Here is a 243,793-nt window from a genome sequence, read left to right as displayed (position 1 = left end):
CTCGGGTCCCACCAAGGGCCCGCGTCCCCTCCTGCCTGCGCACCGCCTTCCTGAGAGGCGCCGCGCGCTCGGAGAAAGAACAAAGACACAGCGGTAAAGGCTTCCACACCGTAAGCGGCGTTCCTCGGCGCGAACCCTGACGCCCGCGCACGCGCCGCGCCTGCCCGCCATCCCCGAGAGCCCTTGGCGTTGGGCTGGCTCGGCGCCGCTGAGCCCGGCGGGCCCTGTGATTGGACGGCGCCCTCTCGCCTCTCGCCAATCGGGGCGGCGCTTGATTGGGCGGGGGGGAGCGCAAATAAAAGCGACGGCGATTGGGCTACCGCGTTTGGCGCTCGGTCCGGTCGCGTCCGACACCCATTGGGACACAGAAGGCTGTGGAAACCCGGTGGTTGTTGCGGCGGCGGCGGCGGCGGTGGCGCGGGCTGGCGCGTGGGGAAAAGGTAAAGTGCGCCGTCGGTGGCCGGCCGACGGGATTCCAAAGCGCGACCCTGGGCGATGGTAACGCTGGGACCTCTCCGCCGTTTGCGGGGCCGGTCCCTGGCACCCGGGCTTCCCCGGTGTCGCTTTTGTGGGCGCGGGTAGGAGATGAGGGGAAATCTCGGACGGGGCCAGGAGGTGCGGGGTCGGCTCTCGCGGCCCCGCCAGTGGGCAGTGCCGACTCCCGGAGCCGGCGGGCGCAGGGCAGCGGGGCCACGAGCGGGGGCTCCTGTTCGGCGCCTGTCTCCGTTGGGGCCGGGAGCGTCGCGGCGGCGGCCGGGCCGGGGCGGTAGCCCCGAGCTTCCCGTCTCCTTTGTGTGGTGGGGCGGCGGGAGCTCCCGGTGGGACGGACCAACACAAGTTGGTAGGACAGCGCTGCGAGCCGGCGCTCAGACAAAGGACGGGCTGTCTCGGAGGAGTTGGCCCGCGGGGAAGGCGCGACACCCGGGTCCCGCCGGCGGCAGGGGGCGGGGGCGGCGCGCGCAACGTGGGACCTGGGCGGCCTCGCGCCGGCGTCGGCCCGGAGCGACCAGCGGAGCCCGCGTGCCCCAGGCCCCGGCCCCCAACGTCCCTAGCCGTCTAGCTCCAGGCTAAGTTGGGACAGATTCGGGCAGCCCTCGCCGCCTCCGTTTTGGTAGTGTGGAGCGTCGCCGTGGACCCCGCTGCATTGTGTGTTCCCGCCACCCCCACCCCCGAATGTCTGTGCTGCGCGCCGGGTTACTTTTGAAAATGGGAAGGATCAAGGAGCACTGTCTTTTGGAAAACTTGATGAATGTCTCGTGAGTTCCCGCTTTCTAAAGAATAGCAATCTTTTTAAAAAGAAAAAAAATTAGGAACTATTTTGGTCAACTTGTGAGATGTGTCTGAGAATGGCGACAGGTGCTAACGAAATTAACTGTCATTTGGTCATTGATTTCCCAAATCTCGGGGGCCTAAATGAAGATGAGGTTGTAGAAATGAGTGATCGTTAATAAGGTGCCTTTGACAAATGTGTATTTGGACTATAGGGTTGTCAGTTTCTTTATTAATTGGACTCGTTTTCGGTGAACAATAGCTTTGGTGAGTCAGAAAAGACTGGAGGTGGAAATATTTGTTGCCTGAGAAATTGAATGTATGCTGCTTCTAGTTAAAAAGTTACTTTATCAGACAAGAGCTGTAAAATTTAAATTTATTTGGGAGTAAAAATCGTTGGTATTTAAAGTACAAGATTTTCTGGGTTTCAAGAAAGTTGTTGCTGGTTTAGTTTTATGGTGTTCTAATGTCACATGAAACATTTGAAAAGTAAATCTTTAAAAATGTTGGCACAGTTGAGTTGTTTATACTGCTCGGGTTTGAGTTTTTTATTTAGTGAGTTTTTTCTTCCTCATTGAACTTTAGGAGCTAATTCATATTTAGAGAGAAAATGGAGAGCGAGTGTGTAATTCCAATTAGCTTGTTTATAATTTTATTTGCAATAAAATGAAAGTAAGCTTATTTTAAATTTTCTGTTCATGGTTTGTAAAGGTCGAAATAGGTAAAATTCACCTCTTAGAGTCCGGCTCCAGCGTTTTCAAGGTGTGCTGGGGAATATAATAAAGTCCCAGAAACATTTAGGAAAATTGCATCCTAAATTGTCATTTTGGTGGGAAGTGAATATATCCCAAGAAAGTTAAAAAAAAAGGTTCTTTTCTGTTTGCATTTTTCTATCTGATAAAGACCTAAGATTCATTTGCTGAAGTAAATGGAAACAAAGAAATACACCGTGAAAATCTGTATGCATCTGTTCTGCAGTGTTGAGGTACAGCATTTGAGGCACTGACTGCTGTGTTGAGATTATAAAATCAGGTTTATGTTTGTATTAGTTTACTAATTATGTATTTAAAAATCCAATTGATCTCATTCATTCTTATAAGATGAGCTAATTGTGCAGATTTTTGGCAAAAACTTGGGTTCTTTAGAATTTAAAAATTCTGGTTTTGCCTTTCATAATACCTTCTATTAGATACCTTTGTTCTTGTCACAAGACTTTTTTAAAAAGCCCTTTTTAATGAAGAAAAAAAATTTTTTGGTAGAATTGAAAGTATACTTAGTTCAGTAGTCATGGAAAAGAAAAACACTTGTTGATTTAGTGTAGTTAGACCAAAAAGTTCTTTTTGATACTGGCTTTGTCTGGTGTGTTACAGACAGGTTATTATTTTTGTGTTGGCTGTTCAAAAACTAGGCAGGTTTCTCCAAGATTCCACTGGAGGCCCCCCACCCCCATCCTTTGAGGTGACAGGCCCAAGAAGTGTAGATAGTGACTAAGAAAAGTTGCTGCTTAAAAACAAAAAAACAAGGACAAATCTTATGATGATACAGGTGAATTAAAAAATCAACTAGAAATGATTCTTGAGTTAGTTTTGGTCTTTATGGCAGTGTAGATGGTGAAAAAATTTTCTGTAAATTGTGAAAGAATTATGTGGACTGGCAAGACCTTTCAGAGAGGAGTCTAGGTGGGAAGGAACAATTGGTTAAATCCAGAGAAAGCTTCATTAGAAGATGTGCTTTACTGCTAGAGGGCTTCCTGAGTTCCCAGGCACTCTGTGTTCCCACAGGGCTTTGTGCACACTTTCATTATAGTAGGTATCGAATTGTATTATAATCACTTATTCACAATTCCCTCTCCCTGACTGCTACACTCCTAAGTGCCCAAGGCAGAGGCTGTCTTATTTTTCTTTGTATACCTAGCATCTAGATTGGCAGTTGCTGGAGTAGGGAGTTTATAAATTCAACTTCTTTCTTTTTCTCTCTGTGTCTCTGTCGCTGTGTGCATCCTGTCTCTGTTTCCCTCTCCTGCTTCCCCCGCTCTCCCATCTTTTGTATTACTTGGTTTGAACCTAAGATTTTTTTTTTTCTTTTTATCGGTACCGGGGATCGAACTCATGACCACCTGCTTGCAAGGCAGGTGCTTATGCCGCTGAGTTAAATCCCCAGCCCCTGAACCTAAGATTTTTGCACTGAGCTACCTCCTCAACTCTATTTTTTTGAGACAGGCTTTTGAAAAGTCATTAAATTGCTTAGGTGTGATCAAAGTTGTGATCCTTCTTTCTTATCCTCCCAGAATGCTGCAGTCATGGGTGTGTGCCACCACCTCTGGAAGAAAATGAGAATTTTTAAAATGATTGAATTAACAACATACGAAAGATGTGAAAACATTTGACACAGGGATTTGGAAAGCAAACAGAGTATATTAATAGTTATGTTATGAAGAACACGGTCTTTTTCACCTTTTTTGAATGGCAGAAATTATAAAGAAAAATAAAGTAAGATAAATTTTGATGTTTTCCTTTAATATGAATCTTATGGTATTGAAAGTTGAGTTTGTCCCTTGCTATGGTTTGAATCCTGGGCCTTGTGCATGCTAAGGAAGCCTCTACTACTGAGCTACATCCCCAATCTTCTTTAAATTTTGAGAAAGGTCTCAGTTACTAGATTGCTCAGGGTGACCTCAAATTGGGATCCTTTTGCCTTGATTTTCCAAGTGGTTAGGATTAAAGGAATGTGCCACTGTTCTTGGCTGAAAATTGGAAGTTGTTTGTATATTTTTGAGACAGGGTCTTGCTATGTAGTCTAGTCTGGCTTTGAATTTATTATCTTGCCCAGACTGAATTCCAACTTGCTGTCTTTCTGCCTAAATCTTTAAAGTACTGGGTTGCAGGCTTATGCTGTATTTCCAGCTTTGAAACTTGGATAGTCTTTTAAGTATAACCACTGGTATTCATGTTTGATACTTCAGGGAACTAGAGAAGCTTAGTCACCTGGATATTTAGCATTTGATTTTTGTTTGGATTTTGAAACTAATGATCCTTGCATAAAAATACTAGGAAAGATTTACAAGAGGAGATATAGCATATTTTTAATTGAAATGTATCTTGTTAAAATGAATGAGTTTATTAGAATAATTCAAGTTAAGTTCTAAAGCTAAACCAGAAGTAAGTAGTGATGATGTAATTATAGATTTCTTATTGAGGTGTTCATTCTTTTAAAGTTATATAAATAGAGATTAGCAAATCCAGTAATATCTCAGATGTTATAGATGGTTAATTTTTAAAAGGGCTGCACAGGTCCACATCTCTTTGCTGCATGACTGCTTGGTGCAAGAATGACAAAAATGGAATGAAAAAGGAATTACAGTCATGCACTGTATAGGGAGTCTTTGGTCAGTGACAGGCCATGTAGAGGAGGATGGATTCATAGATTATATGACAGTGACACTGTAGCCACTATGGTTTATATGCCAGTTGCCCAACAACACATTTGTTAGAATGTATCTTCATCATTAAAGCAGAACAGCTGTAATAGTAAAATGCCTACAATTTGCCAGAAGCTTTTTAAAAAAATAGTGATTAAATTCATATCAGGTACATCATTTTTAATTTAAACTAACTTGCATATATCAGTAGATGAATGGACAAACTGGGGTTAGCATACAATAAATATTCTGACAAAAAAATTCTGATACATGCTGTACAACATTGAAGATGTGTGGAATTAAAAAAGTTGTTACAAAATCTTTTGTACAAAAAGTGTACAGAATAGAATGATTCCATGTATATGAAGTAGCTAGAATGGAGAACTTAGAGAAGAAAGTAGAGTTGATCATGAGGGGCCAAGGAAAGTGAATGGGAGTTACTGAGTGCAGAGCTTCTCTTTGGAGTGATGCGATAACCCTGGAGATAGATGGTGGTGATGGCTGAACAAAGTTTTGAATATATAGACTGTGCTCAGTATTGCTGGGTTCTGTATCTGCAAATTGGACCAACTGTTGGTTAAAAATACTACCAAAAATACATGGTGTGTTGGGCATGTATAGTCATTATTTCTTGCCACATTCGCTAACTGGTGCAGTGTAACATCTGTTTGCGTAGCATTTGAGTGATACTAGTATTCTAAGTAACCCAGGGATCATTTAAAGTAAATGGGATAGCTGAACAATTGTGGAATGGCGTTGTGTACCTGCAGCTACATGGGAGGCTGAAACAAGAGGGTTGCTTGAGTCCGTGAATTTTATGTGAGCTTGGGCATATGGTGAGACCACCTTAAAAAAAGTAGTAGGTGCATTGCCTGTAATCCCAGCACTTGGAAGGCATAGGCAGGAGGTTCTTGCAGGTTCAAAACCATCCTGGGTTACAAAGTGAGCTCAAGCCATCCTGGACTGTGAGACCTTGTCTCAAAAAAAAAAAAAAAAAAAAAAAAGTAATGGGAGAATGTGTTTAGTTTTCTTGCAAATATACAGGATTTGAGCACTTGGGAATTTTGGTATCTGAGGGAGGGTTCTGGAATTTAGTCTTCATTGTGCACTAGGGGACAAGGGTGCTTAATGCCACTGTTAAGACATTTAGAAATGGTTAAAAAGGAAAAAAAAGAAACAGCTAAATTGGTAAATGCTGTGTCTATTTTTGCGGACTACAAAACACATCATGCAAACCTTTACTGATACAGCAACTGAAGAAAACTTAACTGGTCCACTCAGGTAAGAATTCATTCAGAGAGGGGTGTGGTGGTGCACAACCACAATTCTGGGCACTCTGGGAGGCAGAGAATCACATGCTGTGGTGCAGCTCAGGTGACCTAGTGAGACCCTGTCTCAAAACAAACAAAAAAAGACTGGGGATGTAACTCAGGGGAAACAAAGGCCTGAAGAGCTTATACTGCTACAAAGTGGGAAGATCTTGTTCAGGATTCAGTCGGAAATTTGTACTCAGGATCCGAATTTAGTTCTGTTTGACACTATATTATTGACTGTGTCACTTGCTGGCTACTGGTTGATTAAAGATGTATCAGCTTCAAAAAAAGAGTGTTTATTTGAATCAATCAGTTATGTTTCAAAGTAGATAGTTGCAGTTTATAGACTAAAAGGTGTCTTTGAGGATGATCTCAGTTTGAAGATTCATGTCTTAGCCATAGCTGTGACAGTTATGGGAGTACACTGTGAGGCAGTTGCTTTGGGTTTCAACTCCTAACTTGCCAATTTGTGCCTGGAGTATTGTCCTCTGGTTGTGTGTGTTTCCCTGTTTGTAAATTGGTGCCACTGATGATCAGGTTTGATAAGGAGTATAAGGGTTAAGGGAATTAATGTATGTGAACTAGGTCCTAGAACTAGGTCTGGCATGATGTTTGAGAAATGATTGTTATTTACTATTAACTAGTTATAGTACCACTGTTGTTCCTAAGAATCAATATAGTCTTTCATTAATGGACACAAATACTTCTGAGAGTTTAAATATGTGCTTAGAGGCTAGTATGTAAAGAAAAAGATTCTATGTGTGTTTTATCCATTTGTATTTATAAATGTCCATAGATTAAAAGTAGTATATGTTCAATTTAAAATACTGAAATAATTTAGACATTTGTAAAATGAAGCCTTTCTTGATTCCTGTAATCCCATTAGCAGTTATGTATGTATACTTCCCAAACATTTTTCAGTGTGTTCATATGTGAATATTATTTTTACATATACCTTCTAAAAATGAGAACAAGTTATTTAACTTAGAACAGATTTTTTGCTTGTTTTTTGGTGGTCTGTGCCACTGTGCCCGGCCACACAGCTTTTTAAAAAGTCAGTCCAGAAAGCTTTATTTCATTAAAAAGATCTGATATTTCTTTAGGTGTTCTATACAAATGCTTGACACAAATGATATTTGCTCATTACTTTATGTAGGTAACTTCCCAATCAGATGGAGGAGAGATTTAAGTAACAAGAACTAGTTAGTGGTTAAAAACTTGAACTTGGATGTGCTGGTTTTGGGTTTAAAGTTCTAATTTCTCACCTAGTCCCATTAGGTGTCCATCCTCTAGATTGAACCCAGGAGGGTCTTTGCTCTGAACTTCATCCCCAGGCCTTTTCTTTTCTTTCTTTAAGTTTTGAGACAGGATTTTAACAAGTTGCCCATGCTGGGTTTGAATTTTTGATCCTCCTGCCTCAGGATCTCATAGTGCTGGGATTACAGATATGTGCCACCATATCTAGCTCGAAGGGTTTTTTTTTATTTGAGTAATGTTGGGGGTTACTCAGGGCCCATTAAGCTATACTTGTAGCCAGGGATGTGTTTTTTGTAAGGTCCATACGCAAAGAATGTCGACTTTAAAAAGAAGAGTTGGCTGAATGTGGTGGCACACACCTGTAATTTGAGCACTTGAGGTTGAGACAGGAGAATGTATGGCCTGAGTTTGGTTACATAGTGAGACTCTGTCTCAACACACACACACACACACACACACACACACACACACACACACACAAAACAACAACTACCAAAAACAAGAGTTGTTAAAAAAAAAAAAAGTTGTAGCAACAATACTGACCCTCCACCCCACCCAAAAGAAAAAGAATATGTAAAGAATGAATGTGGTCTGCTGAGCCTAAGAGACTGCTTACCATGTAGCTATTCACAGAAAAATTTGCTGTCTTCTGTTCTGGGCTCTCAGGTTGTACCTCTTTTGTTCTTGTGTGCCCACTCCCCCACAACAAACAAGTTTTGCTGTGTAGTTGGGTGCTGGTTTGCTGCCACCTCAGTCTCCAGAGTGCTAGACTTAACAGGCTTCTTACCCGCTGCCTTGTAAGTGAAATACATTGTATTCCAGTAACCATTCCTCTGTTCCTTTGTGATGGATATAGTTTTTTTTTCCTCAAAATGAAGTAAACATCCTTACCTGTCTTTGAACATTGCATGTAACTTTTTTTTTGGCCAAAGTGGGAATTAAACCTAAGACCTTTGCACTGAAAGTCTGGGGATGCATCTTGCATCCCCAGCTCTTTTTTTTTTAATTTAAAGAGAGGAGCTGGGCTTGGTAGTGTAAGCCTGTAGGCTTAGCCCCTCGGAGGCTGAAGCAGAAGGGTCACTAAGAGTTTGAGGCCAGCCTGGATTACAAAGTAAATTCAAGACCGTCCTGAACTAGATAGTGAAACTCTGTCTCAAAGAGATAAGAAAGAAAAATTAGAGAGAGGGTCTCACTGAGTTGCTATTGTGAAGGGTGTGGTTTCCCTGATTTTCTCAGTGTTTTGTTGTTTGTGTACCAGGAATACTATTGAGTTTTGAGTGTTGACTTTGTATCTAGCTATGCTTTTGAGTTTGGTTATTGTATCTAGAAGTCTTCTGGTAGAATTTTTGCGGTCTTCCAATGTAGTGTCATGTCATCTGTGAATAATGATAATTTAACTTTTTAATGACAAGGTCTCACTATGTAATGCTGGCCTTGAACTTGCTTATGTAGCCCAGGTTGACGTTGAACTCACAGCAATCCTTCTGCCTCCAGATCCCAAGTGCTGGGATTAGAGGCATGTGCCACCACACTGGGCAGTTGGACTTAAATTTTGATAAGTGATGTTATCAACAGATGATGTACAGTATTTTGTAAGACAGATTGTCTTAGTTTATTTTGTGCTAAATTCCCCAACCTGGGTGATTTGTAAAGAACAGAAATGCCTTTCGCACAGTTCTTCATGCTGGGAGTCTAAGACCAGGTCGCTGGCAGCTGATGAGGCCTTCCTGCTGCACCCTCAGGTGAGGGACGGGCAGGAGCAGCAGGGACTGCTACCTTAAGGCGTCAGCACCTTGTAGTAACAGCACATTGGCAGTTTCTCGATGTTATAGGGGTCCAGTTCTGATCATAGCACGAACACTGACTAATCTTACTGATTTTTAAATAGATAATGCTTAAGGGGCTTGAAGTTTTCTAGTTCCTCAGCAATATATACATACATATATATATATATATATATATATTTTTTTTTTTTTTTTTTTTTTTGTACTGGGGATCAAACTTATGACCTTACACACTTGCCAGGCAGGCACTTATGCCACTGAGCAAAATCCCTGCCCCCTGTATTTATATTTGTGATAAACCTTGAATACATATAGGAAAATCATGAAGAGGCTTTTAGTTCTAGCTGTTCCTGCCTCCCTTACCTCTGTTTCTTGTACCTGAGTGAAGACGAACAGAGGGAATTTCTGGAGGGTCTCTGCTTCAGTGAGGGCTCTACTGCTATCTATTAACTAGAGAACTGGCACTTACACTCTGTTGCACTGTCCTAAAATAACTAGCTGGGAGCTGTCTGGCTGGTTAACTGTCTGACTATCATTCTATCTAAAATTCTGACACCACTAGATGATGATTTGATTGTAGGATTCCTGTAAATTCTAAGGTTTTGTAAATTAGTATTTTGAACAACCCAGTCTGTTTTATGATTCTCTCCTCAGAAGGAATTGTACTTTAATTTTGGACAATAGAATATACAGTGAGTATATCAGGCAAAGATAGTATTTGGCAAACTTACCAATGAAATGTGTGTAGGAAGATGTCTTATTATAGTTTCTCTAAGATGGGCATAGTGGTATACATCTGTAATTCCAGCACCTGGGATGCTGAGCTGGAGGATCTCAAGTTTGAATCTCACCTGGGCTACTTACTTAGTGAAATCTTGTCTTAAACAAAAACAAACAAAATTAAAAGACTGGAGAGGTATAGCATAGTATGAAGCTATGGATTCAATCCTTAGTGCCATAAAACAAAACAAAACAACCCAAACAAATACCTTCTCTAGACCTGTGACCAGCCCAGTTTTCCTAGACTGAGCAGTTGTTAATTTGCACTTAGGAGTCAGTACTGTCTGAGAAAGACTCAGTGTAAGAATGTGGCTGAACACCTTCAGTGTGAAAGACACATTGGTAGTGGTGGAAGCAGCAAATTCACGCTGTCATTTTGCTGTTACTGTGAAATGAGTTCGTGGCATTCATTCATTGTATTTACTTCAGTTGAGCTTCCTCTAGAGTTTTGCTCACTGTGTGTTGTTAAGATTTGTGTGAGTGAAATTAGACGTTGCTTTTATGTGAGGTATAAGACTACAAATACACTTCTGAGTGGCTGGGCGTGCCGGTGCACCTTTGTCATCCCAGCAGTTAGGGGGATTGAAGCAGGAGGAACTTTTAGCAGAAAGAATATCTGCTATTGGACCTATCTACTGTTTCATTCTCGTCAGTTTATTAAATGGTGTATTGAAATAACAGGCAGCTCACCTTTGAATTATAATGAACTGAATATTATAGCTTTAGTTCCTGGTACATATTTTTGGTTCCATTTCTCCCCTAAGAGTGTCTCAGTAAACTGAATATGTACCCAACAAAATTATGAATTGAATTTATAAAACAGATTTATTACAATTTTCAAAGAAAATATCCCTCCCCCCACCTTTGGTACTGGGAATCGAACTCAGGACAGTGCGCTTGCAAAGCAGGCACTTATGCTACTGAGCTAAAGCCTCAGCCCAACATTGACACTTTTTACATGTCAGTTTAGTGAGTCTTTTATTCAACAAATCCTTTGATAAGAGATTTGTGATAATTCATTGATTTCTTTTCTAGACATATCTTTGTAAGCTGATAGTACTTTTAGATAAACACAAGAATGCTGGCTTTTTGGACTCGCTGTTGAATCCATGGGTTTACTCTTGCTGGAAGGAGGAAAGTGATCTTATTTTTGTGGAAACATTGCTGTAGAATCTACTTGCTTTTGTTGGAACGATTGTGTTAATGTTTTCTGTTACTCAGCTAAAATTGCTGAATTACTGTAATTTTTGTGTACCTTTTATCTTCTTAGCGCCACTGAAACCAGGCTGATCTTTACTTTTTTCTCTTATTTTCCCTTATTAGTCTCTGGTGTATTTTTTTCCTAAGGATGTTTTAACACAAATGCCGTTCGTTACAGTTTCTCATCTGTAGTTGTGAGTGCAAGTGATCCACTAAGGCACAGATGGCTAAGACCTTTTTGTCTGTGTCTTCCATCTTTGGATGAATTGCTCACAAGATTTAGCCCTGTAGGAATGCTCTTTCTATGTGTGTATGTGTGTGTGTGTGTGTGTGTGTGTGTGTGTGAATATGTGAGATACGTGATGCTGAGGATCAGCCTGAGCCCAGAATGCTCAATAAATTCATATTCACTACTTGATTATGTCCCTTATCCCAGCTTTCCCCAAGTCCTTTAATGGAATCTTCAGAAGTTTCATATACTGGCCATTTTGCAAGTCATTTTGGTGGAATGTTTAGGTCCTTAGGGTAAGCCAGGAATATAGCTCAGTGGTAAAGCACCTGCCTAGGTTCAGGGTAAGATTTTCTTTTAAAGATAAAAGCTGGATTTGGTGGCACATGCCTATAATTCCAGCTCCTGGGAGGCTGATATATAGCAGGATTGTTCAAGCCCAGTCTGGGCAATTTAGGGATTTAGCAAAACCCTGTCTTCAAAGAAGAAAAAAATATGTGGGTGTGGGTGTAGGTGTGTCAGGGGGTAAAGATACAGTTCAGTGTGAAGGCCCTGAGTTTAGTTTCCAGTTAAAGATTCAGAGAAGCAAAAAGTCTAGGGACAAAACTTTAATTTTACTTTTATGAGGATAGGGTGAGGTGTGTGTAGATAGGGAATTGGTTGACAGAGTAGGGTTGTTTTAGAGTGACAAGAGGTCAGAGAGGTGACCATGACCATTAGTGATAAATTATAGTGACTAAAGATAAAAAAAAGAATGAAATGAAACAATTTTGTCAAACATCAGTCTCTTAATTGGGCAAAGATATGTGGCATACTATCATTTTTGGATTCCATAATAGTAAACTATATTACCTTCATTAAATATTCTTTACATAGATTTTTGTTTGTCTGCCTTTGTCTCTTTTTTTGTTGTTGTTGTAGAAGTGGGGATTTTACTAGGTCTGGTGGCACATGTGTGTAATTCTAACACTCAAGAGGCTGAGGCAGGAGGATCACTGAGTTTGAGGTTAGCCTGGGCTGTATGATGAGTTCAAAGACTGCCTGAATTACATACAAGCACTGCCTCAGAAACCAAGAAACCTCCACAAAAAACAAAACAATAAACAGTGGTGATTTCTAGGCTTTCATATTTACACTTGTCTTTAGAAATGTTTAGGTGGCAGTGGTGCTTGAACCCAGAGCCTTCTCACTGAACTGTATCCCCTGCCTTTTTATTTTTTATTTTTTCTTGGTACCAGAGATTGAATTCGTGACCTCATGCATGCCAGGCAGGCCCTTATGCCGCTGAGCTAAATCCCCAGCTCATGCCTTTTTATTTTTAAATTATTTTTAATTTTAATTTTTTTGAGTATGAAATGAGATTCAAACTTGTGATCCTCCTGCCTCATCAGCCTTCCAGTGTGCTGAGATTACAGGTGTGCACCATCATGCCTGGCTTCAAAATTTATATTTGTAAGCCAGGCATGGTAGCACATGTGTGTAATTTCAAAATTATTGGGAGGCTGAAGCATGAGATTCTAAATTCAAAGCTACCCTGGTAAACTTTGCAAAACCTTGTTTCAAAAAAAGGCGGGGGGAGTAGCTCATTGCTAAGGTACTAGGTTCAATCCCTTGTACTACCAAAGCAAACAAACAGCGCCAGCGTCCTCAACTTTATTAGACCTTTGGACCCTTGGATGTACACATTTTAATTCTGTGTAACAAGATGGGAATGTGTATAAAATGCTTTCTGCGTATCAAAGTGATAGTTTGGAAGACTAGCTGCTCTTTTTCTTGGAAAGCGCCATTTTTACTTAAAAGGGGCTGACAAGCTATGATTATTCAAATTTAGGCATTTGGCAGACATTTGCTCAAATCAAGAAAGTGAGCCTGTCATTTCAAGGAAAACAGTTGACCATATTTGTTGGCAATGAAGACTTGAGCTTTCAAGCAAAAATTACAAATTTTGGAAACTTGTGTCTGTTACTGAAAGTGTAACAACTTTGCAGTATTTAAATACTTTTTTGATAAAATTAATGGGCTAAAAAATAGTTTTTTTGAAGTATGTCAATCCATATGAAAATTATGAAAGTTTGCATGATTTGGTGGACCAGCATTTACAAGAGGAGATTGATGGTTAAAGACCCTTTGGAAGGGCTGAGGATTTAGCTCAGTGGCATAAGCGCCTGCCCTGCAGGTGCCAGGTCCTGTGTTTGATCTCTGGCACCAATAATAAACAGACAAACAAAGACCCTTTGGAAGTGCACAGACCAATGAATATTAATATAGCAAGAAAGTTTATTGATACAGTTTCAGCTTATAGGTTGCTACTAATCTACAAAACTACCACTATTTGCTGAAGCAGAGTGGTTGTCTTCAGGAATTAGTTTGAAATTGTAGGTTGAAGCTGGGTGGGGAGGCTGAGGCAGGAGGATCATTGCGAGTTCAAGACCAGCTTCGGCTACAAAGTGAGCTCAAGGCAGCCTGAACTGCATAGAGACCCTGTCTTAAAAAGACAAAAAGAAAAGAAATTGTAGATTGAATTAGCTACTTTTTCATGGATGAGTTTTGGTATAGGAACAAAGCATGAAATCCACAGTTATCTCAAGGCTTTTCAAATATTCTTCGCTTTTCTAGCTGAGATCAGATTTTCTTCATACACTTTAACCAAAAGAACATGTTGGAGCATAGTGAATGCAGAAGCAGATGTTGAAACTCTAGCTGTCTTCTATTTAGATAGATACTATAGAAGTTAGCAAAATGTAGAAACACTATCATTTACTGAGTTTTGAGAGAAAAGTTTTAAAGAGTATATAACATATTATTATGTAATAGTTTTGGTATTACTTATTAAGTAAATGATGAAAACAGTAACACTTCCTGGTTTTTAATTTCTAATATCTTAAGTATCAGTAGCTATAACATAAGTTAAGTATGTCAGGAGACAGACGCTCAAGAATAGTGTCACGGTGTTCTTTCTTTGACCTTTGTTTCTCCCTTTTCTGTTCCTAGCTTAAACACATTATCTGACAACCAGGTAAATACTTACTTTTTTACTCTGCATTCTCAATGCCACGTTCTCTTGTTTCATAGCACCGGTTTATTTAGGATTTCCCCTCCCCCACGGGAGATGGAACCCAGAACTTTCACGCTGAGCAGTACCCCCTGGCCCTTTTTTACTTCTTAATTTTGACACAGTATTTTTGGTGAGTTGTGCACTCTGGGCTTTGAATATTTGATTCTTCTAGCTCAGCCTTCTAGAGCACTGGGATTATAGGTTTGTGCCTTTGTGCCCAGCTGAGGACTACATTATTCTTCACGCTATTCTCAGGTGACTAATGTCTCTTGTCATTTTCCCCCCTTCATTCCCACTGCTGTCAACCCAGTTAGGGTCTTTATCATTGTATTCCTGAATTACTTGAATAATTCAAATATTGATTTGAATGGAGAATTACTTCAGTACTCAAGTTTTTGTCTAACTTTTCTTGACTAGAACTAAAGAATTGACTTGATTTTAGGTGATTTTTTTTTTTTTATATTTTTGAGTTTTTTTTTTTTTTTTGTCTTTTTCATTTTTATCGGTACCAGGGTTCGAACTCATGACTGCCTGCTCAGCCCCCAGGGGGCTGTTGTTTTGAAACAGTTTCATTGTGCAGTTGAGGCTGGAGCTGTACTCACTTTTTAGCGCAGGCTGGCCTCATTCATGGGCAGTCCTCCTGCCTTAGTCTCTTGGGTGTTGGGGTTACAGGTGTGTGCCACCATGCCTAGCTTGATTTTAATAAAATTACACCTAAGAATGTACAGATATAAACTTCTTATGAATAAACCAAAGCAAATTTACAAATGACATATGGATCATTGAATTAGCTACCGATGTATTTTTTGGCATTGGGAATAGAACTCATGACCTCATGCTTGCCAGGCAGGTGCTTATGCTGCTGAGCTAAAACCCCAGCCCTATATTTTTTTAATTTTTAAAATTTATTTTTTATTTTAGTTTTTTGAGACAGAGTCTTGCAATGCAGTTCAGGTTGGCTTGAAGCTCACTGGGTAGCCCAGGCTGACCTTGAATTCATGGCAATCTCTCTGCCTCAGCCCCCTAAGTGGTAGGATTGCAGGTGTGTGTCACCACACCCGCTAGCTACACAGATTTAATGATACTATTTTGCTAAAAGTGAATTGGCAGTGTTAGCACTTACAATAGCATGATATAGCCTCAGGACTGGTTCTTCAGTTTCTGTAATTTGGTTTAATATTAACACAGAATGGATGTTTGCATAAATATATTTTATTAGATGGTATTAACTTTTAGTCCTTTTATTTGTTCTGGATTGTCAGACCTAGAAAGGAGAGCAGGGCCAGCTGAAGAATTCCACATCTCCTGTGAGCCACTTTTTTATGGACTCTTTACTAGAGAGTCTTTCACTGCCTGTTTTACTGCTGGACTTCGTAGTGTGCGTTTGCTGGGCAATGAGATCGTGGAACTCAGTTGCATTTGACAGGGTGCTAGGGCACTCAGGGCCTCAGTGCAGGCTCCTGTTGCCTTGCTTGCCTGCTTTACCTTATTTACCTGGTTTTTCTTTCCATAGCATATATTTTGCTGTTTCCATTCAGATAGATTTTACTGAGTTGCTGGGTCACAGATTTTTGTCTGTTCTGTTTGTTAATAAATCTGTAGCATGTAGTAGGTAGTATTTGTTGAACAAATGAATGTAGATAAACATTTCCCAATTCAACTCCATCTCATGTTTTTTTTCTGTGTTGTGTGTTATGCGTACAGGGGTGGCAGGCAGGGGAAGGTCTTTTTGGCAAGGTCTCTGGAAGGTTTTTGAGGCAAGGTCTCTATGTAGTACAGTCTGGCCTTGAATTCATGGTGATCTTTCTGCCTCAGCCTCCCAAGTACTGGGATTATAGACATGTGCCACCACACCTGGCCTCTGAGATCAGCTTTTTCAGATTCTATTTACGAGTAAGATAGTAAGATATATGGGTGTATATCTATATCTGCCATATTGGGTGTATATCTATCTATATCTGCCATATTGGGTGTATATCTATCTATATCTGCCATATTTCTTCTCTTTGCTTGTTTTGTTTTGTTTTGTTTTGTTTTGAGACAGGGTCTCATGTGGTCCACACTGGCCTCGAACTCACTGTGTAGCTTAGGCTGGCTTTGAATTCATTGGGAGTCCCCTGCCTCAACCTCCTGAGTGCTAGGATTATAGGAGTATGCCACCAGGTCTGGCTCTTTTTCCACTTCAGACATGTTACTGGTCCTGAATTGGGTATAATTCTTTTGTTTTATTCATTACATGTGCAATCAGTGGCACAAATAATTTCCTATATTTCTGTTGATGTAGTTTAAGAATTCATCATTAGTTTATGATTTTTTTGCTTTACTCACTGAAGTTGTTGGGTTTGCAGTGTATACTACTGTGTCAAGCTCATTTAAATATTTTGATTTAAATTAATGTCTTTTTTCCTTTTTTATTGGTACTGGGGATCGAACTCAGGACCACACACTTGCAAGTCAGGCGCTTATGCCGCTGAGCTAAATCCCTAGCCCCTAAATTAATGTCTTTGATAGCAAAAATACAGAAATCATACATAGTAATGGGGTACCACGTGATGTTCAAATCGAGTTAAACATTATTTTTAGGCATTTATCGTTTCTTTATGGTGAAAACATTGAAAATTCTCCCTTCTAGCTTTCAGGAATACATGAAATGTCATTCTCTGTAGTCACCATACTGTGTCAGTGGTACACCAAGACTTCCTCCTCCTAATTACAATTTAGTATTCATTGGTTAACCTCTGCCTCTCCTTTCAGCGCTCCTCTCCCAGGTCTCTGGTGACCATCATTCTGATGTGAACTTCTACCAGATCCGCTGGTTTTTGTTTTTGTTTTTTGAGGCAAGGTCTCTATGTAATACAGTCTGGCCTTGAATTCATGGTGATCTTTCTGCCTCAGCCTCCCAAATACTGGGATTATAGACATGCACCACCACACCTGGCCTCTGAGATCAGCTTTTTCAGATTCTACTTACGAGTAAGATAGCAAGATACAGTACTTGTTTTTCTAAGTAAGGTACAGTACTTGTTTTTCCTGACTTACTTCACTCAGCATAAGGATCTCAGTTTTCACTCATGTTATTTCAAGTGGCAGGATTTCTTCATCTTTATGGCTGAATAGTATTCCACAATATTTATTTGCCACACTTTTTTTTTAAATCTACTTACAAGTTGATGGACAGGTAATTTTCATTTGTTGGCTATTGTGCATAGTCCTGCAGTGAACATGGGTGTGCTGATGTTTCTTCAACAGGGATTTCATTTCTTTTGGGTGTATATCTATCTATATCTGTATTTGTTATCCAAGTTGTGGAATTGCCAGATCATGTAGTAATTCTGGCTTTAAAAGCACATTTATTTTTTGATACAGAATCTCACTTTGTAGATCAGGCTGGCCTATGAACTCATTAATGTAGCCCAGATTGGTCTTAAACTCATGTTAAGAGAGTATCCTGCTTCAGCCTCCCCAGTGTTGGGATTACAGGCATGTGCCACCTCGCTCAGCTTGTATGTCTTTTAAGAAATGTTTATTTGGTTATTGACTGTTTTTAGTTAATTTAATTACTTGAACCTAGGGCCTTTGCATTAATCTATACTTTTATCCCTCCCACCCTTCCTCTCTCCCTTTCTTCTTCCCTTATCTCCTTACCTCTTCCACTCCCCTCCCCCTCCCCCTCCCCTCCCCTCCCCTCCCCTCCCCTCCCCTCCCCTCCCCTCCCCTCCCCTTTCTTCTCTCTATCTTTCTGAGACAAAGTTCTTGCTAAATTGCTGAGTTGCCCAGGCTGGGTCCAAACTTTTGATCCTTCTGCCTCAGTTTGAGAATGCTGGGATTACAGACATGTGCCACCATTCCTGGCTCAGTTTCTCTTTTGCTACTGGGTTTTTGGGGTTCTTTATATGTTTTGGATATTAACTTTGTCAGATATATATCTTGCAGATATTTTTGCCCCTTCTTGAGATTGTCTTTTCACTGTAATCCTTGCCTATTCTAGAACATCCGTGCCTCCACTTTTTTTTGTTTTTGTACCAAGATTGAATCCAGTACTCATGCTTACTGAGCAGGAGCTTGTGCCGCTGAGCTACACCTGGAGCCGCCTCCACCATTTTTGCACCCGGAGCCTTCACACTGAGCTACAACTCCAGCCCACTTCTTATTTTTATTGTCTTTTAAATTTAATTTTCTCTATTTCTGTTTCTGTTGTCTTGAGACAAGCTCTCACTGAGTTGCCCAGGCTGACTGGAGCTGGGCAGCCCTGTCGTGACAGCTTGGGGCACTGGGTTCTGTGTGTGCTTCTGTGCCTGACTCCCTTATGTTTCTCACAGTAGTCTCGTAGATGAGGGCCTGAATTTTAAGTATTTAATACTCCATTTTGAGTTGGTTTCTGTAACTTGTAACTTGGGGAGAGAGAGGTCTAATTTCATTCTTCTGCATGTGCATTTCCAATTTTCCCAACACCATTTATTAAGGAGACTTGGCCTTTCTCCAGTGTTTGTGTGTGTTCTTAGCACCTTTGTTAAAAATTAGTTGATTGTAAGTGCATGAGTTTACTTCCTGGCTGTGTGTTCTGTTCCATTTGATGTCAGGCAGTGTAATGCCTCCTGCTTTGGTTTTGTTGTTGTTGTTGTTGAAGATTGTTTTGAGTATTTGAGTGGGTTTTTTTTTTTTTTTTGTGTGTGTGTGATTCCATACAAATTTTAGGATTAGTTTTCTAATTCTGGGATTATCGTTGGTGTTTCCTTAGAAATTGCATCAAGAGGGCTGGGGATTTAGCTCAGTGGCATAAGCACCTGCGTTGCAACCAGGCAGTTGTGAGTTTGATCCCCGGTACCGATAAAAGGAAAAAAAAAAAAAAAAAAAAAAAAAAGTAAAGCTAATTTCTTAACCCTTAAAAAAAAAAAAAAAAGAAATTGCATCAAGAGGTGGTGGATATGGTGACACACATCTCAGCACTCAGGAGGCGGAGGAAAGATTGAGACAAGTTTAAGAACCACATAGAAAAACAAAAAGAACCACATAGACCCTCAAAACAAAACAAGAAAAAATTGCATTGAATTTGTGGATCACATTGTATAGTGTAGACTTTTAAACAGTTGTTACAATCCATAAACGTGGAATGTTTTTCCTTTTTTGTGTGTGTATCCTCTTCAATTTCTTTTCTTTTCTTTTCTTTTTTTTTTTTTTTTTTTTGTGCTGGGAATTGAAATCAGGACCTTGTGCTTGCCAGGCAGGCACTTGTACCACGGAACTATATTGGCGGCACTCTGTGATGTTTTGTATAACTTTCTCTGACATTGATAAACCTAGCTTATATTGTCTCCTATTTACGTGTTTAATTTTACTATATACATGCAGAGCATTTCACAAATAGAAGAACCCTCCTTGTGAGAAACAAATTTACCAATATGAGGTGTGATCAAAATATAGTGATTTTTAAAAAGTTTATATTTTAAAAAAGTTTTATTGTAGGAAAAGACATTTTCTTTAACTCTCCTCAAAGTACTCCTCCTTTATTTACTGTTTTTGCCACTTTCTGAAGCAATTCTGAGAGGGCTCTTGTCAGTATCTTTACAAAGTATGATAAAAAAAAATTATGGTGAATATTGCTGCCAAGTTCTGTCCTGCAGTAAAAACATGACAATGTGTTCTTATCTACCTATTCACAAAGTCTGACACCTGGTGACCTCTAGGTCTTCCCCAAAGTTGGAATGCCCGTGAAAGATACAACACTGAGGCACCCTGGCAGTACGACTAAAGATTCTCACAAAAGAGGCCTTCCAGAGCAGCCCTGGAAAGTGAATGCACGGAATGCACTTTTTTGAAACAAGGGAGAGTATTCTGGGGTGGGGTGGGGTGGGTAATGGCAATGTGTATTTGAGTATAATAAAATTTTTTTTTTAGAATTTAACTGTGTCTTGTCACACCTTGTAGAATGGGACTGTGGTGTTTTATGTAAAGTTCTTTTTGTCTTTAGCCTTCCTGAATTCAAACACTTTTTCCAAGGTTATATAGGTTATCTCTCCCCCCTTTTCCATGAGGTTATCTCACAGCAGTGTAATACAGTTGGATTCATTATGTGGTCTGTATTCTGTCCTGAGTATACTGTGCTCTAACATCGAGTTATTGTCTGACATAATCTTTTCAATATCAGGATCCATCTCATCTGTCATTTATTGGTTGATAGCCACTACTTAACATAGTGCTTATAGTGCTTGTTGTCTGCTGGGTACCTTCTGTGTACTCTATATCAGTTTACTCATGATGACTCTGAGGTAGGTAACTTAATTAAATTAACCTGTTTTTACTGACAAGCAGGCACCAAGATACTAAATTACCTTACCAGGTTTACACACAACTTGTAAGTGGGGGAACAGGGACATGAACCCAGGTAGGCTTTGAATGTGTGCTTTTGCTCTATGTGGAAGACTGCAAGATCTATTTCTTTTTCTTTTTTTGGAGGGGGTGTTGAGATAGGGTCTTGTTATGTGGTTGAGGCTGGCCTTGAACTCATGGCCATCCTCTTTCCTCAGTCTCTTGGGTGCAAGGATTACAGCCATCATGCCAGCAGTGTAGGGTAGACAGCAGTGATGGCGAACGTTTTAGAGCTTTCAGGGATAACAAACAGCCTCCCGTGGCACATGTGTTGTCTGTTCGCTGACACTGAGTAGACTCCCGTGTCAGCTTGCAGTGTGTTTGGAATGGAGGGTGCAGCTGCCCCCTTTTTGCCCCATGTCCACAGCAGGTGCTGTGAATCATGACAGTACTTCCTGTGAGTATAAGCAGAAGGTTTGGACTCAGAATCCTTACACATGAAACACTCACAACAGGTAAAAGAGATGGAGTGCTTGCCACCGCTGACTATCTTTGTGCTGTTCTGATTTTCATGTCCAGTGCATGCCCTGTATATCTGCTTCTCTCACATTCTTCTTGGTGTCTTCCTTTCGCAGGTTGCACATTTTCTACAGGGAAGCTCAGGCATAACGTCTGGTACTCTTAAGTAATGAATTTTTTTTATCAATTACTAATAGTTTAACATTCAAATATGTTCTGTTGTGTTGTTTTCCTTGTTCTTATCTATAAAGTCTTACTAACTTTTCAGTATGTTAAGGCAATGGATTTTAACTGAAAAAAATAAATTTTGAAATGATACTAACAGATACCATTGAAGCACTTAATCATAAAAATACTACTGAAGATGGTTTTTAAAAATAGGCACTTTTATGGTAGTTGTATTGTGAAGTAAATTTTTTTCAGGGAAGAACATTGAGAATATTGTGGTCATGTTATAGTACTTAAAGTTTTGTTGGGTTTGGAATTGGCCTCAGCCTGCTGTTCAGTTGAGTCATAGTGCGGTTTTAGTTAAGTAGCACATACAGTTTATTTTGTTCTCTTCAAACACATGGAAACAAACATTACTGGGTGCCAAGAAACAGGTGACTGTTGCCTTGATTTAGCAAATCTTTTCGGAGGAACTTTTAAAGAAACTCATTAAGGCTGTGATAGTGCCTAGAGGACTCTTTTCCTTAATTGTGTTTTAGGCTTTTCTGTCATTGACAGCTCAGTAGGGAGGCCTATTGCAAGAAGAGTAGGTTTGCATCTGATGGAAAAGAATTCCAAATCCTTGGGCTTGTATGACCGGGGTATCAGAGAGTCAAGGAAAGGTGGGTTTTGGCTGTATCATAGGGGCTTCCATAAACCTGCGACGTTGGAGGAAACTCCTTCCCTATCGGAGAGCAGAGCACTGCTGTGTAGCTAGCTGCCCTTCCTGATGATGAGAAGCCATCTGATATGAATTGAGATGTTGTATATGCAACTTCAGAACTAAGTGTGTATGTCACATACATTCTGTAGTAGCAGGAAGCCTAATCCAAAGTAGATCTCTTTTTTCTTTGTTGACAGGGTGTTGCTGTGTTGTTCAGGATGGCCTTGAACTCACTATGTGACCCAGGCAGACCTCAAACTCGTAGGGATCCTCCTGTCTCTGATTTCTGAGTGCTGTGATTACAGATCTGTGCCATCATACCTGGCTCTAATCCAAACTGTTACGGGGGGGGGTAGGGGACCCCAAAAAACAAAAGCAAGATTTCTTGGCTCGCCTAACTGTGTGGCTTTGGAATTGATACATAAGGTTTCCTTGACTTGGGGCTCACATACTGTGAGTAGTGTCCATTTTGTGAACTCAGGTTTTGTTATTTCTGTTGTTGGCGCTGTTCTTTGCAGGCTCCTCTTTCATGGTTGATTTCTAGGAAGTCCTTGGGCAACATTTATTGAGATTCAGATCTAAGTGCAGAAAAGTGAGCATTCTTGTCCTAGCACTGTAGGGGCCTTGTGAGATCGTCACAGTAACTGTGAATGATTCTTGTATCCAAACCAGTGCTGATCTCTGTGCCTAGAGTACCTTTGTCTGGCAGGATCACAGCAGCTGGCGCCACCATTCTTCACGTCCTTGGTAGTTCTTGGAGAGTTTGTGCAAAACCAGGACAATGCTGCTGGTGACAGAAGGTGATGTCTCTTCCAGTGGGCCAGAGTAAGGTGACAAAGGGCATGGTGTTCAGGTACTTTTGAATTAGGTTTGACTCAGAAAACAAACTCTGCACAATGAAATTTCCCTAAACTTTACTAAACCTATACAGATGTAATTCTGTAAGGTGTTACATCTTATTAAGGGTTTGATGGTCTCTGCCATACTTTGGCTTGGCTTTTGATTGAAAGAATAACTGTTGCTTGACTTTATTGTACACAATGATTTGTTGTGAATAAGCGAAGGTATTTTCATAGTCTGGATGAAAATAATACTAGACTGATGTTACCTATGAATCAAAATGTTTTTTGAACAAAAAATTATAAATTAAATATATTCGCAATTTCCCCATTCCCCAGAGCAAATCATTTTAATGAAGTTTCCTTCCACTAACATGCATATTCAGAGCTGTACTTTAATACTTACTAGGCTGTGCTCTTGTGGAAAGATCACTGATTTGAGTCTTTGTTGGGGAAGGAGGCAAAGAGGAAGGCTTCTTATACTAGGTGTGAAGCATGGTGTGTCCTCATGCGTGTTTGAGGTGATTTCTGGTGTTTGGAGAAGTACTTTAAGACTTCACCCGCTTGCTTAATAAAAAGGAATGTCAGAAACACTGGGTTTTATGGTGGTAGCAGCTGAATTATAGGACCTAACTAACAGTCCCTGCTGCTCTTCTCTTTCTGGGAGTTTCTTGGTGATAGGGTACATTGCCCTCATGTTACTGGCTCCAGCGAGTGTGTAGTACAGCTAAACCTTTTAGATGATGTGCTAAGAAGATACGAGGTACTGGTGCATGTGAATGTATCTGTTTTTTCTTTTTATCTTTTGTGTGTTTTTAAGTCTGCTATTTAACTGGGCACACACAGCTAGGCCCTGGGATTTTACAAATGAATTAAAATGGTTGTTGCTATTGAAGAATTTGTAGTAGGGATAAAGTTGGAGTGGAAGACACGAAAATAGGATTTGAATGTGTTGTTAATGCTGTGATACGCTGAGTAGAAGTTTGCTGTATGTAAGTTATCCTTCTAATTTGGTGTCCTAAATTTTAGCATTCATGGGTCTGTTTATACTTATACTTAACAAAGATAATCAGAACATTTTCAGATTTTGTCTTGAGATACTGTGTTAGAAATATTGTTACTAAATGGTGGAAGCATGGTGGGTATTCATTAAATACTTTACCTACGGAAATAGCTGTAAAGGTTGAGTTCAATTGTCACCTTTGCTACCATCCTTCTGCACTTCTGCACTTCCTAATTCTTTTTTCTCTCCCCATAGTCCTTTTGTGTATGTATCTCATTAGTAGTATTTCCTTCTTGTCCTCAGATAGAATGTAAGCTCTATAAAAGCAAGATTTGTTTATCTTTGTGTATTCATTTTATTTAACTTTGTATACTCACTGGCTGGCTCATAATGTTGATTACATACTTAAGACAAAAACCAAGTTATTTTTTGCACCTTTAGCTCTGAATAAATCACCACTTACTTTCTTTGCCTTTGGTTGGTGACTGGAGTATTCTGTAGCCAGGTACCCGCTGAACTCAGTACTTTTCTCTTTTTAAGTTCTCCTCTGATAGTTTTCTCTGGGTTTAATGTTTTTATATAAACAGTTAAGTGAAGCTATACTCAGTTACTGAAGCAAGAAGTCTCCTTACTCATTTTCCATATTTAAATTATTTGGCAGGAAAATCTAAGTAACTTTTTTTTTTTTTGGTATCAGGGATCAAACTTACAACTGCACACTTGGAAGGCAGGTGCTTACGTTGCTGAGCTAAATCCCTGGCCTCCTAAGTAACTTTTGAAAATATTCGCCACTTTTGTTTCCTGGGCTATTAATATATACTTGTAATAAATATACTGTTATTAGATAGTATTCTAATTGGTTGAAATTAATGCTCTTATTAACATAAGAAAGTGATAAATATGCTCCATTGCCAAGTAATGATCAAGAGGTTGTCATTAATGTGTGTGTATGTGTGTATATGTGTGTATATAGATATATAGTTTGTTTTACGGGGGGGGGGGGTGGGTCAAACCCAGGGGCTTTTCACTGAGCCTGAATCCCAAGCTCTGATTAAGACAGGGCTCACTAAATTACCCACATTGGGCTTGAATTTGTGATCCTCCTGCCTCAGCCTCTCAGAATGCTGGAATTACAGGTGTGTGTTCTGACATCTGGCAGGGCATTTCTAAGCTTGATTACTGCTATCATAGAGCAGGAATCTGACATTAAATATGATGGTTTTAGAAGAAAGCATAAGATACAAATTCTTGCATTTCCATTTGAAGGGGGCATAGGGAATTAATTGCATATATATATTTTTTGTCTTTTTCCTTTTTATCGGTACCGGGGATCGAACTCATGACTGCCTGCTTGCAAGGCAGGCGCTTATGCCACTGAGCTAAATCCCCAGCTCCAAATTGCTTATATTTTAAAGCATAGCTATCTTTCAGTGAATTGCCTTCATTGCACAGCACTCATTTTCTGTATGAATTTAGAGTTAGTAACTTTTTGTGAATTCACTTTACTTTCCATTACCAGTGTGGTATAAAACTACTATCCTCCCTTGTTGAGATACCACCTTGCTGTGCCATGTAACCTAGCCACGTAACCTGTTTTACTGTTCTCACTACCCCTGTGTTCCTAGATTGCTCTCTGCTTGGTCTTTTCAAAATGTAAATCACCCCACCTACCCTTCTCTTTGAAACACTGTGGCTTCTTATAGCTCTTAAGGTAAATTAAAAATCGTTAGTGTGGCATATAAAGCTTTGCACAGTTTGGCAGATAAGTGTCCTAATCTTTTGAAGATACAGTATGATTTTAATACTTGTAGAAGGAAATGTTTTAGAAAAGAGCACTTGTTTAAACTTGAGGTGGGGACCCTGTAATACGCATTAGACATCTGGCCAATTGTAGGCTGTCCCATATTTAAACATAATTGGTTCTCAGTGCCTGCAACTAAAGATAAGGCAGAAGAATTTACTTTGCATTTGTTGTATTCTTCTTTTCTCTTGCTAGCAGAAACCCCTCATGTGAATAAAAGTGGCAAAAGAAGCAGAAATAGACTTTGTCACAGTGCTTTAGGAGAGAAGCATGGTAAAATTTGTATTGGAGAGTTCTTTAATTTCTGTACTTATTATATATCCTACTGTATGTTTGTTACTTTCAGTGCTGGATGTAAATTTTTACTTTTTCAATTTTCACTTGTACTTTTTCAATTATAGTGGTCCTTCAGGATGGGGAGATTGACTGTAGTAAGCCCTCTTGCATACCCAAGTCCATGGGTGTTCAAATCCCATATACAGTATAGAATAACAAAATATTTGCCTATTTTGTTGCACATCCTTTCTATACTTGTAGTCATGCCTAGATTACTTACAATACCTATTACAATGGAAGTGTATGTAAATAGTTGTTACATTGTATTGTTTCCGGATAGTGACCCAGAGAGTCTATACCTGTGCAGCACAGCAGCCACTATTGTGGACCCAACTAATTGGGATAAAACTGAGACTCAAAGCCAACAGTCCTCAAATCTGAGGATCTGAGAAGTGGCTGGAGGCCACACTAGGGCCTGCTAGCTAGTGCATCATTTGGTTTTTGAGGATTCATGCAACAAATTCAAGTTTTGCTCTGTGGAACTTTCTGGAGTCTTTCTCTGAATCTTTTTGATCCAAGGTTGGTTGAGGTTGTGAATTCAGAGCCTAAAAATGTGAAACCTGAGGGTATAGGGTGTCAGCTGTGTATATTCAGTCTTGCCTTGCTTCTATAACAACTATTTAAAACTTACGAACCTTTTCTACATTTTTCTCTTTCATAAGTGTGGATGTCAAAGAGAAAACTAGTTTTGGTGTAATATACTGAATTCTTGTGAATTCTTGTGAATTCTTCTGAGATCATGTTTCTTCTGTACGATGGCTGCTGTTTAAGGATGCAGAATTTTTATAAATTAAAAACACAAATGAAATTAAAATGTTTTGAGAATTTAACCATAGAAAGAAAATGAGCAGCTTTTTGTGAATATGAACAATGTAAAAATGTGGTCTTTGTTGATTGTAACTTTGATGGGACTTAAGAGACAGGTGATCATATTCAGTATGGTTAGATTAGTGATTTTAATGTGAAACCATTGCTTTTAGAATAATCATGGGCCAGACGGGGAAGAAATCTGAGAAGGGACCAGTTTGTTGGCGGAAGCGTGTAAAATCAGAGTACATGCGACTGAGGCAGCTCAAGAGGTTCAGACGAGCTGATGAAGTAAAGGTATAATTTTATCTTTTGTAAAAATGCATATACAGTTAAGGATATCCCCTCTCCCCAAATTAAATAAATTTTAACTTGAAACAGTACATTTTCAGCTAAAGTCATATTTATAGTAAGATCAATAGGGCTTAAAGCTGAAGTCCTTTATCTGTCTTAATTAATGTTGCATTAGGCACATTAATGATAATGGAAAGATTTTAATCTTAACAGTTACTCAGCTTGTTTGGAAATCCGTCTGTTTTCAGTCCGTCTTTATACTGTATGTGTGGACTCAGGACCCAACTACAAAGTAATATGTTTCATGATTTTATGCTTCTAAAGTTATCATGATGATTTTTTAATATACAAAGTTAAGAAAAGGTGGAAAAATTTGTTCCCCTCTCACAATAAAATGATACTGGTGTTTTTGTTTTATTTGAATTGGGAAACTGTAGTCTACTATAAAATAAAATTTCGATGCATTTGAGGCATTCTTCCTGGTACTTTTGAAGGATCACTGGATTTTAATCTATTTTAGAGCTGTTATGTATTTTCTAACAATGAATACTTTTCCTTCCCTTCTTTTACAGAGTATGTTTAGTTCTAATCGTCAAAAAATTTTGGAAAGAACAGAAATCTTAAACCAAGAATGGAAACAGCGAAGGATACAGCCCGTGCACATCATGACTTCTGTGAGCTCATTGCGCGGGACTAGGGAGGTTGGTTAACATGTGTTGTAGTAATTATCAGCACATTTTGGTTTTTGCTTATTGGAATGTTGGTTGGTTATCGAAGTCACTGACCTCAGGATGTCTCTGTTTTTATTTGTTTGTTTTTAATAATGCAGCTGTCAATGGCTGCCTCAGGCTGTACTACTACTGATGCCTTTTAGCAGTTCTAGGTGTTTAGAATGTACAGTATTTTTTACCAGATACATTCCTAGATTTTTAAAGACTGTTGACTTAAACAAATCACTGTAAATCAAGTACTCTTTAATGTCCATATCAGATCACTATTCAGAGCAAGGCTTTTGACTCAACAGTTGTCTTCTTCATTCCTTAATAAGAGTTAGTAATGTGGTAAGAAATGTTTCTTTTTATGTGCATGGACTAAGAAAATATTTTATTATATATTTTGTTCAAAGGCTAAGCCTTTTTATAGGAGTTTTTTGTTGTTGATGTTTGCTTGTTTTTGCTTTCTGGGAATGGAACTCAGGACCTCGCGTTTGCCAGGCAGATGCTGTATCCCCTGCTCACTTATAGGAGTTTTTAAATTCAATGTTGAGAGATTGGAATTTTCTTTCCTGTAACATTTTCTGATCAAGGCAGTTCTTTAATCACTCCGTTTCCTATTTTTAAGAAACACAGTACTCTGTGGTAGACTGTATGCCAATAAAGCACACCGGCCAGAAGAATGAGAAGAAGATGGCAGAACCTGAAGCCATCAGCAGGGTTTTGGGTTGGACATTAATGTTTATTGCTGTGTTAGATAGGACTACGAAGTATAGGAAGATTCAGCAGAAGCTAAAGCAAAGCAAGAGGACAGCGATTTGGAATTAAGGACAGATGGTGTAGTAGATTGTTTTCTGAGTATCTAAATATGGGAGACAGCTAAATAATACAGTGATTTTCAGTGAGTATGGCTGCTTTTTAAAATATAACATTAGTGTAATAAGCCACAGTTTGCAGTTGTATAAGGCTTGTGAAGATGATGTGGGCTCCAGGGACTTATCTACAAAGCCATGTCAACTATATGTGTTATGCTGACAAAAGTGATGATGTGCTGATCTTGTTGGTGACACATGGCTTGGCTATTTGTACCTTTTGTCAGGTGGTCACTCTTAAGCCTGAATTAAAGTTGTGTAAATACATGGTTATGCTGATAACCTTCTCCATTTTCTGGTACAAGTCAGGCCCTAGGTATTGGAGGTACATGGCTTTTTTCAGAGTGGATAAGGTTGAGACTTTCAAGTAATTCTTTTGACAGCTGGATTTTTTTTTTTTTTTTTTTTTTTGGTACTGGAAGTTGAACTCAGAACCTCATGCTTGCCAGACAGGTGCTATGCCACTGAGCTGTATCCAGCTCTCCAGTAATTCTTTTGAAAATTTTGTTTGGAGATTTTAAGGTGACCATGTTTTGTTCTTGGTTTTTTGAGACAGGGTCTTGCTGTGTAGTTCATGCTGGCCTTGAACTCACTGTGGCGCACAGGCTGGCCTCAAACTTGCAGTGATTCTCCTGCTTCAACCTCCTGAGTGCTAGATTTACAAGTGTGCTTTACCACATTTAGAGTAGACTATCATTTTAGTAAAACAAACTTGTTTTCTGATTTTATTACTTCCACAGTTCCTCACTAAGATTGAGAGATAATATTCACAAACATTGAAAAAGAGGGAAAAAGGAGGATAGTAATCCTTAGTCTTAGGAATTCAGTTTTTATTGCATAGAACTCTGTCCTAATCAAGGTCATTATAGTTTTTTGAACCAGTCACTAGCTGGATTTGCTTCAAATGAGTCATGTTTTATTCCCTACTTCCCTTTAAAATCATTATTAATGACTTTGGCTATGGGAGTTTTTTTGCAGTTAGTGATAAGCTTTTTGGTGTTATCACAATAAATCAGGGCAGAAAAGGACTAGTGATCATGTAGTCTAATCTTCTAACTTCATAGAAGAATGTATGGTCTTTTATTTTTAACTTGGCTTCAGGGATATATATATATATATATATATATATAGTTTTAAAAGTTTTTACTATAAAGTAAGTCAAGCTAGAAAGAAAATAAAATAGAGCCTGTTTACAGAGACTTTCCTAGTAGTAGACTCGGCAGAATTTTCAGACTGCATCGTTCTTCCAAACGTGGAAAGTCTATAGCATTCACCATTTGAAATATCGTTATAGCATTAATTAGTTGCTCATTTTTATAAGCGAGTTATCGTAAGATCTGATATGTTTTATATCCTCTGCAGCATGACTAATTTTCCCTTCTTCACTCATGTCTTACATTTCTTTCTGTAGTTGTAGGAGTAGTTTCATTGAATTTTGAAGTGATTTTCTCTTAGGTTATTTTTGTGAAGAATGCCTGGCAAGCCAGGCACCGTGGTGATGCCTATAATCTCATTTGTTTGGGAGGGTGAGGCAGGAGGATCACAACTTCAAGGCTAATTTCTACCCCGTCTCAAAAAAGAAAGGGCTGGGTGATGACTCAGTTCTGGAGTACTAGCCTAGCATGTGTGCCTTGGAGCCCTGGGTCCAAGGGCAAAACATACAAACTAACAAAAAACAAACAAATAAAAAACACAAATGAAAGACAAGCCTAATGAAGTGGTTGCCATGGTGACTTGAGGGCCTTTAGGAGCTCTGCATTGGCTCAGAGGCCATGTCTAGAGTGTGTTATTGTCAAGATACTCTGGGGTAGCTGTGTTTTGTGACTAAGTTGAGATAAGTAGTAGCATGCATGACATTCATTGTAATGAGATTTTTGTCCTTTTTGTTCTTAATACTTTTGAATTCCTGAAGAAACTATGTTTTATATTTATTTCTTCTGCTCTTCTGATAGTTTTTTTAGGGAGCATCCAGTTAAAATGTCATTAAGCAGTATGTGGAGCCAAGGGGTGTGTACCTGCCATGTGTGGCTGTTTATTGGTGACTGTTACTTTCTCTTACCAACTGGTAAAAGCTAAGTTTTATGGATCTTCATATTAGCAGTTTTATTCTTCAGCTTATCTCTTTTTCCTGGTTTTAATAAAGAAACTGGTGTAGAAATTATCCTTGAAGTTTCTTAGTGTATTGTTTTGTACATTTGTCTGCAATACACTTCCATCATTAACTTTTTGTGGGGAGTAGTAGGGAAGATTGGGCCCAGGGTCTTGTGCCTGCTAAGTAGGTACTCTACTACTAAGCTATATCTCCAGCCTTTTAAAACAATGTTATTTTGAGACAGGGTCTCATTAAATAGTTTACAATGACCTGGAACTTGGGAACCTCCTGATGCAGCCTCTTGAGTAGCTGGAATTATGCCCCAACTCCTTTTTTTGTATTTAATATTACAGTTTTCCCTACTACGAAAGAAAGACTGGTTCAGCTAAGGCCTATCTTTTGGGGAAAAGGTATAGTTAGAATTTAATAAAAACATCTTCTGAGTGTGTATTTCTAGATTCCTAGGGAATGTAATATGCACATTACACACTGGACATGGTGGTATACGCCTATAATCTCAGCATTTGGGAAGCCGAGGCAGGAGGATTACTGCTAGTTCGAGGCCAGCCTGGGCTACCTCAGGGTGAACTCAAAGCCACCCTGAACTACAAGTGAGAACCTCTCACAAAACAAAATAAAATGTAAGATCTAAAAAGACCAACAAAAAAAAAAAAGATCTGTTCCTTACATTTTTGTGTATATTTAAACATCGGGCTTCTTTAGAATGTCTGACTCAGGAATCAGCATCAGATGGATATATATATAGGCTCACATTTATGAAGAATTTATAAACTAGGAATTTTTAATATGGAAATTTGCTGTTTTAATATTTGAAGTGATTGTAAGTTCATTGCTCATCACTTAATATTTGAAAGTGATTCTTTTTGAAAGGTCTATCACATTAATAGAATGTGTAAGTTCTTTGCTATATTGAGCAACTTGGACTTACTCTTTGTTGAAGGAAAACTGGTTTATGTATACACTGATTGCATTATTTATTAATTTGTTAGTGTATTTGTCTTAGTTAATTGTGAATAGAAATTTAGCTACTACTTACAAAGAAAACATATCCTGAAGAACATGTTTAAAGTTTATTTATTTATTTGTTAGTTAGTTTATTTATTTAGAGCCTCACTCAAATGCATAGCCTTGCCCCCGTAATTGCTCTGCTGCGGAGCACATCCCAGCTCTGAGGTGCATGCCTTTTCAGATAGCAGCAACTCTCTTTGCTTGATGCACTTCAGGGTTAAGAGCCTTTTGAGCAAATAGGGTAGGTAGGCTGGGCATTTTTTTTCATGTCTTTGAAATGAACGGCTGACTTTCCCAAGTGTCTGCTGTACTTTCAGTCTGAACGGGGCTGTCAGTTTTTTGTGCCTCCACTAACTCCAAACTCTGTGGCTTTTTGCCTCTGCAAATCACTTTGTTAGTGTTAGCGGGAGTGTGGGGGCTGAGATCAGGTCCGATAGTTCTTCCCACTTCTAGAGCTTTGATTGCTGCAGCTTTTGCCTGCTTCTTGCATGAATTTTTTTAGACCTACAACTTTTGTCATTAATTTAGCTTGGTAATTGAATTGACTTAAGTTCATTGGCTCTGACTTAAGTTCAGGATTTGGTTTTATCTCTTTTCATGGCTTTATGGCAGAATATTGCCTTGGTAACATTTTGAGAGAGCTGGCGGATTTTGAAAGCTATCCTAACAACTGAAGAGACAGCTTTATATTCCCATACATGGTACCTTTTGGGTTAGTTGAAACTCAAAGTCTTATCTTTCATTCTCCAATTAAGATGACATTGATTATTATAGAGATAAGAAATAATCTAGAGAAACAGAAAACAGAAGATAAAAGCCCTTGTAGTTCACCCTTTTTATTGTTTCAGATTTCTTAATATGCTAACATGTTAATTTTACATATATATAATATTTTAAAAATTACAACTAGATAAAAGATGTCCTGCCACTCAAGGATATCACTTTAAAACCTCTGTTCAGATCTTCATTCTTTTTAAAAACACTGGGAAGATAGCTTAGTGGTAGAGTGCTTGCCTAGCATGGGTAAGGCCCTAGTTCAATCCACTGTATTGCAAAAAGCCAAATCAGACATACCCCCATAGTGATGATGCTATGGGTATGCTGTAATTTATTGCCCTATTCTTAATCGATGGGTATTTAGGTTATTTTATAGTTTCACAATTAGTGTTTTAGTGAACGTTTTCATTTATATCTTTGCATCTTTTGAATAATTCTGTAGGAAAAGTTCCTGGTGAAGGAATTATTAGATTAAACAATATGTGTGCTTAAAATCGTATTGTATTACCAATGTCCCCTCAAAAAAATTTAAGTTATGCCATCAGCATCTATTTATGGAAGTGTATTCACTTTTATTATCAACACAAAATATTACCAATCGTTTTAATCTTTGTCACTCTGATGAAAAATTCTTAGTTCTGGGTTTTCTTTAGTTTAGTCCAATTGGGTAGCAATTGTTTATATTTCTGTTGTGGATTGGTTATTAAGCTATTGGGTCCTTTAAAGTCATGTTGGTCTCCACTTAAATGATTTATAAGGTGCTTTTTTGAAATACTAGTTTTATTGGTAGTGTCTTACAGAGTTTTTCATTTTGATATTCTGGTATATTTGACTGTTTAGATCTTCCTTTGGCATAGAGGGATATAATATCATCTATTTAGCTGTCCAGTTGTTTTACTTCTTTATTGATTAATTAATGAACAATTGAGGGCGGCTGCAAATCTGGAAAAATCAGCAGGAACAGTCCACCTGCCTGAGAACCTTCCACACAAGACCTGCATGTGGCTCTTGGACCACAGGGGTGACAGTCTTGCGTGTTCACTTGTAGCAAGTGTTGCCTTTGCTGCCCTCTCTCCCTCCCTTCCTTCCTTCTTTCCTTGCTTCCTTCCTTCTTTCCTTTGGTACTGGGAATTGAACTCAGGACATTGTGCTTGCCAGGCAGTTACTGTGCCACACTGAGCTATGTCCCCAGCCCTCCTTTTTCATTTAAGCAAGACTTTAAAACAATATTGAGGCAATAGCCTATGAACACCATGAACTTCTGAAGTAATACTGTGTTCCATTTCTTAGTTTTCGTTTATTTCTTTTTTGCCTAGTGACATCAGTTTTTACTTTGTGTATTCAGGGCCATTGTTGAATCACTTACTTGAGGAGTTGGCATGTTTTGGGTGAATGTGGCTAAGTTTCCTGATTCATGTGCCTTTTGTGAGTGTTTTGTAGTTGTACCAGCTTATATCCTATGACAGTTGCTGTGTTTGTGATCTCTAACATTTTAGCAGAACTGGAGTTTTTGGGCCGGAGATTTAGCTCAGTGGCTTAACCACTTGCCTGGCATCAAACAAAAACCAAAACAAAACACTGAAGTTTTTAGCAGAAGTACAGATGATGAAGAGATGATTTGCTCTCAGCAGCACCCTGTCAGCCCTTGACTGCCTGGAGTTTTAACCTAGGGTTCTCTGGGTTTGTGTATTTATGATCTGTTTCACTAAGGGTCAGATAGATGTCAAGGCCTGCTGTTCTGACTTGGTAATCCACATGCTCTGTATTCTGTGTGAGATGCTGTCTCTCTAGGAAGAAGTGTAAGTGCTGATACTTATGAGATAAAAGTGAACTAGGAAGCAGATCACCTTAAATCACAGGGTATAAGTCTCCTCCAGTCTGTAGTGGCTCATATTAAATACTTAACAAAAACTGAAATAATTTATAATCTGTGATGAATCAATCTTCTGCTTAATGGCAACATCCTTAATTTCTTTGATTAAATACATCTGTATAAGATCTTAACGATTTTTCTTTTTTATTGTTCCTCTCCTGTCTGAGATACATACTGTTTTTCAAGAATATCTCCTTCAGTTACCTTCTCGTCTTTTGGTTTCTAAATCTGGTTGTGAACTCACTTCTAGCTTATTTAGCCAAACCTAATAGTTATGTCATTCCCACTTTCACCTGAAATTTAAATTACGTACACTGCCACTTCACTGCAGGAGTTAGCTAAAAACTCCTGAAGCTGTAAATCCTGAAGAATATGAGGTAGTTGGAGAAACCTTCGGCCCTTCTGTAGAGCTGATGGCGGCCGATGCTGTCTCCTGACCTTTTCTGTCCTGGGGGACAACTGCACCTCCCTCAGGTGCTTGAGTGGAAATGCTGAAGGGTATCAGGCAAGTCAGCAGCTCTCGTGTCTCCAGCATGACCAGCCAGAACCCAAGGATAATTTTTTACTTGGCTGTCAGAAGTTGGGCTTAATCATACTGTGTTAAAGACTATTCATGTCAGGATGGCTGTGGCTATTATCCTCGGGGAAGTCCTTCCCTGAAATGAGGAATTATGTCCACCTGGCAGGGTAGTGCAAATTTTAAAGAAATTAACTTTGGTAAAGTCTAGCACAGTGCGTGGCACGTAGTAGGTGTGTTAATTTCTTTCCCTTCCCTGCAGGCCATTCACCTGCTCTTCCCTCTACGGTTTTTCGTAACACAGTTTTTACTTGGAACCAGCCTTCTGCCAAGAGTCTCAGTTTGGTTGTGTACTTCTCCAACTACTATTTTTGGCTTGACTTCCCTCTCCAGCTCCCAGTGGTCCAGCCATACAGTCGCCTATTGTACCAGCTGGTTGATGTAAGTCTATCCATCCTCAGAGGAACTTGGTTACTTAACAGTAGGCTGCGTTTCTCTGAAAATGTAGCATCCTTGATAACTAGATTTTCCCTTTCTTGACCATTGTTGCTGAATCATTTGTACTAATTTCCTTGTGTGGTCCTCAAGTTGGGATAGAATTAGAGAATTTAATTTGCTGGTACAGGCCTCCTGGTGACTTCTGAGTCCAGGACAGTTGGCTCTGATTGGGTAAAATGCTATCGAGGCCCAGGAGGTAAATTTTTTACACTACTCTCAGTGATATGAGACTTAAATTACATAAACTGTCAAGGATGATACATTTTCAAAGAAAATGAAAGTTACTGGTAAGTAACTGGGATTTTTGAGTAATTTTCCTGTAAGTCAATATATAAGAATTCCCAAACTTGTTTGACCAGCAAGTGCTGCTGTATTTATGTCTGATCTCATAAATGAGAGGGGTGTGTTAGCAGTGTGGTTGACAAAGTGTGAGGGGCTGACCACAGTTTCCACACAGCTGCCTTCTGAGCTTCGCACAAGTCGAAGCTGAAGTCCCCGCCGGGGTGAATTGGCAAATGTAGCCTATTGATTCCAGGAACATTTTTTGAGTGCCTACTTTTTTTCTGAGACACTGTGCTACAGGGTGTTATTTCAAGACAGGTGAAGCCACCCTTGGCCACAGCCGGTCTTGTCCTCAGGGAGTTTCTTTTCTGTCCCTTGGTAATTGTTGGACTGGAGCTGAATGGATGGGATCCTGCAGGTGCCAGAGGCCTGGGGTTGGAAGTAGTGTTCCGTGCCATTGCCTGGGCCTCTTTGCTGTCTCTGCCTCTCGAGTTCTTTCTGCTGATAGTCCCACTGGCTTCATTTGGGGTGCCCAGAGCTGTTCTGTACAGAGCTGTTTGTCAGAACAAACACAATGAGCAGAGCCAGTCTTCTTTCTGTCTAGTGGTTGAAAAGAACTCTGAACTCTCTGACTGTAGGTGTGACTTTGGATTAGGGTGGTAAAGCAGGTGAGTAAGTCAGAGAGGAGAGGCAGCCTGCTTCCTCTAAGCTGAAAAGCAAACTATCTGCATAGTTAAAGTCAGAGTTTATCCCACCAAGTAAAACAAAAAACAACATATTTATCTTCTTAAGAAATGAAGATTACAGTAGTACCTCGGTTTATGAACTTAAGTTTCTTTTATGATTTGGGGGAAGATAGCTGTGTTTGTGTTGGTGTGGGAAAGATGACTGGTCATTTTTGTCTCTAAATGTGGAGTTTGCAAACAGAAGCAAAGTTTTGTGGAGTGCTTTTGTTTGCAAACAGAAGTGTTTTTGAACCGAGGCAATACTGTATTTCATATTTAGAATTACTAGATGGTATATAATAGTTCACTCAATAGTTATAACCATTCCTCACCCTTAGATTTACCCAGTTAAGTAGAAAGAAGAAAAGAAGATGTGGTCATAGTAGGAATGAGAAGAGGAAGTTGACAGGTCATGTCTCTGTTTTACACAGAAAGCGGCAGGGGTGTCATTGTGATTTTGCCCTATGAGCTGCTCAAGGGAGAACCACAGCACAATAATTAAGCTCTTGGGTATTGCGTTCAGACTTGTAATTTATTACCCTTCTGAGTAAGTGTGTTCTGTAAACCTCAGTCTCCTTGTTGATGGGATTGTGATGCTAAAGCTGTGTCATAAGGTTGTCCAAGAGGACTATTTAAGATCACGTCTATCTCTTAGCACTTAGCACAGTGCCTCCAACATAGTAAGTGCTCAATAAATGTTAACTGCTTTTATTATTGATTATTAGATGGATAGATGAAGCATCATATTGGCAATCAAAGAAAGAAAAAAACTTTGGGTTCTGGAGTGTTAGTAAACTTTCACACCTTATTTACTTGGACTGTGAGGTTTCTGGTATTATTATCTTTATCTTTGCCTTTTTGGAAGCAAATTAATGGTCACTGTCACAGTTCTTTCTAACTACTCTATACCTGGCCCTTTGCTTCCCTAAGAAAGGGACTGTGTGTGGAAGTGGCTGTGATGCTTGAGATTCAGCCACTGTCCTGGTGCAATAGGGCTGGGTGTGGCCACAAGCCAGAGGCTTCCACGCTGCTCTCACTGTCCTAGTTTTTTAGGTCTTCTCAAATAAAGATGAAGTGAAATATCTGTATGTTTATATATGTAAATATATATGATTTTTTCAGTTTTACTTTTGCTTTTTTGCACTGCTCATTGATTGTAGATGATGAATATATGCCTAGATATTTTCAAAATGGTTCTGGAGGGCTGATAATTGGGATATCGTACTCCAAGAAAAGCTGGATTTCTAGACAGGATAGAAAGTCCTTTGGTTGTTTGGGCACAAAATTTTTATCATATTTCATAGACTCAAAAATGTTAGCACCTAAAACCAATGTCCTTCTTAAAATCACTGTGATAAGAAAGCATTATGTCATAGTTTAATGGGTAATGTTTTTCCTTAAGTGACATGGAAGAAAAGATGTACCTCGAAGTCATTATCATCCAGGTTGTATGAAATGCAGCATTTTGAGGGCTATGTGCAGTTAAACATTTTGGAGGTATAGGTTCCTAGCAGTATATGTAAAGGGTAAGAGCTGGGGCTCCAGAGTGAGACCCTGGCATTTAATTAATTATGTCCTTATCTGATGACCCTGAGCAAGTCACTTATAAGTTCCTTACCTTGGTTTTTTCACCTGCAAAATGGGCTAAGAACTATACAGTGTCGTAAGGAGGACCACGATAAGGCCTGTAATGTGTTGAGAATAGTGCCTGGCACATGAAAAGTACTGAGGGTTACAGTTGTGCACAGCTGATATGAATACTTGCTTGTGATTGGAACTCCAGTCTATTACTGTTAATATTTGCATATCATTGGATATCAGTAGATGACAGGTGTTTGCAAAGGGAAGCTAGAGATAAGGAGGGCAAGAATGTACAGATGCTATCATTAAGATTAAGTGCCTGTGCATTGCTAGTCTGTGGGGTGGGCTGTTGGATTGAAGCAGGAAGTGGGTGCTTTCTAGTGAAGCATTGGAAGGGCGGATCCAAGTGAGGCTGGTGGAATCACAGTCTTGGACTCTTACTGGTAAGTATGAGATGGGTTAGAGGGTTTTGAAAACTTGCAAACTCTGAAGTTTTTTTGTCCTTATTAAAAATGAGAGAAAAGAAGAGGATCTTTTTTGATTTTTATGAATCTTACAGTCATAGGTAAGTCTTTTTTCAAGCTTATTTAAGTAGGCAGCATTTCTTTATAATTTGATGGCTATTGCTTAGGGTTGCCCTTTTGTTCATAAGAGTCAATTTTATTTTTTGTTTTAGTGTTCCGTGACCAGTGACTTGGATTTTCCAACACAAGTCATCCCATTAAAGACCCTGAATGCTGTCGCCTCGGTACCCATTATGTATTCTTGGTCTCCCCTCCAACAGAATTTTATGGTATGTAAGTAATGTATCTTCTGCTTAACTGATAACTTATTTTAAATAAGAAAAAATAGGTAATTTCACAAAGCCTAGGGTATGTGTTTTTCCTTCCATTCTCCAGAAGAAAAGTATTAAATAAAACCTTACCTTTAAAAGAAGAAGCTTACAGCTTTTGTCCTTAAAGAGGTCACTTAGTTTCCTACCATTGTAGCCTGACTTTCCATTTTTGTTGAGAACTGATTTAAAGCAGTTTTAGGCAGCACGTTAGTAAGTGATAATGTGCTCTAGGCAGTATTCTCAGGACTGACAAAACGTGACCTCACCCATGCTTCCACAGATAGCGCTGGCTGGCTTTGGTAATAAAATGTTGTCACTGTGGAAGGAGGATGAAGGAGATAGAGCGGAACAGAAACTCAGATGCTCACTGTTTTTTGGAGACAGAGTCTTGATATATATAGCTCAGACTGACTTTGAATCTGGGACCCTCCTGCCTCAGCCTATTTTGTTTCGTTTTGTTTTGAGACGGTCTCCCTGTGTAGCTCAGGCTGGCCTTGAGCTCAGCAGTCTGCCTTTGTCAGTCTCCCAAGTGCTGAGATTACAGGCAGGCTCCACTGTGTTTGGCTACAAGTGTACATTTTTGACTTGTAAAATAACAATACATGATTTTACCATTTCACTTGATATATAAAGTAAGAATGCTAATAAAATACTGAGGAAAGCCCTTGGTGAACCTTTTTTAGAGAATTGCTTACTAGACCCCACCCCTTAACTATTTATGATAGTTCAGGGTGGCCTTTAACTTAACTATGTAGCCCAGACTCAAACTCATAGACACCTTCCTCCTCCAGCTTCCTGAATGCTAGGATTATAGACATGTATCACTATGCCTGGCTTAAGAGTGTGGGTTTGGTGTGTGTGTGTGTGTGTGTGTGTGTGTGTGTGTGTGTGCGCGCGCGTGTGCTTGAGGCAGGGTCTTGCTACGTGTTTAGGCTGGCCTTGGGCTCACTTTGTAGCCCAGGCTCGTCTCAAACTGACAATAATTGTCCTGCCTCAGCCTCTTGAGTGCTGGAGTTACAGGAGTGTGCCACCATGTCCAACTTTTTTTTATTTTTGTCTTTTTTCCTTTTTGTCGGTACCAGGGATCGAACTCACGATTGCCTGCCTGCAAGGCAGGTGCTTACGCCGCTGAGCTAAATCCCCAGCCCCCGGCTTTTTTTAAAATTTAAGTTTCATTTTAGTGACTTTTCTCTTATAGTGGAGGATTAAAGATAAACATCAGTTACTCTTTGTAGTTGAATACATTTGTACATTTATAATGATTTTTAGGTTTTAGAATCATACTGCAAATCTCAAGAACAGCTTCCTATTTTCAAAGAAAAATGCAGAAAGAATATAATTTTTAAAGTTGCAGTGAATACTGCTTATTATTTATCCTTTGATTTTGCTGATCTCTGACCACAGACAATGGGGCTGGCTGCATTGTTTAATTGCACTTTGGGGGCCAGTGTTAGGCTGGGGTCAGTGGGAAGACAGAGCAGGTAAGTGCCATTTAGTAAGGAGGGCTCCCAGTTCCTCAGGAGGATTTGTGCAAGTGAGATGAGATGAAAACCCTAGTACTACGTCAGCTTGGATCTGAATAGAAGAGTGCGTTAAGATCTCACTTTGCGTTTTATTTTATTTTGGTTTTTGAGCCAGTCTCATTGTGCAGTTTAGGCTGTCCTTGACTCACTCTGTAGCCCAGACTTGGTTTTTTTTTGTGTACCTCAATTCTTCACCCTCTCTAAACTTTACTTTTATTGGCTTTTCCCATAGAATGGCATCCTTTTCTTTAGTCTTCTGATCCTTATTGTTGACTCGTCAGTCATCTCGATTAGCACAGTAACTTTAGTATACATCTCATCCATTGCACCAGTGAAGTATTTTGTTTTGTAAGATGTCTGTGTTTTGCAGGTGTGGAAGTCCTTTTGATATAAACTTTAATGGAGCATTGGTTTCTATTTTACATCCTTAAAATTGTATTACACATATCTAGACCATTAAGTAAAGTTTAGAAATCTTTTTTGGTGGGGGCGGGCTTTTTGAGATAGATTCTTACTATGCAATTTGGGCTGGCCTTAAACTCATTTTGTAGCCAGGCTGGTCTCAAACTCACAACAATTCTCTTGCCTCAGCCTCTGAAGTGCTGGGGTTACAGGCATGTGTCACCATGCCCAATTTAGAAATCTTTACTTAACGATCATTTTTTTGATATGGGTACTTATTGTTATGGGCCCCTCTTTAGGAGCACTAGAGATTAAACCTGGGGCTTTCACATTGAGCTACATCCCCATTCTTTTATTTTGAGGCAGTCTTGCTGAATTTGTCTAGGCTGGATTTGAGCTTGTGATCTCCCTGCCTCAGCCTCCCAGAGTGCTGGGGTGCCAGGTGAATGCTACTAGGCTTGACTGTACTTGATTGATAAACTGCACTCTCGTTTTAACATCTGAAGTAGGAATGTGCCTTAAAAGTGCTATCCTGTTGTCATCCACCCATTTTCCCTTTGTTAGAGATAGAGTTGATGGCATGTTAAACATTTTTACTTTTTCTAATCAACAGTTTGCTGAGTAGAATTTTAAGTCTGGAAAACTGAGTAAAAGTCTTCTCCTTAATTAAAAATTATTGATTTTAGTTATCTCATTTTTAATTAGGATGAATGAGTTTAAAAATATGTATATGTGTATATATTTTTACTTTTAGGTAGAAGATGAAACTGTTTTACATAACATTCCTTACATGGGGGATGAAGTTCTAGACCAAGATGGCACTTTCATTGAAGAACTGATAAAAAATTACGATGGCAAAGTTCATGGAGATCGAGGTGAGCATTATGTTTGTTCTGTTGAAGAAAAGGTTAAAACATTGACAGACACTGTGATTTATTAACATAGGTTATGAAAACCTGGTTTTAATAATGAATTATATTTTGTGAAGACTATAAAGTACTGGTCTGGGTTCATAAGACTAAAATTTTCAGTGTTTTCCCTAAGTAGGAAATTCCTATTCACCCCTTGATAATTATTCATAGCTGATTATGACATAAATTATAACGGCAGTTACATGTGAGATCCACAGCAGTTGAGTGTGTAGACTTTAAGATTCATTAGTAGTGACATGAATTAGGATTAGGTTGGCTCCAGAAAACCTCCTTCCTGGACAGAAGTGTCTTCACTGAGAGGTTACCAAAGCACCTGGCGATCGATCCTTTTGTCACTTCTCTAGAGTTAGTGCCAGAAGGCTGTGTGCAGATCCAGGTCTTAAGTGATTGGCCCGGAGACATGAGTGAAGAGACTTGAGCCACAGTTAGTTGCTGGAGGGGTTGACTGGTCACTGGGAACTGCAGGAAGTGTGGTGTGAGAGAGGGACAGATTATGAAGATAATTTGCTTCCCAGCTTTGCCAAGGGCTAGACCTCAAAATGATCCTGTTTTTTAATGCCAGTGCTATATAGTTCTAGTTGCTAGGCCATGCTGTTTCTTCCGAATTAAAAAAGACACTGGCAAACTTTGATCGTGGTCCTAACATTGGCTTGATGAATTTCAGAGTGTGGGTTTATAAACGATGAAATTTTTGTGGAGTTAGTGAATGCTCTTGGTCAATACAATGATGATGATGATGATGATGATGATGGAGATGATCCCGATGAAGGAGAAGAAAAGCAGAAGGACCTAGAGGATAGTCGAGATGGTATGTCTGGGGTAACTAGGCTTCTGTGTAGCCGTTATAGCGTTTTTTCAAAGAGATGGTAGAAATAGTTCCTCTTTATACCATCATAGTGATAGTAGTATAACTAAAATTAGGGTATTATTTGTAACATTTTGTCTTCCAATTGAGCATCTCAGTTTCTTTTTCTAGCAAAAGAACATAATCATTGTTGGGACCTTACTGTGCAGTCATTGTAATCAGCATTTTTATAATGTAGAACATTGAACATTGTGTACAAATTGTATGCTGAATATTTTGTGTGCAGCAGCTAACTTAATCTTCCTCATAGCACTACATGTAGATATTATTGTCACACCATTGTATATTTACCGGTTTAGAGAGGCTGAGCAGCTTAGCTGTGACTGCACTATTGGGAAGAAGCAGGACCCTGAACCCTGTGATGAGAGCATAGGCCTGAATCAGGACTCACACTTTAACTCTGTGCTAGTTGTGGCTATCCAAAAAGCAGAGCCCAGAGCTGATGTTCTCTGCTGGCCAACCCTCCTGTTGAGGCAGCGTGAAAGAGTCTGGGGAGAGCAAATTGCAATGTCAAAGAAGCATAATGTTTTTGTAACTAGCGTCTTAGTGATCATCTAGTTTAACGCCTGTGCATCCTATGCAGGAAATGGAGTCAAGTGGCTTAGGACTAGCCCCATTACACAGCCAGTTAGCGGGAGACCTGTGATTAGAGCTTAGGTTCCTGTTTGCAGTGCTCTGAGGACTTTGCATACTTAAGTTTGTGTCTGACCCACAAATACTCTGCAGACAGATATAAAATACCTTACAAGTAAGGGGACCACAAAGTTGGTGATTTCTTAGAAAATTCTTTATTAATGAGACATTGCTGTGTGTTGAAAATGAAAGATTGAAAGTTTACTTACTTCTATGCTTTTTTCCCCCTTTCATATTTACCTTTTTTAGATAAAGAAAGTGGCCCACCTCGGAAATTTCCTTCTGATAAAATTTTTGAAGCTATTTCCTCAATGTTTCCAGATAAGGGCACAGCAGAAGAACTAAAGGAAAAGTAAGATTTGTTCTTTTAAGGCATCTTGCTTTGTGTGGTATGTAAGCCATCGTTTCTGGTTCATTCCAAGTGGATCTGTTATGTCTGACAAGCCACTCCACCTTGTTTATAGTAGTGCGTGCAGGATACTTAGGACAGCATGCACGTGTATGCAGTATTGCATTGCAAGACATTATCAGAGAAATACATATATATATTACACACATATGTACACACACACACACACACACACACACACACAGAAGATTTATAGTTATACGTTACATATATGTTACAGGAAAATCACCCCGGGTACTGGTTGTACTTTTAGTGCAGTTGGTGTTAGGTCAAAACTATGTAGTCATATCTTTGCATATTGGTGAATTTGATTTTGGTACACCATGCATGATACTTAATGACTTTAAATAAAGCATTAACATGGAAACCTTTTAGATACTTCATTTTAAAAATAGAAAAAGAACAAAACCCTTTGGTTTCAGGCTTACTTACATTTTTCTTGGTTGATGTCAGATACAAAGAACTCACCGAGCAGCAGCTCCCAGGTGCACTTCCTCCCGAATGTACCCCCAACATAGATGGACCAAACGCTAAGTCTGTGCAGAGGGAGCAGAGCTTACACTCATTTCACACACTTTTCTGTCGGCGATGTTTTAAATATGACTGCTTCCTACATCGTAAGTGCAATTATTGTACGTTTTCATTTCTATCTTTGTTGTGGAATTATGGTTTAACGCATCTTAGAAAGTGCTGTCCTTTGTTGCATCTTGAATTTACCATTTAACCCTGTAGTTAAGATTAGGGGAGAAAAAAGTTAGGGTCCTAGTGTTGTCGTTTTCACCTTGTTGCTTGGGGATTGCTGTGAAGCCTGCGTGTGTTTGCTCTGGAGCACTGTTTGCCACACACAGCCGAACTGCGCAGGTGCTTCCTGGTGAACCTGTCACTGTGAACGAGTCCATGGCTCACAGCAAGGCTGCTGCTATTGATACATTATTTTGCATTAGAAATTGGCTTAATAGATGTTTATATAAACATTCTTCTGTTTATTGTTAAATCTTTTTCTATCTTGGCCCTTTGTGTAAGTTGCCTTACAAATGCATGCATTTGAATACAAGCAAAGCATAAAATATTCTGAATGAAATTTAAGTATGATACATACAATATTAATTTTGTCCATGACATTTATAGAGGTTTCTTGGTAAAATTTTCTTGGTAAAAGGTTTCTTGGTAAAATTTTCAGTAATTGGAACTTAAATATTTAAGTGTAGCTTAGATAAAGAGCATCAACTGCTTTTGAGGCACATTTTGAAAATGTATTTCATACCTCCAGTTTTCCCAGTGTTATTTGATATAGTTTAACCTTCCCTGCGTTGTAGGTTAGAGTGCCTGTGTTTTGCATTGTTACACCTTGGGGCCATTTGACCACTTACCCTTGTTTTCCCCACATTGTTTGGCCTTTCTGAGTGACCCTTCTCCCAACTGTTAGAGATTTCTCCTCCCAAGTCCAAAGTTCTGAACACAAACAGACTTGCCCAGTCAGCTGCTTCTGTCTCACTTTTTATGTTTTTGCTCTACATATTTGTATTTGTTGCCAGTCATAATTTGTTGGGTGATGTGTGTTTGGTCTGGAAATGTTAAACATGTATGTATGTGAGAAACATTCTAGTGGTTATCTTAAAATGAGAATAACTTGAGGTAGAATTTTAGAATTACTATACCCCTCTCTGCTGCTGTTGTCTGCATTCCTAATTTAGTTTAGCAACTGGGCAGTTTTAATAATCTATTGGATGTTTTTCATTTGTTGCAGCCATTGGACAGTTAGCAAATATCTTATTTGGCTTTGGCCTTATTATCTCCACACAGCCTTTGACATGGCTGAATTGCACTTTAATTTCCTTTTATACACCATATTTTGTTAACTACAGCAGTTTTTCATAAAAGGTACTATAACCTGAAGTGTAATGGCACATAGCTTGCTCTCTCTCTCTGCCTCTTTTCCTTTTCCTTTTCTTTTTTCTTTCTTCACATGGCTGTTATACCAGGGACTTGAGAGACTGAGGCAAGAGGATTGCAAGTACAAGGCCATTCTGGGCAACTTAGTGACACTGTTTCAAAATAAAAATATAAGGCTTTGCAGTGTAGCTGCTTCACTAAAGAAAAGTACCCTCCACTGGCAAAGAGCAGTGTCCATGAGTGATCATTCCCAGGAGGTCACTGAGGTGGTGAGAGAGAGAGGAAGGCCAGTCTCCTTATGATCCAGCCCACACAGACTGCGTAGGTGTTTCACCACTGTTACGGGCTGGTAAACTACCATTGTGCTTTTCTTTAGTGAAGCAGGTTACTCAGTATATATCAAATGTGGCACTTTGTGTATTATGTTTTAAAAAAATCTGTATATTGGGGGTATCGTACTTTTCAGACCATGTAAGGGTTATAGGAATTAATATATGTGGAATATTTCAAATGGTACTAGGTGCATATTAGCTGGTATGTAGAATGAGATCATCACATGATTTACATTCCAAAAAAAAGTTAACGTGTAGTGAAATCTCTTTCCTCCTCTTTACCTGCTCCATCAGGTGTACACCTTACTTTGCTGTAGTCAGACCTCTTGTGTCTTTCACGATTTCTTCGGTAAATACACTGGTTTTTTTTCTCTCTGTGTCCTAGTCAAATGGTACCCCAGTCCCCAGCCTTACCCTTCTTGACTCACAGTAGATTCTGTGCTAGTCTAGTGATGTTCTGAACTGGTCCCTGAGGGTGACCATTGGGATTGTGTCCATCCTTTTGCTGTATTGGTGCCACAGTGAGTGACCTCACTCTCACCTGGTCTCAGGTGCAGGGTCCCTGTGAGTTTTGTTGACCTGTGTGGGATAGGCCAGCTGAAAGATTCATCAGCAAACTGTTGGCCCCAGAACTTGAGCAAGAGTGTTAGCAAACTGCTATGTTGCAAATTGACTTTACAAGGAAAAATGGCTTGTAGTTTAAATTTCTCTTTGAATGAGTTTGATGGAAAGTCTTCCTAAATGTTAAGTGATTCATACTTTCTGTGAACTATTTTTAGTCTCTGGCTTTTGGTCTTTTTGATATCATATAGTCAGGAAATTAGTGTTTTCCAGCCATGGTTGCCGTTTTCCCCCCAGTTTGTTGCTTGGTGAACATCGGGTTCCTATGAGGCTGAGCCTGACTAGCAAGTTCACTGGCTTGTCACAGGCGGGTTTGCTGTGCAGAGCCTGATGATGCTGAGGCCTGGGCAGCTGGAGGCTCGCTCTGAGAGGTCCGCAACATGCCTGACAGGTTTCCTGATGCGGTGCTGTGGTTTGGCTCCTCAGGATCTTAGTTTTGCTCTTGCAGATAGCAGAGTGGGCAGCTTGTCCTCTGAGATGCCTGCTGCTGTTGTTTGGGACAGCCTCAGCCTTGCCAGGCCCTGCTGGAGTCTGGGGTGAGCCCAGGCTTAGGGCAGTGGACCTAAATGTTCCTGGAAGTCTGTTTTGGTGTCCTCAGTCTTGAGAGGGACGGGGGTAGGTCTGTGTGTTCAGGACCCACAACTTTGTTTGGCACCCTGTAGATAGGCTCCCTGAGTGACCAGGGGACTGCATGCAGAGTGGAGGAGGACTCTTATACTTACACCAAATGGAGTCAAGTTCTGTTTGGTTTCCAGTCACCTATGGGGTGCCTGCAGGTCCACGAGAAGTCATGCTGTTGAGCAGAAACTGCTTTTAAGGCCCTGATTGCCTCAGCCGAAAACATAAAGCATTAGCAGGTTAAGGGGTTAGGGAGTTTGTCCTCTGTCTCTTTGGTCTCTATGTCAGTTCCATAAGCAGAGTTAAAATAGTTTTTTATTTTTATTTTAAAATTTTTTTCCTTAACAATTTTTTTCTTAAAAATAAGACAGAATGGGGCTGGGGATTTAGCTCAGTGGCATAAGCGCCTGCCGGTACCAAGAAAAAGACAAAAAAAAAAAAAAAAAACAGAATGAAACCAAAAATGAATAGAAGAAAATAATAAAAATCAGAAAACAGAATTCCTTACCAAGCTGTCAACTTCACTTTTTATATAGATTAACATTTTAATTTTTACATTTCTGTAAAAATAAAAGACTCAGAATAGTCTAAACAACTTTGATAAAGGAACAAGATTAGAGCTCCAATCCTCCTCAATCCCATGACTTATCACAAAGTTACACAAATCATGACAAAACTACACTGATAACAAGATAGACAAATCACCAAAATGCCAATATAAAATCCCAAAATAGATACCCACATAACAGACACTTGATTTCTCGCAAAGATGCAAAAGCAATTAAGTGGAGAAAGGATTGTACTCTCAATAAATATCCTGGAACAACTGGATATCCACCTGCAAAAAATCCAAACCTTATAGCACATCAAAAATTTCTTAAAACATCCAAAAGTCAACTCAAAATGGATCACAGTGGGTTAAAGGGAAGGCAGATGTGGCTTGAGTCATTGCTTGGCTGAAGTCATTCTCTCTGGGACAAAACATGTTTTTTCTTTATCATACTAATGAAACAATATGATGATTATGCATTTATGGCATATTTATTTCACTAATAAGTATGTTTTCAAGTTGCATCCATTTACCTATAAAAATGTCTAGTTTATCATTCTTTATGGCTGAGTAGTATTCCATTATATAGAAATACCACATTTAAAAAATCCATTCTTCAGTCGATGGGCATTTAGGTGTTTCTAAGATCTTGGCTATTATAAACTGTGCTGCTGTAAACATGGGTGCACATATATTGCTGTGGTATGATGTTTTTAATTCTTTTGGGAAGATATCCAGAAGGGGAACAGATAGGTTTAATGGAACCTCCAGTCCTAGTTTTTTTAGGAATCTCCACACCGATTTCCACAGTGGTTGCACCAGTCTGCACTCCCACCAACAATGGAAAAGGGTTCCACATCCCTCCAGCATTTTGTTACTGGTTGGTTTCTTAATATTAGCCATTCTTTGAGGGTGAGGTGAAAGCTCAGTATTGTTTTAATTTGCATCTCTCGAAGGGCCAGTGCTGTTGAACATTTTTTCGTGTATTTATTTGCTGTTTGTACTTCATCTGAGATGTATGTGTTCATCTCAGATTGCCCATTTTTGGATTAGATTTTAGTTCTGGGAGGACTGGGTTTTTTTTGAGTTCTTTATATGTTCTTGATAATAATCCTTTATCTGAGGAACAGCTGACAAACATTTTCTCCCACATAGTGGGTTGCCTGTTCACTTTTGTTGGTTCTCTTGCTGTGCAAAAGCTTTTCAGTAGGGTGAGATCCCATCCGTTGATTCTTTGTGATAGTTCCTGTGCACTCTGGGTTTTATTCATAAAGTCTTTGCCTACACCAGTGTCTTTAAGAGTTTTACCTATTCTGTCTGCTTGCAGATCTTGGACCCATTCTGATTTTAGCTTAGTATAAGGTGAAAGATATGGGTCCATTTTTAATCTTTGGAATGCTGAAAGCCAAGTTTTTCAACACCATTTAAAGAGACTGTCTCTTTCAATGAATATGTTTGGCACCTTTGTCAGAGATAAAGTAGCTTAGTGTGTTTGTAGTTGTTTCTGCATCTTCTAATCTGTTCCATTGATCTTCAGGTCTGTTTTTTTAGCCTGTACCACACTGTTTTTATCACAGTAATTTTACAGTGTAATTTCAAGTCAGGGATTGTGATGCTTCTGTCTTGTCTTTGTTGCCCAGGATTGCCTTTGCTACTCCAGGTCTCTTCTGATTCCAGATGAACTTTTAGATTGTTTTCTCTAATTCTGTGAAATGTTTTCTCTAATTCTGTGAGATACACTGTTGGAATTTTGATTGGAATTGCACTGAATCTATATAACAGTTTTGGAAGTATGACTATTTTCACTTTATTGGTTCTTCCTACCCAAGAGCATGGGATATCTTTTCATTTTCTAATATCCTTATCAATCTCCTTTTTTAGAGTACTATAGTTTTCAATATAGAGATCTTTTATATCTTTCATTATATTGATTCCTAGGTATTTCACTTTTTTGGATGCTATTGTAAAAGGTATAGTTTCCCTGATTTTTTTCTCAGTGATTTTGTTATTTGTATAAAAGAAGGCTATTGATTTTTGAGTGTTGACTTTATAACCAGCTACATTACTAAATTTGCTTATTAAACCTAGAAGTCTTTTGGTGGAGTCTTTTGGGTGTTTTAAGTAGAGTATCATATCATCTGCAAATAACAATAACCTAACTTCTTCCTTTCCTGTCTTTATTACTTTTATTTCTTTCCCTTGCTAATTGCTCTGGCTAAAGTTTCCAGGATATTGAATAGAAGTGGAGACAGTGGACGTCCTTGTCTGATTCCTGATTGAGTGAAAGCTTTCAATTTTTGTCCATTCAGTATGATGTTGGCTGTTGGTTTGTCATAGATGGCTTTTGTCAGATTGAGATAGAGACCATCTATTCCAATTTTCTGTAGGCTTTCTCTTTTTTATCATGAATGGGTGCTGGACTTTGTCAAAAGCTTTTTCTGCATTTATTGAGATAATCATATGATTTTTGTCCTTGGCTCTGTTAATATGATGTATTACATTTATGGATTCATGTATGTTGAACCATTCCTGCATTCCTGGGATTCATCCCACTTGATCATGGTATACAATCTTAACTATTCGTTGCAATCTGTTAGTATCTTACTGAGGATTTTTGCATCAGTGTTCATTAGGGAGATTGACCTGTAATTCTGTTTCTTATTTGGTTCCTTCTCTGGTTTTGGAATCAATAATGCTTGCTTCCAGGAATGCATTTGGGAATATTATTTCTCTTTCAATTTCACTGAAGAGTTTGAGAAGCAGTGGTGTTAGGTCTTCACTAAATTTCTTGTAGAAGTCAGCAGTGACTCTGTCAAGACCTGGGCTTTTCTTTGGTGATAGGTTTTAAATTACATCATTAGTTTCATTTATTAATATTGGGTTATTTAGGATTTTTATCTTGATTCAACTTTGATAATTCATATGTATCTAGGAATCTGTCCATTTCTTCTGTTTTCTATTTTAGTAGAATGTACATTTTCAAAGTAAGTATAGATGATTTTACATCTACAGGGATTTCTGGATTTCTATAGGGTCTCTTGTAATTTCATCCTTTTCATTCTTGATAGCATAGATTTGAGTCTTTACTTTTTTTGATAAAGCTGGCCAAGGGTTTGTCAGTTTTATTGAATCTTTCAAAGAACCAACTCTTCGATTCATTGATCGTTTGTATTGTTTTTTTTTAGTCCCCAGTGTGTTAATTTCTGCTCTGATCTTTATAATTTCCTTCCTTGTACGAGCTTTTGGTTTAGCCTGCTCTTCTTTTTCTAGAATTTTAAGGTTCAACATAAAGTTGTTTATATGTGCTTACTCTGTTTTCCTGACTTGGGTATTTACTGCTATAAATTTCCCTCTTAAGACTGCTTTCATTGTGTCTCACAAGTTCTGTTACGTTGTATTTTCATTATCATTCAACTGTAAAAATTGTCTAATTTCTGCTTTGTCTGTGACCCATTGATTATTCAGTAGGGTGCTATTTAATTTTCATGTGTTGATAAAGTTTTTGTGGTTTCCTTTGGCATGAGTTCCAGTTTCATCGCACTGTGGTCTGATAGTATGCATGGGATAATTTCAGTTTCTTTATATTTACTTAAGCATGTTCTATGAGCCACTATATGGTCTATTTTGAAGAGTGTGCCATGTGCAACTGAGAAGAATGTATATTCTGAATTTGTGAGGTGGAATACTGTAGACGTCTATGAAGTACATTTGCTCAAAAGTTTTAGTTCTAATATTTCATTATTGGTTTTTTGTTCAGTTGATCTTTTTGTGACAGTGAGGTATTGAGGTCTCCCAATAAAATTGTGTTAAGGCTTATTTGATTTTTCATGTGCATTAATAATTGTTTTATATAACTAGGTACACTAATATTTGTTGCATATATATTTATGATTATTATCTCTTAGATTGTTCCCTTTTACCAGTATGTAGTGACCTTCTTTATCTCTCTTAATCAGTCTTGGATTGAAATTTACTTTATCTGCAAATAGAATAGCATTCCTTGCTTTTTTCTGAATTCCTGTTGCATGGAATATTGTTTTCCATCCTTTAACTTTCAGTGTATGAATTTCTTTTTGGATTAAATGTGTTTCTTGTGTACAGCATATTGTTGGATCTTGCTTCTTGATCCATTCTGCCAGTCAGTGTCTTTTGAATGGTGACTTGAGACCATTAACATTCATAGTTAAAACTGGGCTGTAGTGATTTATTCTTGTCATGTTATTTTTCTATTATTGCGCCCTCCTCCCCAGCCCTTTTTTTTTTTTTCCCCATTCCTCTAATTGTTTCCCTTTCCTGGTGGATTTCTTCTGTGGAATTCATGGAGTTGTAGTCTTTAGTGTCTCTTTCTAGAATGTCCTTCAGAATATGTTGGAATGCTGGTTTGGTGGTCATAAATTTCCTCAGATGTTCTTTGTCATGGAAGTGTCTTATTTCTTCCTCAATTTTGAAATATAGTTTTGTGTGATACGTCAATTTGGGTTGAAAGTTGTTTTCCTTTATAACTTGGAGTACTTCATTCCAAGCTTTCCTTGACTTGAGCGTTTATGCTGAGAAGTCAGCTATAATTCTGATAGGCTTTCCTTGATAAGTGATTTATTTTCCCCAACAGCTTTTAAAATTCTATTCTTGTGTTGAATTTCTGAAATCTTGACTATGATTTGCCTGGGTGTAGTGTTTTTTGATTATTACTAATTGGAGTTCTATATGCCTTACTTATTTGTATGTCAAATTCTGTTTTTCTCTACCAGGAAAGTTTCCTGTCATGATGTCTGTGAAGATGTTTCTAATGTCATTTTTGGTATCTCGTGATTGTTCATTGACTCCAGTTCATCTTAACTTATTCTTCTTGGTCTCACCTAGCAGCTGTTGGGTTGATAGAAATCTTTCTTTTCCTGATCACTGACTGCAAGACTGTCTTTAATATCTGAGATCTTGTCCTCATGTTGGCCTAATCTGCTTCGAATACTTGCAGTGGAGTTTTTATTCTCCTGGATATCTGCTTGAATTTGTTTTATGGATTCCATTTGTTTCCTATATTGTGCTTCCATAATTTGCTTAAGCTTGTCTGTTTTTGTTCTAACATCACTAAACGAGGTATGTATTTTGGTAATCTTTGTAGTTATTGGAGAGATTATTTCTGATTTCGTTTTTACCAGAGACTCATTCATTTGCTTTGTTACCACTTCAGAGAGCCCTTGTGGGGGCTTTGGGATTTTCCAGCCTCACTGCCCGCTGGGTTTGCCTTTGGTGAACTGGGTGTCTGAGACTGTGTCTTGTTTAAGTGTCTTTTCATATCTTCTCAATGGAATGCAGTTATATACAATATATAAGACTATAATATATCAATTCTGTTCTCAAGGGTTAAGATTCAAAATGGATTAAGGAGAAAACAGAGAAGCGGGAAAAGTGAAAGAGATTACAAGTAGGTAGGACGACAAAGATTGGTCCCACCAACTTGGGGAACTGATGCAGAAAACTGAGGGAGAAGACCTAGGAGGGATAAATGGTAGAACAGAACAAAACCACACCCACAAGGAGGTTAGGAACCACACTTACACTCAAAAAATAAAAAACAAACGAGTAAAACAAGGAAAGAAGAAAAGAAAAACAAATAGTCCACTTTCAGGATTGTCTCTGGGTTCACTAGCAGACAACCTGTGGAGACAGCATCCCAAATCGTGCCACTGTGTCCCTGCAAGCCAGGAGTTGTTTTATGGCACTGTAGCAAACAACCTTAGGAGGCCTGTCCCTAGATCAGAGGCATTGGGCTCGTCGCAGTCCAAGCAGTTTGCAGTGGTCTGCGCCCAGGGTAAGGTGCTGGAGAAAGCTGGCAACAGTTCTGGTTCTGGGCTTACCCAGCCAACTTCAAAATGGCTCCTTGCCAATCTCTCCCTCCTGTGGGAGGACTGAGTCCTCTGCACTCACCGCCAGTCAGCATGGTGCTCCATGTCTTCCGCTCTCCTCTACCTCCGAGTCTTTCTGCAGAGGCCTCTGGGGCTGCCAGCCGCCACTGTCACCATGAACGCGCATCCCAGGTTCCAGCAGTTCCCCTCATGCAGTCAGCCTGGCTCCTGGTGAAGGCTCACCACCTACCGCCTTCTTCGTTGAAGGTTTTCTGTTTACTCTCTGTGAGCTTCAGTTTAGATTTCAGACTTTTCCTGGGTCCAAGGGACCCACTTCCTTCTTGTTTTCCTCACGATGGTATATTCCTGCATCTAGATGATGTCTCCCAAAGAGGCTGTTTTCTCTGCTCAATAGTTTTTTATTTTTGCTTTTTAACTTTTTAAATTCTTTATGGGTATCAGGAATCAAACTCATGACCTCGCTGAACTGTGTCCCTGGCAGTGTTTTAAAAAGCAGTTGTCTTTTTCGCTTTGTAGTGCTGGGGATTGAAGGTAGGCCCTGTGCCCTAGGAAGAGCTCTACACTGAGCGCCACCCAGCCCTTTTTGAGGCAGGAACTCACTGAATTGTCCAGGTTGGCCTTGATTCTCCTGCCTCACTGCACCTGGCAGGTTGTCCTTCTTGCTGTTGCGTAAAAATCTGTTTTTAATACTCTTTCTGGAATGTGCATTAATGATAATTGTAGAAATTTTACTGTCTGAAATGCCTAGAATTTTTTTTTTCATTTTTATTGGTAGCAGGGATTGAACTCACGACTGCCTGCTTGCAAGGCAGGCGCTTACGCTGCTGAGCTAAATCCCCAGCCCCAATGCCTAGAATTTCAAAGAAGTTATTCCAGAGTTTGTGACCATGGCTGACATTTTAACACTTTGAAATATATCATGGCTGACAGTTCAGGTGTGCTTGAGTTCGTATTTTACCTGCGTGACTTAACTGCCCTCAAACACCAGTGTTCCTCATGTGCACAATGGGCTGTTTCTAATAGCTGGCCATTTTCATGTGGATAAAAAGGTAACATCCAAGTCTTGTGACATGCTCAGGGTACTTCAGGTGTAGAAGTATTTATGGTCAGCTGCTGTCACTTCGGGTGCTGCTCTTTACAATCTTCCTATGTGCTGCTGCTGCTGCTGCTATTTTGTGCTGGGATTGAGCCAAGGCCTTGTGCATGCAAGGCAAGAACATCACCACTGAGCCACATCCCAGCCCACATGCTCTAATATGGACATGGATTATTTTGCTAAGTTCTTCTTTTTGTAAAAGTCCAATATCTTGTGATATACACAAAAGAATTGATATAATATTCTATTCAACGAGAATTTATTCTAACCAAGTTCTGTAGAAGTGATTGTGATCAGTACTTTGTACTGATCAAAGATCATTTATTTATCACATGACAACAGGTTTTAAGGAAATGTCAGGGGTAGATGCCAATGATAGTGACACAAAGACAATAGGAGTGATAATGGGTTACTCTTTTTCTTCATATAGTGACAAGAGTGCTAAGGGAGACACACTCAGGCAAATTTTTGTCTTTATTCCTCTTTTCTGATTTTAAAGTCACCACTGGAAATATGTGATGGTCAGTTCGTTTCAGCTCTGTAGTCCTCTGCTCCTAAGTTCTGTACTGAGGTAGCAACTTGGTGAAAGTGTGCAAGATTCTAAGGGGCTAGTCAGTATATGTGAGCTGTTTTCTAGAACTGCCAATTTGATCTCATTTGGTATAACTGGTATTGTGTACCTTCACCTTTGCTTGAAAATTTGACACAGTTCTTAACAAAAATTTGTATTTGTCTATGTTCTCTCTCTTTTTTTTTTTTACCATTTAAGATATCATGCCTTCATTTCTCTTCTAATGGTTTTTCCAATTCAGCCATGTTTTCCCCCTAGTTCTGGGGATTGAATCCAGGCCTTTGTGCAGAGTAGGCGAGTACTCTACCACTGAGCTGCTCCCCACCATAACTGGAAAGGTTATATAATTCCCTATATGTAGTTTGAAGTATATTCTGATGGTACTTCATTTTGAATACTAAGATGCCCGTTTGGAAGAATTATGTTTGATCCTCTGGAAGTCTTAACACAGCTTAAGACATTTCTAGAAGAGGAAATTCTTTGCACAGGTATTTCCCTGGAGAATTAGTTTCAGATTCTGAGAGAAATCTAGGCATGAGGATAGTTCCCTTTCTAGTGTTAGCTAATTGAAATATGAAATCAAAAGTGACACATTCTAATTATTTAAAACATCTCTTGGTGATTAGCGTATTTTTCCCTTTTCAGCTTGGCTTGTCCATGTTTTAGGCTGTGTAGTGTGATTCATAGTGAGCGCTGTATTCTGATTCTGATGGAGGCATCTTCCAGCTCAGGGCCAGCTGCGGTTCCTCCAGCTCTTCTGCGATTGAGATTGTGTGTACCTCTGTACCTGCAGACTCCTTGGGGCGGGGCAGGGCGGGGTGGGGCAGGGCAGGCCAGGCCACTCTGTAAATTCAAACTGAGCCAGTGAAGCGTGTTGCAATTAAGACCTTTACCCACACTCATGCCTAGCTCTTGTCAGTGAAGGCTTAACTCTTACCTTGGGCTGAAGTCGTTCCTTGCTCTTGAGACGACTGTAACCTCCCTGTGCTCAGGTTTTGTGTTTCACGTGTTCAGCTGGTCAGAATGTAGTTCAGTGCCAAATCAGACAGATGGTGTAATGGTTGTTCTGAAAGAAATTTACTCGTGTGCTTTGAAGTAGCTTTAAATTTCGACTTAGGTCAAAACTTAACTTTGGGGCTGGGGTTGTAGTTGAGGGACAGTATGTAGCCTACATACATGAAACCCTGGGTTTGTTGCCCGGGGCTAGAAAAATAAGGAAGTAAAGAGATTGTCTTGGTCTTTTTTCTTTCTTCCCTCACCAGTTTGCCTTCATATACTCAAGTTTCATGAAATTTAACCTTGGCTTTTTTTTTTTTTTTTGTATCAGGGATTGAACTTATGACCTTGCACTTGCCAGGCAGGTGCTTATGCTGCTGAGCTAAATCCCCAGCCCTTAACCTACACTTTTTATAGATATTTTACAAATGCTTTAATTTGTGAATATGTCGCTTGTTTTAAATCTAAATGAATTTCCAGCTTGTGTAATTGTGGTAGGCTGTTTCAAGGCATTTGCATTGGTGTGAGGAGCAACATACTTGGTCAGTATTGTCCAAGGTTTGTACTGTGCTGTGCTCATACTGCTTCCATTACCTGTGACCACTGTTGAGTCTTTCCATACACTAGTTGGGAATTTTAAGTTTCAGACACTTTTATCTTTCTAAAACCTGTTACCTCACCATTTTAGGTGGGTATTGGGGATCGAACTTGGACGACCTTGCTGAGCTAAATCTGCAGCTCTGTCTGATCATTGGATTTCCCTGGAGAAGGGCTTGGGGCCTCACTAGATTCTTGACTTGTATATGATTCAGAAGGATTGAATGTTAGTAATCTGGAGCTGACCTTTTTACCTTCAGCATTGAGTTTTCCCTATGGAACTAATTACTGATCTTTGGAAGTCAAGGAATTGTAGATTCCAGAAATCTCTTGACAGAGCATGAAATCAGACCTCTGTTAAAATACGAGCTATGTGGAGGATTTGGATTAACTTACACAAATATTGATAGTCATAGTTTAGGCAGACTTAGTTTAGGCACACTTGTAAAGAGGAAGTGAGTATTCCAGAGCAACAGTGTCTTTCTTGCTTAGGAGTTGGAGAGATGGCAAGTACCCTGCAATATTTTAGTAAGAGCTTGGGTAAAAGTTGTGTAAAGTACCATAAACTGCTTATTAGCAAGATTAGAATCTATTAATTGACTTCTCAGTGGAGCTGGGAAAGTAAAGAAAGCTTCTTTTGTATAGTTGTATTCAGATAGCTTGTGTTTATTTTGCAGCTTTTCATGCAACACCCAATACATACAAACGGAAAAACACAGAAACAGCTCTGGACAATAAGCCTTGTGGACCACAGTGTTACCAGCACCTGGTGAGACCTAGTGCTTCCTTATTGTGGAGGGGTCTGGAGAAGTCTTAATGGTGAACTTTGGAGGTGACGAAGGCAGCGTTAACGTTGTCTGTACCCATACCTGTACTGGCCAGATGACAGGCAGCTTTCATGCCCATGTTTCTTCCGTAGCTCACATACGGCACAGTTTAGCCCTCACTGATCTCGTAGTTCTTTTTGTCTGTGCTGTCTCTGCAGCAGTGTCTCAAGGTCTTTAGGATCAAGGACTCTGATCCCTTCCGCAGAGCTATGGGAGTGTGAGGCAGTCTGCCCTTGTAAACAGCAATAATCTTATGTAGTTGTAATTCCTAGCTGTCCTCATAGCTGGTTCCTGAAGGGAGTGTTAGACACACCTCTGTAGTTTGAGCTGTACTGTAGAGATCTCACAGATTTCTTTAAAGTGATGGAGAACAGGTAAGGGCTTAGGAAAATAGGTAGAAAAGTTGTTTTTACGGGTACTCTCTTATTTTTACCATTTCCCCTCTTTGAACCAAGCCACTCCTACCTAGGAACTAAATGGGTATATATTGCCTGTTGGATTTTGGACAGAAGATTCATTGAATGGCACCTGCAGAAGGTATCCTATTTTTAAGCAATTTGGTTTTTATAGAATGAAGTATAAGACTGTTGGCTGCTCTCAAACTTCTCCCTTCTATTTCCACTAAAAATGGAATCCTTGAGCACTACTTTATAATACGCTTTACAAGGCAGAAATTTGCCTCGTCTAAAATGTTTCTGTGGTCTCTCTGTACACCATCCTCTCAAACGTTGTTTTGTATTTTCTGAGACTGGATGATTGTCCAGACTGCAAATGTAACCCTTGTTCCTGAAGTTCCTTTCATGTATTCCTGTGTCTATGCATCCTTCACAGGAAAAAGTTACCTGGTATTTTAATAGTGGGACAGGAAGTGACCAAGCTATGCATGTTTGTGTGTTTTGTGTTCTTACATACTTTAACTATTACTGTAGAGAGATACTCATTATTTTGAACCTTGAAATTGGAAGTCTGATAATGCACATTAGCTGTATGGTGGTTTGTATAAAGATTCACTTTTAAATAGACTGAGTGAGTATATATGTATGTGTGTGTGGAGAGAGAACTATAATACGTGGTTTATTGTTACTATAATTCAATTATTTATCAAATTCCTATACAACTGTATTGCCTCATTTTGTACTACTCTTGTGATATATTGAACCCATAATAATTCTTTCTGAAATTTTCAAACAATCAAAAGCAGATCAGAAGTATTTTTAGATATGCAGTGTCTTTTTATTTTCTCCCACTACAGTGAGTTTTAGAACTTTACCCTGATTTCTTGTTTTTCATTTCATAGGAGGGAGCGAAGGAGTTTGCTGCTGCCCTCACTGCAGAGCGGATAAAGACCCCGCCCAAGCGCCCTGGGGGCCGCAGGCGAGGCCGGCTCCCCAACAACAGCAGCAGGCCCAGCACCCCCACCATCAACGTGCTGGAGTCCAAGGACACCGACAGTGACAGAGAAGCAGGGACTGAAACTGGGGGAGAGAACAACGATAAAGAAGAGGAGGAGAAAAAGGATGAAACTTCAAGCTCCTCTGGTCAGGCACACCTGGGATCTGCGCTTTTGCTTTTGTTTCGAAAGTTTCTTGTGAGGTGCAGGGATGTAGAATGCATTGACTGATTTTTTGTAGTTAGTTACTTTTCAGTGTAATAAGCAGATTGAGTCGTTACTTCTCTGCTGGGCTGTGGATCCAGTTCATTCTGCGTTCTGGTGCTTTTCCTTTCATCTTTCTCAGACAGGGCATCATGAAATTCACACTGCTTCAATATTCTTGGTATCCTCTGCATAGCTTTGGTTAGGGAGAAAACAAGAACTACAGCTGAGCTGGAAAACTGCTTGGCTTTAGTTTCTTTGTCACTAAGAATTTCATCAAGAATAATAATAATAATAGCATGGCCCTGTTTATGTTTATTTTAGACATTTGGGTTAAAGAATGCATAATTTTGTATTTTCATGGTGGCATGACTTACTGATACTGTGTTTAGCCTTAAATATGACTAACATCCTTCTTTTTTCCTTAAGCACACCCTGAGCTTTATTTTGTAATAAACAAGTGCTTACATTTGGTTTTGTAGAGGCAAATTCTCGGTGTCAAACCCCAATAAAGATGAAGCCAAATATTGAACCTCCTGAGAATGTGGAGTGGAGCGGTGCTGAAGCCTCCATGTTTAGAGTCCTCATCGGCACTTACTACGATAATTTTTGTGCTATTGCCAGGTTGATTGGGACCAAAACATGTAGACAGGTAAGCATATCTGATATGAATACTGTAACAGCATCAAATATACAGATATATACTCACTTTCCAAACATCAGGAAAGTTCTGGTTGTTAGTAGGTTTCTGTTCTTCTGAAAAGAATTACCCTCCTGAGTAAAACTTCTTAAGTTGGGGTGCAGAAATCACTCACTTCAGATATTTAAGACTAGGTATAGCAGATTCGGAAAGCTCGTGAGCATGTAGACTCGGAATCAGTACCCTTGACCAGAATATGACAGTGGGCAGTGATTTTTACCGCACCCCAGCACCCAGCGTTGAGGGGACAGAGACACTGGCGTGTGGTGTTTGGGTGTGGGGTGGCCCCTTGAAGTCAGGCTGTCCTTGTGATGCTGCCTCTGCCTCTTGGCAGGTGTATGAGTTCAGAGTTAAAGAATCTAGCATCATCGCACCTGTGCCTGCTGAGGACGTGGACACTCCTCCGAGAAAGAAGAAGAGGAAACACCGGTAAGCTGGCCGTGGAGCTTCCCTAGAAGCTGCAGGGGGTCCCTTTCTAGGGTGTGCACTCTGCCACTCGGCTTGTTCAGAACAGCTCTTCATTTAAGCAGCCACATGGCTGTGGCATCTCGTTGCTCCTGGCAATTGTAGTATTTCTCAATAGAAATATAGCAGCTTCAGTACATGTGGCACATTAAGTCACTGAAACTACTGTTACTGTACTGCATTTCGGTTGAGCAGCGTATGTACTTAGTAGCCTCTGCAGTGAAGGCTCTGGACAGCTCTGGCGTCTGCTGTGAGCAGCTGTGTCCTACTGAGAGCCCTGGGTGTGTCTATGCAGCATCCTTTAGACTGGGAGCCCAAGTTCTCTAGGTGTGTGCCACATGCAGAACATGTGCCCAGAGAGCTGTCCTCCTCCACACCTGCGTGTGACCTTCCGCAGGGCTTATGGCATAGTGACGAGCAGAGTGAGTTTTGAACGCCAGCTGGATTTATTTTAGACAATGGAAGGCCAGGAAAATAATGAGGGACTCCCTTTGCCCCAGCCTACTTTTTTGAAATGAGAAGCAGATATATGTGGGTGAGGAGAACAATTTGATTATGCTTCCAAAGTTATACAGGCTCATATTATACTTTGTCATTGTCTTTGATAACCACTTAGAACAGTTTTCCTCAGGGTTTCAGATAAGTTTTGGTTGAGCTATTTCTGACCTTGTAGTTCAATTGAATGTAAGTTTTGGTTGAGCTATTTCTGACCTTGTAGTTCAATTGAATGGTTAGAGATGGTGCCTGTGTCCTCGAAGTTCAGCTCAGAATTTGTCATAGGCAGGTGTGCCTGCTGCCATGTGAGGCCTGGGGCTCCTGGGTTCCCACAGGGACCATCCCGGCCGGTGAGCTGGCAGGTGTGTGGGCAATGGTGAGAGCCGCACAGTGAGATGCTGCTCTGCTTGGGCCCAGATGCAGCCCCACGTGGCTTGTTGCTTGTGACTGTACTCCCAACTTCACACTGAAATTTGTGTTTTATTTTCTCTGTTTTTGCAGGTTATGGGCTGCACACTGCAGAAAGATACAACTGAAAAAGGGTTAGCATTGTCCATTCAACTTCATTTGTAGCTTCAAAGTGTCTTTGTTCTCATTTGTTTTAGGACAGTAACTCTATAGAGTTTGGGTTATTCTTTAATGGCCTTCTGTACATCGCACCAGTTTTAATGAAGATACGGGATGATGAACCTCTAGTCAGTTTGCTTTCAGGAGGTGGAAGCTGACTGCGTGGAGCAGACAGCAGCAGGAGAGGAAGAAGGTTTTGGGAATGGGGCTGAGCTTTGAGGCTGAGCTCTCTAGCACTGGGGGTGGGAGGCGATACCTGCTGTCATTCGTGACAGGCCTGTGTGGAGCGGGAAGCACAGGAAGGGATGCTCTGCCAGCGGCGGGGAGGAATCCTCTTGTTTGATGTGATGATCGTCTCTTGTCTGCCTGCATTCATTGGCTGTGCACTGTTCTCTTTACTCAGACGGCTCCTCCAACCATGTTTACAACTATCAACCCTGTGACCATCCACGGCAGCCTTGTGACAGTTCATGCCCTTGTGTGATAGCACAAAATTTTTGTGAAAAGTTTTGTCAATGTAGTTCAGAGTGTAAGTATTTGTTGCTTTTGCATGAACTGAATAGGTCTCTGTAAAATAATGACTTAACCGCAAAAGCAAAGAAATGAGCACACTCCCTCTGGTTATTCTAGGAAATAAAATGCATTTATTCCGTAAGGATTTCTTGAGCCCATAGCTAACATGATGCCTTTGTCCAGTTGATCTCCTGGGTGATTATGCGTGCAGTTAGGCAGAACCTGTAATAAAGGACTTTTCAGTTTATTCAAATGGGATCATCGTGTTAGAGGTGGCAGAGAATAGGAGGGGACCGTAGAAATAGTTACCACCTGTTTCGGGACACTGGGAGCAGCTGACCTGTCAAGGACAGTGGTGTCAGCTGTGGGGGCTTTTTCCACTGTGCAGCAAGGCTGAAATGAAGCTCAGAGTGAGGCAGGGTCCAAGAGGAAGGGCTTTGGGAATGGTGAAGGGCCGCGGGTGCAAAGGGTTAGACCCATGTCCTCCTTGCACACCTGTAAGTCCTGGATGCCACTTAGCAAATAAAAAGCAGAAAGCAGGTGTGCAGTTTTGAGCCTTTAGTGCTTCATTTGTCTCCTGGGGTAGGAGGGTGCTTGTGGGTCAGCCAGGCATGAGCTGTGTGTGACAATGACGAGTGATGACAGTGACCATTTCTCTGAAGGTCAGAACCGCTTTCCTGGATGCCGTTGCAAAGCACAGTGCAACACCAAGCAGTGCCCATGCTACCTAGCTGTCCGCGAGTGTGACCCAGATCTCTGCCTGACCTGTGGAGCTGCAGACCACTGGGACAGCAAGAACGTGTCCTGCAAGAACTGCAGCATCCAGAGGGGCTCCAAAAAGGTGAGCAGCACCCCACCAGGAACACAGTTTGCCTGGCCTTTTCCTGTCAGCATTGCCTTGAGATGGTGCAGCTGGTGAGCAAGCGGTGAGTTTTTGTTTGGAGGTTGTGAAAGAAGCTGCTGTTAATGAGGTATAAAGATTCTTTGCTAAAGCTGTGATTTGAGCCAGGCACTGTGGCACATTCTAATCTCAACTGCTTGGGGGGCTGAGGCCAGTCTGGGCAACTTAGGGAGACTTCGTCTCAAAAGAAAAAAACTAAAATAGAAAGCACACGGTCAGAGGTTTTTAATTTAGCTAACAGAGCTCCCTAATGCTAGTAAGCGCAATTTCTATCAGAATGTAGACTCAGTCTCATCAAACAGTAATTATTTAGGCCCCTTTTGATATATAGGAAGAAATGAAATTTCCCATGGCAAATTAAACAGCTCGGTCAGGAATTAGTATTTGACACATGGGAACTATGTGAGTAATTTTAAATGTGGACATCAGGGAATACTAAGCCAAACTTTCAGTAGCAGTTATGACTTGGGGATTCAGTGTTTTTAGTGTAGATGGCAGGTACTTCATTAGCATCACCAGGCCTTTAGTGCTAACCACTGGCACTGACTAGTATTTCATACAGAGCAGGTGCTGCCGTGATGCCCTGTGTACTAATCCATTAATCCTTGTAACCCCGGAGTTAGGAGTGATGCTAGCTCTGTTCTAGATAAGGAAACCCAAGGTACAAGACACGGCAGTGAAGGAGCAGGAAGTGAGACTGGGCGGTCCAGTCCCACATCATGGGGTGGGGAAGGGGAACGGCACTTCAAGGTGTGACCAAGTGCCCCGCTGCCCGAGATCTTGCCCTAGCAAAACACCCAACTTCTGTGCCTGTGAGCCTGTGTCTGTGCTCAGGAGAGCTGCCCTGGGACCAACCAGCTCACATGTGGCCTCTTTAATCTAGGTGGCTGTGTACCCTACAGGCCACAGATCATGATGATGCAAGTGTGTCTGTGGCGCATACGCTCAGACCAGAAACTCCATGATTCCCCTCACCTCATGCTTGGAGTTAGCCTGCTCAGAAAGTGGGTGATACTGCTTGTTTGTGCCAATATATGTTCTATAAGTCTTTTTTTTTTTGGTACTGGGGATCAAATTCATGACTTCACGCTTACCAGGCAAGTGCTTGAGCCACTGACTAAATCCCCAGCCCAGTCTCTTCCACTTATCTAACTCTCAATAGACAGGATTTTATGTGGATACTTTTTGCCAACTGAGTGTCATTTGGGAGATTTCTCCATGGACGTCAGGCTGGAACCAGGTAGATAAACTGGATGCTCTGTGATTAGAGGAGTGTATGGGTACTGACCCTGGGGGGGTGATCTGCTGGTGAAACAGACAGCCCAATCTTTTTGCCCTGTTTGGAGCCAGGGTCTTGCTAAGATGCCCAGAAAGGACTTCAGTGTGGAATCCTCTTGCCTCAGCCTCCTGAACACTGGAATAACAAGTGTGTGCTACCCTACACAGGCTCACAGGAAGAGTTGGAGTAGAAGACCTAAGGAGCTATGATGAAAAGTTAGTGTTTTGGAATGAATCCTAGACCAGGTTGGCCCAGTGGTCATCTTGGCATTCTCTGCTCAAAGCAGAAGGGGACTGATGCGGTTAGGGTACCACCTGCCAGCAGCTTCTCATACTCCTGCGGAAGTGCTGGTGAGAAAAAACCCAAAAGAAATGGCAGGGCTCTAGAGGTCTAAAGAGCATCCAGGAGCAGGCGTGTCCTGCAGGAAGCTCTGAGAAGGCGATGGAGGAACTGAGGGGAGTGTGAGAGGAGTTGGAGTGCTTGGCCACCTTGCGGTGGCAGCCTCTAGTGAATGTGAGAAGTCACCTCTCTGTTGTTAGGTACTCTTTTTTTTTTTCCCATTTGCCAGCACATTCAGCAGTTCATTCACACTGCTCTAGAACAGGGCTGAGGGCTACAGCAATCACGTGGGTTTTCAGTCTGTCACCCATCTGTCTGTCTGTGCTGTCCTTTTTTGATTGTGTGATTATGCGTTTTTCTCTAGCATTTATTGCTGGCACCATCGGATGTAGCAGGCTGGGGAATTTTTATCAAAGATCCTGTACAGAAAAATGAATTCATCTCGGAGTACTGTGGAGAGGTGAGGCGTGCTATTCGGTTGTGTTCATGTGGTGCTGCGGACCGCACTGTTTGGGATTGGTTTCCCTGAGCAAGTACGCTGCACAGCCTACTTTAGAGATGAAATCATACGAAGCGGCTTTCGGCTGGGACCTATTCATGTTTGTTGATTTGGTTAGTGCCTGAACTGCTTCAGCCCTGGAGACGAAGGGAGTAAGGCTGGCCCTGTGGCCCATCTGTGGTCTACTGCTTAGTGCCAGGGACTGGGAGAGAGCAAGGTTACTAACAGCTGCATTAGTTAGAAACGCCTGGAGTGAGCCTCTCATGTTTGAAGCTAGTTGGACTTCTGAATCACTGCCTGCAATCAGACACACTTTGGGTGCAAAAATACCCGACTGCAGCACTTCAGAGGTGGCTCTATCTGTGCACTGACAGTGAAGCGCCATCGGCCGCAAAGGCTGGACTGAAGCAACACGCCAACGTGATTTCCTCCTGTGCTTGTCTTTTAGATTATTTCTCAAGATGAAGCGGACCGAAGAGGCAAGGTGTATGATAAATACATGTGCAGCTTTCTGTTCAACTTGAACAATGGTACATTTCGGGCCTGGACAGTGCTGTTGGCTTGGAGCCTTTAGTGGCAGAGGGTTGGAGAGGGCAGTGCGAGGTGGCACAGGTTTGGGAGGGGAGTCCCAGCCACTGCTGGCAGCTGCCCGGATTCTGGCTGTGTGGGGGCATTCTTTGTGTCCCCTGCTTAGACCCCTGTAACCTTGGGGTTGAGTAAGGTAGCTCCTTTTGCCAGCCAGCACCTCTGACCTGACCTGCACGGAGTGTGACGTTGCCCTCAGAAGCTGCTTCCAGGGTCACTGTGGCTCAATGTGAGCCCAGCCTGGCAGAGTGAAGGCAGCTGCTTTCTCAGCTGTTCCTGTGGTGGGATGGCCTGGCAGGGCAGGTGCCAAGTCAGGTTTCTTGTGAGCTTATTCCACAAAAGTGGGAAAGTGCTGTGTGTGTGTTTGGTACAGGCTCACTGCAGTCTAGGCTGGCCTTGAACTTGCAATGCCCCCTACTCCCCTCTGCCTGGTGCTGGGATTATAGCTATGCAGTGCCACAGGCATCTCTGTTCGTGATGTTTGCAGGAGTTAGACTCCTTTTGGCTGTGTTTTGCTTAGCAGTGTATCTCTACCCTGATGAGTAAATAGCATTTGAGATGGGCAATGACCTTGAATTAGCAAGGAATAATTTTTACCTAGAACAGCAGTATTTTGCAAGTAGCATTGTAGAGGACTTGAGCTGGGTGAATCTGCTAAGCTACCCACTAGACTCTGCTTGTTTTCCTTTTTAGATTTTGTGGTGGACGCAACTCGCAAGGGTAACAAAATCCGTTTTGCAAATCACTCAGTAAATCCAAACTGCTATGCAAAAGGTGGGTACTGAGGAGTCAGAATTGTGGCCCAGTGAGAACAGAACTTAGTGCCATGCGGTTGGCGTGTGGCACGGGCAGGGCTGCTCGCTGAGTTTGTGTCTCCCCTTGCAGTCATGATGGTGAACGGCGACCACAGGATCGGCATCTTTGCGAAGAGAGCCATCCAGACCGGTGAAGAGCTGTTCTTCGATTACAGGTTGGTGAAGTGTTTCCTGGGCACCACAGGGTGAGGAGCCGCATGCGGAGGCTCCTGGCCAGCTCTGCCATGGGCTCGGTTTTCCCACCCTCGTAGTATAGCTGCACCAAGTATTGTGTAGTTTTGGAAGATAGTGAAGTCCCATTTCTCGTGCTGTGGATGGTGGCAGGTGACTCTGACACACTGTGCTGTCTTCAGTGTGATTGTGTTACTGCCACACATGTCCCTGTTCTGAACCCTGTACTGTGTCACCGTTGGCGACACTACTGTATCCTTTTTACCGAGGGACCTGAAGGTGTTGGTGCTACTGCACCCGTGTCGTCCTTCTGGGCACTGGGGACCAGGCTTGGCAACTGCTGTGCCACTGACCTGGGCCTCAGCCGAACACATCGGTGAGGATCACTGTGAGGGCTGGGGACAAGGCCAGGGATGGTGTTTAGGTGGACAGGCACCAGGCTGACTCTTTACCTCACCAGGCTCTGGGTAAAGGTGACAGACTAGTTAGTCCCCAACTCAGCAACATTCCGGATGCCAGCTTCCACAGATGAGCTATGAACAAATCTGCCTTCAGACAGTTATCTACACAAATCAGAGACTCACTGTACGCATCTGTTTAAATGTGTCCAGGGGAGGCGCTCTAAAAATTCCTGTGGCTAAGCACAGATCCCAACAGGGACGGTTTTGTAAATTTGGAGAGAGGATCTTGCTAAGTTGCCGAATTCCCCAGGTGGGACTTGAACCTGTGAGTGGAGTGCACAGAGTGGTGTCAGTGCTGATGGTGGTTGCTGGGGTTCGGGTAGGACTGAATGGAACCGACTGGCTCTTCCTCAGGTCGAAGGCTGCCCTCCAGCCCGCTTTCTCGGGGCAGCTGCCTGTGGCGGTTTGCTGCTGTGGCACAAGCAGTGCCTCTGCGAGGTGACAAGCAAATGCATGTCATGTCTTCTACAGCTGGGCAAGAGCAGGGCAGCTGAGCAGGCCCAGGGTGTTCTGGGGGCGGGGCTCATTTATCTCTCCCCCGTGCTTCCAGATACAGCCAGGCCGACGCCCTGAAGTATGTGGGCATCGAGCGAGAGATGGAAATCCCTTGACTCTGCTACCTCCTCCTCCCCTTCCTCCAAACAGCTGCCTTAGCTTCAGGAACCTCGAGTACTGTGGGCAACGTAGGAATGAAGATGCAGTTTGAAATTCTGAATCTGCAAAGTACTGTAACAATAATTTATAGTAACAAGTTTAAAAATCAACTTTTATTGCCTTCTCACCAGCTGCAAAGTGTTTTGTACCAGTGAATTTTTGCAATAATGCAGTATGGTACATTTTTCAACTTTGAATAAAGTATACTTGAACTTCTTATTGAGTCAACTATCACGTTTCTTCTTTTCCTTTTTTTTATTTTGTTTTGGTACCACAAATTGACTCAGGCAGTGCTGTGCCAGGCAGGTGCTGTGCCTCTGGGTTAAGTCTCTAGGCCTATAAATCTTGACGTAGTTAAGGAACACTGCCTGTAGCCACTAGCAGGCACTGTGCTGTGCTCTCTGGACATGTTAACATCCCACAGGTCCGAAGCAGCCACGTGGCATCTGCCTACGTGATGCCAACACTGTTAGTCTGGAGGACACCAAGTGACTGATGCTGTGTGCACTGGGCATATCAGTCTGCTCCCTGCAGGCAAGATGACAGGTGCATCAAGCCCTTTCCATGAACCTGGCTCTGACTCCAGTGTCAGACTCGGTTCTTAGGGAACAGCAGTGTAAAGTAGGTGTTTACACAGAAGGTGACCCAGCTGCAGCTGTGTGGCTTCGTGAAGAAGTGCTTCATGCAGCCCACTGGCTTGGGCCTGGTGGCAATGCTGTGAGCTAAAAGTAGTGAGCCTCATCCAATCTTCCTCTCCCAGTCCCAGGAGATGGGCTGTCTGCAGCCCACCCCCCCATGTCAGCATCCACAGAGTCCATCAGCAGGCAGCGGACCCCAGCACCCATGGGTCTCTAGGGCCACTGCTGTGGGGACCCACACACCAGCAGTCCAGGCTGGTCCACACCACCTCTCTCGCAGTTGGCTGAAGTTTTGATGCAAGCAGACTGTCTGGCTTGTAGCTCCCAGCAGCTTGGCTGCAGGGGAGCTCAGTGCTTCAGTTCAAGTCCCCCTACTGCCTGACAGCAGTGTCGCACCCTGGGTTCCAGTTCTCCCCTTAGCCAAGCAGGCATGCGTCAGCCTTGGCAAGCATGCTGCCACACCAGTGACAGCTCAGGTCCTTTGTCCTGCAATGGCCAAATGGTGCAGGCAGGCCAAGGAGACTTGGCTTGGGTCACCAGGTCCTCTGCTCACATGATGGAGCTTCCACCAGGACACGCATCTGGCCTCCTAGGAAGCGGCTGGTGCCTGCTTGATGCATGGTAGGCTTTCCTCACGCCCTGGAGGAGGGGCTCTTCTCTCCCATCACCAACGCCCCTGAGCACTGTGGATTCCCAAAGGAGAGGCACATGGCCACACCTTGCTCTGGTGGGGGAAGGTACTGCCAGTGGGATCCTCTCCATCTAGGACGTTGTATAATTTGTATGGAAAAACAATCACAGTCACCTGCTTGCTTCTTCGGGTCGTGTGGCTCATTTTTGTTTTGGGCCACACCGTTATCTCCTTGAAATAGATGAACGATGAGTCATTAAGGGAGGAAAGGGCCTTAGCATGCTGGTTTCCCTGGAATTAGCGGGTATAAATGCCCACACTCTGTCTTTTGTTAGAGATGACCCGGCTGTGGTGGTGCACACCTCTGTTCCCTGTGCACAGGAAGCGAAGGCAGGAAGACCCCCGTGAGTCTGAGGCCAGCCTGTATCATGGGTGAGATGTCTCAAAATGAACAAGCAGTGAGCCCACTGAGGGTTCCTCCTCGGTCTCTGTATTGGGAACTTAGTGCCACGCTTACCTGTTCAGGTGGTCACATGCTGGACATGCTGCACAGGAGCGTGGGCTGGAAGGTGGGAGGTTGCTGGAGGCTGTTGCACTGTCTCTAGGTAGGCAGAAAAGATGAAAGTAGTTTAAAAGCTGCCCTTGGAAGCAGATCAGGGCAGTCTCCCATGTAGGGGCTCTGCACTGCCCTGTCTCAGGCTCCTGGGTCCCCTAGCCCTGGCAGCTCCCCACCTGCCAAGCAAGGGGCAGCAGCAGTCAGGGCTCCCCAGAACACACACAGGCCCGGGGTCCTTGGGTACATCCCCCGTCCCATCCTATTTGCCCCTTCTGACAGGACTGCAATTCTTTGGAACTAGACTGGGTGACAGCCCCCAGGGGCTGTCGCTGGGCTCTTCTCAGGGGTAGGGAAGCCTGTGCTGCCTCGAGGGGGAGAGGGGTGCCAGTGTTCATGCCAGAAAGCATCGAAAACACAAACATGCTTTCCAGTCCAGGAGCCGGCCTCAGTCACCACCCCTGTAATTTGGGGTCACCTGGGCAGTGGCAAAGCAGCCAGGTCTATTCTGGTGGCTGCTGAGCTGCTCTGTGTGGAAGGCCCCGCTAGGAAGACCCCATTTGGAGTTTTGTTTAAATCCCAAGGAGGAGCGTGGATTTCCTGAGGATGTAGAGTTGCTGGTGGAACAGAAAGTAAGTCCGGTGACAGTCCCACTCTGCAGGCCATGCTGAGGAAGCCAGGCTCTGAAGCCTCCAAGGTGCAGTGGGATGTGATGGGCAGGCCTGGGGCAGACAGCCAGGCCACCCTGGTGGTAACTACACTTTCACAGGGCCAGTCAGTAACACGAACGCCACAGAAAGCCGTGTTGCGTTTACCGTTAAGTAGGTTTTGTCCAAAGAAAACTGGAAGAGAGGTGTTAAGAATCTCTGAGGGAAATATGAGCTTTCCTGGCCCCCAGCTGCTGCTAGCAGGGCCAGGGCAGCTCAGTGCAAAGGCACTGGGTTCACAACCTAGGACGCAACAACCTGCACTGCCACCCAAGGCCCTGCCTTGTGCAGGCCTGAACTCCCAAGGGGGCTTGGTGCGGGGGGGTGAGGGTGGGGTGTGGCCCCTCAGTCTGCCTCGTGACAGGACGAGCTCATCGGAACAATGGGGCTCTGGGGGCTCCTGGCCTCGGCCAGGGTGGTAAGCGGGGGCAGTTAAAGCCAGGGAGCCCAGTGGCAGTTCCTGTCACTGTGATTATAGCACATGCACCTATGGGGGGCGGGTGGGCAAGGCACCCACTGGTGGTAATGCGTCTCCAAGCGCGGTTGACCCTGAACCTCTGCGCCTCCATGTCTCACATTCCTGACGCTAGCGTGCCGGGGCTTCTTTGCTGCATGCTGGGAGGCAGGCGTACAGCAGGTGTCACTTGTGGCTTGCATGGGGCTGGGCACTGTCTCTGGAGCCCCGATTCTCCTGTTTCCCCCTGGGAGTATGCTGGAAATCGTGGGAGACAGGGACCAAGCACATTTAACGCCAGGCTGTTCTGAGAGGCCCCAGAACTTCTGTCCTCTGCAGCTCTGTCTCTGCTCAGATCCTGGTACTGCACAGTTGGCTAAGGATGTTCAGGTATTTACTGCCTAAAAACTGGAGGCCTTGGGGAATCCAAGAGGAGACGGAGCCACCAGAGAGCCAAATGCTCACACCACTGCAATCAGTTGGACAGCCAGGATCGGACGGGGTACCAAGAGCAGTGGATGCTGTCAGGGCGTCAGGGCCTGACCTGGCCTCTCCCTGGGGATACTCCTTCCTGGGAGGAGTGGGTTTTCCTGATACCAGGGAACTAGGTCCCGTCTACTAGCAGATGCCTCAGAAGCCAGGCTCCTAGGCTCTTTCAGGGGAAGGAGAGGACTCAACTCATCCTCCAGCCCAGGGTGTCTTACCAGAAATCATTGCCAGCTTCGGTTTGCAGCAGAACCAGAACCAGAACCAGAGCACGAGGAAGGCAAGGTGCCGGGGCTCATCCAGCTTGAACTCACTCCTTTTGTCGTCCATGCAGTAGAGGTGGGAACAGCCACACAGCCAGCCACAAATCCCAGTCCCTTTGCTCACCAGTGACAACACAGTGCAGTCCACTGCCTGTTTCCCCACCTGTCAAAGGGGGACAGTGCTCTCCCACACAGGGCTAAGCGGACTGATGTGTTGGTCCTTTCAGGGTCAAACAGGCCTGGCTGGATGTTGAGGCTCCTGTGCTGCACCTGAGTCACTGGAATGGGTCCCAGAAACGTGCCTGAAGGTGGAGAAATCTTTGTCAGAGTTCAGGCTCCAGGCTCCAGGCAGACACTGGGAATAGAAAGCTGCATAATCATTTTCTTTTACTTACATATAGAAATTAGTAAAACTTAAAACAGAACCAAATACGACTTGTACAGAAATTCTTTAATTTTCTTTATTTTCACACATTAAAAAATGAAACACACTATACAAATGGTTTCCATAGCAGATTACACTGTGTCCGTTCAGACGCCCCGCACAGTGCCGCCGGCATCGCAGGCGCTGCCGACAGCTTCCACGGTGGCCAATGTATGGATTTAGATGCAGTAGCATGCAGCCCTCTGAAGGGTCAGCCCCTCTGTTCTTAAATTAGGTTAAATGGTGTTGGGGTCCGTATGTACAGACTTGAAATGATCAGTCCTGAGCAGTTCTGCTGGGAGGCTGAGGCCAGCGGTGACTCCTGGTCTCAGGGTTAAAAAGGAGGTCGGTGTGCTGCAGGCAGCTGCTGTGACGCTGTCCCTGCTCCCCCACCAACCCATCTGTGGGCCACACTGAGACCCTCCGCCAGGGTTAGGCCAAGTAGCTGTAGGTGTCCTTCTCCCCATCCACTCGCTCCAAATACTCCTTCTCGATCAGAATGTCAATGCATTTCTGGGCGATAGTTGTGAAAAGCAAGAGGACAGTGAGGGAAGAAAAACACGATCATCAGAACAGGTCAGTCACCCACACCCCCAGGACTACATAGCCATGTGGTTGGCACTCCACTACCCGGGTGGCATGCTGCTTCCTGAAGAGCCCCTCAAGCGACACCTGCTGGGCTGACCAAGTCCATTCCAGCCAGCCCTGCACTGGGCTGGGACCTCTCCTCCCGCCCAATCCTGGCTGCTGATGAGCCAGGAGCACACAGCAGGGGACTGTCGGCGCTGTGTCCACTCCGACCCTGTGCTCACATTGGCTGGCACAGCCAGGAGTTCTCACGAGGCGAGCCTCGCTGGACTCCTGTTCTCACCAACCCCAAGATGAAGGAGCCAAGTGTGTGTCCCAGCACACTCGGCAGTGTGTTTAGGGCAGAACAACTGTGCAGTAATGCAGAGGCCCAGACACTGCAGAGCAGAGACCCTGTGACCATGGCACTGTACCACAAAGCACCGTGGTACATGGCCATACCTGCACAGGGCTTCGGCAACCTGGGCTCTTACCTGGTGTCCACGACGCAAGCGTGTGGACTTGGCGCGAACCACCAAGCTGTATACTTAGGATGTGCGCACTCACTCCTTGGAATACAGACTTTGGCTGCAGCTGCAGTGGAGTGCATCCTCCTTACAGAGGCCTCTCCCAATATGGCGGCAGCCCCCTGCCCCCCAGCTTCCTCTCCAACTGCGCATGGGTGTGGCCTCCACCTACCTTGATCACTGGAACCCGAGGCTTGAACCTGGAGGACAGCTGGGTGAGGACCTCGCCAAGGAGCTGCTGGTGCTTCAGGACCTTCCTCATCTTCATGATGCGCACGATGGCCGCCTGTGCAGGACCGGGCCTTGTGTGAGTGGCTGTCCAAAGGACCCGGCATTAAAGCACCTGATCTCCTGAGCACTTCAGACAGCGTAACTCCGTTATAAAGAATCCCATCCTCAGAGCCATGAAGACTGCCCGTCCCCCTGCACAGTTCTGCTTCCTCTTGCTCAGGTGGGGCACATCCTCCCGCCCCCACGCAGGGCAGGACCGTGCTGGCTCCAGAAGGACATCGCTGCCCAGCACCCCGCGGCCCAGGCGTCCCCCATGTCATGCCCCAGCCACCTGGATGAGGAGTTTGCGGTCCTCCTCTATGTTTTTGTGCGTGGTTTCCTGCTCCTGCTTCTGCTCAGTCTTCATCGGCACATTGATGTTGACTCTCAGCTTCTTACTATGAGGGAAAGCAAGGAGCATGGCTGCTGTTGTTGCAGGCAGGAAAGAAACGCTGTCGCCCTCCATGCCCTCCGAGTACCCCATGCCCCCTGGGGTACTGCCTGCCCTCTTCGGCCACCGCATGGCTGCCAGAGGGTGCTAGTGACAAGTGACGTTCATGCCTGTGATCCTACTCTGGAGGCTGAGGCAGAAAGACTGAAAGTTCTAGGCCAGCCTGGACAGTTTAGACCACATATCGAAGGAAGGGCGCTTGTCAGGCAAGCTCACAACTGTCCCCTCACCCAGGTCTGCTCCCTGCTTCTGCCAAGGGAAATAAAACCCAGGCACACACAATCTAGGAGACTCATTTGTCAAGTGAGGAGAGTCAAGGAGGAGACACCAGGGAAGGACCTCTGGGGCTGGGTGGCTGGGAGAGAAGGTATCTGCCAGATTTGGTATAGATCCAGATGTGTTCCTGGAGCAGGGAACAAGTCTGTGCTCTAGGACCAACCTCTTAGTAAACTGTTCTTACTTTTTATAACCGAGATATAATTTTATTAAAGTGTCCGGTTTCAATTCCACCTCATCAACATTTGCATTTTCGTCTTCCAAGACCTGTAAGAAGACACTTGTTACTAAGTGAATCTTAGGAAAATGGCTTTCTTTGGGCTTAACGTTCATAATGCACAAACTTACCAATAATTTTGACTTCAATAGAATCTGTAGGACTTGAGCCAAAATATCCTGATTAAAGAGGAAAAGATAATCAAGGAGAAGCAATTTTCTCTGTGACTGCCCAAGAAGCAGAATGTGCCCAGGGATGGCTCCCTGTGCTCCTCCCACCCATCTTGACTTCTTAAAGCGGAAAGGATGCCTCCTGGCCTTGGCTACTCAGTCACAAACACTGAGGATCCTACTGTGCATAAATGACGCATAGCTCACTGTCAGCTGACCGTTTGGGGCACTGTTCACTAGCTAAATGCCCGAGTCTTGTCTCTGCCACTGAGTGGGAATCCTGGAACACCCCCACGGTGGCAGCTGTTCGCGCTCAGCCTGGCTGTCACGAAAGGGCGTGTGGGCAGCTCTCAGCCCTCAACCTCACCCTCTCTCCCCATCATGTGCACAACAGTGGAGCCTGTTCTGGCCCAAGGGTCCATGGCTAGGGCCATAGGCAGTGAGGCCTCTGCCCAGTCAGTGGCCTGGACTGTGGCCACGTCTCAGGCAGGGAGTGGAGGAGAGTGGCCCAGCTCTGCAAGGGATTCAAACAGGAAAGGCGAGCAGTGGCCTTGGGCCTGTCACAGCATGTCACCCTCAGCCATTGTTTCCTCATCGGACTGGACAGGAGGGGTGGAAGAAACCTCCTCATATACAGAGCACACTCTGCTACACTGTTACATTTGGGGGCTTAGAAGTATTTCATAGTCAGTTTTCAAAAAAATTCATAGTTTGCCATATCTATATAGACACTACTGTTTGAGCATTCCTAATCCAAAACCTCATGATCTGAAGCTTTGTCTGTCTGCAGATAACATGGTGGTATATTAAACATTCTAAACCCTCCAGCCCTATCAGTGCTCATCAATGCTTTAAGCAGTTATAGGACACAAGCTTAGGACACCACAGCCAGCTGCCCTTTTAGACACTAAAAAGGAGCCATCAAAGGTGAAATACAGAGAATACAACAAAGAGCATAGGAAATAACACAAAGGAGTGACTCAGTTAGAAAACGTAAGATGCAGGCAGCAGTGCAGCTCAGCAGCATAGTGCCTGCCTGGCAAGCGCAAGGTCCTGAATTTGATTCCCGGTACCCCCTGGTTAAGTAAATAAAAAACTAAAAACTATGAAACACAAATGACAAAAAGCAAAGGTGCCCCAAAACAGATGGGCGTGCATCGCACACCTTTAGATGGGAAGGGTTCACTTTCCAGCTGGCACAGCCCCCTAAAGGTAGCCACAGTCCTTGCAATTGGTCCCTCCCACCACCTCATGACCCCACTCCCGAGGGAAGGACCTGCAATGGCCTGTGTGTGCTGAAATGAGTCTGGAGGCCTCAATTTCAAAACCTCCTGCAAAACCGTCATCAAAACAGTATAGTACTGGTCTAAAAAAGAGATGGATCAAGGAAAAAACTTGAGAATCTATAGAAATATATTATGCATCTGTGATCAACTGCCTTTTTAAAAGACAGGATCTCACTGTAGCCCAGACTGGCTTCGAACTTGTGGCAACCATCCTCCCTCAGCCTCCTGAGTGCGGGAATTACAGCTGTGCACTGCCACGCCCTGCAGACCAAAAGCCTTTCAACAAGGGTGCTGGTATGTCTAACAGGGATCTCACCTTGATTAGGCAACGAACCTTCAATCTGCCACCAAAATCACCAGCAACAATAAAAATAAGGACTTCATCAAAAGTAAAGTGTTCATATTCTACAGATATAAATTCAATTGATTAAAAAAGCGAAAAGACAACCCAGAAAACATTTTCCTGATAGGTCACATACTTGGTAATGGTCTAGTATGCAAAACACGTAAAGAATTTTTACAATTTAATAATCAAAAGACTAAACAAGCCAGTTTGGGCAAACAGTTTTCTAGGGAGAAAATGCGAAGAGTCCGAAGGGCAGGGCGCACAGTGCAACATTGACACCGGCTAGGAAAGTGCAGATCAGAGCCATACTGCGATGGCCTTGCTTCCCCGGTGACTGGAGAAAGTCAATGCTGGCAAGGTGTGCAGAAGGCCGGCCGCTAACTCACTGCAGCGGGCAGGAGGCTGTGCACGGGTGAGTGGGCTCCCCTGCTAACCCGGGCTGGGGGGCTCAGCAATGCTAAGAGAACTGAAAATGCAGCAGGGTCCATCTGTCCAGCAGCAGATTAGGGGATGAATGAACTGTGGCTCCTCCACACTGGAATCCTTTTCCACTATCGAAACGGATGAAGTCTGGTGCATGCTACGACATGGAAAAGCTAGACCATAGGTGTCCAATTCTAGGAGGCAGATACAAAGTCAGCCTTTACGATCACCTTAAAACACGATGTCCTCAGTGTAGACTGAAGGTGGCAGGAATGTGGGCTGGCAGGGTAGAGTGCAGCCCCCTGCTAAGTGGCTGTGAGGCCTTTTCAGGGCTCCGGCAACATTCGGCAGCTGCCCAAGCTTGTGAACACACCACAACCCACTCAGCTGCAAACTGCCAAACACACACTTCTAAGCTGTGGAAAATGCACTTTCCAGATGAATAATGTGAAGAATAATACAAAATCAAGGGGAAATTTTAACTTACGGAAGTCTAGCTAGAAAGAAGGTTAAGAACTGGCCGTAAGGTCCAGGGCCGGGGCTGAATGGCAGGGTGCTGGCCTAGCAGGTGCCCAGCCCTGGGCTCAAAGTCTGTTGTTGAAAAAAACAACTCCTTTAACAGGAGGAAAGTGAGGGGAGGGTGTGGCCTATGCCTGTGCCTCCCAGCACTTGGGAGGCTGAGGCAGAAAATCGGAGCAGGCCAGCCTGAGCTACACAGTGAAACCCTGTCTCCAAGAAAAGAAAACGGAAAACCATGCCAGAGAGCACGCATGCAGGAGAGTTCCATGGAGCATACACCTAGCCGGTACAAATACATAAACAGTGTGCGTGGCCCAGCTGGACAAACCATCACGGCCACCGTGACCACCCAGGTCACCACCCTGTCCTGCTTCCCCACATCTACCAGCACTATTAGAGGGGCAGGACTGCTAAAGCACCGAGCTTACTGCCAGGCCCTACTGCAGGATCTCTCAGAATGTGCCCGGCCTCATGGACACCAGCCCGGCACCAGCAGGCTTCTATGCATCCCTGCTGCCCTCCTTTGACCTGAGTTGTGGGATGTACCTGTTTTGCTGCTGCACTTTTGTCCCAGAGTCCCCAGGAAGCTGTGCTGTGTGTAGCCCTGCCCCCCGCCCCTTTTCCTGGGTCTCCTGGCACCTATGTGGCACATGCTATAGGGACTGAGTTTTGTGGAGCAGAGCCAGTTGATATGCAGACACAAAACCCCCTTCCCAAACTGTTCTTTCATTGTTTGCAAGCGGCAGCAGCCTGGCAGGGTGCTTACCATTTTGATCTGAGTGCTGTCTGTGAGCTGCTGCACAGTGTAGGCATCCTCTGAGTTGTACTGCAGCAGGATGGCCATCTGGAAGGTGGACGCCTTCGAAGCCCCCCATGTAAAGAGAGAGGACAATTTAAACACATGGGGAACAAGCTCCACAAATACAGAGCCCAGGCGACCAAACAAATTCTTCAAGCAGATGTAAAAATCCCACAGCAGACCCACTAAGGGGATACTGTAGAAATGCCATTATGCTGCCATTCTCCTGGCAGACAAGTCATTTCCTGCCTTTTCAAACATTCAAAGGCCTGTGGACTGTGTTTTCCATGCAAATCACCCTGTACACATATCCACACTCATTTGTACAGATACACCTGTCACAGAGAGGTGAAGCATGAGTCTTGAGGATGAGTATGTGTATTGTTACTATTTAGGGGGAATTTTAAAACAGTCTTGCTATATAGTCCAGGCTTGCCTTGAACTCTCGGCAATCCTCCTGCCTCAGCTTTGAGTGCTGGACTATACTCGTGAGCTATCACACCCTGCTTATTATTTTTTTAACCCTAAGTACTTTATTATGAATCAAAGCAGAAAAAGTCTGACATGGTTTACAACCAACCACAGATGCTCCTGGCCTGGTACTAGACTGTGTACCAGGCAGTAGGTGATGCTTGAAGCAAGACCTTGGTCACTGCTAAGACAACCCCTGACAGTGAGCAGTGGCCTGTCAGGGAGCCCACCACAGCTGAGGTCCGGTTGGCCATGTACAAACTGGGAGCCAGGGCAGGCCTGAGTTAATGGGGCTTGTTTTCTCAGCTCTGAGCTGGAAACACTGCATCTGCAGCCGTTATTTAGCACTCGGCACTGCTGTAAGCACCGGTGGTTTCCATGGATGTGAAACTGGTGCTATAGGCAAAGAGCTGCTGCTGTAACTACTGACATGTGCTTTCAGCTTCAGCTACCACCGGAGCACTCAGTGTGCACTGTGCCAATAGCACCATCTGACTGTCACATTACTGTGAGGCGGACATGCCAAGGTCCCATTAAGCGGAGGAGAAAACTGCGGCCCAGAGACATGAGGTCGTGTGCCCCTTGGCCAGTGCCCAGAGCTCTGTGCCCTAACCACAGCAGCTCGAGCCCTCCCCTCTGCAGGACCTGATCACAAACAACGCTCCAGGCCACCACGGATGTGACCCAACTCTGACTGCTACAATTTGTCTTATCTTCCTTTAGAACTTCAATGTTCCATGTTCTTCTATTCCCCACCCCAGTATAAAAAGGTGGTCTTACCTGCAAAGTGTATCTGTTTTTGAAGCAGTTAGTTACCAGTTCGCCTTTGGACAGCTGATATAACCAGGTCAATTTTCTGCCACTGTGACGGCTGGCATAGAAAGCTGTGAATCGCTGGTAACTCCGCTCCAGCTGGGGAAGAACAGAGTGTTATGCAGCCCCATCTCCACGAGTGCCATGTAGCCAGTACTGCCAAGTGTAAACCGTCACTGTTTACACAAGACACTGGCCGGTGCTCACAGCAGAGTGAGCTATGGATGCCAGGCATGTGGCTTCCTCCTAGAGCACTGCAGAGGCCAGAGGGTGCAGTTATGGAAGCGAGCAGCCTCTGCTTTCTAGAAGTAAACAGATGGGTGCCATGGCCTGGAACAGAGACGTAGCCCTCAACCCCCACCACTCCAGCCCAATGGCAGGGTCCCCGCAGGCCACGGCCGCCTGCCTGCCTGTCTCCACCACCCAGGAACCAGCAGAGGATGTGGCCGCCCTACCTCGGAGGGCAAGGCGAATGTGCACGACTGCTGAAAGGGCCATGACCCGGAACTCAGGACCTGGATGCTAAAATCCACTGTGGGAGGAATGGTGGAGAATACAGTCAGTCTCATGCACTGACAAGGCCCACTGCTCACATAATGTAGAATGCTACCCAGCAGATGCAGAATCCTGCTTGAACATAAAGCGAACAACAGAATACATTCATTTCAGTTTGCTTTATCCAGTTGAGACTGGTAAAATGTGGAAGAGCCACATGATCCTGCAGAGGGGAGCTTCACTTTTGCCAACACAGAGCTGTGGTGCTGTTATTCTGCCATCTGCAGTCAATATCTGCAGTGCATGACTCAGCGTGCTCGGTCACACCTGGGGAGGACACTCCAGCCCCCAATGCAACAGTTCCGAGGCCCAGTCCACGCTGCCTTCCCCGCGGCATGTGCCCCACTCACTCCTGTGAAAGCCGCACAGGGCACATGCGTCTACCTACAACTTGGCCCTAACCAGTAGCTGTGCAGTCCACAGCAGAGGTCAGGCTTCACATGGATCACCTTCCCCTCCAGGCAGAATAAAGCTCCACTCTTCATCTAAAATGAAGGCTGCCTGGATGGTGTCAGTGCAAACCTGCCACGCCGCTGGCGCAGCAAGACCTCAGAGCACAGCCTGCTTCAGTCCGTCTCCATCCTGCAGGCAGAAGTCCTCAGGATTGGGACAGGGCCAACCCCCCCATCCTCAGCCCCATGGCTGTGCGGACACTGAGTGGGCAGTGCACACAGAGGCCTGCACTCAGCACGCACACGCAGGCTCCTGTGTGACTGGGCTGGGATCCTGTCCTGCACACTCTAACTTCAGCCAGGACAGGATGCCCATCTTCCATCTGCCATGAACAACTCTGTGAACACAGCCCACAGCCATTCCACACTCACGGTCCAGGGGTTCCGAATTCGTCAGGTGCTTTTTGAACTGCTCATTCAGATCTTTGCTCACGCCAATGTCTTGGAACATCCGTTGAAGTTTGGAGGTGTACTCAAAACCACAAGCTTGCTGAAATGAAACCAGTGACTCATTAATTTGTACAGAAATATAAACACACTCAAAGGAGCTTAGCAGTCGTAGTATAATGTATACTTAATTGTATCACAGTGCTACCAAAAGTTAGTAACATTTGGTTATATGTTATGGTATAGATATACACTGATTCACATTAAAGCAGGATCAGCCAGGGAAGGTGGTAACAGCCTGTAATCTTAACTACTAAGGAGACTGAGGCAGGAGGATCACAAGTTGGAGGTCAGCCTGGGGAACTTAGTAAGACTGTCTCAAAATGAAATGAAAGGGAAATAGCTCAGTGATACAGTGCATCATCAGCGACACATGAGGCCCAGGAAAAGCCAAGCAAAGCAAGGCAAAGCAGCCAAACCACTATAGAAGGGTCTGGACAGTCAGGTCTCTGGATACCCAACCACCCTGTGAGCACCAAGGAGCAAGACACTAGCACTATGGAATGATCTGCCTCTCGTTGTTGCATTGTTCGAGGGCACAGCTGCTGGAAGTGAGGAGGAGTCAACAGCAGACCCTTAGGCCTTTTGCCCTGCAAGTGGCAGAGTGAGGCGAACACGCAGTCCAGCCAGGTCGGGGAGGTGAGAGGCCCTGGGAGGCAGGCAGGAGGGAAAGTGTAGGAGCCCCTGGCGTGCTCCAGCTCACACGGGGCGGGACTCCATCCACAATGATGTTGCCTGGGAGTACAAAACTCACCTTCAGCTTGGAGATCATGCTGGCCTCAGCGTCGTCACTTGCACTGTTCTGGTGCACCAGCCTCTTGGCCAGCATCTTGGCGTAGAACTTCTGGAACACGTCTTTGTCCTCGATGTACTTGAAGACAACCATCTGGTAACACCCCAGAGAACAGGTCAGCAAGGACCCCACCAGGCCTATGAACTGCACACTGCTACCAGCGCGGGCTCGGACTCAGCTGGGCCTGGCTGCTGAAGCGCAGCACAGCGGCAGCCCCATGCTGGGGTGTTCACAACGCACATCCCCATTGGCCCCTCAAATCAAGTTACACAGGATGGGACTCCACTCCACTGCTAAGACGAACGCTCCATTTGGAGAGCAAAAATGGAGTAACCAGCTCAGTGCACCTCTCAGATGCCCCCACGCAGCCAGCCCCCAAGGTGAGTCCCCACCACCAAGGTAGGAAGCGCCTTACCACTTGATTGAGTGTGTCTTCCAGCTCTGCCTCTTCTGGGTTCTTGGAACTGAAATTGGAAAGGCAGCATGTTCTAAACTTTGAAAGATGGCAGGAGGAGACTCCCAGGGCACTCCTTAGCTCACCCTATGAAAATGCGGCTCAGATGACCAGTGTTCCCCGGATGACCCAAGGGACCCTGCCGCTGGCCACCTGTCTCTTTAACCCAAGGCGACTGCGTTCAGGATGGCCAAGGGAAAAGCAACACAACAGATTTATAGAGCTTCTGAACATAGGAGGGAGGTTTTCTGTTGAGACAGTTCATTTCCATACCAGTTCCTGGACTTCCTTCTCCAGCTGTTTTTTATACCCTGCTGTAATTCACCTTTGAAAAGACACAAGAGGCACAGCTGCCCCATGAACTGCCTAAGCACGAGAGACAACCGAGGTGCTGAAAGTATAGCGTGCCCTGCCTCTCTGTCTGCTGTGTCCACAGCGCTGGTGACATCTTCACCAGGGGAGCCTTCCTGCCATGAATGGTCAGCAGTCAAAGGTGACCTGGGGAAATGGAGCTGAGAAGGTTGTCTGCAGTCTACAAAGTTGGTCTCCACCTCAACTCTGCTTGGTGAGCGGACACCTTCTCCCCAAGGAATAGCACACAGGACTTTATCAGCCTTCAAGAAGGCAGTGGAGACCTGATTAGGGCAGTGTGCGTACAGATGGTGGGGACAAAGGATGCTCAGCTGCCCAGGCCACATATGGCATCATCTCCAACTTAAATCACATTACAGTGCAGCTTTAAGAGTGACATTGGGCCTAGTGTGTGGTGGGCACCTGTAATCCCAGTACTCAGGAGGCTGAGGCAGGAGGACTGCTGTGAATTTGAGGCCAACCTGCACTACAAAGTGAGTTTAAGACCAGCTTGTCTACACAGTGAGATCCTGTTTCAAAAAAAAAAAAAAAAAAAAAAAGACATCTGGTCCTAAGAAGCATTCTACTAAGTCCTTTTCTTTCCTGGAAAGGATCATTAGTGCATCTAAATGGAACTGCTAAATAATACATCAGGCAGGCATAGCAATAAACAGAAATAACTTCAAGTTTTCATGACATCACGGAATGGCATGGCTTTCTGGCAAAGTTAAAAGAGACAGCTGTTTTAAAAATTAACGCTGACTAAATTTTAAAAAAAGGGGTAGCTGTTTATTCCTGCATCTACAGAGAACAGCACACAGTTCACTGTTAGCACAGAAGTTGCCTCGGATGTGCACAGGTGAGCGGCTTCCTGTTCTGCGAACTGCGTAAGCTGCTCTGCCCGGAGCCGCCAGCCACTGCGACTCTGGTCTGCTGGCATTCTAAGGCATCTGCAGCTCTCCTAGGTGAGGCTTGTGTCCGGTCTTTCTATGCTGGCTGTGAGGCAGCTGCTTTGCAATCAGGCCATGCTAGCCCTGGAGAGCTGCTGAACTGCAGCTGACTAGTAATGCCAAAACCAGCCCAGGCTGGGGATGTGGGAAGGGACTGCCACAGAAAGCCAGGGGGAGCCTGACTCCCTCCATGGAAATCTCCACCATCTGCTGCTGTGACTCCACAACCATTTCTGAAGGGAACTATGAAAGTGAAGGCGACACGAGGGAGACCCAGACAAACACACAGAACCCCAGTGTGCGGAGACAATGCTGCGCAGCGTGCCACAGCCAAGCACCCCATCTCTACCTCTCGACACATTCGGATGGGGAAGAGAGACAAGACAGTGGAAAGTCACAACTGAGCGGCTGCAACACCACGAGGCATCCAATGCCACACAGTTACGAAGTGCTGGAACACATCTGTGTTCCTCACAAACAGCCAGGGAGTGCGTGCAGACTTAACTGAAAAAATATGTTTCTCATCAAGTGGCACAAAGATTACACTTTATATAAGATGGCATATCTACTTTAATTCCTCATATCAGAGCTCAGATTTTAAATTGGCATAGTAAGAAAAACAATTAGGCCAGGTGTGGTGGCTCATGTCTGTAATCCCAGCACTTGGGAGGCTGAGGCAGGAGGATCGAATTCGAGGTCAGCCTGGGCTACAAAGTGAGTTCAAGGCCAGCCCAAACTGCTAAGTGAGACCTTGTCCTAAAAAAAGACAGGGGGAAAAAAGAAACCAAGCAGTCATTTAGTACCTTTTCTTCAGTAAGGAGTCGCAGTACCGAGCCAGCAACTCAGGAGATTTACTGGACGACTGAGCCATTTTGGTGACCGCATTGTTGTTGATGAAGCGACCACAAGCCTGCCACACAGAAGACAGTCAGAGGACAGCGGCTGCCCACCTGCACCCCCCAGAGCAGAAGGGCAGTCACTTCACCTTGTCCAGAGCAGCCACAAAGCCGGCATCGTTGTTGAATGCTGACATCACCAGAGCGTTGTACTTTTTATGAACATCCAGCACTGTCTGTACATACATTTTGGGGTCCTTCAGTAGGAGGAAAATAGGGAAAAAAATCAGTCATTGGGAATTAAATTGCTCATTGAGGAACCACTATAAAATGTTCTAGAAGATTTATATTTTGGCTAGAAATACTCTTGGCTTCACCACCGACACGCACAGGACACTGTCTGTATAGACCAGCAAAGAAAAGTAAACACTGACTTCAAGGCTACATTAAGAATGAATGGCAAAGACACTGACCCCTCATGTGGGGTGCATGCCAATAATTCTAGCACTCAGAGGCTGAGAGAGGAGGACCATGACAAGTTAAGAGGCCACCATGGAGGGAAAGACCCTCTCAAAAAACAAAAAAATAAGAATAGCTGAACCTCAGAACTATTTTGAAAATAAAGATTTTAAAGTATAAAGTGACGGCTGCTTAGGTAACCTTTTCTTTTTTGCTGTTGTTAATTCAAATTCTAAACTGCTTTGGCTGGCAAGACTAGTCAGCCAGAGACCCCAATGTAGGATGCAGCCGAGCAGGGGACCCAAAGAGGATGTAGGCATGATCAGGACAGTGGGGTGGGCAGAAGAGGCAACCAGGAAGAAGCAGTGAGTGAGCGATGGGAGGAGCCTTAGCACTGGGCTGGTGTGGAGAGGGCATCCCCAACAGCAATCACAGAAAGCAAGGAGGCAGAAAGGCAACTGCTAGGGAGGCCCGGTGGCTATGCTCCAGGAGACGGTGCAGAAGGGAGGAGAGAACACAAGGCTGAGACAAAACACCTGACGCTGACACCAAGTGCTGACTCCAGAGGCTGCACAAGGCTGGTCGCACCCACAGTGGAGGTGGGCACTACATCACCCCCACTCGACAGACAGAGAGCGGGATGGCTGACTCAGAGCCCTGCATCTGGACCAAGGTGAGCAGCACACTCCCCAGGCTGACACGCTCCCTACAGCTTTGCAAAGCGAAAAGCCTCCAAGGGCCAAGTAAGAAAGACAGGCGATGAAAGCTGTAGTCTCAGGCCTGGGGTGGGAGGTGGTCTGGCCAAGATAGGCTGAGGCACAAGCTGGCAGTGCTCTGGCACTGTCCCCAAGTTCCTGACCCATTGACTTGCTGCATTCAGGAATGGGGAACCAGCAATAGCCCTGTTCTCACTGTTCTGCATTTTGGGTACCATTCTACTCATTTTAAACTAATAAGTAACCAGTAACCAGAGTGTAACTTTATAACAGAAAAATTAGCAAAGGCTTCAGAGGTTTTCTGTACTTAGAAAGGGTACAACAAACCCCAAATCTGATTCTTTAACTGAGGCTCAGCCAGAACTTCCATCACTTTCTGATTCCGTATCTTTCCTTTCCTGTGTTCAGCCTCAGCCACGCCTTACTGTGTGAGGAGACCACGACACCTAGGAGAGGTCAGGACTGTGTCCAAGCACCAATTTAAAACATGTAATGTTTGGAACACCACTCCCAGGATTAGCATAAAGTGCATTCTGTATACCAACACATGAATACTTACTTTTCACAAAAATCACTCCCCATTAGCAGCACAGGGGCCCAAAGCCCTTGTCACTGGGCATGCTTTACCCAGTGCTTTGCTCAGTGCTACCTTGTGTCTTGGGAGAATGACATCATTTTCCCTCGACTGCTCAGGTTTCTGATCTAATTTTTGTCAGATTTAGGATTTGGAAAAACAAATTTCCAAAAAAAAATGTACAGAAGGATTTTCTTTTTGGGAAGAAATCTTTGCCAAGGGCCAAGCAGTCTCCAAACTCAAGGTTCTCCTGTACTCAAGAAAACCCAGCAGGGTGTGTGGGATAGGGGGCAGGGAGGAGTTGGACCCTCAAGGAAGTGTCCAAGGCCTGGGCCACGAAATGTGGACTGTGAGGGTCAGAGCAGCCGCTCAGGAGCTCCCAGGCAGCAGCCCCTTATCTATGCAAGTCTGCGCTTGCTCGTCTGGATGCTGCCCAGGAAGATTTCTCCAGCCCACTGCAATAGGACCTCTCACAAGCTGCCACAGGGGCCTCTCTCATTGGGCGCTGGCTCAGCAATGCTCATACAACTTGAGAGAAAGAAGTAACTTCTATTTTATCTTATCCATCCTGAGAAAGGTAAACAACAACAAAAAAGGACAGACCAACAGGTTCAAGAGCATGGGGTCTACATAAAGCTGGATATGAGGATCAGTTGTGGCCGTCACCACAGCACTCAGACACCTCCCAGGGACTCAGTGCTACCCAAGAATACTGTCACAGGAGGGTACTGGGCTGCCACAGGCCAGAGGAACTTTCCTTGGCCTGCAGGTGAGGAACAGGTCTAAATGGTCCTTGGGAACCTGCTGCTCCCTAGAGGCACCATAGAGGACATGTTCAGCACCTGTGTCCTTATCCAGCGGGGCGGAAGAGCAGGTCCTGAATGAATACTGAGTCTTCCGAGGACACACACGGGCCTGTCCTGACACCGTCCACAGTCCTCACCTCTGCGTGGTTTTTTTTTTTTTTTTTTTTTTTTTTTTTGAGAAGAAGAGAAAAGAAACAAAGCCTCAAGAAGAAACAAACACACCATGTGATTGACCCACCTAGGGGCAGTGTACTCCTTCCCATAAACACTTGGTCTTTGGATTAACTTATCTCTGAATTAAACAAAACTGAGGTCGAAGTCTCAGCCTGCCAGGACACACAATCCTAAACTACTCACTGTAGAGACAAACAGGTCTCAACCTGCCTGTAGTAAGTCCTTCACTTTGATAATCATGTAGCAGGGTTTGGTGGCACACATCTGTAACTCTAGCACTTAGGAGGCTGAGGCAAGAGAATGGCGGTGAGTTCCAGGTCAGGCTCAAAGACAGCCTGAACCACACAGAAAACCCTGTCTCAAAAATTTAAGAGTCACCTGTGAAAATCTTTAACGTGGGATTGGCTTTCTTGGTTACCTATGTATTTTTGAGGTATCCTATCCCCCAGAAAAACAGAAGTGGGAAGCCTCACAAGCCACTTTGAGTCACCCATTTTTTAAATGAGGCTTTTCTACATCATTAACCTGATCAATAAGCAGAAGTAAGTTTTGCAGACTGTACTGTGGCTTAAAGTTTAACAGTATAAAGGCACTAGGATTTAAGAAGTGTTTTCTACTCCTTAATCTGTCTGCTACTTTCTGCTTTAACCACTATCATTTCTCTTGTGACCATGGTGCTAGGTTTCTGCCCATACTTAACCTTTGATGGTCAATATTTCCTGACCTCTGCTCTATGGCTATGGGCTTTCATTGCTGTGCCCACCTGTGGCCTGTGGGTCCAACACTCCTGGCTTACGTAGGCCACTGAGCAAATGGGAATGCTCTCAGGCACAGAGACACGAAATGTATATAAATAAAGCTTGTTTTAAGTTTTAGGTTTTACTGTAACACAGGTGTGTCCCTCTCCCAGGACCCTACTTAGACACGACCACAGCCTTTACTGTGTCACATTGTTCCCCTAGTTCTGTCCCACACCCGAATTTTCATTCAGTCCCAGGAAAGGCAAACTGTAGGCTACTGTCAGGCTGGATGATCAGTGGTAAAAACACTAGTTTTAGCTGACTCATCATCAGAGCCCCATCAGAGCATGCTTCAGACAAGAGCTACCATCCTGGCTCAGACCTAGGGAGACTGGATAGCCTTTTCAGGGTGGCTGAGTCTAGTATTTGTGACTGGTTCATTGTCCAGTGCTGGGATTGCTGGTGCGAGTGGGTAGCTGGCATATAATATAAGGGAAGGAAAGAGGCGTGCTTTCCCCTTGTACCTTTTCGCTCTGGTCACTTGCAGTCACCATGAGTGATTGTCCCTTAACCACGCTGCCCTGCCTTGGAGCCAGCTGAGTACGGACTGAAACTTGCACAAACCGTAAGCTAAATAAACCTTTCCTTCCTTCATTTTAGGTATCAGGTATTTTGTCCCAGCAATGTCAGAAATGTAACCAGTGGAGTGGGGTTGTTGCTGTGAGTATACCTGAGCCTTGTGGTTCAAGAGCCTTTGGGAATGGCTTGTGGGAAGGGTTTGTAAGAGCTAGAACAGCTCAGGCTGTTTTATATGGGAGATTCTGGTCAGAGCTCAGAAGACCAGAAGGCTGATAGAGATCCTGGTGGCAAAGACCAGGCTCGGGGGGGTTTCTGATGGGAAGGACTACACTGGGTGCTGGACTCCAGACAATGGGTGTTACGGCTTGGCAGAAAGCATATTTGCATTTTGCTTGTATCCAGAGACTTTGCTTGAGACTAAGATTAAGGACAGCAGACTAACTGATCTGGCAGAAGAAATTTCAAGGCAGTTGAATGTTGAGGCTGGGGCATGGCCATGGTTGGGAGCTTTTAGTCAGATTTACATTATGAATCAAGAGCAAAGAGCCCAGAAGGATGATTTAAAACACTGTGAGTTTGCCCAGAAAGGAAGCTTTCTAAAGGTGTCGACTGCAACTATAGAACTGAGATCTCCACTGCTGAGAGGAACAAAAGAATAGAAAATATATCCTGGGGGCATCATAGGAAGGTTAAAAAGGCTTCCACCTTCATTTCAGAAGGCCTGGGAGGGCTCAAGGCAGCGTGCCCCTGTGAGGGCAGTGTGTGAAGCGTAAAGTGAAATAACGAACCCAGAAGTTTGGAAAATCCAGGAGAGTGGATCACCTAAGGAAAGCTGCAAGGAGGGTGCAAAGCCAGCCAGAGAGAGAAGCTGTAGGGGCTATAACCACCAGAAGTGCCATGGGGGTGCAGTCATTCAAGCCCTTTAAAGCTCACAACCAGATTGCTTCAGCCTCAGCTATAGGACTTCAATGTTTGCCCTGCTGGATTTCAGACTTTTTTGGTCCCTTTCTTTGTACCCCCACTTGTACCCTCTGGAATGGTAATGTTTATCTTATACCATTCATTGTATTTTGCAAGAGTTTAACTTTGTTTTCATGTGTTCAGGGTTACTGCTAAAAGATCCTGCCTTAGATCTTGGAGACTTGGGACTTGAACTTTCCAGCAATGCTGCAACTATTAGGACTTTCCAGCACTTGGAGATGGACTAAATGCTTTTTGCATAAAGGATGTGCGTGAGTGTTTGGGGTACCAGGGGTGGAATGTTATGGTTTATGTTTAAATGTGCCCCCAGAGTCTCACGTGGTCATGAGGTGGGGAGGTTTTCGAAGGTGGCTAAGTCTAATATTTGTTCCAGCAACCAGAGAAAAGTAACCAGAAGTCTCAATGAGAACTGGCAGAAGGAAGATGCCCCCAGCTGTTTCTAACTGGCCGTGGGCCAACTGGAGGTGATGATGGTCTTATAACTACACAGGAAAGTTTAAATCAATTTAGTCTGATGGCATATGGACTAGTTTGGCTAGGAAAGTGCTTCAATAATGACTCTGTAGGGTGATTAAAGTTTAGCCTCTCCCAAAAGGCATAGCCTAGCTATTCTAGACTAAAAAATGACAATTGTGTATCTTTCCTTTTAGAGAAAATGGTTTTCTATGACAACCATCCTTGTTCCCCTAACCTATCCTCCATAAATTTAGCTAAATGCTACTGAAACCAACTTACGTTTTCAGTGTCAGTTCTTTCTGCACTTACATGTCAGTTTGACTTGCTATCATACTTTCTTGTCTCTAAACAATTGTTTCCTTCCCAGCATTCACTTAATCAAAACCTGTACATCAAAAAAAAAAAAAAAAAAAAAAAAAAAAGTCTTCATATGGATTATTTCTAATGTACTCAAAATAAGAGCAGTACGCTTGAGTTTCCGGAGGCAGCCTGTCAGTACAAGGGGTAAATTTCAGGTCTTTGGTTTAGTATATTGAAATTTCATCTAGTATTATAACAAGTTTTACTATATTTTGTTTAAAACACAAACGATAAAGAATACATATAAATGGTGTCTTTGAAAGATTCTACTGAAAATTTTGATAGAAGATGAATGTGGGAAAGGAGCTGGTAAAGCATGAGTGCAGACCAAGGCGGTGGTGCTGGGCTGGAGAGGCAGGGCCAGCCAGGGCTGTGTCTGCTCCCCATGAGGGCAGAGGAGGCGCCAACTCCCTACCCAGGCTGCAGAAAGCAGGCTGTCTCCTGGTTCCAGAGGGTTCTGAAGCCATCCAAGCTCCACATGAAATGATGCCCCATTAGATGGCCTGGCCTGGCACAAGCAAAGGGGAAGGGCAGGGGCAATCTGCAGGGCAGGGACCGCCTCGCACCTAGTTATGGCAGGAAGAACCGGCTTCATGCGGACTGGCAGCAGTCAAGTAAGCAGATGGGCTGCAGAGATTTAGTGATGAGGCCCAGAGGCAAGTCATTCCAATCCCCAATGCTTTTCACTGAGCATTCCTACTGCAGGAATGCTCGAAGTGTTTATTGAATGAATGTGAACCATTATTTAGATCTGCCACAAGGATGGGACCCATCCTCCTCTGTTTTTTTTGGTCTGTTTGAGACAGGGTTACGCTATGCAGTGTAGGCTAGCCTTGACCTCTCAGTGAGCCACCTGTCTCAACCTCTGGAGTGCTGGGATTATAGTTTGCACCACCATGCTGGATGTCTTCTATATTTTAGTACAGATTATTTTTCTATAAAAGTTTATTTACTTTTCAACTATCAAACACATTTGTTGTGTTTTCGCTTGTCAATGCAAGGACATGAGCTTTCAAAATTTTTGACTTCTAAAAACATCTTAAGATTGTGTAAAATGTGCTTTGATTTGAGGCCCATGTCTTTTCAGTCCCGAAGTCAAGCAGGCGAGTACTTGCCTACTGATGCCATCTTTATTTATCTTGTAACCAGTTTTACATCCCATCCTGGACTGTCTTGGTGTATGGGGCACCTGGAATCCCAATGCAACACATTAACTGATGCTTGGGGACAGCAGCCTGGCTGCTGTCTCTCCAGAGCTAGAGGGGACTGGCCGACATGATGTATCTTGCAGGAAGTAGGTGGGACAGACCCAAACAACCTCCTTGGATTCCAGGGGCCCTGGAGATCCCTCCTCCTCAGGGCGCTCAGTGTGACCCTGGCCTGCCAGGACAAGGCCACCTAAAAACAGCACAGGCTGAAGGGCTCATCTTGCAGCTGTCAGGCACTAAGGGGCATGGCCAGTTTTCATGAGGTGCCCAGGGAACTGCCACAGGAAACTCCCCTTGAGCTTATCATTCAGAGATAGCTTTTCATTTTGTAACTTTTTAAATATATATTTAAAAAATCCTTAAGAGGGGCTAGGGATTTAGTTCAGCAGCATAAGCACTTGCCTTGGAAGTGTGTCGTTGTGAGTTTGCTCCCTGGTACTGATAAAAAAAATTCTTAAGAAAAACTGATATATAGGCTTTGAAGTATCTGGCCACAAAAAATAATGAATATAAAATTGGTAATAATCTCAATCTCTGCCAGACATTAGTAGGAAAGTTTTCAAACCAAATGAACAGTATAAATGGAATCACAGAAGGACTAGACAGTGCGGAGTCTCTCATAGGAGTTTAGTTAAAGAACACTTTGGGGCTGAACCGTGCTATACACCTGTAATCTCAGCTTCTGAGAGACTGAAGCCAGCCTAGGGAAGTGAGGCCCTGACTCAAAGTAAAACAGAAAAGGGTGGGGATACAGACCAGTGGTCTACTGCTTGTCAGTGGGAGGCTCTGGATGTAAAACCCCTCCTGCACTACAAGAACAAAACAAAAACATTTGGAATTTAACATAAGTGGTGCCATTCAGAGCAAGACCCAAGGTTCATATATGAAGAAACTTTTTGCCCTTAAAAAAAAAAAAAAAAGACAACGTAGGTGTGTTAGTATACACAATCCCCGCACCTGGGAGCTGAGGCAGGGGGACTGTTTTTGCAAGTGGGGCCAGCCTAGACTACACAATGAGTTTGACTCCAGCCTGAGCTGTAGAATGAGACTCTGGTTTAAAACCAAACAAAACCAAGCAAACCCAACCCAACCCCCAACACCCCCCGACAAACAAACATCACTCAAGGAATGCTTTCTATGACATTAAATATGCTAACTATAAATAACTCTTAGATCCTGTGATTCAACTGGATTGAGAAAATGTTTTCGAATTTTAAAAAAGTTTTCTTGAGACCCTAGCCCCATGAGTCAGTGCCATGTGTGGACTGGGGGTAGCGAGAACTAAGGACATTATCAGCAAGCAAACCCAGTCTTAGAAGCAGTACCATGCATGGAGCCCCAACAGATTGGAACAGCCAGATCCTAGCCCCTTCCCACCGAGCCCCTTCCCACCATAAGCGACTGGTTTGTCCAGAGAAACACCAGCTGTGATGATAGATATGGAAGTAAAACACAATCGGATGCCTGTGGTGCTTTGGTGTTTCACTGACATTGCAGGTCTAGGGCCAGCATTCTGACTATGGGTTCAGAGGATAGGGGTACGCAGAGTGACATGTAGTGGGGGATCTCCTTTTGAGGACTGCAGCCATTGTTGACTCCTTACGGTCTTGTCATTAGAAGTACTATATCATTTTGATTGTTTTGTTGGATTGGGTTTTATTCTCTTGTTTTATTTGAATATGTCAAATCTGATGGCAGGAGCACCTATTTCAAAGATTGCAAGATATATTATGGTAGCAATTTGGGATTTACTATTGGCTTATTCTGAAGTCCTTTATTGAATTCATAGTCTTGTTTTTATTGTTTCTATTCTGTTGTTTAATTTTTACTATGTCTGAAGTTATCTGTAACTATTTTGAAGACATCAAAAGGCATTATGGTAACTATTGTTGATTGTGTAATGTTTTTAGGCCTGTATCTCTTATGCTGGTTTGTTTTGGTTTTACCTTCTTTAAAATAAATTTAAAAACTTTAAAAAATCACTTTCTCAAAGTAATTAAGTCCTAGCAAAAGTTAAGTATACTAATTGTGATTTTTCCTGATTCAACTGATCTCATTTTTTTTCTGGTACTTTTCACTAACTGATAAAATGTGAGGCCCTATGGCCACTCTCATTAGTTAACATAACATTTCACACAAAAAAGCAAAACCTGCTTCATTAATTCATGACTTTACTGAATTCATTAATTAATTTTGGGACAGGGTCTTGCTTATGTAGCCTAGACTGTTCACCAAACTTGGTGTTCTTCCTTGTCTCAGCCTTTTGAGTGCTGGGATTACAGTTGTGCACCGCCATACCTTTTTTTTTTTTTGGAGACAGGGCCTCACTGTGTAGTTCAGGCTGGCCTTGAACTTGCAGTGATCCTCCTGCCTCTGCCTCTTGAGTGCTGGGATTACAGGAATGTGCCACCATGCTCAGCTCTAATTTATGATTTTAATACTGTCTCATGAGATAAGAAATTTATCACTTAACTCATTTCAAGGAAAGTCCAGTCATTTATCTGATTCTGCTGTCCACAGAGTCAAACTGAGTTCTGAGACCAGCTGTAGAAGACCTGCTGTTACAGAGGTATGTTGCCTTTAACCTTAGGGTGGCTCTTCAGAAAGCCCACACTGTATGTGCATCTGTATCTATCAGGCTCCCACCCTGGCTCTGGGGAGTGAACCAAGGCCTCTGCACTGAGCTCATCTTCTTTTCATTTAATTTCTGAGACAGCATCTCACTAAGTTGTTAAGTAGCCTAGGGTAGGCTTGTACTTGCAGTGCTCTTGCCCTCAGCCTCACAGAGCACTGGGACCACATGCACCATCACAACCAGCATCTGTCAGACCTTTGCAACAGAGGCCTTCAATTTGGAAGGAAGTCATCAAAATGTAAGAATAACTAAAAAAAAAAAAAAATTTTTTTTTCTTTTTGTAACACTGAGGATGAAACCCTAAAAGCACTAAGCTATACCCCAGATCATTTTATTTTGAGAAAGTCTCACTAAATTGCCCATATTGATCTCAAACTTGTAATCCTATCTCAGCCCCCCAAAGGACTGCAGTTGAAGGTGTGTGCCATCACATCCAGTAAGTGTTAAACTATACTTTTCAAAAATTGTGTACACTTGTGAAGAACAGCACTCACCACTGCTAACGGCTGTATCTGGCCCTCTGCACATACTACCTGTTCCCAGAAGCCCACAGGCCAAGCATGACTGCACACACCCTTCTTTAAGCACTTGCCAGGGACAGGAGAACCATGCAGCTGAAGACCACAGCAAACAGCAGGCAGACTGGTTCAGACTGAGGGCTTACGCTTAAGCTCATAGTGAATCTGTCTTTTCACTTAAAGAGCTTTTCCATAGCACCACTACTATGCCAACTCCCTCTCATATTCAATGCTAATCATTTTATAAACACAAAAGAAAGGCTTCCATTCACCCTCAAAGAGGGAGCAACTTCCAAATTCAATGTGGAAAAAGAACCTCACCAAGACAGTAGTAGCAAAGCATAGTTTCAAAAAAATTACTAAATAAAAATTAACAAAACAAAGATCAGAGAGGGAAAAGTTTTCTGAACTCAGGCATAAGAACCAACTACATTTGAGAAACTTTTTTCCTCCATGAATTCTCCTAAACATTCTGAAAATTCAGACCTGGGACAGGGACAACTGATCCATATCTTGGAACAGTATGATACTTTCTACGTGAAGCTACTTATGAACACCAGACAACCCAGAGCAGCTCTGGGACAGGGTGCACAAGGACTGCTGGGGATGCCAGGGCCGTGATGGCATCCACAACCTGGTGTGTGACCTCATCAAAGTCCTGGAGAGGCACAGGTTGGGCTCAGAGGCAGAACAAGTCTTCTCTAAAAGCCTGTCTGTCAGACAGGCAGGAACAACAAGGTGCAAAAGTGAAAAACCTGACAGCTTCAGCCCCTAAAAAGCGCCAGAGAATGATTTAGGGATGCATTTGCTAAGTAAAGAGGTTTATGAACTTATTTCAAAAACTCAAAACAAGTTCTCTATGAGTTTTGGGAAAGTCTTAACTGCTCAGATTTATAAACAGAGATGCACACCTCATGCTCACATCCGTGTGTGAAAACAGTCCTGCCTGGGTCTCAGGTAAGTGTCACTTACGTTCAGAGCAGCTTCCCCACACTTCTCAATGGCCGCGAGACCCTGATTATGAATGTGTGTCTCCAGCAGCTTTTTCAATTCTCCCAGGCCGTCCTGGATTCGAGATACAAGATTATACATGCGCCCCAAATCTGAAAGAAGAAAGTGGCCACCTTTATGCATGGAAACAAACTGCGTAGCTGTTCCACTAATTATGTGTTTATATGGAGATGAATACTCTCTTACTAGGTATTTTTAGATCTTAACCAAAAACACTTACTTATAACACAGTATTTAATCTTTGGTATAGGCATATTTTGCTGAAAAGTAACATATTTTGCTGAAAGTAACAATGAAGTTAGGCTATAGTAGAAGTTTCATACATTGCATAGGTTTCTCCCCCTCGCCCTTATTAGAATTCACTAACAGAGGAATAGAGAAAAAGTCTTTTAAATAAAAAATTGAATACTTGTGTCTGACACACAACAGGCACTCAAATATTAGTTTTTTAAAAAATGAAAATATTTAGAAAACGGAAAGCTATTTCAACTGTACAAATAAGTTACAAGATAGTTCCCCAAGCTCTTCATTTAACAAATACATACAGAGTATGTTCAATTTATGGGGGCCACAGAAGAAAAACTCCAAATCCAAACAGGGATGTCTGAACTACTAATGCATGTCAGTAAAGCACAGGAAATTAGGGGAAATGTAAATGACCTCAGAGAATGTTTAAAGGAAAAAAAAAACCATTGCGGGTAGTATCATTTAATGTTAAAATGTATGCAGCAATACTGGAAAGATCCTTTTTCTCCAAACTGATACCTGAAATACTCAACAGAGATCTGAACTTGTTACCACGGGCCACACATGACCTCTCTTCAGAAATGTCACTGGCCCACAGGCTGGCATTTCAAACCATTTCAAAACACATATATTGCTTAGGGCGGTGAGCACAGTTCCTACATGCTGAGTCTTCCAACTCACCCTCGTTCTTGTCAGCATCCAGCAAGTTCTGGAACTCCGTGTGGAAGATTTCCAGGTGCTTCTCAATGAGGACCTGCTCACACTTCCGGGCCAGCTCATCCTGCGTGCTCTCATGCAGATAGACTTGTACTCGCCTCTGCTCCTCCAGCAGTCGGGCCTCTGCCTGCAGAGTTAATTTGAAGCAATGGTTTCCATTTGTGGCTAAAGAACTGGTGTGTGAATAATGGTGAGTTAATCCCACGATTCTGCTCTACTAAAACATGGTTAAGAAAAAAGAGAAGTGGATTGTGGATTTTTGGGTAAATGCCAACCATGGTTGAGGAGCCAGCGAGATGGTCTAGTTTCTCTCACATTTTAAACGCTCCTTTTAAGTCCAACATTACAGTTATTACCATCCAACTGCCTTCATGCTTCAGTGGTATTCCACCTTCAGGGTTACCTCCCAGCCAGTCCCAAGACACCCACAGTTCTCTGGTATATAGATACCATAGAAAGAACCTCCACTCTAGACTAAGAGCTGCCAGAAGTCAGAGCCACACCAATATAATTCCAGAAGTCACCACTTGAAAGTAATTGTTAGCAGTGAGACTTTACAAACCATTTTAAAACCAACTGGGTAATACATATGTTGCATTTTCTTCCAATATAGAGAGGAAAAGAGGCAACTTATAGAGAGTAAGAGAAACAGTGAATGTCAGTGTATGTTAGAATCCATCACCAGAAAATGTGTGGTAACAAGTGTTAGAGGAACCACAAAATTCCCAAAACAAGGAAGAAATTTCAGTAATTTCAAATGGTTCAGGTGATCTAATAAAGATAAAAACTGTATTTTGAATGGCAAAAGGCCAGTTTGTCCAAAAACTGCCCAAAATCATTTTCATATTTGAAATAATTTTGTATAAATTTGGAAAAGCAACTGAAAATGAACACTCAGGAGCCAAGAAGACGTAAAATGAACAAGTGACCACACAGGGTCTGCCCTGAGGCCCATGGACAGCCACCAAGCCAGAGCCGAGCAAGTACTCTGTCACACATTTCACAGTAGGAGTTCAGGGGAAAGCGAGGCGTCAGGGGAAAGGAGTGTGCACTGAAAGGTCAAAATGCTTGACACATCCTGACTGCTAACAAGTCAGTAAGTACATCCGAATAAAAGCAGGACAAAGAAGAAAAGCAGAGTACATAAACAAAAATTTTCAAAGTACTCAATCGCGGTAATTAATCTTATCTAATTAAAAAAATTAAAACTTTTTTTTTGGTACTAGGGATCGAATTCATGACCTTGCACTTGCCAGGCAGGTGCTTATGCCACTGAGCTAAATCCCTAGCAAAAAATTAAAATTCTTATGATAAATGTGAGCATAATTTGGTGAATGAAACAGCACTGCTCTCTAAAATAAGTATAAAACATGCTTATAAATCATTAACAAACAGGTTACCAAAAAACCTACATCCACATTCCAATTTGGTTTACAAACATAAGCAGGAACAATGTCCTGGGACTCGTGTGTTGGGTATGTTTTTTCCAAAGAGACAAAAGTGAGTGTATTTCATGAAGCATGTTCTGAGTTCAGATCCTGCTGCACTGCAAATGAAGGCTGTAGCGGTGAGGCCACTGCACTTGCCCCACCGAGGCACTGCCCCTTCTGGCTGAAGCTGTGTCTGCTTTCTCAAGAACAGTCTCCTCAGGCAACAAAACACACGTCCTGCTTCCCAGAGGGAGGCCTCTGAGCCACTCTCTCAGGGGCACTGGCTTCTCTCTTGAATTCAAGAGGCTTCCTGCAGAGGCCGCCAGCAGGAGACAGCAGAGCCTGCATGGGAGGGCCCTCGTGGCTGGCTTCATGGACTGGGAAGGAAATCAAGGGCCTGGGTGTCACACAGGACAAACATGTTATGTTCTTTACTGACCCCAGGACAAACAAGCTCCTGACCAGCAGACAATGATGTTAGAATACCAAGAGCAATTCAGATGCCAACATAAAACTAAGCTCTTCTATTAGGATCAGTTTCCTATTTTAAAAAAACTAACGTGGCCTAAGTTGTTCAGTCATCCTTAGAAAGATGAGCCAATGATGCTCAAATGTCTCAACTAAATGACTTCTGATAACAGAAAAATGCAGAGACCTCCAAGGAATTTAAATATCTAGCCCACAGTGGCTGCTGAAAGCACAGTATTTCTTTTCAAGGTTTGCTCTTTATCTCAATACTGTTACAAGTTTTGCACTGTGTTACTCTTGTTTTAATATAAACATCACTTTTCCCTAAATTACTGAATGAAGCAGGCCACCTTTTACCCTACAGTTCTGCTGCAAGGTGTGTATGAGACCAACGCTCTCCACCAGACTTGTTTTTTGTCAAACTCTCAGCTAGTTTTATGCATTCATAAGTACAAGTTTCCTTTATAGCTCATTTTAGATAATTTGTAAATTAAAACTAAAGTAATTCGCATTATTATCTACTATTATTATACCTATTTTATGGGTGAGGATGTTTGGGAATGGAGAGATTAAAATTAAGACCTAGGAGGGGCAAGGGAGGAATTTCATACAATGCACTGCTCTATTGGAGATGCAGGCTTACAGAACAGAAGGGCAACTGATTACATGGTTGAAGTCAGACCTGTGCTCACAGTCAGTACATTACAGACTTCCTCAGTAAGGTCCGTTACACCCCAGACAGATCTGGGCCAAACTGTAACAGTTCCAGAGAAATCCACTCCACAATGTACACAGAAGTGAGATGATCACAGTACATGAAGAGTCCATAAAAAGGACAGGCTTGAGACAACAGTGGCCGTGCACCCCGCTAAGAGGCTCCACTTAAAAAACACAGCCTTTACAGAACCACCATCCACCGAAGAGCTCACCAAGCAATTTGCTTAAGAAAACCACACTGTCATGCTACAAAATCAAGTGACAGACAATGCTAAGGCTCAAAACAGATGATACTTTAACACAGTCCATTTGGCAGGCAGTTGTCTGACACTCCCAGCTGGTTGGGGTTCAGTGGGCACACGAATACAATTTAACCCAAAATAAAAGAACTATTAGGATTCCGAGTATAATATTTTTGATTTGTTTCATCATTAAAGTGTGAGAAAAATTGTTTGTCAAGGACCTTCAGCTTCGAATTTAGGAGCTCCACTCCTGTGAGAAAATGCACCCAGATACTGCCAATGGGGCTGGACTTTTCTCTGTGAAATGGGAGCAGAGCGGTGGCTTTTACTGACTTCCTACGCTGACTTATATTCCATTGCTGCAGCCCATTCATTGTCTGAGTGAGTAAGTAGGAATGAAGGGCAAGCAGCTGTCAAACTCAGCATGCTCCAAACTCCTGCAATCTACTAGTACGGCTAGTTTAAGGGTCAGCAGATGATAGCAGGCCAAACTGATGCTGCTTGTCTCTAACCTGTACTAGAATGAGGCCTCCCTTCATTGCTTACATTCTGCCCTGCTATTCTTGCCCTACAACAGCAGAGTTGAACAGCATCAGCAGAAACCATATAGAGTCCACAAAACCTAGAACAGTCACTACCTGGCCATGTACGGAGAATGATCCACGCTCTTGACCTACTTACTCCTCAGAGCCGACGCCTAGGCTCCCCACATTTCCAAGGAAGAGAACAAAGAACGCTCCTGCAAGGACCTCATGATAACATCACTTGGCGCAGCGAAGGGTGTGTGATACATGGGTCAGCCTGACATCTGTTCTTACTTAAATCAGAATTTGGATCCTCCTGTTTCTAAAGAACTGCTCTAATGCAACTTGAAAGTAGTATTACCGCTCCAAAAGGAATGTTACAGGAGCAAAACACAGAAACTTACAGCATTTGCAAACCTGAAAAATATTTGTTTCTTAAAATTCTCTGACAAAACTATAATGCTCATTAGACACATATCCACCTCCCAGGAGAAAAATGGAGAACACAAGAGGAGTGCATTACATATTTGGTCGTGATCACTGGGGGTCACAGCAGCTCGCAGAGACACAGGAGAGCACACACACCCTCAGGGACACCACAGGACACGGTGCCAACACAGCACTTGTGCGTGGGGAGGTGGAGAGGCCGCATGAGGTGTAACAACTGTGCAATTTAAGGCTACTTTACGTACTGTATTTACGCTTACCTTTTTCATATATTCAGTAACTGGGTTCTGCTGCAAGAATTCAGTACTCTCTCTGGTATAAAATCTCTCTGTGTCAGCCAAAAATTGAGATTCAAAGGATTCTTTATACACTGTTAACGTAGGGCCCTTTGCAAATGCATCATCTTCATTCAGCCCCAATTCCACTAGAAATAAATATGAGCTATATTTCAATTACCCTATTTTTGTTATATGTCACAGAAAATACTTAGGTGTAGCATTCAGTTTCAGTTATGTTTAAAAGGTCAATGGAAATGGAATGGCTAAGGTAACTTATCTACTAGTATTAAAGTACACTGATTTCAATAAAAAAAATCCAAGTTGTATTAAAAAAAAAGAAAATAGTAATTCTGACCCATGGCCAGGAATATTTCAAAATGATAAAGTTCATTTAGAGAACTTTTTACCTTTTCAAAAACAATAAAAATTTCATATCTAAACTTTTAAGGAAATAACAATGCTACCCAAGTTTTAAAGACACTGTATTACTTTATCAGTTTCTCGATCTCAATTTTTCAAGCTGATATGGATTTCTAGTTATCATTTAGCTCAGTAACGCTATCACAGCATACATATATATAGTAACTCAATAGATGACCAGAAAATAAAATAATTCGAATTTTTTTTTCACCAAGATTTCCTTCATTCTCTTGAATGGTTTTACACTGTCATGTTGTGTTTGATACTATAATATACGAAGTTATACTCAAATATTTCAAGGAAAGAGACACTATGGTAGCTACTGTTATGTCGGGTTATCTTGTGGTGAAACACTATGTTGCTTAAATTGTTCTATTCTGACCTGTGTTATTATGTTGTTATGTCCTCTTTTATCTTAATCTACTTCTTTAATTTTTTTAATTAAAAAAAAAACCCAAAAAACAAAATTTCCTTAAGGCACAAGGATCAAACAATTTTTATGATGAGTAAAATAAAATCACATTGACTTAGCTAGTAACATTCTTGATATTAAAATAGTTTAAATGAATCTGTCAGACACTGTGATAATTGTCATGTGATATGAAAAGTGAGTAAATTAAACGGAGATTATTTACCGTAAGACTGTACAACTCCACTAATCAGTCTTGTATTGATGGTCTCACCATTTCTTTCCTTTTCAATCAGTTTTAAAACAGCATTTGTTACCTTTAAAAAAAAACACAGGAATCATATAAGATACAGAACATAACAGACATTATTATATACCCTGAAAGGTTCAAAGTCACAAACAATGCAAGCCGAGAGACGCTCTTGAGGATCCCCAAAGTGTGGGGAACACAGAAGCTGAATAATATGCCAGGAAAGTATTTTAAATAGAAAAATGCACACATATTCATGCATGCGTGTGTGTGCACCCCCCCACACACACACACTCACACTCACAAGAAGGTACCTGTTTATTCAATGGCCTGAACAGACAATCTCTCCATGTTACCAATGCAAGCTGGATTTAAAAAAAAAAAAAAAATTAAAAAGGAGGTATTAAATAGCTGTACTTTTACTATATTTTCCTATGACCAAAGTCAGGAAATAAACAATCCCACATTTTATCAAAATTTCTTTATTATGACTTGTAAAAATCTATTACTCTGATGAAATCCAGAGCCTGTTACGAGTTAATCACTTTAGGAGCTACAAAAGATAGGCATTGATCAGTTCATATTTAACAACTAAGACACAGAGAAGAATTTAATATAAGGAGAATGCTCATATCAGCTTAAACAAATGGATGCAATCTAAAAATTTGTTCCTTGGATTAAATAAACTTAATTTTTGATCTAACAGTAAGATAAATTACAGATTAAAAAAATGTACTAAGTTCTAGGTCTCAGTTATGGTGGTGGTTTCATGCATGTACACAACAAAAAAATGCATTGAAATATGTACTTTAAATGGATGCAGCTCATGGCACATAAATTATTCAGACCTCTCATTCAGACCTTGCATTAGTGTGTTTGTTCAGGAGATGTGTTTCTTAATAGAATGTACAAACATCCTATGGCCTGTGTTTCCATTTCCCTAAACATCCCATAGGAGTTGTCCTGACTAATCACCATAAAAACTCTCTGAAACAGGACTTTCACAATTTGTACATGATTTTCAAACTGTTTGTGGTATGGGGTATTAGCTGAAATAAAATTTAAATTTGTAAGAGTTCAACACAAACTGCTGAGACATTTATTTAAACATAAAAGCCATCAGTCTTCCTTTCCTCACAGTTAATGATATGATTGAGTTTATACTTCTGAAAAGAATATATGTAAATCCAGTCTATTATATATATAAACAATATGAAAGCAGTATTTAGAGGAAAAATATTTTAAGAAAGCATAAATGCCCACTGCAGGTTCATGGTAAAACAAAAATAAGATTTCACGGTTTTGACATCTGCAAGATGCTGTGAAGAAAGAACCTCTTTTTCCAGGAGGACCACAATGCCAGAAGGCACGGGCAGCAGATTAGTGGTTGGGGTGGGAGAGGAGTAAGCTCTGTGCTGCACCTCTAACTTCTAAGCTAGCACTGCTGCACCCAAAGAAAGAACTCTGCTCCAAACGCTTCTCTGAATCATGATACCCTTATACAGACCTAATTAGACTCTGACAACTTGTCACTTGAAGCCAGGCAAGCTGAGAAAGCAGCAGCAAAGGCAAACCAAAGAAACTTCAGGACAAGCCAGGGAAAGGTTTTACGAAGCACTTCAATGTATTAATCATGAAACTGACTGAGGTACTCAAGGTTAACTTGAGAGGAAACCAGTAACTTTCTACTGTTAAAAAGGAGACAAAAATCATTTGGAAGATAGTAAAACTTCATGATTTGTCGTGAAACAATTTCATGATAAAGCAACTCTGTTTTCTGGAGATCCTGGGACACATGATGAGACACACTCATGAGAAAGGTGCACAGTGGCCTGTGTTCCCCAAACTTCCAGGCGAGCCCAGCAGCTTCGCTGGAGCAGTACAGGTGGAAAGGCTGTCTCTAGCGGGGGTGTACTGGTCAGCCTTTGCTGCAACTTCTAGCACTTGAGGATGTAGAAAGCAGGAGTTCTGAAAGAAGATTTAAGAATAGATAAATCGCCTGGTGTGGTGATGTATGCTGTAATCCCAGCACTCAGGAGGCTGAGGATTGCTGTGAGTGTGAAGTCAGTGTAGGGTATATAGAGTTCAAAGCCAGCATGAAGTACATAGCAAGACTTTGTCACAAAGATAAATAAATAAAATACAAATTAATAGCCAGGCATGGTGGTACACACCTGTGCTCCTGGCACTCAGGAGACTGAGGAAAGAGGATTGGTGTGACTCTGAGGACAGCCTGAGGTACACAGTGAGCCCAGGACATAGTGCTGCATAGTGAGAACTTGTCTTAAAAAAACCAACCGCCTAATAAAACACAGGATGAATGAGTCACTGAATCTTGACAGAAACACTCTATGAAATATCCTGTGTGTTGTATTTCTCTTTAACAGTTGAATAAAGTACAGAAAACAACTTTAAAAAATTGTAATGATTTTCAGGAATCTGTGATGCTACTATAGGGTACACAAGATACTTTAGATCAAACAGGTTTGTAAAAGGAAAACAACTATAACCATGATGATTCCTAGTCTGCCAACCTTTGAGTCTCAAGAAATCATTACTATATGGAAAAGGAAGCACACAGCTACCCACAATGCATGCAAATCTTCAAAGTGCATGCCATACATGATAAATACATATACATTTTGTCAACTAAAACAAAAAGGGTTAAAAAACGGGAAGTACAAAAACTTTGGATAAAACAGTCTAGAAAGCTGTGTAAGACCATGTAACTACATAACAAGGTACCACCATGAAGTAACAGTTTGGGTGTAAAAACTGAGCTACATAAATGATAAAATTAGTTTGTACATCTGGGTTTCATGTTTTTCTTTTAATTAAATTTGTCAAAAGTGAAACAAAACAATGCTATTATAGTAACAATCTTGGCTGTGAAGAGCACCTCATTATGCATAACTTGCTATTTTAACAGCACTGGTACAAAATGGGTCCTGTCTGGTCCATCTGCCAGCCCACGGCAGACAGGCTGTTCTCATCGGGCCTTCCTCAGCAGTCTTGCAATTCACTTCCCAGCCTGCACCTGAGGGCACCAAAGAGCTCTTCACAACAGGCTGCGGCTCTGCTTCCACACACTGCAGGCTAAGGCGTGAGGCTCTGCACTTCAGCCAAGTTTTCAGGCGACTGGTGATGCTGCAGGATTAGGGACCATTCTCTGAAAACCAACATGGCCTAAAAGACCTTCACTGACTGAAGAAACATATTCACAGGGGAGATTCTGTAACTAATTCGGAGTCCCAGCCTGGAAGCAGAGTTATCAGTACCAGGAAGACCACCATTAGGGCTTCAGTTTTAAGTCTGCCCGAGACTGCCGGGACTCAGGACGTCCTGAGCCACGGTGAGGACAACTGGGGTGAAATAAATGGCTGGTCAAGTACCTAAAGACACTTTTAAAGGTGAAATATGCAAGCTGGACTTTAGAACCTCAATTTCTCATCCTCCTGCTTTCTTGGCACAAAATATTTAAGGGTCATTCATGTAATGATGAAAGAATTTATCCATTTCGAAAACAGCTTTAACATTTGCCTAGATGCCTTTCCTGAAAGGTAAACAAATCATTAAGAAACACTGTTGAGAAGTTTATGAAAGAACTTACCGAATAGATTTCATATATTCCTTTCCTTCCTTCATCGCACTCACGGCGAACCCAATGTCTATTGAGGTAGGCACAAATTCCATTTAGCACTTTGCTTGAAAATCGGTAATCTTCCCACTGCTGAGTGTAGAACTTGAGTACACTCTCATCCATCAAATCTTCTCCATCCTGGAAAACGAGTCCACTAGAGCTTTAAAATGCTCAGTTTGCCACATTCCGAAGTTAATAAAAAACCCTATTGTATCACACCCATTATGACTGTTAATGGCTTAAATTACTCTGTACGAAAACACAATAAAATTTTTCATATCAAATTAAAGTAGAACTGTTTTTGTGGTGTTAAATATGCACACACTCATAAAAGTTCCCTGAACTTTTAGAATATAACAGCAGTCTTTTTAGTTAAGAAATTCACCTTAAAAATCATCTCTATTTTTTATGTTTTCCTGTTAAAAATTAACATGTAATATGGTAAATACAGTAACAGTCTTCTTCACTAACAAGATCCCATGAAAGTGCGCATTTGCCAAAATTATTTTTCACTCAGAGCTGCACAATTTGATTTCCTAGTCAGGGACACATTTACAAAAATATGACATTCAAATGCTCCAACCAACCATGAAAAACCTCTTGATGTCCAGATACAACCAAGTTTCTTGTCCCTTTAGGAATATGAAATGAACTTCAAGATGTAAAGCTAAGTCATTCTAGGTTATGGCAGACACTTAAAATGTAAAAATACCACTGGCGGCTTACCAATACTTTCACACAATACAATATAGTGCCCTTCACTCTGGTGCCAGAGTAATTACAATGTTCAAGGTATGCAGTGTTGTAAAAAGGACACAGTTTGCAGCAGGACATAAGAAAACATTGAGGGACACGAAAGTTATACTACATTCATCATAATTTGTGACCAATCAATTATAATCTGTTAAAATAGTATATTGCCAATTAGCTAGTAAAGTGAAATGACCAGTTGTAAAGCAGTCTGAGAGTTTGCATATTGCTAATGTAAATCAAATCTTTAGAACCCCTGGAAGTTTTCAGTGAGAATAAGGTCTTAACTCAGTCTGTGTAGCATATGTGGACCCAATGAAGGTGTCACCTGCCTACCCCTCGACTGCTACAGACCATGAAGACAGGGCGAAGAGGCAGAAGGTGAAAAGGGGTAAGACTCCCACTGCTGCTGAGCAAGGGTTTGAGTGGAAAAGCCCACTCACAGGCCAGGGTTGCTGGCAGTATGCCCCACCCTTGTACAGAGCATAGCACAGCAGTTTTGGAAGAAACTTCCAAAACTGTGTAACATGTGTAACAAACGATGTCATTTGCACAATGTGATAAGCAAAACTAAAACATCTACATGCACATGTTAATGCCCAAAGCAAAGAAGTGAACCATTTCTCAGCACTTAGGGTGGAATTATTACTTTTTTTATATTCCATTATAAATGTTCAACACAGATGCAAAGCATCTTACCTTAAGAAGATTTGTCAAGTAATTCTTCAAAAATTCCTTAAGTCGTTTGTATAATTCCAAGCCAACAAACTGGGCTCCTCCAGGCGTCTGTCCCTTTTTTGACTTGGACGGAGGCACTCCAGCTCCCCGGGCTTGGTTGGACTGGTGTACACTAGTACAGTAGTTATAAACATGGCTTGGAGAGAAGCTAAGGAAATCAACATGCAAATGCATGCCAACAGTGACTAAGTTCCTTGTATTTCGTTATCAACACATTTCCAATATACCAATCAAAGCCTGTAAAAAGTGAGAAAAAGATCTCTCTTGTATTATCAATGAAGGGTAAAAGTGAGGAAGTCCCCTTCACCAGGTTGCCTGTTGCTGGAAAGCTCTCAGAACCTCCAGGAGGAGGATTACCAAGGAAAAAGCTCAAGCTTCCCAGCTCCTGATGTGCACCATTCTGGGGAAGCTGCTCCAAGACAGCCTTTAAAAGTGTGGGAAGACCTGGTAAAGGGTATAAAAGAAAGGGTGCAAATAAAGTAAAAAGCAATGACTGTACTTATTTTAAGAAAACAGAAAGCTACTAATAACCTCAGCTGGTAAAAATGTTCGACTAACAATTCCAGAAGCACACTATAACACTATAAATCCTGAAATAGCCTTGGTTTATAAATGGATGCACACAAAACTGTGTTCTAAGCTGAGGGATGAGAGCCCAGTCCTCACACTGCCACAGTCACAGGCGTCTAGTCACTGCCCACGAGCTGGGAATGGGACGTCCACAGCGAGAGGGAAGAGCCTGTGAGCACAACGGACCCATGGATTTCCCTGCACCAGTCAGTACCTGACTGAGCTAACAAACACCAAAATGTAAAAGCAACACACAGCAACAAAATGTAACGGTCTGGTATAGTTAAGGATATGCTGGTATATTAAAAATACTTCAAATTATTAGTAGGTAAAATATTCTTTAGTAAGTGACAGTAAAGAAAGTTATTTCAGGCCAGGGAGTTAGCTCAGCAGCACAAGCACTTGCCTGGCAAGTATTAGGTTGTGAATATGATCCCTGGTATCCGCCCACCAAAACAAAGTTATTTCAAAAAATATTACAAAGGAATTAATAATAATAATATACAAACTCAAACTGTAAAACTCAGCACATACAAAGGATCACTTACCAGTTATTGGGCTGGAGAAGCCCTTTCTAAGCAAAGTCATACAAATGCTTAATATGAAAATTTGAATATATTAAAGTAAAAATACCTTAAATTAACAAAGTGCTACTACCTTTAGACACCTCTATAGAAATATTGCCAAACCACACTCACAGAAAATCCAAAAGCTTAAAGGTACATTAATGATGAAAAACTACTCAACTTCACTAGTAACCAAACTATATCTAAAAAGGGTAAATCATCTTATTAATGTTATGGAGAATCAGATTACAATGCCAACTATCTCTGCTCATGATCTAATTTTGACAATTTCTTTTTGGAGATGGTCTCGTTAAGTAGCCGAGGTTGGCCCTGAACTATTGTGATCATCCTACCTCAGCCTCCGGAGTGTTGGTCTTACAGTCATGTGCCACCACACCCAGGGACAAATCTTACTATATTCCCACACTTGTCCCATATTCCACTTGTATGCCCCCACTCAACTTCTTAGGACATGAAATGTTAAATTCTATGGCTTGTCAATCCTTTCTTTCCTTCCTCTAACTCTGCGAGTAGACAACTCCAGGACCTGATATATGCTGTTCCTATGAACTTACAATTTCACTGGACAGCTATACAAAAAGTTACTTTGCACACTTTCCACTTTCAGATTATACAGACATAAATTTGCTCCCACATTTGGTTCTGGTAGACTGCGCTTGCTACACAGTCCCATGTGATATGGTATATACTTCACATCTGCAGTCATATACCCATTCTTTCACTGATGGCCCTTGCTAGACACCTTTCAACAGGGACCATGTGCGCGCACTATCACAGCTGCATGCGTCACTAGCATGTCCCTGTGCAAACCTGTGCAGGTGTTTTACAACCCAGCGATAAGCACACCTTCACTGCACGCCGCCAGGCTTGCTCTAGAGCGGACAGACAGCCCCAGCCAAATTTCCCTTGCCCTCAACCTTGCCCATGCATGAACACGGTGGCTGGCATGGTTTTAATATACATTTAGCTGTTTTCATTTCTCTTCTTTATGTTGGCTCCTCATACACTTGCCCATGAGAAAAGTGTGCTGAGATACTATATGGCAGATTCTTAATGTCAATCTTGTCATCTTTAGAGTACAGTGGAAAATACAAAAATACAATGGACAGCCAGGCATGATGGCATATGCCTATAATTTCAGCACTTGGGAGGCTGAAGCAGGAGGACTAGGAAGATTACTGTGAATTCAAGGCCAGTCTGGATTACATAGTGAAAGCCTGTCTCAAAAACAAAACAATAAAAACAATGGATGCACAAAGTTAAAACACAATTCTACTTATAAGAAGGTCCAGAACAGACAAAAGTCATATATAGTGAGGAGTAGGAAATGGTTTCTTCGGCTCTGTTGACCAAGTATGACTCAAAGGACAAGTCTGAGATCTGTGCATTGTGTACCATGTCATTCTTGTTTTAAAAAAAAAAAAAAAAAAGAAGACCCTTTATTTAAAAAAAGAGAAGCATGTAGAAATTTTTTTGCTATCCACTGAAGAACAGCTGTCTTCTGGACCTGCGATTGGTGATGAAATCCTGACCTTCACTAAGGATGTGTACAGCGACTGTCTTCTGGTTTGTGTACAGCTAGCACTGGTTATGCCAAATTCTCATTTAGCACCATCAAGTTTATCTCCGTCTTACAGTGGGTGTCTGACTTAGGAAATCCTCCCCTCCAGCTAATTGTACTGGATGATCTCTCAACGCTGATTCCTCTGTGGGATTTCTTAACTTGGATGTGATACAAAAAGTAGTATTTTATTTCTCTGGTTACAGATAACCAATGGTTTACAGACCAACCACTGATCAGTTCAATAGTCTATCTTTTCCTTACTGTATGACCTACGACTTCTAGAAAACTGTCCACTTTGTTTTCAAAAGTCCTGCCTCACTGTTCAGCCTTTTAAAAAACATTTTCCCACAACATACCCTCATTTATTTGAAATACTATGCGTTTTGTATGATTTTGCTAGTGGCTTTTCTGTAACAGTCTTTTCAAAGAAAGAGCTTGGGTTCTATTAATTTTCACATTGTGACTGTTTCATTTCTGTTCATTCAATTCTTTAAATCTGTTTTCTATAAATTTTTGTTTTGGTCAGTTATCTTTGTAATTCCTTTTTTGGGGGGTATAAACATTTTAAATACATACTGAGAGCATATAAACTACACCAGTTTCTCCTATATACCATCTGGTTGTATCACACAGCTTTAAACAATCTCATGCACACACTGTCATACATACAGGGTGGTTAAAAATGTTAACCAAATTTCAGCTGAGACACTAATCACAGAATGCATCAGTACTTTCAGAGAATTCTGATGAGCACACAACACAAAGCTATATTTCTTTTTCACTATTAGCTCTCTTTGAAGAGTTAAATTTTTAAAAATTTCCAAAGTATTTTTCTAACCTTTAAAAATTTTTAATTTCGTTTTAAATCAGAGTTGGATGTGGTGGCTCTTGCCTGTAATCCTAGCTACTTGAGGCTGAGGCAGGAGGATCAAAAATTCAAAATTCAAGGGCAGCCTTGAATTTACAACCTTCTGAGACCTAAAGATAGAAAGAGAAAGAAGGGGGAGAGGAGAGAAAGAGACAGGCAGACAGGCAGTGGTTCATACCTTTAATCCCAGCAAATGTGGAAGCAGCATTACACGTTGAAGCCTCGCCTGGGCAACTCAGTGACTTAGGGAGACTCTGATTCAAAATGGCCCTGGGTTACCTCAGAGTACAGGTGGGAACTAGAGCTGAAGCTCAGGGAGGAGGTTGCTTACCTAAGCTTTTACAAGGCGCTAGGTTCAACCTCTAGAGCCACCAAGATTTAAAAATCAAGTTTGATTTTAAACTCTCCTATCTGAATTATTTTCTATCTTTTTTTCCTTTTAAAGTTATTTTCTTCTCTTTGATTACAATGGTATAATTTCCTTATTCCATTATAATTCTTTTTTTTTTTTTTTGTCTTTTTCCTTTTTATCGGTACCAGGGATCGAACTCATGACTGCCTGCTTCCAAGGCAGGCGCTTATGCCACTGAGCTAAATCCCCAGCCCCCTCCATTATAATTTTTGTGCTCTGAGTTACACATTCTATTTGAGATCTTACAATGAGTACTTTTAAAATGTGACACACATTTTGCCCCTTGCCAATTCTGAAAAACCATTTGGCCTTTGTATTGTCAAATATTTTTGCTCTCCCATCTATTTTCTCCTAGTTCTTTCATTGGGCACATATTGGACATTACCATGTTATATTCCATTAATCAATTAAAGCCTTAATTTATTTTCTCTTTGTTCAAACACTGATTTTCCTGATATATCATCTGGCTGAGTCTCTTTTTGGTTACACATCAAATGTGCTATTAAATTTAATGACTGCACTTAAAATTTAAGAGAATTCTTTGTAAAATTCCTGTGTTTCTAGTGTTTTACTCACTTTTTAGAAAATTCTTTTATCCGAAGCTGGGGAGGGAGCCTCTAATTCTGCTTTCTACAGTACAGTGGGTGCTCACTTTTGCACAACACTCTCTGCTATCTTTGTAATGTCAGTTTGCCCCTGGTGAGGCTTGCACACTACTCTATCAAACAAGCTCAATGGCCAATACACCTGAGGTTACAGACTCTCTCTACCCTTCTCACATCCTGAGATTGGCTTAAATGTCTTAGTAAGGAGACCTGGAAGAGGAGGTGTGGTTTTCCTTCAGGTTCTCTTTTCCAGTGACAGATGTTAGTGTCCAGATTCCCATGGCACTGCCAGCTGGACTCCGGCTTTGTCCCCTTGCTGAGGCCTCCTGCTGTACAGAGGTAGCAGTGCTGGTGCCCAAGCATCTAGTGCTTCACCTGCTCACGTCTGTGCAGCACCAGCTGTGCGTTTTCACTCTGCTGCTTTGCCTGGCACCAAGTTCTAGGTGCTAGTTTCAGGATCTGTTAGGTTACCCACTTCAGCCTGACTGGTTTTTGTTGGCTGTTAAACCCAGGGATCGCTAAAGTGCAGGGAAACGGAGCTACTATGCATTACAGGCCAGAGTGTACACCACTGCTTTAGAGAATATTAAGAAAACTCTTAAGTACTTGCCTTCAGGTACAGTAACTGTACTTGTAATGACCTATTCGGTGAAGAGGAATATAGTTAAATGTATTGTGGGATCAATGGGAGGACTTATCATGCAACTTTTGTTCACCAGATTTCAGCTGAGACCCCCGACCATAGCACTGTCTCAGAACTTCAGGTATCATGAGCAAAAAGGCTACTGATTAAGTGACACAATGCATTCTTACCAGATAAAATTTCTTTAAATATTTATTTCTTGAAAGATTAACTGTTTTTTAAACAGATTTATCATAATTCTCCAAAGAGCTGAAACTGACGAAGACAGTAATGAAATATTCTGACACAGAGTCAGCCTACCCTGACTCTTTTAAAAGGGGATCTATATTTTTTTCCAGTACTATACTCTAGGCTGCTAAGTGTTAGCACTCTGTAGTCCAGAACAGATGACAAGGATTTCCTTCTAACCAGCTCCCACCCATTTTCTAAGTTTGATTCTGAACTTTTCTGATATCAAACTTTTTTTTCTTTCCGGACAATTTCTTCCAATAAGGGAATTCAAAGGCTCTGTCTGAAGAACAGGGGTTTGGCCATTAATGTCTGGACCCTGATATGACTTTGACAACAGAGCTCTTCCTTCTTACCAAGTATACCTCATGGACCAAACAGTCTGCTTAGTGGCCCTGAGATGCACGCTTGAACGCCCACAGAACAAACTGAAAAGCACCATAGTAGAAAGCATCTCTTTTTTTTTTTTTGAGACAGGGTCTCACTTTGTACTGCAGGCTAGCCTTAAACTCCTGATGATCCTCCTGCCTCAGCCTCCTGAGTGCTGGGACTACAGATAGGCACTAACATGCTCCATTTGGAAGGAAAGCTTTTAAAAGTTATTTTTAAGTACCATGTTATATATTCAGAGTTAATCTCTACCTTTATTCTGGTACTGGTACCATTCCTGACTCTGGCCAATCAAGGATGTAATAGTTTAGATAGTCATGGTTAGGAGATTTCCTGCAAAAATTCTGGTTTTCTTATATCCACTTGTATCTAGAGAAAGATAAATAATGCAAGAGAACTTCCAACAGGAAGGGTCTAGTGTTGGAAGAAAGACACAGCACAATTCAACACTCCTGATGTAGATAAAACAGGAAAACAGATGCAGCTTCCAAAGACAACAGAGATGGCCTAGAGATGATTCAAATGTCAGAATCAGGAGACAAGGACATTAAAGCAACTATCATAGCATACAAACACATAAAGGGAATTATGTTCTCAATGAATAAAAATTAATTGCAACAAAAACAGGAACTGTGAAAAGGAACCAAGCAAACATTCTGGAAAAATATAGTACCTGGAATAAATTATTTATTGGAAGACCCTGGCAGTAAAAAGTATCTGAAGACAAACCAATAAAAATAATGGCAGTGGCTGGGGGTGGAGCAGAGGAGAGAGACAGAGAAAGGGAGATGGAGGGAGAGGAAGTACGTGGGGATGGTGAAAGCAGACAATCAACAGTGCATGTTACATACAGGAAGAGAATTCAAACGATCACATACTATAAAGGCCACAAGACTTAGAACAACATGTTTAGTGCTGAGAAAGGAAAACAAACCCACCAACCCCAAATTCTACATCCAGTGGGAAAAAAATCTTTCAAAAACAAAGGTGATGGGGCTAGAGGTCACAGCTTAGTAGTAGAGCACTTGCCTAGAATGTAGGAAGCCCTGGGTTCCAGCCCCAACAACACAAAAGAGGACAAAAAGGAGAAAAAATGGTATTTTTTGATAAAATAAATCTAAGTAAATTCATGCAACTGCATTTCAGGATGAAGAAAATTGACATTACATGGAATTGTCAATCTTTACAATACACAGTAGAAGTAACTATCTGGGTAAGTTGAAAAAGTACCATCCTCTTAATTCTGTAAAATACAAAGGGAAGTTTAAAACAAAAAGGTTTGTCTTGCTGGTTTCAAACATTTGTACAGGTAATATAAAGAAGAGGTTGGAAATAGTAAACTACAGTCTTTCTACATTTCCTGTGATACTGTATTTATCGACTCTATAACATGCCACAAAGGGAAGCATATGATCCCCACAGCAATCTCTCAATTTCCCTCACATGTACATATACACTCTGAAAAAGTAACTAGACAGCCAAACATATGTAGAAAAATAAAGAAAATTTAAGCTTCAAAAAATCCAGATGGAGGAAAGAAAGCAGGAACAAAGAGAATTTTTAAAGAGGAGGAAAATAATAAAATGGTAGGCACTTGTTTATTGTAAATGCTAACATGCTACAACCATCAAAAGGCAGAGACAATCAGAAATGACAAAACAGTAAGACCACTGTATGTGCTGACATGAGACACAATTTTAATACAAGGACACAAAAACACTCCAAGTGGAGGGGAAAGGTCAGCACGCAAACACTCAGCAGAGAGGCTATCGAAGCGGAACCCACCAAACACCACACATTGCCAGAGATATGAGGGCCATTTCTTGATAACGACATATCCATTTAAGAAACAGGGATCGTTGTATGGTACATTTTCCTTATAACAGGACTTCAAAATACATGAAACAAAATCTGCCAACTAAAGGGAAAAACAATTTCACAATTGTGCGATGAGATCTTAACATTTCTCTCTCAACAACTAGACCAGAAAATTAAGACATAGATGAACAGGGAACAAGAAAGACCTTTTTGCAAATGGGAACAGGTGCAAGAGATGAGAAAAGAAGAAATTAAAGAGAATTAAGATGGGTGATGTACATGCATCAATTCAGCACAGCAGAATTTTAATCATTGTGCGCTGTAAACATACACTTTGGGTGTGGTGGCTCACGCCTGTAATCCTAGCACTCAGCAGGCTGAGACAGGAGGATTTTTCTGAGTTCAAGACTAGCCTAGGCTACAAAGTGAGCTCAAGGCCAGCCTGAACTGCATAGCAAGACCCTGTCTCCAAAAGACAAAAAAAAAAAAAAAAAAAAAGACAGATGATTTGATAATGCTGCCAATACAGTTCCCTTCGTGGGCAGTTAAGACATCCTACACCCAGCAAGCTAGTAAATGCTAACATGCTGGAAACATGCAAGCCCTTGACTGACAGCTTTTGCAAGTCTGTAGGGTGACATTCCTACTGCGCCAAAAACCCTGTAAGCCACCAACAGGCCATGCTGAGTGAGGAGCTGGGGACAGACAATGCCATCCGCTGCTGCACCCCACTGTCCACACCCAACAACGGTGGGAGCACCTTCTTCTCAGGAGCACAGTATGTCCACCAAGTCGGCACACTCTCAGGGCCAGGAAACAAGTCTCAGACTTCTAACAGGACTCAAACCATTTAGTGTTCACTCTCTGAACAAATGGAATTATACCGGAAATCAAGTATTTCTAAAGTAGCACATTTCTATGATGTAAGAGTCAAAGAAGAAGTAACAAGGAGAATGAATGATAAGAGCAAGTATTTTAAAATAAATAACAAAAATACAGTGTATCAACATTTGTGGCCTGAACTCAAATCCTCAAAGACCTCAATCCGAGAAGCGAGCAGGAAGCTTGAGTACTATTAGAAAGATCCGAGTACCCTGCGGTTTCATCCAGGGATTCAATGCCACCCCTGCCAAGGTCCTAGCGACTTCTCTAAATAAGTGTCATCTGAAAGAGAGAATCATCCATGTCCCCCAGAGGTCTGTGGGGATCTCCTACTGCAAGCAAACAAGAAACCGATGGGACCTAGACCTGGCTGACACTGCTGGGAGCCACACCTCTTTCTGCTACTCTCCCGCTGATGCTTTTTTTTTTATTTTGGAGAGTCTTGCTATGTAGTGCAGGCTGCTCTTGAACTCCTGGAAATCCTTCTACCTCAGCTTCGCAAGTGCTGGGACTACAGGTGTGTGATACCACACCTGGCTCTGCTGACACTTTTTGTCCAGGTGTACTTCTTCATGCTTGGTAAGAGCAAATCATGTGACAGGGTGCTGGCTCTCAGAGGTCAGGTCACACAGAAAAGCCTTCCTGGACTCCCATCAGCTGCAGGCAGGTGTAGCCCACACCAGGGAACGAGTGAACACAGCAGTCGGTAAGCTGAGTTTTCTCCACAGTCCACGCACGCAGGCCAGGAGATGCTGTGCATGGCTGTGCCCATGGCACTGTGCTTTACATCAAACAAATAGCTCTTAAAGCTTTTAGTTATTATAATACTCTCATTTTCTCAAAGAAAAGTTAATTCAATTAAAGAATCAAAACTTATCAAACCACTTTCTCTTTTCTTTTCCTTTTGAGGCAGGATCTCATTATGTAGTTCAGGCTGGCCTTGCTTATGTAACCTGGGCAGGCCTCAAACTCATGGAGATCCTCCTGCCTCAGCCTCTCAAGTGCTGGGATTACAGACATGCAGCACCATGCCCAGTAACAGACCATTTTCTTTCTTTCTTTCTTTCTTTTTTTTTTTTTATTAACAGACCATTTTCTAATATTACTTTTTTACTATAACTTGGAAAGTGGCAATTTAAACAATTAGCTTTTATTTAAAAAATCTTTTAAATGACCTTACCTTAAAAGTTGTATTAAAAATACTTCCTGGTGGTACACACTTGTAGTCCTAGCATTCAGAGTGTTGACGCAGGAGAAATCGCAAGTTTCTGCTGCCTGAGCTACATAAGTTCAAGGATACCCTGGACCACACAGTGAAACATGGCCTCAGAAACTAAAACCAACCTTGGCGTGGTGGTGCACGCCTGTAATCCTAGCACTTGGGAGGCTGGGTAGGGGAATCTCTGTGGGTTCGAAGCCAGCCTGGGCTACATAAGCAAATTTAAGACCCACCTAAGCTACACAATGAGACCCTGTCTCAAAAAACCAAATTAAACCAAAACCCAAACCAAACTAAAAAACAAAACAAAAAACCACCACCGCCGCCGCTGCCACAACTTCTTTTCACAGATCAAGGACGGGCCACCAGTACAAAATTCCAACAGCAGCTGCCACATACTACTGGCATGATCAGACTGTAAGGTCACAAAATAATAAAAGTTCTGTCCAGTCTGTAGCTAGAAGCATTTATGAAAACATCCCATGCAAAGTAAGTAAGTTTCAGATCTAATAGCACAACATACTTGCCCTTGTTCTTAGGTAGATACACCGTTTCTCAATCCCAAAGTCTATTTTAATAGTTCCAGCTCAGTAATGAAATGCAGAAGTTTGCAAGTTAAGTATGACTAGGACTATGTTTATACAGAAAACTAAAAAACTATTTTTAAATGCATGGTCTATACTAAAAAATCTAGGAGGTAAGGAAGAACACTGTCTCTAGGGAAAGCTACTTTCAAAATAGTATGGGGCCAAGGCATGGTGGCATACACTTTTCATCTCAGCACTCCAGAGTCTGAGGCAGGAGGATCCCTGCACATTTGAGGCCAGCCTGGGTTACACACCAAGTTCAAGAGCAGCCTGAATTATAGTTCAAGATCGCATCTGAAACCTGACTTGGGCTGAGGATTTAGCACAGTGGTATAAATGACTGCCTGGCAAGCGTGAGGTCATGAGTTTGACCCCTGGTACAAAAAGAAAAAATCTGATACAACCGAATCCAAACAGGTATAGTACTTTTCTCAAAGCAGAAATAAAGGACTTACTTTGTATTCTGCTTTCAGAATGTACTGTCGGTCAGTAAGTCTTCACTGCATTTCTGATGGCCATTAACGGTCCATCAGATAAAGACTGAGGTTATTTTCCATGGTTTCCTATGATTACAAAATACTAAGAAGCCTCACACACATCATTTGAGTACAACTATTTTCTTAGGACAGAAATAAAAGTTAAAAACTGCTGGGCTGATGTATATTTTTACATCTTGAGAAAGAGATTTCTAAATTTCTATGTGGAACGATCACAGCAGACTAACACTTCCACCTGCACTGCAGGAGCTGTGTTTCCCTCCTCTTGCAACACTGGCTACGACCATTTCTGAAAAACCTTTCCACCTGACTAGCTGAAGCAGAATAATTTTAATCATTTCTTCAACAGTCATGAAGTTGAATGTGTTTCCATATTCTATGAACTAGTTACACCTTTCCAATACTTGTTCTTACACATATAAAAACAAGTTCACATTTTAAAGGATATGACAAACTTACATGTTTAGGTTGGTTTGACGTAAGTCACAGCTATCAGGAGAGCAATATCAAATTAAGACTTCTATGTAAGAAGTGCAAGAGTAGGAGGCTGGGGATTTAGCTCAGCGGCATAAGCACCTGCCTTGCAAGCAGGCAGTCGTGAGTTTGATCCCTGGTACTGATAAAAAGTTAAAAAAAAAAAAAAAAAGAAGTGCAAGAGTAAATGTCCAGAGGCATGTGGGGATTGGAGGGGGCATGTAAATGGTTATTTCCAAATGGACATGGATCATCTTCCATCAATATGGAAAACAATCTGTTGTTTTGTCTGCTTCATCAGCTTTTCTGGGATTTTGATTTTCCCTAACAGAAAAAGAAGTCTGTAAGAGTAGGTGAAGTAATAAAGCTGCCACCTGCAAACAACTGTCCCCCTCCATTGCACTTTACAGGAGGGTTTGGGCATGACGCCCATATCCCGTCAGAGATAGAAGAGTGGCAGTGGCAGCTGTGATGAGACCACAGACTGGCAGGTGCAGAGCAGCAGTAGGGACAAGCAAGTTGTGGCATGTTCTCCCTGCAGATCATAGGTTACAGGCTGCCAAGAGCTTGGTGGTGTGCCTTCAGTGACCGAGGGTCACATCCACAGAACACAGCACTGGGAACATGGGAACATGTCAGCTAGGACTGCCTGGGAAGTAAGCAGTGTAGCTGGAAGCGTGAGAGAACCTGTACAGTGCTGGTAGGGGAAAAAGAGGACTCTACAAAAGCAGGCTAAGAAAACAAACCAGTCCATTTCGTAGCCCTAGTGGGAGAGAAAAGAGAAACTGCAAATGAGAACTTACTAGATAAGGTATGTTTGCTATCACAGGTTTACAAAATTTTTTTTTTTAAATGTCTTTGGTAAGACAAACCCAGAAATTATGAAGAGTAATGCATGAAGGCTATAAAACTAGACCAGGCAAAACGCCAAGTAAAAGCTCTAATTTTTCCATGGTGTTTATCTGTGTAGCCATCCTCTGCTTTGTGAAGGTGAAGCACTGTGCTCTCTGCCCTAAGTCCAAGAGTTGACACACTGCTGGGATAGCTGAACATTCAAGACCTCTTCATGATCCCTTTGTTTTAATCCCCCTTTGACATGAAATAGTACTGAGCAAATGCAGCACTGTTCTGGCAAACTGTCTTAATAAGGAAGGACAAAGAAAGACCCAGCTTCTGGGCAGAAGTCTTTCCACTCTACTGAAATGCACATTAAGACTGTTACTCAAAACTTTGTCTTGTAGTTACTACATTTGACCTTAGGGTCAAAAACAAAAAACAAAGTACTGGGCTGAGACATAGCTCAGTGGTAGGATTCCTAATACTAAAATAAAACCAACCAAGTAAGCAAAGTACCTGTTTAGGCTGTGAAGTGGGGGCTGCAGAGAACATACCAGTGGCTCTCTTTGCAAATGTGTGATCTACACAGAATCCCCCATAATTCTATCTGCTGATGCTGTCTGTTGGAAAATAAATGCTGCAGGATTTTTCCTCCCAAATTGGAAAAATTAAAAAAAAAAAAAAAAAGGATTTGGAAGTTTAAATTGATTCCAAGGGCTTGTGGCATATAGTACTTGCCCAATAGGCACAAGGTCCTAGGCTGGATCCCCAGCTCTGCCTTCCACCCTCTAAAAAAAAAAAGATCTGAGATGAAGTATGATGGCTTTAAAAAAAAAAAATCTGACTTGGAAAACTGAGGGCCAGGTAGGTCTGGGCCAGGAAACCAAACAGAAACCTCCAAGAAATGGCCTCCCACCAGCTGAGCTAAGCCAGGCCCCACCTCTTCCGGTGTCTCCTAACAGCCTCTCCACTCATGAGGCACTCGTGGCTATTTTCTGAGCCCAGCATAGCACCTGAAATATCTGTCAATAAACTGAGTGAGAAATTTCACTGTCAAAAGGAGAGACTCCACCTATCTAGAAAGTACTTCTTATTTTACTGGGGGGGGGGGGAGTTGCAGCATAATGATTATGGTACGGGAGACAGGCATGAACACCAGATAGACAGATAGACAGCAGGAGCTGAAGGCTACATCTGGAAAAGAGAAGAGGCTGAAAACAAAGCCAACGGAACTACACTTTTCTGTTTACAGAAGCTCTCAGATTCTTTTCCTTCACTAATGGGGAGTGAGCTCCACACCCTCCATCATTAAACTATATCCCCTGCCCTTAATTTTTATTTTGAGGCAGTCTCGCTAAATTGCCCAAGCTGGACTGAACTTGCAATCCTTCTGCCCGAGTCTCCCACATGCTGGGATTATGAGTGGGCATCGCTTCACCCAGTCCCCCACTTTTCCAAAACTCCCTTCTTTCCTTTACATTCTGAGCTTAAAACTCAAGAAAAAAATGTTTAATAACTCACCTTTATGTTACAGCAGTCACAAATGCCAGAGGCCTCTAAAGGCTTGAAGAGTATTTGTTTTAAATTTGGATTCAGAAGTAGATAGATTTCTCTAGAAAATACTCATCTGCCTTTCCAGAACAGATTGAGCACATTACTGGAGCCTTTGTACATCAACAGAAGAAAAGGGACTATATCCAAACCCTCGGGCTGAAATGAACCGTAAGTCCATTGAGAATGTCTCAAGTATAATGCCTGATACTCGGGACTTGAACTATAGATGTTTCATAAACAGCTACAAAAGTTCAAGTGAAACATTTTAGGTTGAATGTTCCAATTTTGATACAGATATGGAGCTATGATCTTCTCAGACCAAACTAGAAAGAATACCCAGTTTAAGAATGGCAGTCCAGGGCTGGAGATTTAGCTCAGCGGCATAAGTACCTGCCTGGCAAGAGAGAGGTCGTGAGTTTGATTCCCAGTACCAAAACCAAACAAACAAAATCAACAACAACAACAAAAAAGAATGACAGTCCTAAAAAATTAAAAGTAGGTTGGTGACTTTTTCTTTGAGAGTAGAACCATCACAATAAAAAATTTACCACATGTACTTTAGATTTGGTCCTGTGAAGGTCCAGAGAGTAACTTTTTCAGACTTTATGGACCAGACTGGTTCTGAAACAAGTACTCAACTCTGTTCCACAAGATCAAGGCAGCTAAAGACAACACTAAATCAATGATCCTCTGCTTAGGCCAGTGCTGTCCACAGAACTTTCTACAAGCAAACTGTCCCACAGTCAGGCTACTGAGCACTGTAGTACGGCTACCATGAAGAAGCAATTGAATTTTTTGGCATTCTTCAATACTCAAACCTGCAGATTTCTGTCTCTTACAAAAAAAAATGGTGCAATATTTGCATATAACTTTACAGAAAAAATTTTTTCTCAAGTATTTTCAAAATTTGTGGTTGTTGGAACCATGTATGTGAAACCCACAGGTATGAAAGGGCAACTGTGAGGTAAAATATAAACACCTACATGCAACTAGAGGCTATCATACTGACCACCAGGGTATTAAACTACTAACTAGTCAGTTTGACCTCGACTCAAAAAACTTAATGCTAAAAATAAACTTAGTGATATATGTAGGATGAGCTGGGAAGAGAAAACATGATGCAAAATCCCCAATAACGAAAACATCACACTATAGTAATCAAAATTCTAAAAAGAGGAGGAGGATACGTGTAGAGTTCCATGTATCGGGACTTGGCCATACTTTGTCTGGTATAGACTTGCTGGATTCCAGCTCGAAGATCATCCCAGATCTGGTCGAGGCCAATCTGCTTCAGTCCATGGGGATTCTGACTCCTGCTTGATGACATTGTGAGTAATGTTCTGAAGCTGTCCAGTATAGCAATCCTTATTCAAGATACAGCTAATTCGCCATTAGTTGAAAATATACAGTTTCATCCCAAATTTATTCACAGTAGCTCAGAAAGGATGTCCTTTAAATATAGAGAATGAGATCTCATTGCAGGCAAACCTGAAGAAGAAAGAAAGGAAATAAATTAATTCTTTTTAACATCTTCAGGTAGATAATAGGATTACATACACTGATAGAAATAATCAATGGGCATTAATAGGTACTGCTCTAACCAGAGATTATTTCTATGTGGACACTCCTTCATCCTAGGGGCTGTGTGCAGAGTACATTTAGACATTTCATCTGAAATTGTTCAACTATTAGCAGTCATGAAAAAGCTGGGCAAATGAAGGCACAATAAATAAACTGTCATCTTTCATTATCTTCTGAAGTTACAGAAACTTAAAATATGTATCACTTGACCTACATAACTGGGAACACAAATGCAGAGAAAAAGGACAAAAGATATGTTCAAGAAATTCCAAGAGGACAATTAACAAATGGGAAAAAGTAATAGTTACCTGTGTGTTTTGCTAATTTTTTCCCTTAGCACTTGGCAAAAAAGTAAATGCCAATGAGGAAAAAGATGAAGGGAAACAGGTTCTCTCTGGAAGAGAATCTGGAGTGAATCACTGAAGTGTGTACAGTGTACTCCAGACTTCAGAGGCCTGCGTGTGAGCTCAGTGTACTCCAGACTTCAGAGGCCTGCGTGTGAGCTCAGCTCCACACTTAACGGTATACAGGTTAGCTGCTTAACTTTTAACCCTCTACTTCTTATCTGCAAAGGGGGCAACTACACTCCTCAAGTGGCTGATGTGAGCTTAAATAAGGCATGTAAAATAGTAAAGTTTAATACATGATAAACACTATTATCTCTAAGTATACAAAGCTACTTTTTCTGTTTGTTTTTTTGAGACAGGGTCTTGCGATGTAGCTCAGGCTAGCTTCCAATTCAGTGATCCTTCTGCCTTAGCCTCCCGAATGCTGGAGTTACAGGTGTGCACCAAGGCCTAAGTGAATTGTTACTGCATCATAAAGGATCATCAGTAAAGGACCTTTAAAGGCATTTGATATATCGTTAATACTTCTCAACATGCAACATTCCAGACATGCTTTAAGGATTATCTACATATGTCAAACAAAATGTAGAGGTTCCAAATCAAAATTGCTAGTAAAAATGAAGAAACACTGATTTTGTTTCATAAAATAAATGCCAATGGGAAGCAAATACAATCTGAAACCTATGCACAAGTTTTTCAAGCCTGCAGATTCACACCTGAGTTTCCTGGCCATTTTTCCTGATTTAAATGTGGAATATAGGCTGGGGATTTAGCTCAGCACAGTGCAAGTGCTTGCCTGGCAAGTGAGTAGTTCTGAGTTCAATCCCTGGTACCCAAAATAAAACAAAACACCATGAAATACATCTAATGTAAACGACTCCCCCAAATGCAAATAGACATTCCCCACGTCAGTTTTAATCTGCCTTTCCTTTCATCATCTTCAGAGGATCACAGCACACTCGGCTTGATAGCCATCAGCACGCTTGGACTGGTGCTACCATCTGATGGTGTCAACTGCTATTTAAACTCCATCATATCTGTAATTCTCCTCACAGTGGAAATTACCTCTTAAATTGCTTCATCTGGAATCAACAGTGCACTCACTCTATCTTGGGTAAGCTTTCTCATACCTACCTCGATATTATTTTGTGCCCTCCACCTCTTTTCTAAGTTCTACAGGTAGCTAAGGCAAATGTTTCCTCTGCCCTCTGAACTCCACTTTCTGCCAGTGCTGCCCATTTCTGGAACCACACAGCAGAAATCTGGGAAGGAGTCTGATATCTCTTCTATACATTTGAGTGCTGCTGATGTTAATCGTCAAGGGCACTTCAAATCCATCCCCTCATACCACTTCCTCCATTCTCATCATGGTCTCTTCACCACCACTGCAGTAGCCAAACTAGCCCCCATGTCTGCACACTGGTGTCCTCCCCGTTCCTGCTTGCCATCAGCCAGTCTGAAGCTGCGATCGCCCTCAGGGAATGGGAAGACAGCCTCACATAGCATGATCAGACCTGCTGCTTGCTCCTGTGTCCCACGGGGGTCAGCTCCTAACCTCCCCTTGCCTGCATATGCCTGTCTCCCTTCTCTGCGCCTGACCCCAGGTCACACTCGCCAGGAAGTGCTCCCCAGAAGAGGCCAGTAACCCCTCCCACATACACTTGAGCGTTTCCCTTGTGGTCACGTATCTGAGATGGAAGCCCCTGCTTGCTTCCTTCCTTCACTGTGTGGAGGATCCAGGAACAGTGGTCGTTTCCTAGGCTTACCATGTTATCCCAAGACACAGTACAGTGCCCAGCACATGGCCCAACAAGTGCTTTTCATGAATAATGAAAGAAGCAAGCAGCTCTATGCTCTGACAGGACTTAGCAATAATGAAAAACCAGGATCATCAAGCATCTGCATTTATTCAAACAGCCCTCTTTAGGATCTCTATAAATGACTTGTTTCTTCTAAATTCTTTCCTTTAAACACTGGATCTTACACTAAAACTTACTTCTCATTAGGTAATGGCTTACACTATCTTGTTACTGAGTGTGTATTTATTATTTTAACATAATTTCTATGGAAAGTTACACAGCTTTTAGTAACCATTTATACTTAACAAATATTTAGTAGGAAACTGCTGTGCACTAGGTCTCAGTTATATACTGTAGTAAATCAGAACACCCTAGTCTATACTTTCATAATGCTCCTGGCTATGGAATAAAGTCTTTCCTTCTAAGTAGCAAACAAACGCATAAAACCTTCTGGTGCATAAGCTACTTGGAATGTGGAAACTTCATGTACCATGTGAAAATGTAGCCAGAGTACTCTGTCCATGAAAGCCAATGAGAGCTACAGATGTTTAGAAGCTGACTTTAAAAATAGTTCTGGCCTTTCTTTGTTCAAATGAAGAAAATGATTCAAAGAAGCAAACCACCGTGGTCCAGACAGTCGTGCTAGACAGCAACAGGACCACTGCCAGGTCTCGGGGCTCACGAGCCAGCGTGTCCTCACACTCAGGTTGAGCTGTGGGTTCTTTGTTTTCAAGGTGTCCGCGCAGAGTAAAATCACTTTAAAAGTCGTAAGTAACACAGGCTCAGCAACTGGCTAATCATTAAACTAATAACCCTAAAGAGTTGTAATTTTTTTAAGGCTGATACTTTTTAAAAGTTAGCAAGTTAGTGCTAATTATATCAACAATAAATCTATTCAAATATTTTGCAATTTTAGAAAGCACAATATGACCAAGCCCAACCTTTTAAAAACAAAGATAAACCTGAAAATATTGAAGCAGTATAAAAGGTCACATTAATATAGCTCTGCCCTCCAACAAGTTAAAACACACCAAGTTAAAATGGCTGGCGTGGGTTTTTCTCTACATCTCCATTCCCTTAAATCTAGCTTAGGTAATGTGCTATGGCCTTGCTCTTTTGGCACTATTGGGGACTGGCTCTGGGGTCTTCCACTGAGCTACCTCCCGCCCTTTTATATTTTGAGACAGAATCTCACTAAGTTGGTCTTGAAGTTGTGACCCTCCTGACTCTGCCTTCCAGCTGGATGGGATCATAGGCATGTGCTGCCTCACCAGGCAGTGATCTACTTCTTGATACACATTCTTTATGTATGTTTCCTATTACACTTGTGAACCTAATTATGGCCCTTAATCAAGACTCACTGGTCTCACAAGATCACATAGAATCTCTTCACATTACGTGCTTTCTGTATCCAGTGCCATGTAAGTCTCAACTAACATTCAGAATATGCAGAAAACTTACCGAAGTCTTCTGCTGCTCTTAGATATTTTGCTGTTTTGTCTATCATTCCCTTTTTCTGAGTACCTAAAACTTGCACCCGGCTGACCTGAGGTTTGCAAACACTCACGAGTCCTCTGTGTAAGGGGACAACCCTACCTTCTATTTTCGTATCTCCTACAGAGCGTCACATTTACATATATCTGTGAAGCATCTACAAGTCGCTACAGCAAAAGAACCTAAAACTAAAGTCTGAAACAAAACGGTAAATATACGTACACTGCAGCAATGACTGAGGGGACAGATCTCAGGCTGGCAGCAGACACGAGACCAGCCTGGGTGGAATATACTTCCTAGAACGCACACCTTTATGAGCAACAGCAAAACACGACCTGTAACAGAGGGCCTGTGAAGGTGGCACCAGTCTCAGGGACTGCTTTAGATGCTGGCAGTGCTCCCTGGGCACGGCAGGCTGGGCTGTCAGCCACCTCCCACGGAGCCCGGAAGGCCCTGGCCAGGTAGAGGGGTTCACCCTGATGCTGATCCTGCTGGAGCCGGCAGCTGGGGGCCTCGACAATCACTCCCAACAGCAAAGCCTTCCTCCAAGAGGTGTCTAGCGGGCTGGGCCACACTGCACTGCTCCAGCCATGATGAGGTGGCTCCGGGAATGGAGTTTCTAATCAAGAAGGGCACGTGTGTTGTCTGCTCGTGCTTCGCACCATGTTTGGCGAGATGAGTGATGACAGACTGGCTTATCTGTCAATGCTGAAGTTTCAGGAATACACTTTACAAATTATACACCTTCCATCTTGACTAGGCCACCAAAAAACATCAGCGATCTTAAGCAGACTTCATGTAAGTCAGAGATGTTAAAACGGTTTCTAGGTAAGGCAAAAATCTTTTCCTTACAAATCATGTCACACATAGTCAGAAAGCACAAAACTCCCCAAGCCTCAGAAAGAAAAAAGGTACACTAGGACATGAGATTGCTTCCCAAAGTACCCCTGGATTGCAGGTTTGCCAGGGGCATTTACGAAGGGCCACAGTTTTCGGACACGCATCTGGGCAGGGCCCAGGGAAGGGAGCGAGCGATGTGGCAAAAGCAGCCTCAGGTTCCCTCCATGTCTCCGTGCTCTTGAGCACTTGCCAACCCCTGGGAGGTACACGGACTTCATTTTCCTGATAGGAAACCAAGGCAGAAAATGTCACCAACCCAGGAGAGGGACAAATTATGCAACCAGCTATATCTTCGCACACACAATGACGAGTTTCATTTTTGTCTCACGTTAGAAAGATAATGGAATAGAACATGACAGTCAAAACAAGAAAAGGGAGGCTGTGTTTAATGGCTTTTTAGAAAGGACTGTTATTCCAGAGGGAGCCCAAGTCAACTGAATCAATATGAAACAAGAATCAATATGAAACAATCCACCCTGATAACTGATGAAACAGCCTGTTCCCGAGATTAATGATGCATAAAATTCTCTCGCTGGAGCAGGAATATGAAAAACGAAACTGTCACCAAGAATCCTGAAAAATATCTTCTTTAATATTACTAATGTGAGGCTGTATCCATGCATACTGAAAGGGTTTTTTAAAAAAGCACAACAGTTTCCCATGAAGCACTAATTAGAGCATCAAACTGAGCTGGGTATCAAGGAATTTGGGAAACACTAGCTTCAGTGGTTAAATACTTTACTTGGTACAGGACCTCAGAGGCCCTAGTAGGTCTCAGAAATTTCCACAGGAAAAAACACAATGCAGAGTTACCTCCACACTTAACTAAGTGCTCCTGGGTGGGAGACGACTACCTCAAACATCAAGTATCAAGCAAGCTGTTTTGACTGGGAAGAGGAGCGAGTCCTGAGGCAATCCATTCCGATTCTTGCTTGCACATAAAATACAAACAAATGATGAGTGCCAAGACAACATTTTTCTGTCAAAATGCATTGAGTACAGAGGTTAGACTGTATAAAGAATCCTGCCGAAATTTACTTAATGGGGAAGGGGGGGTTGGTGGCATCTTTCCAGCCTCTGGGACTCATGAACCATGCCCCATTCTGCAGTTTTTTTCATTTCAGAATCTCTAGTCAGGTGTAGTGCACATGCTTGTAATCCCAGAACTTGGGTAGCTGAGGCAGGAGGATCCCTACGTGTTCATGGTCAGCATAGTACACATAGAGTTTGAGGCCAGTCTGGAATACAAAGCAAGGACCTGTCTTAAAACAAAACAAACAAAAAGAGATCTACAGCATATGGTTTAATGAAATACACCTCACTACTTATATCAAACTATTCCCCAGCTAAAAAAGCTTTCAGGTCTTTATCAACTGTAAACAGTGCAGCCTTGCATGTATTGTCTGCTTCTTGCTTGCTTTGGTGGACATGTACGATGAACACCTGCCTGACACTTGGGATCTGGACTATGACATCATCCACGTGGGAAGGAAACAGGGAAGGCAGTCTCCTTGCTAGCCAGCTTGTAGGATGGCTTGCAGCTTGTCCTGGGCAGCTGCTGGAGGAGGCCATCCTACCAAGAAGAGAAGACCGGACTGGCTCCTGGCGTATCTCTGACAACACCATATGACTCTGGCTACCAGAGTTTATCAGGGAAACTGCAGCAATGTGACAGGCCCAAATGAGGCCTGACTATATGAAGAGGAAGTCAGAGAATCACAACTGCAAAATGATAGGCACAACCAAGGAGGAGGACCTCATCCTGGAAGCCAGGGGCAAAAAAGATAGCTAGGCTGAACACATTACATGTAACTGCTATTTTCTTCTTGTATGACCTTGGGCAAATTCCTTTATTCTCTTCACCCACTTCAAGGACTTGCCCTGAAACTACTAAATGAGGCCACAATATGGCCAGTGCTAGCTCCTATAGTCACCATCAGCACAGGACTGAATGGTTCTCAATTTCCTTTTGTAGAAGTCACTGGTGACCTTCACCAGAATGACCGGGTGGTGTGAGAAGAGCGCACACAGGAACAAGCTGGAAGGGCCAGGAGAGCAGGTTGCTGGCTGGGCAGAAGGCTGGCCAGGGATGACCAGAAGGCTCCAAGCCTCATTCACTTTTGGTCCGAGGCAGAGGCACAGGCAAGGAGGAGCCCAGGGGCTATGCCTGGCGAAGGGCCAAAGCAGTCACTGCAGAGGAAGGGCCACAGTCTGGGCGGGACATCTGGGCCAGGCCTTGCTGCCAACAACTGAAATGCAATAGAACTCAAAGAAATGCGAGGTCAGGGCACTAGAAATGTCCTGGTAGAAGGGCATTGCCCATGACAGTGGGGTTAAAGGTGGAGGAGGAGGTTCCAGGAAGGGCCAGGGGAGCCATTCAACTTTTTTTTTGTCTTTTTCGTTTTTATCGGTACCCGGGATAGAACTCACGACTGCCTGCTTGCAAGGCAGGCGCTTATGCCGCTGAGCTAAATCCCCAGCCCCCGCCATTCAACTTCTGAGTGTGGCAGTCAGTAGACAACCACCGGGGGTGGGGAGTCTGACCACCCACAGCCTGTGGTCTGCACCAGCACCTGGACGATGGCTCTGAGAAACCTTCAAGGCAGAGATGACTCTTCTTCCCACCAGGATGCCGGAAAGCTCCAGGAAGAATGAAGATGGGGAGAACACAGGCAGGGGTTCCCTACAGGACAACCCCACTAGCTGAGAAGATGGAACTCTTGGTGATCACGTAAGATGGGTGGCGCAGGCTCAGGTGTCAGGAAGGAGGGCAGGCTCTGCTCCGTAGGACCCAGCGAGCAGATAACAGAGCTTTCTCCCTACATTAGCCCCAGGTAAAGTGGCTCCAGATTCAACAGAACAGGTGATTCTGGAGGGAGGGAGGGGCACCGATGTAACAGCAAACTTTCAGGTAACACCAGTGTCACTTCCTCAGTCTCCTGTCAAAACACTCCAAAATCTCAGTTGCCACTCTTCCCATAATGTGAAATATTTGCCTCCATTTCTATAAACAGAGCACATATTTAGCAGACATGCTTGCCAGAGCCAACACTGAGGAGTGGTAAAATTATGTAACTCAAATCAGAGTTGTAAGAGAAACAAAAAATGAGGTTTTCAAGGAAAAACTAAAGCTGCTTTAGTTAGGCTGACAACTTTTTAGAAATGTAAAAAGACAGAAACAGCAAGACAAATGTTACGGTATGTTCTAAAAATAAACTTTCCATACAGATGATGAGAAAGTAAGATGTGATTCAAAATATGATGTTTATAAAAAATTTTATTACAGTAAAAGACACAGAATCCCCCAAAACACTTCTTTCACACTGCACCCCCCGTCCTTCCTGCTGCTTTCTGAAGCAGTTCTGGAAGGCCTCTTTCACCAATGTCTCCATCCATCTTATTCACTGAATCCAGAACTATGCAACTTTTGCTTCTCACTCAAAGCCAAAATGGCCGTAAGTGGTAAACATTTTTAATGGATTCAGAACACGGAGGCAGTCACAATAGCATAACTAAAGACATGAAAAAGAATTGCTTCAGAAAGTGGCATTAAAATTGGGTAAGTGTGTTTGAAGCAAAGGGGAGCATTATGATGGGGACTAATGCCAATTTGTCTTTTACTGAGAAAATTTTAAAATACTTTTTCAGGCACCTCATACAGTTAAAGTTCAGTGTTCACACATTCACGACAGGGCCGTAACGTGTGTGCTGTGCTGTCAGGAGGCCTGAATTACCAGTGGAATTTCTGTGACTGTTCCACTGGGTGGTCTTTTGCTTAGTTTTATTAGGAAAAAAGCTAATAGAAGTTATTAGATCCATCTGTACTACCAGTGGTACATACAAGCCACCTGACGGGACAGTCATGCATGTTCCACTGGTTGCTCAAGCCAGTGAGAATGTGTTAAATATAAAATGACTAAATTTAGCTTTCTAGTTCAGCACCACTTTAAATATGGCAACACTGAAATAACCCTGGGTATTAGTCAATAAAGTAATTACTTACTTTCTAACACTTGGTTCAATGGAAACACAGCACTCTGGCTCTTACAGAGTGACACGTAAGATTTGAAATGTGCAGTGAACTGATTCAGACTTGGAGAAACTCCTGCACATATGACTCAGAAATCTGTAAAACACAGGCATTTGTTACACTGTTGGTAAGAGGGGAAAAGAAGCACCCTGGAAAGAAGCCACACTGGAATGAAAATTCCCATAGGCTGTGAGGTGATCCGATCAGACCGACTACACAAAGAGGGTGACTGCAGCCACACACTCACTGTGGATGGGTTTCAGTCATGACATGGCACATACATGGCACTATTTTTATGTGTAAGATTAATTTGAAAAAGAATGTCTATAAAAGTAAAGGTTAGCACTCTCTGAAATCATATTACAAGTCACCACAGTTTTGGTTTTACTGTTCTCGTGTTTGGAATGAAAATAAAAACCAGAACTAAACCCCATACTTGTTTAACAACTTTTGTGGCTAAAATATGATGCCTGGGGTTTACTTTAAAATACTGTCAGAAAAAGAGCTGCATGACAGAAAAGGAACACTGCTTTCTATATCTACAACAAAAGCTGACGAAGCAGCAAACCCACACAACAAATAAAGTGACAGAGGAGCAGAAGAGTGAGCTGTGGCAGGGGCAGGACGGGAGGCAGCCCAGGGAACTCCTCAGGGAAGAAGTGGGCTGGCTGGAGTTCCCACAGCAGCATGCTTGCCTCCCAGCTGCTGTGTGTGAGCTGGTCTGCTGACACACACGACAGGACTACCAAGCTGGCTGCAGGCATTAACACGTGGAAGCATGAGCCTGGCACAGCCCACCTAGGTCGCCCTGTGCAGCTGGGATTGGGCAAAGTTGCCCAGCACCAAAGGGAAAGCTTCAGGCTGTCTATGTGATACAGTCTGTTCACAATTTAATCACAGATGCCTGCAGCTTCCACTGAATAGCTTCGGGAGTAAGGAAAGTAACCAGTAAGGAAAGTAACTCATGGCCAAGCAGCAGCCACACCAGGCTGCCTCTGCATCAGCTTTCTTGCTCGAGTCCTCCAGGGCTTCCACAGTTGCTCCCTCACCTGTCCACAGTGGAGTGCTCAGATAGGCATGGGGATGCACACCAGTCACCCAGCACTTGGGGAGATTGGGGCAGGAGGACTGCCATGAGTTTGAGACCATCTAGGTTACAGAGTGAATTCAAGACCAGCTTGAACTACACAGCAAGACCCAATCTCAAAAAAACAAAATGTACTGCTTGGCTGGAAGGCAAAGCCCAGGACTGAAGGCAGCACCATGCTCCCATCCTTCCTAGCCCCCCACATCCCACAACCCCACCCTTCCTGTCCCATTTTTCTAGAGACAGAGTTAAGTTCCATCACCACTTATTTAAAGCCATTCAAAAACGTTAACTCCATTTTCAGAGAAGCAACAGAATCACAGGCCCAAATGGGAAATGAGTTCTGCTTCAAAGTCAAATTCTCAAACCTGAAAGTATCACATCAAAAGACCAAGTTCATTAACACAAACTTAGCGTATGACATCAATTCCACTACTTGGTATCTGACGGAGACCAGCATAGGTAGGGACAAAAGACACAATCCTGGACCCTCAATCTTTTCCCCACCTACAGTATGATCTGTGATTTCTTGAGGCAGAACTTAAAAGTGGTTTTTGTAAGAAACAGTAATAGTAGCAACAACACCACCACCATCGTGACTCATTTGAGCCTACAGATCTCCAATAGGTAACTGAAGTCAGAACAAAGCTTGACTTCCATTTTGCGCTGTGTCTGTCATTTACCCCTACATTTACCTCCAATCTTTAGGTCAGATCCTGGCTCAGCTCTACTTGTAGGCGTATTATCCTTTAGGGAGTATCTGTCTAAAAGCAGCAACACAAAGCTGATCAGCTCAAATTTTTGTAACCTATCTCAATTTTTTCAAGTCTGGGACACTCAGAGAAGAGATCTACAGGGGCATTTAACTACCATGAGCTCCCAGGAGTCTCTGATCACTCTGAAATGCAGCACAATGCCAAGAAGAAACAAACTGCAGAGGATGGAGCACTCCCTTCTGGCAGGAAAAGCTTCTCCCAGCCTCCTCTCAAACTAGAACTGAGATAATCTGTCAAGAGTTGCTCCACCTGGTCCAGCCTCAGCCATTCCCATCATCTCCATTAGAGCTGTGGTCCCTCAGCCCTTCAAGCTCAAGTCCCTTCCAGAGTGTTCTTCCTTTCTAACTCTGCCTGTGACTCGCACTGACATGTTTTTAAATTCTTTCCCTGTGAGAAGAATGAACCTTCTCTAAAGAGTAAGCTAACGTCCCCGTTTCCTCTTTGGGGGGACAGTTTTTTACTCCCCAAGTACTTTAGAAAATAAGAAAACTCAAAGGCTTGTGCATAAACATTCACAGCACACTGTAACAGTTAAAAAAGCAACAATCAAATTTCCAAGCATCAAAGGTAATGAATGAACACAACATGACAGTCATACGACAGAAGCCTACCTGGCGGAGGAAGTGCAGTGCTGATGCAGCGTAGGTGACCCTCCAACACTGCCTCAAGTAAATGCCAGATGCGCCCACAGGCATCGACCCCACGTCCCATGCACGAGGTCCAGCAGTGGCCACCTGCAAAGACGAAGGGTGGACAACTGTGGCCTAGGAGGGCTTGGAATGGGAATAGTTGCAAACGCGCCCCCGGATCTTTGGGAATGACAGAAATGTTCTGAGGCTGAACTGTGGTAACGGCTGCACAACTCTGTACCCTCCCTAAGAACCACTGATAGATGTTTAAAACAAGTGCATTGTACGGTGTATGAATTACGCCTCAATGAAGCTGTTAAGAAGAAAAAGACCAAATGTGAAGCATGCTAACTATAAATCTTGTAGGGTTAAGTTCAATTCATTCACAGGAAAATGACTGAGCTCTGCATAGGAGCAGATCTGAGTAGAAATTCTCCCTCCATCACTGCTGAGTATCCCTAGAAAGCATGCTTGCATTACTGACAGCGGAATTTCTGATTTCCTGTAACAATCAGCAAACAGAGGAAAAAACAATTGAAAAGATTTGCCTGAAAGTGCTAGAAGAAATATTGTGTGGCATATGACTTACCATCATATTTCAGGAACGGGCAAAATGGCAAAACAAACTCAGAGGGAAAGAAGGCCACGACGACAAGAAGGCTTTTCAAAACAAGTGCTTTTCTCTGTTCCTCCAAGGACAATGAATAGAATTTGAACTGCAGAAGAACTGGAGTCATGCACAAGGGAAGAAAAGCATGGGCCACAGAAGTAAAACACATGAGGCCAGATGTAGGCTGTGCAAGAAGCTGCGAGAGGGCAGGCAAGTGTGTGGTGAACAGACGCAAAGCCTTTGCTCTGTGTAGTAAAGTAGTAGGGAGGTTTTGGAGGAAAAGGCAAGACAATGCAACACACACAGACTGACAGTGTCTGTGGATATAGACAGTGACCCGAGAGAGGCCTCAGCTCAGTAGCAACAGATGCCGCCAGGCAAGGGCCTGAGCAGCCTGAGCAGGAAGGCTGGTGCATCTGCCGCTTGGGGTGGGCAGGAAGAGTGAAGGCTGACAAGGGCAGCCCTCCAAATCTGCCTTTGCACCTCCAACGATTTCTCTCTCTCTTTTTTTTTTTTGTCTTTTTCGTTTTCGTTTTTATCGGTACCCAGGGATCGAACTCACGACTGCCTGCTTGCAAGGCAGGCGCTTATGCCGCCGAGCTAAATCCCCAGCCCCAACGATTTCTCTCTTATCTCCACAACTTGAGAAACGATATAACAAATCAAAAGCATTAGCTACTGCTGGTAGAAACACTCAATGATACGAACAGTAAAACTTGGCTTTTCCTAAGCATGCAATAGATCTATTTAGCCTCTGACCCAGCAATCCACTTCTAGGAATCCGTTCTCAAAATAAACTGGCTCAAACAACAAGAAATTGTAAACTCCTTTGACTCACTGCAGACTAGAAATTAACCTCAAGTCCATTGCCAGGGGACAAGAGATGGAACTCTGGCACACCCACACGTCACTCACTGTGCTATCAGGAAAAGAGAGGACCTGTGGTGCTGACCACACAGGACATCTCTGCAGACACTGAAGAAAACGAAGCACAGCCCCTGTGTTGGGGAAGGGCAGGCAGTACTAACATGCAGGTGCAGACACACTTCTCTTCTCACAAAGAAAACCTGGGAGGGTAAACTGCAAATAAAAATGCCCACTGTGAGAGGAAGGACATGGGAATGGGGAGCTGGGGGAGGGCTTCGTTGGGGCTGTGAGTGCAGACAGGGAAGAAAAGTTCTGTCTTTATTTTCACCAGCTTCTCATTGGAATCCCATGTTCCCTTTCGTTATAAATGCTGGCAACAGACCATGTAGCTCTTGTAGTGCTTTTCTACAAGAAATTAGGTTTTCACTGTCCTATGACAGTTACTGGCAGTACCATTTATGCCCATAATACTATGAAATTAAATAATTACAAGGTCCACTCAGAGTGCTAAATAGGAAGAAAACATGCCATCAAGTGAAACTCTCAGGGGTAGATAGTTTGCTGCACTCTTGATACCTTTTCTGGTTTAAAAAAAAAAAGCCATACTGTAAACATCATAAAAACATCTTGGGACATACAGTATTTGCCTTCAGAATCTCAACCAGTTGTACCCTCTATATTAGGTAACCAGCTGGCAGTAATATAACCGTAAATAAATATGAAGCCATGAGTACAAACTCTCATAGCAACCCTAGGTAGATTAAAAAAAATCATTTAGACATTCATAAGTGTGTTTATATGAAAATCTTTTTACCAGTAAATTGAATACTCAATTTAAAAATTATGCTGGCAAATAAAGGATAAACTTGAGACATTTCTAGGTAAATGGATGCACTCTGAGGCCATACTTTTAAGTAAAATAAATTGAATACACATGTTTAAATATCACATTGTTTCTCTTCTGTGAAAAACTGAGAAAATAAATAAGGACCCAAATGTGTAACAGATAATGGGAAGTAGCAAGAACATATTCAAATGGGAAAGGCAGAATGGTAGGGAGGAGGGGGAAGGGAAGGAAGGGAAAAGAGGACAGAAAGAAAAAATGGAAACAAAGCTTTTATAAGTAGGGAGGGAACAGGAATGGAGGGGAGGGGAGGGGAATGGGAAAAAAAGAAGAATCAAAGTATATCATGCGCAGACACAAATTCTCTACGGATGGGGCTGGGGATTTAGCTCAGTGGCACAAGTGCCTGCCTGTCAAGCGCAAGGTGAGTTCAATCCCAGGTACACTCCGCTCCCAAAAAAGGAAAAAAAAGGTAAAGGAATTCTCTATGATGCAACTGATCATTGTATATATCTAAAATGTAACAATATATTTGATTTTTAAAAATTATAACAGCAGCTGGGTATGTTGGCACACAACAGTGACCATAGGACTCAGGAGGCTATGGCGGGAGGATGGCCACAAGTTCAAGGCCAGTCTGAGTTACCCAGTGAGTTCAAGGATAGCCAGCACTACACACCAAGACCTTGTTGCCAAAAAACAAAACAAAACAAATTCAAAATTGTAGTCCAAACAATCTCTCTCTCACACACACACAGACAAACTCTCTCACACACACAGACAAACTTAGTAACTGCCCCAAAAGGTAAAATTATTGGCATCAACCTGGATAAAATCTTCCAAGTGTAAGGAAACAACAAAGACAAGCACCGAAGCTTGCACTCAAGAGAAGGGGGAGTGAATCCTTTTGCAGCCCCCAAAATGGAGAGAATTGGGAGAAGATACAAGTGAGGGAACTCAAGAGGCCAAAGGCAGAAGCCCAAGGTGCACAGCTAATACGACTTTCAGTTCACTTTCGGTTCACCATTATCAAAGTCACAGACAGATTCATCAAGGGAAAGGTCTGTTAAAGAAATGCCACTGATTAGTAAGTGCCAGAAAAATGGAGGCCTTCAAGAATGCAGTTCCAGGGTGGGGACCTGGCTCAGTGGGATTCACTTGTACACAGGCCCCAGGCTCAGTCGTAGGGCCAAGGGTGAATCAATCAGTCAGCCAATCAAACAATCAGTCTAAACAAACAAACAACCAACCAACCTGGAAAGTTGTGGTATATGTGGTGCATGCCTGTAATCCAGCACCTAGGAGACTGAGGCAGGGGATTGCTGTGAATTCAAGGTGGACCTGGACTACACAGCAAGACACTGTCTCGGAAAAAAGAAAAAAGAGATAAAGTAGCTCTAACAGAGTAGAAAACAAGAGCAGAGTGGGAAATGGTGCCCTGGACACAGCGGTACGATGGAGAGTTCTGCTGCTAACAGACACCAAACACCTGCTTCTCCCACTGGCTGGAGGGGCAGCAGACCCCCAGGAAGAGGCCACCACCACGCTACCCCGAATGGTGAGACATGAGTCTGCTTCTAAGTTCCAAAGCTAGGCTATAAATACTATTATAAATTTACAAACCCACAGATGTGACAGCAGTAATGCTTCAACTCCCAAAACAAACCGTGTATCTAATTAAAAAATAATACAACTTTTGCCAGGTGTGATAGGCCATGCCTATAATCCCAGCACTCAGGAGACTGAGGCAGGGGAGATCACTACAAAGGTTAAGGCCAGCCTGAACTACATAGCAAGACCCTGTCTCAGAGTAACACTAATAATTAATAATAAGATGATATAAAGGGGGAAGAGAAGAAGAGTTCTGTGCATATCTCATCCTTGACTTGCCCACACTCTGCATTCAGGCTTCTCACTGCCCTGCCCCAACTCAGACCACCGTGATGGCACTGGGGAAAGGTGCCAGTTGCTGCAAGTTAAAAACAGATGTACGCAGGCACTGCTAGTCAGTCACCAAGAAGGCACAATGTGAGTCCTACATGAAGAGGATTTTAACTCTGCTTCCTCAGTTTGAAGCAATCCTTAAAAACCAAGGTGGGTGTCATGATGTATGCCTGTAATCCTAGTACTCTGGGAGGCAGAGGCAGGAGAATTCCAAGTTTGTGCCCAGCCTGGAAATTTAGCCAGACTGTATCTCACAATCAAACATATAAAAAGGGCCTGGAGATATATGCCCAATGTGAAAGACCTGGTTCAATTCTCAGCTCCAAAAGGAGAAAGGAAAGGGGAAAAAAAAAAATCACAAACAAACACACCCAAGAATACATAGGGACGTGGAGATGCTGGAGTGCGAAGTTTCCAGTTCAGGGAGAGTGAGTGCTAGAGATCTGTGTGTGGCATGGTGACAGTGAAGAGTAATGACACAGCTGTGGACTTGAAGCCCGCTTTGTAAGAAAGTGCCACGATCCAGAACACTCCAAAAACTCCACCAAAAAACTACTAGATTTAACGAGCAAATTCAGTAACACAGCTGTTTACAAAATCAATACTCAAAAATCAATAGCATTGCTAAACAAATAACAAACTCACTGAGAGACAAATTAGGGAAACAGTTTTTCACAGTAGCATCCAAAAAAATGAAATACCTACGAATCAATCTAACAAAGGAGGTAAAACACCTCCACATTGAAAAACTACAGTACTCTGAAAAAAGGAGATTGAAGAGGTTATTAGAAAACGGAAAGATAGCACACGCTCTTGAGTAGGAAGAATCAATAGTGTAAATGGCCATAATTGCAAACTGTTATACAGATTCAATGCAATCCCAATCAAAATTCCAATAGCATATGTCACAGAATTAGAGAATACAATCCCAAAGTTCATCTGGAACCAGAAGAGACCTAGAATAGCAAAGGCAATCCTGGGCAACAAAAATAAGACAGGAGCATCACAATCCCCGACTTGAAATTACACTATAAAACTACTGTGATAAAAACAGTATGATACTGGCCCCCCCCCAAAAAAAAAATCAATGTAAAGCCGGGCACTCGGGAGGCTGAGGTGGGAGGATCCTTGCGAGTTTGAGACCAGCCTGGGCTACAAAGTGAGCTCAAGGCCAGCCCGAACTGCATAGCAAAACCTCATCTCAAAAAAAAGACTTAAAAAAAAAAAATCAATGTAACAGATTAGAAGATGCAGAAACAACTCTAGATACACCAAACCACTTTATCTTTGACAAAAATGTCAAACACATTCACTGAAGACAGCCTCTTTAATAAATGGTGCTGGGAAAACTAGCTCTAAACATGCCAAAGATTAAAACTGAATCCATATCTTTAACCATGACTAAGCTAAAATGAGACTGGATCAAAGATCTTAAAGTTAAAACCGAAATATTAAATCTGCCGGAAGACAGTAGGTAAAACTCTTGAAGACATTGGTATAGGCAAAGATTTCATGAACAAAACTCTGACTGCACAGGAACTATCGCAAAGACTTAACAACTGGGATTTTACCCTATAGAAAAGCTTTTGCATAGCAAGAGAACCACCAACAGGGTGCAAAGACAACCCACAACATGGAAGAAAATGTTTGCCAGCTGTTCCTCAGAGGATTACTATAGAAAACATATAAAGAACTAAAAAAAAAAAAAAAAAAAAAAAATCTTCCCATACAGATTTAAATCCAAAAATCAGCATCTGAGATGAACACACACTTCTCGATGAAGAAATACAAACAGCAAATAAATATGTGAAAAAATATTCAATGTCACTGGGCATTCGAGAGATGCAAATTAAAACAGCACTAAGATTCCACTTCACTCTGGAAAGAATGACTATTATCAAGAAATCAATCAATAATAAATGCCAGGTGGGATGTGGGGAAAGGGAACCCTTCTCCACTGTTGGTGGGAATACAGCCTGGTGCATCCACTGTGGATATCATTGTGGAGATTCCTCAAAAAACTAGGCCTAGAGGTCTCATTTGATCCAACTGAATTCCCCTTCCGGGTATCTTCCCAGAAGAATTAAATACATCATACCACAGTGATATATATGTACTCATGTTTGTATCAACACAATTTGTAATAGCCAGATTTGGAAACAATCTAAATGCCTACTGACTGAGGAATAAATAAAAAAGATGAGATATTTTTATACAAGAGCATATTACTCAGCCATAAAGAAGGATACTTTTTATAGGTAAATGGATGCAACTTGAGACCATACTCATTAATGAAATAAACAAGACATGTGTGAACATCATGTCATCTACCAGTGTGAGAAGTTGAAAGAAACAATGTATGTATGTATATACACACACGTATACAAAAATAGTTAAAATTTTAAAAAGTGCAAGATCTCACCACAAAAACGTATGAAAGGTGATAGGTTTGTACATAGTAAGCCTGAATTAATAATCTTACCACATATTTTAAAACATGTTGCATACCACAAACACAAACAAGTTTTACATTTTAAAAAGATGTGGTGGAGGAGACTGGAGTACCAAAGTAAATGAGGTACCAAAAAAATCCCAAAATGACTACTTTTATTATACCTTACACGCAGGAATTCCCCAAATGACAGCCTTTTTTCTTCTAAAATCTGGAGTGGCAGGAGCTAGTACTCATCTAATTCACATGAGTCCAATCAGACAACAGTTAAAACCTATTAATATGAGGACATTTTTAGAATGCTGGATTATGCATTTAATATTTGTAATACTTTCTTTAAAGATTTAAAAAAAAAAGAACTAGGGATTGAACCTAGGATCTCTGCACTGAGATACATCCCCAACTTCTTTAAAATTATATTTGGAGACAAGATCTCACCAAGTCACTATTGTCCGTGCTGGGCCTGAACTTGCCAGCCTCCTGCCTCAGCCTCCCAGACTTCTAGGATTCTAAGTGTATACCGTGGCACCTGCCTAGAAGCTCACTTTTGATTTCTACATTGCACTTATCAAACACGCTAGTATTTTACAAGGTAGAAAATATTTGTACACAAAATGCTAATACTTAATACTAATATTTTTCCTTATATAATTCAAAATTGTACCTTTTTACTAATTATTTGAATAACTAGTGTTTTATTAAGTATATTTAACCTTTACCCTTGTTACTACAAAAACAGAAAATCGGGCTGGGGATTTAGCTCAGTGGCATAAGCGCCTGCCTTCCAAGCAGGCAGTCGTGAGTTCGATCCCTGGTACTGATAAAAACGAAAAAGACAAAAAAAAAAACAAAAAACAAAAAAAAATCAGAAAAATCTATCAATGATGATGCCAATGGCATTCTTTGTAAACAGAAAATTCTGCTCCCTGACTTAAGAGACTGAAGGGAAGTGACCCTCCCACCCGGCCACAGACCACTCTCCTGCCAGCTTCAACATCTGTTCACAGCTGACTCCTCAGCACCCGGCACCCGGCACCCGGCACCTTGGCACAATACATGGGCTATACAAATACTGAGGATTACTTCCTCCGCGTAATTTAGGGACACATGTGAATCTTGAGAGATACTTAAGCAAATGTCTTTCAAGCTTCTAAGTTACCTGTCTCTCCTGCTTCAGAAACTGGTAGAGTAGCCGAATATGATGATGCAGGCCTGTAAACCCAGCACTTAGAAGGCTGAGGCAAGAGGATGGATGCAAGTTCCAGGTCAACCTGAGCTACTCAGGGAGACACTGTCTGGGCAAAAAAAAAAAAATCTAATTAATTAAATATTAAAAAATAGAGCCCAGGACTGGGATTTAGCTCAGCAGCATAAATGCCTGCCTGGCCAGCATGAGGTTGTTTGATTCCTGATACACACACACACACACACACACACACACACACACAGCCCTGAAATCAGTAGAACTTCAAATTTTTTCATAAGTATCAGTAGTTTTCTCCTTATGATCTTTGGTTCTTCTAATTATATAAACATTTACATATGCCAATTTAATTCATTCCCTATTTTAGAATTACAAGAAGTATCAGATATTATTAAGTATGGAGCTGTCTATAAACTTCTCAGGAAACCCGAAAGTTTTTGTTCTTTTAGACCTGGTATTGAACAATCGATAGAAGAGGATCCTCTTAAATCCTAAAAATCTTTTCACAAGCACTCCAAGCCTTAAAACTATTTAATTCAGAGTTAAATTTTAATTTAGTCGACATTTGTATTCTTACTGATTTAATTATCATGTGAGTTCCAAGGAGGATGCCTCAAGCATTGCTTGTATGAAATATTCTAGAAAACAAAAATGTTATAACTGATAGGTGTTTTAGACTGATTAGTTTGTCCAAATAAAATCATCTTAACTGTTAAGAACTGAATTTCAATTCTCAGTCTCAGCACAATGCTTTTTCTTCAGTGATCTACATTGGTACTCGCAAATATTTTATTTCCAAGCGTTTTCATTCACTTGGCAAGGAGTACTATTCTATTTGATCACACTCATCTATCTATACTACCTACTGTTTTTCAAATTGAGGGCTTTACTGTGTAGGTCATGAAATCAATTTAACAAATGGCAAAGGAAACTGTAAAAAAATCAAATAAGTAAAAAAAAAAAGAGCTCAGAAAAAAAAATCAAATAAGTAAAAAAAAGAGCTCAGAGGACATAGCGAGGCATTACAAGTTGAATATCCCTTCTCTAAAATCCTTGGGAACAAAAACAGTGAGATTTTTTTTTTTTTTTTGATTTTGGTAATACTTGCTTATGAATAAGGAGCTTCGTTTATGTCCCATGAAGAGTTTTTACCCAGAGGACAAGGATAATTTTGTATAGTATTTTTAATAAATGTTTTCACTATGACAAGTCACGTGAAGTCAGGGTTATAATCTTCAATTAATGTGGGCCCACAAAAAAAATCTCATGTGTTTATGGTTTTTGCTTTTTTGTGATGAGTAAACAAACCCTGGGCCTTTGAACTGATCTACATCCCAAACCCTTTAAAAATTAAAACAAAACAAAATGAAAACTCTGAGCCAGGATTTCACCAAGTTGCAAAGGCTAGGCTTGACCTTGAGATCCTTTTCCTCAGTCTCCCACAGGCATGCAATATCATACCCAGCTAGACTTTAGAGTAGTTAGGAGTTCAGATTTCACATTAGGAATGCTCAACCCTCCTACCTGGTTACATCTGTGTGTGCTGGGTTATTATGTAAAACACATTCCTTACTACAGAAATGACTTAAGGGGTTCTAACTGAAATGACCACAAGGTGAATTTAATTGGACTGTCATGGTTACCTGGATGTCCTGAACTGATTACAGCCATTCACCTTTCATAGTCTTTTAGACTTTGGGGAGGAGCCAGAAGTCACATAGGGCCAGATCTAGTGAATAAGGTGGATGAGAATGCACTGTAATATTTTCAGGCCTTTCCACTGCATAGTACTCAGAACTGACCATATTTTTTTTTTAAATCACACCTCATAAAGAACATGGTGAGAATGATGGGATACGCACATCTAAAGTGATAGTATTGAGGGGAATCAGTGGCTGTGTGAAATAGTTGTTTACTGTAAATAAATTTTAAAAACTGAAAATAATCACCATATATTTGGATCACATTTTGTATTTGAAACTGCTAACGTATAAATGTACGTGGATGTCCACAGGACTTCGAAATTCCAGCTCCACAACCTTGCCAGCACTGTAAGCTTGGGCAGATTTCTTAACTTCTGTGTTTGTATCTCATTATCTGCAGTGAGGAAAATAACACTATTTCTAAAGTAAAAATGAAGTACATTCATGCTGCCTAAAAATGTCACAATTCCTCTGGTTAATGGATGAAATGAAGGCAGTCAGTCGCCCTCTGAAATTCCTACCAAATGTCCCTTTCAGCAGAAGAGCAGGGAGTCTGCATCCTGGCAGACAACACCCTTCCTTCTCACCATGAGCATTCACAATGCAGATGTGTGCATGCACACGAGTGCGCACACATCATGTACATCTTCAAGGACCAGGATACCTGGGAGCAGGAAGTGGTCCACCTTCAGGCCACTGAGGATGGAATCAAGACATCCACTTCTGGCAAGAGGATACCCTGCAGAGAAGGTGCGATTGTGTCACACACCATTAGTTAGCGAGCCTCTCTCTCCCAGGGAGCTGTGTGCACATCAGCTGTGATGGCCAGGGATGCTCAAATGCTGGGACTACTCCCTTCCACCAGCTCCACCTCAGTTCAGCAGACGCGTTTCCCAAAGTCCCTTGTGCATGATGGCCAGTCTGCCCACAGCTGGTGGGTGTCAGGCCTTGAAAACGAGCCCCTGCAGGACAGGTCTGGAAAGTCACTGCACTATGAAGAGCATAAAGCTATTGATTGCCTTTGTAGGGTTGCATGGGGGGAAAAAAACACTTTCCATCTTTCCATTTCTGTTCTTTGTACTAAGACAAATAATTTAATCCTGAATTCCAAAATTTTGATTAGCAACTTCCTACTTACGTTCATCTAAGCACAGGCCCCATTTCACTGTAAAACTGATTGAAAAGGATAGGCGTACCTCTGATTCTCTATTTGATTTGGAGCTTTTCTGGTTTCTCTTTGATCTGAAGACAATCTTCCACTGTCTCCACGCTACAGAAGGCACTGTGAAGTTCAGGGTGCCCCGCTCAGGTGAGATGCTGCAATGCAGCCTCTGGGCAGATTATGTGAATGTGTCTCCTGAGCACAGGAGAGGCTGTTCTTTGGAGCAGGCTTTTTTTATTTTCATTTTTTGTTTTGCTTCCCCCAAGTAATCTATACAATATAACCTAGGTTACTACAAAGTCACATTTTACAAGCTGCTTTTTGTTTTGGTTCCAAGAATTGACCTCAGGACCTTTTGCTTATCAGGCCAGCACTAATACAAGCTGGTTTTGAACCAGACATAAGCCCTCCAGCATTTTGGACTTGCTTTTTTGCTTGCTTGCTTCGAGACAAGGACTCACTGAGTAGTCCAGACTGGCCTAGAATTCAAGGTGATCCTCTTGCCTCAGCCTCCTGAGTGCTGGGATGACAGGCTTGCGTCATAGTGACTGGCTTGCTTGGGTGTTTTACTGAACTATCCAAACCCAAGATGAGCCTTTCTCCTTAGCTGTGAAACAGTGAATCTCCCTCACAGCCTGTAGTTTGTTTACCATAAAGGTGGTAGTTTTTTTCTTTTATCGTTTTTTTGGTCAGTTTTTGAGAGATGAGGGAGGTACTCCTACACTGCCATACTACACTGGTCACACCCAGACTGGCCTCCAACTCCTGGGTTCAATCTTCTGCTTCAGAAGCCTCCCCAGGAGCTGGAGCTGGCAATGCAGGAGCAGCCCAGCTGGGTCACTGGAAAGCAGTGCCTCTACAGCTCTGCAACAGCTAAGATTCATATTTTAGAAAAACATAAAGAGCTTTGTGCAATGGCAGTGTCATAGCTAATGAAGTTTATCCAAGAAATGATCACGCTAATTGAAAAAGCATAAAGAAAGTCCCATATGCTAAAATCTTCCTGATTATTACCACTGCACGGTACCATGGTCCTTACTGTTCAGCTCCAGGCTGGTACAAGAGCACTGATGAAAGATTCAGGGCTCTTGATTTCACACATGTCCTTCGCTGACTTACATTTCTGTAAGGAAGGCTTTTGAGTTCATAAAGTAAGCAAGTAGCATACTTTGAAGACCACCATCCATGTTCCCAGCTAAACATAGTTAATATTTTTAAAAAGGGAAAGCAGTAACATTGAAATCAAAATCCAGACTTTCCTCAGTTTTCACAGCACGAAGAACTCACATCAGGCTGTATGTAATGGCACATGCCTATAATCCCAGCACTCTGGACACTAAGGCAAGAGGATCACAAGTTCAAGACCAGCCTGGGCCATTTACAAGATCCTATCTCAAAAATAAAAAATGTGAAAAAGGGCTGGGGATATAGCTCAGTGTCAAGGCTCTGGGTTCAATCTCCAGTACATAGAGAGAAAATCATATCTAACAGACACATCAGAAGACTTGGAACACTATTCAATTTTCTAAAATAAAATTTATTTGCCAGGCACAGTGGTACACACCTATAATCCCAGCACTTGGAAGGCTGAGGAGGACTGTTGCAAGTTTGAGGCCAGCCTTGGAACCAGAGTGAGTTTAGGACCAGCCTGAACTACACAGTGAGATCCTGTCACAGAAGGGCTGCATGCTGGAGGCCAACTCAGGCAATTTAGCAAGACCCTGTCTCAAAAACTGAAAAGAGGGCTGGGGATATAGCTCAGCGTCATAAGTGCCTGCTTGGCAAGTATAAGGTCCTGAGTTCAATTCCCAGTGCAAACAAAACAAAGCAAAGCAAAACAAAACTGAACCGAGGTAGCTGAGCACTAAAGCTCTTGTCTAGGATACCTGAGGTCTTAAGGTTCAACCCCCCAGTACCATAACCCCCAGTTTCATTCACTGCTGCCAAAGGACTCATTAAGATGCTTTTTAAAGTTGTTTTCCTAACAACTACTATATTAAGGGAATCTATTGTCCTAATTATATACATACACACATTTACCATAAAAAGCAGAACGCACATTGATATTACACAACACAGTAGTTTGAAAACAAAATGTTACCATAACATATGGTTTGTTGATTACAATCAATTCTTTAATTGACATTTTCTATAATCAGGCTTATTAAATAAAATTTAGCATTTATAATTTACTGCTGTAAAATCACAAAGTTAAGAGACTTTCCATGTTGGCTGCTTCATTACTGAAACTCAATTTTTATGATTTGAAATTTGAAGTCCAAGTTTGAAGAACCAAGAGAGATACCTGAAGCAACATCCAGCTATTTGCAAGTAAGGAGCACAGCAGAGCCAACGAAAGAGAGAAGTATGGCACACAGTCACATACTTAGGTGTCAAGCTCATGAAGACTAGCAGAGATTGCTGAGGCGAAGGCTGAGGGATGGGAACAAAACCCACCCCACTTCGTCCCCCATGCTCCCAGGTCTGAGTGTGGAGATGGTACAGAAGGGGTGCCACAGCAGATCCCAGACCACAGAGGGAATGCTGAGAACACAGACAGGGTCAAGCGGAAGGCATGAATAAAGACACAATGACCTGGTATCTCACTGCACAAGAATATGGACAGGACAGCCAGAACATGCACAAAGCTATCACCAAGGGCTAACGCCAGCAAAACTGTTTAATCAACTAAGCCAGTCTTCTGCACACCTAGACCTCCCCTCTTTGGGTCTCTTGTTGGGAGTGACCCATTCTCCACATCAAACCCAGCTTGCCTTTCATCACTGTGTCAAAAGGAGACTGAAAGTTCAGTACCATCTCGTGACTGATGTTATACATTCCTATGCTACACTTCAAGGTCTACTATCAAACAGAACAAAGATTCCTGTCCAAAGTGAGGTGCCTCCAAGCAGCAGAAAGCTGAGGTCCAGAAGCAATTAGGTCACAAAACACGTTCAGCAGGCCTTCAGCATGTGCTGCACTCAGTGCTGAACACTGACTGCTGCTACCATGTATAAAATGAACCTGTGAACAGGAGACAGGAATCACTCTGATTTTCCCTTCCTCACGCAACCAAAACCTCTTACCTTTCAAAAACAGGTTTGGAGTTTGGAAGGGGAAACGGCCTAGCCTCAGCATCCACTCCTGGGGTCCCACTTGGGACTGAGGTGTCTGCTCTGCGCAAGATTCTAAGCCTTTCTTGCAGCTGCACCAGAGCAGGCTTCCTTCCACCCCATGGAAGGCCGCTGCCTTCTGGCCCCTCTTCCACATTCTGACTTTCGGGTGCAACCAACGATTTTAGTTAGCATGCTGTAAGTTAATTTCTATACAGACACCCTGGCAACTGGCAGCATAAGCCTGTACATCTGTTTTCTCCTAATTCCAGTGGTATTCCTAATTTATACAATTTAGGATACTTAAATAACTGATCTTTCAATTTACCAAGCTGTAGCACAAACAGCCAGAGTAACTTATTTTTCCTAATTCTTAAACATAATGATATGAAGTTTAAACATTCAATGAAACTGTGTCTACTGGCCTGAGGATTTAGCTTGGCCGTCAAGTGCCTGTCTGGCAAGCATGAGATGGAGTTTAATCCCCAGTACAAAAACAAACAAACAAACAAACAAAAAAATCTATCTACTGTCACTAGGAGTTATAAACCAAACACAAAGAACAGAAAAATCCCAGTAGGATCAAAAAATGGAAGCTAACACCCTGAAGGCAACTCAACACTCTGAATTACTAGTAAATACAAAATATGAAACTAGTAATGACTTTTCAAGAGATTAAGACAATTTGGTAGGAGAGACCTGAAGTATCTGTCGTATTACAGTGTGAGGAGGTTACAGTATGATTACAAATGAGGATTATAATAGGAATGGGAAGATCAGCCAGGAGAACTGGGCACGCCTGCAAGGGAGCCACAGGCACAGCAAGCACTAACTTCAGCATTAAACAAGCAGTCTTCTTCCTTGTGATGGGTCCTCTGCTTCTGATTTCTTGGGATTTTTGTTTCTATATATGAGCCCACCGATGGGGTCTCTGGGCGTGGGGTTGTGCTTGCCTACCAGGTACAAGATCCTGGGTTCCCAGCGTTGCCCAAGACATTAATCCACTGTCTCCTAAATGTATGTGCACTGCAGGAATCAGAGAAAAAACAAAAAAGCAAAACAAAATGAAACAAATTAAAAAAAAAAAAAAAAAAAAATCAACCACAAAAATAAACTCTGCTCCCACTACTCAAAGATAATCACATTTTAGTTTATAACCTTTTCTAAAAATACATATACTCAGTGCCAAAAAATATCATATACTGTTTTATAGTGTTTCTGCCATACTACTTCTCATTAAATACAGCATTATAGAAAAGCAAAGATTCACCTAAACACTGAAACAACTACCCAAAACTGAAATAGCCTGCAAACAAATGTACAACCAGGGGTGTATTAACCAATACCACACTCCTGGTTGATCAATAATCTACTAAATACTTTTTTATATTTTCAAAAATCCCTACTAGATTAGCTATTTCAAAGTATGTGACATTATTTTGTAAGTTTGTTATATATTTTGCTCATTAAAAATCATATTTAATTACTCTTTCCAGCAACAAGTGGGCTTATTTCTCCATATTTAACAGAAGTAGTTTGTTTTTTAATCTATGCAAAAAAAATGTATACTACAGATTTGCATTTCTGGGAGCACTACTAATGAAGTTGCAATTTTTTCATGTTTCCTGCTGCTTGTATCAGTTTGCCTACTTCTATCTACAGGGGCTTTTAAATTGTTTTATAAGCCTTCTTTTTATAGCACAAAAAGTAAATCTGCAGTTTTCACTTGTTTAACTATTTACAGGATTTTACTATATGTAAATTTTATTACATATGAAGTAACCAAATGAATCTTTATAAAAGCAGCTAAGTTCACAGCCCTAAAAAGTTTTTTCCTAAAAAGTTAAAACCACTTGACTGTTCTAAATACTTTGACCAATGTACAAAGTACATACATACATAAATGGCTGTGCACATTATATGATATTTTCTGAAGTATTTATATGACACAGATCTTTTCAAAAATTGCAGCTTGTTAGATTTGAGCAGTCTTAAATGGTTTTACAAATTTTTGCAAGGCCAATGAGTCACTACATCACACCCAATTTAACAACAGCCCTGAAGTTCCTGAACTATTGTCTATGCCATCAGTGCCTAATTACTCCCCATCCCTGTTTACTAAAAGAGAAGAATAAGCTCATTCTTGGTAGTCATAGTTCTCATGACTGAACTCTGCAGGAACTGTCAGCCATCCGGAAGCATCTGCATGTAAATCTTTCCTGGTCTAAACACTCAGGTGGAGCACTATCTGGTAAAAGCTCAAGATCCAGGTTACTGTCTGATTGCGGTCTCACTCTATCAAACTCGGGCTTCCCTTGTTTTATAAGTGCTCATCAGAGACACCTATACTCACAGGGCTCTGTGGAGACTGGCAGGGGTGGGGGCAGCACAAACGCTGATAAAGCTGTGCGCTAGGACCTGGGCCCAGACACTCCCTGTCCTTCAGGTCAGTATCTAGGAGAAACCAAGAACAATCAGAAGGTTGAGTGTGGAGGCTGTTCTCTGGAGCAGGACATCTTGGGAGCCTCAAGACTCTAACCCAGATAGGATAACAGTGCCAGCTTTCTAGACATGGTGACACCTGAGCTGCAGGACACAGGATGGGGAAAAGGAGAAGAGGCAGAGAGGTTGGCAATCATGCTGAAAAGTGGAATGGAAAGCAAAGAGGGCAGAACTGTGCTTACCTGGTCCAAGCTTCCAAAAGAAAAATTAAAATCATTATTAAACTTCCCATTTTTTTTCCAGACAGGGTCTCGCTAGATAGGTAGTTTAGGCTTCCCTCAAACTTTTGGTGATCCTTCTGCTTCAGCCTCCTGAATGCTGGGATTAGAGCTGTGTACTTCAATTTTAAAACCCTGCTTGCAAAACATGAATAGAAAGCCAGGGGTTGGTGATGCCCACCTGGAACTTGGAAGCACTTGGAAGGCAGCAGCAGGATAGTTAGCCTGGGCCACACAGTGAGATTCCGTCTCCGAAAAACAAAAGACAATCAATCAATCAACCAACCAACCAATCAAAAAACCCATGTACATGATATGATATATTCCATAGGTAGTTTTTTCCACCCTGTGCTGGTTCATGCTAAAAACTGATGACATGCCCATGGAATCTACACACTCTGAGGGCCTAAACAGATCTTAACAAGTACTTGCTGGCCTGAACCACCAGGGGTACATCCATAACTGTACCACCTGAGGGTAAGGTCCTGCATCGCCCCATAGGACAGTCATACATGTAACAGTAGTGGTTCATAGCCGCATGGCAGACACACACAAATCATGGTCCCTTCCTGAATGTGTTAAACATTAAACTGTCTCATTTTACAAATGAGGAGATACAAGCCCAGAAAAGTTAAGCTTGAACTAGACTACATGTCACAAAAACAAAATGACATCAATCTAAGTTAAATGCCTTTAGCATTTTAAGAAGCCAGAAAACACACCTGTGAATAAAAAAATTAAAGCCATCCAATGTTACAATAAATGTTTGCAGTATGTATTAGTAAAGGTACAAATCATAAAAGTCCTCAGTAACAGAATAAACTTAAAAAAAGATTTTTTCCAAATTTGATTTATTCTTCATGTAATGTCTTCGTTTTGAAGCATCACAAAAGAAACCTACCTTACTGATACACTACTGGATGCTTTTAAAAAGACAAAGTGAACTTACAACTGGTTCTTAAATGGTTAACACCCTTCTCCACTGACATACATAGAAGAAGTTCAGAATGAAGCCTCTGGTCTTCAAAAGACTGACTTCACCCTAGATTGACCCCACCACTAAGGACAGAAGGCCATGTTTTGGAATCTGTAGAGGGTCAAAACTGGAAGGAACACACAAACACAAAAACCTAAGTTCTGGGAGTCTTCATTTTTAAAGATGAGGAACAGCAAGTAGATAGCTCTTCAGTTTTAAGTGTGTTCATTTTAATTTTCCATGCTGAGAGGAAGGGACCCTGGGGTACACTGAAAATGAAGAGACAGTTGTGGCCCAGAGAAAGCCTTCTTGGTCCTGTCATACCTGGGTTGGCCCAGGGAAATGAACCTCACTGCCAAACTGCTTCACCTCAAAGGCAAAGCAGTGATCCTTGAGGGTGGGAGGCACTCTTGTTTGAAAAAAGCAAATACACACAAGAAATTTAAAAATCTACACCTTTAAATTAGTTTTGTTTTCTTGACACTTTCCTGGATTTCCTGAATATTCTTCTGCTAGGGCCCTGTAACCAGACATGGAGGTGGGGTGGTGTTGGTAAACAAGGCATGAAAAAGATGACAAGGTAGGCATGGTGGTGCATGCCTGTAATTCTAACACTCAGGAGGCTGAGGCAGGAGAGCAGGATCACTGTGAGTTTGGAGGATGGCTGGGCGGCACAGTGAACTCAAGGCCAGCTTGAACTACCAGTGAAAGCCTGACTCAAAAAAAAAAGATCTTACTTACAAGAGGCACACAACATAGTAATAATCATCATAAACTTGCACTCTTAACAACTTTAGATATTTTCTATATTTCCTATAACCAAAATCAGAGCAAGTGGTCAAACACTGTGATTAAATTAGAATTATCGCACAAAATTCATTCATCCTAACCATAACTGAGGTTTCTCAATGACCAAGTTCTATGTTTCTTTTGGGATAGAAACAAAGAAACAACAAAAACCCTGTCCTCAATGTATTCCCAGTCTAACCTATGGGAAATAAGGCTGCACTGAGAATCAAGACTAAGTGAATCACAGCTGGAAAGTAGCAGTAAAGAGCAAAGGGACCCATGCAGCATCTTTTAAGGATACCAATCACAGCACATCAGGAAAGGGAGCCAGGCCTGCAAGGCCCTGAGTGAACATGTAGTTCTCAGGGAGGGAGGATGGATTTTATACATTGTTCCCTGAAAAGCCCCAGCTTGGCATGGCAGTGGACGCCTGTAATCCCAGCTACTTGAGAACCTAAGACAGGAGATCCACAAGTTCCAGGCCAACCTGGGCAACTTACTGCCTCAAAATAAAATAAAAGGTCTGAGGAGTTAGTGCAGTGGTAGTGTGCTTTTCTAGTAGGCAGGATGTTCTGCGTCCTACAAACAAAGCAAACCAAAACCCGAAGGTATCTTAATTTTTTTTAAGATGATGCCAATGAGAAAAAGCTTAACATTTTTAGAAAGCAATTCAGCCATTCCTCTCAAGCTTATGGCACACTCTCCTGAAACCTCCAAAAATGGGCATAATAGATTAAAAGCAAGCCAATCTTGTGTTTGCATGCTTTGGAATTTGAAATGCAATGCAACTACTTCACTGGAAAATTGCGAACATAATATTCAAGGAAATGAGTTTTCTGAGAGCTCTAAACCTTTTGAAACAAAAATCTCATAACCTAATTTTTTAAAAAGGACAGACTTTTACTTTTTAAATATACAGTTAGCTACATAAAACACGTAAAACTTCAGAAAATCCAGTACTTTCTGGAGTACACCCCAAAAACTAAGTGCTAAACTTAAAGAGCCCAACACAAACGCTTAAGTCCTAGAACCTCGTGGCTTAAAGACAACTTAGTTCCTCTTCACCATCCTGCTCAGCGCGCATCAAAAACCATGTGACCACTTAGTCTTCTTAACTTTTGACTATTTTAATGCCACTGCAGCAAAGAGCAATTGCCCAAAGCAAATAAATACAGTAATTATAGGTTGTCTGCAATTAAGTATTTGCGCTTTTACAGAGAAAGAGACAGAGAGGGAGAGCCCTTAAGTTTGGGGATTAATCTCAAGAAATGTACGCAAGAACTCCGGTCTTTAGTCTACACTACACTACACTGCACGGGTGACAGAAACTGAGGGCTTGCGGATCACAACAAACCTTAGGAGCCGAGACGCGCGGCCCCCGCGCAAAGGGACCCTGACTCCCTGCAGCCTGGCCGGGCGCCCAGTTACCTCCGGGGTTGGGGAGCGCGCTCCCGCGGGGCCGGGGACCCGCCGAGGCCGCAGCGCCGGGCCCAGGCCGACTCGCGAGCACTGGCGGGCGCCGGGAGTTCGGTTCGGTAGGGGCCACCTCATCCGCATCCTTGCCCGCTCCTCCACCCCCCACCCCGGCCCGGTCCCCAAAAGAACGGCCTGAAAAGACCACTGTGACCCCTGCACCGGCGCAACAATGCGAGCGGGGAACCCGAACGCCAGGGACCGGAAAGCCGGAGGGAGCGCTCGAGCCCGGGGCTCCCGCAGAGCACGCGTCCGGAGGCTTAAAGCGACCCCAGGGGACGAGCGCGACCCGAGCGGGCCGGGGTCGAAGGGCGAGCGCGGCCGGGCGTCCCGCGGGGTGGCCGCATGAGGCGAGGCACCGGCCAGGCCACTCTGCCCAGCCGCTCCGGGCCTGGCCCGCGCCACCAGGCCGCCGCCCCGCGCGCGATGAGTCGGGCCTTTTCCCGGTGCGCACCCGGGCCTGGCCGCCGCCAGAGCATGTCCCGAGCCGCGGTGACTCAGGCCGGGCCGCGCTCGCTCGCTCGCCCCTCCGCCCACGAGTCCCCGAGTCCCGGCCGCCATTCCTCCCGGCTGTGGCGCTCGCCTCAGGCCTCGCCCGGCGCCTGCGCCCGGCCGCCGCGGCCCCCGTCACTGCGACACCGCGGCTTGGGCCGGGCCTGCGCCGTCGCCTCCCGCTCCCCTCAGGCCCGGAGGCCGCCGCCACTCACCCGCATCTCCCGGTCGCCCCGTAGGCTCGGGCGACACGTCCCCCGCTAGCTGGGCCCGGGCCCCTCTGAGCCCCGTCCCACTGAGGTCTGGCCGCGTCCCTGCGCCGCCCGGGCAGCCCCGCCTGGAGCTGCGTGCGCCTCGGCGCCCGCCCCCGCCTCCTCCCCGCCCGCCGCCGCTGCCGCCGCAGCTGCCGCCGGCCCCTCCCGCCCGCGCTCCTCCGCCCTCCGCGCGACCCGCGCTCTCCGCCTCCCGGCCTCACCGGCTCCGCCGACCGCCGGCCAACGCGGACGGGGAAGGCGGGCGCGCACCGCCATGGGCGTCCGAGGCGGGGGAGCCGGGAAACCGTCGCCGCCATGGCGCCGCTCGCCCGAGGCGCGGGAGGGGCCGGAACCCTCCTGCCTCAGCGACCGGCCGGCCCCGACTCGCGCGACTGGGTCTACCTGCAAGCCCTTGTCCAGTGTCCTCCAAACGCGGCCTGACCCTCAACCGGGTTTTACGGTCGGCGCAGAAGCCCCAGGTTCCCGCCACTTGGGACCTCGCGGCCGGGCCGAGCTCCTGCCTGCGCTGGGGGCTTCGGAATCGAGAGAAACTTCCCGAAACGCCCCGAGGGAGGGGGCGCCACCCCGCCCCACGCCCCACGACGCGGTGACCCCGGCCATGGGCCTCCCGCGCCCGAGGGAAACCGAGGCAGCCTCTCAGCTCGCCGATGAAGCTAGCGCCGGCCGCGCAGGTCGCCCCGAAATGAGTGCGGACGCCAGGGAAGCCTGCAGGCGGATTCTGACCCTTCCTCCACTTCCAAGGCAGGGGCCAGCGCGGAAAGCTTAACGTAACTGCGTGCCTTTTCAATGGTCTCTGAAATCAAACTGATTTCCTTCTTCCAGACGTTTTAATCGACTCATTTGGACAAGTTTTGACAAAAATTCACTTTCCCCTCAGTGTCTGTGAGGACAAATTGAGAACAGAATCGGGCTTTGATTGCATGTTAGATGCCTGGAGCGGTGGCTGTTAAATAGTATTGTTTTCATGTGGACTTGGAAGTTGCCCGGTTGAAAACAGGCTGTTGTTATTGGGTACATAGGATGTTAAAATGAGATGCAAATTTAGGCAGCACCACCAGCTGCTTGGGCTTCCCATGAGGACGGGACTGGACAAATAGCCTCACCCCACACCTAGCTAGAGACAGCTATTTAGTACCCAGGCTGAGTTCCAGGAGCCAGCAAGAAAAGACTTCAGATTAGTACATCATTTTAGCAAAAAGTGGTAGATGTAACTTTCTGTTTTCTCTAAGCCGAGATCCAGGTGCCACTTTAGGGCAGAAACCTACGGGCCAAGGAGGGAGCCACCCCCAGGGTCAATCCTACTTCTGAGTAGCTGGGTTTCTCTTGTGTAATCTTCTGATGTGCGCAGTTTTAAAGTTCTCGATTTGTAATGTACACTCCTAAATGACAGCGAGTCAAGGGACAGACTTTTTTTGTGGACAGGATAAATGAAATTTTTGTTCCTGTGGAAGGTACTTTCCACTGTTTGTACAGGCTTTTATTTTCAATAACCTGATTTCTTTGCCCTGGAACCTGTGTGCTCTTCAGATACCTACTTATTTATGTATTTATTTAAACTCGTTTCCTTCAATTTCAGCTTTTCTGTGGCTCCCACAGCCTAATATGAAAGCACAATGGGTCAAATGTCCTTTTATTGGTTATTTCCTTTACCCTCTGTGTTCAGTGCAAATATTTAGTCCACTGACTCCAAATGCTCCACTTCTCCTTGCCTCTATTTTCTGGCTCTTGGCTCTCGCCACTCTGCATTGCTGTTCTCAGCAGCTAGATGATTCCATCTGTTCCATCTTCTTCACAGCCGTGTTGCTTCTACTCCTAGCAAGTAACTTTCCTGATCGCCACGGACGAGCTCCTTTGCCTTCTTTCCACTTCACAACCCCTTCTGTTTTTCTCGCCTGTCTCCTCAAAACTGAGGATAGGAGATAACATGGAGTTTGGGAGATTTCAAACTGCTTAATTTTAGCTGGGCGTGGTGGCTCATGGCTGTAATCCCAGCACTTGGGAGGCTGAGGCAGGACGATCATTGCAAGTTCAAGACCAACCTGGGCTATAAAGTGAGCTCAAGGCCAGTCTGAACTGCATAGTGAGACCCTGTCTCAAAAAGACAAAAAACAAAACAAAACAACAAAAAAAACCTGCTTAATTTGATGTCACAATCGAAAGTTTAACACAGTCTCCAAGGACTATGAGAATATTAGGGCAAAACCAATGTAATAAAATTTAACTTTACCTGTCTAAAACAGTATGATGTAGTTGGACAATCTCAAGCTTTAGATTTAGGTATCCTTGGTTTATACACGAACTCAAATTACTATCTTCACTATTGTTAAAGTCAACTTAATTAGAGATAAAACATTAGCTGTATGAAGATGCGGCAAAGGGAATGGCTGGCCTTGAACCCATTGTGTAGTCCAGACTGGCCTCAACTCCTGGCAAACCTCCTGCTTCAGCCAAGTGCTGGGATTACAGGTGTGTTTCACCATATCCAGAGTATTACAGAATTTTAAAAAGCATACAAAGTGCAATGTCCTGAAAAATCCAAAATGTATTACTGATGCTAATTCCTACAACTTTGCTGAGCTACCATGAATAAGTAAGTTAAAAAACTAAAGAAACCATTTAAATGTTTAAGAGCCTTCACATCAGAAGCTTTAAAATCTGATCGGATGTAGCGACCCCTCACAAAGCTACAACCTGCATTTTTTAAAAAGTATTTTCTCTGCAAAGTGTAGCAAAGCTAATGTTGAGCTGTGCTTGAATTTACCTTCTTAGCAAAGCCATTGCCTAAGTATACACATATTAAGTACAGCTGTTTATTTTTCAAACTTCTTATTTTTGTGCCTCCTCTGCCTCTTCATTTTCCAGTGCATTCTTATTCCTGGAGCCCTTTGCCTACCAGGACATCATTCCTGCTTTTACATCTGCCCTGGACATGGTGTGCAACAGTGTGTCCTTGAAAAAATTATTTTGTGGTACTGGGGACTAAACCCTGAGACTTTACAAAGAGCCATATCCCCAGCTCTTTTTTTTTTCTTTCTTTTTTTCTTTTTGGTACCAGGGATTGAACTCATGTCCTTGCACTTGCCAGTCAAGTGCTTGTACTGCTGAGCTAAATCCCTACATGCCCTGCCCCCAAGCTCTTTTTTATTTTTTATATTGAAACAGGCTCATCTTCAGAGTGCTGGGATTGTAAGTATGTGCCACCATGGCCAATTTACAGCACTGTCTTATAAATATTTTTCCTCTAGCTTGGTTGCTTTCTATTCATCTTGTTAATCTTTGGCTGAATGTGCAGACTACATTTCACCTTTTTTTTTTTTTTTTTTTTTGGTATCTGGTAGAGGCTTGGGGGTTCACTTTTGATCCTTAATGCTTAGAATAAAACAGGAAGAAGGCAGACAGTGGTCTTTCTAGCCACTGGGATCGGTTTTCTTTCCTTTTTTATCTTATTTGAGAGGAATGTGAGTTCCAGTCTCCCTGGCCTGGCCAGTATGACCATTTTCTGCCTTATCTTCAAGCTTTGGCCCTTGCTTTACAGCCATCTCTTGGCCATTTCTTGGAAAATTCGGCAAAATGGACCAAAGGGTCTGAGTAGTTCTTCCTGTGCTTTCACCAGGAGGCCTGCACAGTAGGTGCATGAGGCCAAGTCACCCCCTCAGCTTGGTGGAGTTTCTTTTTCTGTGGTGACAGAGCCATACTTGGTAGACTTTCTCCTGAGTCTGTGGGCTGTCCAGATCTGACAGAGTCTCTTCTTACCCAGGGCTCCAGTGTGAACTGGATTCCAGATTTTTAAATGAGTTTATTTAGTCTAAATCATGAAATACACATGATTTGTGATTTTTTAGAAAACTAGTTCCTCTTTGAAAAATAATTACAAATACATTAAAACTACCAGAAGAGATCAACCAGGTGAGTATTTCAAAAGAAGCAGGAAAGAGATAAAATAATACTGAGATTTCTTGCACTTCAACCAGGCGTGGGGGTGGCACACCTATAATCCCAGTCACCAGGGAGGCTAGGGCAAGAGGGTTGCAAGTTTGAGTCCAGCATGAGCAATTTAGCGACTTAGAAGACACTGTGTCAATTTTTTTTGGATTGGGATGGGGATGTCAATGCTTGGCTTCTATTAAATTATAGCATCAAGTAAATACACTAAGGCTTGGTTTTTCCTGCCTTGAATTGTACAAGAGATTCCTACAGATCATTTCTTAAAACAGCTGCATGTGGGTAGGAGGGCTCGGTGAGGCTTCCCATGGGAGCATTAACTAGTTAAATAAGATGGGCTCTCAAACAGATCAGTAACACCTGAAAATGGAAAGTTTTGGGTCCACTGTTTGGCAGAAACATCGAGGGCTTTGGGGCAGGCCGGAAGGCCTTAGGCCAGCACCCTTAGAAAGAGGGCCTTAAGGAAAATATGGGAATTCAGGAAAAGAGGTGGGAAGCTTTAAAAATTTTAATAGAATCAAATTTCAGATTTTGCTTATTACCTATTCTAGACCTCTTATTTTGGAACTGAGGAAATACTACTGTTAAAATAGTCATTGATTAAATAATTTTGAGATCTGCCCTGGGGAACCTAAATACCATCATCTCATGCTAGTGGATTGTGTCAAATGAGATTGCAGTTCATTTTCAAATGGCTCAACATGATCTCTGAGAAATTATACCAGAATGGTCTTCCACAATTGCTTCTTTTAGGAAGCTTGCCATGACGCTCCATACCTCAACCATCCTTATCTCTATCTGAATTAGGTGTCCTTATAGTTTTTGTTTGTTTGATGAAGACAGGGTCTTCTATGTAGCCCAGGCTGGCCTTGAAGTCATAGCAGTCCCCCTGCCTCAGCCTCCTGAATGTTGGGATTACAGGCATGTACCACCATGCCTGACTTCTTTTTCTTTTTTGATACTCTTGCGTTAAGAGATTACTCTTATGAAGAGTTTATCTTATTGTATTTAAATCGTTCCTTTCTCTACCTCCAACCACCTACTTGATTGTGAGCTCTTTGATTTCAGAGGCTCTGTCTTTTGTTAAAATATCTCCTGTATTGACCATAGCACCTGGCACATAGGTGATAAAAGGATGGTTGGAAGCCAACTCATGCATGAGTAGGGATTTGTGGATTATGAAACCTCCTCATTTCACTGGCAGGCCCAAACAGTTCTGTTTCCTACTGAAAATATCACAAACACCTTATTCCTAACTTTGAAACATCTCTACTTTGGTCCTAATGGTTCAGTCCCTCTGTCTTCTTGTAAGTAGAAGTCCCCATATATTTGCTCATCCAACCACACCTTCTGTATAAGTTGATCTTCCCCAGCTACTGATAACCACAATAAAGTGCACTCTTCTGAGATACCTTGAATGCAACCTCTCTAATGAATCTTTTTCTTCTTTTTTACTGGATGTGAATTCTATTCCTCTTCTTGTGTTGAATAAGTTTCTTGAATATATTATTAAATAGGTTTGTATCCCTATAGGACTGTGTTTGTTAGGGTTCTCCAAAGAAACAAAACCAATAGGAATGGATGGATGGATGGATGGATGGGTGGACAGATGATAGATGGATAGGTGGATAAATGGGTGGATATATGGATAGCTGGATGAATGGATGGATGGGTAGTAGATGGATGAATGAATGGCTAGCTGGCTGGATAGATTATATTTATATATATAATAGACATATATTTATGTTGAAGAATTGACATATAGTTATGAAGACTGGCAAGTCCAGAATCTGCAGGAAGTTTGTCAGCCTGGATACTCAGAGAAGAGCCAACACTGCAAGACAAGTCTGAAAGCCATGAGGCTGACTGGATTCCTTCTTGCTCAGAAATCACAGTCTCAGTTTTAGTAAGGCCTTCAACTGATGGGATGAGGCCCACCCACATCGAGAATGGCAGTCATTTTTATTCAAAGTCTACCAAGAAGTGTTAGTCTCATTCAAAAACACACTCCCAGAAACACTCAGAATAGTGTTTGAGCATATATCCAGGCACTGTGGCCCAGTCAGCCTGATACATAAAATCAATTAGCCCAAGTACTAAGCAGGATACTGAACATAGAAAATGGTATTTATTTCTTTAAAAAGTTGTTTACATTCATAGCCTCCAATTTTGTACCTCGCAGAGACTCCTCAGCCCATTACCACCTACTTACTAAGTTCAGTAGTATCTCTTCTGCACTTGAATCTACTGCTGCCTACCTCTCTATCGTAGAATTACTCGTCCTCTGGCCCTCAAATTCCAGAGCCTTCAGGGCACTTTGAAAACCTTTTCCCCCTCTGGCTCTCTGCTAACCAAGGCTTAAATGAATTCCTGAAATTTCCATTTTTGGTCAGCATTTTCTTGATAGACTTTTCTTGTGCCGTCTTGTCAGTCTCAGTTGTTGTCTGTGTCAATATCTCTAGCGCTATGCAGGGATACATCTAGGTTTTGTGGTATCTCAAGTTTATACAATTGGGTGTGTCTGAGTGTGTGTGTGTGTGTGTGTGTAGTATAACACATTTTCTGAGCTAGGATGGCTAGTGCGAATTATGCATGGAAACACTGTAGCTGTATCCCATGACACCGTAACTCTACTGTATTTCTAACTTAGCCTAAAATGGGGCCCCCAGAGCATCACAATGATCCCTCACCCAGAAGAAAGAGTGAGGAAGAGGAAGTTGGGGTGGAGAGCTGAGTATAATAGTGCATACTTGTCAACCCAGTACTAAAGGGGCAGACAGGAGGATTGCTGTGTTCAAGGCCAGCCTGCATAGTGAGTCCAGGTCCAGTCTGAACTATATAGCAAGATCCTGTCTCAAATGAACAAACAACCCAAAACAAAACCAAACTGCTTGCCAAATCCTCAACTTCAATAAACGTCATATTTTTAGCCACTTGGCCTCAAAGACTGCAGCTGCTTTTTTCTTCCTGACTTGTCTCTTCCTTTTCTCTTTGGTTACCATCCTTCCAGACATCCAAAGCAGAATTTCACTTTTTTTTTTTTTTTGGTACCGAGAATCAAACTCACGACCTCACCCTTGCCAGGCAGGTACTGTGCCACTGAGTTGTATCCCCAGTTCTCAATTATTTTTATACTGCACTGTTTTTTTACCCCACATCCCTTAGAAATTCTCTCAAGTATGGACCGTATTGGCATTTGTCTGGACAGCTAGGTTGGCCCGTTGTTTACCTCCCTGCCTCTGCTTTCACTCCAACGCACTCTCTGCATGGCTACGGAATCATCTTTCCACAATGTGGTTATTGTGACACAAGGATTAGCATTCTTAGCACCAGACTTCTTGGACAATGTATTTGTGCCCAGCATGCACTGGACAATCATAAGATACTACACCAATGAGGACTAAACACAGCATGAGAAAAAGAAAACACAAAGACCATCCTTTCCTTCTCTAAGCTAATGTGATATGTTTCCCTGGGAAATTAAAACAAATAGGTACTTACAGAAATCTAAGGAGACTTTTTGAGGACTAAGCAAGAGGCCTTGACAACTTGCAACTCTGAGGTGCAATTTTACCTACAATACAGGTGCTCCTGAAAGATTAACAAAGAACAGGTTGCCCTCGAAAATGCATTTCTAAGATATCTACACATGCCAACTCAGATGCTTCGTCGCCTTATAAGAACCCCAGTTTCTCTCCTTGACTGGGTAATGCCTTGTTTGGAAATTTGCCTGCTGTTCCTCTTGTCTTTCATTGTCTACTAGTAAATTCTTTTACACCCGAGTTCCTGGTCCTCTATATACTGCATAGTACAAGCGACTTCTGGAGAGGCTGGATAAGCAGGGGTTCTGGACGTGGATGGCCCCAAAGGAAATCTTGACTCTAGTGCTTACTCATTGTTTGGCCTTAGCAATATCATTTCACCTGTCTCAGTTTCTTCACCTGTAATAAGGAAATAATATACATTGCAAAGGATAGTTTTAAACAAATGCATTGCAGCATTTCATGGTGTAGGATACCTGATACATATGAAGTATTAGTACTAGGTGTGATAAAAAATACAGTGAATGTTAAACTTTTTGAAATTATTATAGTAAAAGACGCATTGCCATGGGTTCCTCTCTAAACACATCTTCTTGTTTTGAACTAATTTATCCCATAATTCTTGCCACTTTCTTTTTGGGGGGATTATTTTGTTTTTGTGTCAGTCTAACTCTATAGCAGAGACTGGCCTTGAACTCACTTAGGTAGCCCGGGATGGCCTCAAACTCACAGCAATCCTCCTGCCTCTGTCTCCCAAGTGCTGGGATTACAGATGGCCACTGCCATGCCTGGCTTTTCTTGCCACTCTCTGAAGCAGTTCTGGATACCCTGTGATGAGTCTTTATGAGTCATCATGACTGCCTAAATGTCCTGTGTCTATTCAAAGCATAAACCTTTCACGGTCATTGTCACTCTGGGGAAGAGCCAGTAGTTGTGCCATGCAGGTCTGGTGAATGTGGTGGATGAGGATGCGGTGTCGTGTTTTCACCCAGGATCCTGTCTTCCTGTTGGATGGCACTCAGCAGCAGTGTTCACTTCTGTTTCATCAAACCTTCTGAAGACCCTCCCACTTCTAGAACTGCTTTGGAAAACAGCAAGCACAACAGAATAAGTGTGTTTGCAGCAAGGGGGATTCATGACAATGTGTCTTTTACTGTAATGATTTAAGAAAATTTTAGCATTCACTGTATATTTCAATCCCACCTGCTACCCTCATTATAGCAGTCCTTCAAACGACTTTCAGCAGTCCGGGTTTACAGGGGAATAGATTTAACACAGGACACATAATTTATAGAATTGTAGTAGTTACCCAAAAAGTCAAATGCAGAAGAGTAAGAAAGATCTGATGCACTAGAGACTCAAAGAAACCAGTTGAGGGCCTGGATCCCAAGGCAATGTCCTTCACAAGTCCAACTGGAGGCCTAGAACCCATGACAATGTCTCATGCAAGTCTGTGTCAGGGATCTGTACTTGGAAGGCCCAAAATCAGTGGGGAAAACTTGAAAGTCTGCTCCACTGGGATGAAGGATCTGTGCCAGCAGGCTAAGGGATCTGCACTGGAGCCAGGAAGCAACTCTCAAGGTAAAGACCAATGCTCGCTGGAAGCAATGCTCAGCAAAAGTGAGAATGTTCGAGCTCCTCCAATGATGAGAACAGGTGAGTTCATATTAGGACAAGCAGCATGACAAGCTTCTCTAGGAGAATCAGCAGTGCCTGTCTTCCCCTCTAATTCTCCTTTTATACTATTGACAACAATCTGTACTTCCACACTCAACACCATGCTGATTCAGTTCATCTGGGTGTTATAAACTGACCATTAGTTAATCCACCACATATGCAAGGACAAAATATTGAACAACAGTTTCCATAGCAAGATCCTGTCCCTCTTCTCCATGTTAGCTCTGGCCACACACCCAGTGGGTGCTCCGGGCAGTGTGGGTGCCCCTGGAAACTTCCTTTTTGGGAATATCCTCCTTCCTGCTTCTCTCTCTAAGGAGACAGAGATCATTTCCGAGATCACTGATTTAATGTCAAATTCTCTCTGGTTTTCCCCACCTCCTCTCTCTCCCCTTACTTTGTCTTGGGGTTTTTCAGGCACATCAAAACTTTCTTTGTCAATTGCTGACAATAGAGTTTAAGTCTTGGAGCCATTTTTTTTTTTTTTTTTTTTGGTCTTTTTGGAGCCATTACTTTTGCAATGCAAGCCTTTGTGTAATGTGCAAAAAGTAGATCTTGGATTATTCTAAGTTTTTATTGGCATAAATCAGAGAGGACATTCTGGGTGTGAATGATAAAATGTGTTTTCCAGGTCATAGCACATCAACACCATGACAAATTTTATTGCTTGTCAATGCCATTTTGTTTCTGTGATATATTTTAAAGAACAGCAATAGTATTTAAAGAATGTGCGTGGGGAATTTAGGAAATTTTAATTACCTTAGAGCTTGGTTGCCTTTAACTCAGAATCCATTTTGGGATTAGAAAAATGGAGTGAAAGGAGCTTTCAGGCTGGAGTCCACATTAGCAGATAATAACTAAAAAAGAGATTACCAGTTTATGGGGGAAATAATTTTTCTTCAATTGCCTTTCCCCCACAGTGGGATGGCAGGTGAAGAGACTTCTTTAGATACACATAATTTCTCTGATCATTTTTTTGGGTAGGGAATATGTGTTTAATTCAGAGTTGAAATCTGGATTAATGATTCTTGGTTAGTTCCGCAGGCAGAGTAAATTCAGAAACCAAACTCTCATTGTATCATGAGAGCTATTATTTTTGCTGATAATGTTGCAGAAATTTAAGGCAGGGTCATCAACTTCTTCATCTCAGAAGCAACAAGGTTATTAGGAGGATTCAGGTATTGAGGAGTAAATGAGGGCGGAGTTACTGGGGGTCAGTCCTAAGGTCTTCATATTGAGCTACATCTCAGCCATTTTAAAATTTTATTTTCAATCAAGTTCTCACTAAATTGTTAAATTGTCCAGACTGGACCTGAATTTGTGATCCTCTTGCCTCAGCCTCCCTGGGCCCTGGGGATGTGTGTGTTACCATGTCTAGCCTGAGGATTTGGTCTTCTGTAAGCATTCAAGCCCCTATAAGTTGAAGCCATTAAGCAAGAGAGATACAAACATTAAAACTATTTCCCTTGATAACTTGGTAGGACAGCAAGAGATAAGATATAGGTAGAAAATCCACAACTAAATATCCAGAAGAAATACTCAAACTTTCCAGCAATTTGGAATCTTTCCTGGTCTTTGTTGGAGGTATTTGCTGTTGTTTTTCTTACGCGTAGCTTCCTTTCAACAGCTCTAACATTTTATTTTTGTGGTGCTGGGGATCATGTGCCTGAGCTACATCACCAGACCTTAAACTTTTACTAAAAGATTTGAGTGGGGAAATATTCAGGGGTCCAGTCTTAGTCGTAAGCAGATGGCTGGCTTCATTGCCTTTACATTCGGAAATTGAACAGGGCAAGCGGACTTCTCTTGGGAACAAACCAGCAAAATCACATGCAAGATACTAACAGAAGAAAAAGACTTCACAACACAGACTTTCCTGATAGAATTTGGTGAGAAGATATAAAACCCCAGTGGTTATAAGAAAGTGGCTTTTTACCCCAAGGTATCCATGGGCTGGGAAAACACACCAAGTGAAGTATTTGCTGAGATGTGTTTCCTTGGTGAGCACTTCAGGAACCACTTTGCCAAGTGACCTACTTTTCCTTTGTCTTCCCTAAAGCCAAAAAAACTCCACTCTTGCTCAGACACAGGCAGGACAGGAGCACATGGAGGTAGGGTTGCAGCCAGCTCCCCTCAGCCCCACCCTTTATCTGGAAGCACTGTGGAGACAGAGAAGAAGCCAGGACAGAGACTCAAGTGCCTGGCTGGGCCTGAGAAGGGTGGCAGCAGAGGGAAAGCTGGGCAGAAGGTGGCACAGGCAGGAGGAGCAGATGGGCACCTTTCAGGATGGCCCCTGGCTAAATTCTGCCCTCTGAATGCTCAGACATCATGCATGCTTGGGTTATCTGCCCTCTGTGGTATTTATGGCTTTCTAGCTACAGGCTGCTTGGGAGCAGGCCTCTGCCCACCTGTGCTCAGTAACACAATTCATTCCCAACCTCTTTTCCTCCTCTTCTGCACACCTTCAGCTGCAATAGGCAAAGCACTGCAGGAGTGCTCCCCTCATGGCATCAACACTCCCTGCATTGCAATGTTCCCTGCACTGCACTGCTTCCTGCACTGCAGCAACATTCCTGCACTGGGTCATGCCTCTTGCCCTGCATCAATGCTCCCTGCACTGCACTGACAGATGCTCCCTGTACTGCATCACACTCCTTACATTGCATCGGTGCTCTTGGCACTGGACTGACCCTGGGTGCCCTGCCTCATGCTCCCCACGCTGGAGCTATGCTCACACTACTGTGCATACTCTTCTTCATCTCAGTGTGTCCACGGCTACCTCACTTATCTGTCAGCCTTGCGCTCAGGTTTCACCTCAGCAGAACTCCCAGAGTCTCTGGGCTTAAATGAATCTCTGTCTGTCCTTTGCCTGGACCTCTCTGAAAGCCCTGCTGGCCTCTTGTTTGTGTCTCTGCCCTGCTGGACTTTCAGGTCCTTGTCCATTCATCCTTTGGAGCATGGTCTCCTGCAAGAGCAAACGGTTTTAATTTTGACAGCGTTTGACTCAATAATCTTTCCTCGCATGCATCCAGCTTTTGTGCCAAATGTGGAAACTCTTCACCTTGCCTTGGGGTCCTGAAGATTTTTTCCCCGTGGTTTTCCCTAAATGTTCTATAGTTTTATCTTGTGTATTTAACTGTGAGACTTGCTTAGTTTTTGTTGGCGATATGAGCTCTTGGTCAAGTGTTTGTGTGTGGCTGTGCAATTCCTCCACCAATATTTATTTCTTTTCTTGGGACCCTTTCTTGACTGGGTTCTTAACTTGACCAAAAAAAAAAAAAAAATGACAGAGCTTCTTGGTGGCCTATTAGTTTTGGGTTTTCTATTCTGTCCCATTGACTGATGTGCCTGGACCCTAGGTGCCTAGAAGACCGACTTGTCTTGGTTTTTATGGTGCCTTTGGGGTGCTGCCTCACAAGCAGTAGCATCTAACTCTGTGTCGGGTACATAGCTTGCATTCAATATTTTTGCTAAAATAGTGTTGATCTTGCCACCCTCCTCACTCACTTTCTGGAGGAAGCTGATGGCCTGCCTGGCCCCCCGTAGAGCCCTGCCTGGCTGATCCAGTGACCTCCTCTGCTAGTGGAGGACCTAAACTGCCCTTCTCCGAAGAGATCAGAGCCCCTCCAAGCTTGACTTCCCTCACCTTTGGGTACTAAATAAAGTTTCTTCTGACTGTACTCAAGCTTGTCTCATTGAATCTTTTGGTTTTTTTTGAGACAGGGTTTCATTATGTAGTCCAGGTTGGCCTTGAACTCACCATGTAGCTCATGCTAGCCTCAAACTCATGGCACTCTTCCTGTTTCAGCCTCCCAGCTTCTGGGATGACAGGAGTGTGCCACCACATCTGGCATAGTGATTCTTCATGTTCATCTTTCCTGCTTAGCATGTCTTGTGGCTTCTGTCTCCTGTAGGCACCCAGTCCACCTACTTAGCCTCTACTGAGTTCACACGGGTAGTGCTGCTGGGCACAGCTCAGACAGCAGAGATTTGTGTATTAGTATGAGTCAAGTCTTCCATTGCTATGCAAAGAGCCAAAACTCTGGAATTTAAAAGTATAGAGTTTAAGTTTGGCCCTTGAGTGATTCTTGAGTGGTATTCTATATGTCTGAGGCCTTGTGGGTCCAGTCACCTTACCCACTGGGCCTTAAGGAAATCAATCCTGATGTTCCTACTTGCCAGGGTGGGCCACTCACAGAAGGCATTTGGCCCAGTGTTATAGTCTCTGTAAACAGGGTCCGCTTCATTCAACCCAGAGACAGTTACAGAATGAGAGACAGTGGTGTCTGCTGAGTACTTTTCAAGCACTGTGAGCAGTGGAGGATTCCTTCTGAAATGGTAGCAGGGCAGCCAAGATCTCAGGGTAACATTGGCCTGGGACATAGCGATTTAAAATGGATTTCTTGCTCGGCTGGTTCTTGGAAGATGAAGGCAGTATTATCAGGTAGCTCCTTCTAAAAGTGGCTTACCAACTAAATGTTACCGGGTTCTGGGTTGCTTGCCTCCCTTTCTGGAGTTAGATTCCAGGTTTTTCTCATTTTGAACAAAGAATTGGATGAGACAAGCCAAAAACAGTGCCAGAAGTTTATTTGAAAAGTGAGGGGTGAGTGGATATGGGAGAAAGCAGCTCTGCAGAGCAAACCTGGGCAGAACAAGAGAAAAAGGAAATAAAAGCAGAAGTTAAAAGTATACACCATGTCTGGGAAATGTAGCTTGGGTTACTGTGGGAAGCCACCACAGAGAGTTCTTCAGGGCCATGGCTCACCTCTCTGTTTATGCTGTCCAAATTAGGAGGAGCACCAGGAAAACTTCTACCTCCAGGTCCTGAGAGGCAGTGCTGGGATCTCACATTTTAGGCTGATGTCAGGTTCAGACCATCCTACTGAAAACCAGCTCAGGGGCTGGGGTTGTAGCTCAGCAGCGTAGCACCTGCCTGGCAAGTGCAAGGTCCTGAGTTTGATTTCTAGTATCAAAACAAACAAATAACCCCACTCAAGTCTTGGGAGAAGTCCATATGCAGGGCTTTGAGAACTGTTCTGCACATGTGTCCAGCATCTTGCAGGCAACTACTTCCCCAGTCAGTTTTGTCATGCCCTCCTCTTCTATTGCAGCAGGGTATGTTGAGCTGATGAATTTAAGGCCAGCCTTGTTAACACAGTCAACAAGGTGAGATCCCTCACAAGACAAAACAAAAGACAGAAAAAGGAAACTCAAAATTAAAGTGGCTGCCCCATGAAAAGACAGATGCACTTCCAAAGGCAGGTAAAACAAAGATTCTAAGATTCTCCATTGTAAAGGCAAGGAAAGGGAAGTTTAAAATAGTGGAAATATTATAGAGAAAAACTGCTGCATTTCCATGATTTAATTAAGGCACCTAGCTGTTTAGAAAGACAGCACAGTTAAGGATACAGGCATGTGAAAAACTAGGATCAAATTAAATGCATTTTCAGCCAAAATATTTCAGAATAGAATAATTATTGTAGGAAAAGAATGATAGCAAATCAGATCTTAGCAGGTAAGCATTAGAACCTGGTGATTGATAAAAACATTCAAGAAGAATGGAAAGAGAGAAAGAAAAAGAAAATAAAAAATTACAGAAAAAAATTTCTCGAGAAATTGTGAGGCTTTTTGTTTTTTTGAGACAGGGTCTTGCTGGGGAGTCCAGATTGGTCTCGAACTCATGGCAGTCCTCCTGCCTAAGTTTTTCGAGTGTTAGGATATATATACAATTAATAGGTAATAAATTCTATATGCTAGGGGCAGTGTAAAACTACAGCTGAATATAGCAGTGCTTGTCTGTAATCCTAGCCACTTGGGAAACTGAGGCAGGAGGGTCACACCAACCTCTGCTCCCAGCATCCCATTTCCTTCTTGAGTCCCTCAGATGAGAATTTTTAAGACTATGCTGAACATACCCAGATCATTGGAATGGTCTTCCCCAAGATAAAAGGTTCTTAAGTCACATTTGCAAAGTCCCTTCTGCCAAAGAAAGTAATATCTTCCCAGCTTCCGGGGATTAGGCCATGGGCATCTTGGGGTGTCCCTTATCTATCCTCCGCATGTCCCATTACTCATGGTCCAAAGTTCAGACCCAGCAGACTCTCTGGTGTGAGGTTAGAGTCCAAATTCTTTTTCAAGATAGAATGTTGCCAAGTGTTATGGTTCGATAACTAGTGGTCAACTTAACGCCAGCTGGATTACATCAGCATGCATTGAGAGAAGATGCTCCACCTGAGGAGGGCTGCCAGGATAAATAGGTGGAGAGGAGAGCTGTTGGAGAGGGATTGAGGCGTGATGGAGGCATTGTTAGTTCTCCTACAAGTTGCTGTCTGAGCTGTTGGTTCTCCTGGAGAAGCTTAGGTCTTCACATTGAGCATTGCTTCCTGGCTCCGGAGGGGAAGACATGTGCTGCCTGGTCTCCAGGGTGAACTCCTCACGCTGCTTCCTGGCACGTTCCCGACTGTGCTTGTCGTTGGAGGAGCTCAGGGCCTCCGTGTCGCTGAGGACAGCTGTGGTTCCTTTCAGGACAGCCCCGCTCTTTGTTGTGAGTGTGACTTCTCAGCTCCAGTGTAGAACCCTCATCCCAGTAGCACAGCTCCTTCATCCTGCTGGTATGGACTTTCTGGTTTCCACCGCTGACCCTTGGGTCTTCCCGGCATGAATCCGTAAAAGAGAGTGGCGTGAGTCCTTGTGGGCCCTGGACTTCCAGTTGGATTCGTGGAGGCATTGTCCTGAGCTCTGGGTTTTTATCTGGACTCATGTGGGACATTGCCATGGGGTGTAGACTCTTGACTAAATAATCTATGTCGTTGGTGTTGCGGATGGATTTCCTGCATTCTCCTGTGTTAACTTCCAGTGACCATTATAAAAATATTATAAACTCCATGTCCTGATCTGAATTGTTCTCTGTGTATAACCCCGGACTACAACAGAAATTGGTACCAGAGGAGTGGGGTCATTGCTGTTATGTTGCCTGGCCATGTGACTTGAGAGCCTTAGAAATTAATTTGAAAGTATTTGAGATACTGGCCAAAGAGACAGCCCCTGTGTGCTGTATTATTTTGGAGACTCTGGTCGGAACCTGGAAGATCGGAGTACTGATGGAAATGCTGCCAGTTAAGATGAAGCTTGGGAGGCTTCTGTTGAGAAAGACTGCAATGTCTGCTGGAGTCCAGGTAGTATATTGTGCTTTAGATGAAAGTTGGTCTTCTTGTTTGTATTTAGAGATATTACCTGGGTGGCAGAAGAATTTCAGTGCGGTCTACTTTTGGGATGGTAGCATGGTTACTTTAGAGAACTTTCGACCAGATGTATTTTGAAATTTAGAGCAAAGGGCGAGTAGAGTAAATTAAAACACTTGGCCAAGAAGAAGGCTCCATTGGAACTGTGGGTTGTAAAGATGAAACAGAGAACATGGTTGTTTAGAATAAGATAATGGAAAAATCAAGAAGTTATTTGAATTGCAGGAGATTCTTATATTTTAGTCTTGCCATGCCATGTTATAGTTAATGGAAAGCGAGGACTGTGATTGTAATTGTTCTTTTAGTGTGATTTTAATGTTTTATATGTTTGTAACCCAGTTGATTTGTCAAAGTACTGTGTTTTAATGTTGAACGTTGGTCACCCCTTTAAATGTTTTGTTTTTGATGCAGGAATTAAGTGTAAAAAATTGTGAATATATGTAATTGTTTTATTAATGTAACAAATCTGCCACTAAGGACTATAGTTTAAGGTAATGCGTGTGGTTATTAAGTTGACCAGGGGTGGATTGTTATGGTTCGATAACTAGTGGTCAACTTAACGCCAGCTGGATTACATCAGCATGCATTGAGAGAAGATGCTCCACCTGAGGAGGGTTGCCAGGATAAATAGCTGGAGAAGAAGAGAGGTGTGGAGAGGGATTGAGGCGTTATGGAGGCATTGTTGGTTCTCCTACAAGTTACTGTCTGAGCTGTTGGTTCTCCTGGAGAAGCTTAGGTCTTCACATTGAGCATTGCTTCCTGGCTCCGGAGGGGAAGACATGTGCTGCCTGGTCTCCAGGGTGAACTCCTCACGCTGCTTCCTGGCACGTTCCCGACTGTGCTTGTCGTTGGAGGAGCTCAGGGCCTCCGTGTTGCTGAGGACAGCTGTGGTTCCTTTCAGGACAGCCCTGCTCTTTGTTGTGAGCGTGACTTCTCAGCTCCAGTGTAGAACCCTCATCCCAGTAGCACAGCTCCTTCATCCTGCTGGCATGGACTTTCTGGCTTCCACCGCTGACCCTTGGGTCTTCCCGGCATGAATCCGTAAAAGAGAGTGGCGTGAGCCCTTGTGGGCCCTGGACTTCCAGTTGGACTCGTGGAGGCATTGTCCTGAGCTCTGGGTTTTTAATCTGGACTCATGTGGGACATTGCCATGGGGTGTAGACTCTTGACTAAATAATCTATGTCGTTGGTGTTGCGGATGGATTTCCTGCATTCTCCTGTGTTAACTTCCAGTGACCATTATAAAAATATTATAAACTCCATGTCCTGATCTGAATTGTTCTCTGTGTATAACCCCGGACTACAACACCAAGTTACCCAGGTTGGGTTTGAGCTCCTGTCTCAGCCACCCAGATAGCCGGGTTAACAGGTGTGCACCACTGTACCTGGTTTAGATTCATTTTTATTCCACACAGGTATCCAACTTTTCAAGGATCATTTGTGGAACAAAACTATCATGGCCCATTGATTGACTTTGTGAACTTTGACAAAAATCTGTTGGTCAGGTAACTTATCCTGGGAACGCCAAAGGTTGTTCAATGTACAAAAAGCCATTGAGAGTCTGGTGTGGTGGTGCAAGCCTGGCATCCCAGCCCTCAGGAAGCTGATACAGGAGGATTACCAGGAGTTCGAGGCCAGCTTGATCCACATAGTGAGATCCTGTCTCAAAAAAAAAAAAAAAAACCAACAAAAAAACTCAGCCAACAAAGAACAATTGATTATTTCAGTTAATGCAGAAAAAGTTTGATAAAATCCATATCCCTTTATGATAACAAAACATTTAATAAACTTGAAATAACCAGGAATTTCCTTAAGATGATAAAAAACCATCCATAAAAATTGAAAGTTTTTCTCCAAGGTCGGGAAAGCCTGCTTTCTTTCCTTTTTGCTTTTTTGAGACAAGTTCTCACTATGTAGCTCAGGCTGGCCTTGAACTCATTATGTTGCCCAGGCTGGACTCAAAATCAGAGAGAGATCCTCCTGCCTCAGCCTTTCAAGTACTGGGCCACCACGCCTATCTGAAATACCTACTTTTTCCTCTTGTTTTCAACATAGTAACTAAAGTTCTCACCAGAACAATCAGGCAAGAAAATACAATAAAAGGCATGCAAATTGGAAATAAAGAAGTAAAACTTTAAATGAAGATGACACAATGTTCTATGTACAAACCTTAAGGAGTGGGCAAAGAGAATTTTGGAGATGAGAAAAAGTATCAGTGAAGTTGTAGGATGTAGAGGCAATGTACAAAAATCGGTTATATTCTTATACACTGGTAATGTGCAATCTGAAAAGGAATAACTGGGGGTTGGTGATACACACTTATAATCCCAGCTGAGCTGGAACAACCCCGCAATCTCCTCTGTCTCATTCTTCATACTGTCCTTAGGGTGAGCCCTTAGATCTGATGCGTTACTTCCAGGGTAAAATATTATTTCAGGGTCAAGTCCAAAGTCACCCAGGCGCTGGCTCATGCCGACCGAAGAGCAGTTATCTCGCTGGACACTTCCTGTATTCTCAGGTTCTGGTAGTGAGAAAGAGCAAGTCAATGATCATTCATCGCTATTCTTAGGAAACAGTACCAAGCCTGGCACCCAAGGGTGAACAAACAAACATTTGTGGCATTGAAGGGAAATGAACAAGGTTTATTTTTGTCTAACTGTGCTGTCTGTCGCAAGGATTCAAGGAGCAGCGTGACTTCAGGTCATTAAAAAGTGGGCTACATTATGTTTATGAATTTAATCTAATACTGCTTAGAAAGTTTTTAGATAAGGGTAATCATGATTTTAGGGAGATAAATTTTTTTTGCAAATGGGAAAGAAATCAAGAGACGGAGGGAGAGGGAAGAGTAGGGTGGAGAAAGGAAAATTAAAAAGACATATATTGTGTCTATGTACCAACTTCTCTCAAGGAACGTGACCTATTTATTTATTTATTTATTGTACCAGGAATCAAACCCAGGGCCTTACGATTGCCCAGCAGGCATGGTGCCTTTTAGTTACATCCCCAGTCCTAAGGAATGTGATTGTTATGCAGTTTGTAAGTAAGTACTAAGGCAAAATTTTAAAATTATACAAAAGACAGAATGATCATGGTTTAAAAGTTCAATTCTTGCAGAGTGTGGTGGTGTACACCTGCAGTCCTAGCACTCAGGAGGCTGACCCAGGAAGATTGCTACAAGTTTGAGGCTAGCCTGGGCTATATAGTGAGTTCAAGGCTACCCTGCACTACACAGCAACACTGTCACAAAAAAATTTTTGGTTTTGGTATTTTTATTTTTAAAGGCATAGTTGTTCAGCTGCTTTGGAAAATCAGCTATACAAAGATCACATCAGATGAATCCTAAGGGTAGCAGGAAAAACTGACAATGTTTTAAAATGTGTGACATAAAGGGAGATTTAGCAACATTTGTGAGTTTGTCATAGCCTTTCTTAGGTTCTACGTTTATAATATTTTTCTGTTCCTTCATGTTATTATATCAGAAACTCATCAGCTGGGCATGGTGGCTCACACCTGTAATTCCAGCATTCTAGGAGGAGGCTGACTCGGCAAGACTGTAATTTCAAGGCCAGCCTGATAATTTAGTGACTTACTGAGACCTTGTGTCAAAATAAAAAATTAAAAGGGGCAAGGGGCGCAACTCAGAGTTAGGGTGCTGTGCTCAATCCTCTGCTTTCGTGTAGCTGCTTCTAGAAGCAACTCACTAGGTAAATGTCACCTGGCTCTGGGTTGCCTGCCTCTTCCTCCGAAGTTAGACTCCAGGTTCTCCTCTTCTTAAATACATCGTTGAACAAAATGAGCAAAAAAGCAGTGGTAAATTTATTTGAAAAAGTAAAAGTGAAGAGAGAGGGAGAAACTGGCTCTGCAGAATGAGATTGAGCCAAGTAAAAGGAGAAAAAGCCAGCTAAAAAGAGCACCCTGAAGAAAGCAGAACAGACTCCTGGGAGGAAAAGCCACATGGGGAGCTCCTGGTGATGCCTCCATCCTCATGTGCTATCCAAATCACGAAGAAACCATAGAGAACTTCTACATACAGGTGCTGAGAGGAGGTGCAGGGACTCATGTTCCAGGCTGAGGTCAGGTCTAGGCCACCCTACTGGAAACCTGTTCAGGTTCTCCCCAGAAATCTACCTGCGGGACTCTGGGACATGTTCTGTGCACGTGCCCAGGATCTTGTAATTAACAAGTTGTGCCTACTTCCTCAACCAGTTTCACCACACCCTAATGGCTTACTTCACCTGGGGAGGGGACTTGCAAAGTTCTAATTACCTGTTTCTATTTGTTGCTTTGCAAGATTGTGCTTAGAATTAAAATTAGATTTAGGTATAATTTTAAGTGCTACTAGGTTGGGAGGGTCACTTTGCGTTTGAGGCCAGGCTGGAGTTACACAGAAAACTTAAGTTACACAGAAAACTTAAAGCCAGCCTGAACTACCTGGTAAGAGCCTGTGTCAAAAAACCAGAACCAACCAACCAAACAAACAAACAAAAAACCTTTAAAAAAAAAGTGACTAGAGAAGACAAGAGATGATAACGTAGCCTACTTAGGGACCAAATTCCCATCTGCTCAAGGTGGTAGGCCAAACAAGACTGAGAAATAAAAATCAAAAGGCGAGGGCTTCTTCTATAAAAGCGTAACTCTCCTTTCCAACAAAGAACTCCAGCCAGAAGCTATTTTAGTAGGGGTGGAAGGGTGTCTCAGAACATCTGCAGCACAGAGGCTGAACAAGACACTGTAATTGCAGCGCTTGGTGCCCTGTGACTTTTTCTAATGTGTGGCGTGAACAATTAAGATGATTAAGTGATAATTGTTTCCATTTTTTTTTTTTTACCAGAAAGATGATTTGGCCTTCAAATGTCTGTAAAATGATTGTCAATTCTTTGCTACTAACTCCCATAGTCAAGTTGTATATTTTATTTGGAAATAATATGCAACCTCAGACTCTACTGAGAAACAGGTGATCTGCTTGCCATAGTAGTACACGTGCTTGTGATCCCAGCACTCAGATCACCTCCAGTCTGAGATCAGCCTGTGTTTCATAGAGAGACCCTGCCTCAAAAACCAAAATGAAAAAGTTGGTCTGCTGTTATAAGACTATTGCTCAGTGACCATATAATATGAAGTTGCCCTTTTGTAATTCTCTGAATTTTTGTTTGCCCAGTTTTCTTACCATGGTTGGTAGATCCAGTGATTGGCAAAAGTTACCGTGTAGAATTTTACAGTGAAATGGCATCTATGGGTATGGGGAAATCATTCAGACTGCTGATAGAAATCTTGCCAGTAAAGACTGGGCTTGGAGGGCTAGGGACATAGCTCAGTGGCATAAGTGCCTGCCTGGCAATCGCAAAGTCCTGAGTTCAATTCCTGGTACCAGAAAATGAAATAACAACAACAACAAAAAAGACTGGGCTTGGAGCTGAGGATATAGCTCAGTGGCATTAGTGCCTGCCTGGCAAGTATAAGGTCCTGAGTTTGATTTCTAGTTAAAAAAACAAAACAAAACAAAAAACAGACTTGGGAGGTTTCTGCTGACAAGATGAACTGTATTGAGTGTTGGACTCCAGATAATGTATGTTTGGCTTGGCAAAAAGTTTGACTGTATTGTGCTTGTGTCCAGAGACTTTGCCTGAGACAGATTAAGGGCAACAGACTAATTAATCTGGCAGAAAAAATTTTAAGGCAGTAGAATTTTGAGGGTGGCATGGCTATTGTTGGGAGGCATTTAGCCAGATTTATATTGAGAATCAAGAGCAAAGAGCCCAGTAGGATGATTTAAAACATTGAGAGTTTGACCAGAAAGGAAGTTCCAGTAAAGCTGTACACTACAGTGATAGAGCTGAGGAGATCTCAATTGCTGAGAAGAAACAGGAGAATAGAAAAGATGGCCTGAGGGCATCACAAGAAGCAGCAAATTTTCAGCTTTTGCAGCCTGAAAACTTCAAAAATGAAAGATTTTGCTTTGAGGAGAAAGATACAGAGCACTATGTTCCAGAATGGTGATGACATAGAAAATTTGTTCCTCACAATTGGATTCAAAGTACCCAGTAATCCAGACCCTTGACCCCTATAACCAAGAGAGAAGAAAGCCTGGCTATTGCTCCAGCTGGCAGCAGATCATATCATCCACATGGTTTTAGGTGTATGCAGGATGAAAAATCAAGTTATGGGATTAAAAAGGCTCCCACTCTGATTTCAGAAGGCCTGGTAGGCCAGGCAGTGTTTCCCTGAGAGGGCAGTGTGTTAAGCTGTGAGGGTGAAGCTAAAGATGCAAAGGAGATTCAGAAGTTTGGACAATCTGGGAATGTGGATCATCTAAGGAAAGCTGCAAGGAGGGAGCAAAGTGATCCTAAGAGAGAAGCTGTGGCACCAAAAGTGCATAGGGGTGGAATCATACCAGTCCTTTGGAGCTCACAATTTGCAACAAGTTGCTTTAGAGGCTGGACATGGAACTACAGGGCTTAGTGTTTGCTCTGATGAATTTTGGACTTGCTCTGGTTCCAATCCTTTGTATGACCCTGTGTGTTTTTTTTGTTGTTGTTTTTTTTTTCTTTTTTATTGGTACCAGGGATCGAACTCATGACTGCCTGCTTGCAAGGCAAGCGATTATGCCACTGAGCTAAATCCCCAGCCCCTTGTGTGTAAGTTTTGTAGTGAAAATGTTTCTTTTGTGCCACTGTGTGTTGGAAGCATCTAAATTTATTTTCATTTGTATGGGTGCTCATAGCTAAGAATTTGCCTTAAATCTCAGAGGAGACTTGGTACTTGGGCTTTTCAGCAATGCCACAAATGTTAGGACTTTGGCAACTTTTGCAGAGGAATTAAATGCTTTTTGCATAAAGGAATGTACATGAATCTTTGAGGGCCAGGGACAAAATGTTATGGTTCTAATGTAATATCATGTTGATAGACTTCATATTGGCTCTTACTATCCTCATTAGTGAAATAAATAAGAATCATATTTATAAATATCACATTGTGTCTCTAGTGTAAAAATAAGAAATTTAGGAGTAACAACCCAAAATGTGTAATTGCTCTTGTAAAAAAGAGAGGAAAAGAAAGTGCTCTAAAGGATATAACTGCATGTATGTTTAAGTGTGTAGGATTGATAACCATATTACTAAGTTTTTGTTGGATCGTTGAACAGAACTGTTTGCAGTCTCACTGTTTGAATGTCCACTTTGTATGATTTACTTTTGTAACTTGAACAACTATTTCTAAGAGGACAATATGTAATTTATCAACTAGTGATTTCTTAGTTTTTTTTAAATTATGTATTATTTCTATGCTTTTTCTGTTTTTTTCTTTTTAAATAAAAAATCTAAAAAATACTGGCTCTTAAGGATTGCTAAACATGTATTATAATGTTCAAGCTGTAAAATGATAGGAATAAGCATGTTTTTTGTATCTGGAGATAGATTTAAAGAAACCTGGTTGCCAGGTTGACAATAGATAGATGTTATAAGCTCAAAAACTCAAAATGTGCTGTTCTTATTATAACTTGTTCTCTTCCTGTAAAACTGTGTAATTGCCAGTTAAGTTGCAGCCTTGTAACATACCCACCATGTAACCCTCTCCCTGTCTCTCTGGTTCCTGTAACTGCTTGTTCCACCTCCCTGGTTCCTTTTATGGAGACAAACTGATCCTAAGACCCCGAACCCTCCCCTTGTGGCTTGCTACTTTATAATTCCCTGCAGCCCCTGGCTGGGGCACACACTTTTCTGACTGCCACTGGGGACAGTGTCGCCACTGAGCTCAACTAATACAGTGCTTTTCAAATTTTTGGAGCCCATCATTTTTCTGCCCATATCAATAGATTGTAATGGTTGATACACCATGTCAACTTGAAAAGTTTACAAGTATAACTAAGGGACTCAGCAGTGGTCCAGAGTCCTTACTTTGTAGATACCCTCATTCTTGCAAGAAGGGGGCACAGAGATTGTGAGTGCTATATTCACCCTGGGCCTGCTTACAATAAGGGAGGAAAAGAGGCTTGCTCTTTTCTCTTTCTGCTCTTGCTACTTTGGGTGTCTTCTGCTGCCTTGAACTGTTGCCCTCTACCACACCACATGCCTTGGAGCCAACCAATTATGTACTAAAACCTCCACAAACTGTGAGCTAAATAAATCTTTCCTTCCTTAATTCAGGTATTGGGTATTTCATTTCAGCAACAAGACAAAAGCAACTAAGATATTTATATTTGTTTTTTTGTGTCAGAGTCTCTTTGCAGTTCAGACTGGCTTTAAACTCATGGCAATCTTTCTGCCTCAGCCTTCAGAGTACAAGGATTACAGCAGTGTACCATCATGCCTGGATTCTTGTTGAGGCAGGGTCTTCCTATGTAGTTCAGGCTGCTCTTGAACTTATTATGTACTTATATAGCCCAGGCTGGCCTCTAACTTGTGGTGATCTTCCTGCCTTAGCCACCCCAGTGCTAGGATCACAAGCATGCACCAATACCTGGCTAACTAGGGTTTTGTTTTCTTCAGTGTAACATTAGAGTTTGGAATGAAAGTCATTCTGTTGCTTATTATTCTAAAGGAATTTAGAATTATAAATTGTCCCGCATAGTTATATATTATTTACATAAGTTACACATTTTGTAAATTCTGAAAAGAATGAAAAGGATGTTATGCAGGTCACCTTGGGAATAATGGATTTTAAATAGTTTTTATTTTTAAAATTTATTTGATTTCTTTCATCTACTCACCTTCAACTCATGTCACATGTGATAAAGAAATGTATAATCCTCCAAACCAAAAGAAAAAGGATCAAACTTTTGGTTAGAAATAGGCAAACCCATAGAATTTGCACAATCCATCTTTTATTTACCTTCTTATCATCTGCCTGAAGGATCTTCTGTTTTACAGATGTTCCTCACTTAACAACCACTTGTTAAATGACTGTTCATACAGCAGAGGTACTATGTTAGGATGTGTGACCCATATTTAATTTAATTTAATTTGATTTAATTTAATAATTTAATGTTACTTTATTTTTTTCAGTTCTCCCTGTCTTGTTGATGGAGCCTCAATTTGTGTTTTTTTTGTATGGTATCCCTTATTTATACTGTGTTATAACCTTTGTTGATTATTCTTTAGAGTACTGTAGTTTTGTGTTATTATATACTACAGTATTATATGAGTTGTGCCAAAAAAAGAAAGTCATCAAGTTGGAGTTTCCTTTGACCATTTATTTGTTCTGAATATGGTAATGTACATGATACCTATCATTCCTCATCTAGCAACCTCATCTAGTAACCATCTAATGAATTGGTACTATCTAATGAAGTTGGTCATTAAATGTCACCTATTGCACTAGAGGCCAATGTGCTAAGCATGGTGTACAAATAAACACAACATTCATGAAAAGACAAATGCCTTCAAAATATCTAATTTTTATATTGTCTGATACTGGAGAAAAATAAGCTACCAGACATTTTTTGGAGACTGAGGCAAATATCCTGTAGAAGCTTACAGGATATTTTAAAACTTGTATTTCTGACACGGTTGAAGGGTGAGACCAGGTGAGGCAGCCTGTTCCCATGGAAGCTACAAACTTAACCAGCCTTGACACTCCAGGTGCCAACTGCAAGATACATGTAGATCAGCCAGGAGGAAATATTTCCCCTACTTCCAAGTCCCAGAAGGTTAAGACTTCAAGGACACTTCTGCCCAGTCTTGGAAAATGCTGTACAACAGTAACCTCATTTACTTGCTGTTTCTGTAAGAGTGAGTTCTGCCTAGTAATTAATGATAAAGACGCATAACCAACTGTAGGATATTATGTTATCTGCCTTATGTACTTCCTGCTTGCAAAGCTCTACAAACAAAACCCAAAGCTGACTCAGGGCTGATGATCTAGAACTGAGATTCCCTTCAGTCTGCTAGCATTGTAAAGCTGTATAGCTTCCAAATCTCCTCTGGTACCATGTATTCAGTCTGGTCTGGTCTTGAACCCTGTAACATTTCTGGGACCTCATCCAGAACACACCATGTTAAACATTTAGGTCACTGATGGGCACCTGCTGACCTCCAGGAAGTTGCCCTTCAACTGTAGACAAAAAGGCACACCTTCTGGTTATTTTCTTGGCATCCCCTCAGTAGTCCAGTAGCAGGAGCCCCTGTGAGGCTGCAGTGACCTCACTGAGCCCAAAGAGGATGCGAAACTCAAGGAGGTCCTGATAGATAAGGTAGGAGTGCCCTGAGGATGTCCCCAGTTAACCTGTCAAACTTCTGTTTTTCAGCTCTATCCCTTGCAGGGTGAAGCAAGGATTTGATCAGCCTTCGGAGTATGTGCTAACAGAATGTGCTTAGCAACCTGTGTTGATAGCTTCTGTTAGACAGATAGTCAGACTCTGTTTCAGATGCAGCCAGGTATTGCCCCAGGGTTTGGGGGCTGAAATGTATTACTGAATGACTGAATGAGTGTGTGTAATGGATGTCAGAATTTGTCTTTCTGTCTGTGCTCCACATGAAAACACCTCCCCCAGGGAGCTTAGAGCTATGGAGCTTAATTAAGCCCCACATGGGGTGCCTGTATGTGGTCTCTCTCCCTGAGAGCCCTTTCTCCCTTGTCTGTTGTGACTGTCTTCAAGGCTCACAACATACACTGTAGGGAGCCAGTCTGCATGGGTAAAGCCAGAGTAAAATGTCTCCCCTAAAATGCATAAAAACTTCGGTAATCTTTACAAAATATTACAAGATAAAAATGAAACCTGATCACTCAGCTCAGTTACAAAAAGCCACCCAGACCAGTTCTCCCAGACAGACAATGACCAAAAACTCTAAATAAAATTCCTGAGCAACCAACTCTGCCTGTTGAGATTGGAGATTAAACAAAACAAGAGGTCACCTTTACAATTAAAAACAGTGCAAAATGAGACCGGGTTTAAAGTCACCCCTGGCTTTGGGAGCCCCAAACCAGTTCTTGTAAATGGCCAAAGTCCTATCAGGCCAAAAGGTTTTCTCAGATTACAAATTTCAATGAGTTATGCACATAAAACATTTCTTGTACGCTATGAACTCTTATATGACAATTATAGGTTTAATCTGCTCTCTGCTCTGGGGTTTTGAGGTCAAAACACTAACTCAGAGATACTCAGTAGTCGGTTGCCAGTCAGTCAAGTGTGCTATCTGAAAAAAGGGACATTTTAAATTCAAGTGGCTGCAGTCAAGTGTGTTGTAAAAGGTTTATAGTAAATTAAAAAGGGAGATATTAAAAAGGCTATAAATGTAAAAGATGTACTTTTTATATGAAAGGATTCTTTTCGATAAAGTCTTATCCTGCTAAAGTCGTAAAAATATAGTAATGACAAGACTAAAAAGCTTATGTATATTGGGAAAGCTTGTGGAAATAGTTTATTAAAAAAATATGTATGTTCACTTCTTAATTTGCTGGAGCTTAGACTGTTCCCTCTAAGAAGCCCCATGAATGAAATGGTCAAATCTACATGAGATTACCAGTCAAATAATAACCTAAAAAACTGACGTGATGTATATGCTCTGTGTTACTCTACTCAGTATTGTGATGGACATTTAAATATAACATGTGATTTTTGATCTCAGACTACCTTTATACAACTGCTATATGTTAACATTCTGCAGGGACTCAACAACTAACACAACCGTGATTGATAAGAAATAAATCTTCTGCTATTCTTATATTTCAAAGTGCTTAATATTTAGATAAAATTATAATAATTAAACCCATTGCACTACTAATGCCCCCAGTCAGTATATTTCAGTTTTTAAATGCCCAGGTAATAGTTCCTGATCCAGATCTGGTTGTTCCTGTCTCTTAGAAATGGCTAGTCAGTATGATGATAGACTGTCAAACTGCTAAAATACATCTCTCCTGCCTGTAAAGCTAATTTGAGCTTCCAGTGCACTATGACTGCCCTCTCCCTCTTGGACTGCTCTGACTTCTCTATGCTTACTCAGAATGTTAGTCCCTGGAAGAGTTCAGTTGCTTACCTGTCTAAAACACTGGACTCAGTGTCAAAAGGATGGCTCCCTGTTTGCAGGCACTTGCTGCAACCTCCCTCTTAATCAAGGAGGCAAACATATTGACTTTGGGACAACGACATAAATGGTCCTGTGGTAGCTATGAGAACAGTGCTCAAAGGGGAGAGAAAAAGCCTGTAAATAGTTGAGAAGTGACTAGCCTTATGGCTACCAGTGGCCACCTTCTTGACAGAAGGCCCAAAGGCCTGGGAAACAGTCTGGAGCCTGAGGATGTCTTTTGAATTTAAAAGTGATAGACAGAAAAATTCCTTTCCCTCACTATAAAATAGATTTGCTGCACAAATCAAGAGACAAATGGCCTTGTCCTGCAAGTAGACCAGCTACAAGAAATAGAGGAGGACCTTGGGCAATGGCTAGCTGCTGTGGAGTTCAGATCATAAAATATTAAAAAGACACTTCCCCCTCCAAAAATGTTTCCAGAAGCATAAGTCCTTACATCTATAAAAACAAAACAAAACAAAAATAACAACCCTGAGAAAACTGCCTGGTTTTACATGCTAGGCCAGCTATTCATCAAAAAGTAGAGGCGAAAGAACCCCCAGCCTAAGGAGGAGGACTGGGAGGGCTGCCTACCTCCTCCAGCACACAGTGTGCAGGAGCTACACAGTCTTGGAGCTGCGGGAGCTGGCAAGACAATTAAAGCAGAAGGTGAGTGAAAACTGTGCCCATGTGGCTGCTATGGCTGTGGGTTGATGGGACTGATGACATGCACTTAAACCCGCAGGAGATGTCCCCAGTAGCCAGCATAGCCAGCACCAGCGCTATGAGACGGGTTCTGCAGGATGTGCAGAGAACGGCCCCAGAAGCAAATAATCAGACTGTGATAAAAAGGTTGATGGCAGTGGCTCCCCTGATTTGGGAGAATCCGGGTGACCTGTGGGAGCAAACTACTATCTAGACTTGGTAACTGTGCTATGTGAAATGGGCACGGAGCAGATGATGTTTGTGCTGTGGTACTGTAGTCCTGATGAGAAACTGCTGATGGCACTCATGAAGGACATGATCCTGGCGAATGCGTCAGTTGTCCACTGGGGTCAGTGGCGGCCTATCTAGCCTCCTTATAGATCACCCAATCCATGATGCTGTGGATGTGTTGGCCAGTCTGGGAGACTTGAAATAAAGTACCAAAGTAAGGCAAGATCTGTAAAAACTGTACTAGCAAAGGAGAAAAGGAAGGGAGACCCCAGCGAGGTGGGGCTGTCCCATCCAGGACAGGCTGTGGGGCCACTGAAGATCACTTGGTATCAGATCTGGATGGATCTGCTGGTTGCCAGCCTAGCCACAGATACCCCCATGCCCACAGGATGTTTATGCTTCCTTGGTTGCTGAACACATACCGGAGGTGGACACACAGACTGGTGCTCATCTTGGTACCATGCAGGGAGATCTCTGGTTGTAAATTCACGTCGTGACAGCCATAGTTCGAGGCCATCTACACCATGCACTGCTGTCTCTCCTGTAGTCCATGTGGGTTGTGTGTGTGAAGCAGTACTCGCTACCTGGAGACGATGAATAGATGGGACAGACGGTCTTGAAATTAGAAAAAGCAGAGGTGATACGCCATGCAGAGAGCCCATCAGTGTGGCCTGTGCAGAAGCCAGAGGGGTCATGGTGAATTTCTATGAAGTCTCACCCTGATGTTAGCAGTCAAGACCAATTTGTCTTCACCCAGGAGGGCAGGCAGTGGACCTTCAGATGTTGCCACAAGGCTGTTTGCAGAGCCCAACTTTGTGTCCTGTCCTGGTGGTCCAGGACCTGGCCACTGGTCCAAGCCACACTCTGTGTCACTGTTTACGTTTTTATGTTAACCTGAATGTTAACATGATTTTATGTTAACCTGAATGTCTTGCAGATTTGAAAGCTGCCACACACAGTCTGAAGGAAGTTTTTGTTGGCATGGGGGTGAGCCATGGACAAAGACAAGGTCCAGGGACATGGCTTGTCTGTCAAATTCTTGGGTGTGCATGGTTGGGTAAGACCAGCCTCATAACAGTATACCAGTTACAGGTGTATGTGGGCTTGCTAGGTTTTTGGCAGATATACAGCACCTAGCTGTACATCTTGCTGTGCCCTTTCTACCAGATAATGAAAGGGGTGTGCTGCACAGGCTCAACGGAAGCTGCTTGCTGGGAAGATGGAGCAGAAGTTGCTTTCCAGGACTCAAAGAGAGCTTCTGCATAGGTACAAGCCCTATGGTCACTGTCCCTAAACTGCCATTTATCACATCAGTCCGTGTGGATGATGATGGATCTGACTGGGCCTGTAACAAAAACAGGGAATCAGAAAAACCTTGCTGGGATTTGGTCACGGTTGTGGAAGGGATTCTAGAACTGGTATTCCCTGCTTAAGAAGTGGCAGTGCTGTATGGTGCTGTGCATGCCTATGAGGAATCACGGACAGAGAGAGGGCAGGGTATGGAGCTGGACAGCCCATCTCAAGCGTGGAGTGGCACAGGCATCTACTCTCAGATGTTGGCGGACATCCCTCCAACAGCAGGCCTCTTTCTTGGCTAGACTATTGGTAGTCAAACTGGCAACGGTGTAGGGACTGATGCTCTGGCTGCAGATTTGGGTAGCTTAGGAGCGCAGGTAGGGCACCATCCCTTGTGCTAACCTATAGTGAGATGTATGGGGGCACAGCCAAAAAGCTGACCATGTAGGCTATTATGGCTCAGGACATAAGCCCCTCCTCTTGTCTGGAAATGATTTAACAGATGCCTTGACCAGGCAATGGTTGACTGCTAGGAATAACATCTGACCAGAAAAATCAGCTGCTGATAACCACTAGGAATAGTGTCTGACCAGGGCCAAGAGCCATAAATTTAGCCTTCCAGGTTGAAGTCTTTGCTCAACATGTGGCCAAGGCCTTGAATGTTATGTGCCAGGCTTTGAAGTTGCTTATGAATGAAACTTTTCAAATGACAACCACATGGTTTTTGATTTGGTAACTATGAAACAAGGAGGTACTTGTGCCCTGTTACATATACAATTTTTTTAAAGAATATTGTATCTATATACCCCTTACTTTTGAGGAGGTGGGTTACAGGGAACCGCTCAGATTGCTTCGAAGCTCAGAGGTGTCTAAGGACATGACCCCACTTTTCCAGAGCAGACACCCAGTGAGATACAGTTATGTAACCATGTTAGTACAGTTATGTTACTTGTTAGTACAGATAAACATGCATGCTCCAGTTACAGCACTATGTAAGAATGTAAACATGAGACAAAGTCCTGTATAAGAATTATACAGTAAAGACCCATGTGGCTCTCTTAGGCTGTGGCTCTGGCTCTCTGCTCTGGTCCATGCTGTCTGCTGTTGTTGCTGATCTCTTGCACACATGTGTTTTTTAATCTTGAGACTTCACCATGAAAATCTCCTTTGAGCTCCTTGAGTGGGTCAACAGTTAGCCATGATGAACACAAAAATATGGTTTACATTCCACTATCTTTGTAAAAAAAATTTGTATTTGAAAACTAAATTTGTATTTTTGCCAAGACTTCAAAGTAAAATGAATAATTTTAGGCACTCTATCGGCTTGAGATGTGCTAATTAGATGTTACCAAATCACCATTATTTTTTCATAGAATAAGTTCTTCTAGTAGCTAGTAGTTTATTGTACTATGTCAAGTTTTCATATCAATATACTTTTCCTCCCCATTTTTTGAAGTTCTAGGGATTAAACCCATGACCTCAACCATGCTGAGAAAATGTCTTTCTGAGCACTACCCCTGGCTTTCTACATGCTATTTATTTATTTGTTTATTTATTGAGGTACTATAGATTGAGCCTAGAGCCTTTGCACTGAGGTACACTCCCAGTCATTTTGAAATTTTTAAATTTGAGATATGGGGTCCTGTCATGGTTTATGTCTGTGTTCCCTAGGCCTCATAAATTTGCATTGTGCATTAGTGCATTTGCATTGTCTAGTGCTTGGATTGATGGTGTTAGTGCTCTACCCAGCTAGGAGTGGAGACAGGATGTGATGTAATGGCAGGAAGAAGGTGTGTCTTGCTCTTTGCCGGTTCCTGTTTGCTGTTTGTAGCCGCCATGGACTGCGGCCCAGCCCTGCCCACCTGCCTTGGAGCCAACTGAGTGTGGACTGAAACCTTCAAAAACTGCAAGAAATAAACCTTTCCTTTCCCAACTTGGGCTTCAGATATTTTGTCTCAGCAACTAGTAAAAAGTAACTAAGACAGGTCCCTAAATTGATAAATTGTGCAGGCTGGGCTCAAACCTGCAGTCCTCCTGCCTCAGCCTCCTAGATTGATGGAATCACAGGTGTACACCACCACACCTGGTTTCAATACACTTTTTAAAATTGAACCCTTTTTATGTGCTTAATACCATGCTTAAGATTGTTGGGGAATAAAAACTCATTATAGAGCCAATAATATACTAAGCAAGATAAAACTTTGACTCACAAATACTTTTATAACAAAATGCATGTGAACTGTGTCTTTCTTACATATTACAGAGATTCAGGAGACCCAAAGGACCAACTGAACAGAAGATGTTTGGCATGTGGAAAGAAATGTAACTTTTTTTTTTCTTCTAAAAATGACAGTCCAAATGTCCACCGGCTTATAAAGACTTTTCTGCACTTAACCTCAATTGATGGTGGATGTCTGTAATACCAGCATTTGGGAGGCTGAGGCAGGATCACTGTGTGTTTTGAGGCCAGCCTGAGCTATATAATGAGTTTCAGACCAGCCTGAACTGTAGTGAGACCCTGTTTCAAAAACAAACGAAGTCTAGAGACTAAAAGAACATGCCCAATTCATGAAAAAGATCTGTGCTTGCAAGGCAGGCACTTATGCCGCTGAGCTAAATCCCCAGCCCCCTATGAATTGAAGATTTTTTTGCTAACCCAGATTTTCCTCTGACTTTGGACCAAAGGCCTCTTTTCTGTGGGCTTCATGAGTGACCAGGTGAAAGGAAGCAACTGAACTTTCACTTTCTGCAATTCCATGGTTCTACTTTCTTGTTTATGTTACTGAGGATTCACCCTCCAATTCTCCAACATTTTCTGGTCAAGTGAAAACAAAATAGTTGGATAAACTGCCACATTTCTGGAAAGCTTCCTGTTTTCACCTTTTTAACCCCAGAGAATGCAGTGAGTCGACGAGAGTAACAGCAGGAATAAATGACCACCGTCCAGCCCTGAAGAAGCTGGAGGAGACTTGGACCCAGTGGGTCACTTACTGTGTGAATGGGAGCCCATGCAAGCCCCACCTGGGAGCCAGTTACTTGCTTGTTGTGCTGGAGCGATTTTACCACTCAACAATGAAGGCGAAAGGCAATAACAGCTAGAGGAAGAAGTCACAATGGAGCCAATATGTCCCCAATTCTTCTCCCCTCAAATGTCTATTAATTTGTGATGACAGATTAGGAAAACACCCATTTTGAGTGACATTTTCAATTGCTTGAGGCATGACAATTTTGTTCACTAGTTATTATAATTACAAGAAATAACATCCTGTCCTTATCCAATAGAGGACCAGGATGGTAAACTGTTAACAGCTTATACAAATAAATCTTTAAGGGGCTGGGGATTTAGCTCAGCAGCATAAGTGCCTGCCTTGCAAGCAGGTAGTCTTGAGTTCCATCCCCGGTACCGATAAAAAAGAAAAAGACAAAAAAAAAAAAAAAAATCTTTAGAAAGGAACAAGAAACACGTCCACCTTTCTTTAACTTCAAAATAAAGATTTATTTTCCTCTCATCTAGAAATCCTGGTATTACAGAGAGCTGAGTTACATTGAAATTAATATGCAGTCAGAGAGGGAGTGGACCCTCGAGGAAATCAGGACAAAAACAAAAAAGACATCAGAATTGTGACTTAGGATGGAAATGCAATAGCCAGGCCTACAAAGATAAATAGGAACTTGAGATTGTACTGTAATTAGCATCACCTGGTCCAGCGGGCCCAGATAAACATCAGAGACATAGGCAGGTGACCAGAACACCTGGACCCATTATTCCTCCCTTTCTTGGAATTCCTCTGTTCTTTCCATCTACCCTTGCCAGGTGACATGTTTCCCTATGGGGCAACATTAGCTAAGTGGCTACACCTGTAATCCTGTAGGTTGATTGTTGTTTGACCCACATTGTAGCCATGTTGGGATCCTGGGTATAAATTACCCCTGACAAAAAGCCTTGGTGGCTACCCACTCAAAACCCCGCCTGGAAATCTCCTAATTCCCAATAAAACTCTTCTAACTTCATTCTTTGGTTCTTGACTTCATTCCTTGATGTTGTGAGACCAGAAACTCAGCATATTTGACATCTAGCAGGTCAGGAGTTATACTTCCCCATATCACTGGCAGAAGGTCTAGGTCTAGTAGGATGCCCTATAGTGTTAGGGACAAAACTGTCCCCCACCTACTGTTCATAGGTACAGCTTTTGTTCTCAATTCTTTTGTGGTTCAAATGAAGTTGTATACATTTCCAATCACTTCTGACTGATGCTCTGTAGACACATGGCATGACTTCAGGGAGCTGGGAAATGGAGACCTGATTCTAGACGCACAGATGAATGTTCATGGGTGCTTTTCAGTAAAATTTGATTTATACACACCAATGGCAGGCTAGATTTGACCCACAGGCTGATGGCTGGAGAACAGATATGATGGACACAACATTTTCTTTGTAAAACAAACACCATTTTCTTTATGCATGCACCCATTGATGGGCATGTAAGTTGATTCCCTATCTTAGCTGTTGTGAATAACAGCAACAACACACTGTACCTTGCTATGTATAAATAAACATCTCCAGCCTTATTTGACCTTGGTACCAGAATGCCTGTTTTCTACATAACCATCGGGAGACACAAGGCTCCCTGAAATAAGCAGTTCAAAGAGGATGTAGAGGAGACGTCGAAAACATTCCCCAAGGAAATAATGATGGCTTTCCCCTCTCCATGGCGGGCCGGAACAGGGCTGTGGTCTTCCACGTAATTACACCTTACTTTAAGATCTCTTTCTTCTTGGCGGGCAGAGGAAGGGGAACAGGATTACATGCAAGAGCTCCTTTTGAGTCAAATTCCATAGGAACTCAATAAAAGTTCACCGTGGAGCTTTTCTTCTGCACTAATTTTATGTATCCTTTATTCAGGAGTTTAAAGGTGACACAGAGTTTAACAAGTCAAATATAAATATTCACATTCACAACTGAGTCGTCCATAATCTACCTCTCTCTCCCAGTCGCTCTCAAACTTTTTTTAAAAAATATGTCTGTCTTCTCAGTCAGAGTCCGTGCCAGGGAGAGGTTGTTAATATCTGCTGTTCTGGACCTTTTAAATGGGATAAGCTGCTCTGCATTCCTTTCCTGCAGCTACTGGAAGGGATAGTAGCCTGCACGATTACCCCTTCCCACAGCACTGACTACTGTTAAATCTACTTTTGCATCTCTGGAACCCCTACTTTTGCCCTCATTAGAAAAGGTACTGAACTTCTGTTAAGCTGGTCAAACCTCCTTTCCACATTGAGTAGAGGTGCCAGTGCCAGCAGCCTTTTGTTCCTACATTTATGGAAGGGGACCTAAAGAGTTAGACTGCAACAGTAGAGCTGAAAGAAGCTTAGAGATAAAGTTCAAAATCCTTAGTTGACCAAGAGGAACTGAAGCTCAGAGAAAGAAAGTGATATGCACAGCTAACTAATAATAAAACTGGCTAGAAACTCAGGTCCTCTGGTTCACATCAATACCAGAGCTCCTGCCACCCTCAGGAGGAGCTGGCTTTGTGACAGAAGCCTTTTGGGACACAGAGGACTCCTGCAGACTTGTCAGGTTTCAGGAAGTGGGAAAACGGTAGCTTTTTGGCTTTCGGCAATGGTGATAACTCAGGTGGGCCTAAGTAAGTGTGGTGGTGTGTGTCTTTAATCTTAGCAATCTGGGAAGCTGATGCAGGAGGATTGTGAGTTTGAGCCCAGCCTCAGCAACTCAGTCACTTAGTGAAAAACTGTCTTAAAATAAAAAATAAAAACAGGGCTGTATATGTAGCTCAGTAAAAAAGGACTTGAGTTCAATCTTCCATAACACAAAAATAAATAAATTTAAACTAATTTATATAAATATTTATTAGTTATTCAATATTGATTAGTTCATTTCTGGGGCCATCTTTATAAATGGATAAAATTCTATACATACATATTTATGTATATAAACATATTCACATTATGTATATAAAATGCATATGTAACATATACATGTATTATGCATAAATAATTAATATGATGTGCTTGATATAATATTGACATACTTGTATGCATATGTACATAGACATACACAAAACATTTATATGTTAATGTGCATGAGGATAATATTCTGTTTATAAATATAAGTGTATCTTGCACATGTGCTATATATTATGATTATTACATGAGATATAAAACAAGTATATGCACATTTGTATACGTCTATATGCTTAGATATATTCTTATACACTAATGGAATTTTATTCATTCTTATACACAAATGGAATTTTGTCTTCTTATGAGGATAATTCTAGAAATTGATTAATAATCATGTTGGGATTTATTATTTTATGAATATATATACATATGCATATATATGTGTGTGTATATATATATATATATATATACATGTACACATTGATATAAGCCCACATATACATACATTTATAAAATATTATAATACATATGTGGTGATCCTTCTTTCTCCATACATGACTATATTGTGAGATCTTTCCCTTTAGATGTGTATTTGTGTATGTAGCACAGTTTTATTTTTATTCATTTAAAAATTTTCTCTTGGTACCAGGAATCAAACTCAGGACCTTGCACTTACCAGGTAGGCACCTAAACCACTGGGCTATATCTCCAGCCCCATACTTTTATTTTTTATTTCTCCCTTTTCTTTTCTTTTCTTTTCTCTTCTTCCTTCCTTTTCTTTCTTTCTTTCTTTTTCTTTTTCTTTTCTTTTTTTTTTTTGAGATATGGTCTCACTACGTAATTCAGGCTGAGCCTGTATTATGTAGCCCAGACTAGTCTCCAACTTGTGGACATTTTCCTGCCTCAGCCTCCCAAATGCTTGAATTAGAGGCTTATGCCTCTAATGCCTGGTCTCTAAGATTTCTTTGCCTTTAAGAAATGTGAGAAAAAAGAGAAAAGTTGGGGATGGGATTGGTTGACTAAAATATGCCTGAACATTAATATGAAAAGAATATATGCTTAATCATAATAATTAGTGATACTTGCTTTTTTGGAATTTTGTCTGTTTTAGCCTAAAAAAAGCATTTAAGAACAATGAAAAAAACCTTTTTTCTTTTTTTTCTAAAATCAACAATTTTCTGTATAGTAAGTCATTACAGCAAAATCATTAAGGAAAAACAATTTAATATTAGTTTATCATTAATTTACTAACTACTCACTTGCATCACATAAATAATTTTAAGTGGAAAGGGCTGTCAACTGTGATTAAGGTCATTATTTAATGTCCAAGTAGCTCACAGGCTTGCCTGGACTGCAACTTTTTTTATAGAAAGAAGTAAAAACCAAGATCCAAAGTAAGCTGCTTCTTTCTGGAGAAAAACAGATGATATTATTTAAGAAGATTTTTTATATATAACATTTTGAAGCCAGGTGTGGTGGTGCATCCCTGTAATTCCTGCATTTGGAAGGCTGAGGCAGGAGCACTGTCTTGTGTTTGAGGCTGGTCTAAAATATAAAGTGATTTCAAGGTCAGACTGAACTGCAAAGTGATACTATTGCAAAAAACAACAACAACAACAACAAAAAAACCCAACCAACCAAACAAAATATAAATATGCTACCTGAAAAGTTGGCTCTGTGCTGGGATTATATTTAGTTCATTCAGTAGGCATTTATCAAACATCTTCTACATCTAGATGTTAGACATTCTTTGAGGTTCTTGGCATTCAATAGACACAAAGCATCATACCACAGTGATATATATGCACCCATGTTTATAGCAGCACAATTTGTAATAGCCAGATCTTGGAAACAACCTAAGTGTCCATCAACTGAAGAATGGATAAAAAAGTTGTGGTATTTTTATACAATGGAGTACTACTCAGCTATAAAGAATAATCACATTGAGACATTTATAAATAAATGGACGCAACTTGAGACCATACTCATAAGTGAAATAAATCAAACTCACATGTATAAATACCGAATAGTTTCCCTAGTGTAAGAAATGATAAGAATACATAAAAAGTATGTGGTAATCATGATTCCCAATCATATTGGTTTGAAGCCATATAATGTTTTCATTCATTAATTGCAATGCTTTTAATCTGGGTTGTTCGATTTTAGTATCTGTGATAGTATGAATAGCTATTTTGAAGAAAACAACACAACATAAAAGCTAGTACTGATTTAATATCATCTTGTTTTGAAGTCCCATCAAGCTGTTGTACATCTGTTTCCACTGGTTTTAACATGTTGTATCTTACTATATTTTACTATATGCAATAGTGTAAACAAAATTTTTATAAGCAAAGAGATAATATAGAAACTGTTGTTCGTTTTCTATTAGCTGGTTCTAAATACCCTGTAATTCTTTCATTCTCTTGAATGGCTTCATACTGTCTTGATATGCTTGATGCTATAGCATACGAAGTTATACTCAAATAATTCAGGGAAGGAGGCACTTTGGTGACTACTATTATGTTAGATTATTGGATGGTGAAACACAATGATGCTTAAATTGTTCGGTTCTGACCTGCGTTGTTCTGTTACAATGTCCTCTTTTATCTCAATCTCCCCCGCTTTTTAAAATTAATCTATTTTTTCTCATTTTTTTAATTAAGGGAAAACTAAATTAAAAAATAGCGGGACATATTATAGTAACTTTTTTGTTTTCCTATTAACCTGATTTGAACCCCAGTATTGCTCTTCCCATCTTGTTCTGTCTGATTATACTATATTCTATTTTGTTTGATAGTATCAAGTTTGAGGGTATAGGCAACCACTTTGAAGGCAATAAGATTTACTATGATGCCCATTATGGTTTGACTATTATCTTTTTTTGAAGTCCTGTAAGGTCTCCAGTGTAGGTTTTATTGGTCTTGTTCTGTACTGTTTTGATCAATTTTATTATACCTGATGATATAGGCAACTCAATTTAAAAATAGCAAGAGGCACAATGGTAACCACTTTTGATCACCTGGTATTCTATTTTTGCATCATATACTATGCCCACCCTTCTGTTCTGACTCTGTTTTGCTTTTAGTCACCTTTGGTTTTATTCTCTTCAAAAAAAGTAATAAGAACTGTGGGAGTACTAAAACCCCAAAAGTGTAATTGTTATTGTAAAAAAGAGAGGAAAGGAAGGTGGACTAAGGGATATAACTGCAGGTATGTTTGAGTGTGTAGGATGGAAAACCATATTACTGAGCTTTTGTTGGATCACTGAACGGAACTGTCTCCAATACCACTGTATGAATGTCCACTTTATATGCTTCAATTTTATAATTTGGACAACTGTTTCTAAGAAGACAATATGTAACCTTTAACTAGTGATTTCTTACTGTATATTTTTTTCTTGAAATTCTGTATTACTTGTACCCTTTTACTGCTTTGTTTTTTTTATGTCCTTTCTTTTTTCTCTTTAAATAAAAAAAATAGACACCAGATGAAGTTTCTGCTCACAAACCTCATTTAATGGTGTATAATTAAAAACAAAGCAAAAAGAATTCTAAAAAATAGCAGAACTCATCATGTGCAGGAGGAAGCAGACAGAGATGCATTGTTAGATTCTGGTGGTGATGAGTTCTATAAACAGCACAGGGCAGTCCTCAGGCGAGAGGATAAGGTTGGCTGAGACCTGACACACAAGGAAGGGTGGGTGCACCCAGGAAGGTGAAAGTTCAAGGTGAGGTGGGGATGGAGTGATCCCCAAAAAGCAACCAGCGCTGAGAAGGCCCAGGAGAGATAGAGCATGGTGTATTCCAGGAAATAACCAGTGTGACTGCAAAAGGAATTTAGGGGAAAGGGTGGAAGACTGGTCTGGAAGGGTGTACAGAGCTCTAAATTAGAAATGAGAAAGTTAAGAGCAGTGGGAAATCACTGTGGAGTTTACAGTAAGGAAGCAACATGATGAAATTTTGCTGAATAAGATCCGTCACTCAGCAGGGAAGACTGACTTGGAAGGGAGACGAGGTTATGGACAGTAGCACTGTCAGGAGGCTTTGTAGGTCAGACAAGGAAGACAGTGGGGTGGACAGTACTTGCAGGGGGCCTGAGAACCCCATGAAAGCCAATATGTATCCTGTGCCAGATACTCACCTAAGTGCTTTTGTGTGTGCACAAGCTCAGTATACCCTCATGGGACCTGGCAAGGTGGGATCTATCAATATCTCCTCTATTTCATACTTGAAGAAATTATAGAAATTATAGGCCAAGTTACTTTACATTTCCACATGGTGTATCTTGGCTACTTTTTTCTCATTGCTGGGACAAAACACCAACACTTTAAATGATGGAAGGAAAGTTTATTTAGCTTATAGTTTGTGGAGGTTTCTGTCTACAATCAGCTGGCTCCAAAGCAGAGTGGCATGACACAGGGACAACAGTTCAAGGCAGCAGTAGACAGCAAAGCAGCAGGAGAAAAAGAGGGAAGAAGAAGCCTCTTCTCCTTTATCTTGTAAGCGGGCTATATCACACTCCCATGGGTGTAGCCCTCACAGCTTCTGTGCCTCCCCTTGCACAGGATGAGAATGTTTATAAAATGAGCCTCCTGGCTCCATGCTGAGTCTCTTAGTTAAACTTCTAAAATTTTCAAGTTGACATAAATGTATCCACCATTACGTAATGGAAGCCTCGTGAGTGAGCCGTGGGCATTCCAGGGAGAGAACAAGTCAGTGTCTCCCAAGAATCGGCCATGCTGGATTGGGAGACCAACCAAGAAAGCAACGAGCCATCCTTCCTAGTAAGTGGAGTGAGGGAGCCTCGGGTTGTGAGGGAGAGAGTAAGTCAGCATCTCCCGAGAATCAGCCGTGCTGGAACTTGGGGAACTGACCAAGAAAGCAAAGAGCTAGCCTTTCTGATAAGTGGCATGAGCCATGGGCATGCCAGGAAGAGAATTAGTGTATCCCGAGAGCCTACCAACCTGCGGGCTGACAATCAAATGTCCTGTACTTCCCCCATCCACCCCATTAGCAACTGGACGGTTTTGAGGTCAGCTGGAGTTGATAGCAACTAAAGTATATAAAGCAGCTAAATTCTTGAATTGTTTGATTGATTATGCAGGCCTGGGGCCAGAGGTCTGAGCATGGCTTAGGAGGATGACCGTACACAACATAGCAAATATGGGGGATTTACTTTATCTTGTCTTTGAAGACCAATATTGTTTTCACCGTTTTGCTTTGTTCTGATTAATTGTTTTGCTCTACTCAATATTCTGTTTTGATTGGTTTTATAGTGTTCTGTTTTTGGTTTGATTTTGCTATACCTGATTGAATGGACAACTATTGTGAAGGTAACAAGATATACTATGGTACCTGTTACTGTTATCTCAGTATCCTGCTCTGAAGTTCTGTACCAGTGTTGCTGCATTGTCTTGATTGGCTTTGTTCCAGATTGTTTTGTTGTATTTACTATTTTTAAAATCTTATCTTTTTTTTTCTTTGTCTTTTTCTTTTTTATCCGTACCAGGGATCAAACTCACGAGCACACATTTGTAAGACAGGTGCTTATGCCACTGAACTAAATCTCTATCCCCTATTTTTAAAATTTTAAAAAAATACACGATGAGATCCAATTCCCATGATCAGGTGGCAAGGAGAATCTTTCCCTACAGTTTTTCTCCCCAGAAACAGGCTGGTTTTTTTTAAAACTGGGAATTGAACTCAGGACCTTGCACTTGTCAAGCAGGCACTGTGCCACTGAGCCGTATCCCTGGCCCAGGGCAGGCTGATTTGAGGTGAGGTGAATTTGGAGTAGTCACTGACCAATTAAAGTGAGCAGTTGTGAGTAGGGAAAGAGTTCCAGATGCGGGCTGGGTAAAAGGAAGTTTGCTTTTGTAAAAAGGCTTTGTGGATCAGGAGAGGTGGTACATATCCATAATCCCAGCACCTGGGAGGCTGAGGCAGGAGGATTGCTGTGAGTTTGAGGCCAGCCCGGGCTGCAAAGTGAATTGAGGTCAGCTTGAACTGCATGGTAAAACCTTGTCTCAAAAAGACAGGAAAAAAAAAAAAAAAAAAAAAAAAAAACAAAAAGACATTGTGAAATTGGAGACACCATGTGGTGAACTTCGGATCTTGTCTCCAGAACCATGTCAGGGCTGGAAAGTACAGATTTAGAGGCATTTACACGAATTGTAATGGGAACCATGAAGTACATGCAATTGCCTGGGGATAGTATTTAAGGTGATTGGGAAGATAGCCTGTACCTCCCAGGGACACCAGTATTTAAATAACAGACATGAAAGAAATAGCTTCAAAATGAGTCTGGAAGGAAGCAGCTGGAGAAGTCTGAGAAAATGTGGTGTTACCATGTGTCTTCGTTACTTTTTACTCATTGTTGAGACAAAACATCTGATGCCCAAAGTTAGGGAAGGAAAGGTTTATTTCTTACAGTTTTTGGAGGTTTCAGTCCACACTCAGTTGGCTCCAAGCTGCAGCGGGGCCTGGCAGGGCTGCATTCATGGCTGCTGCAAACAGCAAAGCACAAACTGGCCAGAGAGAGACAGACACCTTCTTCCCGCCAGTACATCATGTCCTGGCTCCACCCCTAGGCAGGTGTAGCACTCACACCACCATTCCGAGCCCTAGACAATGAACCAATCACAAATGCTAGATTTGGTTGAGCCCATAATTGCCTGGGGCTTGGGGGTCACTGACACAAACCATGACACCATAGTCAAAGTAGCTTCCAAGAGGAGGAGAACATCAGGCCAGGGTCAAATGCTCCCTAGCAAGAGGAGTCCTGTGACAATCTCTTTAGATTCAACAACACTGAGGGCCCTGGGAGAACAGCCAGACTGTGGTGGGAAGGGGAGAGAATGGATGTGTATAACGTAAGAGGGAACAAGACATGAGATGATTATGGGATGAAAATGCAGGAACTCAGAACTGAAGAAATTTATTTGATTTTTGATATAAGGACCATCTATAAACTTGGAGTAGAGGTGCATGTATGTAATCCCAGCACTCTGGGAGGCTGATGTAGGAGGATTTAAAGTTCATGCCAAGCCCAGGTGATTTAATGAGATCTTGTATCAAAATAAAAAATAGGAAGGACTGGGGATGCAGGTAAGTACAAAGACCCTGGGTTCAATCTCCAGTACTGGGGGTGGGGGAGAGGTATGTGCATCTACTCCAGAACTGATGATAAACAAGTCCTTCAGAAGAAGATGTGAAATGAAATGATGGAGCAGAAAGAAGAGCAAGAGTTCTTACAAAAGCATTATAAAGCATTATAAAGCAGTATAAAGCAAGGCAAGAGTTCTTACAAAAGCATTCAGAGCACAGGTGGAAGGACTGACCTCAGTCTGCCGTGGACATTGTGTTTCTTTGTGAATAGACACAAAGTAGGCTTGGTGGTGGGAATCTGAGTGTTTTCTCTTCAAAGGACCTCATTTTAGTAGCACAAGTGAGAAGGGGACAGGTAGTGGAGCCAGAAGATTGAGCAGAATTGATGATTTTGCAAAATAACTGCAGTGAAGACTCACAGAGTAAGGCAGAGAAAGACTCCAAGACTTCGGGCAGTGAGCTGGGCTGGAGCAAGCCTAGCTGTCACGAATTTGAGAGGTTGCCTGGTGTGCTCCAGCAGAAATTGGCTGACCAGATCTACAAAGAGATCAGAGGCATCACCTTGATCCAAGCTGTTTTCCCTGGTGGCTGAGGGGTGGGTATGGGTGGGTGGACAGCAGAGACCAGAGCAAGAGGACTGAGGGTGTGCAAGGTACCCAGAGAAGGGTGACCACAGCCCCTCCCCCGGAAGGGGAAAGTGAGGAGGCAAACCTGTTCTGGCTCTTTCATTGACTCCCTGACTTTGGGCAAACTGCCACATGTCTCTGGGCCTCAGGTTTCCCCTCCCTTGGTTAGGGGACTTTAGAAGTCCCTCCCAGTTCTCAAATTCTGTAGTCTAGCTTTGCAAAAGTGCAAGTGTTCTGACCACAAGTGAGAGATACTGCCAATTCCTTGTCGCTAGGGTCATGCAACCTTCACTCTGCTGGAGAAGCAGATTCCATTAATCTTTCCAGGCCATTGATGTAGCTTTTTCACTTTCCCATGAAAATATGCAAAATGTTCAGAGCTCTTCCCACAATTCAAAAATAAACATCTCATTGCAGTTGCAGAGCCTGCTGTCAATTTCCAAATCTGTACTTGATTCAATGCCAATCGATTGAAAAACACAGTTATTGAAAGTGTTTGCATAAATTACTACAATGACAGTTGCAGAGGATGGAAAGACAAGACAGGTACACTCCTTGCTCTTTTATAATTTAGAAAGGATAAATTCAGTATGGAAATGAATAGGGCAGAGCTGTAAATATTAGTTTTTTACCTACGTAAAAAGGGACACTTTCCATATTTTTCTTTAACAACTTAATGTCTGAGTCCTACTTTTTTAGCAAGTTGGAATAAACTCAGCTGGGGACCTAGTCGTTTTTGGGGTCATAGCTAATTTTAGGGGTTTATGTAATCTGAAGGATCAGGAGGGGGTTCCTTTCTGGTCCTCAGTCTTTCCCATCAGCGCTATCTGCAGGGACATCACGGCCCCTGTGGTTCTGCACTGTTAGTTTGCGCAGGCAGCAGGGGGTACATTTCTCTTGGCAAGATCCTTTTGATAGTCTGTGCTGCATCAAAGCCCGTCTGGGGTGCTCAGTAATCCCTAAGCCTCTTCCCAGTATGATTAAACAAGCTACCCATCAATTTTCTCCATGAGGTCTTGTTAGAACTCCAGCTTCTTCTGTGATGCAGGATACAAAGACCTCTTCTTTCCAGGACCAGGAGACACTTTGACTCTCCATGTGCTTCCATCTTTTCTTATTTTCTCACCCTGGGAAGCCTCTGGTCTGGGAAAATTGGGCAGATGAGGTGGAGAATCCTACTATGACAAATAATGTTTGCTCCTTTGCTTTTTTGGCCTGCGTTTCCCTGCCTTTTCTGTTACTAGGAAGCTTTTTGTTTTTTTGCTGTATTTCCCATTCTGTCACATGCCTCTAAGGTCTTGAGGGTAAGTGGACTAGCCACGTGAATGTGGAGAATATCAAGAGGTAAAAAGAACACGGATGTGGGGGGGGGGGGTGTAGAGGGGCAGGGGATGGTGGAAGCTATTTACAAGGCATAGATAGGCTGTGTTAGGAGAGGAACAAGCATTGTGTTGTGTGAGTTCAAAGAATATCAGTAAAGATCTCTGGTTGCACATTAAAAGTGAACATTGATTAACTTTAATCTGGAAAAAATGACATGTCTGTTGAAAGGGTTCTATATGACTCACTGATTAAATAAAAAGAGCCCCCTTTTATAAAGTAGCCTGCCTCAGGTATTTTGTTAAAGTAACAAAAATGTACTAATACACTGATTCACCCCAATTCTAGCCCTGAGAGCCTGCAACCCAGGGATCCAAAGCATAAAATAATTCGTCCCATCAGAACTTAACTCTGGGCAATGTGCTCCCCTGAGCTGTGCTTATGCTGGCTCTTGGAACTCATATCTAACCAGAGCAGGGGTTAATGAAGCACACAGATTTCTCAAAAAAAGCAAGTGACCTGGTATTATGACAACTGAGAAAATACTAAAGTTGTGCTAGTCGTAGATTTGTCCATAAAGAGCAGAGAATATGGGAAAGGCAGAAAATAAAGGGAGAGATGGGATAGAAAAACAAATTGGAGAAGGAACTTAGTTTGGGCTTCCACAGGTGGGCGATTCCTCTGAGCATTCATTCAAGTGGCCCTTGTGTGTCTTAGGAAGCAGGCAAACAGCAGCCAGCAATAAAGGGTTGAAATGGCGATGTGACCTTCTGATGTCCCACACTTCCCTAATAGAAATGTCTCACCACACACTTATTTCAAAGGATAATTCTAACTAAAAATCCTTGTGCATAGCAATTTAGTCTTTTCCCCCCTTTATATCCTGTAGTGATTTTTTCCCTTACCATTTCCTAACGAATTTTATTTTTTGAAACAGGGTCTCTCTGTGTAGTTCAGGGTGGCCTTGAATGTACTATGTAGTCCAGGCTGGCCTCAAATTTGTAATGATCTTTTTGCCTCAGCTTTTCCAGGGCTGGGATTATAACCAACCACCAGGGCCGGCCTTCTTGATGAGGTTGTAAACATATAGTAAAGTAGAAATAATTTTACAACAAACACCCACATAGACAATACAATTAACAGTTTACTATACTTACATTATTCCATATCTTCCACCTTTCCATCCACCAGCCCATCTCATGTTTTTGGGAGGGGAACACTTTAAGGTATGTTGCTTCAACCCTAAATACTTCAACATGCATATTGTTAACTAGAGTTCTGTATTTTTTTGTGGTTCTTTTGTCTGTGTCTTGAGGTAAAAAATATAGAAGCATGAAATGATACAGACATTAAGTATATTTTGCTATGAATTTTGACAAACACACCCATGTGTGTAATTCAAATCCTTACCAAGGTATAGAACAGCACGATGGAAACGGGAGGGTCCCCCTCCTGTCTCCTTTCAGTTAATTCCACCCGCTATGACCTCGCCTGTCTTCTACCCCAGGAAATTGCGGTTCTGACTTTTTCCACTACAGATTAGTTTCATCTGTTGTAAACGTTTTATATAATTTGAACCATGGAGTGTGTGCTCTTTTTTGGTCTGGTGTTCTTTGCTGCACATAATGTCTGTGAAATTCATCTATGGTCATGCATACCTGTCTTGCTGCCCAGCATCCCATTGTATGGATATATTACACTTTATCATTCTCCTTTTAATGGACACTTGGTCTCTTTCCAGTTTTTAATGATGCTCTGGACATAATTGCACATGTCTTTGGTAGCAAGTTTTCATTCTTCGAGGAGTAGAAAACCACAGTATTTAAAAAATAGTTTAGCAGAGGTTTGGTAGATGGTGGAATCATTACAGCTCAAAATATTTGTGCCCTTACACCTCCATCTATTTTGCTCTTCTTCTTTTTTTTTTCTATTTTCTTCTTTGTGCTGCCTTCTTTTTTCTTTAAGTCACTTGTTTTCTCTCCTTTTGCCCCTCCTGACAGGGTATGATGTTTTATGACCATTCCCTCCCTGTCCTAGAGATCTCTCCTGAGAAAGGCAGCCCAGTGTTGCTGAAAAACCCTTCATTCTTTGGTGACATGCAAGCCATGCTCAGCTACCTTGTAGGAAGGAGTGTCACTGTGCTCCTTTGGGCTCCAGTGAGGTTGATAGAAGTACCCTGGAGCTGGCTTTCTATCGTTCTGTGAACCCTTGACTTCTTTCTCTAAGACATAGCTCTGACAGACAACCGAGAGACACTGAAGCTGGAAGATGAGAATGTTGGGCAGAAATGAGAGGGAAAAAGAGAAAAGCAAATAAATGTCCTTCTTGCTGTTTTGCCAGTTAAACTGTGATATCCTGCAACCAGGCCAGTCCCATCGGTGACTGTTTTTTCCTCACTCTTAGTTTTGTGGTTAGCTTCCCTGGATTTAGCCTCAAGCTAGGATGAGAAACTCATCTTCTCTGTTCCCAATGAATGTACATTGCCTCCAGGCTCCAGAGATGCTTAATTAGCTTTTCGAGACAACTTTGTAAACTAATCTATGCCAGCAAACTGGTGAGAAAATCAAAGAGGTCCCTTCTTGGCCAGATAAATATGCACCATTTGTGAAGGTTTGGTGGGTGTACTGTACTCATTTTAAAAATATAATTCAGACAATGAACACTGATGCTAGGAGACTGAGGGTCAAGAAGCAAAGATAATCCACAGCATAGTTGAAAAATCAAGGTTGTGCACACAGGGCTGTGTCCTCGAGGTGTTCTTCATTCTACAGATTCCAAGACCACATGACCCAAACTTTATTGTAGTGTCTGCTCCAGAAATTTATGCTGCTGCTCTCAAAAGCACTCTCACACTGTTCAACACATCTCAATTTTTGGTATAGAAAACATGCTCCGTGGGCATATTGATGCATACCATTTTCAGCATGAGTGTTCTCTTAATGCTTTGAATATTTTCTACTCTAAAATAATGAGCATCATGGATGTCATTTCAAAAAGGAAACATTTCAGTCTGGATTTGGAGAAAGGCCAAATGAAGGGAGAGAGAGAGAGAGAGAGAGAGAGAGAGAGAGAGAGACAGAGGCAGAGATAGAGACAGAAGAAGGAAAGGTAGTGTAGAATGAAAAAGAACGAGAAAAGATAGGACAGTGAGAAGGATACAAAGAAAACATAAAATTATTGAAGGGCAGTATTTGTGTAAAACAACTCTGGCTTAATCCCATTCAAAAAAATTTTTTTTCCAGAACTAAAAGTGAGGAGTAAATATACATCTGAGCCATAGCAACCCCTGGAATACCTAATGCAACTACACTGTGGATCTTCCAATCTCTAATGTATTTTGATGTACTCAAAATGTACTCATATTTCACAACAAACACAAATTAATTATGGTTCAAAAGGAGCAGAGTTAGGCTTTCAATTGAAGCTCTAAGCAATCATATTAGTGGTTATTTTTATGTTTCTAGTACACCAATTATGCTCATTGGATTCTATCTAATTAAGTTACTTATCTCAAAGATAAGACAATCATAACATACACTAAGGAGGGAATGAGCTTTAGCTTTTAAATAATTATCTCTCTGAGGTTGAGCTCTTTAGTTTCCTATGTTATGCCGTTAGATTGAATCTCAAGAGTCATTTACAAGAAAAGAAAAAGGCATTTAGACAATTCTGAGACTGTCAGTTCTCATCAGACACCAGGGAATGAGCACTGTGACTTTAAGACCCAGGACATGTACCTGTGGGAACTGGACCACACACAGTCTTTGAAAAAAGGCCCTGCAGTAGCTGAAAGCTGTGCTCTACCCTTTATCACTGTTATCTAAAACCCACTGCCAGTAAGGGAGGGAGGACTCGTGTATTTAGAAACCACTTGATTGTTAACCCTTAAAAAGAAAGGTTTGGGAAGACAGGACAAAGAAACAGGGATTCTAATTTTGCAAATGGCAAGAATTATAAAGTTTAAAATAAAGAAGATGACCAGTAATTGAGGTCAGGTCAAACTCCCAAAAGGTCAGGATTTGAATGTGAGGAGAGCAGGAGAAAGAGGGTATTGAGACCCAAATTAGCAAAGCTGGCAGAACAAGAGGGAGGGTGTGCAGTACAGAGGTAGATTGAGAGAATCATCAGAAGCTGGGACCATCTGCTCATGTGGTCTTTTAATCCAAGCATAGGAATAGGATAACCATTTCCCTCAGCATATCTCACCATAAGTAGTCCACTTCCTCATAAACCCTGAACACGTCTATTCAGAACAATAGTTGAATAAAACACTCCTTTAACTCATTGAAAAAGACACATTTTCAGCTTTTTAGAGGACAGCAACAAGTCAATTGTATTTTTGGTGTGGACTGCTCCCTGGGGAAGATAGCAACCTTGAACAAAGTAATTTTCTATGGCTACAGTAAAGGGCACAACTGTAACCCTTCTGCAGCTGGCATTCCCAGCAGCTTCAGGAAGATGCAGTCTATCCTGAAGAGGGAACCTGGGCGAGCGCTAGAGTGCCTATTACAGTCCACCCCTTGAGCTGTTGCCGCTACTTGCTTCTCATTAGAAGTTTGCTCAGTCTAAGAATACTCTTCTAGAACTTTTAATGTTGCTTCTTGGGGGAAACTAAAGGGAGGAATTAGTGGCATGAACTACTGCCTCTACTGGGATAGTTGATCTCAAGGTAATAGTTGATATTACCAGAAGGATAGGGTTACCAGGAGGATAGTTCCTCCTCTTCTTTCTCTACTACTTATTCTACATTTCTTGTTCCCTTGGTTAGAAATCCATGTCTTCCCCAGGTAAGTTATTTTGACCTTCCTCTCTGATGGGTTTCTTTTCTCAGGCTATGTTTAGTATACCTGCCCATTTACCTTTAAAGTGGTAAAGGAGTACCAAGAGTAGACCAAATATATAGTACGTGTATAACAACAGAATTCCTAGCTACTTTCCACCGATGATCAGAAATGGTTTTCTCTGACAATAAGATGACTACTTTCCTTGTCTCCTCATCTTTTAGTACAAAGATTCTAACATGACTAGTGGCAGCCATGGCTTAGAGTTCAGTGAAATTCCAACTATATCCCTAGATGAAACTACTACCACTTCTGGGAAAAAGGACTTCTAGGTTCACCATGCTCAAAGTTGTAAGAAAAATCCTAAATTCCCCAACTGGGTGATTGAGAGTGGTGTTAAGTGGAACCTTCCTACTTCCATTTTTTGGTTCCCAGAACCAACTGAGAGCATAGTAATGTATAATGGCTGTCAATTTAAGGTATATTATATCATGGAAGATGATGCTACATACAGTCTTCCAAAGTATTATTTCCAAGATGGTGCCCCAAAAACCTCTTTATAAGGCCATTCCATTCCTCATCAGACAAGTGGCTTCTTGGTGGTGTGATATGTAATAGCACCAGTGATTACATGGTCATGTTCCTGTGGCTACAGGCCCTTGGGTTCCACTTTGTTATAAGAGATCTTATTTCTGTATGTAGAATCCCTTAAATTCTTGAATTTAAGTGAGGTATTAAAGACTAGAAAGGAAAATTGATATCTAGAATTGGTGTCATCCCAGATGAGTTTTTATTCTTTACCCAGGGTAGAGGATAGTTACAGTAGCCAACTTCTATGAAGAGACTGGTCTCCTTATAGGATAGGAGCATGTGGTGCCTGGCAGTTAGGACACTCAGTAGTGGCATTAGCTAGGCCAGCGTTGGGGTCCTGCACAAATAGGACTCCACTGTTAAGGGGGAGTTGTCATAGGAAGCCATATGCTTGTTAGACACATTCATGCTGTTGGAATGAGTAGTTTGTTGGCTGGTTGATTGACTGATTGATTGGTGTTCTGGGACACAGTCTTGCTATGTAGCCCAGGCTGGCTTTGAACTTTGAACTCCTTCCTGCATACTAGTTTGTCCTTTTTAAATTTTATTATTTGAAAAGCATGCTACCACTTTCAGGTCTTGCAGAAGGTCATATTTTGGGAGCCTTCGTTCTTTTTAGTTGGTGGTTTTCTCCCTTTATTCCTTCTTTTCTCCTTTCTTGCTTCCTCCTTATTTTCTTTTCCTTTTTGTTTTGTCATGCTGGGAATGCAACCCAGAGCTGTGCTCAGCTAGGCAAGCACTCTATCACCAAGCTACACTGTCAACCCTTAGTTGTTTTCTTTTGAGTTCTTGCCAAATTCTCCATGCTCTGGAAAACAATTAAACACAATAGTCAAGTAAGGATAGAAGCATTCCTCTCTGGCTCTCCTGCGTGACTCCCTCAATTCTTGGCCTAGATTTCATCTTCTTTGGAAGCTTTCCCCACCCTTCTATCTTATCTTAACACCCCATGATTTCCCCTTGCAATGTATGTGTCCTGAAATCGCTTTTTGTCTCTTTATCTGAATTCTGTAAGAGCTTGCTGTTTTGTTTAACTTTTTATCCCTGGCTTTCAGCACAATGCCTGGCTGTTAAGTATTCAATGTGTTCTGAATGAATGAACTGTGCCATGAGCATTACATCAGTCTTACTTTGTGCTCCAAGGGTGCTATAGTTATACTGTATATCATTTATTGTCCTAACCATAGTGACAGTGATCTTTGGCAGGCAGCTTCCTTGTAGATCTTTCTATTGGAGATTATAAGGGTGGTATCTATCTGCATAACCACTTCTCCATTTTATAGTAGTTGCTTTGGTTCCTTTGCTAATATTTTCGGACTCCTGTTCACTTTTAGAGGTCCTAACGCAGCACAATGTCTGTGTAGATTTCCTCACACTTACTTCATGTGCTTCTTAGTGCTTTTAACTGGCCTATTCCTATATCCCTTCCCAATTTGTTCTCAGATTTGACCCACAGGCTTTGGTATCTGACTTGTCCTGGTTTGAACTTGATGTATCTGGCTACTGTACTGATTTTCTGACTTCCACCCATCCTCAAGTCTGTTTTTTCACTTCTCACCAGGTTTTGGCATTTCCAAGTACCTGACCTCAGCTCAACCTGCTTTTGGCTTTGTTTTTCCTGCCTTGCACCAATGACCTGAAGGAACCTTGCTTTTCTATGGAGACGGAGATGGGGCTGGCTGTGGTTTGCCCTAGAGAAAGCGTGCATTGTGGCAGGAAGAGACACATACCTCAGAGTTAGGAGAGAACATTTTAACAGAGATGCTGTTTTCATGGTAATTTTATTGCTGCTTTTGTTGTAAAACATTCATTTCGCCAATATTGAATGGAATATTCCAGATGTACAAAAAATACAGCTGCCTGTCAGGAATTAAAGTAAAGCTCTGCTTTACTTTTAGTTTCTTTTTTGATTTTCTGTACAAAGGGAGGGAAACTTTACAGTCTAGAAAAAAATTAAGATCTAGCTGGTAGTGCTAATGCCACCATGCTCGTTATTTCTCTGATTATGTGTTCTTTCCATATATTACTCATTAAAATTCTAGAATTTTGTTTTACTAGTCCATGTTTACAGTACCTAAGGGTTACATTTCTCATGAATTGGTGCATGTATGCAACACATGTAATTCTTTTTATGCTTCTCATTGGTCTCCTTCCCATTTTCAAAAATCTACCTCATCTTTCCTATTATCTATCTTTTATTGTGCCCTTTAATTTACTTATACTTTGGGCTTCTCATATAAGAGAAGTCATGTGATATTTAAACTTGTGTGTCTTATTTATTTCATTTAACATAATGGTTTCCAGGTGCATGTTTTCCTATGAATGACTTGAATTTATCTTCCTTTATGACTGAGTGGTATCCCATTGCAAATAAATACTATATTTTCTTTACCTATTCATCTATTGATAGAATACAGGTCATTTTCTTTCTTTCTTTCTTTTTTTTAGAAGGTAAAGCCCATAATTTTAAAATGATAGTATTTATTAATCTAAGTAACCAGTTTTCACACAGTTTCAATAACAGCAGCAATTTCCTTGAACTGTCTGTAGAAATTCTAGAAAGAAAAAGGAAAAACATTAATTTTGCTTATAGAGGATAAAGTTCTTTATGTTGACCAGGTGCTATATATTTTTATACCCCACTGTTTTCAAGCTACATCCTTAACTTCTGAAAGTTGCTATGAGAAACAAAGAAGTGCTATGAACAAAAATGGTACTGCAGGACCAGGTAATTAGTACATGAGTAAACTGTTTCAAGCACATGATAAAATTTATTTTTAACATCACATCGGAAGTCAAGTGTGTTAGCTACCACCTGTAACTTCAGCACTCTAGGAGGCTGAGGCAGGTGGATAGTAAGTTGAGCTGATCTTGAGCAAGTTAGTCTCAGTGAGACCCTATCTCAAAAATTATAAAAAATGTGTTGATGATATAGCTCAGTTTGAAAGACTTGGGTTCAACCCCCAGTCGAAACAAACAAAGGCAACAGAAGAGTAGAATAGTGCCTATCAGAAACTGAGAATGGGAAAATGGGGAAATGTTGGTCAAAAGGTACAAACTTTCAGCTATAAAAGTTCCAAGAATCTAAGAACAATATGGTGATTATAATTAAACAGTGTATTGCTTATTTGAAGTTGCTGAATGCTGGGCATGGTGGCACACGCTTGTAATCCCAGCACTCTGGAGGCTGAGGCAGGAGAATCTTGCGAGTTCAAGACCAGCCAGGGCTGCAATGTGAGCTGAAGGCCAGCCGGAACTATATATAGCGAGAGACTGTCTCAAAAAAGGCTAAATAAATATAATAAAATAAACTTCTGAAAGATTTTTAAGTGTCCTTATCTCACACATGTTAACTATGTGTGATAACAGATGTATTAGTTTGATGTAGTAATCATTACATAACATATACTTTTATCTAATCATCTCATGAATACAAGTCATTTTCAAGATTTAGTTTTTTGAGTTCTGTAGCTGTGAACAAGGGTGCGCATGTATCACTGTATTATTATGTCTCTAACTCTGAGAAAATGCTTAGTAGAGGAATAGCTGGGTCAAATAGAGTTGTTAGTTTTAGATTTCTGAGGAATCTCCACTAATTTCCAGAGTGGTTGTCCTAGTTTATATTCCCACCAATAACATAAAATGGTTCATATTTCCTGAAAGCCTCACCATTTGATTTCTTGATGATAACCATTCATTCTGGAGCAAGATGGACCCTCAGTGTGGTTTTAATTTGCATTTCCCTGACAGCCAGGAATGTTGAATAACTGATACTTGATGAAGATACTTTTATAAATTACAGTGATCCTGGCTCCAGACAATTGAACATAGTCATTTTTAAACAATTAAAACCAATTTCTAGCTTGCTTTGGGCCCAACAGTTTGTTAGAAATCCATCAGGGAATACATTTTGCAAAATAAAACCAGCCAGCTATGCAGGAAAGCCTCTTCATGAGTGTTCACAGCTTTTCAGTGTGGCTCTTTCGAAACATCAAAATTGTTTTGGTCACTCACGGTGAGAAAGTGTGGGCAGTGTCACCCACCTGCACTGGCTGCTATGATCCTGTCTTTTCAGGCAGGGTGAAGAATGTGTCCCTGCTAGAGCATGTGAAGCCACTGGCGCATGACCAGAAGCGCATATTTGTGGCATTCAGGGTGCTTGATGTGAGAAGTGTTGGCAGCAAAGAGAAATCAGCCTGGCCCCCAAAACCACAAAAAAGAACAGATTTCAGACAGGCCGTTTTACAGTTTCCCACTTGTTATTTTGCCAACTTCCAGCCACTTCTTTCTCTTGCCCTGAGCAAACAAGACAAAGGATCCTTCTTCATAAAATGTTCGGAATATATAGGCCACGGGTTTCTCTTGGTAGTCTTTAATCTGCTGTGGATCAGTTTACCTTCCCACACCCCTCTGCTCAATTTACATTTAAATAACACTTTCAATTAATTGCATTCTAAAAAATAAACTCTTTGGAGTGGGGCACGGAGGGCTATTAGAAAGTGGGTTACCATTCCCACATCCTACAAGCTCTTTCGGCCAGCTTTTACAGGCAAGCAGCCTGCAAAATATTTTTTACCCCAACCATGGCCAGTTCTGATATTTTCTTAAAACCACCCATACATACCAGGTCAACTTAAATATTTTTAATATGATTTTCATTCAGAAAACCTGAATCTCATTTGCTAGAAGAAAAAAGGAACCTGTTCAGAGTGGTTTTTTTGTTTTTGTCACCTTTGTCATTGATTTTAACATAGATGTGTTTCCACTGATATAACTCATCTGTCAGTAGAGCAGCCTGGCAAGAACTGGTCCACCTTTCCCTGGAGCGAGCTTGTTTACTCAAGATCAAGGAGCTGGGTTGGAGAAGGAGATGCCGCATTCCTCCTAGGATGAGGAATGCATTTCAAAGCTCTGCAGACCCACAGGAAGAGCCAGAGTCACAAAATTACACACTTCTGAGGTTTCTCTTCCAGAATCTTTCTCGTGGGTTTTGCTAAGAATTTACTTCCTTTATTATTTTTAACATAAAATCTTCCGAGAGTCAGCAGTAACACATTGTACACTTGAAATCTTTGTGGAGAGTGGATCTCATGTTAAGTGTTATTTCCACGATAAAATAGTCTTTTCAATTTTTTATTTCATTATTTGTTATTGTATTAAATACCAAATATATTAATATTCAGAATATCCTATGACACAATATTGAAATGAAAAATCTTATTGTAATAATGTTACACTTAGGAGGGACTCTTCATGAGATAAATTTGTAGGAGTGGAACTCTGGGAAAACATGTACATAGATACTGCTAAACTATCGTCTGGGGGAATTCTACTGATTTACACTAACAATGATTAAAAAGGTCTGTTTTATGATGGTTTTATCAAAAGAGTATGTTACCAAACTCTGTTTCTAGCCAATCAGATAGGCGAGAGTGCAGTTTCAGTGTGGTTTACCTGACTTTTGTATTTTATGAGAGAAGGTATCATTTGTATGCACAAAGCCATTTGGGTTTTGTTTTTATGTAAACTGTCATTCCTAATACTTTGCCAGTTCTTTTCCTGGGCTAGTTTTTAGAAGTTACTTTGGTTTTTATATTAGTGAGCTAAGCCCTTCTCTTGGGATATAGTAGAAAATGTCCCTCGTCCCTATTTTTTCTTTGTGTTTTGCTTTTGCAAAAATGCTAAAACTTTTAATGCTGAAAGTTCTATTTTTTTAAAAATAAGGGCTCCTAGTTCTATTATTGTAGCAAAATACCTAAGCTAATTGACATAAACTGAGGAATGTTTTTATGGCTTATAGTTTCAGAGGTTGTAGTCCATGGTTGACTGGCCCTGTTATACTGGGGTTCTGGGGTGCTGTGGAGTCCTAGCCAGGTTCTTCTTTTTCTGAACAAAGAATTAGACAAGAAGTGTGCAAAAGGCAGTGAGGTTTTACATTTATTAATGATATTAAAGATGGAAAAAGAAGCATATTCTGCAGGGTACAGAGCTAGCCCCTGGAAGGGTTTACAGTGGTGCAGAGATTAATGGTGACTGTCTTTTATATCTTCCATTCTCACATCAGATCTGGGATGTCTTGTCAAAAATCTGCTTGCTTTTGTGTCAGAAGAATTGAAGATACCGTTCTCTAATTGATCCTGGGGGCAGGAGTTGGGCACACATGTCCTGAATCTCTGTGATTGACAGATCACGCTCACTTACCCGGCCAGCTGCTCATGTCCTGGTCTCCTGCCTCAGCCCCATTACTTCTCAGCCACACATTGTGTGTCAGGGACTGGTGGAAACCTGTTCGCTTCAAAGCAGAAACAAAAGAGGGGGCAAGAAGAAGAAGGCTGGCATGTTACAGTCCCCTTTGGGGTCACACCACCCATGACCTAAACCTCCCACCAGGCCCCAGCTCTTAATGGTTACTGCCATCTCTCAGTAACCTAACCGGGAGTCAAGCCTTTACCACATGACCTTTTGGCAAACATTTCAGCTCCAAACTGAAGACAAAAAGAATTACAGTGGACCCTCGAGTTACGACTGGCCTGACATATGAACAACTTCGGTTATAACCAGAATTTTAGTTTTAAGAGCAAAATGTCTTGAGTTAATGTTGTGGGAAGCTTCCCAAGCCAAGCCAAACAAAACTGAACTGCAAGGAAGACTCTGCGGAGATAAGAGGAGATAAGACAGCATTTAATCTTTACACCAGCACACTGTTGGATCTTCATGCCAGTGGACAGTTGCGGGATAATTCCTCAAAGGCAACAGCACTGAACTTCACAAGAGTTTCGTTTATATAGAATTTGGAAATGGGAGGTACAAAGGAAGTGTAAACGTTATGTAGTTGGTTACATACATTGAGTCATATTTGACAGGCAAGCTAGTCTAGAAACAAAGGAATTGTTTATCATAATATACACATTCTTGAGACAAGAGAAGGGGCTTTTATAGAGTAAGCTTAATTAAAGGCATTACCACGTAGAAATGTTCTGGGGAGGGGGCCCTTGAATCAGCCCAGGGTGCTAAGGTGTAGACAATTACTCTGACTCTGTGCTCAGCAGAGGTGTGCAGCTGGGTGTAAACACTATCAAGGTCAATTGAGTTCAGCAGAAACAGCTAACTGATCATGAAATATCCGTAAGTTTGCTATCTCATAAATATGCTCCTACACGATAAATGTGCACCAACACTGTGACCTAAATATTGGCACTTGTGCTTCCAGATGAGATGGTTTCAGATACAGATTTAACCCTGAAAGAGTTCAGGAAGAATCATTACAAGATCCTTTCCTGTACGCGGTTCATTGAGAAATCCCCGGTCAATGCCTTCCAAGGACACTGAGATCTGCCTGTATACAGAAGAGAGACTTTGAAGGCTGTGTAGAGGATCCTGAGCCTTCAACTAACAACTTGAATTACAACAGTTCTTGGGAACAAACTGAGTGTGTTAAATCAAGAGTTGACTGAACAAAATCTTTTATTTAATATCTTTTGATTTTGTGTCACATTTTAGAAAGAGTTTCCCTACTCCACAGTTATGAAAGAATTATTCTAAATTTCCTTCTACTACTTTTATAGCCCACCTCTTCTTTCTTTCCTTTTCTTTCTGCTTTGGAATATTTGCTATTTTATGTAGGGATTTGTTTTCACTTAAGTACATATATTGTTATCCTTACTATGCAATTCAATAGTTTTAAGTTAAATAAATTTTGGTCCCCCTGGTAGGTCTGGAATGAGTTTCATAAATAATACATCATATATATTATATATAACATATATATAATGTGTAAATATAAATATATAATATGTTATATAGTGTATATTTAATAAATAATATAAAGTGACATCTTATTGAGTAGCTAATTTTATAAGCATTTGATATTATTTTTCTAGGAAATAATTATACATGTCACTAATATTTCACTAATTTGGGATTGATGAGTATGATCATGGTTCAAACAATTAAGTTAAATGAGATCATGAGGGTGGGTTCAAGTCCAATCTGACTGATGTCCTTATCATAGGTGAGATCGGGATATAACATACACAAAGGGACAACTGTGTGAAGACACGGAAAAGATAGCCATCTGCAACCAATTCTATTGGTTGTTTGAGGCCTATTCATTGTAGTAGTAGCAGGAAATCTAAGTCATTTCTCTGGGTGGATCAAGAATGCTGGGGGCCAGGGAGTTAGCTCAGCAGCACAAATGCCTGTCTGGCAAGTATGAGGTTGTGAGTTCAATCCCTGGTACCAAAACCACACAAACAAACAATAAAAACAACAAAAGAAGAACTCTGAGCTCCCCTGGATTCAAGTTCAGCAGTCTTGCTGTGTGTGACCGCGTAATAAGTTTTATTAGCCAGAAAACCCAACATGGTGTCTGTTGAGCTGTGACTCTTTATCTTATGAAAATATTCAGTGTCCTTTAGCTGTCTGGGACTTCCCTAGAGCATGATCAAGTGGGCCATTGGCACAAGGATGCATAAGTCTTACATGGCACTGAGTGAACACTGTATGGATTGGTCCCTAAAAGAATATATTCTTCTATAGGTTAGAAATTATATTGCTTACACAACTGACTAAGCTCCCTTCTAAAGCCCTTAAAAACTCCAAGACAGAGAGCTCTCATGGACATCCTACTCAGAACCTCCTGCTAGCTAGAAGGAGCTTCATTTTCTTGCCTATGTGTTTTAAATACATTTACTTGTACCCTGTTATGCTATATATCTAGATAGCCTTCCTAAAGCCTCATGTGCTCATAGGTGGGACTTGTGGTCTAAGTAGACTAAAAAGGGAAAGGGAGGGTTACTTCTGGCTGCTTTTTGCCTACCCTCCTATGGACTGTTTCTTTTATGGGTGCCCCTCTGCCATCTGCCTTGGAGCCAGCTGACTATGGGTTAAAACTTCTACAAATTGTAACCAAAATAAATTTTTTCTCCTTTAACTTGTGGGTGTTGGGTATTTTGCCTTAGCAATGAGAAAGAAACTAAGGTATAATCTATCTCCTACATCCATGATTTCACTTTTTATCCCCGTTAGACACAATCCTGCATTCTGGTAATAACCACAAAATCATTTTCAGTTTCCTTATTTGCAAAATAGTACATCTCTCCTAAGACGATTGTGAATATTACTGAAATAACACACATAAGAGCCTAGTACCATGCTTAAAACACAGTAGTCTTGGTAAATTGTTGTTTTCATTATATACAACATGTGATATAATACTATAAATACTATATATAGTATAATATACTATAATGTTTGTAATTTTTTTACATTGTAATATTTGTAATATAGTATAATAAAACTGTAATATTTTGAGCTGGAAGTGGTAGTGCATGTCTGTAATCCCAGCACTCTTGGGAGGCTGAGACAAGAGGATTGCAATTTAAGCCCAGCCTGGGCAAATTAGTAAGACCTTGTCTCAAAATAAAATATGAAAAAAGGTCTGGGGGTGTAGTTTAGTGGTAAGGCACTGGTTCAATCTCTGGTACAATAACAAGAATAGCAATAATAATATATTCTCATTGAGTTACACCTTCCCAAGGTTCATATGCAGCAGCCCTAAGCCCTAATACCTTGGAATGTGGTTATATTAAAGATAGAATCTATAACGAGGCAATTAAGTTAGATGACGTCATTAGGTGGGCCCAAATCCAGTCTGACTGGTGTTGTTAGAAATAGAGATCAGGGCACAGCACACACAGAGGGACAACCTGAAGACACAGGGAGAAGAAATGTATCCATCTACAAACCAAGGAGAAAGGTCTCTAAGGGAACCAGCCCTGCCAGCCCTGTTTTCTCAGATTTCCTGCATCCAGAACAGTGAGAAAAATCAATTTCTGTGGCTTAAACCAGGCTCTGGTGGTCCCAGTAGTCCAATATACTTATGGACCACAGAGAAAGCAGTGGCTGAGATCTCCATGTCAAATTCATTGTGATGGTTTCCCAAGCTTTGGGATGCTGAAGGACCCAAGGTAGTATCTAAGGGCCTGGGTCAGAGTTTATAGGATGGGTTGTAAGGACCTGTGGATCACCACTAGTGTCAGTCACATTACGTATGTGTCTTCTCCACCTGCTGACAGCAGGACCTTGGGATGATAGGTCCCTGCCATCTTCATCAACAGCAATGACTCTCTGGCCGGGCTGGTCCTGTGCCCATCTCCAGGTGAAAAAACATCATTAAGAATTCATTTATTTATTCAGAGTTCATGTGTCTCTATTAATTCAGGCTTTTTCAAGAAATGTGTTGTCACAGCCAGGCTAGCACAAGAGACTCGTTCTCAGCATGGTGGCATTGAGGGCAAGCTGTGGGACCATAGTCTGAATTTTGGTTCCATCTCATTAGTTTCTATTTCCGATGCACATTGTCTTCAAAGAGTCCATGGAGCTTATGGATGGTGTTATGGATTAAGAACTGGTGGTCAACTTAACGCCAGCTGGATTACATCAGCATGGCATTGAGCGAAGATGCTCCACCTGAGGAAAGTTGCCAGGATAAATAGGTGGAGAAGGGAAGTGTTGAGGGTTGAGGCGTTAAGGAGACATTGTGGGTTCTCCTACGAGTTGCTGTCTGAGCTGTTGTTCTCCTGGAGAGGCTTTGGTTCTTACATCGAGCATTGCTTTCTGACTCTGGAGGGGAAGACATGTGCTGCTTGGTCTCCAGGATGAACTCGTCACGCTGCTTCCTGGCATGTACCCGACTGTGCTTTTTATCAGAGGAGCTCGGGGCTTCTGTGTCGCTGAGAATGTCTGTGGTGCCTTTCAGGATAGCCCTGGTCTTTGTTGGCTCCAGCATAGAACCCTCATCCCACTAGCGCAGCTTCTTCATCCTGCTGGGATAGACTTTCTGGCTTCCACCGCTGACCCTTGGGTCTTCCCGGCATGGATCCGTGAAAGAGACTGGTGTGAGTCCTTCTTGTGGGCTTGGACCTCCAGTTGGACTCGTGGGAGGCATTGTCCTGAGTTCTGGGTTTTGTCTGGACTCATGTGGGACATTGCCGTGGGGTTTAGGCTCTTGACTAAATAATTTATGTCTTTGGTGTTGCAGATAGATTTCCTGCATTTTCCTGTGTTAACTCCCGGTGACCATTATAAAAATAATATTATAAACTTCATGTCTTGATCCTAATTGTTCTCTGTGTACAACCCCTGACTACAACAGATGGTAAATCAGTTTTCTGAGTTCCTACTCTTTTCCCTGACACTAGGATTGCTCTTGTAATGTCATGCTCTAATGTGTTGTTACTCACACATTTGTGGGGATGCTGGTGTCAACAGACCAGATGTGCTGTCAGTCTATAAAACTACAACACACACAATAATGTGATGTACATAAGACTTGGTAATGATACTAAATGATTATGGTGCTGGTTTATGTGTTTACCGTGTGTTTCAGTTTGTATCTAGATGCCCCTCCAAAGCCTCATGTGATCATAGGTGAGGCTTTGGGAGGCAACTGGATTACAGGGTGCTATAGCCAACTTGCTATAAGAGTAGCAAGTTGTAGGAGGGGCCTGGGTGGCGGAGAGAGGTAACTGGGGTGTGGTCTCCCAGGGGTTATCTCTTCCCCAGCTCCTCTCTTTTCTGCTGCCAAGCTGCCATGGCACCAGCAGCTTGCTTCAGTCAGGCCCTTTCTTCATGTCACTGACTGTGCAAAGACTCAAACTTCTAAAATGTGAACCAAAGTGAACCCCACCTCCCTTAATTACAGGTATTCCAGCATTGAGGAAGTGGCTAAAATGCTACCCTTTCATTGTTAGTTTACAGTGTGCACCCCGCATTTAATTAAAAAAAATCTACTGTGTGGAGCCACACAACAACACCAGCTGCCCTATCCGTATTTACTGCATCTGGTGGCTGCCTGAAGAGGCCCCATGCAGCGACTGACCTGTGTCACAGAGGTTTGTACCTTGGGGATGGTGGCACCAGGAAGGAATCACCTGACACCTTCCTCAGAGCCCTTCCCCACTTCTAGGTGATAGATGCTCGCATCTAGCAGCAAACTGCTGGGCCGTGTAGGAATTCTGGGTTCACTTACTTTTTAAATATTTAAATATGCATTAACTTTCTCTTATTCATCCCCTCCTCCCCCTGTTTTAGTGAGGCGTATTGGTAAAGTAAAGCCGGATGTATTTATGATGCACAAAGTGGTGTATATATGATTATCACGTTATCTAATAAAGAAACTATCAGCTTTTGCATTTGCTCTCATTGAAGAAGCAATGGGTACGCAAATGGACACAAGAAAAGAAGTCTCTCCCTGCTTCTGGAAACCCTCCCAGAGTTAGCAGTTTCCTTCTAGGATTATCTTTTCCTTTCTTTTTCCTCCCTCCCTCTTTCCCTTCTCCGTATTTCCATCTTTCCTTTCTGTCTTTCCTGCTTTCTTGGTTGTACTAGGGATTAAACCCAGCACATTTGCATTGAGCCATATTCTCATCTCTTGTTAAATTTTGTTTTAAAAACTATATCATGTACAGGCACAAATTCTCTGTAATGAATGCCATCATTACATATATCTAATGCGTATCAATAAAATCTGATTTATTTTTAAATTTTGAGACAGAGTCTCACTAAATCACTGAATTGCTCAGGCTGGACTTGAACTTGTGGTCCTTCTGCCTCAGCCTCCCGGAGTGCTTGTAAAACAGGTGTGAACCACCATGCTTGTCCTTCCATGTATTTCCTACATGTATAAGATTACATGTCACTCTCCCTTCTTTTATATAAATTTTTTTGGTTTTTTTTTTTTTGAGACAGGGTCTCACTATGCAGTCCAGGCTCACCTTGAACTCACTTCATAGCCCAGGCTGGCCTCGAACTTGCCGCAGTCTTCCTGCCTCCTTCTCCTGAGTGCTGGATTATAGGTGTGGAGACACCTGTCTTCTTTTATATAAACTGCAGCAAGGACTTCCCCATTGTGTACTTTCTTTTTGGGTACAATTTCTAGCTGAGATAGGAGAAGTGAACACAGGGCAGCAGAAGTGCTATGACCCCCCCCCATCCTTTTTCTAGGCTGAGCTTGCCCTCCATTCCATTCTCTGGCTGGAGAGCAGCAGGTCAGGAATGTGTAATTAAGCTGTGTGACACCACAATCCAAGAAGACTGTATTCATTTACAGGCACACAACACACTGTGTTTGTCTGACACGGTGCTTTGTAGTTGGAGAGTTACCAAGCAAATTAGAGAGGTCATTAGTGGTTAGGAGTTCTACCTGTGCCCACAAGTCTCTGGGAGGTCACCAAGGTACCTGGCTCTTCTAACTACTCTAAGGCAGAGGACTGTCTTATTCGTGTCTGCCTCTCTGAGACCTTGAACTCCAGGTGATCAGCAGAGTCTGTAGGATGATGACTACAGTGATCTTCGCTTGGAAAACAAAGTCCCTCTTGAGTACATGTTTAGATTTAGGACCTCAAAGTCCATAAAGTAAGGTCCAGATAGTCTTAATGTTGACTAGTGGAAAGCGGAACAGCTTAGGTTTATGTCTAGATGTCCCCCTAAAGCCTCATGCATTCATAGGTGAGGCTTTGGAGGGTGATTAAATCATGTGGGCATGATACTGATCATTTGATTAGCCCACTGATGAGTTTTATAGTTACATGGGATGTTGGGAAGTGGGGCCTGCTTGGAGGAGCTGGGTTACTGGGGGTATGGCCTAGACAGATCTGTCTCCCTCCTCCTCCCTTGATCCCTCTCTGCTTCCTGCTGCCATGCCAGGAGCTGTTTTGTCTTTGCCAGGCCCCTCTGCCATGCTGCCCTGCCTTGTAGGCAGCCGGGTATGGACTGAAATCTCTATGAGCCGTGAACCATAGTGAATCTTTCCTCCTGAAATCCTATTGGAGGTTGAAATATTGCTCCCGGAAACAATGCCTACCTCTGATGATGGAATGTCTTTGTCTCCCTTTGTATAACTATGTCCTGCAGCCCCTTTGTGGCCCTCTCTAGTACAGAGCCAGGAATGATGGATTTAGGTGAGGAATTATGGAATCCTCTTGGAATCTGCTAGTTGGAAGGTCCTCAGTGCACTCCAGTTTTTTGTCTTTTTCGTTTTTATCGGTACCAGAGATCGAACTCACGACTGCCTGCTTGCAAGGCAGGCGCTTATGCCACTGAGCTAAATCCCCAGCCCCATGCACTCCATTTTTGACTTACCCATCTGTATGCTCCTATTCAGCAAAGACTGTCCCTATTAAGGGCCACTGGCTGTAGCAGCTCGGTACTTCCCATTATTTCCCTGACAGAGCCCGGATTTTGTCTCAGCCTCTGCCTCCCCCATGCAGCTAAGAGCCTGGGGAGAAGCTGACCTGGGCTAGGACAACTTGCCTCCTTTTGCCAGAAATTGGTTTAGTTACAGCTGTGTGACCAGGTTCTGGCTCCAGAGCTTGAGACAGGCTTTGCTGATGACTTTGAAGACAGAGAGAGAAGAGAGAAGGTCCCCTTAGCAGTCGCTTTATCACTAAGGAGAGAACCAGCTTCATGAAGCAGGTGTCAGCAAGGATCGTGGAGCAGGATTTGCCAGGAACCTGGGCCTGGGTGGATGTCCTGGAGGGTGACTCAAAGTCAGCTTTTCCTTCTTGATGTCTCCTTGTGTGTCTTAGCACTTTCCCTCTGTGGAAAAACCTTGGAGTTGGGCATTCTGCCACTCTGCATCTGAGAGCAGGTCCATTTTCCCTCATTTCCCTCTTCAACTCTATGTTGGAGCCCATGTCTACTTGAATGTTACTATGAGAGCTTTGACTTGCTCTGGGCCCAGGAAGGGGAGAATGGTTTGTGTCCAGGAGACCTTGTCTAGTCCGAAGTATGACATGTCATCTACCTAGTCATCTACTGGGAGTGTGTGGGATTCACCTAGGGTCCTGCTTTTTGGTTGCTTTTACTCTTTGCTTTGAGTCTAATTTTTCTTTTTTAAGCAATGTCTCTAAAATGTTAAAAATGCTTTCCTTCTCTTCCTTTCTGTCTGTCTGTCTGTCTGTCTGTCTGTCTCTCTCTCTCTCTCTCTCTCTCTCTCTCTCTCTCACACACACACACACACACACACACACACACACACACTTTCCTTTTCTTCTTCAAGGTGAGTATAAGCCTAAAGTACAAAATAAAGGAGAGTTGGCAGGAACCAGGTAGGTAGACTTTCTCGAGACAGGAAGGGAATGTAAAGAAGAGGGGAGAGAAGCATCTTAGTTGCTTCCTTATTGTTGGGACGCAATACCAGCACCGGTCACATAAAGGTGGAGGAGTTTATTTAGGCTCATGTTTCAATCCATAGTCAGCCTACTCCAGAGCAGGACTTCATATTCCAAAACCTACTCCATAGCAGAGGGATCTGGTGGAGGAAAAGCTGCTTGAGGCATGGCAGACAGGAAGCAGAGGAAGGACCAGGGAGGGCTCTTCTAAACCCTTCTAGGCCCTGCTTCCTGGCAGCACATTTGCTATAAACTCATCAGTGGACTGAACCACACATTAGTGTAATGACCTCATGAGCCAATCACCTTCCTAAAGCCCTGCCTGTGGTACCTGAGGCTTTGGGATGGACATCAGATATAAACTATAATAATCAAGACATCGTGTGTGTGTGTGTTTGGGGGAGTCACACACATCTGTAATTATCAGGGACCTGACCAAGCTCGCCAGCTGTCTGTATGAGGGTTGCAGTGAAAGAATGAAATAAGAAATAGAGATGAACTCAATAATACATAAGGGGCTGGGAGGTTAGTGCCTCATGATGGGCAGACACAGACATGCTCCAAGCCAGCCACTATTTATTAGCCTGTGCAGGGGAAGGTTACGGGTGCTTTTCCTGGAACAGTGTAGAGGTTGTGGAGGAATGGGCAAGTTTAACATTATAAAGGAAACAAGCCAACATCCATCCCATACCTGGGTGCTAATCTCACTGATGGAAGTGAAATATTTCTGCATTCCAAAACTGGGCCACAAGGCAGGCAGGGCAGGGAGACCCTAGGACAAATACTATGTCAGTTTACAATTCATGGTCCCCAACATGTAATCCTACTACTCAGAAGCCTGAGGCAGTGTGAATTCAAGGCCAGCTTGGAACAGATTGTGAGACCCTATCCCCCCACAAAATGATCTATCTATCTATCTATCTATCTATCTATCTATCTATCTATCTGTATATGTCCCCCCAAAGGAATGTAATTATTATGTATCACAGATACATTCTAATAAAATAAAAAAACTGGGGGCTGGAGATATAGCTTAGCAGCACAAGTGCCTGCCTGAAAAGCATGAGGTTGTGAGTTCAATCCTCAGTACCAAAAAAAAAAAAAAAAAAGTATCTGATTAAAAAAAGGAAAAGAGGGGGCTGGGGATTTAGCTCAGTGGCATAAGTGCCTGCCTTGCAAGCAGGCAGTCGTGAGTTCGATCCCTGGTGCCAATAAAAAGGAAAAAGACAAAAGAACAAGAAAAAAAAAAAAAAAAAAAAGGAAAAGAAAATCGAGCCTTATGCTGGGAACCCAGGGCAGATCGGCAAGAGTATTAGCAAAAGTAAAGTTGTGTTTTCCTAAGGGGACCTTCTCCCCAACCACTCAGCAGGACTGAGACTTCACCACAGGGGGAACAGTGTTGTTAATGCAGTAAATCCACAGCCAATTTATCAGGAGATTCACTTTGACTTTCCTTGCAATTTAAAGGAACAGTCAGAACCAGCTCTTGGGTAAAACAAAAGGCCTAATAGAGTGATTATCAGAGGCATTGCAGAGCTAAGGAGCCGGGACTATTATGGACAGAATTTCTGGGTACTTGTTATTTGTTTTTTGAGACAGAGTCTCAGGATGGATCTCACTATATAGTTCAGGCTGGCTTTGAACTCACCATATAGTCCAGGCTGCCTTAAAACTGGAGGTAATCCTCCTGCCTGAGCCTCCCAAGAGCTACAATTTTGGTGTACACCACCACACCTAGTTTAGTTTAATTTGTAATTTAGTTTAATTTGTCATTTTTCAGGGACTTTTTGATACAAAAATCTCAGGTTTCTTATCTATCTTTTTTTAAAAAAATTATTTATTATTTTGAAGGTAGTAAAATACAACAGAACAAGACAGAACAAAGCCAATGGAGACAGCATAGTAAAACTGGTACAGAATTCACAGCAGATTATCGGGATAACAGTAATAGGTATCACAGTATATCTCGTTATCTTCACAATAGTAGTTCTTTCAATCATGTATAGCAAAATAAAATGAAGTACAGAACATTATAGAACTTATCAAAACAGAATATTGAATAGAACAGTACCATTAATCAGAATGCAGCAAAACAGTAGTAAAAATATTTGCCTTCAAAAAGATGGTAGAAGGAAATTCCCCTTATTTGCTGTATTGTATATGGTCAACCTCCCAAGAGATGCTCAGATCTCTGGTTCCCATTTGCTAATGGTGGGCAGGGGAAGTGGGATGTTTTACTCTAAGCCTGTGCACCAGTAGGTTCACTATTGCTTAACAGGAAGGCAGGGTGATTGCTTGGTTTCCCAGCGTCCTAAGTTCCAACATGGCGCGGATCTCAGGAGATGCTGGTGGTTCTTTCCTTGGGCTGCTGCAGCCTCATCTATCTTTTTAAACAGTAAAGATTTTTAAAAACTCTGTTTTGGTGTTTGAGCAGGTGGGAATAATACTTTGGATGTAAAAACAGGGACTGAAGATTTGGAAGAAGTTATTCACAATTGATTAAGAAAGGAAGAGAATGAAGGGGTTTGGAGCCAAGAAAAGAAGAAGAAAAAGTTCTAGGAATAAGAAAGTGGCAGAGAGAGAGAGAGAGAGAGAGAGAGAGAGAGAGAGAGAGAGAGAGAAAGAGAGAGAGAGAGAGAGAGAGAGAGAGAGAGAGAGAGAGAGAGAGAGAGAGAGAAAGTCTCATCAATGTATAATTAATGCAGCATAGTTCAAAACGGATATACTTTTATCTGATGACAGACAAAAGGTACACTTTCTGGTGGTGCCTAATAGAAATATCCTACAGGGCTTTTTAAAAAGATTGGCCAAAATAATGAATGATTCAAAAGCTAAGAAAAGCTAATTTCTCTGGTAACATTTTTCTGCAGGCTGTTCTCTCTGGGTTAGTCCGATAAGGAGCAATCACTGCCTAAAATCAGGCAGGAAAGGTCTGTTGAAGTTTCATAAAACTGATCTCCTGGCAGTTGTTTTGTGCTCCTCTCTTTAAAGCAAATCAATATGGCAAGGTGTGGTAGCACTCACTTGTATTCCTAGCTCTTGGAGGCTGAGGCAGAAGGATTGCCATGAGCTCGAGGTCAGCCTGGGTTACATAGTGAGTTCATGTCTGAACCACATAGCAAGTCTCAGAAAAAAAAAGTAATAATCACACATTCTGGAAAAAATGACTCTTTCTTCCAGACATGTGAGGGAGATGACGTTGTGCAGGGGACAAGAATGGGCCACTCTTGAATGTGAGGGGTTGTGGAGTAACTCAAACATGCTAGGAGGCTGAGGCAGGTGAACTGCAGGTTTGAATTTAGCCTGGGAAACTTAGAATTTAGTGAGACTCTGTCTCAAAAATAAAAGCAATAATATAAAGAAGGACTGGGGAAGTAGCTCAGTGTGAAGTCCCTGGGTTCAATTCCCCCACACTGGGGGGTAGGGAGAGACAGAGACAGAGACAGAGGGTGCAGCCCAGGGACTTCTGAGGTTTGGACTTTCCTTTGCTGCTGCTAGTGAGAAGCTCCTGCTCCAAGAGCCAGAAACATGATAAACTGCATTCCATTGTTTCTGTGGGAGGAATGTACAGGCATACCTGAGGAAGAACCATTGCCAGGGTGGCCAGAAACAAGGACCAACAGGAAGGGGCAGGTACTTTCACTGCCACCAGCTGTGGGATCTCCCCTTTGCTCTGCTACTGGAAACCCAGACCTTTCTGCAAAGTATAATATAGTGGCATCCACCTTGGAACTGTGGAGCTGCGTGGTGAAGGCATGGTTTGGAGCCCTGTGATGGAAGCTTAGCTTGGCTTAGCAAAGCGCATGGCAGAGAAAGTCTCCTATACTCTCTTATTTTTTTCAGTCCCTTTGGAGGGTGCCAGCTCACACTGAGGGGGATCTTCCACACCCAACTCCACTGGCCAGTCTCCTCTGGAAAGACCCAGAAATAGATACACCCAAAAATAAGCCTTACGGTACTCCATGGAACGTTTAATTCAGTCAGGTTGACACCAAAAATTTACTGGCATATTCGTTCTATGACATTCTGGGAAAGGCATGATGGCAGACACGGGGGATCAGAGAGGGAGTGGGAGGGATGAATAGGTGGGCTTCAGGGGATGTTTAGGGTAGTCACACTCATCTGTGAGCTGCACTAACTGTGGGTACATGACCCTAGGTGTTTCTCCAGACCCCCTGGGTAACAACCTAATGTACACCGCAGGCTTTGGACAGTAATGGTTTGCTGGTGTTGGGCCATGGATTGACAACAAATACACCTCTTGTGGCTGGGTGTTGATGATGAAGATGATCACACACACACAGGGACAGGAGATATGTGAGACTCTGTGCTTTCTGCTCAGTTTTGCTGTGAACCAAACTAGCTCTCCAAATAGTTCATTAATTTGAAAAACTATGTTGTAAAAAGTTCACATTTTTTCTGAAGAGAGTCACAGCATGGAGATCTGGGATAGTTAATATAAATCCATTTGGAAACAATTTTAAATTGCATGGAACCTGTTGTGATTTTGTAATTATTAGCTTTCTTCAGAGTATCCTTGGTGATCTGGATTAAGGGGAAAACTTTGTGATCTGCGTACACCAGAGTGCCTTTTTGTCATATGAAATCTAATCAGCTTAAAGGCTAAGTTAAAATAGTCAAGAATAATGTAGATGGTAGAAACCAAGCAAGCATGTTTGGAAACTATTAAGTGAAAATTTGATACACATTGTTGTATGATTGAGACTTCCTGCTGCTTAGTCCCTTATAACCATTTTTGGGGCCAGGGTCCGGTTGGACAAGCTTTCTTGTCTCACATAAGCATGACTGACCATGACATTAAGAGAGATGTCACATATCTTTTGAACACAGCACAGATGAACCATAGCATAGCTTCACTGCTATGGTTAGTGTGTTAGTCACTTTCTTTGTCGCTGGGACAAAATACCCAATACCCTCAGTTTAAAGGAGGAGATGTTTACTTTGATTCATCAGTTTTCAGAATTTCGGTCCATATGCAGCCAGCTCCAGGCAGAAGCAATAAAGTGCAAAGGTCTTGTGGAGGAGAGCTGCTCTTCTTGTGGAGGTCAGGAAGCAGAGCATGATGGGAGACACAGGGAGGGGAGAGACTCACCCTTCAGTGTCGTGTCCCCAGGACCCACCTCCTCTGACCAGACCCCAAATCCTAAGAGCAATCAATGTAGAACCATCATAATCTAATTGTCTTCTAAAAACCCCATCTATGAGTGTGCGAGACTCTTGAGGGAAATTTAGACATAAACTGTAAGGGTTAGGTTGTGTTTATCCTCCTCAGGTTCCTGAGTTAGACCCCTGGTCCCTACTGTGGCAGTATGAGTGGCAGAGTCTTTAAGAGCTGGGCTCCTGGAAGGAATTAGGTTGTGGGGATGTGCTCCAGTGGAGGACTGATGCAGGTCTCGGAGAGAGTTGGGTCCAGTATGAAAGGATTAATTCTCATCACAGCAGATTGTTATAAAACAAGGGAGCCTTGTATCTTTTTCCCTTTCACATTCTGTTCTAGATCTGTGATTTCTTCTGTATGTGCACCTGCTGTTGTGGCAGGTGAGTACTGTGCTGTCCCCTCCAGCCACCAGAAGCATGGGCCCAATAAACCTCTTTACTTTGCAAGTCACCCAGTTCCAGGGATTTTGTTACAGAACATGTAATAGGCTAAGATACTTTCTAAGATTATGTCTTACACATAGAATTTCATCATGTTTTTCTTAAACCTTCTATTTGAATTCTAACAATGATGTCGATAAGTTCTCACCCTCCTTTTGTCAAGCATATCAAAGGATAATTTGATTTTGTCGCCAGATGTCATGTCAGTGACTCTTTGAGGTAAGTGGGCAGAGTCTTCCCTTTTGCTTCATTTCCAGTGTTTGTCTCCTGGGCTCAATCCCTTTCCTGGTCTCAGCTGAAGACTTTCTTTCATGTGTTTCTCTCCACACAGGCTCTTGCCCCTACCCTGGCTTCACACTCAGCATATTAGATAGTGAGCCAGGAGAGGAACATTTAAGGGGACATTTTCAATAAAAATAATGTAAAAATTTAACTGGGTGTGGTGGTACACACCTGTAATCCCAGCACTCAGGAGGCTGAGGCAGGAGGATCTCAGTGAGTTTGTCAGCCCAGGCTACACAGTGAGTTCAAGACCAGTTTGAACTACATAGGGAGACTCTTTCTCAAAAAACCCAAAAAACCAAAATGACAACAACCAAAACCAAAACAAACATCCAGCAACAACAATAACAACAACAACAACAAAACTCAAAATATTCTGAATTTTAGGAGGCTAATATGGACCCCACATTGCCATCCTGAGATGACTCTTGCTAACACTGAAGTAGTTTAATTAGATTTAAATCCCACCCACCCTGTTCCCCACCCATCTACCCATGGTTTGAGTTTTTGGTAATCTCTCCTTTTCCTTTAAACAGAGGTGTGTCATGAATTTTCGGTCCTATTCAGACGTCAGTGTCTTCCTGGCCCAGGACCTGTTATCTGTTCTGTGTCCTGGGATGCTAATCGGATTTCCTTAATACTGTGCAGACTGATCACAGACCTTCATGGCTGAGTCCTTCCAGCTGGTGGCCCTGACCCTCTTGCCGACCCTACAAGTCTTGCAGCTATTTACAGGGGAAGCCGCCAAGTCCTGGAGTAGGATGGAGTGGAGGGGCACTCACACATCTGGACAGAAGATGCTCTGCGGGGTGATATGTGTCACTTGGGGTTGTATGCCACGATCAGTGCGGGCAGGTGGGAGGAACCAGGAGCTACAGAATGGGAAGAAAGCTGGGTGCCTGTGGTCTCAACAGAAGCATAGGCCCGAGACCAGACACAGAGCCACAGTGGGATTCCATACTCCTCCCAGTCATGCAGGCCTGGCTGAGGGGTGCGCAGATGTCAAAGGCCAAAGATAGGCAGCAAATCAAGACCTGGGTCCTTAGAGAACGAGGAGTCCAGGCAAACAGACAGGGACAAGTGGAAGGCTCTGTGGTCACCTGGCCAAAGGGCAGCCAGGCCTCTCTGGGAGTCTAGTTCAAGTCCTGCCAAGGGAAGAGGGCAGAGCAAGACAAGCCCTTCCCCCTGGGCAGGAAAATAGAGCTGGCAAATTCCAGGTCAACACAACACAGGATGCTCCGTGAAGTCTTCTCCACAAGGAGGTGACTGGTCTCCTTTGGGGCAGTGATTTAGTTTCCGTTTTTGTATTTCTTTTCCCTTAAATTCTTTATTATGCACGGTGTCCTGACAATGGGTTGCATGACTGTGTGAGTGGATTCTCAAGAGATGGCAGTTGAATGAAAGGGCAGTCGACCAGCTCTTGTTGATGTTGCTGTTTTTTGAGACAGGCTGGTCTTGAACTCAATGATCCTCCTGCCTCAGCCTTTTGAGGGCTGGGATGAGCCCAGCTTGAGTTACCATGCTGGGCTCAGTTGGCCCAAATTAAAGTCATTAATTTAACTTTCATCTTCTGTGGCATATAATGCCTGAGATCCAGCTTGCCATCATGGGCTGCCTCCTGTCCAGGCAAGCTGGTGGCCTCCTCTCCACATTCAGGGTCTGCAGATCTCCCTCAATGCTCGTTAGGGCTGCAGCTTTTGAACCCCCAGGTGCATTTTGGAAGAGCAATTACCTCCCCTGGATGCTGACAAGGAGAGCAATCGTTCACCACCAATAAGTAAAATCAAGTCATTCAAGTCTCGAGAGACTGCCAAGGATTCAGAAACAGGACGACCACTTCGATGCTGACTGCCCGATTGGCACGGGCGCTAGTGAGGTCACCGTGAAGTCTAAAGTGCCTGGAGCAAACTGGAGGTGCCAGTTCGGGCAGGCGCCATAATGAGCAGCCCCCCTCACGAGTTTGTCACCCGCACCTGCTCCTGTCCCCAGATTGGAATCCTAATTCGAGCCTCCAGGAATCAGCTGTAGCTGGTACACTGTGCAATTCAAAACCCACTGCCTGCAACTCCTAGGAACTCAAATAAACAGCAGGACTAATATACTACTGAAAACCCAATTAAGGCACTCACTGTAAAGTCATAATGAATGACCTCATTCCTACCATCTGGCCAGAACTGATGATTAACACCTAGAAGAAATTGACTAAACCTGCTAAAATCAAAATTAATGTCTCAGAACATAATGAGAGACGTTTTATTTGTGTGTATGGGGGTGGGGGTGGGAAAACGGTTGGGAATTTACTAAACATCCCAAGAAATCTCATTTGGATTAGGTGAGATAGCTTGTTAGTGTTGAACCATATCACAAATGTGAACACTATAAAATTTACAAATTGGAGTTGTCATTTCTCGAGATGATATTTATTCCTTCTCTGTTGTTTCTCTTGTAATTACAAGGCATTAATGGGAGTGCCCGCTGCTAAGCTAGCAGGTTCAGAAATCATCAGGATGGGGAGAGCCCATTGACTGAAAAATCTTTCTTTTTCATAGGTTGCCAGTTTGTTGGCTGGAAGGTCACACAGTGTGACTTCATCCCTTAGGGTTAGTGAAAAGGGTAGAAGTGTTAGACTTTCTGGGCTGTGCCAAACAGGTTAGCATCACACAGATGCCAAGAAAGGTACATTTGGAAGACAGGATTGCTGTGAAAGCTCCTTTGCAAATGCACCTTGGGGAATTCTGGGACATCAGGGTTCCTGCTGACATTTGTGCCCTGCAGCTATGTGGAGAGGCTGAAAGAGGCAGAACTGGGTTTTTTTTTTTTTTTTTTTCATACCAGAATCCCTTAGATTATTGTGCCCTGTACCAGCCTGGGAAAGTTTAATGGACTCAACACTACCCTGGAGGGAAGATGAAGCATTTTTAAAAAATGGTTACTTACTGCAAAACTGGGATAGCTGGCCCACCTGGTGGTCAGGACCAGGTTCCCTGAACCTAACCCTGCTTCTCTAAACATTACTTTTTATTTCTCTGGATTTGCTTCCAGAGAGATGGATGAGACATGTGATCTTGTTTCTGAAAGAGTTTTGGCCGGACACTGTAGCTGGAAAAGCCTCAGGTGGAACCAAGGAGCTCCTATCTCCCCCACCTCTAGGAGTTTACCTATGGTGCCAAACAAAGATCAATGGGCTACCTGGGCATCCCTAATGCCCCCTTAGGTTCCACCCCAAACCGAGGCTACTTATATGCCTCCACTCCATGTGTTCCCACGGAGAGACTGCCGACCCCGGTGGGAGATGCCATGGCCCAGGGGATTGGGGTTGTCTCTCCCCGAATTCTCAAAATAAAGGTCATTTATATTTCATACTTCTTATCTTTTCAGCCGCCGCCAGTCCCCCACAGTTCTATCAGTTTCTTCAACTGCTTCTCAAAAGATTCAGATCTTACTGTCGGGCATCTAGCATTTTGCTCAGGATCGTTGGACGTAGGCAAGAGATAAATCAGAGAATTAATGAGGTGGAAAGTTATTCCCAAGTAGGGAGCCCCTGGTTTGGGCTGAGGAGTGGCCGTCGCTGGTCATGTCAAGGGTGAACAGTGTCAAGAGTGTCAGCCTAACTTGGTACTGGTCACTGAAGTAGCACGCAGGCCATCAGCACAGTGATAGGTTTCCTCCTGTCACAGCTGGGGGTGGTGGTGGTGGCTATCAATAAAGAGATGAGTCCTTAGGGAAAAATGAAAAGGTTTGCCTCTAAAACAGACTCAGGTTTGGCTATGAAGTCCTCTTCTTGAAGTGCTTGGTAGTTTCTTTTCTTTTCTTTCTTTCTTTCTTAAAAAACAAAACAGAAAAAGGGTAAAAATAATACAGAATTTCAAAAACAATAACAGTAAGAAATCATCATTAGTTAATATATTACATACTGTTATCTCAGAAGTAGTTTCTCAAGTTATAAAATCAAAGCACAAAAAATGAGCAAACAATGACAGCACAAACCAATCTTTTAATGAACTAGTAGTATGAACTTAGCAGAATGGTTATCTATCTTGTACATTTAACATACATACAGTTATACGTGTATACCTACAAGTTGTTCTTTCCTTTTGAGCACTTTCTTTCCCTTTCATTATTCCAATATCTATTGTACATTTTGGATCTTATTACTCTTTCAGGTTTTATTATTATTATTTATGTTTTACACTAGAGAGGCAACACGATATTTACAAATGTGAATCTGATTTATTTCACTTATGAGGATAGTCTCAAGTTGCCTCTATTTACCTATAAAAGCCTCAAGATCATCCAGGTGGTTTCAAGTTCAGCTCTGTTATAAGAATTTACACAAGCCCTCAGGAGGCAGAGGCAGGAAAAGCCATGTGCATTCAAGACCAGCCTGGACTACATAGTGAGTTTAAGGTCTGCCAAACTAATGGACTTGGTCTCAAAACAAAACAAACAAACAAACCCAAAAAAGAGAATTTACACAGAGTATCGTAGCTAAGCTACTAAACATAAGATCAAAGTCAAGATGTATTTAGGAACAATTCTCAGTTTGTATTACTGCAAACTTCCTTTTGAAAGGGCCTAGGAAATAACTTCAGAAACAAGTTTCCAGCAGTCTCAGGACCTGGACATGCGACTTAGGCGCCTGTGCTTAAAACACCCGTGCTTTAGGTGATGCTCGGAGATCTTTGGACTGTCTCCTCTTTGCGTGTATTGTTGTGTGGACTTCTGTGGGTGGCATGGAACAGCGTGTGGGCCCTGTGGGCCCTGTGGCCCCAGCATTCTGTTTCTATTCTGGTCTTGCAGGCCTCCTGAGGCTGGAGACAGCTGTCTTCTGCCCCCAGCTTGGGATCCTTCGGGGAGCAGCTGAGCAGCCACTAAGTTTCGTCTTTCTCCTGCTTTCCTTGGAGGGTGTCACCCCTTCCCTTCTGGCTGAGAGATCCTGATTGGAAACTTTCTGTTTCCATCCTTACCATTGCATCGGTCTCTTCCAGAGCAGTAATCATCCCTGGCTGGAATATTATTATTGTAATTCTTACAAATCGTTATTGTTTCATGAATTCTTCAATGCTAAGTGTTTCAAGTAAAACTATTCTTCAGGATTGCTTCGCCAAGATCACTCCAGACCAGAACTTTATTGTTTGAGATTAGGGTAGCATGGCTTTTTTAAAAAGTAGTTGTTCATGAAAGACCAGGAGGCATCTCCAGGAAGATGGAGAGATGCCTGGGCCTCATTTTCAGCTGGAGAAAAGGAGTGGGATTCGGCTCAGTTAACCTTGGCATGGCTGGAATGGTGATGTCTCATTTGCGGTGTTATTCCAGATGCGATTGGCCAGCTGTGGGGAAATCTCATCTCTGCTGAGCTGCTGTGGTTTGACACGAGTGACTTGTTGGAATTCTATGGCCAGACCACACTGTTGGCAGGAGTTGAGTTTTTCTTGAAGGGAGTGGATATTCCCATCGTCAGTAATTGTGGGAAGACTGGTCTTTCTGGACTGGGAATGAGTTCTTGGCCTGGGAGAGAACACAGAGAAACTGCTGTTGGATGAACAGGCGCCCAACTGGAGCAATCTGTGCCTTGGAAATCCTGAAAGTGGTCAAACCTGGAATTCACTTTTAAAGATACCTATACTGCCATTTTTTTCTCTTATCCCAGATAGTAGTGATATCTGTTGTTTTTGCTTTTCCCTTTTCTGGTAGTCGTACCCTTATTCTTCTCCAGGGTCATTGGATTCTCCACCTGTTCTATGGGTTTCAGACAGGGCTGGTTCCATCCCACGGCTCTGTGGGTACATACGTGACACGTGACTCAGAGCCGGTCAGTGATAGTATACAGACTCTGCCATAGTGAGTGGTTTATGGCCAAATCTGTGGCCTCAGAGCCAGGCTTAGGACCTGCTAGGGTTATGGGGAGAAGAGTTATCCTCTTGCCATTTAGGGTGAACGTGTCTAGAGCTGCTGGGGCCAACACTTGGCAAATCAGGTTCAAGGAGGAAAACAGAACCAAAAAAGGGAGTTTGAATCATGAGCCTTTTAGTGCCTCCAGTTATGATTTTCCAGTTATGTGAAACAAAAAATTCACTTTTTGGTTCAGTCGGTTTGGATGGGAGGTTTTGTCATTTGCTTGTAATCTTGTTAAATATACAGCTGTGTCTCATCTATCATGGTGGGGAACTGAGGGAGGCTCAACACCCCAGGATGGATTGAAGTGCATTATGGGAAGAGAGCAACAGCTCAAAGAGCTGATGTAAATGTCACAGGAAGTAAATCCATGGGGCAGGAAGTGACCAATAGCAGCGCAGAGCAAAGCACCTGTGCAGACAACAAGCTTCCAACTTCACAGATGTGTGGAGCAGGTCATCATCTTGATAGTTTCTCATAAACACCTGAGAAAGAAACTCAGGCAAAGCCTCTACATACAAGAAACAATCAAACAGTACTGTAAATGCTTAAATTCTAAAAATGCCTAAATATAGTAAAAAGACACATTGCCATTAATCTCTGCTCAGATTATCTCCTCTTACCACTTTCTGAAGCAGTTCTGTGTTTTCTTTTGTGTGGGCACATGGTTTTATCCTCTTTCACGACAGTTCTGTGTGTCATACACGACTTCTGTAGAGCAGTTTCTGCCAAATAAAAGCATGGTAATGCATCTTCATCTACCTTATTCGCCAGATCTGGCATCTTATGACTTCTGGTGCTTCCTCAAAGTCAAAATGACATGAAAGGTGGACGTTTTGAGTTGATTCAGGACATCGAAGCAGCCATGAATGCACAACTGAAGAACTCTCGGCAGAGAACTTTGGGGCTGCTTCAGAAAGTGGCAAGAAGGGTGAGATAAGTGTATTTGAAGTAAGGGGATTAACAGCAGTTTGTCTTTTATTATCATAAGTTTTTAAAAAATTTGACCACTTACTGTGTGCATTGATTTCACCATGTACTCTAATGACTCATCATTAAAAACTAATGTTTATATCCATATTCTTATCTGCATTATTCACAGTAGCCAAAAGGTGAAAGTGACCCGTGTCTATTGGCAGATGATTGAATAAATGAAATGTAGTTTATACCTACAATGAAATATTACTCAACTTTTAAAATGAAGGGGAAAAAAGTAAAGGAAATTCTGAGGCATGGTAACTGTGGATAAACCTTGAGGACATTTTGCTAAGTGAAATCATCCTGCCACAAAAAGACCAAATTCAGCTGTCTCTACTTCTATGTAGAGGAGTCAAGTATTCATATGTTACTCTGTTACGAGAGTGGAATGTGGCTTCCAGGGTTTGTGGAAAGGAGGGAAGTGGGAGTTACTGTTTAATGTGTCCAGAGCTTCAGTTTGTAAGTTGAAAACGTGGTTTCACAACAATGTGAAGATACTTAACACTGCTGACCTTCTATGGTCCACGCTGAGACTCCTAATGAGATCAGCCATGATAGCATCTCTATCAAGCACAGTCGCCTGTAGGATCTCTCAGGACACAGCAGTGACACCATCGGAAACAGAAGGCAGACACTCGCCCTGCTCATGAGTAACGTCATAATCTAACAAATCAGAATTGCAAATTTGGTAGATCAAATTTTCTTCAGCTGTGGATTTTTTCAATGGAATTTTTCATTTCCTAGATATCTGCTTGAATCTGTTTTATGGATTCTATTTCTTTCCTATGTTGGACATTTATGATTTCCATCATTGTCCTAGGCTCATATATATATATGAGCATGTTTTTCATTGTGGTCACTATCTCTGTAGTTTTCTGATAAATTATTTCTGATTTGAGCTTTTCTAGAGTCTTATCACTTGCTTTGTTGTTACCGCTTCAGAGAGGCCATGTGGGTGGTTTTAGGTTTTTTCCACCTTGTTGCCCTTGGGTTTGTTTTTGGTGAATTGGATGCATTTTGTTTAAATGTCTTCTCGTTTTCTAATTCTTTTTAGTTTAATTCCTGAGTTGATGCTTGTAAATTGCCTATGGTGAGTAACTTTATTGCTACTATTTAGAGATCTTAGGAAATGACTACTCCTCAGAGGTGACTTCCAGGTGTAGCCGGTTTTGGGGTTTTGAGTCTGTTGCAAGATCCTACCTCTTCAGTTGTTGGGAATGAGAAATTGTTGCTTGCTAGGCCCAGCCCCTGGTTTTTTGGCACTGGATCACAGGATTTTCTAAGACCCTTAGGCAATCTAGACGTGGTGTACCAGGAAGAACAGCTGGTTAGAAAAATTATGTCACTTTGGCTAATGTGGTGCAATCAGCAATATCTATAGCATCAAACAGCCTAGGAAATGACAGACTGGGGTAACCATTTGCCATCTTTAACCATATGAACTAGATTTGTGGTTATATAACAAACTCTAAAACAAACTAGAAAATTTTATACAGTAAATAAGCCCTTGATATACCAACTTTACCCTCAGGGGCAAAAATTTAAAAAGGGATTATGAAAAAAATAGAAGAGGAGGAAGAGATTAGAAACAAAGCTGGAGGACAAAGGAGGGTCATGTAAACTTTGGGAAACTGGTACAGAAGATAGGAGGGAAAGAGAGAAGGAAGAAATAAAAGAAAGAACAGAACTACAACCACATAAAACTAGAAACCATGTTCACATTCATATAAAAACAAGGTAAAACAATGAAGAGAGAGAAAAAACCCAAACAAACAAACAAAAACAAGAAATGAGAGACAGAATGTCCCTGCTGTCAGTGGTAGATAACGAGTGGAGACAGAATCCAAATCCATGTTGATTTATCCCAGTAAGCTGGCAGTAGATTCATGGTGGGGTAGTGGGTAATTTCAGAGAGCCTGCCCCTTAATTTCTGCTGAAGTTCAGGCTGGATTCTGGTCATGAGCCTGGGGTTAGACCTGTTCAGCCTGTAGCAGTCAATATACTTTCTGTGGACCTGAACTCATTGGGAGCTCCTAGATTAGGAGCTGCAGTTGTTTGGGATTCTGAGGTCAGTTGCCCCTCTCCAAGATGGGTCCTGGCCAATCACCCTCTCCTGTGGAACAGCCAGTTCCATGCCACTCACTGGATAGTGCATTTCACAGCATCCACTGCTCCACAGCCCTGTGGCTTCTCTCCATGGAGGCCTCTGAGGTTGCCAGCAGTCACCATGTGTACCCAGATTTGAACCACTCCTGACTCGGAGAAGGCGCTACCCACCGCCTCCTCATTCTTTATTGAAGTTTCTCTCTTCTCTTGCCTCATGGGCTTCAGCCCTCATTTCAGATCCCCCCTGGAACCTACTTCCCTCCTTCTTCTCTTCCTTATGTTGCTATCTTCCTGTGTCTGGACACTAAATCTTGGAGAGGCTCTGGGGAGAATCACTCAGACCACTTCAAAGCTCAGGGGCATCTATGGACACTTGAGGACTTGACCCTGCTTGTCTAGTGCAGATACATAGTGAGATACAGTTATGTAACCATGACTTAGCACAGGTAAACACATGTGTGCTGGGTACAGCAGTATGTAAGAATGTAAATATGGGATAACTACTTGTGTAAGAATTATACAATAAGTTGGGCATGGTGATACATAACTGTCATTCCAGCACTTGGGAGGCTGAGGCAGGAAGATCATTGTGAGTTCAAGACCACCTTGGGTTACAAAGTAAGCTCAAGATCAGACAGAAATGCATAACAAGTAAGATCCTGTCTCAAAAAGACAAAAAAATTTATACAATAAAGATGCACATGGCTCTGGCTCTTGACTCTTGAATCTGCTCTGCTCCATGCTGCCTGCTGTTGTTGCTGATGTATTGCACATGTGTGTTCTTTAACCTGGGGATCTTACCCTTGAAAATTTCTCTTGAGTCCCGTGAGTGGGCTGACAGGTTCTTTCTTCACTGCTTACCACTCCACCATCTTCCAAGACGTTCAAATTTTCTTAAATGTTTCAATCATTGTTAAAAGTCAGAATACGCAGTCAGGTGCAGTGGTGTACACTTGTAATCCCAGAACTCAGAAGGGTAAGACATCACAAATATGGGCCCAACTTGGGCAATTTAGTGACCTTAATGAGGTCTGGTTTAAAATAACAAAAAAGGACGGAGAGTGTAGCTTAGTGGTAGAAAACCTCTGGGTTTAATCTGCCTTCCAAATCAGAATGCTCACAAAGTTCAAAACTGCAAATAGTATCACACCTTAAAAATTATTTCTTATGAATTATTTCTTCATTGCTCCCAGGACAATGATGATTTCCAGCAACTTTGGTGAACTGGCTGAAAACTGAGGACCAAAGCAACTCCAGACCAAAGTCCTGAAAATACCTAACAAAATGCACCAGACACTCCTGGGATAGAATCCGGTGAATGGATACCTCCTATTTGCTAAGTCAGTGGAATTTTCTAAATTAATGTCCATGAGCAGCATTTTAAGCAGTCATATAAATTTCAATTTCTTTAAACTCAATTCCTTTCCCTGAATGGTGAGTTGTTAAATTAAAGCACTTTCTGTGCTTTGTTTTGTCTTGCTGATAAAATCCAATTGTGCAGTCTCATGACCAGTGTGCCCATTATGGACCGGGCGCTGGGCTTGGTGAGATATACTGAGTCCCAGGATCCAGGGAGCCCAGCAGCAATCCACAGTGAAAGGACAGTGATGTCTCCAGCACTGAACATGTCAAGGGGGCTTGAGCCAGTTCTCTAGTCCAGATCCCTGGTTATTTACCACCCCTCTCCTCCATCTTCCTCCCAAGCTCATACCTGGAAGGGATTCCCCTGGACAGCTGATGGAAAGAAGCCAATCTGGGCCCAATTCATGGAAGCTTGTCTTAATGTCGTAGAATGAGCCAACAGTGGACTCTTAGTGCAGCACAGCCTGACTTGGAAATGGCCCTGGTGCTTGTGGTGGACACATGTCCTCCCCCCACAGAACTTCTGCTTCCTGAAGAGTGGCTTTGGGAAAAGGTCTATCTGGATTCCTGAGCAGTGACCATTTGGTTTATCAGGACTTTAGGATAAATTCTTTGCAAAGAGCTTTGGGAATGACTCATGATGATGGGCCTATGGGAGAGACCTGAAGCATTAGCTTTTCGTTAATACATGTTGGGATATCTCATAACATCATCAAAGAGAGTCCACTCCAGAGAGGTGCTAAACAATCAGGCAGGCAATGGCAATCATCTCAGAGGGGTTGCACCAGTCTGTCCTTGACAATCCCAGTGTACTTGACCCTCCCGGTGTCACAGGGGGCTGATGAGTGGAACAGCTTTGGTGGGAGAGATGGAGGCTGTGCATGGGTGTGCAGGGGTCCAAAAGAACTAAGGCTGATTTAGGGATTGTTCTGTCTGTCAACAGCAGAGACTAACACAGGATCAGCGATATAAACAATCTTGAGGAGACCAATCAGCCACCTGATTGCAAATTGTTTGTGGTAGGTACTCTCCACCCCAGAAGGATATGACAAGCATTTTTTCGTGACCAGGTTTGTTGTATTTTCCAGGTATAAGTTTAAGTGTCCTGCCACTGTTACCTACGGGCTCATGAAATAATCAGTTTCTTGATATGATATCTTGGAAAACATTGCCTTGAGTCAGTGGGCCCACGTGACAGCTAAGTATGTGCCATAATGGATGTAAGACCAAGGGGCACCCTGATTATGCCACCCTCACATCACAAGACTCTTCCCAAACCTTCTCCCAATCATCCTATCTTGGACCTTCTGTGGTTTTGTCCACCCAAGAAACCCACTTAGATTCTTTTACTTTCCTATTCTCTTTACCCAAAGTGGATGATTTGGTGAAGGGAGGTCTCTTCCTCACTACTGCCTGGAGTCACTTCCTGACTTGGGACACAGAGGGGAAGCAATCTATTTTCAGCGAAAGCCATTGGCAAAGCCATTCAAGTCCAGTACTGACCTGAAAGAACACTAGGATGCCACTTAGCGTAGGCTGATTAGGCATTGCAGATGACAACTCTGTGGGGTTGAATTTTGGTCCTAAGTACTATACAGACCTTGGAAACAACAGTTCTTATATATGTCTTGTTCCTGAGCTGTAGTGTATATAACATACATAAATTTGGAATCAAAGGGTAGAAATGAGAGTGGATCTTATCACTGTCACTGTCACTGTCACTGACCTGGGTGGGTGGGGGCTTTATGCTTCCTGTGCTTGCATCTTTGTGTCTGCTGGGTTGCAGAGAGGATGCTTCCTTTAGGGGATGCAGGAAGGGTTCCATCATACTCACAGCTGTGCATGCCACCCAATCAGGCACTTGGTTTCCTTGTACCAGTGGCTCAGCAGGTATCGAAGTTACTACAGGGGTGGGTCATCACGAGGGAGGACTCTGAGTGCTGTGTGGTGGGAGCAGAGGGAAGTAGGTTAGCACCTACCGGGCATCTCTGGGGGTCCTGCATTTTGAACGGGATGGATGATTATTATAGCATCTACTCTATGACTTAGCTACGACTGAGGCTCCTCAGAAGTGACCATCTGGGTTATCTCATCAGACCAGTACTGGCCTAGGAAAAGGAAAATGTAGAATGGACTTGGAGTAGAGGACATAACCACTTACAACCTGAAGATTAACCAGCTGCAGCTCACTCCCCTGACCTTTCTCTTGAAAGTCTCTGCTTCTAGACTGTGAGCAGCTATCATCCTAGTGGAGTGGACTTGGGCCAAGTGGGTCTGAGCAGTGCTGGCAGAGGACAGTGATCTACTCACGTCCTGTCCTCCCTCTAATCCTTTTACTGGTTTTGGGCATATGCGTTCCCAGTCAGGAAAGGCATCTCTTTGTTGGAGGGCTGCCCTCAGGTGGCCACAGCTGGAAGTGCTTCAGAAGTTTCATTCCTGGTTTAGGGGCTGCCTTTGGCGGATGACTGAGCTCAACTGGTACGAAAATACTACACACACACACACACACACACACACACACACGCACACACCTGCTTATTAGCAAGGTTCTAAAACGTGACCTGTGTTGCTCCCAGAGATCCTCTGTAGGACTGAGTTTGTTACTCATCACGGGTCTTTCTTTGATATTGCACCCTGACTTGGCTTCCTTTGTATTCTTTTACTATTTTCCATTCTTTCGTCAATTTTTAAAAAATAATAAATCACTTTCATATGAAGCCTTGTGTGCTCGTGAATCCAACCCGAGACATTTTCTCAAGTGTTTGAAGAGAGGGAACCTGATATATTAAATTTGTAAATAGACTTTTTTTGGTACTGTAATTAGACTTTAAAGGTCTAAAGAAATTTGATTAATTTTGTTAACAATGTTAAATGTTGATTTGGTCAAGTAAGTGTTCATGAGAATATTAATAAAGGAACAAATTAAAGTGATTTTTCTTTTCAATGCAAAATGTATCAGGTTTATAAATAAAGCAGCAAGATGCATAAATTGAACAAAAATTTTCAAAGAAATCAAGTATCTAATTTATAACTTTAGTATATTCAACTTGAAGAAAAAATATTTTTAGGAATTTCTTTCCAGGCTAGGGAGTCTTTTCTGGGCAGTAGAAACTCATTACACTTTGAAGAAAATAAATATTGAATGAATTAACTTGAGGCATACCTGTATGTTTATAAATATCTGCAGCTATAGTCATTGTAAATGTAACTTATCAGATGGATCCAGCAAGTCGTAAAATACTCAAGTCAATATCAAAATGTCAAGTGTGAACTAAAAATTAGAAGCACTCATAAATTATCGCAGATACTCATTTACCAAGCTAGACAACTAATTACAATTATGCTCATCAATGCATATAAAACAGGTAGTTCAACATAAAAATGAATCTATAAAAAGGTACATCAATAATCATAAATGTAAGATATCATTACATGCCATCCTGGTAATCATTTGAGGGAACTACAAATTTCACCTTGAAACTAAAAAGTGGATACAGTTGAATATATTTTCGGCTGTTTCAGAGTTGAGTTACCAGAGAAAATGAGGACAGAATTGAGAAGATGAAATGGGGCAGTATTTATTTATTTTATTACAATAACGGGTAGTGGAGATTTTGTCTCCATTTTTTGAGCTGCCACGAAACAGAGTAAAGCCGTTAGTGCTGAAAAGACACATATGTTATTAGAATCCAGGGCTTAAATACTTACGTTTGGCAAATTACTTTGCTGTCTGATTATGATGACAGGGTCTCTTGTAGTGTAAGGCAGAATTAGTTCCTATTTACTTAGGTCTGATTTTATAATGAAGTGGGAGCTGGAGGTGTCTGCGTATCTTTACTCTGAGGAGGTAAAAGAGAATGAAAAATTTAAATTACTCAACAGTTACACTATTGCATAATGATAAAACCTCAAAACATTTAAACATTTAGGTTCGTTATTTAGTGCACCAGCTTTGAAGCAAATTTTTTTCCCCCACATAGAACGTATTGAATTGTAACTACTAAATGGTTTTTATTTAGACATGCAGAAGTATTGGAAAAATAAACCCGGTAAATAAATACATACAATCATAAATTATAATTTGTATAATACTAAACATTAAGTCAGATTTGCAGTATTTCAGAAGTGTATTTTTTCTCAGTTCAAACAATATTTCTAAGGGCATATGTTATGCTTTAAAATGAATAAACGTATAGGTCTTACTTTGAGGAAGTTAATTTTATTTACTTCTCTTTCATGGTGCTGGGATTAAATTCAGAGCCTTAGTGCATTCTAGGCAAGCTCTCTGAGCTACCTCCTCAGCCTAAGGCAGTTAATTTTAAATGCCTTTCATAGGAAGAAGTAAAAAAGAAAATATAATCAATGCATGGGCTAGAATTCAAAAAGAGCTAGAAGCTAAGTGTGCAAACGTACTATTTTCCAGGAGGAGGAAGAGGAGGAAACAGGAAAGGGAGAAGAGAGGAGAAGCGGGAGGAGAAAGGAGAAAAGGTGAGAAGGAGAAGGAGGAGAACGACAGGGAGAAGAGGGGAGGTGGAGGCTGGGAGGGGATGGAATTTCCAGCATAGAGCTGATTAGATAACAAACAGCTGTTCTATGCTGATGCCAAAGACTAGATGCCAGGGTTTTAATACTAAGAATGCTGTTTAGTGTATGTTCTTTGGTAGGTGTTCCTTCTTAGATTATGTTTTCTTTTTTTCTTAATTTACTATGGATTTTAAGCATGGATAGAGATTAAATTGCTAGCAAAACATTTTTTCTCTGTATTAATGTTTTTTCTTCTTTAATTTGTTAAGTGTTTGCATGAATTAATTTTGTAACGCTAAATCAAACCTTCAATTCCTGGGATAAACCCAATTTGAGTTTTATACATTTATACATTGTAAGAATACTAATGGACTGAATCTGCTAAAAAATTTTCAGGGCATTCCTATCTATGTTCAGTAATGCACCTGGAGCCTAACTCTCCTTTCTTAACCTTACTAAGTTTTATAATGAGATTGTTCTAGTGTCACAGAGTTACAGAAGGAGTTGAGAGTATTTTTTGCCTTCTTACCACCAATCTCTGGAAGAGTTTGCAGTGCAAAAACTGTGACAGGAAAAGCAGTGGGAATCAGAGAACCTGAAGCAGGCTGAGGATGGTTCCAAATTCCTGAAAAAACCTCAAACTCTGCAGAGAAAGAACAAAGGATACCATAATAATAATAATCACAATAATAAAACCAAAACCAAAAAACCAAACATTCTTTTGGAACAATTTCCTGGAACTCACAGTTGCCATCTGGGCTTTTTTTTTTTTTTTTTTAAGAGAGACCGACTTCTGATTATTCTGTTATTTTATGGGTTATGATTTAATTAATTAATTGTACTGGGGACTAGACTCAGAATCTCAGGCATGCTAGGTTGGTACTCTACCACTGAGCTACCTCTCAATGCAGTATTTTTATTTCTTAGTGAATCAGCTAATTGTTTTTTAAAGAGCAGAATATATTTATTAGGGAAGAAATTTTTTGTCTGAGAGACAGACAGAAGGGGTCCAGAGTGCGTTGCAGAGGACCCTGCCTTTTTAAGGGTTTTTATAGAGCAAAATCACGAAATGAGGTTGATCTCAGGTGGGGAAAAATGGGAAATCACAAGGTGGACATGAGGTGGGACAAAACTCTGGGCAACCAATAGGATCACAAGTGCAACTCCTCAGATAATATTGACTAAATTGGGATCAAATGGGGAAGCCAGTCACATAGCAAGGGGGCGTGAATACAGAACAGGAGCTTTTCCTGGAGGAGGTGGATCAGTGGCTCTTCCTGGCTTCCTCAAGGTGATCAATACCTATTTAGATATCAATCACTGTTGCTTATGCTTAGGGAAAGTATCTGGGTGTATTTATCTTTTGTCTTGAGGCCTGACCCAGTGAAGGTGCCTGCCTCCCCCCACAGTTGCAAGGTATCCTGTCCCCTTCAAGAGCCCAGCCCTATCTGACTGCTTATAATATTTCTACCTGACTTAGCTGTCTATAACAATTTCCTCTCTGAAGAAGTACCCCGAAATGTCGTGAGGCAGCAATGGGTGATGACCGATCTGGTGATCTGGTGTCTTCAAGCTGAAGGGAGTCATAGTTGTGGTCAGCAGTCAGAGATATCCTTCAGTGGGTCCATCTAAAAGTCTTCCATAGATGCCAGGCATTCTCTTGTCTTGGGTAGGTGTAAACCTTTAAGTAAGGCATGGGCTATACCTCCGAGCTGTACCCTGACCCTTGGCATTGGTTTTATCTATAAGATCACTTGGGGTTTGGCAGCCTCCTCAAGGCATCCCTTGGGTGCAGGGCAGGTTGGGTGCAGTCTGGAGAGACCAGAAGACAAAATGTGACCAGCCTATCCACCCTTGAACTGGAGTGCGATTTCATCTTCTCAGGGAGCTTGAGAACTTTCTCCTGTAGGACGCTCTGTCCAGTGACCTCGGTGGAAGATCTCCAAATGATACAGGGGAAAGAAACCCCAGCCTGCTTGATGTCTGATATGAGTTCATAGTTCCTAAGACTGAAGACTGAATTTTAGAAACAACAGAGATTAAGAGCAAAATATATTTCTTGGGGGAAGAAAGCTTCTATCTGAGAGAGAGAGAGACCAAAGGGATCCCTAATGGGTTCCCTGATCAGTGTTCTTATTCCCCTGAATCAATTTTGATAAAAGTTTTTCTAATAATGTTACTTTTTGGGAAAACGTATTGCATGAAATTGTTCATAAGTAAGTCAGGTCAGGGACCTCAGGCATAGGCTTTCAAATTTGTTTAGATTTGTTTAGTAACTAAACTGCTCATCCCGGGTAATGGAAGTTTGTACCCTTTGACCAACATCCCCTCATTCCTCCAAGCTCCATCCAGATAATGTCCACTCCACTCTCTGCTTTTGTGAGTGTGACTTTCTTAGATTCCATATTTAACAGAGATCATGCAGTATTTGTTGTTCTGTTTCACTTAGTTTAATGCACATGATGTTCTCAATGTTCACTCCTGCTGTTACATGTGACGGAATGTCCTTGTCTTTTAAGGGTGGGTAAGACCACCCAATTGCCATCACATTGAAGGCAAATATTGTTATCATCGTTTTGCTTTGTTCTGATTAATTGTTTTTACTCTATTCAATATTTTGTTTTGATAGATTTTATAATGTTGTGTATTCGGTTTGATTTTGCTAAACCTGATGGAAAGGACAACTATTACGAAGGTAAGGAAATAAACTATAGTATCTATTACTGTTTCCTGGTATCCTGCTGTGAAGTTCTGTATCAGTTTCACTGCATTGTCTCGATTGGCTTTGTTCTGACTTGTTCTGTTGTATTTTACTACCTTCAAAAAAGAAAAAAACAAAGTCTGACCTAGTGGGCACATATAACTCATTTTCTTTATTCATCTGTTGAAGAATGTTTAAGATCTCTTTCTTGACTTCCATATCATTGTGTATTTCAATTCTTTTAAAAAGTTTTTCTTAGGGCTGGGGATTTAGCTCAGTGGCATAAGCGCCTGCCTGGCAAGCACGAGGTCATGAAGTTCAATCCCCGGTACCGCAAAAAAAAAAAAAAAAAAAAAAAACAAAAAAACAACAACAACAACACACACACACACAAACCAAAAAGTTTTTCAGTACATGTTGTTGCCAATTTAGATATAATTTCTTAGCCAAATTTTTTTGCACATCAGTCTGCAGATTTATCACTTGGTTCATTTTTTCTTTCTTTCTTTCTTTCTTTCTTTCTTTCTTTCTTTCTTTCTTTCTTTCTTTCTTTCTTTCTTCCTTCCTTCCTTCCTTCCTTCCTTCCTTCCTTCCTTCCTTCCTTCTCACTTTAGACCACCTGAATCTTTTTCCCTCTGCCTGAAATGGATCATGTAGTTATTCCCATAGGAAGGTTCTAATGGTACTTAGGTTAGTGTTGTAGTTAAAGTTTACAAGGGGATAGATTTAATATAGGACACACAATTTATAGGATGATTTTATAATATTCATCCAAAAAGTCAGATGCAAAAGAGAGCAAGCAATCTGTTCATGCACTAGAGACTCAAAGAATCCAGCTGAAGTTCTGGACCCCATGTCAGTGTCCTGCATGAGTCCAGCTGGAGGCCTACAGTCTACATCAAGGTCTCATG

General features: G+C 42.3%; 2 protein-coding genes across 15 annotated transcripts; one reads left to right on the top strand and one right to left on the bottom strand.

The window, feature by feature from the left end:
- The first annotated feature begins 330 nt into the window (after window positions 1-330).
- Window positions 331-67,859, top strand: Ezh2 (enhancer of zeste 2 polycomb repressive complex 2 subunit). 8 transcript variants are annotated; one of them, XM_063250672.1, is made up of 20 exons: window positions 331-440; window positions 26,961-27,084; window positions 27,654-27,782; window positions 38,717-38,833; window positions 41,555-41,675; window positions 42,397-42,540; window positions 43,480-43,582; window positions 44,093-44,271; window positions 57,455-57,546; window positions 58,902-59,142; window positions 59,681-59,850; window positions 60,233-60,327; window positions 61,360-61,400; window positions 61,829-61,954; window positions 62,601-62,779; window positions 64,822-64,917; window positions 65,405-65,486; window positions 66,235-66,315; window positions 66,427-66,511; window positions 67,539-67,859. In XM_063250672.1, exons 2-20 carry the CDS (start codon window positions 26,968-26,970, stop codon window positions 67,597-67,599), a joined length of 2,259 nt encoding a protein of 752 aa, XP_063106742.1. In that variant the 5' UTR covers window positions 331-440; window positions 26,961-26,967; the 3' UTR covers window positions 67,600-67,859. The 8 variants fall into 8 exon arrangements, with proteins under 8 accessions (XP_063106742.1, XP_063106741.1, XP_063106740.1 ...); XM_063250671.1 differs by lacking the exon at window positions 331-440 and adding an exon at window positions 1,032-1,256 and having other exon boundaries at window positions 27,654-27,755; window positions 44,093-44,256; XM_063250670.1 differs by lacking the exon at window positions 331-440 and adding an exon at window positions 1,032-1,256 and having other exon boundaries at window positions 27,654-27,755.
- Window positions 67,860-71,810: 3,951 nt separating this feature from the next.
- On the bottom strand, window positions 71,811-153,911 carry Cul1 (cullin 1). Of its 7 annotated transcripts, XM_023567534.2 has the most exons (24): window positions 148,895-148,995; window positions 147,499-147,567; window positions 132,625-132,747; window positions 121,187-121,487; window positions 106,226-106,400; window positions 104,747-104,914; window positions 101,451-101,501; window positions 101,113-101,203; window positions 100,040-100,203; window positions 95,916-96,078; window positions 94,950-95,080; window positions 83,921-84,028; window positions 83,739-83,845; window positions 81,596-81,644; window positions 81,142-81,273; window positions 80,313-80,430; window positions 79,389-79,465; window positions 78,901-79,032; window positions 77,617-77,709; window positions 74,238-74,285; window positions 74,074-74,156; window positions 73,455-73,560; window positions 73,065-73,178; window positions 71,811-72,311 (listed from the first exon to the last, which is right to left on the bottom strand). In XM_023567534.2, exons 4-24 carry the CDS (start codon window positions 121,324-121,326, stop codon window positions 72,231-72,233), a joined length of 2,331 nt encoding a protein of 776 aa, XP_023423302.1. In that variant the 5' UTR covers window positions 121,327-121,487; window positions 132,625-132,747; window positions 147,499-147,567; window positions 148,895-148,995; the 3' UTR covers window positions 71,811-72,230. The 7 variants fall into 7 exon arrangements, with proteins under 7 accessions (XP_023423302.1, XP_005006144.1, XP_063106749.1 ...); XM_005006087.4 differs by lacking the exons at window positions 147,499-147,567; window positions 148,895-148,995 and adding an exon at window positions 153,648-153,911; XM_063250679.1 differs by lacking the exons at window positions 147,499-147,567; window positions 148,895-148,995 and adding an exon at window positions 153,467-153,601.
- Window positions 153,912-243,793: the final 89,882 nt, after the last annotated feature.

This window comes from Cavia porcellus, unplaced genomic scaffold (assembly GCF_034190915.1).
Source record: "Cavia porcellus strain 051 isolate PalLab524CR breed Dunkin Hartley unplaced genomic scaffold, mCavPor4.1 scaffold_6, whole genome shotgun sequence".
NCBI lineage: Eukaryota > Metazoa > Chordata > Mammalia > Rodentia > Caviidae > Cavia > Cavia porcellus.
This window is presented reverse-complemented; position numbering and strand designations above follow the sequence as displayed.

Coding starts and splice junctions, on each gene's coding strand:
- Ezh2 (XM_063250668.1), top strand. CDS start 1,174: ATGTCTGTGCTGCGCGCCGGGTTACTTTTGAAAATGGGAAGGATCAAG. Junction 59,143..59,680: donor TGAAACTTCAAGCTCCTCTG/GTCAGGCACACC, acceptor TTGGTTTTGTAG/AGGCAAATTCTCGGTGTCAA. Junction 60,328..61,359: donor AAGAAGAAGAGGAAACACCG/GTAAGCTGGCCG, acceptor CTGTTTTTGCAG/GTTATGGGCTGCACACTGCA.
- Cul1 (XM_005006087.4), bottom strand. CDS start 121,326: ATGTCATCAAGCAGGAGTCAGAATCCCCATGGACTGAAGCAGATTGGC. Junction 84,029..94,949: donor GTGGGGAAGCTGCTCTGAAC/GTAAGTGACACT, acceptor CTCCTACTGAAG/GACCCCAAAATGTATGTACA. Junction 80,431..81,141: donor GCATGATCTCCAAGCTGAAG/GTGAGTTTTGTA, acceptor GTTTCATTTCAG/CAAGCTTGTGGTTTTGAGTA.